The sequence below is a fragment of the Doryrhamphus excisus genome, linkage group LG18 (assembly GCF_037039965.1).
Source record: "Doryrhamphus excisus strain RoL-2023G ecotype Guam linkage group LG18, RoL_Dexc_Guam_v1.1, whole genome shotgun sequence".
In the NCBI taxonomy this organism is placed as follows: Eukaryota; Metazoa; Chordata; class Actinopteri; order Syngnathiformes; family Syngnathidae; genus Doryrhamphus; species Doryrhamphus excisus.
In genome coordinates, this window is record NC_136374.1 from 5,278,414 (window position 1) to 5,557,318 (window position 278,905).

The 278,905-nt window shown below is 41.2% G+C and overlaps 14 protein-coding genes across 24 annotated transcripts; 8 read left to right on the forward strand and 6 right to left on the reverse strand.

Moving 5' to 3' along the window:
• The first annotated feature begins 2,789 nt into the window (after positions 1-2,789).
• Positions 2,790-28,480, forward strand: LOC131106268 (LIM domain and actin-binding protein 1-like). 3 transcript variants are annotated; one of them, XM_058055179.2, is made up of 10 exons: positions 2,790-2,910; positions 6,334-6,475; positions 8,775-8,820; positions 20,717-21,181; positions 23,012-23,066; positions 23,187-23,278; positions 24,532-24,610; positions 25,351-25,385; positions 25,471-25,604; positions 27,055-28,480. In XM_058055179.2, the coding sequence occupies exons 2-10, from the start codon at positions 6,354-6,356 to the stop codon at positions 28,070-28,072; spliced, it is 2,046 nt and encodes a 681-aa protein (XP_057911162.2). In that variant the 5' UTR covers positions 2,790-2,910; positions 6,334-6,353; the 3' UTR covers positions 28,073-28,480. The 3 variants fall into 3 exon arrangements, with proteins under 3 accessions (XP_057911162.2, XP_078654573.1, XP_057911163.2); XM_078798447.1 differs by lacking the exon at positions 2,790-2,910 and adding an exon at positions 5,899-6,057; XM_058055180.2 differs by lacking the exons at positions 2,790-2,910; positions 6,334-6,475; positions 8,775-8,820 and adding an exon at positions 13,169-13,372.
• Positions 28,481-30,441: 1,961 nt separating this feature from the next.
• spryd3 (SPRY domain containing 3) lies at positions 30,442-59,671 on the reverse strand. The gene is made up of 11 exons (XM_058055524.2): positions 59,550-59,671; positions 58,376-58,522; positions 58,193-58,268; positions 48,163-48,287; positions 47,393-47,525; positions 42,291-42,476; positions 39,386-39,535; positions 34,506-34,563; positions 32,083-32,202; positions 31,883-32,007; positions 30,442-31,794 (listed from the first exon to the last, which is right to left on the reverse strand). The coding sequence occupies exons 2-11, from the start codon at positions 58,501-58,503 to the stop codon at positions 31,660-31,662; spliced, it is 1,236 nt and encodes a 411-aa protein (XP_057911507.1). The 5' UTR covers positions 58,504-58,522; positions 59,550-59,671; the 3' UTR covers positions 30,442-31,659.
• Positions 59,672-61,282: 1,611 nt separating this feature from the next.
• On the forward strand, positions 61,283-64,342 carry LOC131106452 (insulin-like growth factor-binding protein 6). 2 transcript variants are annotated; one of them, XM_058055535.2, is made up of 5 exons: positions 61,283-61,363; positions 61,697-61,964; positions 62,128-62,156; positions 62,230-62,349; positions 63,563-64,342. In XM_058055535.2, exons 1-5 carry the CDS (start codon positions 61,361-61,363, stop codon positions 63,662-63,664), a joined length of 522 nt encoding a protein of 173 aa, XP_057911518.2. In that variant the 5' UTR covers positions 61,283-61,360; the 3' UTR covers positions 63,665-64,342. The 2 variants fall into 2 exon arrangements, with proteins under 2 accessions (XP_057911518.2, XP_057911517.2); XM_058055534.2 differs by lacking the exon at positions 61,283-61,363 and having other exon boundaries at positions 61,655-61,964.
• A 439-nt stretch (positions 64,343-64,781) lies between these two features.
• On the forward strand, positions 64,782-77,093 carry LOC131106446 (phosphatidylinositol 5-phosphate 4-kinase type-2 gamma-like). Its single transcript, XM_058055522.2, has 10 exons — positions 64,782-65,010; positions 65,118-65,215; positions 66,835-66,931; positions 67,296-67,445; positions 68,377-68,523; positions 72,134-72,172; positions 74,530-74,643; positions 75,904-76,162; positions 76,232-76,335; positions 76,417-77,093. The coding sequence occupies exons 1-10, from the start codon at positions 64,861-64,863 to the stop codon at positions 76,495-76,497; spliced, it is 1,239 nt and encodes a 412-aa protein (XP_057911505.2). The 5' UTR covers positions 64,782-64,860; the 3' UTR covers positions 76,498-77,093.
• Positions 77,094-77,405: 312 nt separating this feature from the next.
• On the reverse strand, positions 77,406-113,784 carry LOC131106443 (arf-GAP with GTPase, ANK repeat and PH domain-containing protein 1-like). 2 transcript variants are annotated; one of them, XM_058055517.2, is made up of 20 exons: positions 113,116-113,784; positions 110,788-111,950; positions 102,128-102,183; positions 101,959-102,046; positions 99,568-99,653; positions 99,296-99,437; positions 97,891-98,025; positions 97,692-97,813; positions 92,926-93,087; positions 91,560-91,643; positions 91,251-91,355; positions 91,022-91,181; positions 90,688-90,816; positions 88,043-88,180; positions 87,893-87,952; positions 87,650-87,801; positions 85,906-85,996; positions 83,454-83,676; positions 83,082-83,385; positions 77,406-80,276 (listed from the first exon to the last, which is right to left on the reverse strand). In XM_058055517.2, the coding sequence occupies exons 2-20, from the start codon at positions 111,887-111,889 to the stop codon at positions 79,995-79,997; spliced, it is 3,621 nt and encodes a 1,206-aa protein (XP_057911500.2). In that variant the 5' UTR covers positions 111,890-111,950; positions 113,116-113,784; the 3' UTR covers positions 77,406-79,994. The 2 variants fall into 2 exon arrangements, with proteins under 2 accessions (XP_057911500.2, XP_057911498.2); XM_058055515.2 differs by having other exon boundaries at positions 102,128-102,186.
• Positions 113,785-116,397: 2,613 nt separating this feature from the next.
• Positions 116,398-127,373, reverse strand: cdk4 (cyclin dependent kinase 4). The gene is made up of 8 exons (XM_058055528.2): positions 127,018-127,373; positions 122,566-122,796; positions 122,354-122,489; positions 122,098-122,265; positions 121,747-121,856; positions 119,162-119,212; positions 118,959-119,094; positions 116,398-117,790 (listed from the first exon to the last, which is right to left on the reverse strand). Exons 1-8 carry the CDS (start codon positions 127,089-127,091, stop codon positions 117,689-117,691), a joined length of 1,008 nt encoding a protein of 335 aa, XP_057911511.2. The 5' UTR covers positions 127,092-127,373; the 3' UTR covers positions 116,398-117,688.
• Positions 127,374-127,798: 425 nt separating this feature from the next.
• Positions 127,799-140,043, forward strand: LOC131106448 (E3 ubiquitin-protein ligase MARCHF9-like). 2 transcript variants are annotated; one of them, XM_058055527.2, is made up of 5 exons: positions 127,799-127,891; positions 128,577-128,808; positions 135,807-135,962; positions 138,710-138,902; positions 139,525-140,043. In XM_058055527.2, the coding sequence occupies exons 2-5, from the start codon at positions 128,614-128,616 to the stop codon at positions 139,845-139,847; spliced, it is 867 nt and encodes a 288-aa protein (XP_057911510.2). In that variant the 5' UTR covers positions 127,799-127,891; positions 128,577-128,613; the 3' UTR covers positions 139,848-140,043. The 2 variants fall into 2 exon arrangements, with proteins under 2 accessions (XP_057911510.2, XP_057911509.2); XM_058055526.2 differs by lacking the exon at positions 127,799-127,891 and having other exon boundaries at positions 128,476-128,808.
• A 4,045-nt stretch (positions 140,044-144,088) lies between these two features.
• Positions 144,089-152,381, forward strand: rbl1 (retinoblastoma-like 1 (p107)). Of its 2 annotated transcripts, none has more exons than XM_058055518.2 (22): positions 144,089-144,402; positions 145,074-145,207; positions 145,281-145,487; positions 145,572-145,636; positions 145,708-145,836; positions 145,922-146,088; positions 146,156-146,220; positions 146,307-146,481; positions 146,552-146,718; positions 146,785-146,897; positions 148,036-148,139; positions 148,748-148,885; positions 148,962-149,126; positions 149,617-149,758; positions 149,819-150,028; positions 150,124-150,311; positions 150,378-150,554; positions 150,750-150,821; positions 150,897-150,990; positions 151,056-151,201; positions 151,266-151,433; positions 151,498-152,381. In XM_058055518.2, the coding sequence occupies exons 1-22, from the start codon at positions 144,241-144,243 to the stop codon at positions 151,690-151,692; spliced, it is 3,183 nt and encodes a 1,060-aa protein (XP_057911501.2). In that variant the 5' UTR covers positions 144,089-144,240; the 3' UTR covers positions 151,693-152,381. The 2 variants fall into 2 exon arrangements, with proteins under 2 accessions (XP_057911501.2, XP_057911502.2); XM_058055519.2 differs by having other exon boundaries at positions 144,090-144,402; positions 145,925-146,088.
• Positions 152,382-152,525: 144 nt separating this feature from the next.
• Positions 152,526-159,262, forward strand: tmem74b (transmembrane protein 74B). Of its 2 annotated transcripts, XR_009120078.2 has the most exons (4): positions 152,526-152,651; positions 153,534-153,730; positions 153,808-155,506; positions 155,597-159,262. XR_009120078.2 is itself a non-coding variant. In XM_058055533.2 (3 exons), exons 2-3 carry the CDS (start codon positions 153,584-153,586, stop codon positions 154,318-154,320), a joined length of 660 nt encoding a protein of 219 aa, XP_057911516.2. In that variant the 5' UTR covers positions 152,526-152,651; positions 153,534-153,583; the 3' UTR covers positions 154,321-159,262. The 2 variants fall into 2 exon arrangements, 1 of the variants encoding a protein (XP_057911516.2); XM_058055533.2 differs by having other exon boundaries at positions 153,808-159,262.
• On the reverse strand, positions 156,467-160,145 carry psmf1 (proteasome inhibitor subunit 1). 2 transcript variants are annotated; one of them, XM_058055530.2, is made up of 7 exons: positions 159,671-160,145; positions 159,224-159,376; positions 157,658-157,740; positions 157,371-157,553; positions 157,234-157,290; positions 156,824-156,988; positions 156,467-156,742 (listed from the first exon to the last, which is right to left on the reverse strand). In XM_058055530.2, exons 1-7 carry the CDS (start codon positions 159,797-159,799, stop codon positions 156,691-156,693), a joined length of 822 nt encoding a protein of 273 aa, XP_057911513.2. In that variant the 5' UTR covers positions 159,800-160,145; the 3' UTR covers positions 156,467-156,690. The 2 variants fall into 2 exon arrangements, with proteins under 2 accessions (XP_057911513.2, XP_057911514.2); XM_058055531.2 differs by having other exon boundaries at positions 156,824-156,985; positions 159,671-160,143.
• A 96-nt stretch (positions 160,146-160,241) lies between these two features.
• On the forward strand, positions 160,242-166,656 carry pigu (phosphatidylinositol glycan anchor biosynthesis, class U). 2 transcript variants are annotated; one of them, XM_058055520.2, is made up of 12 exons: positions 160,242-160,407; positions 161,666-161,730; positions 162,031-162,090; positions 162,602-162,664; positions 162,856-162,965; positions 163,047-163,147; positions 163,233-163,330; positions 163,419-163,573; positions 163,979-164,122; positions 164,213-164,337; positions 165,503-165,645; positions 165,883-166,656. In XM_058055520.2, the coding sequence occupies exons 1-12, from the start codon at positions 160,278-160,280 to the stop codon at positions 165,994-165,996; spliced, it is 1,308 nt and encodes a 435-aa protein (XP_057911503.1). In that variant the 5' UTR covers positions 160,242-160,277; the 3' UTR covers positions 165,997-166,656. The 2 variants fall into 2 exon arrangements, with proteins under 2 accessions (XP_057911503.1, XP_057911504.1); XM_058055521.2 differs by lacking the exon at positions 161,666-161,730 and having other exon boundaries at positions 160,288-160,407.
• Positions 166,657-168,427: 1,771 nt separating this feature from the next.
• Positions 168,428-170,964, reverse strand: cyc1 (cytochrome c-1). Its single transcript, XM_058055455.2, has 7 exons — positions 170,813-170,964; positions 169,735-169,925; positions 169,522-169,648; positions 169,278-169,435; positions 169,050-169,210; positions 168,882-168,982; positions 168,428-168,808 (listed from the first exon to the last, which is right to left on the reverse strand). The coding sequence occupies exons 1-7, from the start codon at positions 170,891-170,893 to the stop codon at positions 168,704-168,706; spliced, it is 924 nt and encodes a 307-aa protein (XP_057911438.2). The 5' UTR covers positions 170,894-170,964; the 3' UTR covers positions 168,428-168,703.
• A 10,656-nt stretch (positions 170,965-181,620) lies between these two features.
• raly (RALY heterogeneous nuclear ribonucleoprotein) lies at positions 181,621-219,481 on the forward strand. Of its 2 annotated transcripts, none has more exons than XM_058055022.2 (8): positions 181,621-181,789; positions 192,705-193,008; positions 193,088-193,160; positions 197,722-197,769; positions 201,834-201,991; positions 205,035-205,151; positions 215,386-215,534; positions 219,366-219,481. In XM_058055022.2, the coding sequence occupies exons 1-8, from the start codon at positions 181,679-181,681 to the stop codon at positions 219,381-219,383; spliced, it is 978 nt and encodes a 325-aa protein (XP_057911005.2). In that variant the 5' UTR covers positions 181,621-181,678; the 3' UTR covers positions 219,384-219,481. The 2 variants fall into 2 exon arrangements, with proteins under 2 accessions (XP_057911005.2, XP_057911006.2); XM_058055023.2 differs by having other exon boundaries at positions 181,622-181,789; positions 215,386-215,520; positions 219,366-219,450.
• Positions 219,482-242,381: 22,900 nt separating this feature from the next.
• asip1 (agouti signaling protein 1) lies at positions 242,382-272,214 on the reverse strand. Its single transcript, XM_078798464.1, has 4 exons — positions 271,967-272,214; positions 245,736-245,920; positions 245,609-245,655; positions 242,382-242,911 (listed from the first exon to the last, which is right to left on the reverse strand). Exons 1-4 carry the CDS (start codon positions 272,203-272,205, stop codon positions 242,747-242,749), a joined length of 636 nt encoding a protein of 211 aa, XP_078654590.1. The 5' UTR covers positions 272,206-272,214; the 3' UTR covers positions 242,382-242,746.
• Positions 272,215-278,905: the final 6,691 nt, after the last annotated feature.

A 278,905-nucleotide genomic window follows, 5' to 3' on the forward strand; every position in this document is an offset into this window, starting at 1 on the left:
TATTGTAGAAATAACAATAAAATTAAAAACATAAAATCCAAAGGCTTATTTACTTACTGGCCACACGGGCTTGGTATCGGATCGATATCGAAATGTACAGTATCGCCCACCCCTACGAGTAGAGACACAGATGGACCAAAAGGAGGGAGGAGCACAGAGCACAACAACCCCTTAACCAAAACTCCTTCCTCTTAACAGCCCATCTGGAGCACAACAATAATGGTCTTGCATTTACAGAATAATAAACCCAATACATTTATTTTTAACACAATTCTGCTAATTTGACTGTTTTTCTTATATTATATTTTCGAATATCACCCATTACAAATCACAATACAGTGATTACAATACAATTAATGTGAAATAGGCTGTAATGTGAAATCAGCTGACCTAAAGTTTAAGACCGTTGTTCTCCAAACCAGAACACAAAATGTCTCAGTAGGACTCAGTAACGAGTAGCTCTGCCGCTCCTGTTAATCACCTCCAAAATTGGTTTGGGCATGCTTGATGGGAGTGTTTCCAGGAGGCTATTGGGAACATTGCTCGAAGTGGTGAAGTGACGTTATTCTCCCTGAAAAAAGTCCTTGGTCAAGCCAGTATTGTGAACTGCAGAGTTCTCCAGTTGAAAACCCCATCTGTTACCACACAGACCAGGCCCTCAGTCATGAGGGATGCCCACTGCAACATCTGCGTGTAATCGGCTGCCGTTTGCTGACCCTGCAACACCTGAAGCTCCAGTGTTCCACTGAATGAAAAAGCACCCCAGATCATGATCATGATGTCTTCCACTGTACCGGGTAGAAAACATCTCAGGTGGGATCTCCTTGTTTTGCCACACTGGAAGCCATCTGGACCGTCAAGGTAAAAATTTTTTTATCAAGTAATACAACTTTTTTCCACCTTTCAATGTCCCATGTTTGATCTCCCTGGCAAAGCCACAGCAAATCAATCCAACCCTGTCTCTCTCCAATCTGTCTCTCTCACACCAACTACCCTCATGCCCTCCTTCACTATGTCCATAAACCTCCGCTTTGGTCTTCCTCTATGCCTAAACGCAGCATTCTTCTACTAATATATTCACTATCTCGCCTCTGGACATGTCCCAACCATCTCAGTCTGACTTTATCTCCAAGGCCTCTAACATGTAACGGACCTCACAATTACAAGTTTCAAATGTTTTTGTGGGCTGTGAGCTGCGAGTGGTTGGCGCGCAGGCCACATAGCTAGGAGACCCAAGTTCGATTCCACCCTCAGGCATCTTTGTGGGGAGTTTGCATGTTCTCCCCATGGTTTTTTTTCCGGGTACTCTAGTTTCCTCACACATCCCAAAAACATGCACGTTAGGTTCATTGGCGGCTCCAAATTGTCCAAATTATTTGTCTGTATGTGCCCTGTGATTGGCTGGCCACCAGTCAAGGGTGTACCCCGCCTCTCGCCCGAAGACCTCTGGGATAGGATCCAGCACACCCGCGACCCTCATGAGGATAAGCGGTAGAAAATGAATAAATGAAATGTTTTTTTGTCTCACCCCTTCTTGCTTTTGTATATTGTAGCTCTATTTAGAGCCTCATTAAGGTCCAAATGTGCAAAATGCATATTCTTGTCATTTATCAACTGGATTTAAGATTTTGATCAGGGCTGTATGTCATAGTAATCCCAAGATACCAAAGATTAGCTGTAAGGAGCATTGCTGATGACGTGTGCAATCAGAGTGGATGCTTAGTATTGCTGCATTCACGGCTGCTGGGAAATCAAACTCTTGACGTTTACTGAATGAAGGCCTGACTTCACTGACCTGACCACAAGCTAGTATTTGTATTGTATCTGAATAGGAAACACGGACATGTGATCCATTTCATCATGGTGCCTGTAATGCAGCGGTCGGGAACCTTTTTGGCTACATAATATAATTTTATCTATTTTATCTTAACTAAATGTGTTCATTTTTAAGCAAGACCAACTATTTTAGAATATAGTAAGAATTTGTTCTTTTTAATCAGACTATAAGAAAGTTTTCTGTATTATACATTATTAATGCTGTAATTTCTGTAATGTTTTCCTTAAAATCCCAGTGAATCTTTTTAAAAATAAATTATTTTTTGTTAAAAATGTCTCAGAGCCAGATGCTGTCATCAAAAGAGCCACATCTGGCTGCCAAGCCATCAGTTCCAAACCCCTGTTCTAATGGTATTTCAGCCACAAGTACAACAATAAATCAAAATGGCTGACCAACAATGACGAGTTAGAATGCTTCACTAAAACACTCCTATCAAGAGGTGTCCTACTACCCATCACACAAATGATCCTTCTAATTGCTGCCCTCCCCCTAAAGAAATGAACTAGTCTCCTTTACTGGGTAAAAATAAGGCACTGCGTGGGCACAGAAAACAAAAGCCAGCCAGGTACAAGTAACGTAACACCAAAGGTCATTGGTGCATAAAGTCACATGACCGGGCTCCTCCACTCCTGTGACACCTTTCATTTCGCTCCGCCTTCTTCGGGCCTTACAGGGATCACGTTGCCAGGTTGAACGGTATTTGATTGTAAATTCAATTATGAATTCGAGTATATTGCGCCAAACAACCCACTGAAGGAAGTCATAATTAAAAACGCGTAAAGGGATCGTTAGGTACAAAAAATAAAAAAACGTTGTCATGAAGGTATTACATTTACAACAGGTTTTTATTGTTGTTGTCGGTGGTATACGGTGATTGTGCCTATACTTTTTATTTCAGTTAAATACAAGAATGGAATAGAATACGCAAAACCCCTGAATGCCTGCGTATCCTTCACCTGAGCGACAAGTAGGGTGACGTGAAAGCATCGGTAGCATCTGGCAACCATGCACCAGGCGGCAGCGAGTGTCAGGTGTCTCGAAGTTTCCTCAAACCTCTACGGAAGTACGCACAGGTAAGACAGCTCTCGGACCAATGCTATAAAACACACCACAGGGTTAAATATAAATACTATTTGTCATATATTAGCGCACATCGGATAGTTTTTGCCAGCTAGTTAGCCGCGGTGCTCACTCTTTAGAGATGAACCACAAACCTGTCCGTCTGCCTTAATGACGCTGAGCTCATGAATACAAATATTACATCGTATTTTGTGGATTAATATTTCATTTACAATAGTTTTTAAGCTGTTTATCACAACTTTTTATATACAGATGTGCATTACATATGTAGGGGCCAATCTAAGGAGACTTCTCCACTTCTTCTATCCTGCTTTTCAATACACAGCTGCTGTTTCTTAATCTTCAGATTCCTTCTCATGAATAATGAAGTGCACACTCCTTATGACTTATGAGTCATTCTAGATCTTAATGTGGAGGTGTTGTGGTTTTAAAGTTGAAAGCAGGAGTGTCCAAAATGCGGCCCGGGGGGTATTTTTGTAGTAGAAATATAATTAAAACTCCAATAAAAATTCGAAAAATAGAACAAAAAGGCAAAATGTAGAGATGCTGATGCTAACTACTAATAATTAACAAAGCTTTTTTTCTTTTTAAACACATATAGGTTATTATTCCAATAAAAAATACATAAAAATATAAAAGAGGCTCCCCAACTCCTTTAATATTCAGTATGAGGACAACCCTGGTCTAAAGTTACGTTCAATATGCATCTTGTGCTAATGCAAAGTAATGAAGTTTTTGTATGTATTATTTAATGTGCCAACAGAGCTGAATGTCACTCCCCTTATTTTGTAACCCAGAAGTAAGTGAGGTGTCCCGTTTTCGATGCATCATAACCTGTCGTCATAATAACTTTTCACAAGGTCCAGTATGTGGACACACCCTAATCGCTTCAGAATTTCACTTCATTCCAACAGAAAAAAACCTCACTGCATTATTATCTTTGAATTTCTTCTGGCTCACAGTTCACTTGATCATTTGTTTCGGAGGAAAATGATGACAAATTCATAAAGACAAGACTGCAAGCGACATGATAATGTTTCAAACCAGTGGTTTGTTTCAATTCACATGTTCAAAGTCCACAGCCGGTCACCATCCGAGTGATTATGTAAGAGCAAATGACCAAGTGATTGAGACAATCAGTGCCTGGCAGCAGATATTGCACAGTGCACTTGTAAAAGCAGTAAAACACTTACGCCGCTTTGCTTTGTTTACATAGATTACTGGCACATTGACACTCCCTTGTAGGGTTTGAAGTAAGCGCAAAACCTCAAAAGGTAGAAAGGCCTGCTCAACCACAACATTCTTTATATTGTACACATTTTTCAAACAGGAAATTATGAGCATTTTAATACAAATTTGTTACTGTCATAAAATGAGTGTCGCAGGCGTGCTGGAGCCTATCCCAGCTGTTTTCGGGCGAGAGCGGGGTACACCCTGGACTGGTGGCCAGCCAATCACAGGGCACATATAGACAAACAACCACTCCCACCCACATTCATACCTATGGACAATTTGGAGTTGCCAATTAACCTAGCATGTTTTTGGAATGTGGGAGGAAACCGGAGTACCTGGTGAAAACCCTCACATGCATGGGGAGAACATGCAAATGCTACACACAGATTCCAGAGGGTGGAATCGAACCCCAGTTTTCATGCTAACCACTCGTCACCACCGTGCAGTCCATCAATGAAAACAGTATTATTTGTATGTTTTAGGCAATACAAAATATTCATATATTTGCTTCTTTTTCTGACCTGAACCAACTTGTTTGGGGGACCTCAAATGGTTTCAACCATGGCATTTTCCAATGGTCGTCATGCTGTGACCCATTTATGCCATTTTTATTTGTATTCATTGTATCACGTTTTATTTACACTTTTAATTTATTTTTATTTACTTGTATTTTTTTTTTTACCCTTTTATTGAGTCTTATAAATGAAAAAACCTGCAAACCCACATTTTCCAATGGTCATTAAGTCGCAACCCACTTTTATTTAAGTAACTTATTTTTACTACTTTCATTACTTTTATCACTTAAGTACTTTTATCTTTATATTGTAATGTCCATGGGCTCTAATTTCGTAAGACCAGGCGTAGGCACGGCGCACGGGGTATGGCCAGTGCATTTTGCAATTTTCGTGAGCAGCGCAGTCACCTGCTTGTGAGGTTTTGGTGACGTGTGTACACTGCGTGCCAATTTCAGCCAATTTACCACTGCTCAGGGTGCGCTTCGCCTGCACCAATAATAAACCAGGTCGGAGCTGGCAAGCTTTCAGAGCACTTTTTGGCGCGCTGTTTTATCACTGTGGCAAGCTGAAAATGTTGACACCTCCCCAGTGCGCCACCACGCTGCGTGGGGTGTGCCACGCTCGGCCACCCAGCGCCTGTACGAAATTACAGCCACTTTGAGAGCAATTCAGAACGCCTATACCATAATTTCTGGACTAAAGTCATACTCTATTCCAAAATATATACACTATTAGTCAAACGTTAAATGACACTGTCATTCAATAACAAAGTGTCTCCAAAATTTTGAATGGTAGTTTTTTATAGTTTTTATACTGGCATGAACCAAGAATTGAACATTGTCAGTGGCCACCAGAGGGTGCTCTAGGCTTGTGACAATTATATATGCTGTTGCTGTGTGATTCAGTGGTCTGGAATGAGAGTGGGAGCTTGGTGAACTTGCGTAGCGGTAACTTGCTTGTCAGACTGGCTGGCTTATGTTAATTTCCCTATTCAGCCTCTCAGGTATGTTCTTTACGCTATTGTGTAGCTGAATAAGCGTGAATGTGTTGCATTAACATAGCGGCCACCTATTCAGCCTCTTGTTGTGTATGCCATTAGTGTAGTTGAATAACTTGCATTTCCAGGTTCAGTGTCTGCTCTTGCTCTTAAATTTTGTGAAATAGATTTCTAAAGAAACGTGACTTAAGTCCACACATACCTGTGTTTTTTCCTTCTTCATGATGCATTTTGGTTTAGCTGGGGAATGATGGAATAATAACACGTTTATAGATACATCCTATTGCCTTCATGTCTTTTCCTAGTTCAGACTCCTCACTGATGATTTATAGAGCGCTGTATGAACACCAGCTGTGCGACTCTTTCCCACAAGCAGTCTACTAAACACAGAAAAGGTAATGGACGGTTATCATCTGCCTGCTACTCTTCTAAGACGGCTTGGTCAGACTAAATCTAAACAGCGACTTGTGTGTTTTGCGCCATGCGGTGATGAGCGAATGCTTGCGCTGGCCTTCCCAAAATAACAGCTTAGATGTTTCATCCAGCAAGTTTCAACTCGTACAATTATGGAATGCAATATTCAAAATAACACGACCATGTTTATTTTGACTTCTGCAGCACAAAACTCCGGCAGAGATGTTGTGACGTGCTGTGATGTTTGTGTTGTGTAGGCATTGAGGTATCTGCAGAGATGGAACCTTCTCCTTTCAGTCGACAGACGTGGGTGTCGCAGTCGCTGCGTGTCACGGCGAAGGAGTTGTCGCTGGTCGGCGGGCGAGGGAAGAACAATGCCATTGCTGAGCGCTTCGCCAAGTGAGTCGACAAAACGACTTTTGTATGTGCTACTATGGAGAATCAGGCTTGAGGAATCTGCAAGGAAAACTACCACAGATAGTTAATAGACATGCTTGATATTGGCTTTTTACTGATGACTGATATTGGTAGTAGGAAAGAAAAAGTGCCATATTTATTTCAAACATTTTATTTCCGCAAAATAGTCGCTAAAAAAATCATGAGTGAAATTTTGAAAAGTGAGACGGACGAGTTTTAATAAATTCACTAATAAGAATTGCATTAAATCATGCTGGCAGTGATACAATTTGGGAAGCTGCATATTTCTATGCGCCACATAAAGTGCAAAGTTTGAAACTCTGGACTAATGCAATTTGTCAAATAATAAACTGGTATTTGATAGAGCACATCTCTACCCATGGCTTGCATGATTCTTTCTCGGTGAGATTATTGTATTAGAAGAAGACAATATTGTACAGTGTTCCCTCGTTTATCACAGGGGATAGGTTCCCAAAATAGCCCGCAATAAGTGAAATCTGCAAAGTAGCCAGCCAGCTATATATACACTGATATATGTATATATATATTTACAATTATGATACAGTAAAGTCTCGTTATATCGATATCGGTTATAACGAATTACTACTTATTACAATACTATTTTCATTTCCCGGCAAATTTCTAGTCTTTTATGATATAATTAGTTCCGTTAGTACGATACCCGGTTATTATGATAATCCGGTTACTACGATGCCCTTTTCATCTCCCGCCAGCCAATTTGGTCTGCTTATATCGATACAAAAGCAGCTTAAATCAATCTTTGCTTAAGGATTTCAATACCAAAAAAGAACACGGCGAACGGCTGCTTCCAGTCAACTTTATTTTTCACACTTCCACCACCAGAGCGCAGCACACACACCGATTCCCGCACTTCCTGGTTCACAGGTCATGCTCAACCCGCCCCACATAGCTGGCCAAACACATGCCTGCAACAGAAGAACCAACTGACATAGCATACACACCTATTCCAACGAAGACACAAGCGTACAAATGCATGTATTTAATTGTGTTGTATTCAGATATCTTTTTATCGCTTGCAATAATCACTGTTTTTCATATGTACATGCTGGCGTTCGTGGTTTCTCTTGTGTGTATAGATTCTATACAGGCATGTGTTTGGCCAGCAATGTGGGGCGGGTTGAGCATGACCTGTGAACCAGGAAGTGCGGGAATCGGTGTGTGTGCTGTGCTCTGGTGGTGGAAGTGTGAAAAATAAATTTGACTGGAAGCAGCCGTTCGCCATGTTCTTTTTTGGTATTGAAATCCTTAAGCAAAGATTGATTTAAGCTGCTCGACATTGTTCTATACGAGTGCATTATTGCCCACTTTTAATGCAGTTCGGCGCAGGATCGGATATATGGATAGTCCGGTTATATCGGTATTTTTTCCGACTCTCGAGAATATTGATATAACGAGACTTTACTGTATATGTTTTAAGGTTATAAAACCCCTCACAATACACTTTTCTCAGACAGGCATTAACAATTTCTAACATTTCTTTTTTGTTTAAACACTCAAAGGTCACATTTTGTTAGAATTTTAATGATCAACCTACTAGGTTAGACACAAGAAATTATTAAGTGACTCAGGCCTATTTCACTTTGACAGTGTGCCTCTTCGTCCAGGCGCTGTTTGGCTGTAGCGTTTTTGTATCCTTGTTAAAACATTGCTCGTGTCATATTTTCCTCACATGGTTAGCTTATTGCTGTGTGGAGCATGACATCATAACCTGCACGCTAATATCATTATCGGCAGATGTTGATACGAACCAGTGTCTAATTTTTATGTATCAGGCGGTAACCGATGTGAGCTGCAATTAAATTTGTATCTGCTGCTATTGTTGAATTCCCTATTAATTAATATGTGCATTCATTTCAGTAGTTAAATAATAGTTCAGACCAGTGTTTATTACTAGTGTGCTGATATCATTATTGGCAGAAAAATACCAATATAATAATTTTTTTTTTAACAGCAGTATCAGCCAATAACTGATGTGAAACAAAATCTCATGTGCTCGTATCTACCGATAACCGGTATCTCATTTTTATGCCAGTATTAGCTGATGACAAGTGTGAAGTGTCCATTAAGAGAATTGTCTAATGAGCAAAAGGGTAATAAACAGATTGTACAATGCTTGGAAGAAAGAGGCATTATTTGTAGTAAATCATTTTTGGACCACTAGCTAAGTAAAATGGGATAATTTTCTTTGGGAATTGCTTTCAAAGACATCTGCTCATTGGTATTATTACTTCTTTTTCAGGTACCAGAAAGCTGCCGAGGACGTGAATGCAGATAAGAGAAAGGGGGTATGTACTGCAACATTTTAAGCCGCTGTTTGGTTCTCATTGCCTTTGGTTGTCATTGTTTTAAAATTGAGTCAAGACAAAAGTCAGTACAGTACAAACGTACTACAAAATATACCCAGGGCTCGACAATAATGATGTACCAATGGCCCGGGGCAAGTTAAAACAAAATTCGGGCAAGTTGGGCTGTGTCTTTTGTTTTAAAAGTCAACAGAGTTGCCATTCACATATTTTTTAAATAATCACAAAGTCCAGGAAAGAAAATCAAGTGTCATACATAATGTATTGGTTTCCATGCCACACCACAAAGTACCACAAATTACATGTACCCTGTAATTCAAGATTTCAATTGCATTTCACCTGCAGATAGATATTAAAGTCAATTTATTTATTATAATACCCTACGTGCCTTTTTGTATTAAAAGCTCCAATCTATGTGTTTGAAAGGCTTAAAGCTGACTTTAAGCCTTTTCTGTATGTATGTAAATGAAAATACGCCCGATGTGGGAAAAAAAGGCATTTTTAAGGATGCCTACACGGACCCTCTTAACAGTGTTGGATTTTTGCATTGCTAAAATACGGTAAATGTATTTGTAACACTCCTACTTATGTGTTTTGACCTGGACACGCTACACTAGATGATGACTAAGTGTCACTGCTACTGGACCGTGCTGTCCAGAGGAGTACAAAATGTCCTTATTTTGCATATTTTCCCCATAAATGTCACTTAAAAGGAGTTTCAAATGAAGCCATCAGTTGTACTTGTACTTAACAGGTTTACTACAACTGCATGACCACCGCATACCCGAAAGGCAATGACGTCACTGACAGGCAGACTGTAACGTTTTTACCGTGTTTCATAACACATCCATATAAAGTCTGGATTGATTCAATCAATTACATTTTAAACGTTGTTGATATACTGTATATGTTGTCCTGAATGGAAACAGAACCCACATCAATCTAGTCGAATGGTAGGAATATAAATCGATGTTGTAAATGTACTGTTATACCCCAAAGAATTAGCCATAGGCTAGATACTATGAAAGGCCACATACTATCTGTAGTTTAACTTTATTGGTGGACATTTTTTTTATGATATAGATGCCTGATCCGAATCAACACATGTAGTTTTCTTAAACGGTGTACTTAATGATATTCTTGACTAATTGTGTTGTCCTGTCTGACCTCCAATTGGCCACTTGGGAAGGCTATTAAAGCGATAATCCTTTTGCAGTCAGTCTAATCCCCTTGCAATGCTCTCTGGGGTTATGACTGCACGTTAGCAGCTTTGTCTTAATGAAAGAGCAACTAAACGAGCTTGGACCGGATAACCCAGCAGCCACCATCATGAAGGAAATCAAGGTAATGTGGCTGCATCCACGTAGACAGGCTTTTTTTCATTTCATCAGTCGACCAAGTAAAATAATGATATATGTGGAAGTCATTTCAACAGTGCAACTCAGAGGTGCAACTTTGTCACAATATTGTGTCCTTAGGTAGCTGCGGCTGATTGGAAGAAGTGGTGTAAAAAGACCATCTGGCGCGTGTGTGTGTGTGTGTGCGCAGAAGAGTTCTTACAATGTAAGTCATTGAATTTCAAGGATAAAGTGTTGCTAGGTTTTGCTGAAATGGAAGCCAAAGGGTGAAGTCTACACACCCGTGCCATGTTTTTGTCATGTAAAAACCTTTATACCAGTCAGAAAGGACATACAAATCTCTTATTGCTCAAAGAAAGTCCGAAAACTTCACATCAGGCGTTTTAGTCACACTTTATACTCCATTGTTCATAAATTGGATCTCGTCTTGACCGTTCGTTTGAATGTGGAAACAACATTTATTATTACCTTTATTACATTGTAATCCGTTTTTACCATTTTTTATTCTTCCCTTTTAAACTCCTATTTGCTTAGTGATATTGTATTTTTTTCAAAGACACATCAAATATTTGTACAAAGAAAAACTATATTTAAATATTTATTTCATAATACCAAATGAATATAAGTCAAATTAAATTATATTCTTTAAATAATTTAATATTGTTATTTATATGAAATGTTCTGAATGTATTCATTTCTTTTATAAATTATTTAATTTTCTTTAATTTCTAAAACGTCCACGACCCCAGTGAGGATAAGCAGCATAGGAAATGGATGTATGGATATCTAAAACTTGATTATTAAGGTGAAAGATAATGAAGTAAGTGTAACCGTACTTTTGGCCCACTCTGTGTTTTTACATTCATTCATTCATTTTCTACCGCTTATCCTCACAAGGGTCGCGGGGGTGCTGGAGCCTATCCGGCCAGCCAATCACAGGGCACATATAGACAAACAACCATTCACACTCACATTCATACCTATGGACAATTTGGACTGGCCAATTAACCTAGCATGTTTTTGGAATGTGGGAGGAAACCGGAGTACCCGGAGAAAACCCACGCATGCACGGGGAGAACATGCATGCATGCATGCAAACTCCACACAGAGATGGTGGAATTGAACTTGGGTCTCCTAGCTGTAAGGCCTGCATGCTAATCAATCGTCCGCCGTGCAGCCCTCTTTTTTTACTATTGAAATAATATTCCATTCATTTTCTATGCCGCTTGTCCTCAGTAGGATCACGGGGGTATGCTTGAGCCTATACCAGCTGAATACGTTTCAGAAGCAGGGTTCACCAGCCAGTCATAGACCACATACAAACAAAGTACCATTCACATTCACATTCATACTTATGGACAACTTAAGAGTCTAACATGCAATGAGCCTAACATGCAATCTAAGATGGGTGATATTAAATATATTAAAAATATTGATGTTACTTCTAGGCGGCACGGCGGTCGACCAGGGTTCAATTCCACCCTCGGCCATCTCTGTGTGGAGTTTGCATGTTCTCCCCGTGCATGCATGGGTTTTCTCCAGGTACTCCGGTTTCCTCCCACATTCCAAAAACATGCTAGGTTAATTGGCCACTCCAAATTGTCCATAGGTATGAATGTGAGTGTGAATGGTTGTTTGTCTATATGTGCCCTGTGATTGACTGGCCACCAGTCCAGGGTGTACCCCGCCTCTCGCCCAAAGACAGCTGGGATAGACTCCAGCACCCCCCGCGACCCTCGTGAGGAAAAGCGGTAGAAAATGAATGAATGAATGTTTCTTCTAAGCACGATGTAAAAAAACAAGCATATCGTTCTTATCGATATGGATTTGATGCAGAGGTCTCATGTTTCAAGATGGCGCCGCCCGAGTGCAAGCTAGTTAAGGCAGCTCTGTGTCGCCTGCAGCTTTTTTAGTGTTTAATAGTGCTTAATTCCTTGTTGTTTTTGTGACATACTGACCCCTTGTGCAGCTATGGATGTTCATCTTATTACGATTGTAGCTTGCCGCTTGCTACATGTTGAAATGGTGATAAACATCGGCAAAGGTTCTTTTACAATGCCAGATGACAACGTGCAGGTCCTGTGTGAAAAAAGACGAGAAGCATGTTTATTATTGCACACAGCTCATCTTACAGACATTATCAACACACAAAGAACACACAAAATGAAGAGCGCCATTTGCCATCTAACTGAATAAAATCTTCCATATGCAGTTGCAATTGCATTGGTGACTATATCTTCCTGACTCACAAGGCAGGTATTTCAGCTTGTTGGGAGATTTTGTGGCTATGTGTGCAGAGGTTGACACCCCATTAGAAAAGTTAGCCACTTTGTTACCAATAAAGAATCTAATACTGATATGAGTTAAGATTTGTAGCGTTTACATTTTTTTCTTACCAAGACTACACTGAATGGAAATATATTGCCCAACCCTAGCAACAATTCAAACTCTGGTCAATATTTACATGGATTAGCAAATGATTCAACATCTGATAAAACATGAGTGACGTTACTGTGAAGATCATTAGTTATGCTTGCTTACTTACTTACATTTATATGCTTCTTTCGGTCTCTGCTCTGCAGCTGGAGTTTTGTATCAGAGTAGAATCCTCTTACCCTTCATGTCGAGTCTGGTCCTTGACCACACGTGGTTACTAAATGCTAAGCGGGCTTCACACCCCTTAGCATTTACCTCTTACAACTTCATTTAAGGGGAATCGGGACATCAGACATGTTGAATTGTGCAAATGTAAAAATGATGTTCCTTAATGTAACTTATGAAGCATTTCTGAAACAAATGCACCATACCATACCATACACGTGAGCACACGGGTACCCTCTTGGACCAGCTAATCATATACATTCTTTCCTGATGTTTTATTCATCATAAAGCAAACGCTGTGGTCACAAAGATGAATAAAAGCCATAAAAGGGATCATAGTTAAAAGGTACAGTCTGTGCAAATAGTAGATTGACAAGGTGTATAGCAAGACAGATAGAGATACAGGACTGTAGATCACAATGAAGACCATCATTAAAAAACTTAGAAAGTGTGGAGCAGGGACGTTACCAACACCTTCCGATATCTTCAAAATCGGTGTAAAGTCCCGAAGAAATGTGATCAGGGAGGCTGCCAAAAAGCCCACGGGGACATTAAAGGAGCTGCGGGGATTTTTGGCAAGTATTGCTTGTGTACTACATATGATACCACTTGTATGCGTCTGTTAAGGAAAAGATAAAACATATATGAAATATTCCATTGCTAAACAGCCTAAGTCAGGACACACAACGATTGAGTGTATTGTTTACTGTGGTTGCTATGGAGATGTTGTGATTTAAAGGTCTTGCTACAATCGATTGGCATAAGCGAAAATAGTCATTGCTTGTGCATTTACTTGCAATTTTGTTCAGCAACCGATGGGCGGGGGTCTCAACGTGTATTTTTTTTTTATGGGCCCTACAATTCCTTGTAGCACCGTTGCCAAAAATGTGAATAGAATGCATGGTTATCCTCCATGTGGGCATAGTTGTTGTTTTCATATGATATTTTATACTCTAATCAAATCAACAATGTAAATTTCTAGAGCATAGAAAAACTGTTTATGACTTGGTAAATACGGTTTTGAACATTAGAGCCCTCTGTAACACCCGTATAGTCATATTTACGCTCTTATTACCCAATATAGTAGACATATTACGAGAAAATAAGCCATTTAATACGAACGCTCATTTGTGTTGCTGTAAATGTGCTCCGGTGCAGTTCATTCAAAGCTGCATAAAAGCCCTATTTCAGCGATCAAGTCTGGTGCTTGTGTGTGACCAGTGCCGAATACTACATATAATCACAACAATTTTTAATGAGTTCTCCGAATGCCTTATACAGGCATCCCATCCCTCATTTATCACCTTTAATTGATTACAAACCCGATAAATAAATTCTGCCATTTAGGATTCAATATTCAACATTCATTCACTTTCTATCGCTTATCCTCACGAGGGTCACGGGGGGTGCTGGAGCCTATCCCAGCTGTCTTAGGCCGAGAGGCGGGGTACACCCTGGACTGGTGGCCAGCCAATCACAGGGCACGTATAGACAAACAACCATTCACACTCACATTCATACCTATGGACAATTTGTTCAATACTTATGGACAATTATTCTTTGTTTACAACACATTGCTCACATTGCATTACACGATTTAGGCCAAAGCGCTCGTATTTTGTTGTGTAGGTTGAGAAGGTCTTGTGACGGTTGCTAATAGAGACAGCCTGTGCGCATGAATAAACTTGGCTAACTATAGTCATAGCTCCTGTCCTGCCATGCCATCAACGAGCATCCTGAAACCCTCAGAGACAGACGTCATTTATTGTTTAACTTCCCTGATTCTGTCTGCTTAGAGGAAGTACAATGTAGCTCATCGAAGACGGGGCACTCTGTTATTTCTACACTATGAATCCGGAGTTGTTTAATCATATTGGTCATACAACCTCCTAGGAATGATATCACTGTGTTGCAAATGTTGCACTCACCCAACAGCTCTTTTTTATGAACTTAAGCCAAAGGTTTTAGCTGCTGCTGCTTCTTTGGTCTTCGTGGCTACTTCTTATTTCTTCCAGTTGGTGCAATGCCAGGAGAATCGCAATGTTTGTCCTGGTTCCCATCAATGCTCGCGACTCTATGCCCAACTTTACTAAATAATAGGCCATATTCAGGCATTACACAGCATGATATGTTATTGTAGTCGGCCATTTTCATGTATTTGTTGTCTTCTTATTCCATCTTATTTGTTGTCCGATAACTACTCCTCCATTTCTTAACCAATTAAAACAACTCCAACATCAAAATGTTCAGCTCACTCGGGACAACTCAGACTTTTCAAAATATTCCCACATTTAGTGTAATCTCATATTATTGGTAAAAATGTCCCCATTGAAAATGAATGGGCATGAGCATAATCATGTCAGACGAACAAACGATATAACATTACAATTAAATAAATAGTAAATAAATACAGTCAGTTAATACACACAAGTCATCTATCATTCATTCATTCATTTTCTACCGCTTTTTTTCACGAGGGTCGCGGGGGTGCTGGAGCCTATCCCAGCTGTCCTCGGGCGAGAGGCGGGGTTCACCCTGGTCTGGTCGGCAGCCAATCACAGGGCACATACAGACAAACAACCATTCACACTCACAGTCATCTACCAATAAAAGTTAATTATAACATTAAACATCTAATACTCAGCAGCAATGCATTATGGGACTTGGTACTAGAATTAGAGAGCCTTTGACTATGCACATTCTGCTCAATCAATTGCAGGTGTATAGTTCGGCTTGGAGAGTACTTGGTTTGTAATCTGGAGATCTGAAAATTAAGTACAGAGGGTAGAGTTGGGCGATTCTTCCAATGATAAATGACATATCCGGGTATAAATGAAAAACGTAAACGAGCCGAGTTAATGAAGTATTTACTCGTCAGACCGCTTAGTCGTGGCGCAAAATCATTATGAATAGGGATCGACCAATATGTTTTTTTTCGAGCCAATGATGATACCGATTTTTTTTTTCCATCACCCTTAGCCGATGGCCGATATTTGTGGCCGATACTGCTTTTGCTCTCTTAATTGACATGAAAAAATGACAATGATAACAAATATTACAGGTCTCAAGTTTAAACAAATATTTATTGAAATGTAAACACTGAACACAGTAGGATTCAGCTTTCTTATACACACATTTAAACGGCATTATCAACTTTAAAAGGAATAAATATTCAACCATGTGCAAAACATTTCTGTTGTAGTTTAAGTTTTATCTAGCATCGATGCGATGACTGCTCCTCCGCAGTGAGAAGCACTCCCCTGCCTCCACACACACAAACACATCACACTGACACAATTTAGTACGATATATAAAACATTTCTCTCATCATTAAATTTTGTGTTGTGCACGCTAAAGACCTCTGATAAGCAGACACGGCTGCTCCAATTCCTTCTGTGTGTGTGTGTGTGTGTGTGTGTGTGTGCGTGCGTGCTCGGAGAGAGCGCACACACATTAATATGACACGCATTTAACCTCAGCCCAGCGTTGGCTGAATGAAACTCCTACAAACACCATGGGACTGAATTGCCAAGGTTGCCATTAAAGCGGTGTTGGTAACAGCTGTACATATTAGCCTCCAACTACATCAACAGCTCCCTAATTCCAACGGTAGGCACTTTTAAAGATGAAGCATTCAGCAGCATTCCTGGTTTTCAGACCCACAAACTAAACTATATTTTCAAGCACGTATATTGCATGCACTTGGCGTTCATGTTTCCTATTTCAAAGCAGGTGGCAATATTTCAAGTAAGTTGAACTGTTAGAGGCTAATTAAAAGTTGAAAACATACCCTTGTTGTGATTCAACGTTGTGGGACGGGTACCGCGACTGCATGTGTTGCAGGGTCCTCCGGCAACACAAAGCTGTAAATCATGCGGCGGAAAAATACATCGGCGAACCCACACGCATATTGGCCGATACCGATTCAAGTAAAGAACGCAAATATCGTCCCGATATATCGGCCGGCCGATGTATCGGCCGATCCTTAATTACAAACACTGAACAATCCCCTCCCAACCGATACAGGTTGAATTGGCGATGAACGCCGGTGAACGTTGGCTGAATTCTCTCTTAGAGAGCATGAATGGAAGCTAGCAGGAGTTAGCTTGTGTGGTTGTGTGTGCTCTACTCGGGCTCGATCAGTATATTTTCACCACGTATTTCACGGCTTTAATGTAAGGAACGTTTTACAGTGCACAGTGGCCATGTGGAAGTTCTGGGTGAAAAACCCAGAAGCCGTAAGTATTCTCCACAGTCTCCACACACACGGAACACACGCGTTGTTTGCTCCATGTCGGCGTAAACAAAACAAGAATGTCATAAAAATATCTTCCATATGCTGTTGGAATCGCATTGGTGACTACATCTTCCTTAACCACAAGTACAGGCATTACAGTTTGGTTGAAGATTTAGTAGCAATGTGTGACAAGTGTATTTGTTATATGGCTTAAGGTTTGTAGCTCTTTATACAAGACTCTTATATTTGATATTGTGATACATCCTAAAAAAATGTCGTTTTATATATGCTAAGGTCCATATCGCCCAACTCTAGTACCAATTTACTCTTACTTTCATTATGTTTTAGCATATTTCCACAGCATTTCAGTCCAGCTTCAGCTTTTGTACAGCTCCTGTGTTTCATACTATATTTCGATTTCAAAGCTTCAGCTTTTCAGAAGTCACAGGCAATGTCTGCTGACATTGCATCATCTAGTTATTATAGTTTTGAAAAACCGTGATGGAATGAAGCCGAGAAATTGGAAGGATGAAGTTGTGAAGTTTTCCTGTATGTGTCAGACCACCTTTTAATGTGAAATACTACTTTTCAATTTATGACATTTATGTACCCCACACTTTGAGCATGGCTGATGTGTATTTAGTCATCTCCTGCTGCATAAAGTTTTGCGTGTGTGTTTTCCAAGTAGAAAAGAATGATCCTTGTCAGACTAAATGCGTCACCAAGAGCAGCTTTTAATGCAGAAGTCTGGCGCGTGTGTGCCAGCTTGGAATAAAGAGCTTTCTATCCCCGAGTAAACAAAGAGTTAACTATGAATGTACATCCATTTCCTGCTCTTTACGTTGCTTTCTGCCCGTCTTGCCTGGTGTCAAAGGGGTTGGACTAAAGTCGTGGGAGCATATTTAGTCTGGTGGCTAACATCTGGCTGAATTCCACCTCTCACTGATGTGTAGAAGACGACCAGGAGGAGGACACTCGCATACCTCGCAGCCTGTTTTGTTTTCACCACTCGCTGGTTGCCACACCCACAGGTTTATTCACCATTTCTTCTTAAAATTGTCTTTTTATGTTGTTTCTTGGATTGTGATGCGGCCATGTGCTACTTCTGTCATTCTGTATCATGTAATTAGTAGTAGTGATTTATGAATATGATGTTGAAATGGCTACAACTATGGCTACAACTCTAGTACACATTGTGCAGACAACGCTGAGATTGAAGAACTTTTTATCAGGGTGGGATCCTAGATCCTCTTTTCTTGGACTTGCCATTCCTCTTTCACAATTCAGGAAGTTTGTGAAGGTCACACATAGCCTGCTGTTGCATGAACGGGGAACAGAGCCCTCTTCAGTGTTTTTTAGTAAAGGTGAAATGATTGTGTTGGGAATGGAATGTGCCGGCATGCTCGGCCCTGTTAGTGCCATCTTGAGCCGGCCGTCGCCTCTAGCTGCCTCAACAAAGACAACTTCAGTATTTCCTGGCTTTCAACAGCTGCTCTCCTAATGTTCCAATAGTAAAGTCAAGTGGAAAGAGTCAGGAATTTCCTTTGGACAATATTCTTGCCAGGTCCCAGCACTGCAAGTTGCTCTATTGATCCTTCTAAAGCGTCTGGGAGCAGCTGGGTTGCTTCTGTGTTGCGATACATAGGACAGTAATCCCTCGTTTATCATGCTCAATTGGTTTCAGAGCCGACTGTGATAAGTGAATAGGATTCCTTATTTATGAAATGAATATTTTCATAGTTAGATCATAGAAAGCTTGTTTAAAACCTTCTAAATATGATAACATTATTAGAGCCCTCTAAACCAGTGGTTCCCACCTGGTGGGTTGGGTCGCAGAGCTGTTTTCAGGGTATTGCAGGTCTTTGCTTCATTACCTGATGTTTGTGAATGCACCTCACTTTGTCTGCGCAACTTACTTACTGCGCCTTGGCAAGGTGCATGCCATGTTTCTTGGCAACTGTCCCTTAAAATATAAGATATATGAGAACCTTTGAGTTGAAAAATTGCTGCAATTTGGGCAGCCAAGCCAAGAAAGAACCACTGCTCTAGTCTACGCTCGTCTTGAGGTAGTAGACATAACAAGAGAACATAAGACTTGTCATATAGGTGCAAAAGCCCTTTGCTCCTTTTCTCTCCATTTTTGCTGTTGTTTTTTGCAAATAGTTCAACTTTCTTCATAACTGTTTATCACAGAGGATAGGTTCCCAAAATAGCCCGCAATAAGTGAACTTGCCAACTTTATTTTTTACAATTACACCGTATGTGTTTTAAGGCTGTAAAAGCTGTCGGCATACACTTGGTAATGGTAATGGTAATGCTTTAATTTCATTTGAACATGCATCAGATTACAATTGAGTGCATCCCATAATCAGTTCACAGTTCCATATGTCCAAAAGGAGTAGGAAGAAGCAAAGCTTATTAAATCCTACCCCTCCATCTGGTACTTTTACAATCAGTAACTGTTACATTTGTTCACTTCCTGCTTTCCATAATACAGTTGGTTTTTTTTGTATTGTTTTTTTAATAATGCACCTCTTACCAAAGTACGAGGTGATATGAGCATCCAATGCCATAATGGGTACCATAGTAAGTGTCAATATAGTGATATATATAGCACATCATGACTGGTTCAAGACTCTTCATCCTTGTATTTAGCAAACATCAACTGCTTGTATTGTTTCTTGAATTGGCTCATCGTTGTGCATTGTTTGATTTCCTTACTCAATCCATTCCATAGTTTGATTCCACATACTGAAATGCTATGGCTAGCATAACGTAGTCCTAGCATATAAGTGTTTCAAATGTACTTCTTCCCTGAGATCATATTTCTCCTCTCTTGTAGAGAAATACTGGATGACATTTTTAGCTAATTGGTTATTTTTAGCCTTATGCATTATTTTAGCTGTTTGAAGATTAACTATATCAGCAATTTGAAGTATTTGTGATTTTAGAAATAAGGAGTTTAATATGTTCTCTGTAGGCGGCATTATGAATTATCCTTACTGACCTTTTTGCAGTACATTTAGCGAGTGAAGATTGCTTTTATAGTTATTAATGAAAAAATATGGTAGAACCAGAGAGCAATAAAGAGTGTGGAGTGATTTCTGATTGAGAACAAATTTTGTAGTGCTGATCAATACTGAAATATTTCTGGCTACCTTATGTTGTATGTTGTACACTTCATAAACTTCTCAGACAAGCATTAACATTTTCGCACATTTCTCTTTTTTTCTCATTGATTTTATGAAGTGATTTGAGCCTTGTCTGAAAAGCACTTAAAATTAGCTTGTGTATGAATTGTGTTTTATAAATGAACTAGCATTTTGTTACCCATAGAATATGACTAATTCTCATAATGTGCAACCTTTTTCTCATAAAATTTGGATTTTGTTTTTGTACAAATTTTTGTTGATTTTGTGTTTATTTTTTGTTTTTGTGTGTTAAATGATTGTTTTTAGATGTTTCAAAAATGTACCGCAGGCCAACAAAAAACTAATAACAGGCTCATATGGCCTGCAAATGGCCTCCGGGATGCACTTTGGACACCTCTGGTTGTAATCTTCTAAATCTCCGCTTAGATACCAAGATCATTCATGTCGAGCTTGCACATGCAGAGAAAAGGGTTAATTATATTCTTCTGTGCGGGTTTAAGAGGTTGTAAAATGTTTGCGTTGTCTTGCAGGGCTTTGAGAGCGCATCCTCCCTTCGATCAAATAACCTGAGTGCTTTAAAGAAGCGCTGGGAGCAAGCCGGGAGCGTCGGCGCGCAGGACAAGGCTCCGTTCATCTCCTCGCCGATTTTATCTCACGGTGCACCACACGTCCCTGCCGGAGCCGCTTCTGTGAGCGAGCAACCCCCTCCTCCGAAGAGCCCAGAGTGCCCCTCGCTGGAAGAACTGCCGAGTCCGACCACAGACGTTGCGAAGCCCTGCGCTACTCCGCCAGCAGCAGAACAAGAAGAGGAGGAGGAGGAGGAATACGAAGAAGAGGAGAAGGGGATGGACAAAGATGTGCCGACACACTTGGAGACACCAGAAAATCTTGAAGAGCAAGTTCCAGCCAGTCCCCGTGCCTCCTGGGAGCCAGCAAGCGTGCTATTAAACGATCTGAAGATGAGGTTTGAGAGGGCGGATGACACACCAGAAAAGGTGAGCCTCTGCTTTGATGATTTAGCTCCTAATTTCATCACACTTAAGTGATAAAATACACTTTAATTCCATCACACACAACACACACACAGACATCTTACCGCGATCAACATCCTCAACACCTCAACATCCTTTGCAATCAAGCAAAAACGGCAATAATGTAAGCTACCCAGCATGCTTTAGTTGTACAGTAATCCCTCACCGCTTCATGTTTTCAATTTGGCGGCTTCACTTTAATAAGCTGCCACTTTAAAACTGCATATTTGAGGACATTTTACTTTTTGCCTAAATTAAGTACTTTCAAGCACAAAAATGTCTAAATGAAGTACATTTTACTTTTTGCCTAAATTAAGTACTTTCAAGCACAAAAATGTCTAAATGAAGTAAAAATATAAAGCATTCAAAGACACATTCAAGTGCGTTGCGGTGATGTGTAGTTCTCCAGACAGATCAGTAGGTGTCAGTAATGTTATCCTGATGGTAAAGTAAAAAAAATGTATGGCTTTCTCTTTTGCATGTTTTGTCTACTGTATTGGGTAAAACAAGTGACTATAGGGGTGTTATGTCTAGAGTCTTGAATAATGTTACAAACTGAATTTAAAAACGGCTTTTATATGTTCTAACTACCAAAATATTCTAGTTATAAGGAAAACCAGGGATTAGCTTAGGTGTAATTTTGTCATGTGTTGTGCGTAGATGCTATGGCCACATGTTGCTGTGGGGTTTGGTACGTTACAATAAATGAAACTGAACTGGATCAATTTGCCGGCCTTAATATATTACCATGTGCATGCGTGTCTTTGTTCCTCCTCTCTATTGTAGGCTGCGCCTAGAAATTCTGTCCAGGAAAATTGTGAACAGAATTGGTGACAAAGGGCAGCCTTGGCGGAGGCCAACGTTTACCGGAAACAGGCTGGACTTACTACTGGCAATGCGAACCAGACTCCTGCCCCATTTGTACAAGGACCGGATAGCACGTAGTAGCGCGCCACCAATCCCGTACTCCCAGAGCACCCCCCAAAGGATGCCACGAGGGACACGGTTGAATGCCTTTTCCAGGTCTACAAAGCACATGTAGACTGGTTGGGCAAACTCCCATGCACCCTCAAACACCCTCGTGAGGGTGTAGAGCTGGTCCAGTGTTCCACGACCAGGACGAAAACCGCATTGGACCTCTTGTAACAAAGGTTGGACCAACGGTCGTACCCTACTCTCCAGCACCCTGGAATAGACTTTCCCAGGGAGCCTGAGGAGTGTGATCCCCCTGTAGTTGGAACATACCCTCCTGTCACCCTTCTTGAAAAGGGGGACCACGACCCCAGTCTGCCACTCCAAAGGTACTGTTCCCGACTTCCCTGCAATGTTGAAGAGACGTGCCAACCAAGGAAGTCCCTCAACATGTGCGGGAATCCACTGTGCTAAATGTTCCTTCATTCTTTTTTATTCAGCCTATCTCCTCTCATGGCGCTGTAAAAAAAGGAAAACAGTCCCTCGAGTCGTCACCTTGGCCATCGGAGGAATGTAGGAACATTCCTGACCTCAGGCTGTTTTCATCCTTGAGACTTGTTATCTCCAGCTTTCCTAGCAGCGCTCCCACTGGATCGTATTCGCCATCACCCACGCTTCTCCCCTCGATGCATTTCCCCTCGTCTACTCAATAAAGCATTGTAACTAAAACTCCACGGGAAGCTAACATTTTCAGTGTGGTGGGGGTGAAAGGCAGGAAGGCACGTGGAAGTGGCCTGCTAGGAATGATAAGCTTAAAAATAAAGGCGCGGATTGAATAAAGCTGGTGCGTAAACATCTCATCTTTGTGTTTCCTCCATCCAGGGTGGCAGACCCATTCTTAAAAGCACCTCATCAGAAGATATGGACCACACCTCTGGTGAGATTGCTTTGGCATTTATGCCCGTTTCAGGATCAAATGAATCCACATGATGGATGCTTATTTCACATTGATGTGACCTTAGCGCTACAATGAACCCGTGATGTGCTTGTGTTCCAGTCGTGTGTGAACGTGTGCTGGAGAAGTCCTCGCTGAGGGAGAAGCTGGCCAAATACAATGCTGCTGCTTCTAAACAAAGCTCCTCGAAAACTGTGAGTTTCATACAAATCTTCCAATTCACTCTCATCGGCCTTCTAGTCCAACATTGTGCAGATTTAAGCAAATGTTCCTCTTTTTGGCCAAAGTGAAGCATTTTCAAGCATGGAAATGTAATAATAAATCTAATAATAAATTAATATAATATAATAAATAATAAAAAAAAATCAATAAAATAAATAATAATAAATAAATACAAAATAATAAATACTAAATAATAAATAATAATAAACAAATAATAATAAATAAATAATAAATAAAAAATCTAATAATGTCTAATAAGGCATTCAGAAGACATTGAGATGATGTGTAGTATTATACAGGTACACCGGTCAACCCGTGTCAGTAATGTTACATTAATGAGACAGCCACTGCAGGAAGTACTGTACAGAACAGGAAGTAAAAAAACTCTCCCAATGCTAACATGTGAGTCTTAGTTCATATTTATATATAGTTTTTTATTATATCTAGTATATTGGGTAATAGGAGTTTGACTGTGACCATAGGGGTGTTACTTCATGTTTAGAGGGCTCTAATTACATAAAAAAGACTATTTAGAATGTAGTAAACATGTTTTCACTGCTAAAACTACAAAAATATTTCTTTTATAAATTCTAATTAGCATACATTTATGTAATTCAGTTATCAATCCAATTCATAAATTGAATAAATGAGGGATTACTGGATATATAAAAATACACACACACTGAATTTTTCATTGCAAAATGAGTGTGTTGATGATGCTTATGGGATGTTAATGACCCAGAATAGTCAAGTTGCTGCTCGGCGGCTCTTTTAACTTTTTGCATTTTTTATTATGTAATGAACGTACATATATTGCAATTGTAAATGTTTACTGACTGATACACTACTACTAATCTGTCACTAGTTGTCAGCGTCCATTTGCAAAACACAAATCTCCAATTTTTGTGATATTTTATTTCCACATTTGGACTTCCAGCCATGCTTGCCATGCTTTTCATTGGACTTTGAAATTTACATAATTGGTCATGACATTTAACTCAACTCCAGCCAAAGTGGAGTGAAGCAGAGATCTATGGCGGTCCAAATGTATCAGTGTATCAAATTGGAAGCACTAATCAGTTTGATAAAATGTTTTTACATATCGAGGCATGATTGTGCTTAATGTGCTTACTGATCCATCTCTGCTTCTATTGTCGAATAGCAAATAGAAGAAAAGAATATAACAGCCACTTTGTTTCCTCCTTGGCTCTTGCGTGTCCCTCAGTCTGTTTCGCCCGAGGTGCTTCCCTCCAAAATGTCCATGCCTGCCATCCAGAAGTTCCTACCTTCACCCGAGTGCAATGGTGAGTCACTGGATTTACTTGACAAACCTTGGTGTACCCCGCCTCTCGCCCGAAGACAGCTGGGATAGGCTCCAGCACCCCCACCACTCTTGTGAGGATAAGCAGTAGAAAATGAATGAATGAAGGAATGCCAAAGCTGTTTGTGCTCCACTTTGGATATGAGTCCATGTGGTGGAAGCAGGAAAAATGCACGTAAAAGCATATGACTATGAATACAGTTGATCACAGCTTATAAAATGGCTTCAACATTTTTTTGAAGGAAAATAATTGACAAAAACATTTTAGAAATGAACTAAAGAAATATGCAATAGATCACTTCAATTTCAATAATAATAATACATAATATAATTCCCCTCTGTTGTGTTGAAAAGTCGCATGGTGTGGGGGAGGGACCTGCTCATTCTATCAGTTGAGCGGGGCAGTGATAGAAATCGGCCACAGTGATAGTAATCTGCCACAGTGATACTAATCGGCCACAGTGATAGTAATCAGCCACAGTGTTAGAAATCGGCCACAGTGATAGTAATGGGCCACAGTGATAGTAATCTGCCACTGAAACTGCTCTTCTGTAGGAATGTGGTACTTGGCATTGGATGCAATTAGTCTTGCATTAAGCCCATGCAGCTTTGTTGTTTAATGTAGAAAAAAAATCAAACTGTTTACTTGACCGTAACTCAGCCAGAATGTACCACATGGACTCACCACATATAACACGAGATGGTGTGTTTTGCATGTTCCAGGGGGCAGCAGCAGTGAGCCCGGCAAAGCGTCCAGGGTGAGTCCGGTAGCCCAGTGATCATGCTAAACTCCAAACTTGGATTCGCACCCGCGTTGATACGTCTTCATCTCTGTGAGTTTAGAAGTTCTGCCCTCCAGCCAAGGAGACGTGTGTGGCTTGCCAGAAGACCGTCTACCCGGTGGAGAGGCTGGCGGCCCTTCAGCACGTCTACCACAAGAGCTGCTTCCGCTGCCTTCACTGCAGCACCAAGCTCAGGTTGCTACACCATTACCACACACACACACACACACACACACACACACACACACACACACACATCTTCAGTTGTTTTAGTCATGTTTTTCACCAAATACTTTGACTTACTTTGTCATGGTGAAAAAGCCAATTCTATGAAACTATGAAATTTTATGAAACTCTGGAGCAACCGGACCGGAGCAGGAGGGGATAGAAAAGAAGAAAAAAGACAACAGTCATCACTTTGCCCCCAAAACTAATTGCCCTACGTTAGCAACTTCATTCTTAAAATGACGTTTTTCCTATTATGACTTTTTCCCCCCATAAAATGCCAACTTGGGCGGCACGGCGGTTGAGTGGTTAGCGCGCAGACCTCAAAGCTTGGTTCAATCCCACCCTCAGCCATCTCTGTGTGGAGTTTGCATGTTCTCCCCGTGCATGCGTGGGTTTTCTCCGGGTACTCTGGTTTCCTCCCACATTCCAAAAACATGCTAGGTTAATTGGTGATTCCAAATTGTCCATAGGTATGAATTTTTCCCAACCTAATTAAAAAAAAAAAATCAACATTATTTGTTTTGCTTCTGATAATACCAGGACAAATATCTTTATTCTTTTAATATTTCTGCATCTGATTTTATTCTCATAAAATTTTGACTTTTTTCCCGGTAAGATGACAATTTTTTCCCAACTTTTATTTTTATTTTTAGGATGTGCCGCGAGCCAGTTAAAAACAGCTGCGGGCTACAAATGGCCCCCCAAGCGGCATTTTGGACACCGCTGGTATATTGGATAAGAGTTAGCCTTGATGCTGGAATTTCGACATTAAAAGTCTTTCTAATAAGCGGCAATAGGAACACACCCTTTTGTGTGTCTGTTGCTTTAATGCTAATGAGCTGTGTTTGGCCACGCCCATCTCTTAATGTCTCCACAAAGTGCCATTGTGTACTGTATTCAACATAATAGATGCCATGTATCGCATACTACAATACAACATTATGTCGTGGGACAGAACGCGTCGCTATGTGATGCTACAGTGCTAACGTTTTAACAGCCACATCAAGCTAGGTTAGCCTATTGACTGAAGGACAAAATGATCAAACTTCTTGCTCCCACGTCTGTAGCTGACTGACGGATAGATTAAGGTGTGTAGCGAAGCCTGCTTTAAGTCCTATATGTGGCCCCGGGTGTCATTTAAAGATGTGTAGCGAAGCCTGTTGCCTCGAAAGTTGTACAACATGGCTAATTGTAAACGGAAATAATTCACGCAAAAAAATTTGAGGTTGCAGAATTTGGAATTCAGACCAAATTTTCAAAAATCGTATGATTTGAGGTCCCAGACACAAAGGAATTGGGCTCGCGATTGCCAAGATCCGACTTTTTTGTCCCCTTTGCTGCTGATAAAAACATGTTGGTGCTGTTAGAAGATGAATGGCGTAATATTTGACGTGAGCAGCATTTCTCTTCCTTCCAGCCTGGGCAACTTTGCCTCCCTTCACGGCAACGTGTACTGCAAGCCGCATTTCAGCCAGCTCTTTAAAGCCAAAGGCAACTACGACGAGGGATTTGGTCATCGGCCTCACAAGGAGCTGTGGCAGCATCGCAAGGACGGAGATGAAGAAGACGAGGAGGTGCCAAAGCCCAAAGAACAAGCAGCACCAGCGAGGAGGCCGTCGGTGGAGAGCGTACCCGAGAAGCAGCGCACGCCGTCCGTGGAGGCGTTGCCACCTGTGAAAGTCCCGGGCGTCTCCGCCCACAGGGAGACGACGACGCAAACACCTGCTAGCGCCGCAGAGAAGCCGTCCGAGACCCGCAGGTTGAGGATCGCGTGGCCTCCCCCTGCTGGCGCCGCTCACTCCGGCACAGGAATACGCAGCCCAGCCCCCGAGGGGGCGGCTTCTGGCCGCACTTGGAGGGCCAAGTGGCCTCCGGAGGACGATTCGCCGTTATCTTCATCATCGATGTCGTCCCAAAGTGCAGAGCGTGCTGAGCTGAAGAGCCTGAGGAGGAGCTCCTCTCTCAAGGAGCGCATTCGACCTTTTACAGTGGCTGCCAAGCTCGACCCCGAACCTTCCCCCACCCTCAGGGAGCCCCGACGCCCCCTCAAGGCCCTGAAAGAATGGAGAGCATCGCTGGAGGGAAAACCCCAAGAGAAGGTGGTGCTGCAGAGCAAGGCAGACGAGGAGGAGAAGATCGATGAAGAAGCAACAAGTTCAAAGGAAAGCAACCCGGAGGAGGCAGAGACTCGGCAGGAAGGAGGTCCACACGCACAGGAAGGAAGTCCGGCGGCGGAAGAAGGCTCGCTCAGGAGCATCTCTCCCGACATCTCCACGTCGCCCTCACCTCCTGCCCTGCCAAAACACAACCGCACCTCGCAGGATGTCGGCTTCTGGGAGGAGGACAAAGAGGAGAGTGGCGATGAGGAGATGACTCCCGAGGACATCATCAAGAGGAACCGTTACTATGACGACGATGACGACGACGACGACTGAGTGACAAGAACATCTCATCGGCTGTTTATGTTGCTACAGCTGCCTCTCATTCCCGACTTCATGTCTTCCTGCAATCAAACTGGAACTTTCTCAGGTGTTCAAAATATGAATTTTAAGCCTTAACTCCCAATTTTGTGTGAATGGACAACAATGGTGTTGCCAACACACTTTCAGCCTATGGAACGTACCAATATTCTTACTGTCACACTAATGGACAGATCTCCTGATTAATTGATATCTTTTCTGACTTTTTAGTGTTCGGTCTTCTGTATGAGCTCCAAAAAAGTTTTTGTACGTAAAAAGTGCCACTGATGAAACGTTTTCTCATTTTTTAAAAATCACTCAAGTCCAACAGTGCTTTTTAAAACGTTGTTAAAACACAATAAAATGTATAGTTATTAAAGACAATCACCTGCCTCCATGTTTATTTCACTATTCCTCACTATTATTTTTATTTGTACTTTCAGTATACATTCAGAGTCCCGGACATGCAAATGTGCGTTTTTTTTCATTAACAAAAAGAACTTTAAACATAGACAAGAGAAAAATATGTTTAAAAAAAGGCTTCACTGTGCCGTCCTTGAACGCACCATAGTTGTTCTGAATGTCTACGTAACGCAACAAACATCAAGGAAAAAGCTCCTCACAACCAAGTTTAGGAAAACTTTACCACAAGCACTTAAATGTAGAAATATCATAAACAAGTAAACACTTCTGAGACATGTATGCTATTAATATACATCCATAAAATCATAAGATTAACACCACAAACTTGGGCTAGCATCCGGCTAACCTTACGACTCCAAACAGGGCAAGTATTATTCATGATTATGACTCTTGTTGGTGCTCGTATCTTTCAAATTAATTTAGCACAGCTGCTTACGTTGTGCGATTGTTGTGTGTTACGCTTCCCTCGTGGCATCCTTTGGGGGGTGCTCCGGGAGTACGGGATTGGTGGCACGCTACTACGTGCTAACCGGTCCTCTGGTTCGCATTGCCAGTAGTAAGTCGAGCCTGTTTGTGGTGAACGTTGGCCTCCGCCAAGGCTGCCCTTTGTCACCGATTCTGTTCACAATTTTCATGGACAGAATTTCTAGGTGCAGCCAAGGTGTTGAGGGAGTCCGGTTCGGGGGCCTTAGAATCTCATCTCTGCTACTTGCAGATGATGTGGTGCTTGTGGCCTCTTCGGGCTGCGACCTTCAGCGTTTACTGGGACGGTTTGCATCTGAGTGTGAAGCTTCGGGGATGAGACTCAGTACCTCCAAATCAGAGTTCATTTACGCCAATAAATTATTTTCCAGGATACGTAAAAACGTAATTTGCGTGTACAGCTTCTACGAGAGCTTTATGAAGCCACTCCGCTTATTTTATTAACAAAAACAGGACAGTTGATAATATGTTTTGAGATGGCCATTTCTATTTCGGGGATTCAAAATCTTTTCACAAACACTTATGTAGACCTTATAATTTAGTTATATTTTTCTGTAAATGTAATATTTATGAAACCAAAACATGCATGTGTCATAAGTATGCCGTTGTAAAAAAAAAAAATCATCTTTGACATAATTTTTGGCATGTGTGCATGCGTGGGTTTTCTCCGGGTACTCCGGTTTCCTCCCACATTCCAAAAACATGCTAGGTTAATTGGCCACTCCAAATTGTCCATAGGTATGAATGTGAGTGTGAATGGTTGTTTGTCTATATGTGCCCTGTGATTGGCTGGCCACCAGTCCAGGGTGTACCCCGCCTCTCGCCCGAAAAGACAGCTGGGATAGGCTCCAGCACCCCTCACAACCCTCATGAGGAAAAGCGTTAGAAAATGAATGAATGAATGAATGAAAATGCCAACTTTTTTCTCATAATGACTTTAGTCTTGTAATATAATTTTTTTCCCAACCTAATAATAAAAAAAAAATCAACATTATTTGTTTTGCTTCTGATAACACCAGGACAAATATCTTTGTTCTTTTAATATTTCATATTTATGCATCTGATTTTATTCTCATAAAATTATGACTTTTTTCCCGGTAAGATGAAAATTTTTCCCCAACTTTTATTTTTATTTTTAGGATGTGCCGCGAGCCAGTTAAAAACAGCAGCGGGCCACAAATGGCCCCCCAAGCGGCATTTTGGACACCGCTGGTATATTGGATAAGAGTTAGCCTTGATGCTGGAATTTCTATATGTCTACATGTGCCCTGTGATTGGCTGGCCACCAGTCCAGGGTGTACCCCGCCTCTCGTCCCAAGACAGTTGGGATAGGCTCCAGCACCCCCCGTGAGGAAAAGCGGTAGAAAATGAATGAATGAATGAATGCACCAAATCGGAGGCAATGGATTTTAAAGCCATGACACATGAAAGTGCAGAAGGACACTCAAGACAACTTTTATACAGCATTGTGATAAACACATTACAGTACACACATGTGAGGACAGTACATGTTCACGCAGGCACTTTGGTCAATGATTGGCGTTGTACAGTTAAAGTATTGTTGTGAAAAAGCAGCCTTCAATGGCCAAAGCTAAAGCTGGTAATCCCACATACATTCAATGGTTACATTTTTGTGCACTAAAGATGCAAAGTCCAATGTCGGTCAATATATGCTCAACTGTTAACAAAACATCTTAGCGTTGTGTTCAAAGCAACAGGACAACTTAGCGTCATATCTATTCAGAAACCCAGTGATTGATTGCGGTTTTCTCTGGGCACTCTGGTTTCCTCCCACATTCCAAAAACATGCTAGGTTAATTAGCGACTCCAAATTGTCCATAGGTATGAATGTGAGTGTGAATGGTTGTTTGCCTATATGTGCCCTGTGATTGGCTGGCCACCAGTCCAGGGTGTACCCCGCCACGGCCAATAAGCAACAGACTGCTGTCAAAAACAGCCTTTGCCGTATCCTACACAGGCTGGAGCCTACCCCAGCATCGTGATAACGGTGTTCAGTGACGCTAGCATGTTTTTGTACTGTGGGGCGTCATAGAAACCCAGAGTTGCCTTTCTGTGCCTGCAGAGGAAGAGAATTGAGGCTTGAAACCTAAAATTAAACAATATTCCAGAACTAATATTTAACTATTAATTAAGCACCAAAATTTTGATCCAAGACAAAAAAAAGCAAAGGACATGTGTGTCTTGAATAAATAAATCATTTTGGACATGTAAATATTCCTGAGAGCAGCAAAAGTTAGTTATGGCTTCATTGTCAAGAACTCCAAAACATTCTACTTTTGAAAAAAAAAAATGTTTTTTTGGTCATCAATGAGTTCCAATTAAAATAATTTCATATATTCCCTTTTTGATTTAGAACAGGCTGCTGACAACTTTTTTTTTTTTATTTAATACTTCCAAATTGGTGACAATTATTTTGAAGGAACCTTCCAAGAGTCCTAATGACAGAACGGGAAACGGCAATCTAAATTCCACCATGACTGCACTACCGCAGTCCGACCGCTAGGTGTCAGCATTTCTCACAACATGAATAAACCTGCTTTGCTCTGCTTTTTTTCATGCACAAAAAGGCCACGTTAGGATTTTTGGAGGCACAAACAGCAGCCTGTTCATGAGGAGGTAATGTTTGCCTGGAGTCTTCATCCACTAAGAGGGTGCAGGTCCACTCTCACCTTCTCCCCGGTGCTCATCATGCCGATGGTGGGGTAGAAACCTCCCGCAGGTAAGGCCACCTCCCTGCGGCCCACCACCTTTCCATTCCGGGTGAAGAACACCTGCTCGGCCACAGCAGGCCAGCAGAGATGGTTGTGAGTCACATGTCTCGGGAAGAGTTCCCGTCTGTGGATTTTGGCAGCATCTCACCGTGACTTTGGTTCCCTCCAAGTCTTCACCTTCATCTTCGTCGTCATCGTCATCGTTGCTGGCGTACAAGTCGTTCTGAACGTCACTGGGATGCGGAAACACCTCCAGATCCCAGCCGTCGTCATCTAAACAAGGCCAGACCATTAGGAGGACGTTATGACATCACGGGATGGGAGTTGATATCATGTGAAGAGACTCGCCTCCGCCCTGGTGGCTGTAGTCACGTGGAAACATGATCCCGCAGCCCATGATGTCGCCCGCAAAGCAGCGTGGTCCAAAGGCGTCCCCGACGCCGCTGCCCTGGAACAGCTTGCCATCGTCTACAAAAGCACCACGCCTTAGCTTCCGGTCCGTCAAATCATCCAACTCACGCCTCTCTTCGACTCAATCTCAGCGCCGCAGAAGCAAATAACCGTAATCATTAGCGTCCGGACAAAAAAACACTGGCTGACAGTGTGGCTGTAGGCAACCGATTGACGTGGTTTTTAGTAACGCCACAAGATTTATTATGATATTACTATTACTGTATTCTATTATTATTAGGGTTCAATTCCACCCTCGGCCATCTCTGTGTGGAGTTTGCATGTTCTCCCCGTGCATGCGTGGGTTTTCTCCGGGTACTCCGGTTTCCTCCCACATTCCAAAAACATGCTAGGTTAATTGGCCACTCCAAATTGTCCATAGGTATGAATGTGAGTGTGAATGGTTGTTTGTCTATATGTGCCCTGTGATTGGCTGGCCACCAGTCCAGGGTGTACCCCGCCTCTCGCCCAAAGACAGCTGGGATAGGCTCCAGCCCCCCCGTGAGGAAAAAGCAGTAGAAAATGAATGAATACATAATATAGTATATATATATATATATATATAGTATGGAATAGAATTAGGGATGTCCAATATTGGCTTTCAGAAACTGATATGCCGATATCAATGGATATCGATATATGTGACATATCTCCTGTGGTGGAATGAACACGTGTGTTCTATACAGCATTTTTTTTTCAATATCAAACGATATTGCATTTGTATGCCGATATCAGGCCAATAACTGATAATTATGGACATCCCTAAATAAAATGTATTAATTTTAATTCATTCATGAAATTATAATTTCTTATATACAGGGATGGGAATGGCTTTGCTGAAAATCAGCTGAAAATAAGTCGGGGGTCTGGGGGCCACTGGCGGAGCCCGGTAGGGGGCCCAGGGGGGCGAAGCCCCCCGGAAGCTCCCAACATTTCAGCTTTTGAGGGCACTAAAACTGGCATACAATGAAAGAAATATTAAGACCTCAAACAACAAAAATAAATGAATAAAAAACATGGAACAAACTGCATTCAAAGTAAAATTAATAGATTTCCATAGGTTTGAATATGTGACTCACAATTTCCTTTTAAACACGTACGTTGAAGTCAACACCAGGTAACTTAACATAGTCGTTTTCTTTTTGCAATCAGTGCATGCAAACGATCAGTCGCAACCTTCCTCTTTTCTGCTTTTTGATGTGCCAGTCTTGCAACTTTCGCTGCCTTCTCGTTTTTTTTCTTCTGCTCAGCTCTACTCTCTTTCTCATGTTCTCTCTTTCACCGTGTTCCGCCATTACGGGTTCACCGAACGCGTTTGAAACGCGACGTGTGATTGGCTGAGAGACACGATACAACCAATCACAGCAAGCCTACTAAACCAGCTCATTTTCTCGTCGACTTCGCGGCCAAGATGCCGCCTCGGCCCAATCGGACACGATATACCGAGACTGTACCTACACCTACCCCCCACCCCCCACAATTTTCTCAACGAATTTACACGAATTACGAAAATGGACTTTTGCCAGAAAAATCCGCGGAATTCCGCGGATCCGCGGAAAATTCCCATCCCTGTATATAATAAAATTAATGTTTGTATAAAATAATCAAATCAAATGTTGGTTGTGTTGCTGCTGTGTTACGCAATAAACCTATTATGATAATAATAAATCACCACATGGTCAAAAAGAGCTAGGATTTCTTTTCCACTTTCTCATGCAGTCCAAATCATTAACGTACAAAAAAAAAGATATCAGGGGTCTGAAAACTCAGCAGATTAGGCCATATTTTGACATCAAAGTGTCACCCACACACGGCGGGGACCTGGTCGGGGGTGGGGCCACTACAGAGATTGACGGCAGTAAACACACATAAGGCAATTACTACTATTGGGAATAATAAACAACTAAGTTAACTCTAAGCAACGTTTTAGAAAACCAGTGCCGCAAAGCATGCTGGCAAGCTGGAATCACTCCCGATGCCGTATCCGCACCGTCGTCTTTGCGCTTCAGGTAAATAAAGATCCTGGCTATAATGAAAAGCATATACGGTATTCATAATATTGGTTTGAATCATATTGAGCGGCAACATTGGTTGTAGAGTAGCGTTCACATGCACAATGACTGGCAACATTGGTTGTAGAGTAGCGTTCACATGCACTATGACTGGCAACATTGGTTGTAGAGTAGCGTTCACATGCACAATGACTGGCAACATTGGTTGTAGAGTAGCGTTCACATGCACAATGACTGGCAACATTGGTTGTAGAGTAGTGTTCACATGCACAATGACTGATAAGAACTGTGTTGTTACATGTTGCTCACCAGCATGATAAGCGATGGACCCTCTGCTCCAACCTGGATGTCGATTTTTGGGATAATCCTGGAAGGCACAAGACGAAAATGAAGTGCTGATGTGCTTGGGAAATGATATAATTGTAATATATATATATATATACGTATATATAGAGTAATAGGAGTGTCAAGGTGACCATTGTAGTGTTCCTTCACAGTGTGAGTGCTGTAATAATGTTACAAAGCCATATTTAGAAAGAAACAGGTTTGCTATGCTCTACCAGTGAAAACATTCCATTTATAAAGAAGTAGCGGTGTTACGAGATAATGCGTGAGATTGGGTCCGTGAGAATGAGAAGAGATTTGAACATTTGGCTGACTGACTTTTGGATTTAACTGAGTCACAAAACAATGCAGGTGTGTTTTGAAATGTGAAATTGATGCTCAAGGGGATTATTGACAACATTTGAAATCACATGAACCACTATTACGGTAATATATCTAATAATAATAAATAATAATACAGTTGTCCTTTAATGTCCCATATATCCTCTATATATACATTTAAAGACAAATCTTTGCGTTTATATCAGTTATTACTATCAACCATTTGTCGTTTTCTAGTTACATTATGCCTTTTTGCTCCATGTTTTCACTTTTGCTGCTTTTTGGTTTCTTTCCGCAATGAGCCATGCACCACAATCTGGACCCCCAGAGTGATGCCTTCTCGGCTTTGTTGGCCGGGGGGGGGGCTGGATTGCACCGTGGAGGGATTTTTACAGCTTTCAGACATGCATTGCACCGCGTTACTAAGATGGCGCTGACTCCCGTTCGGCAGATTCTTCACATTCCTTGATGGCTTGTATTTAACTCCCTCCTTACGGCCATTTTTGATGATTTAAATTTTTCAAGGCACACAGAATATTGTCCATCCATCTTCCTACGCTTATCCGGGTCTGGGTCGCGGGGGCAGCAGTCTCAGTGGGAAGCCCAGACTTCCCGGTCCCCGGCCACCTCCTCCAGCTCCACCGGGAGGACACCAAGGCGTTCCCAGGCCAGCTGTGAGACATAGTCCCTCCAGCGTGTCCTAGGTCTGCCCCGGGGCCTTTTCCCGGCTGGGCATGCCCGGAACACCTCACCAGGGAGGCGTCCGGAAGGCATCCGGACTAGATGCCCAAGCCACCTCAACTGACTCCTCTCGATGTGAAGGAGAAGCGGCTCTACTCTGAGCCCCTCCCGGATGTCTGAGCTCCTCACCCTATCTCTTAGGGCGAGTCCAGCTACCCTACGGAGGAAACTCATTTCAGCCGCCTGTATCCGCCATCTTGTTCTTTCGGTCATGACCCAAAGCTCATGACCATAGGTGAGGGTGGGAACATAGATCGACATCTGGCTCAGCTCTCTTTTCACCACGACGGTCCGGTACAGCGACCGCATTACTGCCGAGGCTGCATCGATCCGTCTGTCGACCTCACGCTCCCACCTTCCCTCACTCGTGAACAAGACCCCGAGATACATCAACTCCTCCATCATCTGCAAATATTGAAGAATTTTGTGTTCTTGGGCTATATAGATATAGTATATACCAAAAGAAAGATTTGATTCTCATCTTTCCTCAGAAAAGTTACTTTCTACCTTATTCCGTTCTTTAATAATCAGCATCAGAAGATTCCAAGTTCCAGCAAAATATCCCCAAAAAAATGCTTTTTGTGAAAAAATACACTTCAAGCATAACTTATACTTGTGTTCGATTATGAAATCATGTTTAAAAACAGGAAATAATGTAGCACATTTTACCCGCCCACACACAAATGCTGAAGCCTTTACCTTGGCCGAGGTTTTCCAAAAACTTCCCACAACAGAAGGAAAGGAAAGGAAAAATCAGTCTTTTTAAAATAGCCATGTTGATGTGGACACAGTGTAAGATCAGCACCACTTGGGAGCAAAGCTGTGGAATGACTGAGCAAATAGAAAGTAAAAAACGTGTCGTCCTGACAGAAAAAGATACTTTGTTTTGATTTGTGCTCTTTAAAAAAAAAAAAGACAAAAAAAGCTTCATAAAAACCGCAGACACTCAGAGAGAGAGAGAGAAAAAAAACAATTCCAGGAAAAACTATCAGCAAAATGACAGCTCTATTCACTGATGCCGCCTGACCCCCAGGGCGTGACACGCCCACGCACGGCAACGCCAGCACGAGTCAGGAGGAGATGAGAAAAGGTGCAAGATCCACCGCCTCCCAGACGCCGAGCGCCGTGGCACACAGCTGGCACGGAGACCCGCACGCGTCAGTTCGCCGCCGCCAAAGAGAAAACAATGAGCACATGGCAGAACGTCTCCCAATTTCTGTTATTTCAATGACACACCGCCTCCATCATGTGTAAAACATTCAGCAGCTCTTCTTTCGGGACGCGGCGCCCTTTCCACCACTGCTGCCATCAAACAACACCTACAGGAAGTTTCCCCAACGCCGCGCCGCTTTCCTCGCTAATGAGGCAGATTAGCATCGAAGTGGAACAACCTGCTAGCATCTACATGGGAAAACGACGAGACATCATTCCTTCTGTTGTTTTGCTTTTTCCGCCCTCATCCATCATCAGAGCGGCGGTACGTGTGACCGCAGCGTGTACCGCCGCGCTCAGTGTTTCCCCCAACAAAGGGGTGTCCAAAATGTGGCCTGTGGGCCCTCCGCTTTTCTAAAAATAACATCTATTCATCGTCATTGAGATGTATTAGATATGACACTGATTTGTCACCTGTAACACAAAGTCATGATGTGGATGTTTTCTTCAGTTCATGTACAGCAATTACGTAACTACTGTACATGTAATTAGTAATGTACGGTTCCAGACCAAATTTCCCACAAACAGGATTCATAAATGGAATACTTTCATAGCTAGAGCATACAAAACCTGTTTACAGTCTTCAAAATACGCTTTTAAACAACATTAGCCCTCCAGACAAAAATAACACCCCTATAGTCATCTTTACATTCCCATTACCCAATATAACAGACATAATAAGACACAAATAAGACTTGTGCTCATGTGTGTCACAATAAATATTTTCCATGTGGACAGGAAGTGGCTTTTTATGGAGGACCAAAACTGCCAAAATAATCAATAAATAAAAGTGGAAATAAAAACAAAAATGAAAAAAAAGAAAAAAATTAAATACAATAAAATAAATATAAAAAATATAAAATAAATGGAAATAAAAACAAATATAATTTTTTTTTAATTTTTGAATCTTGTTTTTTATTTTTGTATTTATTTTTGCTTTTATTTATTTATTTATTTATGTATATATTCTTTTATTTTTGTTTTTATTTCCATTTATATTTATTTTTTGTATTTAATTTTTTTTTCATTTTTGTTTTTATTTTCACTTTTATTTATTTATTTATTATTTTGGCAGTTTTGGTCCTCAGAAATGCAGAAGGAAAAACTATTCAAATGAGGGGGCGGTCCTAAGTGTGTCTCGTGTTGAACTGTTCGCCTATTGGTTGATCGACATGTGAGTGCGAAAATCGACTAGGTATGCCTGCAAACAGCCACAGCAAGAGGAAGTCACCACACCACTCTCGTCCGATTGGTCCGAAGTTGAAGCTTGTGAAAGCAGAAAGTAAAGAAAGAGTCAACACACCTGAACTGGAATTAAGTAAAAGCGTAACACATCAGCTGTTTCATACTTACCACGTTCCAAATCATCCCAACGATTGGCAGCGTCCCTGAGAAGCTCGGACACCGACTTCCTGGTGGACCCCGCCATTATTGTCCCGGTAAATGTATACTTTTCTCCCTGTATACTTCCTCTTGCTGTGGCTGTTTGCAGGCATACCTAGTCGATTTTCGCACTCACATGTCGATCAACCAATAGGCGAACAGTTCAACCCAAGACACACTTAGGACCGCCCCCTCATTTGAATAGTTTTTCCTTCTGCATTTCAAGCTGACATTGTCTGCAGCATGAAATAAATACATATGAGAGCAGAGTGCTTTTATTTATTTATTGATATGTAATTCTATTTATATATTTATTTTGGTATTTATTTCTACATTTATTTTTGTATTTATTTTTAATTTTTGAATCTTGTTTTTTATTTTTGTATTTATTTTTGCTTTTATTTATTTATGTATATATTTTTTTTGTTTGTTTTTATTTCCATTTATATTTATTGTGTATTTAATTTTTTTTTTAATTTTTGTTTTTACTTCCACTTTTATTTATTTATTTATTTATTATTTTGGCAGTTTTGGTCCTCCATATGAAAAGGCTTCATTTAGGCATAAAACACAACATTCATTTCAATAGGTCGTATTCAATCACAATCAATCACAAAACAGCATGATTTATTATGATTATGTTCGGAAAAGCCATGTGGGAGATCTGCATTGGACTAGTTGCTTTTAGAATCTTTAATGTAAAAAAATTCTCTGATTTATATCTTATCTTCTCTTATTAGGTTTACTACATTAGGTAAAAAGTGAATATAGGGGTGTTATTACATGCCAAGAGGTCTCTGATAATGTTAAAGAGTGTACTTTTCTATGCCTTAACGACCAAAATATTCAATTAATCATTAGGCAATGCAACTTGGCGGAACTGTACTGAACCACAATAAACAAGGGATTCATGGATGCAAGTTTCACTTTCATTGTGCATTCAAGGACGACTCGATCTCAATGTTTGGCAGTGAAGCATAAATACTTGAACACATGAATATATGCTGTACGTTTTATCATGTACATCATTACCCACTTAGAGGGAATACATTTTTTTGAACTATATACCAGCAAGTTTGTGGGGTGGGAAACGGGAAATTGCTCCTGCAATCCCTAACATTGTAAACCCAGGAGAAACATTGCCACTGCTACAAACATCCAATGGAGACCGCCAGGAGCCCCGTTACCTTGCGTGCCAGGCCCAGGGCAATGTAGCACTTCTCCCCGGCGTCGGCGATCTCCAGCTCGTAGTAGTGGAAGCGCGTGTCGAGTGGACGGAGCGCCTGAGCCAAGCCCACGTCCACAATGCGCTTTCCTTTCCCCACGTACTCCAGCAGCTGAGGAAAAAAAACATATTGACCATCTCACGCTTCAAATACGCACAACAGTATGCTTGAGGACAGTGATTGACAACTGGCAGGTTATGCTTTTTAGCTCCTTTTTTGTTGTCTAACACCCCTATAGGTGGCAGAGTGCCCTGTAGTGCTCTTTGAAAGATGCTGTTTGTTGGTGGTCTACGGCCATTAAGATGTTGAATTGATGAATATGTCTCGTGTGGGTGGCCAAAAAAGCCAAAGACAAAGCAAGACATAGGTGCAGCATTGATCCTCTGACGTTTGCTGTGTCAAAGTCTGGTAAAGTTGAGCTCATTCAATCCCAGACATTTTTCAAAAGACACCCCTCTCTGTACCGGAAAATTTGGATGATTTGGAGTTTTAAGGCATACAGAATATTGGTACATACATGGTACGTACCAAATGCTCATTTTTCATCCAAAAAAAAAAATATTTTTTATGGTTTATATCTTTTTCCATTCTTTAGTAATCATTAGTAGAACATAGTAAGTTTCAGCAAAATATCAGGTCTCAACAAAAAAAAGGGAGAAAAAAGGCTTTTTGTGAAAAGATAAATTTCACTTTGACACCAATTTAGCCATATGTACAGTCTAAACAATAATGTCACAATAGAAACAACACAAAAAATTGAAAATAACCACTTTTTACAAATCTAACACCATGAACTATTTACAATCTTCACATTTGCAACTGAACTGTATGCATGCACATAAAGTTTGTGTTAAAGTTTCTCTTCAATGTGTAACCTCTTTTGCAACAAAGGCGAGATGTCTTGCCACTTCCATGCGCTTCTAAAGTGCACTTCTGCCACCTTGTAGCCTTAAAACGGTACCAAACCTGCTCTCTTCTATGGTAGAGTTGCATCGTCACCTCTTCGTGCCTCTCGCGAAAAAAATACGTAAAAAACGGCCGGTTAAAAAAAAACCCCAAAACAAAACAATAAACATGTAAATAGGTCTTTGATAGGGCTTCCAAGTAAACCAGGGGCAATATATGCAGATATGCCATGGCTGAGATGGAGTGGAAATAAAGGTTCTCTCCTACCATGTGGAAGTGGTAAGTTTTTGGCTTCCTTGTCCTTCCGCACTCTGTTTGAAACACTTAAGTATAGAACAAGTAAATTGTTGAGGCTAACTAGTTAGCTCGGTAGCTTGCTATGCTTGAGGTCGCAGCCTGTTATGTCCCTGTGGTGAACCCGTGGCCTGTACAATGTGATGTCAACAAAGAATAATACGAGTGTAAATGTGTTCATGTCTATAGGGCTCTAATGTTAAAACCCATATTTAAAAAGTCAAGAACAACATTGTTCATGTGTACAACATTTTCTCTTCATATTTGACTTTATTATCGGTTTTGTCAATTTCTGCTGTTGTTTTTTCCCCCAAAATATTTCAAATTTTTCACAATATTATGACTTTATTCCCATATTATAATAACTTTTTCCCCAACCTAATTTTAGAAAAATGACAACTTTATTTTGGTTCTCGTATTACGACTTACAAGAAAAAAAATGTATTTAATATTTTTCAACTCTATGCTACTAAAATGACCATAATTTTTTACGTAACTTTGAGTTTTTTCTTGTAAAACTGCGATTTGGAATACAACATAAATATTTGACTTCATGACTGTAAATTCACAGCAATTTTTTCACAGGCCGCAAACGGCTCCCGGCCCTCAGTTTGGAGGCTGGGGAAAAAACTCAGTCTTTATTGAGAACCTGTTGGGAACTTTTTTGTGAGCAGTGTATATTGAGTGTGTAATATATAATAGTAATAATAATAAAGCAGTATCACAGGACTACTAACTGTTGAACTGGAAGGTTGCAGGTTCAAGACCTGCAGCAGACAGAAACGATTACGATGATGTGACGAATAGAGGCTGGTTTGTTTTTTGTCTTGTGTTTTCTCCTCCTCACAGTCCCCCCCCAAATGATTGAGCAAAGGAATTCATCTTGCCCTGGGGGTTGAAGATCCACAGAAAGGGCGTTATTAAATGATAGGGGCTGATTTGTAGAAATGAGAGCTGAATAAAAGGTGCTGGAGACGTGCGGGTTATTTGATAGTGCCCGAGGGTTACTCAGTCAGTGCACATCAGCGTCTGAGTCAGACCCAAAAACTGCAGTCTGGTCGTCTCCAAAGTGGGTGGGGATCGTTAAAGTGGGGGAGGTCAACGAAAGAACTCTTTAAAACATATTTTATTCTGTCATTGATCATTTCCTATTAAAATACTCCTGTATTTATCTGTGTTTCCTGTTTTCTTTCATAATCTTGCAGTGCAGCGTTACCCTCATCATTATATTAGGTGGATGTTGCCCGCTAACACCCCCCTGGAAGGTTTTTACATATCACCAGATCACAATAGACGTCATTTAAGGATACCAAATGTTAAATATATTTATTTATTCACAGTAATCCCTCATTTATGACAGGAAATTGGTTCCAGACCCAACCGTGATAAATTAATTTTTTCAAAGTAGAATATTTTGGTAGTTTAGCCCTGTAGTCACTTTTACACTGCTATTACCAAATATATAATAAGAACTAAATCCCTGTCGCAAAAAATTTTTCTAGCATTGGGAGGAAGGAGCGTATAATGAGGGACATTTGTATGGAAGATCAGCATTTCCCTCATTTTCTCCTTATTTTTCTGGAACATTTTTGTTATTTTGTTATGTAATAAAAATGAAGTAGCTTGTCGTATAAAGAGCTGGAACTTTCTAGTAGTAGGGTCTTACCGTGCCAGACACTCTAATGTCATGGAGGCGGCCCCAGTCATCTTCATGGCTGTCCACTATCATCAGTCCGTCCTCCTCCTCCATGGCCCATTCAGCATGCAGGTCCAGCAGCACTTCCTCCCCCAGCGAGTGCATTCCCACTGCAGGGTAGAGAGCTTCAGACGCTGCCACGTCCACGCTGCCCACCTGGACACAGTCATATATTCTTCTACATCAGAAGAACAAATTATGTTTACAGAATAAGGCTGAGGATCATAACATTCAATTCAATTCATTAAAACAGGATTTCAGAACTTTCACAGATAGATTCTGTACTATAACGAAACCTCAGTTTTCATTAGGATTCTGTTCAAACACACACATTTTGCCATAGCGTCCACACAACAGCAATACACACTTCCTCATTATCCACCAATCACAGTCATGATGAGCGAGGTGCATTCTTCCACTGCAACAGTGGAATTCTTAACATCATAATCTCTATCAAATTGTTGTTTTTCGTGAATTGCAGCTGGTTTCGATTTTTGGACAAAATCTGGATATTTTCCTTCTTGGAAGTCGGCAGCGTGTCAAAAGTACCAATTTGGAAACGGTACTGGATATTATGTAAATAATGCCCAACTGTAGGTGGCATCGGCCACGCTTACGCCCCCTTCTTACTCTGCTGTGATATATTTATTGAATTCAATAGCGTTTCTCGCCTTCTTTACAAAAGGACTGACACTCACAACTTTGTTTGGCCCCATGGGGGGTTATTTCAGTCACACTCAATTAAAGAAAAACGCATGAAGACTGAGTCACCAATGCGTGGGATAAATAATCCATAAATATTTGGACGGACACAAAGTTTTTCTACTTTTGGTACTGTACACTACCACAATGTATTTGAAATGACAAAGTTGTGATTTAGTTCAAGTGCAGACTTTCAGCTTTAATTTAGTGGGTTGAACAAAAAGATTGCATAAAAATGCCAGGAATTGAAGCAGTTTTTAGACACAATCCCTTCATTTAACCATACTTTTTTCTTGCCATCATTCTGGTAGAGATTGATCTTGGTTTCACCTGTCCAAAGAATGTTCTTCCAGAAACATTCTGGCTTTTTTTAGATCTTTCTCAGCAAAGTCCAATCTAACCTTTCTATTCTTCAGACTTCAGAGTGGCGTGTACCTTGCAGTGAACCCTCTGTATTTACTTTAGTGCAGTCTTCTCCTCATGGTAGACTTGGATAGAATACGCCTACCTCCTGGAGAGTGGTGTTCACGTCACTAGCTGTTGTGAAGGGGTTTCTCTTCACCATTGAAATGCCATCATCTACCACCATTGTCTTCCGTGGACGTCCAGGTCTTTTTGCGCTTTTGCGCTTAAAAAGAGGGTGGCTGATGTTAAAGAGCTGAAACTCTTGAAATGAAACTCATGAAACCCTTCATCCTATTTGATACCCTCAAATGAAAGCTGAGAGTCTACACTTTATGTCCATGTCCATGATATCACCATCGTTGGAGTATGTTTCAGTAAAAGGGTAAAAAAACATTTGTCAGTGTCCAAATATATATGGACCTAACTGTATATGCGCCTTGTTTGGCTTCCATCACTTTGAACATTTAAGAAGAAAACTTTTGTAAAAGTACAAAAATATAATTGTAGAAAGTTTAAATAAATCGATTTTTTTTTTAAAACAGCAGAAATTAAAAAATCATAATTTTATGAGAATAAAGTTAAAATATTAAGAGGATAAATCTTTTTATGGTAATGGTAATGGTTTTATTTCATTTGAACATTCATTACAATTGAGTGCATCCCATAATCAGTTCACAGTTCCACATGTCCAAAAGGAGTAGGAAGAAGCAAAGCTTATTAAATCCTACCCCTCCATCTGGTACTTTTACAATCACTAACTGTTACATTTGTTCACTTCCTGCTTTCCTAATATAGTTTAAGTTTTTTTAAAAATAATTTATAATAATAATTTTTTAAATATTTTTTTAGTAATATATGAACTTGCAGATGTGTATTCATTTTTAAAAAACATTTTGTATTTGGGCAAATACACAAAACACCACAGTGCAGCTCCCACACCAATCAAAATACAACTCTCCATTATTTACATCTGTATTCAACTATCTGATCACAAGCCCAAAAGGAGTAGGCTGAAGCAAAAGCTTATAAATGCCTACCCCTTTTTGCAAGATATAATCATGTTCATGCCACTGTCTTGTTTTCCCCCTGTTATTATTGTCATTGTATTATTATTATTATTATCATTATCATTATTGTTATAATCTTTATCATTATTACCATCATTATAATCATCATTAATATTACCATTTTCATCATTATCTGGATTGCATGTGTCTAATCTTGTGCATTAAAAAACAAGAACTTGAGACTGTGTCTGAACAGGTGACCAACCCAAACATCAGTATCTTCTTGTTAAACCCTACCTGAGGTTTTTAGACGTGTTTATTAGTTTGTGTGTGTCTAGTCTTGTGCATTAAAAAGCAAGGTTTTACCGATGACCATTCTCCTAGCTTTATGTATTGCTTCCTGTCAGCTAAGTAGCTTTTGACCCAGTTCAGAACTAATCCTCTTATTCCGTACCTTTCTAATTTAGTTATTAGGATGTCATGATTGATTGTATCAAAGGCTTTTGTCAGATCCATGAATACTGCGTCTGCACACTTCCTATGATCTATAGCGTTAGTGATTTCCTCCCTAATTTTGATCAGTGGCATGGAGGTAGAAATGTTAGCTCTGTATCCATACTGACTTTCTGATAGTAATTTGTTTGCATTAATAAATTTATCCAGCCTATTGTTGAATAGCTTCTCAATAATTTTGGAGAATTATGGTAGTAAGGGGCCATCCATAATTTTCAACATTTTCACGAGCGTACAAACCGTACAAGGGGGGGAGGGGGTTAAGACATCAACGTACGCTTTTTTGAAAACCAGAAAATGTTGATGTCTGTATGTTTGAACCGCGGGACGCAGTCAAATTTTAGCGCTAATAGACTGGTCCCCTGTCGTCGTATGCTAGCGCGAGAGCGTACCAGTCCACGCGATACTCCACGTAGCTCTGTGTGCTTCGCATTCCAACACAACAATCAGACAATGGCCGACCCCGGTGATTTCGATTACCTATTTTCGTTCATCAAAAAGAGAATTACTGCCATTCATCGCTCACTGAGCAATGCATACGAACAATACATCAATGTTTACTGCTTTGTGCGTTGGGAAAGAAAGCGGAAGGACGCTGTCGTGGCTGGCCAGGCGGCTTGGAAAGGTTACAAATTGAAGGAATCGAGCAGGGCGGATTTGTTCCGAAGTGCCGTTGCGAAAATGGAGAAGATCAAAACTAAACCGACCATCCTGAATCTATTCGCCAGCTCTGTGTTTATTTTCTATATTTGGGCATGGACCTGGCTGTGATTGCCATTTTCTGAATGACTCTGTGGTGGTGAATTTGACTTTGTGGACAGTGCAGTAACAATCAATGTGATTTTCACTTCCTGTGATACACTGACTAGACTATAGGTGTGATTGTTAAGCCTTTTCAAAACAGTTGTGGCATCTTTATTGCATACTTCGCATTCAGTTGAGTTTAAGGGTTGTGTCCATCATTTCAAAGAATATTTTATCTTCTCAGGCTTTTGGAAACCATGGGCAACTCTTCTGCTCCTTGAGTAATCATGTGTGTATACAAGAAGTATTCCCTTGTTTAATTAATCATGTGGAAAACAGTTGTTGCATCAGGACTTTTCTACATGTATCATTTGATAGAAAGAACAATACAAAAAGTCCAAATTTGTAATACATTTGTATTTTCTTGAAAGAAAAATACAAAAAAGAGGCATTTGATATAATTTTTTATCTTGTTCGTGTTCAATACAATGTTGATGGGCAGTGACTGATTGACCAGAGTCCCAAAATACAGCCAGAGAACACTATTGGACATGTTCGAATTTCCTGGCTGTATTGGGTCAGTTGGTCATGGACTTATCAACATTTTTCATTTGGGATTGTACTCGTTTTAGGGGGGGGGGGGCGGGTTGCTCAAAAGAGTACTCTTTGTACTCTTGTGAAAATGTTGAAAATTATGGATGGCCCCTAAGGAGACTGGCCGATAGTTTGTAAATTGGTGTTTGTCACCATTTTTAAAAATTGGAACAACATTAGCAGTTTTCATTTCTTGGGGAAATCTTCCGGTCTGAAAAGATAAATTACTCATGTACATCAGCGGTTCTACGATCTCGTTGACTACCGTTTTTATAGTGTCCATTTCGATTCCATTACAATCAGTTGATGTTTTTGCTTTACAATTTTTGACAATGTCGATGATTTCCTTTTTTGTTACATCTGTCAGAAACATAGAATTAGGATTCCTTTCTATTGTTTCATTCCTTTCCCTGCTTGTCCTTTGTTTCGGAATCCCTTCTTCTTGTTTGGGACCAATATTGACAAAGTAGTTATTGAACTTTTCAACTGTCTCATCCATATCATCATTATAGGTGTTTCCCACCATGAAATAATTAGGGTAGTTTGTCTTCTTGTTACTTTTTACTTGATAATACTATTTAGAATGCCCCAGGTTGCTTGAATATTGTTTTTGTGCTTGTCTAATAGTTGGCTGTAATATTCCTTCTTACACGCTCTTAGGATTGTAGTCAACTTATTTTTATAAGTCTTATATGTTCTTTCTTATTCTTTAGTCTGTTGAACGATGAATTTCCTGTAAAGTGTGTTCTTCTTCTTGCAAGCATTAGTAAGTCCTTTATCCAACAAGAAATAAGCAGCAATTTTACAGAAAGAAACTGCTAATATTATGAGGAAAAATAAGGTAAATTTAGTCACATAAAAAGTTACATGAATGAATGAATAATATTCCAAGAAGAAAATGTACTCAGTTTATTTAAGAAGAAAGTTGAAATATTTGAAAAAAAACTGTAAAAATGGGGAAAGACTGAAATGGATGCTAATATTGCACTTTTTCACCAACCTGAGAGGCATTTTCTTCTTGAAATATAAACAACTTCTTAGCATATTGTTTTACAAAGTTGCTTCCTTTCACAAATAATCCTTCTACCCACGCATGAGAGTACTTACTTCTTTACCATTCTTGGTGAAAAACACAGTCAGCTGTCCACCATCACTTTCTAAGGATATCCCACAGCCGATTCTGTCCCCTCTGCTGCATTTGGGGGCAAACTGTTGTCCAACTGTGTTGCCGTTATACAGCCTGCAGAATTACAAGCCACATCACTCGGCCACTACTTTCAGAATTCAACATGAAAAGGGCAGCACTGATTTATTGGGCAAAATAAAGGATTTACACTCCGGTTAAATGGGATTTTATGCACATGCAACTTATGCGGATGCAACTTATACGGATGCAACTTATGGGGATGCAACTTATGGGGATGCAACTTTATGCGGATGCAACTTTATGCGGATGCAACTTATGCGGATGCAACTTATGCGGATGCAACTTATGCGGATGCAACTTATGCGGATGCAACTTATGCGGATGCAACTTATGCGGATGCAACTTATGCGGATGCAACTTATGCGGATGCGTGTGCGAGATTGTGCTGTTGATTCCTCTCAGTTCCCACCACTGTGAGACTTTTTAAGGGGAAGTGTGACAGTGGAGTATTAAACTCACATTATTTCACAGCAAGTGGAAAAAAAAGTGTATGAATATGTTGCACAATAGTAGTCATGCGCCTATGCTTCAGTAAATGTCAGTGCCTTAAATGTCAACGTAAAGAAGAGAAATTGTAGCAATCTCCTCGGAACTGCCAGGGCGATGTTGTCTGTACTTTAGCATGACGGCAACGTATTCACTCCATGCATAACACGATGGTCACACATACTTGCCATCATCTGCATGCAAAGCCACAGAATTTGGGAGCCAGCCCGGCTGATGGTCTAGCTTGTAGAGCTGAGGCACTAAACCCACAGCAATCATTCCCCTCACGCCTGTATCGATGATGGTCACCTACAGGAAGCAACAGGAACACACATTACTTGGAATTACAAATGTAAAGAAATGACATGTAATCCTACAAAGTAGCATGACGAATGAAGAAATTCCACCCTTCAGAAGCAAGGGCATTTTAGAGTCCAAATTGTGATACCATCATGGGCCTGTGCGATACACATCTACAGTAATCCCTAGTTTATGGCGGTGAATCCCTTCCTGTCCCCATCGCAATAAGTGAATTGCAGCAAAGTAGCATATCCTTATTTATTCATGGAATATTTTGGTTGTTTGAGCATAGAAAACCTGTTTAACACCTAATATAACCAGTTTCACAGAAAAAAGCGAACTGCCTGAATAAGGTCGTAGCCACTTTGACCAAATGAGCCCAAATAGAAATCACAGATACTAAACACACAGGCAATGTTATATTACAAAGAACTTTAGGCTGATCCATGAGATGCAGGCGGAGCATAGCAAGAACATTTTCATGGGTCAATTCCCAATTTTGTCTCAGCGCAAAAAAATCTAATCAGCAGTAATTTAAAAAAAAGTAACAATATTGAGAGAATTACTGTAATTTAACAAAAAAATCATAATTTTAGGAGAATGTTGTAATATGAGGGAAAAATAACATTACATTTGATAGTTTACATTAACATGATGAAAAACAATCATTTTTTAATTACGGTATGTTGCAAAAAAGGTCAGAAGAATAGTTAGAACTAAGATTTTAAGAGAATACAATTGAAGTTTTTCTATAATTAACTCATACTATTATGAAGAAAATATGTCATTTTAATAGCATACAGTGAAAATATAAAAAAGGAACACATTTTTTTAAGTTATAATATGTGAAACAAAACAAAATAAGGCTGTTTTTGGAAAACTAGGTTGGAGGAAAGTTATAATATTATGGGAATAAAGTCATAATATTATTTAAGAAGGAAGTTGAAATATTTGGAAAATTGACAACAGAAATGGAAAGAAGAGTAGGACAGTAGGCTTTTTCACCAATATGACAAAGCTGAGATGCAGTTTGTCTTCTTAGCATATCTACATGTGTTGCGTTACATAATATCAAAGTATCATTTTTCAATATGTGGCTCTCGCTAAAAAAGTTTGAACATCCCTGCTCTAAAGGTAGAGAGGCATGCCCAGACAAGAACGGTTTCACGCTTTGATGGTGCGACAGTCGTTAAGACACAACGGAGTGGGGCCTTGGTCAGTCAACGACTGAGTTGTTTGGGTGGAATCATTTTGTACGTTCCCGTTTATTTGTTGAAGGATAACGTGTTCAATCTTTTTCCATCTTAATCCAAAATTTTCCAATTTAGGATAACTGTCTCTGTCCGAATGAACGCCCAGTCCGCTTTGTGGTTTAGACAAATAAACGCTCCTACGGTATTGCTGACGTACGTATGGAGGCTCGTCAAACCAGCCCGACGAGCAGGAGCATCATACTCTGTATGGTTTTTTCCATCTTGCAGGATGTCCAACTCATACTGAAACTACTGAGTCAAGCAAGTACAAGGAACTGGCCTGCGCTCTTGTTATCACAACTAAATAGCGAGCATGTGACATCATTCCCGGGAAGCCCTACACAAGTCGGAGCGCTGCTGGCAGACGCAGGGCAAGCGAAGAGGAAACTTCAAGTTCTTTCCCATGACCTCAACAGATCCCTCCAAGATCCCTTGTGATTGAGAAGGGAATAAATCTTTTTTCCCCAAAAAGTGTCAGACGGCCCATAAAACCTGACATCAGATCTACAAGGAGGCAGCATAGCTGATTAGCCCCCATCCCGGTTGACGCAGATGGCGTCCCCCCACCCCTTCTGTGCCTCCCACACGGTGAGTCAGAAGAAAGCAGCACACGCAAGTCGGAAGGTTAAGCGGTTTGGTTACTGTATCGCTACATGGCAGGTGGGTGTGCTCAGCAAGTTTGAACATGGTTTCCCTTCCATCAAGTGTAGCGGAACCTCCAAAAGTTGCACAATTTGGACTTCAATTCAAATCTTCTGGAAAGACATGCCTCAAAACTAAACTTGAAGACACAGAATGTTTTGCTATTTCTACAGCTTTTTTTTTATCATTTTATCATCGGCATCACAGAAAGGTGCCAGTGATGGAGTAAATGAAAGTGATGTTAACCGTAGAACTACAAAATGTGACAAAGTGGAGGAAAATAAGTACAGTGATGATTGGTAAACTGGTTTTATAGGCTGTAATGACCAAAACATTCAATTATTATCAGCAGAAAAATGTGTAAATATAATATATGTATATATAAGATCTTTCATTTTCAAGCCAATATCAGACATGTCAGCTGATTTTGTACCTGGCAAAGATAAACAGAAATGTTTATGGTATGCTTTAACAGAGTGGCTGATTGTAAAAAAAAATGACCAAAAATAAGGCAGAAAAACACACTAAATAAAGGTTACAAATACATTTGTATATAATCCCCTTCCAGCCAACAACCATTCTGACCCCCACAGAGCAGCTATGTATCCATGAAGCACACAAACGGGTCCAGTCCCTTTAAGAAAGTACTCCTGTAACATACAAATGAATGAAAAACATCAAATAAAAATAATATTTATGAAATATATAAAATAAAAATGTATTTATGAATGACAAATGTGAATGAAATAAAAATTACTTAGCTAATTACTAAGCAAAATAAAAACATACAACTGAATTAAAAGATGAATAAAAAAACACGAATGATAAAAAAGATCTTTATTTAATGTCCCCCCATTCTGTCAACCTGCCATACCATAACAGAGTTATCAATAAATATGAATTTTGGACACCAGTCATTTTGAGCAAGCATGTAACTAAGGGCTAAATGACTAAGGACTATCATTGAAAGCTCACCACTAGTCCAATTCGCCACTCATAAAAAGTTCAGTGACATTGTTGGCTTGCATGTCGCAACAGACAACAATTAATGACTGATATTTGATTTGTTGGCTTTTTTGTCATATTTACTGTACCGGCAGGTCACCTGATAGCAGGTGAGCGTGATGTCATGGGTGCACACACCGACTTGTAAATAAACAGATATGTACAACAACTAAAAGTCAGACTTTGCAAGTCAGATGATGGTAGAAAATGAATGAATGATTGAACGAATGATATTGTGAAACACAATGTTCGTTGTTAAATGACAAAACGATGAAACGGCTGCTATGACAACATGCTCGCATCTCCTGGAGCAACGATTGTTTACAACATACGTCCAACTTGGGCGCCATTTGTGGCTGTATTGTCATGAATCCTGAAGATTGCAAGGTCAGTTCTCGAGTTGAGCTTGGGAGGTTTCTCTATTATTGGTAGGGGTGCATGATGGTGGTGAATGAGATCTGCCTGTGGTTCTTTAAGGGCCTTGATGCTGGGAGGTGGGTTGGTTCCCACAACTCTGCCGCATCACGTGGACACTGGAGGTGGTGCCTCTGGATTGGCAGACTAGGGTGGTGGTCCCCTGGACGGCGTGTTCCAACTATCGAGGGACCATTCTCATTCTCTCATCATTCTTCCTGGTAAGGCCTATTCAAGGGGTTCTGGAGAGGAGTGTCCGCTGGATAAATGAATCTCAGATTCAGGAGGAGTAATGTGGTTTTCATGCTGGTAATGGACCAACTGTACTTGAGGGTGCATGTGAGTTTGCCCAACCAGTCTCCATGTGTCTTGTGGACTTGGAGAAGGCGTTTGACCGAAGAATCCTGGTAGGAAGGGGAACCAGAATACCTTATTCAGGCAGTTCGCTCTCTGTATGACTGCTGTCAGAGCTTGGTTCACAATGCAGACAATAGGTCAGATATGTTTCCAGTAATGTTTGTACTCCATCAGAGCTGAAACTTTGTCACCGATTCTGTTTATTACTTTTATGGACAGAATTTCTAAACACAGCCAGGGCATTGAGGGGATCCGGTTTGGTGGCTACAGGATCTGCTATTTGCAGATAATGTGGTCCTCCTGGCTTCATCAGACTGTGATCTTTAGCTCTGACCGGATCGGTTCACAGCCGAGTGAAGCAGCTTGGCTAATGGATCAGCACCTCCAAGTGGTTCAATTTACGTTCCTACCCTCATGTATGGTCATGAGCTTTGGGTAGTAACCGAAAGGACAAGATCATGAGTGCAAGCGGACAAAATTTGTTTCCTCCGTAGGGTGGCTAAGGGGAGAATCCCTGACATCTGAGATAAACTCTGACTAGAACTGCTGCTCCTGAGGTGGCTCGGGCATCTGGTCATGATGCCTCCCAGACGCCACCCTTATCTTCAGAGCAATGCTGACCGGTAGGAGGCCTCCGGGAAGACTCGGGACACTTTGAAGAGACTCTCTCTCTCAACTGATGTGGGAACACCTCGGGATCTGCTGGAAGGAGCTGGATGAAGTAGATGGAGAAAGGGAAGTCTGGGCTTTTCTTCTTTGGCTGCTGCCTTCCGCCACCCAAGAAGATGGATGGTGCACAATAAATATGGGGCCAACATGAGGAATTATTAAAAAAGTAAGTGGGTTAGCCTGAGCAAATGGAGCACTCCTTTTCCATGGCATGCTTCCCCTGAGCTCACTTGTAAACAAACATGATGTCGATCGTGATCGTGTGGGGCCTCGCACTGTTTCAGAGGAAGACATTTCGCCGGAGGCTCTGCAAACATTCCACAATAAGGGCAAAAACACAGAGCTTCAGCATATCAAACCTTAGCAGTCACCTGAAACGCCAACGTGTCGCTGGGCTAGTTCCTATCACCGTGGTGTTTGAAAAGTGCAAAAACGTTTGCCAGAGATGACCCGAAGGCTAAAGCCACCTGTAATTTCATCATGAAAATGATGGTGGATGACCAGCCCTTTCCAGACATTGAACATATCGACTTATGTCGGCTAGTAAAGCCCTTAGAGCCACAATTTGTGTGTTTTGTTAAAAGTAATGATGTCTTGATATTTGGCGAGAACAAAACTACAGAAACTACATCCAAATTTGAGTCGTTATCTCCATTTACATTTAAATGTCATATATAACATATATATAAAGTTGCTGGTAATTGGTATCGTCTTGAAAAAAAAACCCATCAAGCATCCCTAACAACTGGTATGAGTCATGACAATGGAAACAGCCAATATCCGTGGCCTGTTACATCTCATCTCAACATATAACCATGTCTTGAATCTACACAATGTGCAGATGACAGCCATATTTAATATTTCCTATAGATGTATAGGCTTGGGAGGGGAAATATTCTGACAGTAAAGAACCCCCACCCACTCATGTAAGTCACGGAAAAACTAAATACTTCATTAAAGACAATTGCAGACAGGTCATTGTTTAAGAAAAGTGCATCATTTGAAGAGTTATCTCATGCACGGAGGTGTCGAAGGGAAAACAGCATAAAAGTGGCGTAACATCTCCCATTGGGAGCTAATTCCACGTATATCTCAACATCCCCGACTGATTCTCTGACAGCACTTCCTTGACCCAGGGTTGAAATCACGGCGCTTCCAGTGCAGATGGCTCAGCCTGCGGGCCAGCCGTGTTATAAAACAGTAAGCTCTTTCTGAAACACACCCCAGAGACGCTAATTACGGGCCTAACACCCCAACGCAAACGCTGGCAATTTCTTTGTCAGAGCTGCACGGTAAACACACCCCATGACATACCTGTCACCATCCCATCATTATGACTTCATATGATTGTACTAGAGCTGCCACTACAGCTTGGCAAACATATCAAGCATCAGGAAAGTTACACGAATACATCTTGACAAAATATGTAGGACCTAATGTACTTACCGTAAGTGTGGGCGGGCTGATCATTAGTGTCAGTCAAAAAGATTGGATTTCTTTTTTTTACTGTATTATATTTTCACAGCTTATTCTTACTTTATTATTCTGTTTTCTATTTTTACTCTGTGTGGTTTGCTGCTATTATTACAGTCCTGTAGTATACCGCATACGGTGTTGCTGCTACTGGAACCTTCATTTCAATCATCAATTAGTTTCATTGTATTTCATTGCATCAAATCTAGTAAGACTGTAAAGTTCTTATTTCTTTGTGTATACAGTACAATTGTCCCTTGTCCATCCATCCATCCATTTTCCTCCGCTTATCCGGGTCTGGGTCGCGGGGGCAGCAGTCTCAGTAGGGAAGCCCAGACTTCCCGGTCCCCGGCCACCTCCTCCAGCTCCACCGGGAGGACACCAAGGCGTTCCCAGGCCAGCTGTGAAACATAATCCCTCCAGCGTGTCCTCGGTCTGCCCCGGGGCCTTTTCCCGGCTGGGCATGCCCGGAACCCCTCACCAGGGAGGCGTCCGGGAGGCATTCGGACTAGATGCCGAGCCACCTCAACTGACTCCTCTCGATGTGAAGGACAAGCGGTTCTACTCTGAGCCCCTCCCAGATGGCTGAGCTCCTCACCCTATCTCTTAGGGTGAGTCCAACTACCCTACGGAGGAAACTCATTTCAGCTGCCTGTGTCCTCCATCTTGTTCTTTCGGTCATGACCCAAAGCTCATGACCATAGGTGAAGGTGGGAACATAGATCGACCTTTTCACCACGACGGTCCGGTACAGCGACCGCATTACTGCCGAGGCTGCACCGATCCGTCTGTCGACCTCACGCTCCCACCTTCCCTCACTCGTGAACAAGACCCCGAGATACTTAAACTCCTCCACCTGGGGCAGGACCTCATTCCCAACCCGGAGGGAGCACTCCACCCTTTTCCGACTGAGAACCATGGCCTCTGATTTGGAGGTACTGAGTCTCATCCCCGAAGCTTCACACTCAGATGCAAACCGTCCCAGTAAACGCTGAAGGTCGCAGCCCAAAGAGACCACAAGCACCACATCATCTGCAAGTAGCAGAGATGAGATTCTAAGGCCCCCGAACCGGACTCCCTCAACACCTTGGCTGCGCCTAGAAATTCTGTCCATGAAAATTGTGAACCGAATTGGTGACAAAGGGCAGCCTTGGCGGAGGCCAACGTTCACCACAAACAGGCTCGACTTACTACTGGCAATGCGAACCAGAGTCCTGCCCCGTTTGTACAAGGACCGGATAGCACGTAGTAGCGCGCCACCAATCCCGTACTCCCGGAGCACCCCCCAAAGGACACCACGAGGGACGCGGTCGAATGCCTTTTCCAGGTCCACAAAGCACATGTAGACTGGTTGGGCAAGCTCCCATGCACCCTCAAACACCCTCGTGAGGGTGTAGAGCTGGTCCAGTGTTCCACGACCAGGACAAAAACCTTATTTGACCTCTTGTAACAAAGGTTGGACCAACGGTCGTACCCTACTCTCCAGCACCCTGGACTAAACTTTCCCAGGGAGGCTGAGGAGTGTGATGCCCCTATAGTTGGAAAACACCCTCCGATCACCCTTTTTGAAAAGGGGGACCACCACCCCGGTCTGCCATTCCAAAAGTATTGTTCCCGACTTCCACGCAATGTTGAAGAGACATGCCCAGCCAAGACAGTCCCTCAACATCCAGAGCCTTGAGGAATTCTGGGCGGAGTTTTGCCACTGAGGAGCGTTTTGACCACCCCTGATACCTCAGCCACGGTGATGGCACTGTCCACGCATGTGTCCTCAGACTCTGCTTCCCTTAGTCCCTTGTGTATCGCAGTAATTGGTTTCACACCCGTCCATGATAAGAGAATTTCTACGAAATAGGATTCCTTATTTATAAATGGAATACTTTGGTAGTTAGAGCATACAAAACCTGCTTACATTTAAATATGTTTTTTAACATTATGATAGCCTTCTAGGCATGAAATAACATTCCTTTATACTTCTGTCATGCAATATAGTAGACATAATAGGAGAAAATAAGACACGAATAAGACATAATATCCTGTGCGTGCATGGGATTTCTCCGGGTACTTCCCACATTCCAAAAATGTGCTAGGTTAATTGGCAACTCCAAATTGTCCATAGGTATGAATGTGAGTGTGAATGGTTGTTTGTCTATATGTGCCCTGTGATTGACTAGCCACCAGTCCAGGGTGTACCCCGCCTCCCACCCGAAGACAACTGGGATAGGCTCCAGCATAACACCGAACCAAGTGAGGATAAGCAGCATAGAAAAAAGATGGACGGATAACAGTCACGGGTCCGTTGCAGCCGCCGGAAGCATTCCATAAGATTGAAATGCCTCTTGTAGGCTCCCACCAGCGCCGTCCGGCGCAGCTGCGGCTGCATCGGCCGTACGGCAAAACGGAAAGAATCCGTTCAGGTTCTAACTTTTTTTTTGGCCGCCGCAGATGTCAGAGATGCTGGAGCATTTGCTGGTGAATTTAATAACAATAAGCATGAAAATCATACGTTTTTGTACTTACTCACAGTATGAAGCCAAATGGTACCAAAAAACCCACCAAAATCTGTGCAGGCATATACGGCTATTGTTTACAAGAACTTTCTGTATACAAGCAGGGCTCTACATTAAAAACTAAAATGACCTTAAGGTGAGAACTACTTGCCCGAACTTGCCCCATGTAAAATGAAAAGATAATAATAATAATAATGATATCATCTCATTTTTGTGGCATCACATGAGAATCTCAAATAAAGATGAAATGATTATCATTTCTTGTGGTTGTTTTCCTACATAGATCATGACGTTGCATGGAAATCTGGATTGTCAAGAGACTTCTAGGCACTTTGCCTTGATAAATAAAAGTACATTCATGATTGAATAAACATTGTGCTTATTAAATAATAAATGACAACACAAGTTATTGGGTGATTCAATGTGATTCACTCACCTGTGCCATCATTTGATTTGCTGCCGCTAATAAAATACTTGTTTAGGAGGCACTGTTTCATCACTTTTTGCTGTTTTCCTTCACAAGTTGTTGAAGAATTAGACCATGTTGGCAGGGACGCCATGATAGATGTTCTCCTAGTCAAACCATCGCTGATTGGTTGATCGAACAAGAACGGGTGTGGGTAAAACGCGGACTGTGGACTACGTACCGCGGTCTAAATAAACGATTCTGATTGGTCCATTTCAAGATTTGCAATGATTGGTTTGCAAATTACCACTGGAATTACGCAGTCCGTGTTTTACTAACACCCAACTAGAACCGCTTTAAAAAAAACTCTTGGCAGTATGGCATGCCAAAGTGTACTTGCCCGACAGGAATATCACTGATTGGATTTACTTGCCCCAATTTTGTTTTAACTTGCCCCGGGCCATCGGTACATCGTTATTGTCGAGCCCTGATACAAGGCTAGTTATCGCGTGAACATCTGCTCTTGCGAGCACAGTTTCGATAGCCGTAGCGTGTAAAAATAGGAATTGTTATTGTTTTTTGGGTTTGTGACGGACCGAAGTTCAGAGCTCACGCATATGGCTATATTTGTGCACGGTGACTGTCAGTGATAAAAAGACCCAGTGAACAATGGTAATGCTCAAACCAACATAGAGCGCAGGCTTGCCGCAGTGCCTGCCGGTTTCAGAGTGAGTGGCACTGTGCGGCAAGACGGATCCAGTGTGAGCCCATGGTAAGACTTACATGTGTTACCTTTGTGAGAGTTCCTTGGTATTTTTTCCACTCCCTGTTCTGCCTTCACAACATTTCCTGTGGTGGCTCACCAATGTAACATTACTAACACCTAGGGCCAGTTTAGAATATGACATATCATCACAATGGCCACCGTTGAAGAACACTTGACAGGGTGTGGTGTTTTTGAGGATCATGATGTGATCTTCAGGCAAAATGTAGGACGCTGGACAACACTTTGTATGCGTGAGCGTCAGAATAAATAAAAAATTAATTGAATTCACTGGACTATTTGACCAGCGGTTGAAGACGCAAAGTTTGGACCAAAAATCCACTGTATGTACATTCTACATTAAACAACGCTGACATTCAACAACTGACTTATTATATTGACAAAATTTCATTCACACTTACTTCAAAATAGCGACTTCTCCTCGACAACGGCTTGGCCGCCACAAAACAGCCAACTTCATCCGAGTTCCCGTGGTACCTGCAAAGAGATTATGGCAAAAGACAAACAGCATCGAAAATTAGGGATTGAAACAGATTGAAAGTGAGGTCTGTACAAAAATATAACCAATATAACAATGCCATTACCTGAGCACATCCCCATCCCTCAGCATCCTTTTCAGGCGCTCCCTGTATCGCACTGCTCGCACGTCACGAATTTCTCGTATTCGCCTTCTCCAGTTCAAAAAGCGATAACGTAAGTTGATGTCTTCCATTTGTGAGAATCATCACAATCTAGATGCCAAAGACACAAGAGACAAATGTAGTGAATTTGTATTCACGCTTACAGTTTACGTTTACATCCATAGCTCAAATCATCACATACTGTGAACATACTCACATACTTTTGAATTTTATAAAAAGACGAGTATCATCTTTGTCAACACTTAAAAATAGGAAAAGGGTGCTTGATATTTTGTGAATGAGATACGATGAAATATTAATATCTCTGTTAGACAACATAATGAGAGGATAGTTACGAAACCATTCAAACATATTTGGGAGACAGACCAAAAAGACTAATAATAATAATTTAATTGCTTCAACAACAATGCATTGGACTTATTTCAGAAAAACCACACCCAGAAAAGTGATTGTGAAGTAAACACTTAATCAGCATAGCTCATGCTGTATGTTTTGTGTTATTGTGTTTCATTTCATGACGTAAACACTTTGACGGTTTGATTTTTTTTGGTGGGAAACTAGCCAGAAAAAAAACATGATATTTCTATATGTATATATTTAGAGATGTAGCTTTGCGCTCCAATTGCTTTTTTGCTGTGTGATTCTTGTCCTTTGTAGTGTAACTTTATTTCTACAATGTGCCATGTTCAAAATCGGCCCCTGTGCCACATTTTGGTCACCCAGGGTTTGAACACACTTTTACTGTCTGGTTTTATGGTCGGACATAAAAGATTTACAATGTCGGGTAAACGTAAACGAATGCAATACTCTGTACTTGATACACGCACAGTGGGACGTTGCAGTCCGGTGACAAAACCCCACCGACCAGTGTAAAACACATGTACCAACATCTAAGTTTACTTATATGTATAGTCCACGGACGAAAAAACGGTCACACAAAACTTTAGTTGACATATTTACGATGTCACCAAACGCACCACGAGACTCCCAACCAGTCTGCTGGCCGGCTACTTGCTACTTTTCGCGCTGTGCGATAAAAAAAACACTGACAACACCTCGATATCTCAGCTCAAACTCAAACGACTGATGTTCTCGGTTTTATATTATGCTTCCTTACTATTTGACAGGCCGTAACTCGATGTTCTTCGGGACTTTCTTTCGATTTTAGGGAGCTGAAGCCTTCCACTCCGTGTCCAACCTGTGCTGCCGGAAGTTCCGCCTTCACAGCCAATCAAATCATCGGATTCATACAACGTGAGTATATGTGGCTGGACCGTCGACGAAAAACACATTTTATATTTGAAATCTTTGAAACATTTTGTTTTTTCTCCCATTTATTTTCTCTTCACGTGAAGCACTAAAATCATCTTAAAATACCAATTATGTCAACTCGTCGTTGTTACCACAACAACAGGCTACATCTACAGTAAATATGCTACATGTAAGCAATACTTGGGTGACACTGTCAATTCTTTCATCGAGCATCACTTCTGATGATGGGAATGTATTTTATTCATTTAAAAAACAAAACAAACAAAATAGCTGCAATGTAAAGCAGTTTACAGCCCTGCTTGTCTATACAAATATATTTTTAGATTTTATATTAACATTGGACATAAAGAAAACATTGAAAACAGTAGCTAGAACATCATATTTTCTTGTTTTAGTATTTTATTAATATTATCTTAAAAAGGACTGTATGCTACTACATTCATTCATTCATTCATTTTCTACCGCTTTTTCCTCACGAGGGTTGCGGGGGGTGCTGGAGCCTATCCATAACTACTTTAAAAAAAATGATGAAACACTTAAACACTTAAAATGGCCAGTTTCACCCTTTGAAAAAACAATGACTTACTTCTCAAACATGGTAGCAGCTAATTTGGAAAGACGGATGTGAAGACAGAGAAGGTCTCCTTCTCCTGTTGTCTCTAATGTCATGATCTTCCCATGTCTGTAAATGCTTCTCATGTTCATGTTTGTGTTACTTGCTTGCCACAAAATGGATGCCACGTTTATGGTCGACTTTTGTCTATCCGATGGCGCAACACACAGCTGGAGATATCTGCTGGAGAAGAACATGCCTTAGAGAGAGACTGTGTTTCTGTGTTGCAGCTTGCAGTTTAAAAACGTCACAATTCGGGCCACCGCAGTGACGACCAAATCAGATGGACACTGCTCTAAATCAGTGGTTGTTTGTGTAGCATTACAGAGTGTGCATACAGGGAGTGTCTTACCTTACAAGATCACCCATGTCTGGAGTTGCTAATAACCTTTTCCACCACAGCCGGTGAGTTTTCCTAAATTAGTAGTCCTGCAAAAAAAAATGTCTACATTTCCACTAACGATGTTGTGCCTGTTGTCTGCACTCAATAAATGCAGTTAGGGGTCTCCAACCAGTAGTTCATGAGCTACCAGTAGCTCCTCACCACTTGTCAAGTACCTCTCCAAAGGGTTTATTCATTTATACGATACTAACAAAATTACACAGTGGGGTTCGGCAGTAGTCCGGAAGTTCTTGGGACTGTGGCCAATCACAGCTGAGTGGGCATGGAGGCAGGCCATTGTTGACAGAAAGTAAAAGAGAACATTTTGGAAAGCCAAGGAAATACACCTGGAAAAGGTGCAGATTTTGGAAGATCCGGAAAGCTTTCTGTATGGGTTATCGTGTGTAGCTGCTCTATAGAAGTCCACAAGTTGATACAAAAGGCTGAAATTTAGCACAATAGGTCCCCTTTAAATATGCATATTTTTATGACTAAAAAAGGGCAGTATATAGTAAATATCTTGCTATAATGTGCCCTGATTGGTCCGTTCAGATAGATGACGCCTTACCTGGCACAAAACAGAGCAAAAGATTAGCAACAGTCAGTGTGGATTTATGCTGGACTAGAAAACACGACTATCCTTCAAGATGACAGACAGCAAATGGTATGAGTGTGTGTGTGCGTGTTTGTGTGTGTGACAAGGAGAAATGGGGTGTGCTCAGCTTTGTGGAAATGAGAGGGAAACTAGCATTCTTCATCACGCACCCTCCCATACCTCTCCCCGCTGGTTTAGCTCTTTAAAAGCTGCTGCCGGTGGTATCTGTCGGCTTCATTATCACCATTTCTTGGCTCCAGCATATTGCTGTACACTTTTCAAAGCTGGGTGGGATATAAACCAAGAGAGGCTTCAGCAGGCACCAGCAAATCAAACCCTTGGACAACTTTCACGTGTGAGATGCTTCTATGTCTGAATGTGCTGGGGCTGCTTTTCCTGCAGGCCGTCCTGTCAAGCCCCCGGCCGCTCACCACGCCGTCCAGAGGATGTCTTGCCTGCAAGGGAAAGCCTTCTCAAACGCCGGGAGATTTAAACGTCAGCACTCTGGCTGTGGGAGAGCCGTGCGGGGTCTACACCCTCAGCTGTGCCAGCGGCCTGCGTTGTGCACCTGCGCCGAGCGACCCCCGGCCCCTCCGCACCCTGCTGGAGGGAAGGGGGATCTGCAGCAACATCAGCGTCATCAGTTGGACAGAAAAGAGCCAGACAGCAGGTAACGTTTAGGGATGAGTGCATCACTTCTTGTATTTGTTGATTTCTTTGTGCTTACATTTACCATCCAGTGTTTTCAATGATATTTATAATACAAAAACATTAAAAACATTACCTTACAAGGGAGCCCAGTTTTAATGGTGATTCATTTTGTCTGTCTTTAGATCCGACGCCTACTGAGGATCCAGAGGAGGTAATTATTATCTTGTATGTGATTATCACAGAGTTACTGATCAGCCTTGTAAAAATACTTTTCTCTCACACAGGCTCCATGTCGAAAGCTGCTAACAACGCTCATTAGAGGCCTGGATACTCATTTATTCAAATCGCATCATGATATCTACATGCCCAATTGTGATAAACACGGCTTCTTCAGAAAGAAGCAGGTGAGTTTTAAGCCTATAGTTGATCTTAATAGAATGAATAAGACGCATAATGTAATGTAATGTACGTCCCGGCACACGCAAGAGGCTTGAACCTGAGTCCACCGAATGAGAGTCGAGGACGCTAGCCATCGAGCTAAAAGACCAAGGTAGCAACTTGATGTCTTGATGAGACATTTAACAACATACGTTTGCACGGCCACACCATCCGGCATCTGTTACATAAATAAATGTGAAAATTGTACAAGAGTTCATTGATTTCAGGAGTTGAGCTCAGATTAACAAACCAAGTAAAGGCTCAGAAGGGTTTTGCTCTTCATTGACTGATTAAACTACTTATATGAACATTTAAGCTTGTCCAATTTCATGATATACAAAATTTGAAGTTCTTATTATTTTTGTGTAATTTTGTAAGAAATCAACAAATACATTCTAATATTGATAATGTAAATATTTCTCTCTGTGTGTAGTGAATCAATGGAATTTCACTATTTAAGCTGAACTACTGAAATACATTTCCCAAGATATTCCAGTGGACTCACATAACCTTGTAATGTATGTACTGTAAAAATATTCAATAACATTGTAAATTTTACATGACGTTTGGTTATAACAATATATATACCAAATAAATGTCAAAATTGAAATTAAATTATGACGGTGAATGTCCATAGAAACACCATGAGTACCCAAAGTGCAGCTCAGGGGCCATTTGTAATCCACAGCTGTTTTTCTAATGGCCGTTGCCACATTTTAACAATACAATTCAAGAGGATCACTAAAACAACAGCAAAAATGGAAGAGCAGTAAGTTAAAAATATTAGGAGAGTAAAGTGATAATAATAAGAGTAATAAGGGATAATCTTACCTGAAAAGTCATAATATTAGGATTAATAGGATTCTTCTTTTTTTTACATTTTTCAATGTAAAAATTAACACAATTATTATTGTAAGGAGAAAAAATTCAAATTACTAATACACTTACACTTGGACACTCCTGGGCTAGATGAAGGCAAATTATGCGGAACCTCTAAGATAGAGCGTTGTTTTGCCCGGAACATACAATAGAACGTACACACCAAGACTAGACCGGAAATACAACGTAACACCATTTAAAATAGCCAGGAAGAAAGACTCTACGCTTTCATTGATTTATGAACAGTTTATGTACATTATCTATGTTTAGTGGTAAGTTTGCCATGTTATTTGTGTGCAGTGCTGGTCCTCCCGAGGGAAACAACGCGGTCGGTGCTGGTGTGTGGACGAAAACGGCATGCCAGTGACGTCACATAAACACAAAGGCAGTCTGGCTTGTTGATCCATCTCGTTTAATAACAAAAAAAGAGACTAAAAGCTTCGTTGGTTGAAGAAAGAGGACCTGAAGGAATTCACCTCCCCTACTCCCTGAGCCGGATGCTGTTTCAGGTGCAACTTTGAGTATTGGCGCCCTCTAGCGACTATCTAGCGAACTGTTGTGATTAGCCAATAACATCTGCACAAGACGTAATAGGCACCGGACACAATGTAAGGTACACCTGGACAAACTAATGAATAGGGACGTCTCTAAGATTTATGTTTATGTTAGCTCTTGTAGCTTCCAACAGATAACTGTTTATTATGTGTCTAGTTTAGGTTAGAATAATGATCACATGGCAGCAACACTTAAACAAAGTTAAATGTTTAGCATACTTTTAGCTTCAGTATCGAATCTCATTAAGTCGGTGCACGTGTACCTAATGAAGTGTCCAGTGTTTTTATTTAGTGTCATTAAGTGTCACATTATAACAATGTAAAAAAAACATTTAGCAATTACAAGAAAAAGTTGTGTATTGTTTGCGTATATCATTTTCTTTGGCGTATTTATACAAATCCATATTTTTACACCACTGCTATTGTATACATGTATTTGTACTCTTATTTATGGTCTCTTTTGTCCTTATTTAAGTCGGTGTAATTAAGGGATTAACCAATGCTGATTTGCAAGCTAATAAAGAGTAGAAGCAGCATTTGATGGTGGTTTCTTTTTTGCTCATTTTCCCTCTTTTTTTGCCTATGGTTTGATTTTAATTCTATAATGTGCCAAAAAAGAGGAGGCACAGTCATCTGCAGTTTTCTTCTGAAGGTTTTTATATTATATATTTTAGCTTCTCTTTACATTACTTTGTTTTTTAAACCATTGTTGCTTTCTTTTCCTTACTTTAATTGTATTTCACCCATCTCGACCACAAAAGAAAGAAACCGGATATAAGGTCCTGATAATCCTATTTCAATCCTATAGTGACATGCCACAGCTTTAGGGGAGAAAGTGTTTTGCTCAATGAAGAAAAAATACACTTTCGGTACTTTCAGATCAGCAGGTGTTGCGTCACAGCGCCACCAACCCGCAGGAGAAACTTCATGCATGATCCAGACCTTCATCAGCCAGCCCACTCGGCAAAGACAGAACCCCACCGGAGCAGAATTAGAAGCAGACTTAGAACTCATTGGGAAGGGAAAACGTACTCGGTGCTCTCCATGTCCTCTCCGAGCAGCACTCAGGTCCCTCCGAGCGCCGTGGCGCACAAGAGGAAAACCAAGATGAAGCACTTTGTGCAGCAGAAAGTGGAGGTTTTCCGTGCCAGCCATCCCGTGTCGAGCGTGCTTGTGTGGGGAGTCAATCACTCGGTGGGTATGTGAGCTGCTTGTCATTTATTACATCCATATTGCTCCATGACTAAGAAGACGTGTGTGTGTGTGTGTGTGTGTGTGTGTGTGTGCGTGCGCGCGCGCAGACCAACGACCTGAGCCAGGTGCCGGTACCTGTCATGCTGCTTCCTGATGACTTTAGAGCCAGCACCAAGGTCAAAGTCAGCAACCACCTCTTCAACAAGTATACGGTCACCCCCCCCCCCCCCAGTCTTCATGTTCTACACTGATGTCATAGTATTACTAAAAATGCTTGAAAAGTCTTTAAAAAGTCTTTATATTTCCTGCCTTTATCTCAATTTGCCATTGGAATTCATGCATTTTATTTCACAAAAATGGGTTGTTTATAATCCCACCGTCTAACAGCAACAAATAACCTCATCGGAAAATCTCTTCATGTTTCATGCCTGTGATGTTCAACCGTCCACCACAAACTAGTGGAGACTGACCCAACAGCGCCACTGCTGGCTGGAGTCAAGTACTGCACTCTGTTTTGCTTCCACTGCTTCAACGGTGGATTTTGCGCAGTTCCGATATTTATCTTATTTATATTGTAAACCCGGGGTGCCCTAACTTTTTCCACCAAGGGCCGCGAGCTGAAAGACGAAAAGACGCGATGGCCACTTTGATTTTTTTATTCTTTACATTGGCTGAATATTTATATTTTGGTAGAAAAGCCTATTGTTATGAATTATTCATTATTTTTAGTAATTAAATCTTAAATCTAAAATTAATGTGCTATTAGTAATGAATTATTAAACATTTGTATTTTATTAAAATAAGTATTATTTTTACTATTAACAATAAATTAGCAGAAGTGTGATCAACATTTCACCTTTTTACATTATTTTTCCACCTTTTCCCCCCACTTTTCTTGTTACGTAAATATTATTTTTAGAATACCAGGCCTCATAATAAAAGGCCAAAGGTAAGGTTTCCTTTAATTGGGAACATGCTTACCAAAACGAGTTTAATTTGCACGAGTCAACGTGTCTGAAAAGGAGTAGGAAGAAGTTGATTTTTTTGACAGACTAAACAATCATTTCTCCATTTGTGTGTTATGAGAAGGTACGACACCAGTCTAGAAAAGCTTTCAATAATCCTTTAATCCAGTCAGGAATCCAGGCTGTGTAACAGTCTCGGCAAGAACAATAAAATATGTTTAGCATGTGATTTCTACCCAGAGAGGTTTAATAGGAGCCTGTACAAGAAATACTACAAATATGGTGTTTATGAACGTAGGAAGACGTCTGATATCTGTCTAATTTGCATATTTGGCCACGACACATTCAAAAAGTCAGCAAAAACATGAAAAGCAAAAGAAATGAAATATGGATGAACTTTCTTGTGTTGCTTTTGGTGTTTTTTTAACCCCTCTCTGCAAAGGGAACCTTCTTGGGATTTTTATTTTTTTTTGCGGGTTGAAAAAAAGTCACGTCCACACTGTGCCGGATTATAGAAAATAATAGTAGTTGCATCCAAATGGGAACAGACCAGAGTGAAAAGGACTGTTTTAATAAGGATACAAAAACGCAACAGCACGGTGCCAGGACGAAAAGGCACAGTCACAGGAGTGCAAAACATGACTGAGTGACTTAATATTTCTTGTGTCTGACCTTTAGGTTGATGATTAAAATTCATAGGAAGGTTTGAACCTTTCTGAGCATTTAAACCAGAGAGAAATATGATTGACAGGCAGGCAGTGGTGTTGCCTGTGTGAGGAAAGTGTAAAAGTGTCTTAAAACATATCTAATAATAATAAGAAAGTGAGTGTGCACTCTTCCCATGTGCTTTGCCTTTCAGAGAGAATCTACCCAGCCAGTTCAAATTCAAAGAATACTGCCCACAAGTCTTCAGGAACCTCCGCGAACGCTTTGGCATCGAGGACCAAGATTACCAGGTACAATTCAACGAGGGGGCAGGAATCTGTTTTAGCTCTCGATATTTGCATGTCTTTGAGTGAAATTTGCATGGCAGCATCCCTCAAAGCATGTCAGCCATTCTGTATTCACCTTCCTTCTGAATTTCTGTGATTTTGAAATGCAAATATTGATAGGTATGAATGCAACATCTATGCAACATCACACATCTTTCATTCTGCTTTCCAGGAACATTTGCAGCAAATACTGTAGTGTAGGAGCTATACTGTATCACTGCAATATATCTCTTCCAAGTTTCCCGTTTGCAAACATTTGCATTTGAGGGGAAAGGATTTGCATTTTAAAAGCGCCTACGTCAAAGGGGACGTGTGTTTTCATCGACAGGTGTCTCTGGCTCGCAGTCGTCCACTCAGAGATGAGGAGGCGCAACGTGATGGCCTGCTGCTCACCTCGTACGACCGCACGTTGGTGGTCAAAGAAATATCCAGCGAGGAGGTGGCAGAAATGCACAACATCCTGTCCGAGTATCACCAGGTAAATAATAAATAATAAATAATAAATAATAAATAATAAATAATAAATAATAAATAATAAATAATAAATAATAAATAATAAATAATAAATAATAAATAATAAATAATAAATAATAAATAATAAATAATGATTAACAATATTTTTTAATAATAATAATAATAATAATAAATTATGTTTAACAAGAATTAATAATAATAATTAATATTAATTAATATTAATTAATAATAATTCATAATAATTCATGATAATTCATGATAATTCATGATAATTCATAATAATTCATAATATTTCAGAAAAATCCATAATAATTCAGAATAATTATGCCCTGTGATTGGCTGGCGACCAGTCCAGGGTGTACCCCGCCTCTCGCCCGAAGAAAGCTGGGATAGGCTCCAGCACCCCCACGACGAATTAATGAATAATAATTAACATAAATATTAATATTAAATAATTAAATATTAAATATAAAATATTAATATAATATAAAATATTAAAATATAAAAATGAATACTAAATATTAATAAAACATAAATATTAATATAACATATATTTAATACTAATACTAATACTAATACTAATACTAATACTAATACTAATACTAATACTAATACTAATACTAATACTAATACTAATACTAATACTAATACTAATACTAATAAACATTAACATTAATAATTAATAATGAATTAATAATAATGAATTAATAATTATAATAAATGATTCAATTTTATGCAGCGCTTCTCAAGATGCACAAAAGCACTTGAAGCCATCATTCATTCGCTGCAGAGACCGGGTTATATGTATATGATTATTCTTCATATTTTGGCCACAGTACATTGAATTTTTCAGCACAAAAACTAAAATAAAATAAGATATGCCTTTATTCGTCCCTCAGTGGGGAAAAATTAGCGAAATCTTTCTCATCCTGCAGCATGTGGTCACCTGTCACGGCAGTACGCTGCTCCCTCAGTTCCTGGCCATGTACAGAGTGACCGTGGAGAGTGACGACACCTACCTGTTGGTCATGAGGAACATGTTCAGCCACAGACTGCATGTACACAAGAAGTACGACCTCAAGGTAACATCTCCCATCCCAGACCTTGGCTGCTATTGTTCTAGCGGTTTACGTATAGGAAATGTAGCTTCACATCCCGATTTAGTTTAGAAGTTTCTAGTGCACGCTTGTCTTATTTTCTGCATCAGCAATATTCATTAGATGCTTGCTGTGGTGGGAGCCATGTACTGCTCTTAGCCACTAGGGGGCATACTTGCATGGATTCTGTGTATGGGCTGAGTATGCCAGGCATGGGCAAACTTTATGACTCACAAAAAACAACATCTGCAACATTGGGCCGTGGAAGATTGTAGTTGTAAAAATGGCCTCTTACTAGCCCAGGATAGCCATAGCCTCTGAAACGCACACCAGACCATGGGCTTGAACGCGCTTCAAGTTTATTTTACCAGACCATACCCCCCCCCCCCAGCACACACAACAGGCTTCCTGACCAACAATTCACTCAGCCCTTTTTTACCCGTGAAGGGCCAACCATAATTCCCCAATGAGAGGGTGAGCCAATTTGTCTAAAAGGTACCATAGTTACATTTACAACACCCTTCTTTTATGTAACAAAAGCCTTTCAATATCACCACACTTAAGTTTCACTTTCTGTATACATTTTAAGCACTACATTACATTTAACTACATTTACCCAACAACTACCCAGTTAACCCCCCCTCTTCCTCCAGGTAACAAAACCAAGGACTTTTATATGAAAAACTAACTAAAGTGGCAATGAAACAACCTAAATGGCAAACAAATATAATTAAAGTGCTAACCAGAATGTCTATATGTAAATAACAACAGCCAACTATATACACAAATAGAAAACATGGCAGTGTATAGGTGGGGCATACACCTGATCAGTGAGGGATGATTGGCAGCTCCCTCACAGGCCGCGTCATAAAACTGCCCATTTGGAGAAATAGCACAACAAGAAAAAAGACACAACAGCACATGGTCTTGACATGTTGTTTATGAAGAAGTTATATAGCATGTTATTATTCCTTTTTTCAGGACTAGTTCATCCATCTGGCAGTTGTTGCTGCATGCTTTAAGTCAGGGGTGTTTTTCTATTGGCCTTTCTAGAAATACACTTTCTTTTTTTTTCTTTTTTATAATAAAATAAAAATACTTTTTCTAAGAATAACATTTTACAAGAAAACTTAACAAAAATACAGCAGCAAAAATGGAAAAATTAGGAGTCATTTTACAAGAATAAAGTTGTAATCTGAGGAGAAGACATCATAATTGTAATTTTAGTAGCATAAAGTTGATGTATTAAACATGAAAGAAGTTATTTTTTAAAAGTCGTAAAACAATGCAAAACAAACCAAGCAAGTTGTATTTTTGGAAAATTAGGTTGCGGAAAAAGTAATAATGTTATGAGAATAAAGTCAAAATATTATAGGAATTAAGTCACAATTATGTGATGAACTTTAAAGAAAAAAAGTAGAAAAACAATTTAATGAATGAATAATAATATATATTAAATAGTTTATTAATCGACATGACTTTAAAATTAAAGGGCCCCTATTATGCTAATTTCCGGCCTTTTGTATTGAGTTGTGGACTCCTATAGAGCAGCTACACACGACAACCAGCACACAAAGCTTTTTAGTTCTTCCAGAATCTGCACCTATTCAGCTGTATTTCTTTGGATGTCGTGGTTCCTGTGAAAACGGTCTGTTTTAATGTATTCCACTCACAGCCCGCCTCAAGGCACGCCCACTCCGCTGTGGTTGGTCACACTCGTGAGTGCTTAAAAGGACTTCCGGTTTGTACCGCTAGTAGAGTTGATAATAAACGGCCATGTATCTTTTTTAAATGTCGGCTTTTAACATACAGCCATCTGTGTTGGATCACTATTCCGATCGGCTGTGGCGAATCCGCCGTAATCAGGAAAAAGCCGAAAGAAACAAACTAAACAATACGAGCCATTGCTAGCAATGTAAACACAGAAGCAGAGCTTGGGGGAGGGCATAGAGCTCATCTGGCTTGCAGCCACGCCAAGTTCGCTCCTCTGTGACATCACAAAGGGGCAGTTTTTACCACGCCTTCTAAAACCGAGCGTTTTGAGCCATACCAAACTTCTTTCAGTGCTCACTTCCAAATGCATATTATGAGAAACATACAAAAAAATAATTTCTTGGTAAAATAAGGTCTGGGAAAAAGTTATAATAGGGATTAAAGTCACAATATTATGAGAATTATTTTTAAGAAGATTATTAACACAAAAAGTAAATAGTTGGAGCCAAAGTTGATACAGTACTCTTACTAAACATCAAAGGCCCTTGCATCCTTTCATCTTTCATTTTCATCTCTTTGGTCCTCGCTGGAAAAACATTTGGACATGGCTCCTTTAAGTGTTAATGATCACCTGAAAGAACAGATTTGAATTGACTGTTCAGATATGTAGAAATCCTCCCCCTGAGAATTCTAAGTGGGTTTCGAATAGAGGATAAGGGAATCTTAAAGAACCAAATTATAGAATGAGAACCAGATTGTTTATTCCTGACAACAATACCTAATACAGACGTCCGGGCTTATCTGCAGTCCCTGTATGCCTACAAGTAAGCGGGTCTTATTACAGCGCAGCTGCAAAAAAGCACCCTTCCTTTCCCTGCCCGGCCTTTTATACACTCAAGATTGTGTAAGAGGCTGGAGTCCTGGACCAATCAGCTTTCGTCACTGCTCTTGCTTGAACCGCTTTCATGGTGTTTCTGCTTTCGTTTGTTCGCTGGGGCATCAAGGCATCTTTCCTTTGTTCGCTGGGGCATCACGGCATCTTTCCTTTGTTCGCAGAGGCATCAAGGCATCTTTCCTTTGTTTGCAGAGGCATCAAGGCATCTTTCCTTTGTTTGCAGAGGCATCAAGGCATCTTTCCTTTCTTCGCAGGGGCATCAAGGCATCTTTCCTTTGTTCGGAGAGGCATCAAGGCATCTTTCCTTTGTTCGCAGGGGCATCAAGGCACCTTTTTTTCTTTTGCAGGGGCACCAAGGCGCCTGGAACATTCTGCTTTTCCTTTGTTGCAAAGCAAGCTGTCTTATGCATACTTGATGTTTCCATGTTGTCATGTTAGTCCTTTTTAGTGTGGGTGCGTGTATAAGTATCTTTTGTCTGTATTTGTGAGACTATGTGATTGCTTTTATCTTTAGCTAGCAAATTGAGCAAATATCTTCAGATACCATTGCAATTATTTCACGAGTTGCTTTTGTAAAGGGATTTCATACAATCATATGGAAAATGTACACAAGGTGGGCCGGCAGGATGTTGTTGCCCATGCCTGGACTATGGAGTGATATCTAAAGCAGCATTATAGTCCTAAATTCATCTGTTTCTTTGGCATTTGGGCTCAAAAGCAGCACGTCTGCTAGCGACATGTTTTATTATGACGTTTCATTGCTTTGATTTTGTTTGGATTGGTTGGAACTTCAAGGTTAAGGCAATCATCGGACTGTAAATAGTGTAAATATATGGAAACTGATGCAACGTGTGGAGCCCCAGTCCAATTAACTGACAAGGCAGCTCATGAAATATGGATACTTCATATGAAGTCATGTGCGAGGCAGGTTCTAATTGAGCTTCACTGAGATGAGGAGTCATCTTGTGTGGTTATTCCTTTCCTCAGGGCTCCCTGGTGTCTCGCGAAGCAAGTTTTAAAGAGAAGGTGAGATCAGATGTCAGTCCTGTGAGAATGTATTCAAATTCATGCATGCGTGATGATCCTGTCTTATCCTGTAGCATTAATAACGACAGCATTCATTACCCGAGTCCGCTTGATTTGCATTACCAGACGCCACGGCTTGTTAGGTATCATGTATTGATCATTGATCATTGTTGATTGTTGATTGATGACTAAAAATACCACCAATGAAGTCCAATGTCAGATAGCAAAAACCTTCAGTGTGACTGACTAGAATGGTTTGGGCTTAAAGCTCCCTTATTATGCAAGCGTTACGTTTTAATGATGCGTGAACACTAATGTGTGGGCCTAGAGCCTGCTTATGAGCACCAAATGTGACACAGTAAAACTGCACATTTTGGAATAGCCTTTTACTGTGTCCAGCCTCAGGCACACCTGTGAAATAATCATGCTGTCTAGGTGTGACCAGCGGGGTTTGGTCTTAAAGCTCCCTTATTATGCCAAAGGATCTTTTTAATGATGTGCTAACAGTAAAAGAGCCTTTTTATGAGCGCCAAAAGGGAGAAAAAGAGTCAGGAAAAAGGCGCTCACATTTCTTATGACGTCATGAGAAGAGGCTGCCTCAGGTAGAGGCTTCACTACACATATTAAAATTCAAAAACTTTTACCAACTGGTCATTTCAGTGATGCCAGCCAGGTTTGTGAACACGCTAGCAAAACTTTCTATCTTTGAAACCTGCTAAACTGAAAGATTTTGACATATGCTGAGGTTTCGTCACAGTCAGGTAATTTGTGCGACTTTAGAAGCTTATTTATCAATGATATAAAAGCAGGCTTCGCTACATATCTTAAACTTTGTAACTTCAAACCATGCTAAACTGAAATATTTTGATCTACATTGAGGTCCCATCATGGTCGGGTCATTTTGTGTGACTTTAGAAGCTTATTTATCAATAATATAAAAGCAGGCTTCGCTACACATCTTAAACTTTGTAACTTTTAACCGTGCTAAACTGAAATATTTTGATCTACATTGAGGTTCCGTCATGGTCGGGTCATTTTGTGTGACTTTAGAAGCTTATTTATCAATAATATAAAAGCAGGCTTCGCTACACATCTTAAACTTTGTAACTTTTAATCGTGCTAAACTGAAATATTTTGATCTACATTGAGGTTCCGTCATGGTCGGGTCATTTTGTGTGACTTTAGAAGCTTATTTATCAATAATATAAAAGCAGGCTTCGCTACACATCTTAAGCTTTGTAACTTCGAACCGTGCTAAACTGAAATATTTTGATCTACATTGAGGTTCCGTCATGGTCGGGTCATTTTGTGTGACTTTAGAAGCTTATTTATCAATAATATAAAAGCAGGCTTCGCTACACATCTTAAGGTTTGTAACTTCGAACCGTGCTAAACTGAAATATTTTGATCTACATTGAGGTTCCGTCATAGTCGGGTCATTTTGTGTGACTTTAGAAGCTTATTTATCAATAATATAAAAGCAGGCTTCGCTACACATCTTAAACTTTGTAACTTTTAATCGTGCTAAACTGAAATATTTTGATCTACATTGAGGTTCCGTCATGGTCGGGTCATTTTGTGTGACTTTAGAAGCTTATTTATCAATAATATAAAAGCAGGCTTCGCTACACATCTTAAGCTTTGTAACTTCGAACCGTGCTAAACTGAAATATTTTGATCTACATTGAGGTTCCGTCATAGTCGGGTCATTTTGTGTGACTTTAGAAGCTTATTTATCAATAATATAAAAGCAGGCTTCGCTACACATCTTAAACTTTGTAACTTTTAATCGTGCTAAACTGAAATATTTTGATCTACATTGAGGTTCCGTCATGGTCGGGTCATTTTGTGTGACTTTAGAAGCTTATTTATCAATAATATAAAAGCAGGCTTCGCTACACATCTTAAGCTTTGTAACTTCGAACCGTGCTAAACTGAAATATTTTGATCTACATTGAGGTTCCGTCATGGTCGGGTCATTTTGTGTGACTTTAGAAGCTTATTTATCAATAATATAAAAGCAGGCTTCGCTACACATCTTAAGCTTTGTAACTTCGAACCGTGCTAAACTGAAATATTTTGATCTACATTGAGGTTCCGTCATAGTCGGGTCATTTTGTGTGACTTTAGAAGCTTATTTATCAATGACATCAAAGCAGGCTTCGCTACATATCTTAAAACTTTGTATCTTTGTATCTGCTAAACTGACAAATTGTGACCTACGTTGACGTTTCATCACAGTTAGGTCATTTTGCGCGAAGAGAAGCGTATTTATCAATAATAGAAAAGCAGGCTTCCAGACACATCTTAAAATGTCACAAAGTCAAACACAAAACTTACTGTCCTGTGTTTTTCAGGTCAAGGAGCTGCCCACCTTTAAGGATGTTGACTTTATGAATAACATGCAAAAGATATATGTGTCTGATGAGCAGAAGGAGAGCATCATGGAAAAGCTGAACAGAGACATTGAGGTACGATGCTTATTTTTGACCATGTTTTTTCCGACTGAACCCTTAAGCACTATATAAAACCAAAACTAAAATCTAAAACTAAAACCGGCTGCACGGTGGAGAGTGGTTAGCACACAGGCCTCAAAGCTAGGAGACCCGGGTTCAATTGCACCCTTGGCCATCTCTGTGTGGAGTTTGCATGTTCTCCCCTTGCATGTGTGGATATCCTCCCACATTCCAAAAACATGCTAGGTTAATTTGCGACTCCAAATTGTCCATAGGTATGAATGTGAGTGTGAATGGTTGTTTGTCTATATGTGCCCTGTGATTGGCTGGCCACCAGTCCAGGGTGTACCCGGCCTCTCGCCCCAAGACAGCTGGGATAGGCTCCAGCACTCCCGTGAGGATAAGCGGTAGAAAATGAATGAATGAATGAAACTAAAATCACATACAGCATGCATTATCACATCGGTGCCCCCCCCTCTCAAGAGAGTGACCAACAGACATGAACACGCCCATATGCCTTGCCACTGTCCAGGCAAGCACCCAGCATGCATGCAGAGTGGCGCAAGTAACAAACTGATGTGTTCGTGCTTGGTTTATTTACACAGCCAACTGGATCATGCACCCAGGACGCAATCTCATGATACTTAGTTCACACTTGTAGAAATCCTCCCCCTGAGGACTCTGGGTTTCAAATAGAGGATAAGGGAATATTAAAGAACCAAATTATAGAATGAGAACCAGATTGTTTATTCCTGACAACAATACCTAATACAGACGTCCGGGCTTATCTGCAGTCCCTGTATGCCTACAAGTAAGCGTGTCTTATTACAGCGCAGCTACAAAAAAAGCACCCTTCCTTTCCCTGCCCGGCCTTTTATACACTCGAGGCTGGAGTCCTGAGGCTGGAGTCCTGGACCAATCAGCTTTCGCCACTGCCCTTGCTTGAACTGCTTTCATGGTGTTTCTGCTTTCGTTTGTTCGCTGGGGCATCAAGGCATCTTTTCCTTTGCAGGGGCATCAAGGCGTCTGGAACATTCTGCTTTCCCTTTGTTGCAAAGCAAGCTGTCATATGCGTACTCGTTAAGTGTCAGATGTCACGTTAGTCCTTTGTTGTGTGGGTGCGTGTATAAGTATCCTTTGTATTTGTGAGACTATGCTTTTATCTTTAGCTAGCAAAATTGAGCAAATACCTTTACACTTTACTACAGCAGCCTGTAAGCCACATCCAGCACATGTAAAGGCATCTGGAATAAAGTGGCCAAATCATTTCTGCAGTTCCTGGCACGTATGAGGATCATGGACTACAGCCTCCTGCTGGGCATCCATGATGTGGAGCGAGCCGAGAGGGAGGAGGAGGAAACTGAGATGGAGTCCTCAGACGCTGAAGAAGATCCAGATGAAAGCAGCCAGGCTGTCGCTTCACCCGGCTCCACCTCCCCCGAAGGCATCGCCGGATACATGAACTCCTTCAAAGCCATGGGTCCTGGCGAGTTTGACCCGTATGTGGACGTCTACGCCATACAGAGCGCCGTAGGTGAGTCCTGGTCTGAGTGCATGCTGTCGTACGTGCAGAAGAAAAGCACTGATGCAGCCCCCCATGTAGGTGCTCCACACAGGGAAGTGTACTTCATGGGTCTGATTGATGTGCTGACGCAGTACGACACCAAGAAAAAAGCCGCTCATGCTGCCAAGGCTGTCAAACACGGGGTGAGAGTCAGCGTACAACTTATTCATATCGTCTACTGACAGGTGGATTCAAAGTGTGTGTGTGTGTGTGTGTGTTTCCAGGCAGGAGCTGAAATATCCACAGTTCATCCAGAGCAGTACGCTAAACGCTTCAAGGAGTTCATCACCAAGATCTTTGCCTGAGAGAGCACTTGATGGAATAACATCCCTATAGTCACATTTATGCTCCTATTACTTAATACAGGAGACATTCATTCATTCATTCATTCATTTCCTACCGCTTATCCTCACGAGGGTCGCGGGGGTGCTGGAGCCTATCCCAGCTGTCCTCGGGCGAGAGGCGGGGTACACCCTGGACTGGTGGCCAGCCAATCACAGGGCACATATAGACAAACAACCATTCACACTCACATTCATACCTATGGACAATTTGGAGTCACCAATTAACCTAGCATGTTTTTGGAATGTGGGAGGAAACCGGAGTACCCGGAGAAAACCCACGCATGCACGGGGAGTACAACGTTAATATTACATTATAATTACGACTTTGCTATATTCTGTTAATATTTTGACATAATTCTTGGGAAATTCCTAAAGATTTTGCCAAGTTTTGCTGTTTAGTTTCCTTGTTAAATTCTATTTTTAGAATGTGCCGCGGGCTGCAAATGGACCCTGGGCCAAACTTTGGACACCCCTGCTGTATGGTATACTTAAGTAATATCATCCCTTGACAAGATCTAACATCCTGCAATAAAATGTGTCAAGTCCACTAAACAGCAGTGAAGTAAGACTGATGTGTTTTTGTTGCCAGTCGTTAGCTTTGCTTAGTCTTTGCCTGATAAATCATCATCAAGCGTCTCCAGGCGTCCATTAGCAAAGTGAGTGTGAGGTTTTGGCCTAGAAAGAAGTAGGCCAAAGCCATTCAGGGGCCGTTAAAGAATCTCACTGCGAGATGATGAGTGTGATGTGATTCCTGCAGTTGTTCAACTCCTTTGCACTGCAACACATAGAAGAAGATGATGCAATGTGTTTGTGTCGCATCAATAGAACGTTGTTTTGATTCAATACAAAGAGCAGAAAGCTGGAAGTATATCAATAATGAATATTTTATGAATTGTATGGGTAAAAAAATACAAATGAATCGACTTGACTCTTACAGCACAGACATGAATACTCATCCACAGTCATTAGATGGACACGAAAATGCATGGCGTACAGATGGATGCCTCCTATGCTACTCTTTAAATCTCCATGTGGGCAACATTCCTCTTTTTTCCACCTGGAAACATTCATTCTGCCACTCACGTTGCTAGATAAGTACATTTGAAAACAAGCTATTCTGAATTATAAACAATACCTGTCATCTCCATGAGTCCGAGCGGTTAGCATGTCCATTAAAGCTGCACCTCTCCATCATATGTGGAATTACATTCAGTGGAAATGAAGGCATTTCTTTCACTTTCAAGGTTTTAATGCACAAATCATATACAGCAGGGGTGGCCCAAGTGCAGATCGGGGTTTTTTTTTTAATCGGTAGATTGTAAAATATAAAAGTCATACAGCAGAACTTCCCTTTTCATCATGAATTCATTCCAAAAAGGTCAGACTAAAACTTCCAACTAAAATCTCCAATTAATCTGTTCATGAACCCCAAAAATGAAAAAAAAAACCCCAAAACATTATGAAATAATGATAAATGGACAATGGATGGAACCTATCGATGTGGACGTCAAATTGTCAAATTGTTGGAACTCGCAATTTTCACAGATTTAGCAAACAAGTTTGCAGTGACAATCACATATTGTACTAAAAATCAAAGCAACATTTTTAGTGAATAAAAATTAATTGGTTATTTATTTGACATTTTCAATACATAAAAATGTTTAATACTTAAACATTTGTATGATATAAAATGATTAAAATTCCAACCAAAACCGAATAATACGAAAACAGAGGTTTGACTGTATATTCTTAAATATTGCACTCTTATTTTGCTTTGACATCCACAACACAAACTAAGCTAGTTTTGTTCACATAGTTCAGCATATATTTACTATATTTTCTTGCCTGCGGCATCTTTCATTCCCGTGGACACCCCTGCTGTATGTTTTCTGCTGCACACAGTGATACAAACATCACATAGAAATCTTCAACTTTTTAACACTCTGTTATCAAAGGAACACCAAAGCGATAACCTCTTTTGTACACTGAACCACCTACAGTATTGTACAAAAGTACCATAACAATGCTGGAAATTAAGCACTTTTTTTTTTAGATTTATAGAATTCTATCATCGTATTTCTAGATTTTCTTCAAAACAGTGGCGCAACTTTGAAAAGAAGCGACTGTATACGCACAATATACACACCTGTGAAGTGTTCCATGCAGCGGGGGAAGTCAGTATTTCATCCGCTGCTGGTTTTGGATTATTACCCACTCACAAAGATATGAATAGTTCAGAATTTTTATGGTAGGTGTATTTTTAAGAGCAAAGATACTACATAAAACTTGCAAGGAGCACGCCCACAGAACTCAATGTTCATGTGAGTCAGCGTGCATTCGCATTCCCTTTCCTGTTGCCACTGGGTGGTGCTGGGACAAAACCAGAAGGTGACCAATGAATGGCATCAAGTTGTTACCGTCATCTTATGTACTAATAAACATAACGATCTGACCTTGTGGAACTGGATTATTAACCTTTGCTGTTTAGTGGCAAATTGCCTGGATGATCATCAAAGTTTGTTGCCAGGTCCCACCCACATCTTATGGAACAGCCTGAAGTCCTTCCCAATATAACTTCTTCATTTGGGCTCATGTGGTGGTCAAAGTGCCTCAGACTAGTTTCTAAAATACAACCCCGGAAACCAAAATGGCCGACTTCCTGCAACCTTATGGGACTTTTATGTGAATCTTGTCCCGATTGCCGGGATTGTAAAACTGGTGTTGGGGCCTGATAAAAGGGGCGCGACCGAGTGAGTTTTGGGGGTTTGTGTTTGGGATCCCTGAAATTCCCTCAAAAATGCAAAAATGTTGTGCAACAATAGCATAACAGTTTGTACTTGATCCAGGGAAAGAAGTACTTCATCCCCAACTACCAGCAAGCATTCTGACCCCCACAGAGTGGTTTTTATTGGAGTCCTATCCGACTAAGTCTACTCAAAATCTCCACTCATTATGTGGATAAAAAACACACCTTTCCTACAGCATGGGCAAGACCAAAGAGCCTGGTGTGAAAGAGAGCACTACTATTGTTGCAATCCTTCGGGAATGGAAAACAGTCAATCACCCTGGCACCTGTTGGTGTAAGGATGATTGTGAGAGAGGAGCTGGTTGATGATGCCGAGGGAGTTGTGAGCACAGTCAGTAAGAAAAAGACACTTGCTGTGATGGATTTTGAGCCTGTTTTTTGCGGGACTTGGTTTTTCTCTGTTACAATAAATCTACCATGAAAATGTTGTACTGTTCGTATCTTTGTAGGGGGGTCAACGTACAAAATCAGCAGAGAATCAAATATTCATTTCCCCCACTGTACAAACACACCAATTCATAAAAAGCGTATTGCAGTTGTTTACATTTGACGTTCCCAAACAAAAAGTATGTGTGTACATAGTGTGTGTTTCACAGCAGTAGTGCAACATCCGCACACACACACACACACACACACCAATTCCATCTCTCCATTACGACACGGCTCGTCTGGAAGTGCTGTAGCTGAAGCTGGTGCCGCCACTCTTGTGCGAGATCTTGAGAGTGGTGGCCACTGTCAGGCTCTGCGTCATGGCGACGGGGAAGCCGGGAACGGGCCCTGATGCAAATCCGCCAGTGGTGGCGACGGAAGGGGCGGGTTCGTTGGGACAACCATACTGCAGCAGGATGTCGGCGCACTCTTGGCTGCCCGCCAGGCGAGCCAGGGTCAGCGCCGTTTGACCCTGAGCATCCCGACAACGAACATCACAGCCGTACTGCAGCACCAAGAAGATTTGCATTAGCACTCACTAGCCCAACAGGAGAACAAGGCAGGCAGGACAATCATTTTACCTCCATAAATAAAAAACAAAAGACTATTGTAGTCTATACTAATTACAGTAAACATACAAAACCCTCAAAGCAAATGCCACACGGTTTTGTAATTTTCGGTGTCAGAGACAACTGTCTTTAGGTGGCTCCCACTAAATTTCGAGAGTAAAACAGATTTGTACATACAGTAAACCTCGGATATATTGGACTCGGATATATCGGAAATTCGCTCACAACGGACAGATAAAAAGGAACCAATTTTTCTGTAATGCATTTCCAATAAAAATTCATTGCATATATCAGATTTTTTTATAACGGATTTCGCCTATTTCGGACAAAATCTCCAGTCCCGTTCCAATTTCCCACGCATAATATATCGGATGGCCGCATCGTGGCCTTTGATCCATCTTTGATCCATGTTCACAGCCAAAGCTGAAGATTATAACATCTTTGTATGAATTACAGACATGTACATGAGCATGTACAACAAAATACAAAAAAAAATTCTCAAATCTGTAGAAATGCCTTCTTGTTGCTATTAGCGAGGTTTAGAAACCAAACGATAAACGTAAGTGCAAACAATAATGACGTCACAGGCTATTGAAATGTATGGAAACTTGCCGACTTGTCAATAGCCTGTGACGTCATTATCGTTTGCGCGTCCGTGTAGTGAATGTGGCAGGAAGGGTAGGCCCTAGGTCTACATGAGGCCAAATCCCAAAACAGTAGTGAGGTTAAGATCACGTAGGCCTACGTTATGCTAATCTTGTTGATGTCACTGGCTATTGTCTTTCTCCTGGCTCCAGATTTAGGACAAATATAAAAGTGAGTGACGTCAATAATACTAGCACAGCAGTGAATGAGATCTTAACCTCACTATTGGAAATAACGTAGGCCTGACGGGCGTAACAGGGCCTAGCTTAATTAACAATATGTTATGCTCAGAGTCCAATAAAGTTAAATTCTCATTACCTTACGTCGCTTTTCATTGCCCAGTCCAGGTACATTTGAAACATAGTCAAGGAAGTGCCTTTTTATAACGGATATAAATCCGATATATGCGTAAAACGGACATTTTCTGGTATACGCATATAACGGATTTCGCTTATATCGGACAAAACCAGTGGGAACAATTGAATCCGATATATCTGAGGTTTACTGTATATAAGCCATACATGTCTGTATCATGAAATGGCAAATTGTGGCAGGCACAGAGTCAGTGAGGACGAGGTAGCTCTTTATTTGACAGGAGGCAATCATCAACAAGCTTTTCAACCCAATGGAAATCGCCGAAGGTCAGCACTCAATATAACAATCTGACTCACGCTGTCATTTTAGATGTAAGGCTAAAATCATCACACAGCAACTTAACACCGAAAGGTCGCTGAGAAATATACAAATACAAAGTACCAATACAATAATTATTTCTATAATTTTGTCCAGACCTTATCTGGCTCCCTCTGGTGGACAGAGGCATCTTTGCAATGCTTTGAATAAAATGCTCTTATTAGTGTTAAGTTGTTGCGTGATGAGTTTAGCGTTCTTTATAAGGTGACACCGGGAGTCAGACTGGTATATTGGCTCATAACCAATGGCTTGATAATCTTGTCATGAATTCAGTTATAGCTCATGATTGGCTCGTGTCACTGACTCGCGAGGGGCACGGTATTTAAATGATTAGTTCCGAAGTAAAGGACATGTCACGAGATTAGAACTTGAATCGGCCATAAATTATCCGCCGGAAATTACGGTAAATTGCTACAAAAGGCTAGCCCTAAACCGTACGATGTTTTTGGCAATAATTTTCACCCATAAACATATCATACCAAACCTACTGTGTAAGGTTTTGGACAAAAAACGAATCCTACAAAATTGGGGCGTATGAAAACCGAGGTTCCACTGTGCGTGTTTGCCGTAAACCAGGGGTCTCAAACACACGGCCCGCGGGCCAAATGTGTAGTTTGAGGCCGCCGCCTTGATATGAAAGTTTAATGTTAGTGCGGCCCGCGCAAGTTTGATATGGATGCTGTATGGTATCATGTACCCAGAAAAAATTATTACGTTTGATTAATGTTCATGTTAAAGGTTAAATAACTGTTAATAGTTATCCTCCCTATCCGTGTGAAAGTGGTACATTTTGGGCTATTTAAGTTTAAAGGAAATAACTTGAAGGCTACCGTTTAGGTCGCTAGCTCTTTAGTTTGCGAGTTAGCATGTGTCTCAAGACCCTGCAGTTGCGCAATATGTTGTAAATAAAAGTATAAATGTGACTATAGTCGTGTTTTGTCATGTCTACAGGGCTCTAATAATGCTTTGTTCATTTTAATCTGAAAAAAATAATTTGTCTACCCACCAACTATATGTGGTTTCTTAAGTTTTTATTATTTGCTGTTTTATTATTAAGATATTTATTTATTTATTACTGATTGATTGATTTTCTTTATTCTTGATTTGTTTATTTATTTTTCATCTTATTTTGTGTAGAAAAAAAAAGTAAGATATTTGAGAACAGTGGAATGTTTTATCAGAGCTTTTCTTGTAGAAAATTGGAACCAAAGTTTTTTACATTTTTTTGTTTTTAATAAATGCGTTTTTTTTTTTTTTTGGAAAACCTGTTGCGGCCCAGTCTCATGCGGCCCCCAAGTAAATTGAGTTTGAGACCCCTGGCGTAAACCAAACCATCAACCATCACCGTTACCGTGAGCGTACATCCCGGTCAGCAGTGAGACGAAGAGGAAAATGAAACTTACCCACACAAGAAGCTGTGTCATCACCACGTCGGCCTGCTGGCAGGCGGCGTGAAGAGCGGAGCCGGGCAGCCGCAGCGCCAGGAGAGACCTGGAGGAGAGCGCCATGCTGGGGGCGCCGTTGACGTCGTCTTTCGTGCAGTGGGCCAAGAGCAGCAGCAGTTTGGGGAGATTGTGTTCCATCGCCGACAGCAGAAGACGACCCGACAGTGTGATGTCTGGACCTTCATTCGGGGTGGGAGGGGGCAAAGGCGCCACAAAGAGTTTCTGCTCATATTTAGCCCGGATCCACGACTCCCGTTCCTCTCTGGAGAAAACACCAAGAGAAGAAATAAACTCTGAGGGATCCAAACACGATGTTACTGGACGTCTTACCGGGTGGCATCGGGCGTTGGTTTACGGTGGCCCATTGTGCGCGCCTCCCATATACAGTTAGCCATGTGGTTGCCAATGGCGCTGAGCACCAGTGTCAGCTCTCGGGGAAGATCATCCAGATCCAGAGATCGCACGCGGGACACGTGAGTCCCCAAGTTCCTGTGGATGCCCGAGCACTCGATGCAAATGAGGGCGCCCAGGTTCAAACTAGCCCATGTGGGATCTGAGAGGAGTGACAAATTCTCATGAGAGGTGATACAGTTTTGACTGAGGTATTATCGAACAACACGTTTGTCGCCGTATTGACACAAATTTAAGATGTGGGATTTCGGGCTGTACTTGAACTCGATCATTCCGTACAACCAGTAAACCAAACTAAGACAACACTAAGTTCTAAACACTAAACATGTTGTTCAATGTTCCAAAACTGAGCATTATTGAATTTGTAAATAGATTTTTTTAAAAAGTCGCATCCAACCCACACAAAACAGCACAAACACATCACAAACAAATTGGACTACTTTGGATTAAATGTGAGCACGTCAGGCTGATCGCCTGATTATGTAATGGACACTTCTTTATTTCATTCATTCATTCATTTTCTACCGCTTTTTCCTCACGAGGGTCACAGGGGTGCTGGAGCCTATCCCAGCTGTATTTGGGCAAGAGGCGGGGTACACCCTGGACTGGTCGCCAGCCAATCCAGGGCACATATAGACAAACAACCATTCACACTCACATTCATACCTATGGACAATTTGGAGTCGCCAATTAACCTAGCATGTTTTTGGAATGTGGGAGGAAACCGAAGTACCTGGAGAAAACCCACGCATGCACGGGGAGAACATGCAAACTCCACACAGAGATGGCCAAGGGTGGAATTGAACCCTGGTCTTCTAGCTGTGAGGTCTGCACGGTAACCACTAGGCCGTCGTGCCGCCCACTTAATTATTTAATAATTCAAAAAGTATTACAGCACAAATGGTCATTTTAATTGCACAAATGCAGAAAAAAGGAATGAAACTATTTTGGTTTCATTTGGAGAAAATGGGGGACTGGGTGAACTTTGACTGACCTATAATAATAATCATCTGTAATAACTCAATCACAAACGCAGCACAAACATGAATATTTTGGTTACATTTGGATCAAATGGGTCAGCTTAGGTCAGGGGTCGGGAACCTTTTTGGCTAAGAGAGCCATGAAGGCCAGATATTTTAAAATGTGTATCTGTGAGAGCCATATACATTTTTTTAAACATTGAATGCAATAAAATGTGTGCATTTTTATGTAAGACCAACAGTTTTAGATAATGGGCTCTAATTACGTAGACCAGGCACACTACCCCACACCAATGGGGTGTGGCCAGCACACTTTCGTGAGCAGCGCAGTGTCTAATAATAAATCAAATACTTGTTGCCATTAATACAACTTCTGCTGCTGCATAGTTTTGCACCGTACTCAGTATATTTCATTCTTTTGGCCATCTTTGCCAGAAGGCTTGGTTCTGCAGCTTTAGCTAGGTGACTATTTGACTAAAGGAGAAAAGTTTATATTTACATGTTGACATCTCAATGACCGAGGTAGACCAAATAGATGGACGAATTAAAATGCATAAAAAAGTTGTTGATTTTGAATATTATTTTTAGCAGTCATTTCTGTGATGTTTACTTTAAAATGTTAGCAAAAATACATTTTTATTGTGGTAAGAAATGCTTGAGAGCCAGATAGTGTCATCAAAAGAGCCCTACCTGGCTCCCGAGCCATAGGTTCCCTACCTCTGGCTTAGGTTGACCTTTGAAATGCATTTAAAAACTACAAAATAAACACAGCACAAGCATTTATTTTGTATTGCACAAAACAGCACAAACAAAATCTTTACGAACTCAGAAAGTATGATCGCACAAATGATCATTTGAACTACACAGCACAAACATATGGGACTATTTTGGTTGAATTTGGAACAAATGGGGGCCTGAGTCAACTTTGATTAACCTATAAAATAATCTGTAATAAATCCTAAAACAAAAACAGCACAAACATTAATTTTAATTGCACAAACGCAGCACAAATGAATGGGGCTATTTGACCAAAGTTTTGCGTGTGGTGGGGGACCAACTGCAGTATATAAAATGATTATATTAAATATAAATTGAAGGTGTTTCATAAGACTTTAACTTGATTGGATTTAATAACTGGATATAGTCATGCTATTCTTCATCATCACATTTATTCAAAGGGAGTTTTTTTTGTCTTCATTGAGGAAAATCAACCTTCCTCTTTCATCGCGGCAATGAAGTGGCGAGTGGAACAATTACATGAAAGCAGTGCTTGAAACTAACGATATGCATTTTGGTCAATGTGCCGTCTCGCTGATAAAACTGCCTGTTTTCCTAAATTTTAGTGTGAGAAATGACTTGACCCCCAAGTGAAAACAAGGGATAACACTCACTTGGAGCGTCGCAGTCGACGCAAAAATTATTGCCCTTTGCATTGCGAATAGCCTGCAGTGCCACCGCCTCGCTCTGACTGTTCTTGCGAGCCTGTAAAAAATAAAACCATGTTAGCTTAAAAACGTGTTAATTCCATTGGAGACTATCAATTCGTTTCCGTTTCCCGAGTATCAGCAAGTTCTGCCCTTCCCCCATCTAAAATGCATTCAAAGGCGGCTCCGTCTTGTTTGTGACATTTTAAAAAACACCAGTAAAAGTAAAAGGAGTCACAGTAAAAGCATCACAGTGTATTTCTAATACAGGCATGACAAATTACCCTAACTCCTTTAAAAAATACTAAATACTCATATTTATAAATATACTAAATATACTGTATATATCCTCTAGGTTTATAGTAGGAGGTATATAGATTAGATATTTGGGACATGGACACATTCATTCATGCACAATTCCAATGTGGACATTATTACTGACAGTTCATTTAAATATCGCCATTGCCACAGCTTAAAAAAAATCCTGGGGGAAACTGCAGAGTGTGCAAAATCAGCTGGCATAGGCTCCAGCTCACGTAATAGCTCTCCATGTACAGCCATAACTGTAACTACTAGATAGTTCCATCAAAAAGATGTAAAAATGTAATGGTAATGGTAATGGTTTTATTTCATTTGAACATGCATCAGATTACAATTGAGTGCATCCCATAATCCGTTCACAGTTCCACATGTCCAAAAGGAGTAGGAAGAAGCAAAGCTTATTAAATCCTACCCCTCCATCTGGTACTTTTAAGGTACGAGGTGATATGAGCATCCAATGCCATAATGGGTACCATAGTAAGTGTCAATATAGTGATATATATAGCACATCATGACTGGTTCAAGACTCTTCATCCTTGTATTTAGCAAACATCAACTGCTTGTATTGTTTCTTGAATTGGCTCATCGTTGTGCATTGTTTGATTTCCTTACTCAATCCATTCCATAGTTTGATTCCACATACTGAAATGCTATGGCTAGCATAACGTAGTCCTAGCATAGAAGTGTTTCAAATGTACTTCTTCCCTGAGATCATATTTCTCCTCTCTTGTAGAGAAGTATTGGATGACATTTTTAGCTAATTGGTTATTTTTAGCCTTATGCATTATTTTAGCTGTTTGAAGATGAACTATATCAGCAAGTTGAAGTATTTGTGATTTTAGAAATAAGGAGGCGGCATTATGAATTATCCTTACTGACCTTTTTTGCAGTACATTTAGCGAGTGAAGATTGCTTTTATAGTTATTAGCCCATATTTCCACACAATAAGTAAGATATGGTAGAACCAAACCAAAATGTTTATAAATGCAGTTGCCGTTGGGGTTGACCTTTCTTTTCCGCATTCGCAAACAAGGACCACATCTCTCAAAGCGGTGCTGCGGGAGGACATTTTTTGAAGCCGTCATCCAGGTATGTATGTGTCCTTGCTGCAGTGCAGATATCGGCTCCACACAATATGGGATGATCAAGAGAATCAGATATTTGAAAGCAATTTCACTGTACAAACACACCACTGATTACGAGGTACTGCATTTTTATCAGAATATACAGTACAGTGTTTCCCCACAGGTTGTGATCTATTTATGGCAGGGAGGCTTGACGATGTAATATGTGTAATTTGCATAATTGGCCTTGACACGTGCATGCTTTTTATGTCCCAAGCAAGACGGAGCCATGAGATTTTTATTGAACTATTTCCTGTGTCTGTCACCTTGTTTTTGCTGCTCTCGCATAGCTGCAGGCTGGCCAGGATCTGGCTCTCGATGGCCTGGACCCAGGAGTCCCTCTCCTCCACGCTCTGGGCTTCAAAGTGCCACGTCTGGCCCGAACTCGACACAACGAGGAAGTCATTGTTTTCTTCATCTGGTAAGCACGCAAAGAAAGCGTCCATCACAGGATGCTTGTGGAACAATGACATACGCATGTGGAACATTCTGCACTAATTCTGCACTACCTGTTTTGCTCACGTTTCTTAAGCTACCAAAGCTTTTCAGTTTCCACATTTTCCTCTTGGCTGCACAGGAGAAAAACAATTAAAACAAACATTTCCTGTGTCACATCATAAAGGATGCAGTTTATTTGACTACACAGAGACAGTCATCACCATCTGCTTGGCCAACGGTGGCGTCTCCTTTCTGGTTCATGCTCTTCTTCCTGCGATGCTTCTTCCTGTCCTCCACTGGGGATGTGGAGCCGACATCTTTGGTGGAGGAGGAGCTGGACACGCCCTCAAATGCAGAGTCTGCCCAAAACACAGTACACATATGGTGCGTCTCAAATGGAATATTTCACTAAGTATACTTAGTTCCCGAGGGTGCAGATTTTATAATAATAATAATACATTTTTAATTGTATAGCACTTTTCAAAATACTCAAAGACACTTTACAGAAAAATGGAGTTGAATAAAAACAAGTAAACAGAGTAAAAGATACCTTAAAATACAACATTAATTCGTTTATACACAGTTAAAACACGAGTAAAAGTGGGGCGGGGCACAGAGGTCAGGTATAAAAAGTTAGACATTAACCTTCCTCTTGTGTTAGCTTTCTGGTATCATGCCTTATGTTAACGGGTCGGTTTTGACCCATGTATTAAATCAGCTATAAAATACACTAAAAACAATAAGTTACCATCAAATTTGCTTCTCATGTCTTGGTTACCTTCTTAGGCTTCCTCATCCATGAAAATGTTGCTTTTAATACTTTTGGTGTGGGCATGTAGGCCTTTTTTTGTCACTATACCCCTCCATTTTAATTTCCAAAAATGGTCAAATGAACCTCAAAAGAATCATATTAATAAATTGAATTCTTTTGTTACCTGGCTATTACTGAGGGATATGGAACATATCTCTTAAATCAATTAGTTTTATTTATTTTCTCATTTTAGTATTAATCACTAAAGAAACATCTATGGTGTTGGGGTGAATTTTGACCCATATATATTAATGTCAAGAAAAGGATGAAAAAGTGATTGTTTTCAGCAACAGAACTTTAGTATAAAGTGAAATGAAAAAGCAGAACAGGTCCAGATCTTGGTTCACTGTACTTCTTGCCATTCTTTCCATGATCCAAATTGTAAATGTGAAATCAGCCAATCAAATGAGTGAATTCACCTCACATGTCTGGACATTGTTTTTCTGCTGGTATATTGGAAAAGCGGTCAAAATGAGAATCCCCTGAAGCTTACATGATGAGAAGAGGAGCTGGTTGTCATTGTGTTGGCTGATTGTACACTTATGATTTCAGTTTTGGCTCAAAATATTGCTTTATAGTCATATTATTATAACCGGGTCGAAACCGACCCTAACAATACAGTGGTCATGATTTCAACCAGACCATTTTATAATGTAGTAAAAATGATTTTTTTGGTTGTATTTTGTTGAAATAGATGCGTTGATGCAATAAACAAATGTTATGTGATTCTTTTTATGCATTAAAATGTAAAACGGGTCGGTGCCGACCCTAACACAAGAGGAGGATTAAAAACAGATTTAAAAAGGTGGGTTTTTATTTGTTTTATGAAGCTGGGAAGGTCAGGGCAAGCATGGAGAAGGCTGGAGAAGGCTCTGTCACCCCAGGTTCGGAGCTTGGTCTTACAGGAGAGTGCCAGGAGGTTGGAGTCTGAGGAGCGAAGGGGACGCGAGGGATTGTGTGGATGGAGGAGGTCTGTGAGATATGGGGGGGGGGTCAGATCGTGGAGGGCTTTGTAGGTTATGAGAAGAACTTTGAAGTGAATGCGTTGGGGGACGGGAAGCCAGTGGAGGTTTTTAAGGACAGGGGTAATGTGTTGACGGGAGCGGGTGGAGGTGAGGAGGTTCTGAATATATTGTAGTTTGTTGAGGGTTTTGGAAGGTGTACCGTAGAGAATACTGTTGCAGTAGTCCATTCTGGTTGGGATGAATGCATGGATCAGGGATTCAGCGGCAGAGAATGTAAGTGATGGACGGAGTCGGGCTATGTTCTTAAGATGGAAAAATGGAGTCCGGGTTAACTGTTTTTTGACTGCGTATTGCGGTCCCAAAGCCGAGTTTGGGCTTTCCTATCACTGCATTCTAGTTATGACGAATTTGATTCCTTTTATTGCCTCGAGTCACTTATGAGTAACTTACTGATACTTACTTCATTCACTCATCACTAAACCTTCACATACAAGTTGCACCTGGGGAGTCAATGGTTGTCACCCATGCGTCAACAAAACCTATGTTTTCGTTAAGTACCTTTGTGTTGGTGAAACTCCAGTCTATAGAGTACCCACGAGTCAGTGGGATTTAAGTTTCGGTCGAGTAAACGTAAGTCGCTGAAACTTGAGTCTTCGTCAAGCAGCAGTGAGTCAGTGAAAAATTAGTGTCTTAGGTACCCATTAGTCAGTAAGATTGGAGTCCTCAACAACCCGTGAGTCACTCAAACTTGAGTCTTTGTTGAGTACATAAACACTCGAGTCTTAGTCGAGCACCCGTGAGTCAGTGAAACTCTAGTCTTCATCAACCCCTGAGATAGGGAAACTTGAGCTGCGAGTCAGTCTGTCGAGTACCCATAAATCAGTGAAGTTTGAATTACTGTCAACTTGTGAGTCAGTAAAACAACAAAAAACGACCATGAGTCAGTCAGTAGTGAAACTGGAGTCTTTGTTGAGCACCAGTGTGTCAGTGAAAGTCTTTGGCTGAGCAACACATTTAGACACATCATATATGGTCCTGTATATCCAGCATCACAATCTTGCATCCTACTAAAGAACTCTTTTTTTCTCACCGACACTTTGAGCGTGGTTGGAGACGTTGGAGGCACAGCGCTGCACGCCTCTGTTACTCCTCAGGAAGAGCGCTCCTCCCAGCCCGTCCATGTCGTCTACTTGCAGGAAGCTGCTGGCGCTGACAGGAACTAAGGAAGGGGGGACAAGCTTCAATCACATACAAGGTCTGTGCTCATAAAAAGGTTAAAAAAACGGTCTAATATATCTAAAAATGTGTGTAAATATAATCAACAGAAGATATATTCCATAAGAAGACATGTTCAGGCTACTAAGAAGGAACCAAGTCATGTTCAAAACACATAAACTACAACCAGACAGCAAATGTTCTCTCACCCAGGCTGACACCCTCAGGTCCTTGCCCATCTTTGACCCTCCCGTTGAGCCCGACTGGAGGCCCGCCAGTAGGCACAGCACGAGGGGGGCGCTTGCCCGGCACCTTCACAGTCACTCGCAGCAGGTCCATTTCTTTCCCGGGGGTGTTTAGCATGTAGTCCTGCCAAGGCAAACGGCATCAGTGACCACCAACAGCCGCCAGCTGATGGCGACAAGTGCTGCGACTCACGTTGACGCTGGCATGGTATGACAGTATGCCGTCGCTGGAGAGGGTGACGTACTTCTTCTTCCACTCTTTGTTGAGCGAGTTGCCGCCGCGCTTGAGCAAGAAGCCCTGATGGATGCGACAGAATGATGTTGTGTGTTGTCAGGCGGCCAAAAACACCCACAATGTACTCATCCCGCCAATCGGGGGGTTGTATCACTTCATCACGCCGCACACTCTGCCTTCACACCTTTCATTACAAAGGACTGCTGCTGTGATGTCCACAGATGAAGGTCGTCAGATGGTTTGTTTATGCATCAAATTCAATCTCACCTGCTTGATAGGAATGAAGCGGCCGCTGCCCACATCTCCTTTGCAGTCTGCACTTCGCCTGGCTGAGTCACTGCCTCTGCGACCCTACACAAAGCACAAGGACACAAGTCATTGGCTTTGTGTTCAGGCAGGATGCTCAAACTACAACTTGGTGGGATTTCCACACTCATCTTTTCATGAAAAATACACCCTGGTTTTCGCAGGATTTGTTTTTTCACAAAAATGATCCACCAAACAAAGTGGCTGACAAACTAGTTCATGGAATCTAGTATCCAAACAAAACATCTACCCGTTTTGTCAATAATGGACAGTGGTTCTTCTAGAGTTGGGACACTACAGGCAGATTCTAGAGGGGGAATCATTTAATCATTATTATGTGGGTGTGGTTTATTTGATCATAAAAAGCACACAGAATGATCAACAACTCGTGTCTGTGTTGGGACACTATAGGCAGATTCTAGAGGGGGAATCATTTAATCATTATTATGTGTGTGTGTGTGGTTTATTTGTTCATAAAATGCACACAGAATGATCAACAACTCGTGTCTGTGTTGGGACACTATAGGCAGATTCTAGAGGGGGAATCATTTAATCATTATTATGTGGGTGTGGTTTATTTGATCATAAAAAGCACACAGAATGATCTCATCTCCGTATCCTTTCATCCCCTTAATAGGCATTGCACGCATTGCAGGCTCAAGCACACTGCGTATTTCTTTGTAAATGGACTAATGGACGTTCATACCTATGAACAATTTGGAGTCGCCAATTAACCTAGCATGTTTTTGGAATGGGGGACGAAACCGGAATGCCCAGAGAAAACTGTACTGAATTGAACTTGGGTCTCCTAGCTTTGAGGCCTGCGTGCTAACCACTCGTCCGCCGTGCAGCTCTAGCATTCTATTAGCTAACTAAAAAAAACATTAATTTGTCCTTTTCATTCATAATTTCTATGCATTTGAATTTGTTTTCTGCATGTAAAACTGTAATTGCATTGCCAAAGGAGAGAAGCTATCGACATGAATGAATGGGTTGGAAGTCATTTACACCTTATACACATTATAGAAATAACACCCCCATTAGCTTCACACTAGCTTCCCTGAAGCTAACCTGTTGAACGCTGCTAATTACAAAGTCTTTTTTTTCCAGAAAGTCTTTGGACAAGCCTCTAAAATATTTGGCACGATTGTGATGTCGCCATGCTACTAATTAACATAAGACCGTGTTTCTCTGCCTAGTTACCTTGGCAAAGATCCGCCATTATCTTTTGCTTCTTGCCAAAGTTATTACAACACCTCCTAGCCATGGAGGACTTCAGAGTGAAGTGGAATGATTTAAAATACGATTGTTAGTTGTATTTACTTACCGCAAATCGTGCTGTGCGTCTCCGAGTGGCGCTGCGCACCGAACCAGGAGTGCCGCTGTCCTGTTTCTCGCCTCTGGCTGACCTACCAATCTCTTTATGGTTAATCACAGGGGTTGAGGGGAGTGATGAGGAGTAATCACTACTCTGACCTCCATTACTGGCCTACAGATGGTAGAAATAGATAAGCAACATGCCGTTTGTTGTTTGTGAGCCAAGTTGGTAGTACCAGCAGCATAGTGTACATCAGAGGTAGGGAACCTATGGCTCGGGAGCCAGGTAGGGCTCTTTTGATGACACTATCTGGCTCTCAAGCATTTCTTACCACAATAAAAATGTATTTTTGCTAACATTTTAAAGTAAACATCACAGAAATGACTGCTAAAAATAACATTCAAAATCAACAACTTTTTTATGCATTTTAATTCGTCCATCTATTTGGTCTACCTCGGTCATTGAGATGTCAACATGTAAATATAAACTTTTCTCCTTTAGTCAAATAGTCACCTAGCTAAAGCTGCAGAACCAAGCCTTCTGGCAAAGATGGCCAAAAGAATGAAATATACTGAGTATGGTGCAAAACTATGCAGCAGCAGAAGTTGTATTAATGGCAACAAGTATTTGATTTATTATTAGACACTGCGCTGCTCACGAAAGTGTGCTGGCCACACCCCATTGGCGTGGGGTAGTGTGCCTGGTCTACGTAATTAGAGCCCATTATCTAAAACTGTTGGTCTTACATAAAAATGCACACATTTTATTGCATTCAATGTTTAAAAAAATGTATATGGCTCTCACAGATACACATTTTAAAATATCTGGCCTTCATGGCTCTCTTTGCCAAAAAGGTTCCCGACCCCTGGTGTACATGCAGATTCAAAAGTCAAATGGAAATGATATTATTTCCAAGAGTGTGCTTGTGAAAACTTAAATTATCACAGATATCCATGCATCCTCTAACACTTGCAAAACTTGTTCATCACAATCACTCCACACTCTTTATTGCTATCGTTATATACTTATTGTGTGGAAATATGGGCTAATAACTATAAAAGCAATCTTCACTCGCTAAATGTACTGCAAAAAAGGGCAGTAAGGATAATTCATAATGCCGCCTCCTTATTTCTAAAATCACAAATACTTCAACTTGCTGATATAGTTCATCTTCAAACAGCTAAAATAATGCATAAGGCTAAAAATAACCAATTAGCTAAAAATGTCATCCAATACTTCTCTACAAGAGAGGAGAAATATGATCTCAGGGAAGAAGTACATTTGAAACACTTCTATGCTAGGACTACGTTATGCTAGCCATAGCATTTCAGTATGTGGAATCAAACTATGGAATGGATTGAGTAAGGAAATCAAACAATGCACAACGATGAGCCAATTCAAGAAACAATACAAGCAGTTGATGTTTGCTAAATACAAGGATGAAGAGTCTTGAACCAGTCATGATGTGCTATATATATCACTATAGTGACACTTACTATGGTACCCATTATGTCATTGGATGCTCATATCACCTTGTACTTCGGTATGAGGTACATTATTTAAAAAAAAACCAACAAACTGTATTATGGAAAGCAGGAAGTGAACAAATGTAACAGTTACTGATTGTAAAAGTACCAGATGGAGGGGTAGGATTTAATAAGCTTTGCTTCTTCCTACTCCTTTTGGACATGTGGAACTGTGAACTGATTATGGGATGCACTCAATTGTAATCTGATGCATGTTCGAATGAAATAAAACCATTACCATTACCATTACCATTACCATTACCATTACCATTACCATTACCATTACTTGTCAGAGATCAGGTCGCGACGGCAGCAGCCGAAGCAAGGAAGCCCACACTTGCAGACTTGCTTCTGATATTATGTCAATGGAAGAACCCAGCCAACCTACAGAGAAAACTCATTCTGGCCACTTGTACCCGCGACCTTGTCCTTTTGGTCACTACCCAAAGGTCATGACCATAGCTGAAGGTAGGAACATACTAGATCGCCCAGTAAATTAAAAGCTTTGACTTTTAGCTCAGGTCCCTCTTCACCACTACGGGCTGATGAAAAATACACATTACTGCCGATTTGTCTATCAATCAAGCTTTACATCCTTCCCTCACAACAAGACCCCAAGGTACTTAAACTCCTCCAATTAGGGCAGGACCTCACCCCTGATCAGGAGATAGCATGCCACCCTTTTCCGGGCGAGAACCATGGAGTCGGACTTGAAGGTACTGATTCTGAGTCACAGCTCGATGAAGCCAGCAGGACTACTCATTCCTACCAGAACCCCTCCATGCCTTAGCTGCCCCTAGAAATTCCGTCCAGAACAGTAATGAACAGAATAAGTGACAAAAGGCAGGCCTGATGGAGTCCAACCCTCAATGGAAACGGGTCCCACTTACTTCCAGCAATGCAAACCAAACTCTGACACCGGTCATACCGGGAACAAAGTCTGATTTGGGTCTTCCAGTACACCATAGTCCCGGAGTACTACCCACAGAATTCCTCAAGAAACACAGTTGAATGGTGAGAGTGTAGAGTTGGTCCACGACCAGGATGAAAACTACACTGCTCCCCCTGAATCCTAGATTCTATCGATGCAGCAGATCCCCCCCTCCAGAACACCTGAATAGACCTTACCAGGAAGGCTGAGAAGTGTGATCCCACGGTAGTTTGAACACACCCTCCAGTCCCCCATCTTAAAATGGGGGACCACCACCCCGGTCTGCCAATCCAGAGTCACTGCCCCTGATGTCCACATGATGTTGCAGTTGTGTCAACCAAGACAAGCCGACAGCATCCAGGAACTCTGTGCGGATCATATTCCACTCTGGGCCTGGCACTGAGGGGCTTTTTGACTACTTTGGCAACCTCAGCTCTATTGATAGGAGAGTCCACTATGGAGTCCCCAGACACTGCTTCCTCATTGAAAGATGAGTCTGTGGGATTGAAGAGGTCTTCAAAGTATTCCTTTCACTGGTCCACAACATCTGGAGTCACGGTCAGCAGGACACCATCCCCACTATACATGTCGATGTATACATGTATACTATACATGTCGATTGTGCACTGCTTCCACCTCCAGAGACGGCAAATGGTGGTCCGGACTCACTTTGAAGCCATCCGGAAGTGTTTCTCCATCGCTTCTCCGACTGCTTCAGCAAAAAGGCCAGATAGAACTCCTTCTTCAGCTTGACAGCAACCCTCACCACTGCTGTCCACCAATGGGTTCTAGTAGTGATGGCGAGATGAAGCCCCATGAGGCTTCGAACCATTTCAGTCAACTGGTTGGAGAATGGATTCATTTCTTGAAGCTTCATGTGCACACGAAACCACCTGCTGGCCTTGGATACAATTACAGGCGGATGGATCTTCATGTGCGATGCATTGAATGCTGATCTGTTTTGGCTCTTGGAAATGATTATGTACTACAAAAAAATGTATAACCAAATGATTAATCTACAAAGTGTAAGATAAAATATACAGTATATATAAAATACTGAATGTTTTCTTGTCCATAAATGCCATGTATCATGTGATATGGCTAGCTTCATCACAGTTGTGTTGGTAATACTGTAATATATTAATATTATAATGTAGTACTATTAACCTTACCATGGACGGTGAAGGTCCAGTTTCATCTTTATGTTCATGAAAGGCACGTTAATGCCTGAACATGGATGAGGTGTTATTATTGTACCTCACAATAAACACAATAAGCACTTCACCTCTCAATAACAGTGACAAACAGTGAAAATACAGGTTTTGAAACGCAAACATACCATCTATTAATAGTGTTGATTTGGCTTACTGATCAAGTCAAAATGTTTCCACACTATTTCCTCTTTCTAGCTGCTCCATATCTTCTCTCTCTGAACCCCAAACTAACGTAACCGTATAGTAACCGAACCATCGACAAATACTATCCACACGCTCAACTGATTGACTCTCACCACAAAAGCCCACATTTGAATGTTTGAGCCTGAGGGGTTTATATCGCTGAGTGACAGGCAAACATCGCGGCAAATTCTGAACCTTTGCCGAAGCCGTGGTACAGCCGGGCAGCGAGGCTTCGGGCGTCATCAATTCCGACCCCTCCCCCCAATGAATCAAGCCTCGGTACACGCTTTGCGGAAGTGCCCACTCGATTACTCAACACACACTTGGAAGCCCCGGCACCTCTTGTAACATCACTAGGTTCTAGGATTACTGCTATGACAGGCACTGAGCACATTATGGCTACAGCTCCGATCATCCACATCGACAATGGAGGCATGGAACATAGCTTGTTTTGCTTTATATTTTTTTGTTTTCTTGTTAAGTTATATTTTGAGAACGTGGCACGGGCCAACAAAAACAGCCGTGGGCTGCAAATGGCCCCTGGGTCACACATTGGACACCCCTGATTTAGCCACAGCATCAACCAGGTCAAAGGCATTATATGCAGACAGGACCCAACAACAATGTCTGAGTGATAATTGCTATTCCGTCCGTAACGCCACTATTCCAAGGACTAATAATTAAATACAACCAAGAATGGTCCCAAAAGTGTAAACAACAGATGTCGTAAATAAAAAAATAACTGTTAATGTGTGTAGCTCAGTAGAAATATAATGTTCTCTGGTCACGAGTCCTCATGGTATTAAAATGCAGACGCTTACACGACACTGTGAATGGAATCGGATGCACAAATGCATGAAACCCCCGTAGACAACAGTTAAAGGAATGTGACATTTTTCTGGGATAGAAGCAGAATTGTACCTGTCCTGGAAAGACACCAGACACCGGAGTGGAGCCTCCGGAATGACTGGGAGAGTTGGGAAGTGATTTACAAGAAGCGAGTAAAGCAGCTTGTTTCTTGGCAGCCATGATCTTCTGAGCAGCTGGAACAAAACAAATAGCCCCTAAACATTTGCACCAAAACACACACAGCGATGGAAGCGTTTTGGCAATACTGTACCATCGTTGAAGACTCTGTTGACGTTGAGGCCGTACGTGGCACAGGTCTCATAGTAGGTGCAACGCCGTACATCCGAGCACAGCTGCCTGGCCCTGCCGTCATCGATCACCCTGGGGTTGCTGCTGCTGATCTTATCTGGTAAAAGCATAAAGACCCAAGCCTGGTCATACCCCCACACTCAAAAAGTCTGGTCTCGATCCCAATAACCTCTCCAATTTCCGTCCCATATCCAACCTCCCCTTTCTGTCCAAAATCCTTGAACGTGTCATAGCTGCTCAACTTCAATCTCACCTCAACTCCAACAGCCTTTTTGAATCCTTCCAGTCCGGTTTCCGTCCCAAACACAGTACTGAAACAGCTCTTCTTAAAATCACCAATGATCTTCTTCCGTCTTCCGACTCCGGCCATCTTACCATCCTCATCCTCCTAGACCTCACCGCAGCCTTTGACACCATTAGCCACTCTATCCTCCTGTCCCGCCTCAAAACCAGCCTCAATATCACCGATTCTGCTCCGATCATACCTCAGATAGCTGCTCCTCCACCATAGCCCCTTTACCTCAAGGTGTTCCCCAAGGTTCGGTGCTTGGTCCTCTTCTCTTCATCCTCTACATCCTTCCACTTGGCAATATCATCCGTCGACATGACCTCAATTTCCACAGCTGATGATATTCCACTATACATTTCCACCATCTCCATCAACTCCAACATCTACTCCACCCTCACCAACTGCTTAACTGATATCAAAACTTGGATGGAACTAAATTTTCTTAAAATTAACAGTGACAAAACAGATATTATCATCATCGGTCCCAAAAACATCACAACACCCACCCATAACTTCTATCTTCAATTTGACAGCGCCACCCTCACTCCATCCCCGCTCATCCGCAACCTTGGTATCTTCCTAGACCCCACATTTGAACCCCACATCAAACAGTTAACCCGGACTGCATTTTTCCATCTTAAGAACATAGCCCGACTCCGTCCATCACTTTCATTCTCTGCCGCTGAATCCCTGATCCATGCATTCATCACAACCAGAATGGACTACTGCAACAGTATTCTCTATGGTACACCTTCCAAAACCCTCAACAAACTACAATATATTCAGAATGCCGCTGCCCGCCTTCTTTGGTTCTCCATAATAACCTGTACTGGATATCACCAGGAAGCGAGGAGCCTCTAGTTTAAGAAACCGCCGGAATAATTTCCAGAGTGCAATGACTTTATGGTCAGCTGTTATTGTCTATTATTGTCTATTATTGTCTATTATTGTCTATTATTGTCTAATATTGTCTAAGATCACCCTACCATGTGTGATCTCCATTATATGTAGCTACACAGACATTCTAAAGTACATTTTTAAGTAAAGCCTCTAAATTCATCATGTGCAAGTATCTCACCCTGCGTGCCGACCACCACGAAAGGTATCTCTGCGACAGGCCGGTGGCTAGCGAGCTGGTGGTAGATTTTGTACACTTCCTGGAAGCTGGCCTCATTTTCCAAACTGAAGACCAGGATGACCGCGTCCAGCCAACCTGCCAACTGAAGAGAAGTGTAGACAAGGAACGTAAGAACGCACAGGAGAAGTCATTTGGAACTGTCGTCTTAATTTCCCTGAGGGCACACCCCCACGGGATCAATAAATCTAATCTAAGATCAGGTCCCAAGTCACCTGGGCTCCTGGGAGTTCTGTCTCTTCTCTGATGATCAACAGGTGGCTCTGTCCATCAACGAGGACATCCTTAATGTACTGGCGCCCTGGGAAATAACAATAGCAAGATTTATGGAGAAACAAGTGCTGTCTCAAATAGAATACTTCTGTCAGCACACTTCAATACGTATACTCTTAGTACACTTAGTTCATGAGTGTGCAAAATTTGACAATGGAGTGCTGCCCATTTCCTCCTGATAAACATCATAATCCTCATGAACTTCATTCATGAACTTGATCCACCAAGTTGAATCAAAATATAAACAAGGGACATTTTCATTGGTTCTCCCCGTGCATGCGTGGGTTTTCTCCGGGTACTCCGGTTTCCTCCCACATTCCAAAAACATGCTAGGTTAATTGGCCACTCCCAATTGTCCATAGGTATGAATGTGAGTGTGAATGGTTGTTTGTCTATATGTGCCCTGTGATTGGCTGGCCACCAGTCCAGGGTGTACCCCGCCTCTCGCCTGAAGACAGCTGGGATAAGCGGAAGAAAATGAATGAATGGATTTTCATTGGTTTAGGGCAGGGCTCTCAAACACGCGGCCCGCGGGACAAATGTGGCCCGCAGGACACTAGCTTGAGACTCCCGCCTTGATATGAAAGTTTAATGTTAGTGCGGCCCGCGCAAGTTTGATATGGATGCTGTATGGTATCATGTACCCAGAAAAAAATATTGTTTAATTAATGTTCATGTTAAAGGTTAAATAACTGTTAATAGTTATCCTCCCTATCCGTGTGGAAGTGGTAAGTTTTTGGCTATTTAAGTTTAAAGGAAATAACTTGAAGGCTACCGTTTAGGTCGCTAGCTCTCTAGTTTTCGAGTTAGCATGTGTCTCAAGACCCTGCAGTTGCGCAATATGTTGTCAATAAAAAGAGTATAAATGTGACTATAGTCGTGTTGTGTCATGTCTACAGGGCTCTAATAATGCTTTGTTCATTTTAATCTGAAAAAAATAATTTGTTTACCCACCAACTATAGGTGGTTTCTCAAGTTTTCCACCAAAATGGAGGAATTATATTGCAGAATTAATCTTTCAGTCAACTCCAGTTGCAGTAAAGAAGAGGTTAACTTGACCTGAGGTTGTTTAACAGTTGTTCTTCCGTGTGTGAAGTGTATCACTTACATAAGTTCGAGGTCTGCCAAAAGCCTTAATCCCGTAGATGGAAGGATGTCCCGATAAAGAGTAACTTCTGGCAATGTCATGTCATTCGTTATCATTGAGTAGGCGTGTCACAAGATCTCACAAGATTAAAACGTAACAGGATTTCTCATTCAGAAAAATGGGCACTAGGCCTGGGACTATAATAAATACTGTAAATACATTAATGACACAATAAATGCAATTGAACTGGATAAACATATTGCCATTTGTATACGTGTCGGCTTTCCTAGTCTGTCACCTCCAAGCAGGCAGGAAGAAGATCACTGCATTGCTTTCAGCACCTTGGTGAGTTGGTTGCATAGAAAAACGTCATGGAGTGAACCCTTTTGTCAGTCATACAGTGTCTTTGTCCCAGTGGGTGGAGGCGGGACTGCGAGCATACACACGGTGCAGAAAAGTGTTGCCTCGTGAGTGGCAATGCAAGACAGAAGTAGTAGGAATTAAATTGGTAGATTGCAATATATTGTCATCCATCCATTTTCTATATATATGTATATATATATTTTTTCATGGTACTTTTGTTGAAGTAATGTTGACATTTCATCTCGCCTCGCTGCAGACATGAATGGAGTGTCTTGGAACACCTTTATTGTTTCAAACTCTAACTCTTGTTGAATAAAGGAGTGGAACCCCTTCTCCATCCAACTGTAGAGATGTCTTGGAGCGATTTATTGGTTCCCTTAAATCTCAAATATGATATGTAATGGCAGAATTTTTGGTCAGCACTTACAGGGAGAAGGTCCACCTAGGTTCATTTCAAGTCTCAAGGATTCAAACAGGACTGGATACAAACGATTTCAATGCCACTGATTGAGTCCAATGGATCTCTGAAGACTATGTCATCTGTCAGAGAGGTGTTGCAATGGGTGTAAACTTATTATTTTTAGTTGTTGGGATAGTATTTTAAACCAGTCCCAGCCAGTCTTGGATTGGGCGGCTAAGCACTCAGAAATAGGAAGTTGGCTTATCTAGTGTGTGTGTGCAAGATTGGTATGAAAACAGATTGTGTTTGTACCAGCCAAGATGATTGTGCGTCATGTTTCTGCTATCAAGGAGCCTTCATCATGTCTTCTTCAAAGCAGAAGGAAAATATTCCATTCCTAGCACTTGGATCTAATGTCTGTCTCATGCTGTGGACAATTGTCTGTGATGGAAATATGTTTAGATAAAGAGAGCTGAAACCGACCTTCAGCATTCTCCAGCGGCAGGTAACTTCCTGTCAGGTGTCTGTGGACCAGAGCGGACTTCCCACTGCACAGACCTCCCAACACAGCCTGACACACACGCACACACACACATTAGGGCAGTGAATAGATATCATCCATTGGTGCGTTTATTTTGCAAGATCATCTTACCAAGTGCAGTTCTTGTACAGTTTGAGTGATGGTCCATTCCTGGCTGCTGGTGCATGCTGCTGAAGCCAAAGAAAGAAGATGAACAACACACTCAGTCATGCATCAATGTCACTGTTTTCCATACAGTTATTTATTTGTGGTATGAATGTTGTTGTGGTTGCGCCGCTGCTTTTATTCCATAACATTTGCAGAAAATACATTTAACCCATGAGAACCCAAACCCAGCAAGGAATGCTGGACTGTTTAGGTCAGGGGTCTCAAACACGCGGCCCCATATGAAAGTTTAATGTTAGTGCGGCCCGCGCTAGTTTGATATGGATGCTGTATGGTATCATGTACCCAGAAAAAATTATTACGTTTGATTAATGTTCATGTTAAAGGTTAAATAACTGTTAATAGTTATCCTCCCTATCCGTGTGGAAATGGTAAGTTTTTGGCTATTTAAGTTGAAAGGAAATAACTTGAAGGCTACCGTTTAGGTCGCTAGCTCTCTAGTTTGCGAGTTAGCATGTGTCTCAAGACCCTGCAGTTGCGCAATATGTTGTAAATAAAAAGAGTATAAATGTGACTATAGTCGTGTTTTGTCATGTCTACAGGGCTCTAATAATGCTTTGTTCATTTTAATCTGAAAAAAATAATTTGTCTACCCACCAACTATATGTGGTTTCTTAAGTTTTTATTATTTGCTGTTTTATTATTATTATTATTATATTTATTTATTATTGATTGATTTTTGATGTTTATTTATTTTTCATCTTATTTTGTGCAGAAAAATAAAAATTAAGATATTTGAGAACAGTGGAATGTTTTATTAGAGCTTTTATTGTAGAAAATCGGAGCCAAAGCACTGAAAAAGTTTGTATATTTTTCTGTTTTTAATAAATGCGTTTTTTGTTTTTTTTTGAAAACCTGATGCGGCCCAGCCTTGCCCAGACCCTAGCTCCAGTGGCCCCCAGGTAAATTGAGTTTGAGACCCCTGGTTTAGGTTGTCTGAGAAGATCCATTAGCATTAGCAGATGTAATTAGCAGATGTAATCATGATTGTGGATCCACCTGAAAAGCAAGGTGGCTGTAGCTTTTAGGATGAAAGGACAGCAATGTATGCGGGACAAAGGTGGTGTCGCAGACCTCTCACTCTGTTTGGAGATGGCTTCTCAATCTCAGCGGTACTTGCTTTGTCAAATACTGCTTTAGTTATGTGTTTAGAGTAAGGTAGTTGTTGTTTACTACTCTCCATAGTAGTAGTAGTTGTCATTTTTTCCATGATAGTGATGATGATGTAGTTAGTGTTCGGTCTGGTGAGCCCGCTGTTCATTTCACTGTGTGACAAGCTTACTGCCCCCCCCATGGCCTTTAAGCCCCCTACCACTCTGCAGGGATGCCTCACACCTTTGAAAAGTGCTGATCTATCAAAAGTAATTTGGCCTTAAAGGATTGTAAATTGAAAGGAAAACTGTACTTTTTGGGCAGCACAGCGGTCGAGTGGTTAGCGCGCAGACCTCACAGCTAGGAGACCAGGGTTCAATTCCACCCTCGGCCATCTCTGTGTGGAGTTTGCATGTTCTCCCCGTGCATGCGTGGGTTTTCTCCTCCCACATTCCAAAAACATGCTAGGTTAATTGGCAACTCCAAATTGTCCATAGGTATGAATGTGAGTGTGAATGGTTGTTTGTCTATATGTGCCCTGTGATTGGCTGGCCACCAGTCCAGGGTGTACCCTGCCTCTCGCCCCAAGACAGCTGGGATAGGCTCCAGCACCCCCCTGCGACCCTCGTGAGGAAAAAGCGTTAGAAAATGAATGAATGAATGAATGAACTGTACTTTTTTAGAATTATGCCCATCATCCACAATGTGATGCATTCAATTGTAATCTGATGCATGTTCAAATGAAATTAAACCATTACCATCATAAGCACATGTCACTCTTTTCTGGCGGGACACACCTATTTCGACTATTCGCCCACATTCCTTATACACACGTGTTATGTTTTCCATGTATCATGGTGACTTACTGGATGGACCGTTATCTGGTCTGGGGTGTTTCCAGTTTATCATGTTTCTATCACCGCAGGGTTTGTTAGCGCTAACAAGTCTTTGTTTGTTGTGATGCAATCTCTTGGAGCAATGTCCTCCTCGCCATACACACGGAGTCTTTCCGTCGATGGTAACACTATATGCCACAGCGACAGCACGGCTTGACATTTACAAGTCAGAAGGTTCACTTTCACTCTCTCTTTATAGCTCGGCTTCAGTATAGTCAGGCTCAAAACGATAAGGTTCTGAATTCTCATTTGTCCAAAAGTAGTAGTCGGCGGCTGTCACACAGTCTGCCATGACGAGTAGTAACAAACAGATTAGCGTTTGACACGCTGCTGTTGTTGATGGATGTAGCACGAGATGTGAAATCAATGCACCCAGACAGAAGCTGTGTCCAATGACGTCCATTGTTAGCTGCCTCGTGTGAACTTTTTTCTCTCTTTAGAACATACAGAAAAGGGAAAAAGGTGTGATCATTGTAGATGATGGGCAAAAATTCCCAAAAAAGTCCAGTTTTCCGATAACGGCTCAAGAGATCAAGTTGACTCGTCAGACATTCATTAATTCATTTTCTACCGCTTTTCCTCACGAGGGTGCAATCACAGGGCACATATAGACAAACAACCATTCACACTCACATTCATACCTAGCATGTTTTTGGAATGTGGGAGGAAACCGGAGTACCCGGAGAAAACCCATGCATGCACGGGGAGAACATGCACACAGAGATGGCCGAGGGGTGGAATTGATCCCTGGTCTCCTAGCTGTGAGGTCTGCACGCTAACCACTAGACCGCCGTGCCACCACTCGTCAGACATGTTAATAATATTTTGTCACGATGTAAAGGTTCACGTTAAAGCACCCTGGACAATTCTGCTTCAGGGATGAACCATTACGTGACCATGGAAACCATCGTTATCCGAGATGACTCAGAGTCTGCGTGCACGCAAACACACACGCTCACACACACGCTCACACACACAGGCTGAAGGTCTTTTTTCTATCACGTTGTGCTAAACACCCACACTGTCGTCCACCCCATCTGGGACACGTGTCCCTCTAAACCCCCTTTGGACGACTCTCCTCCGCCTGATGATCCATCATATTTGGGCAGTCCCCTCACATTCACGTCTGTCGGCATCACATCGCCAACCAAATAACAATTCTCACAGCTGGCTGTTGCCATGGCAACTCCCTTTTGCAGAAGCCTCCAGCCAAGGCCGCTTTACAATGAACGAATGGTCTCTCTTGGAAGCAGCGATGTGTGTGAGAGGCAAAGCCAGGCTGCTGTCTTCACCTGTTTAATTCCGCACGTGTGTTATTTATGACACAACAAGTGGAAACGATACGTGGAGGCGGCGTTTCAGCGCAGCGCCACGTGAATGCTGATGAACAGGCCACACAGAGCAGGAAGTAGTGGGTTCTTCTCTGCATGAAGACAGCTCTGTGTCTCCCCAACCTTAATTATTCATGTCCCACTTACTCCTGACAAATTATTCAGCGCTTCCTTCCATCCTACGATGCCCGTCACACAACTTGTTTAAGACTCCTCGATTTTCAAACGATTGATAGGATCGATTAAGAAATCTGTGCCGTATTCAGATTCATGTTTGATGTCAGTACAGTCAAACCTTGATTTTCAAAAGATTCAGTTCATTCGTTCATTCATTTTCTACCGCTTTTCCTCACAAGGGTCAGGGGGGTGGGTGCTGGAGCCTATCCCATCTGTCTTTGGGCGAGAGGCAGGGTACACCCTGGACTGGTCGCCAGCCAATCACAGGGCAAACGATTCAGTTTTCAACCCCAAATTTTGCCTTAGTTCTTGTACACCGTCAAGGTTATCGTACAATAATTCATTCATTCATTTTCTACCGCTTTTCCTCACGAGGGTCGCGGGGGTGCTGGAGCCTATCCCATCTGTCTTCGGGCGAGAGAGAGGCGGGGTACACCCTGGACTGGTCGCCAGCCAATCACAGGGCAAACGATTCAGTTTTCAACCCCAAATTTTGCCTTAGTTCTTGTACACCGTCAAGGTTATCGTACAATAATTCATTCATTCATTTTCTACCGCTTTTCCTCACGAGGGTCGCGGGGGTGCTGGAGCCTATCCCATCTGTCTTCGGGCGAGAGAGAGGCGGGGTACACCCTGGACTGGTCGCCGGCCAATCACAGGGCACATATAGACAAACAACCATTCACACTCACATTCATACCTATGGACAATTTGGAGTCGCTAATTAACCTAGCATGTTTTTGGAATGTGGGAGGAAACCGGAGTACCCGGAAAAAACCCACGCATGCACGGGGAGAACATGCAAACTCCACACAGAGATGGCAGAGGGTGGAATTGAACCCTGGTCTCCTAGCTGTGAGGTCTGCGCGCTAACCACTAGACCGCCGTGCCGCCCTCGTACAATAATATGAGCAAGAAAACTGTTTTGGTACGTTGATATCATGGATATGGTTATACCTTGGATTGCACACCTTCACCAGAATTGGTGATCCTTAGTTGACACAATACAACGGTAACCTATGGGCACATTTGGCAAACTCAAATGAGATTGTGACACAAATTAGTCGGCTTTCTGGTGTGTTATTCCATGGAATCGAGTGCCCGAACAAACAACACCGCACGCATTTTTTGTTGTGCAAAATGGGTCAGGGTTCTTATAGATTAAACAGGTAGTGTTCATCACCAACAGGCTGTGATTAACAATGAAAGCCTGTTCAAACATTTTGGAAAAACAATTGGTATTCACAGGAGGGGTGTTCCCAATTGTGCTGGAAGAGCAATTTGTTCACTAAATCACCTCTTGCGTGAAATGTTTGCCAAATAACGTAATTTCCACTTTCCCGTGCTGCATCCCTGTCTCACTGGAAATAAGAGTGACTGCGTATTACATAGAGGGTTTTTGCAGTTTCCGTACTTAAGTCATTTCTTTGTAGTTATCCTTAGTACCAAAAGAATGTACGGTCCAAATGTACGAAAAAACCCAATATGATTTGAATGAATGTAAACACTACTTTTGCCACCGTTTTGTGGTACAGTAAAGTCTCGTTATATCGATATCGATTATATCAAAGTACTGCTGATTACGATACTATTTTTATTTCCCGGCAAATTTCTAGTCTTTTATGATATAATTAGCTCCGTTAGTACGATACCCGGTTATTATGATAATCCGGTTACTACGATGCCCTTTTCATCTCCCGCCAGCCAATTTGGTCTGCTTATATCGATACAAAAGCAGCTTAAATCAATCTTTGCTTAAGGATTTCAATACCAAAAAAGAACACGGCGAACGGCTGCTTCCAGTCAACTTTATTTTTCACACTTCCACCACCAGAGCGCAGCACACACACCGATTCCCGCACTCCCTGGTTCACAGGTCATGCTCAACCCGCCCCACATAGCTGGCCAAACACATGCCTGCAACAGAAGAACCAACTGACATAGCATACACACCTATTCCAACGAAGACACAAGCGTACAAATACATGTATTTAATTGTGTTGTATTCAGATATCTTTTTATAGCTTGCAAGAATCACTGTTTTTCATATGTACATGCTGGCGTTCGTGGTTTCTCTCATGTGTATAGATTCTATACACATAAGAGAAACCACGAACGCAGTTGGTTCTTCTGTTGCAGGCATGTGTTTGGCCAGCTATGTGGGGCGGGTTGAGCATGACCTGTGAACCAGGAAGTGCGGGAATCAGTGTGTGTGCTGTGCTCTGGTGGTGGAAGTGTGAAAAATAAAGTTGACTGGAAGCAGCCGTTCGCCGTGTTCTTTTTTGGTATTGAAATCCTTAAGCAAAGATTGATTTAAGCTGCTCGACATTGTTCTATACTATAGAACAATGTCGAGTGCATTATTGCCCACTTTTAATGCAGTTCGGCGCAGGATCGGATATATCGACAGTCCGGTTATATCGATATTTTTTCCGACTCCCGACAATATCGATATAACAAGACTTTACTGTATTTCAATCGAAATGATACCATTTCAACATCCATCCATCCATTTTCTATGCCGCTTATCCTCACAAGGGTCGCGGGTATGTTGGAGCCTATCCCAGCTGACTTTGGCTGAGATTGCCAGCCAATCGCAAGGCACATTCATACCTATGGACAATTTGGCGTTATCAATTATTCATTCATTCATTCATTCATTTTCTACTGCTTATCCTCACAAGGGTCGCTGGAGCCTATCCCAGCTGTCTTGGGGCGAGAGGCGGGGTACACCCTGGACTGGTGGCCAGCCAATCACAGGGCACATATAGACAAACAACCATTCACACTCACATTCATACCTATGGACAGTTTGGAGTGGCCAATTAACCTAGCATGTTTTTGGAATGTGGGAGGAAACCGGAGTACCCGGAGAAAAAGTTATCAATTAACCTAACCTAATAAACCGGAGTACCCGGAGAAAACCTATGCACAGGGAGAACATGCAAACTCCACACAGAGATACCCGAGCGGAGATTCAAACCCAAGTCTTCTCAATGTAACCACCGCGCTGGTGGTCCCCATGCGGCCCCCATTTCAGCATGTACAGTAAAAATGGACTCAAACTCAACATTTTGATCCCCCACAATTATATCCACTATGGTGTTGCAGGTGTAAAGACACAATTTTGGGGACAGTCAGTGGACAAAATGCAAAGTATTAATTAGCTTTTGTGTAAAAATTAAACAAAAAATGCAAACTAATTATTCAGTAAAAAAAAATCTAAAAAAAAAAACATGTAAAAACAAATATTCAGCCATATTCCGGATTCAGCATTCCCTGAGTATTTGCAGATTTTGCGTCCAATCATGTGTTAAAGGGGACCTATGCTACTTTCTCTGCTCTTTATATCGAGTTGTGGACTCCTATAGAGCAGCTACACATCATTACCCGTACAGAAAGCTTTCTAGATCTTCCAGAAACTGCACCTATTACAGCTGTATTTCCTTGGATTTCCTAAACTAATCTATTCCCCATGGCATGTCTCCAGGCACGGCCACTGCGCTGTGATTGGTCACACTCCCGAGGACTTCCAGACTACTGCCGAACACCACTGTCTAATTTTGTTGTTATAGGAGTTCATGGTAAATGAATAAACTCTTTGGAAGGCTACTTGAAAAGTGTTCAGGAGCCCCCTGGAGAGACCCCTGACTTACCGTGTTTGAACTCAGAGTGTTTATTGGAAAAAAACGGGCATTCAGAGCCATCCCAAACTTCTTTCAGGGCTCACTTCCAAAAGTGCAAACCTCATGATCTGAAACTTTGGCATGGTTTAACACGAGAATACAACATTCTAACTACATTTAAAGCATAATAAGCCCGCTTTATATTTTTTTTATTAATTTTTTTCTTTGAAAAAAGAATGTTTTGTCTGCAGAAAACATCTCATTCACCCTTGATTGGTAATAATTTCTACATATAAGATTTTTTTTTCAGCATACAATGGAACAAGAATGTTGGTGCAAGATGGCGGCGCCCTGTGTGTGAAGTGCTAAAGTGCGACAGCAGCACTACGGTCAACTCTACAGTCAACTCTCTTCAAATCCGGTCACAACTTGCAGCGAGGTGAACACAAGTTCATATCTGATGCTACCAGGCCAGCAGTGTGTCTCACATAGATCTAGCCCAAACCCAGCAAGGAATGCTGGACTGTTTAGGTCAGGGGTCTCAAACACGCGGCCCGCGGGCCAAATGTGGCCCGCAGGACACTAGTTTGAGGCCCCCGCCTTGATATGAAAGTTTAATGTTAGTGCGGCCCGCGCAAGTTTGATATGGATGCTGTATGGTATCATGTACCCAAAAAAAATTATTACGTTTGATTAATGTTCATGTTAAAGGTTAAATAACTGTTAATAGTTATCCTCCCTATCCATGTGGAAGTGGTACGTTTTTGGCTATTTAAGTTTAAAGGAAATAACTTGAAGGCTACCGTTTAGGTCGCTAGCTCTCTAGTTTGCGAGTTAGCATGTGTCTCAAGACCCTGCAGTTGCGCAATATGTTGTAAATAAAAAGAGTATAAATGTGACTATAGTCGTGTTTTGTCATGTCTACAGGGCTCTAATAATGCTTTGTTCATTTTAATCTGAAAAAATAATTTGTCTACCCACCAACTATATGTGGTTTCTTAAGTTTTTATTATTTTCCGTTTTATTATTATTATTATATTTGTTTATTACTGATTGATTTTCTTTATTCTTGATTTGTTTATTTATTCTTCATCATATTTTGTGTAGAAAAATCAAAATTAAGATATTTGAGAACAGTGAATGTTTTATCAGAGCTTTTATTGTAGAAAATCTGAACTAAAGCACTGAAAAAGTTTTTAATAAATGCGTTTTTTTGGGGGGGGGAAACCTGATGCGGCCCAGCCTTGCCCAGACCCTAGCTCCAGTGGCCCCCAGGTAAATTGAGTTTGAGACCCCTGGTGTATAGTATGTGTCCTGTGATGGACTGGTGACCAACCCAGGTCTTACCCCACCCGCTACACCTCCCTGTCAGCCACTGTGGAAGACAACTGCACACCGCATGAACAGCGGGCCGGTTAGAAGGCTAACGTGTGTGCTCCAAGGCAGGTAAGAGAGCCATGTTTGTCAAGACCAGACTAACTTACCCTCCTCCTCGCTGGAGCCCCTCTCCACGGCTGGATAGAGGGCCGATGCAGTGCTGACATTCGAGGGCACGGCTGCGCTTTTGCTGAAAATCCCACTAATGAACTTGAGCATCTTGCGGTCACGAGGAGGAGCTCTTTGGATTGTTCCCCCTTGGCCCTCCTTCCCCCGCCTGGCATCCTCAGAGAGACAATGTAGGTCGCTGTTGTCCAGGGTGCGACTCGTCCCTTTTCTTTGCGGCCGGTTCACATCAGAGGCGGCGGGTGCAGCCAGGGAAACCTTAAATCTGTCCTCATGAGCATTATCCTTGTTCATTATCCCGGAATAGCCCCCACTGAGGGGAGCTGCTGGACGAATGAGCGTTCCCCGTCCATCGCTGTCGGCCCAGGACGCCCTGTAAGGTCCCAGAGTTGGAGCTGCCACCATAGGGGGCGCCTCCCTGCGCTCCAGAGTCTTTGCGGAGTGATACAAGCTTGTGTTAGCATCTCTAGCCTCCCTCCAGCATGCAGAGTTGGCCCCCGCGTGTGTCCTCAGCAGCACTTCGGGGCGCTGACTCGCCTGAGGCGGGATGGAAAACGGGAGGCTACAGCGTGTGCGGTTGTTTAGCTCGGCTCCGTTGTCGCCTTTGAGGTAGAGCCTGGGCGGCTCCCGGTAGAGCTCCGTCTTGGGGCGCAAGGCATCGGAGCGAGGCCCCTCTCTGCGGACGGTGGTCTCAAAGCTGCTTCCGCTGTACACCTTCACCATTTGCCTCGCCGGGGGTGGGGCGACAGAAGGGTCCTTGCTTTTAGCAGGTGGGACGACGTCCTTCTGGTCTCTCCGCTCAGCTCTCCCCCAGTTGTCATTAGGGCTGCCATACTTGACCTGCACCTGCTCCGCGACTTCTTCCACTTGGGTGCTCTCTTTATCCGCCACTTGAGGACCGACACATCCATCCACCTCCTTAGGGCTTCTTTTCACCTCCTCCTTCTTTCCTTCCCCCTCTGGAAGGGCTTCCTTCTCCTCCCGGTTCCCGGCTACATCCTCCTCTGGAAGAGCCTCAACCTTCACCAGAGTGAGGGAGATGAGGTAGGTGGTGCGTTTCTGTGGGTTGTCGGCGTTGCTCATTGGGACATCAGTGCTCAGCTCCGTGGCACCTGCTCTCTGACCAGGGGGACCTCAGTCATGGCTGAAGCAGAGGAGAAAGAGACTCTTTAAGATCAGCATTCAAAGCATGGAGTATGCTTGGAATATATTTGAATGCATTACCCATTGGCTAAACAAGTCTAGACTTTTTTTGCATCCATTAATCCACCTTCCATGCTGCTACAGTCAAACCTCGGTTTTCCAACACCCCGGTTTTCGTATGATTCGGATTTTGACAAAAACAAAATGTAGCCATGATTTTCAGACAGGCGAGGTGGTCTGTGATTTGGTTTAACAAAAAGGTCAACATGATGTCAAACGTCCATATAATTTGGTTTTCACATTCATCCACATTTAGCTTTGGTTTTTGAAACCCCAGTTTTTGTACGATACAGTTTTTAACAAAGACCAAAATGTTGCTTTGGATTTCCAACGTATAATTTGGTTTTCTCCAAAATATTTTGCCTCAGTTTCTAATTTTCAACAGAAATTTTCACACAAATTTTCCATCTGTTTTCAGTCACCTCCATTTTTTTCTCAAAAAATTTGCCTCCATTTTTGCCAGTTTTAGTATGATTTAGTTTTCATCACCAAAAAATTGGTACGTTTTCTACATTGTCAGACAATGTGTATGTACACGTTTGTTTTGTTTTTCTACTACATTGCACAGCAATGTATGTACAAATGAGTCTGTTTGCTCACTGTCTGTGTATTTCCTTTCACTGAGGATGGCTGCTAAACAACCTGCCATGGGGCCAAAGGAAGTTCTGAGTGCCAGCAATTCCATAACAGCGGCAAGAAACACTATCAAGAAATAACTATTAAATATAATATACCGTACAATTAAATATTCATTTATCTGCTTCAGCATTAATTTTGCAGTTTTCTACAAATATTTTGGAAATATATATGTATTTTTTTCCTATTTGTGTGTCTAATTGAGTTTAGATAATTTCCGATGGGAAAAATGACTTCCATTTTTGTACATTTTGTTCTACTGAGACCTTTTGGAAGAAATGAAGAAGGAAAACCGAGGTAGTGCTGTACTTGTCTGAGCTAATTCATTGACGAGCCTCGTCTTGTGTGCAAATCTGACAGGTAGCTGCCATCAAAGCCATGATATGAGCTGGCATTCTGTTGCTGCAGTACAAATAACACAACATACAAAACATTGACAGCATTTCCCTTCGATCTTGTTCACATCGTACCGTCAAATCTGTCGACCCCGTGCACAAATGAAGGATTCGGCACATCAGACCAGGCTGACAATTAAGAGACAATCGATCCAACACAGAAAAAATAGGGAGCCTGCTGGGGAGGGAAAAAAATGGAAATCATTCACTTGTCACGATGCGTCTTGAGCTGGATCCTCCATTTGACAATGTCATGCGTAAAAGCGCTGCTGGGAGAAAGAAAAAAAAAGACATCTGTTGTTATGCACATCCATCCCAAAAAACAGGAGGAAAGGGAAATAGATGGCGATGCTTCCTCGTGTCCGTATCCTTCCTCTAGCTCCTCTCGGTCACCGCATCCTCTCCTCCGAGCGCCTCATCCAATTAGCAAGTCAATAAAATGTGTCTGTGAGGCAGAGGGAGGAAGCCCACCAGCTCTCCACAGCCCCTCCTCCTTTTTTTTTTTAAACCTTCCCCTGCCTTGCAGCCCCCCCACCCCAGTTACTCTACCGTTATCCTGCAGCTCCTGCAGGAGAAGCTGTGTGTGGCAGGACGGTGGGTCTTGCTCACGTTCATCAGATTTTAATCTGTGCCAACACTACAAAAAAGACAAGAGGAGGAAGGAGGAAGGGGGGATGGGCGTGGATGGGGGCGGTGGGGGGTGGGGGGCAAACCTCCTGCCAATGCATCTGCTCTGGGTGCCGTCTCTCTCCAAAGCAATTTATGGCCGCTCACATGCAAAAAGAGGCGATAGAAAGCTGAAAAAGACGATGGTGGATGGATGAACCGGGGGGTGGGGGAGGGGGGCAGGGGGCATATTATAAGGCTTAATCATTTTGGGCCACTCATCTTAGCAGAATTGTTGCTCAGCCACATTGGAGGCTTTTCCAGCATGAAGTCTTTTTAAGGTCATCTCAATAGGATTCAGGTCAGGACTTGGACTAGGCCACTCCAAAGTCTTCATTTGGTTCTTCTTCAGCCATTCAGAGGTGGACTTGCTGGTGTGTTTTGGATCATTGTCCTACTGCACAACCCAAGTTGGTTTCACCAAAAGATTGGCTGGACATTCTTGAGGATTTTTTGATAGAGACCAGTCTTCCAGATTCTGCAGCAAAAGAGCCCACACCATCACACTACCACCACCATATTTTACTGTTGGTATGATGCAGTGTTACTTTTACACCAAATGTGATAGGACACACACTTTCCAAAAAATGTCCAACTTTTGTCTTGTCAGACCAAAGGTTTTGGGGATCATCAAAATTGAGACGAGCCTTACTGTTGTTTTTGTTCAGCAGTGGTTTTGGTCTTGGAACATTGCAATGCAGGCCATTTTTGCCCAGCGTCTTTCTTATGGTGGAGTCATGAACACTGACCTTAACTGAGGCAACTGAGGCCTGTCCTTTGGATGTTGTTGTGGGGTCTTTTGTGACCTCTTGGATGGGTCGTCGCTGTGCTCTTGGGGTCATTCTGGTTGGCTGACCACTCCTGGGAATGTTCACGACTGTTTCCTGTGTGGGTAATGGCCCTCACTGTTTTTTTGCTGGAGTCCCAAAGCTTTAGAAAGGGCTTTTCCAGACTGATTGAGCTCAATTAATCTCAGTGATGTCTCAACTTGGTGGGCAAACACATTTTCCACACAGGGGTAGGTAGGTTTGGACTTTTCTCCCTTAATAATAAAAACTTTCATTTAAAAACTGCTATTTTGTATTTTTGTGTTGTCATAACCATTAAAGTGTGAAAAACATGCAAAACAAAATCCAATCAGGAAAGCACTGTCCATACAACAGTCCTGCGCTGTCTATATAAATGAGGCCGTTAGTTATTTTCCTACAATGGCTCAATGAAGTACTACAAAGTATCAATCTAGAGTTGTGCTTTGGGAGGGCAGGGGCGTAAAAGGCAGGGGGACTACACTTGTATTACGTCGTGGCATTCTTTTTATGTATGCATTTATATGCGCTTAAAACAAAGTGCAGCCTGTTTTTTTCCATATTGGGTGGTGGCACTTTCAAAAATATAATTTATAAAAACTTTTAAAAATTTGCAGTAATTTCACAAGGCTGAAGTCAAAATATTAAGGAAAAAAGTTGTAAACACACAAAAAAAGTAAACAAAACAAAACAAAATAATAATTGTTGAAAAATTAGGTTGGGAAAAAGCTACAGCATTAGGAGTCATAATATTCTGAGAATTTATAAAGACATTAAGAAAAAAAGATTTATCTGTGAAGCAGTTTTTTCCCTTAAAATATGTGACTAAATATACAATATACATATACAATATCAAATTGTGGCCAGGAAAACATTTAGACAACCCTGGCTTAAACAATGCTGGTGCCAGCAACAAACGCAGTGGTTTGTACATGACTTAATATTACAGGTTCTCAATAGCACAAATGATATGAATGATAATAACTATGGCTGCACGGCGGTCAAGTGGGTGCGCAGACCTCACAGCTAGGAGACCCAAGTTCAATCCCTCCCTCCGTGAGAGTTTGTGGAGTTAGCATGTTCTCCCAATGCATGTGTGGGTTTTCTCCGGGTACTCCGGTTTCCTCCCACATTCCAAAAACATGCTAGGTTAATTGGCTACTCCAAATTGTCCATAGGTATGAATGTGAGTGTGTTTGTCTATATGTGCCCTGTGATTGGCCGGTGACCAGTCCAGGGTGTACCCCGCCTCTCACCCAAAGACAGCTGGGATATGCTCCAGCAACCCCCGCGACCCTCGAGAGCATAAACGGTAGAAAATGAATGAATATAAATAAATATATTAAAATGAAGGAACAAAGTTACAATTATTGAGGTTAATATACAGTCTATATCGACAGTCAGTGGAAACTTTGAGGTACAAATGTATGCATATGTGTACTGGTCGGAGGGTTGTAATTCTATATACCTTGCGGCTTTATTGTTGACTTGTGGCTCAGGTAGTTGAGATAATGAGTTGTCATGGTTCATGGCACACGGGTTGGTTTCTAAGCAAAAGTGGACCAAATACTATTAATATTGTGCAATACACAGTGGATGTCTGCATAATTTGAGGATTGGTTTTGGAGGCCTATAGGAAGGCCCAAAAAGGGCCAGCATGGTTAGTCAAGTGAGCGGTACGTCTATCATGCCACGTCCATCATGTGAACGTCATCTCCGGGTGTCTGGGTATGGTGGAGGCCGGTTTGATATACAGTGATATAGGCAGGTGAATGACTCTGTTGATAATAGTCCTGTGACAAATCCCAACCAGGACCGCTTTTGCATGGCAGTTAAAAAAATCGGATACTGATATCAACTAATATTGCATTTTATGCTGATATTGTGCAGATAATTATCGGTAAAGTTCTTTTTTTTGCTGAGCGTCGGTACTTACCTGTAATGAGAGGCATGCTCAGGTGGTAGAGTGGGTGTCTCCCAACGCTCCGTCCTCCCGGGATCATGTCGAAATGTCCCTGGTCAAGATACTGAACCCCTAGCTGCTCCCGATGCTACGCCACCAGTAGGTAAATATGCTAACAGTGTCAAAACGCTTTGAGTGCCTGAGAGGTGGAAAGGCGCTATACAAGTGAAAGACCATTTCCCATTTAATGGAGTAATTATTCTGTTGACTTATCTTTTGTGTCAAGACCGGAAGTCGCACATGAAATGAACCTTTGAGCCAGTGAGTTGTGTTGTGTTTAAAAGTGTTTTTATTCTGTAGTTCCAGTGCAGGTTCATTTCAGATGCTTTTCCAAAACAAACACAAAACAGCCATTCAACTTAAAATGAATGGGATCCACCTCTTCAGTTCACCAATAATGAATAAAAACGGATTTTTCCCCCGAATTGACTTTTGAGTGCATTTGTGTATTTCTTGACATGATTTAGAGAGTTCTACGTATTTCACCATCAATATTCACTGTTATTTCTGCAGTCATTTCTTCTCTTGGGTGATAAACATCAACACGAATAACAAATACAGTTATATGACTAAAGATCTGCTGCTCGCATCCTCTTAAAGACGCTGCATCTCCTGGGTGTACACGGACGGGTGCACCATGTCACACTACGTATGGTGCATCTGGAAAGCATTCACACGGCTTCACTTTCTCCAGATTTTTATTTAGAAATTCTTTTTTTCCTTCAAAATTAGACACACAACACATAATAGCATTAAAAAAAATTTTGATATGATGCAAATACCTGTATATGAAAAATAAAAGCAAATACATCAAAGAATCATGTTGGTGCGTGTTCACTGCCTGAGGTTGCGTCACGGTTCAATCTAAGACTTCATGGCAAAGGCTAAGAATACTCGCTGATTGCTTTTTTTCACGCCACTATGGGGGATTGCGTGAAGAATTTTGAGAGGGAAGAAAAAGAATTGACTCCATTTTGGTGTACGGCTCCAACGTGAAGCGCTGTGAATACTTTCCATATGCTTTCTAAATTCCAAATATTGCAGTACGACAGACACAAACTTAAAGTGTGACATTTACTTCCTCTTCAATGTGTGATTCCTTTTTCCAAAGTTGGAGGAATAACATACAAACTCCTTGAACGTGAAACCTTTTAGCCAAAGCTGGACCGTTACCTCTACCGCTTCTTCTTCTTCTTCTTCTTCTGGCAGCAGCTCAGCTTTGTGTCTGAGTCAATGTCTCCTGGTCGCAGAAGTACGAGTGATTCAGTGCATTCAGGGCAGATATTCGTTTGGCAGGGTCAAAGGTCAACATTGCCTGGAGAGGAAAGACAGAGTGGCACATTACAGATGTCAAAATGACACCCGCTGACCGTCAGCCCTAAAATCTTTCATTTACCATCTGTTGTGCAAACAGTGATAGCTGCCATTTCGCAAGATCTTTTTGCTCTGATCCTGGATGAGGCCAGTTGCCAGGCAACCGCAAGATTCTGATAAGTTTATGGTTGAAATAAAACATTTAAATAAAAACCAAGTCTCTGATCACTGCCATTTCCAATTCTTGTAAATGCATCATTAAATTGGACACATTGATTTAGTTCACAGATTTTGTTACGCAATATGAACTGCAGGGCTGCAGAGTGGTTAGCGCACGGTTCGATTCCACCCTCGGGCGGAGTTTGCATGTTCTCCCTGTGCATGTCCGGGTACTCCGGTTTCCTCCCACATTCCAAAAACATGCTAGGTTAATTGGCCACTCCAAATTGTCCATAGGTATGAATGTGAGTGTGAATGGTTGTTTGTCTATATGTGCCCTGTGATTGGCTGGCACCAGTCCAGAGTGTACCGCCTCTCACCCAGAGACAGCTGGGATAGGCTCCAGGACGCCCGCGACCCTCGTGGGGACAAGTGGTAGAAAATGGATGTTATACTATACTATGTACTGCAAACTACAACCACAATTAGAAAGTTATTGTTAAATCAATACCTCTCACACCGTGCCAATAACAACTGGGAGTTGTGCAAGTAGTGTGTATGTCATATATAGCGTGTGTGTGTGTGTGTGTGTGTGTGGTTGTGTGTGATATACACTGATCAAAACCAAAAAAGACCAGTTGAAAAATGTCCCATTTTACACTTTCAAATCTTGAGGTTCTAAGCTTCTAAGGTTGAAAATGCAGAAAGAAGAAATGGGAGTGTTTGTTTGGCGCAGAGCTGGAGCCCCTTCCCTTTATCTTGAGTTTAACGAGGGATAACACAGCATGCAGCATATCATGCATGGTCTTCCTGATGGGGACCTCAAAGTATCCGCACATCAAACACACAAAACCAGTGATATTCTAGTCTGCACACAGACTACTATGGAGTATATCTGATTATTATATATAGTATTGTCGCTGAAGAAGATCAAATAAAAAAACATGTTTGCTGAAAAGTGAAGGGTGTACACTGACTGCCATGAGGCACTAAAGGCGGCCATGTCTTACCAGCAGCAGCCGTGCCCCCTGCTCATCTATCTCTGGAACAAAGTCAGTTAGTGGGCGGGCCGAGCAAGGGGGGAAGTGTTTCCTTGAAAGCGTAACATCACTTGGCCACTCCTCCTCTGGTGGCAGACCGATAACCCTGCAACGACCGTTTTTCAGTCGCACGCCAGCACACTGAGCTCACGCCGCATGAATGCATGACTCACTCAAAGATTTTCCCAAGTTGGTCCACTTCGGATTCTCCACAGAAAATGGGTCTGCAAGTTAAAAGAGATGCAAGGTGATGAATGTATGCTTTACCGCTGGAGGCACCGTTTGTGTCGGGAAGGCGGACAGCAAGAGGACGTCCCACATCCCAAAGATTAGCTAAGTGTGTAACACTGAATGATGGCGCGTTGCCAGTGCAACACGGAGACGTTTTGCACTCTGCATGGCTTGCATTGCTTTGGGGGTTTTTAGACCCTCGATAAATATCCAGCACGTTATTACTGATATCGATATCAACCAAGGTTATGAACTATGCTAATTCTACCAGATGCATTTCAACAATAGTCGTACCTCGCCACACTGCGGTTCTAATTTCATGCTTTTACTCTATCACGGTTTTATCGAAACATCTGTATTAACCTTCCTCTTGTGTTAGCTTTCTGGTATCATCTCTTATGTTAACGGGTCGGTTTTGACCCATGTATTAAATCAGCTATAAAATACACTAAAAACAATAAGTTACCATCAAATTTGCTTCTCATGTCTTGGTTACCTTCTTAGGCTTCCTCATCCATGAAAATGTTGCTTTTAATACTTTTGGTGTGGGCATGTAGGCCTTTTTTGTCACTATACTCCTCCATTTTAATTTCCAAAAATGGTCAAATGAACCTCAAAAGAATCATATTAATAAATTGAATTATTTTGTTACCTGGCTATTACTGAGGGATATAGAACATATCTCTTAAATCAATTAGTTTTATTTATTTTCTCATTTTAGTATTAATCACTAAAGAAACATCTATGGTGTCGGGGTGAATTTTGACCCATATATATTAATGTCAAGAAAAGGTAGAAAAAGTGATTGTTTTCAGCAACAGAACTTTAGTATAAAGTGAAATGAAAAAGCAGAACAGGTCCAGATCTTGGTTCACTGTACTTCTTGCCATTCTTTCCATGATCCAAATTGTAAATGTGAAATCAGCCAATCAAATGAGTGAATTCCCCTCACATGTCCGGACATTGTTTTTCTGCTGGTATATTGGAAAAGCGGTCAAAATGAGAATCCCCTGAAGCTTACATGATGAGAAGAGGAGCTGGTTGTCATTGTGTTGGCTAATTGTACACTTATGATTTCAGTTTTGGCTCAAAATATTGCTTTATAGTCATATTATTATAACCGGGTCGAAAACCGACCCTAACAATACAGTGGTCATAATTTCAACCAGACCATTTTAAAATGTAGTAAAAATGATTTTTTTGGTTTTATTTTGTTGAAATAGTTTCCTGACAAAGTCAAAAAGCCTTGATGCAATAAACAAACGTTATGTGATTCTTTTTATGCATGAAAATGGTGCCGACCCTAACTCAAGAGGAGGGTTAATTAATCACGCTGTTCTGTAGTTTAATATGGCCTATTAGTCCAAAACCAAATTGTACATATTATTGCCTAAATGACACATTTTCAAGCACAACAATGGCTGAAACAACAAAAAAGGCATTCAAATAGTGAATGCATTATTCTACTTCTACTTTGTTCACTAGGTGTCAGTAATTTTGTGCCATGAGCGAGCGGTCTGCCGAGTAAATACACACAATGACAGCATTTCATCCGTCCTGTATGTCCGCCGTGGTGCACGGTCAACCTGGGTTGTTTACATTTTATTATTTATACGGGTATAAGTCATTGTCTTATCATTGGAAGAATCTATACCGGTACATAAAAAAAACAACCCTTGTTTAGTGGAACAATTGCCAGACTTGATTTCCAGAACAACAGGCTTTTTATTGCAGGTTGACACAATCATCATCACCACCATCATAAAATGGGCTTGGGTCTGTTCTGGAACTAATTAACCGCCATAAACGAGGGTTTACCGTATACTGTGCAATATAAGGGCGGCACGGTGATCGAGTGGTTAGCGCGCAGACCGGGGTTCAATTCCACCCTCGGCCATCTCTGTGTGGAGTTTGCATGTTCTCCCCGTGCATGCGTGGGTTTCCTCCGGGTACTCCGGTTTCCTCCCACATTCCAAAAACATGCTAGGTTAATTGGCGACTCCAAATTGTCCATAGGTATGAATGTGAGTGTGAATGGTTGTTTGTCTATATGTGCCCTGTGATTGGCTGGAGACCAGTCCAGGGTGTACCCCGCCTCTCGCCCAAAGACAGCTGGGATAGGCTCCACCACCCTCGCGACCCTCATGAGGAAAAAGCGGTAGAAAATGAATGAATGAATTAATGTGCAATATAAGACCAGCAGGAATCTTTCAGACCTGCAATAAAAGCCTGTTGTTCCAGTGATTCTAATGGCGCTTGTGTGTCTAACCCAACATTACAGTAACTTTACTGACACTTGGTGACCATTGATTTACCAGTGCAGCCACATTTACTGTATACTTGCTGTATTATTGTGCAGGCGTAGCCAATGCTGTGGAGATTCATGGCTAAAAGTACCAACTATGTAGTACATATACTGTATACGTCATTTGGCTTTGACAACTGCTGGAGCTGATGTGGTATTGTGGTGACAGCACATTAACAACAACTTGAGTCTTTTAATACGATTAGCAATCTGCTGACTCACTTGCGTTTGAACATTTCAGCAAAGATGCAGCCACAGCTCCAGATATCTACAGGTGTGGCGTAGCTCGACTGCAGCAAAACCTCGGGGGGCCGATACCACAGTGTCACCACCTCAGGAGAAACAAGCATGGAGAAGACAAGGCTTTTTTTGACGTTTTCTTGCTAAATTTGATTTTTTGAATGCGTCGCAGGCCAATTAAGAACCAATGCACAACTGTGGACAAAATATCAATTGCAAATATTCTTACTTAAAATTGAGATGAGCTTTTTGTGGCTCATAAAATATTCAAGTATTTATGGAAATATGCCAAGTATAAAGCTAAAACAAAGCCTTCCTCGTCTAGGATCTTACCACAGGAGTGAGGGCCATGTGGCAGGTGTACATGCGGGCCAGTCCAAAGTCGGCTAGCTTCACCTGGCCCTGGCTGGTTACCAGAATATTCTCTGGTTTCAGGTCTCTGTGCATGACTCGGTTAGAGTGCAGGAAAGCCAAACCGCACAGCACCTGTCTCATCAGGTCCTGGGGAAAAGAAAAAAAAATCAATAAATCAAATTTAAAAAAATATCACATGTATGTAAGTGTATGTTCCTTTTTGATTGGCACTGACTTTGATGCGTTCGGGGGCTAACCCCGGAGCTGGGGCTTTCTCCAAGTATGTCTTGAGATCCTGGTCCACGTGTTCGAAAACTAAAGTGACTTTGATCTCCTGTTCTGACCTCTGGGTGGCGCAAACATCCATGAGCCTGGCACGGAGGACAATGACTTGCTGGAAGGACGGTTGGCACAAGAGCAGCACAAAAGGAAGTCTTTCAGTCTTACCTGACCACGTTGGGGTGGTCAAACTGTTCCAGTCGTTTCAACAGCGCCACCTCTCGGACCGTGGACGTGGGGAGGCCGTTGTTGTCCGTCTGGACGCGCACGCTTTTTAGAGCCACAAACTGACCACTCTCGGTGTCACGGGCCTTGTACACCGTACCGTAAGCTCCACCGCCGATCTCCGCCAGTCGCTCATATTGGATGGTGGTGGTGCCGTGGGCCATGGCAAACACACTGGAGAGGGTGAACACTGTCAGTCATCACATTGCATGGTAGACCATTGGATATGCACCTACTCTAGACACATGGCCGATTCTGCAAGTTTTACAATGATTGACTGCAGTTGTTAAAAGGTGAGTGCAAAAGGACTCAGACATCTAATAATATACAGTAAAGTCTCGTTATATCGATATCGATTATAATGAATTACTACTTATTACGATACTATTTTCATTTCCCGGCAAATTTCTAGTCTTTTATGACATAATTAGTTCCGTTAGTACGATACCCGGTTATTATGATAATCCGGTTACTACGATGCCCTTTTCATCTCCCGCCAGCCAATTTGGTCTGTTTATATCGATACAAAAGCAGCTTAAATCAATCTTTGCTTAAGGATTTCAATACCAAAAAAGAACACAGCGAACCCGCCCCACATAGCTGGCCAAACACATGCCTGTATAGACTCTATACACACGAGAGAAACCACGAACGCAGTTGGTTCTTCTGTTGCAGGCATGTGTTTGGCCAGCTATGTGGGGCGGGTTGAGCATGACCTATGAACCAGGAAGTGCGGGAATCGGTGTGTGTGCTGTGCTCTGGTGGTGGAAGTGTGAAAAATAAAGTTGACTGGAAGCAGCCGTTCGCCGTGTTCTTTTTTGGTATTGAAATCCTTAAGCAAAGATTGATTTAAGCTGCTCGACATTGTTCTATACCAGGGGTGGGCAAACTTTTTGACTCGCGGGCCGCATTGATATGACAAAATTTACGGGGGGGCCAGACTATATATTTTACACGTAACAGTCCACCTGATATTATTGTATCTGTAAAATTGTCATGCGATCTGCTATTATTATTTATTATTTTATATTTATATTTAAATATTTTAAAAACAATAAAATATTATAATAATTACAATAAAATTAAAATAATAATTATTATATAGTTATTATGTAAAATATGCAAATATAACAATAATATTATATATAATTAATATAATAATTAGCATTCATATAATAATTATAATAATCATAATAGTTCTAATAATAATTATAATAATCTAATAATAATCTAATAATAATAATAATTATTATTATTATTAATAATAATAATTATTATTATTATGTGCTTGTGTCCCTTTTTTCAGGAGCACTTTGTAAACAACAGACCATGTCAAAAAACGAAATTGATAAAACCATCAAAAGGTTGGCTCAGGCCATGTTGCCAGGTTGTATGTTGAGTTGAAATGAAATACTTTGGAAAGATTGGGCGGGCCGTATTCAAACACTTGGCGGGCCGGATGTGGCCCCCGGGCCGTAGTTTGCCCACCCCTGTTCTATACTATAGAACAATGTCGAGTGCATTATTGCCCACTTTTAATGCAGTTCGGCGCAGGATCGGATATATGGATAGTCCGGTTATATCGGTATTTTTTCCGACTCCCGAGAATATCGATATAACGAGACTTTACTGTATATAATATAATACATTTGTCACCTATGGAATAATCACGTGGTTTTCCTTTATACTTTCTCATGCACTCCACCTCATTATTAAGTTGAAAAATGAACCTGTTGTATACGTAATGCTGACAACTAAACGTGACGCAAGACCAAAGACTGCAGCGCCACAGTCATAAACAGGAAAAAACTGAACAAGTTGAAAAGCGCAGGTTTGGTGACTCGTAACATTATGAGAGTACGCCAAGCACACTGTACAGTATATTTCACATAAAAATGTTGATGCTGGTCAAGTTTGAACATAAAAACAAGCCTGCGGTTGCTGGCTCGGTGGGATAAATGATAAATGAAGGCAGGTTTCCATTATCCTGGGAGCCAGCAGCAAGGAATGTATGTTCAACCTACAGACTCAAGCATTCATTTTACTACAAAAAAGTTCCCGACATCCCATAATGACTCACCAGACAGTGATGCAACATCCTCTAAAATGTGTCAGCACTGGTTTGCGGGTCTGTAGATCAATTACCCGACTAATACCAGCGAGAGAGGTGCATGCCACTTTGATGGCGCTTCCAAAGCTCTGCTGGGTCCGAGCTTGTTAAAGAGTTTCTGCAGGGAGAGTGATTGAAGAGCAGCGCCAAACACTTTTTTTTGTGTGCACCTCTCGTTGCTTTCCAAATTCCAACAGCCTCAAAAGGCTGTCCAAGCTTGTTGTTAACGCCGTGCGGAATGCGACTTCAGCTGGCGAGGTTGCTTCATAAGCCAGGAGCAGAAGTCAAGTGTAATTTCAGGCTGATCGTCAATAGCCGGACCGCATTTAACAACCTTTTGGAGCATTTAGAGGCCGAGCTGGCTGGAATCCTATACAGATTTACAAGCAAAAGGTGTATGACTATAAATTATGACCAGATCGATGCAGTAATAAAGAATGTTGGCTCTAAATATTCCGTCACGGTGCCAAACCACAGTCGTCGGGTCATCAATTTAAGTCAAACGCGTTTAAAGAGAGGAAGTGATGCTTCCTTATTCATGCTTGACACGGCACTTTTTCTCTCTGAAGGAAGATGAGTCATCGTCCCATTAACCTATATTCCTGATCATCGACAGAGTAGAACGTATCCTCCCCGATACACCCTTCCCTCCTGCATCGAGGCTTTGCTAAGTCGCAGATTTTAAAATTGACTATTTCCTATATTGTATCGACACACTATCTCATTGACACTTGGCAGCGACACACATGCACTCCGATTATCAGAAGTTACTTCGACCAGAAACGACCAGGTTGTACTGCATCTGTCATCAATCAATGGTTTTGGGGGTTAAGAGACCCCCAAAAGGAGGAATTATATGGTAGAAGAAGAAATAAACTGACAAGAAATCGATGAATCCATGATCAAGCCAATATCCAAGTAATCCAAACTATTTAGTATTTGATTAATCATTCGAATAAGCACATTCTAAAAATATAATTTGAACGACAAAAAAAACTGAATAAATTGAAAATTAGTTGGGAAAAACCAAAATGAAGTCAAAATATTAAGGAGAGTAAAAGTAATATAATATAATGAAAATAATTTACTATTTTACAAGAAGTTTTTCAAGAAAGGTCGTAATGTGATGAAAAATAATGTCATTTTAGTAAGAAAGTGAATTTTTTTTAATCAGCAGTGATGGAAAAAACTGCTGTAATTACGTATACAAAAATAAAGTCAAAACTAAATATTGAGAGAAAGTCATTGAAAAATTGTAATTTTACAAGAATAAACTCATGAGGAAGAATAATAAGTAAAGTAATTTTAGTAAAACTATGTTTAAATATTAAGGGAAAACGTGTTATTTTCTATAAGTCGAAAAAAAACAAAGTTGTTTTTGGACAAATAAGTTGGGGGGGCTATGATATTATTGGAACAAAGTGAAATATTAAGGGAATACAATCATAGTATTACAAGAAGAAAATGTACAAAGATTACACAAGTAGAAAGTTGAAATATTGGGAATTTAAAAAGTCCAAAGTTGATACTAATAATATGCTTTTTCACCAATATCACAAAGCTGAGATGCATCTTTTTCATGAAATACTGTATACTAAAAACTATACCAAATATCAAGGTGGCCAAAATGTTTGAAATGACAGCCCTGGTCTCGACCTCATCCAAACAACCTTCACATTAATTGACTACAGAAAATAATCGTGCATTGCAGCCATAATTAATTTTAACTTCTCACGTGGCTTCAGCCACACCCGCTGAGGTAGCTCTCATGCCAGTGTCGTGTTTACGGGCAAAATTAAGTTCGTAATTTATGAGGTGTTCGTTACCACGGAATGTCGTAAACCAAGGATCATCTGAAATGGATTACGATCCGCCGCAGGGCACAGACCATTTGGGGCGTGTTGAGTACAACATCCGGGAACTAACAGTGCACTGCTTTTTAGACATTTCAGTGTGAACTCAATGTGCACTCAACACACTCAAGTGTGGAAGTGCGAGCATAGCTACTGTCAAAAGTCGTATACTTATTTAAGTGTACTGTGGGAGTGAGAAAATAGCTAACAAAGCAGTGATGCTATTCAGGGATTTTGTGAATCCAAACATGGGCACTAAAGTAACTCCCATCTTTCCCATCCTCACCTTCACTGACGTGGCCAAAGCCAAGCTGACCTGCAAACGCCACACGGACACACGCACGCGCATGTTACGTAAACGCCTCAAGTCTTGCGGACAAATTGTCACTCACACAGTTGCAAAAAACAAATATACCCTAAACTGTAGCTTACCTTCGTTTGTTTTTTTTTCTCCAGAAGCAGGTCTTCGCTTCCTTGGGAACTTTAGGAAGCGGACATGCTTCCATGCGGTGCCACGTTGACGTTCAGGCCGACACACGAGGCTCACAGACGGCCAGCTCGTGCAGCCCGCCAACGGACCTCGACCAAGAAAAGACAATCAATCGATAGGACTTCGACCACCACCCAGCCTCTTATTTTTTCTTTTCTTTTCAGGCCGTGCACTCTTTTGAGGAGGGGGTTGTCACTTCCTGTTGCATGAAGAAACTCCAGCCAGGAGGCGGAGCTCTACTGAGTTCTCATTAGCATAATGTTCACATTCAACAGGCTACAGAAGCGTCAAATCGAAATGGGCAATTGACTTCGGAACATTTTGGCGTGGTTGTCATGTGACAGGCACGTGACTATCCCAAGCTATGTCTGATCCACAAAATGGCAACATGTCAAGTAAGCTCATTTTCAAAGCTTATTTATTGTCATTAAAGTTCAGCTTTAAACCCATTTAACAATTGTGCCGCTTTAATATGGTGTCAAATATTTCAGTTCAACCGTTCTAACATGACGTCATAAACGATAGCTTTGAATATATCACTGTTAAAGTTGTTATGGGAAGCAATTAGTACTGATGTACAGACATAATAATAAAGCCTTAAAGATACAGGTCCATTGCTTCGAGACATCACGTGTCACGGTGTTTGATTGCTGACGTCACACAGCCATTGCGTCATAACTTCAGACGCTGCGCAGCAAAGGAGTTTGGTGTGTGTGGGGGGGGCAGAGGACGACGTCAGCACGCCTTCTAACGCATCTCTTGAGGAAATATCACTGCTACTGAGAAGTCTTCCAAGATTGTTTGAGGAAAGTAAAGGTAATATTCCACTTATTTTCCATTTATATGTTTTTTCTTTCAATTCAAAGTAAGCAATATATTCAACGTTAAGGATTACATTTACCATAAACAATCATACAAATAACACTCTGTCACATAACTCAAAAGTTTGATCTTTGAATCTGTAAACATATAACATCATAATGTTTTTATTTTTATACATTTTTATTTAATGGCCACCGCTTCCTTTTGACTTTTCAGGAGAGGCGTGTAACAGTTTCAAAATATTAGTCCCTTTTCAATGGGACAATAGTGAAGTGCAAAATAGAAAGCAAATTATATATATAATATATATATATATATATGTGTGTGTGTGTGTGTGTAAAACAATGAAGCAATATAAACAAAACAGATATTTGAGAAAATTGACACAGAAGAGAACTGAAAAGATGGATTTGATACTGCCCATGGTATTGATATCATCCACCTGAGCTTAGGGTGCCCAGAAGTCCAGATCTACCCGTTTTTCAGGAAACAGGCCTTGGTGTAAAAAGTTATGACACCCATGGCATCAAAGCAGCAAAGAAGCTTTAAAAAGACATCATCACAAGAGATGATGAATCTGCACGTCTTTGTCACAATGCTCCACAACCTCCATCATCATGACCACATCACATCATCCCCACCAAGCAGAAGCTCTCACATCCATCCATTGTCTCACCAGTGAAAGGTTTTCTGTGGATGCTAGGACGAATACCGACATGAAGGGATTCTGCGGTAGGCTCCTCACCTGCTCTCATCAAGAGGAGGATGGCGACGACAATGACGCGGCTCCTCCACCACGCAGCCTGGCATCGGTGGATAAAGAAGGCAAACAGGAGAACTCCATCCAGAGTCTTGCAGAGGATGGACAGCTCATCCCACAGTGTCGGATCTGCTTCCAGGGATCAGAGAAGGTATACTTTGAACTCCTTGATTTTCTTTTCTCTATACTTCCAATTAAACGTGAAACATGATGGAGGATTAGGGCCACACTGAAAACAAGACGATGAACACACTAACACTCGGTCGTGGACACCCTGGAGGCCTCCGTACTTACTACTCAAACTACTACTCAAAACTACTTTGCTACTCAAATTTACAGTTTTGAGCTGTTTAGACCTTTTTGTCTGTCTGAGGAAGCTGCCGGCCGCAGTTGCCATATTAGAGCTGACGCGCTTTACATTCATTTAAATGCAACATACACAAATCCTGTTCTATATGTACATACATACATATATACATGTGTGTATATAAAAGTGACTTGTCGGTCATTTTCTTTCAAATGAAAGACATTTTCTGGACATGCCTGATTGAATTTGAAGACCAGTTGAAAAATTGCAAGTATCGACATTCTAGATAGTTGGATCTTAAGAGGATTCTAAGCAGAGCTTCAAAATGCAACAAGAAGAAATGGGGAGATACCAAAAAAGCAATTTATAGCAAATACGCATGAAAGTGAAAAGGGCTGTTCATCAGCTGATGGAACGTTTAAGAGCACAGCCTTTAAAAGACAAAATCTGGATTGAATGTGATTGTGTCGGGTATTCATCTGGATGAATGTTGGGCTGCCTCAGCAACATCGTCCATCCTCGGCCCAGATGGGGGTTGTTCCTGGTGCTGTGTACAGACGCCATCTGCTGGAGAAGGCTTTTTGAGAAGAAAAAAATGTCTTCAAAGGCCACAAAATTGTTGTTTGGAATTGGCACAAGTGTACCAAACATTTTTTGGTACACCACAGGGCTCTACATTAAAAACAAAAATGACTTGCCCATGGGGAATCCTTAAGGTGAGAACTACTTGCCCGAACTTGCCCCATGTAAAATGAAAAGACTGCCATAATGATATCATCTCATTTACAACATACTACCTTACACATGGTAGTCATAGTAAGCAGTGATATATAAGTTGTGCACCACAATGAAACATTATTGGATAGACAGATTTGTGTACTAGTAAAGTGTTTTTAATCCAGAAAAAAATGCTCAATGGTCAAACAATAATTTGTGAAGCAAAGGTGAGAAAAATCCACAGAGAAATGGAAGCGCTAGATTTTGTAGCTTGTGCAAAATCAGCACTTGGTATTGGATCTAATGGGTGGTGTTTCATTGTGACCACTTCAAATTGTCACAGCAATGTGATTCACTCACCTGTGCCATCATTTGATTTGCTGCCGCTAATAAAATACTTGTTTAGGAGGCACTGGTTCATCACTTTTTGCTGTTTTCCTTCACAAGTTGTTGAAGAATTAGACCATGTTGGCATGGACGCCATGATAGATGTTTTCCGAGTCAAACATCGCTGAATGGTTGATCGTGAACAACAACGGGTGTGGGTAAAACGCGGACTGTGGACTGCGGACCGCGGACCGTGGTCTAAATAAACGATTCTGATTGGTCCATTTCAAGATTTGCAAGGATAGGTTTGCAAATTACCACCGGAATTACGCAGTCCGTGTTTTACCAACACCCAACAAGAACCGCTTTTAAAAAAACTCTTGGCAGTATGGCATGCCAAAGTGCACTTGCCCCACGGGAATATCACTGATTGGATTTACTTGCCCCAATTTTGTTTTAACTTGCCCCGGGCCATCGGTACATCGTTATTGTCGAGCCCTGCACCAACTCCCACTTGTACACACAACTCCCATGTTTGCCATACGGCACAGTGGTGTTGGCGCCATCATGAACCTTTGTTGGAACAATGGAGTTTCAGGTTGTGCAGGGTCGTGAAACGGCAAATGGTTATGTGAAGATGTTGCAGGGGGCATCTCTCACGACTGAAGGCCCTCGTCTATGTGGTAATGACAACACTGCAGGTGATAAAGGAATAAATTCCCGAGGAATAAACTCTTTTGGACCATCCTGCACGTTCCCTTAATCTAAATACAAATTAACGTTTAGGAATGATTGGCGAGGGAAGTTTACAAAAATAACATTTTATTTCTATTTGAGGTTTTATGCACTATTAATCCAATAGTGCAAAAAGTAAATTCTTGTAATTTGTGAAGTATGGTACATGTATTCTGATTTTTTGGTGCTGAATTAGGCGTACCGAGTCCCTCCATGTTGCACATGAGCGAGGGACAAGGTCTCACGAAATAGGCATGCGTCTACTCTATTGATATGATTTCCTATAGGAAAAATTGCTCCTGTTTTTATACATTTCAGTTTTCGTCTGACGAATACGTTTTCTGTCATGCCTCCATGCATGCACTCCTGGATGGATTCTTCTGGAATCCTCCACAGCTCACATGGAGGCAGGTGGGGACAGTAGGGAGGTTGCTCCAGTACGGTGATGTTCTTCTGGGCGAGGAACTGTTGTGTTGTCTCGCACATGTTGTTGTCCTACCACAACTATGTTCTGGCCCTGTGGCAAGGACACAGTGGACATCCGAGAATACCATCACCCTCACCATCAACAGTCCTGGAACCTTTCTGACACATACAGATGACCCGCCTCACCGTCATTAAGCATCCAAACAGCACGTTCAAGGAGTTGATTTTGCAGTGAGATATCCATGCAAAACATTCTGTTGGCAGCTGGTGGAATACGGAGCAACGCGTTGCATGCATGAAGAATTAGCCGCAATCAGTTGAAAATAACCCCAAAGCTGCTTTGCAAACCAAATGATATCCAGAATGGAACTCAAGATGAAAGTGAAAGTGGGCAAGACAAGGAAGCGCCGCTGGTTTTAACTGTCAAACTGGGGGTCTCTGATGACCGTGTACTGTAGACACAGACTGTACATATATACAGCATTAGACTGTATATAAAGTCATAATTCGTCATTTATCATGGTTAATTGGTCCCAGACCAGATAAGTGAACTGGTAATCTTTTGTAATTCCGGATTAGAAAACTAGTTTGACCTCATAAAATGTTATTTACAGCATTATTCGAGCCCTCTAGACCAGGGGTCTCAAACTCAATTTACTTGGGGGCCACTGGAGCTTGGGTCTGGGTGAGACTGGGCCACATCAGGTTTTTCAAAAAAAAAAAATAAAAAAAACGCATTTATTAAAAACAAATGTTTTAAAAAACTTCACTTTGGTTACACTTTTCTACAAGAAAAGCTCTGATAAAACATTCCACTGTTCTCAAATATCTTACTTTTTATTTTTCTACACAAAATAAGATGAAAAATAAATAAACAAATCAAGAATAAAGAAAATCAATCAATCAGTAATAAATAAATAAATATAAGAATAATAAAACGGCAAATAATAAAAACGTAAGAAACCACATATAGTTGGTGGGTAGACAAATTATTTTTTCAGATTAAAATGAACAAAGCATTATTAGAGCCCTGTAGACATGACAAAACACGACTATAGTCACATTTATACTCTTTTTATTTACAACATATTGCGCAACTGCAGGGTCTTGAGACACATGCTAACTCGCAAACTAGAGAGCTAGCGACCTAAACGGTAGCCTTTAAGTTATTTCCTTTAAACTTAAATAGCCAAAAACTTACCACTTCCACACGGATAGGGAGGATAACTATTAACAGTTATTTAACCTTTAACATAAACATTAATCAAACGTAATATTTTTTTCTGGGTTCATGATACCATACAGCAGTGATTTTCAACCACTGTGCCGCGGCACACTAGTGTACCTTGAGAAACCGTCAGGTGTGCCGTGAGGAATTATCCAATATCAGTTTTTATAATTAACATTTATTAATCATCATTTGCAAATATGATGTCAATAGCCATTATGTCAATAGTATACATGGACCCAAATATTCCAATTGCATTTGGTTTATTTGCTCAAACGGAAAGAATTGAACAGGGATGGAATATTCCTTTAACCAATCCGATTGAGGTATCTTGTACCCGCTCAAACGGAAAGTTGTCAGGGTGCCTTCTTCTTCGTGGTGTTTTTCTTCTTCTGTTGTTTATTGGCGGTTGGCAAGCAGCTTTCGTGTGCATTACCGCCATCTGTGAAACAGAATCTAAACCCTTCTATACTTTATTCACAAGTGCAGTTTTATTAAAAAAGAAAATATATATCTATATAAAACATGTCCTGAGTTTAATTATAAAATATTAGCAAGATTGAATTTGATCTTTTCCTGTTTAAATTAATCCCGGGTGCGTTCTTTCAGCGCATGCTCAGCGCATGCTATGACGTAACACGCAGATCCAGACGTTCTTCACTTTTAAAAATGGAGGCCAGCAATCGGCACTGGACTAAGCAAAGTTTGTTTTTGATTCAAACTAAATTTCAAGACTGGACAGACGAAAAATTGACAATACAGAGTTATTCCAACAAGTGAAAGAAAAACTTGGGGAAGCCAGTATCACGTGATGTTGATGTTTACGTTTTACTGGGCATGCCCTATTGACTATCCTGTTTGATTTTCACGGCGCATGTAGACAAGAGATTGGAATATTCCTTTCCATGGATACCATTGTTTCCCGAAAGGTCATTTGAAAAGAGAAAAAGTGGTGATGTAAAAACGTGGCTACTGTGGAGTGTCTGTGGTGTAAAGACTGGCAGAGCAATGTAATATTGGTCCGTGTGGCAACACCTACCTTGTTCCTCCCATAGACTTATTGATGCACGTGTGAGGTCGTGGTGACATTTTGGAACATTTTTGGTTAGTGGTGTGCCACAAGATTTTTACAATGTAAATGTGCCGTGGCTCAAAAAAGGTTGAAAAACACTGCCATACAGCATCCATATCAAACTTGCACGGGCCACACTAACATTAAACTTTCATATCAAGACAGGGGCCTCAAACTAGTGTCCCACGGGCCACATTTGGCCCACGGGCCGCGTGTTGGAGACCCCTGCTCTAGCCATTATATTAACACACCTAGGGTCACCTTTGCACTGGTATGACCCAATATAGTAGAGACAATAAGAGTGAAAAAAATAGACTACACATTAGAACTGGGGAGTACCTTGTTTACTTTGTTTCTGTATAGTACTTACAGGGGGTTGCTATTGTGTCATCAATGTAACAATACTGACTACTGACCAGTGTAAAATACGAGATATCATCACAATGTCTTTAAGTCTTCTGCATGCCTTATATTTGTATTTTAGGTCATTTAGCCATGCACTTTTATGCTTGAAAATGCTTAAGTGAGGCCAAAATGTGTAACATTTGCTTAAATATGACTTAATAGGTCATTTTTAATTGAGAGTGAAGTTGACATTCCGAGCGCCAAGTGTCGAGGGCTTACTGTACTTAATGCACACAGGGCAAGTACAAATACTACAGGGTATTATTAAAAAAAATCTAGTACTAAACATGGAATTAGTGTTTATTTACATTGTGTCCCCAAGCTTGCTTGGAACCCACAAGCACTCCAGCTACGCTACAAAATAAACATTCCTAAGAGACGTTTAGAGCCTCATTATAAATTGTAAATAGTTTCATGGTAGCACTCTATCTACGAGGGGAAGAGTGCTGCAACTATGAATCCAGCAGAGGAAGTCTATCCATGCAACATTTTCCAGCAGGAAGATGTTTTGACAAGGTGTGATGTGTTACTGCTCGCTTTGTAAGGACAGTCTTGTAGACTATGTGATTGTTTCATAGTGTGTAGAATGAAATAAAAATATTTAATAACTAAAACACATATTGCAGCAGGGGTGTCCAAAGCGCGGCACAGGGGCCATTTGCACCTTACACCACATTCTACACATATAATTTAACGAGGCAAGAATTCTAACAGCAAAAATAGAAAAATCAGTGGTCATTTTATGAGAATAAAGTTAAATTATTAAGAGACAAAAGTTAGTTTTAGGAGAATAAAACGTGATCTTGGGATGCTAAATTGATGCTCCGATCAATCTAAAAGGAATCTCCATCTATCCGTCTTCTTTGCCACTTACCCTCATCACTTAGTACCTGCTTTTGTCTTCACAGCTTCACACTAATGGATTTCAGCATGCAACAGTAAAAAAAAACTAAAGAGTAGAAAAGGGTAAAAGAGAAAAGGCCGTAGATAAGTGTTTATATTGTACAAAATATCAGTTCCATCTTTCATTTTTCACAATGCCCCCCTTGCTGGAAAAAATTTGGACACCCCTAGAATATTGCTAATGGTAATGGAAATGGTTTTATTTCATTTGAACATGCATCAGATTACAATTGAGTGCATCCCATAATCAGTTCACAGTTCCACATGTCCAAAAGGAGTAGGAAGAAGCAAAGCTTATTAAATCCTACCCCTCCATCTGGTACTTTTACAATCAGTAACTGTTACATTTGTTCACTTCCTGCTTTCCATAATACAGTTGTTTTTTTGTATTGTTTTTTTAATAATGCACCTCTTACCAAAGTACGGGGTGATATGAGCATCCAATGACATAATGGGTACCATAGTAAGTGTCAATATAGTGATATATATAGCACATCATGACTGGTTCAAGACTCTTCATCCTTGTATTTAGCAAACATCAACTGCTTGTATTGTTTCTTGAATTGGCTCATCGTTGTGCATTGTTTGATTTCCTTACTCAATCCATTCCATAGTTTGATTCCACATACTGAAATGCTATGGCTAGCATAACGTAGTCCTAGCATAGAAGTGTTTCAAATGTACTTCTTCCCTGAGATCATATTTCTCCTCTCTTGTAGAGAAGTATTGGATGACATTTTTAGCTAATTGGTTATTTTTAGCCTTATGCATTATTTTAGCTGTTTGAAGATGAACTATATCAGCAAGTTGAAGTATTTGTGATTTTAGAAATAAGGAGGCGGCATTATGAATTATCCTTACTGCCCTTTTTTGCAGTACATTTAGCGAGTGAAGATTGCTTTTATAGTTATTAGCCCATATTTACCCCATATTTTCAATATTAATGGGTACATCATTATTTCCTTTTTTCCGGCATCGGCGGGGGTAAATAAATGGGTGAAAACATTTACTACTCTTTGTGTCCTGCAGGGAGAGCTGGTGAGCCCCTGCCGCTGTGATGGCACCGTACGCTATACTCACGAGACTTGCCTTATCCGCTGGATCAGTGAAAAAGGTTCCTGGACCTGTGAACTCTGCAACTTTGAGTACAGGGCCTATTCGCTTTGCACCAAGAACCCCCTGCAGGTACGGCAACGTCTCCATCTTGAAGGTTTGGACAAAGATGTGCAGAAAAATGTGATGCTGGTTAAGAAAAAGAAGCCAATGCAAAGAAAAGGGCAGCAAAAGAACATCACACATAGGGTGGAGCTACAGAATTAGGAAAAGGAAATGTATAATTATTTGCATTATGGCTAATTTAAAGTACTATATTATAGTATTGAACATTTTTTAGCATTGTATAAAGTGTACAAAAATGCCTTTTAAATATAATGAAAATAATGTAAATATTAGTCAACGACAACACCATTGAACACAAACTGTAGTTTTAAAAATCCAAAACTACACGGCCCTGTGTAAAAAAAGTGATTTCCCCCTAAAGCTAATAACTGGTTGGGCCACCCCTAGCAGCAACAACTGCAATCAAGCGTTTGTGATAACTTGCAATGAGTCTCTTACAGCTTTGTGGAGGAAGTTTGGGCCATCTTTGTAGAATTGTTGTCATTCATCCACATTGGAGGCTTTTCCTGCATGAAGCCTTTTTAAGGTCATGCCACAGCATCTCAATAGGATTCAGGTCAGGACTTGGACTAGGCCACTCCAAAGTCTTCATTTGGTTCTTCAGCCGCTCAGAGGTGGACTTGCTGGTGTGTTGATTTCAGTTCCTACATTTATCACAGCCAGTCTTCAAAGTCCTGAAGCAGCACAACAGCCCCAGACCATCACACTACCACCACCACATTTTACTGTTGGTTATGTTATTTTCAGAAATGCACCGTTACCTTTACGTTAGATGTAATGGGACACACACCTTTCAAAAAGCTGAACTTTTGTTTCACCAGACCACAAAGTCTTGGGGATCATCAAGATGTTTTCTGGCAAAACTGAGATGAGCCTTAATGTTTAATGTTTTTCTTCAGCAGTGGTTTTCGTCCAGGAACTCTTTGGATGTTGTTGTGGGGCCTTTTGTGACATCTCGGATGAGTCGTTGACCTTGGGGTTGTTTTGGTTGGCCGGTCACACTACTGTTCCATGTTTTTGCCATTGGTGGATAATGGCTCTCACTGTGGTTTGCTGCAGTCTCAAAGCTTTAGAAATGGCTTCATAACATCCCTCAGACTGATTTCAACTTATTTATCTGTTATGTCTTAACAGGGGGGCAAGCATTTTTCACACAGGACTATATAGGTATGGATTTTTTTTCCTCCCTTAATTTGCTATGTGTTCAGTTGTGTTGTCATTGAGTAGTAATTAAATCAGTTTGATGATTTGATAAGACAAAATAAATCTGGAACGGTTCAAACCCTTTTTCACATTACTGTATATTAATATTTAAAATATAGTGTGGCAAACTTCAGCCCCACCAGAGCAACTTGCTTAACCCTTAAATGCATAAGTGGGTCAAAAATGACCCGGTCAGCTTGTTTTCTTTAAATATTTTCATAATGAAAATTTTTCATCATTTCATATTCCAGGTATTCCTCAAAAAACATGTTTTTGCTATCATACCATTCACATTTTAAACTTACCTTTTATACATTTTAAGAAATTATAGTTTTTGTGTTACTACCCCAACCTTCCATAAGTGGGTCAAAAATGACCCGGTCAGGTTGTTTTCTTGAAATATCTTTGTAATGAAAATTTTTCATCATTTCTTATTCCAGGTATTCCTAAAAAAACATGTTTTTAATATCATGCCATTCACATTTTTAACTTACCTTTTATACATTTTAAGAAATTTTAGTTTTTGTGTTACTACCCCAACCTCCCATAAGTGGGTCAAAAATGACCCGGTCAGGTTGTTTTCTTGAAATATCTACATAATGAAAATTTTTCATCATTTCTTATTCCAGGTATTCCTAAACAAACATGTTTTTAATATCATGCCATTCACATTTTTAACTTACCTTTTATACATTTTAAGAAATTTTAGTTTTTGTGTTACTACCCCAACCTTCCATAAGTGGGTCAAAAATGACCCGGTCAGGTTGTTTTCTTGAAATATCTTCGTAATGAAAATTTTTCATCATTTCATATTCCAGGTGTTCCTCAAAAAACATGTTTTTGCTATCATACCATTCACATTTTTAACTTACCTTTTATACATTTTAAGAAATTGTAGTTTTTGTGTTACTACACCAACCTTCCATAAGTGGGTCAAAAATGACTCGCATGTATTTTCTATGGAATCCAATTGGAACCTTTGATTCTTATCAACTTTGGCTGTCAGGACTAAATTAACTGTAGACCACACAGATTATGTCAGAAGTGTCACCCCTCAGGAAGATTATTTTACACATAAAGTGCTAATACAACAACAAGTATTATCTTCATATGATATTGTGTATGTGTCTTTCATGACTGTTAGTATTATCAACAAGTTAGCCTACTTTATAACTAGCTGACCTTAGCTGGCTAACATTACTATATGTATTGTTGGGTATTACTCTTTTGTTTCCTCATCCATGCCTTGGCTGCGAGATACACAGCTGAAATGGTCCTACAGATGCTGGATGAAATCATTCTTGTGTGGTCCTAAATATAATACTAAATATCATACAAGTGATTATTCTTAACCAAAATGGCAAAATTGGCATAAAAACGCATTGATTCTAGTATGGGTCATTTTTGACCCACTTATGTGGGTTCCAGTGTGGGGTCCAGTCACTCGTGCATCTAAGGGTTAAAGGAAAAGATGTATATTTTTAGTAGCTAGTGTGTATTTTTGTCTCCCATCACCAATAACTAAATGATTGATATGTTTGTGTTCTCAGTGGCAAGCCGTCTCACTGTCCATAGTTGAAAGGGTACAGATTTCAGCCACCATCCTGTGCGTCGTGTTCCTGCTGACAAGTGTGGCTTGGCTCTTGTGGTCCCTCCTGAGCTCCTCTGCAAAATGGCAGCGACAGGACTTTATATTTCAGATATGCTATGGCATGTATGGCTTCATGGACCTGGTTTGTGTAGGTTTGTGTCTTGCCATATTTTCAGTCATTCGGGTTTGATTTGTGTTGCCACGTGTACGTTGAAGCACGGTATGAGGTACATGCAATGTACATGAAATGTACACATTAGGGGTGGGAATCTCTGCACTGAGGACCATTCGATACACATCTCCATGCACTGCCAGCGATTCGATACTTTAACTATACATGGAATTTTCTGGCGATGCGATACGATTACCCTCTTCGTGATGCGATAATCATTTAGTTCAAATCAATGTAATCTGATATATGGTGCAATTTCTTGTGATATGATGCGATTCATTCATTCATTCATTTTCTACTGCTTTTCCTAACGAGGGTCGCGGGGGGTGCTGGAGCCTATCCCAGCTGTCTTTGGGCGAGAGGCGGGGTACAAATCAAAATATGGTAATAATATATATAAATATGAATAATATATTTCAATTTTTCTCAAATGGTTTGACTTAATTTTCAAAATATAAATAATGATAAATTAGTGACCTAGCGGTTGGCTTATTGGCCAAACAGTCAGGAGATCTGGAAGATCTGGTTTGGCATTTTGACTCCATTCACTCCATTCTGGTTAATACAGACCCCTCTCATCCCTTACTCCCTTTTATGTACAGGACTTCTAATCCACGAGGGACCTGCTGTCATCCAGATCTTGAAGCGCTGGCTTACGCTTAACCATCATTGGAAGGTGCTTGATTATGAGAAAGAGAAAGACTTGGGCTTGGCACGAAGAGGTGATGCGGCAGGCAGCGAGGAAACGGCAGATAGCCAGGAGGAGACTCACTGCGTCAAGACCTCCCTAGCGCAGCGCTTTGGCAACAAAGTTTCCTACGTTTTCCACCAGCTACGGCCCAACAACCGTACCAATGCGGACACTGACGCGGACACTGATGCCGTCGACAACGACGACGTGGTCGTGACGGTGACCACCATATGAACGCCTCGCATGCGGCAAAAACTGCAGCATCTGCATACACAAGCATATCTTTTGTATGGCAACTGCTAATGAAGGTCATATGTCAATTATTTTTCACTGTTAAGACCAAATATTGAACAAGAAGAAAATAATGCTGATTTCTGTATTGACTATCAGCTTTGCTTATGGATCAGCCACTAAAAATCCAAATAAAATCTTAGATCATGACGACAGTGGTCTTATCAACAGTATATGGAATGTACACAGCAAATTTGTGGAGCGAAAATTCTGGTCAAAAGAGAAGCTTTTTCCACTTTTCTGACCTATGTAGTTAGAATGTTGTATTCTCGTGTTAAATGATGCCTCAAATAATGTAGCTTGCACATTTGGAATGAGCCCTAAAAAGTTTGGGGTGGCTGAAAACGCTCTGAGCGGGCAATGCAAAACTGTTCCTTTGGGATGTGAGTGGGCATCCTTATGGGCTTTCAATTAGCTCTCCAGAGACACTTCATTAACTCCTATACCCACTATATCAGAAAGGGGTTAGGAAACATATAGGGTGTGTCCGGAGGCGGGCCTGGGTGGAATAAAAACGGACCGGGAAGCACAAATCAAAGGAAATACAGAATCAGAATCATTCATTTTCTACCGCTTCTTCCTCATCACAGGGCACATATAGACAAACAACCATTCACACTCACACCTATGGACAATTTGGAGTGGCCAATTAACCTAGCATGTTTTTGGAATGTGGGAGAAACCGGAATACCTGGAGAAAACCCACGCATGCACGGGGAGAACATGCAAACTCCACACAGAGATGGCCGAGGGTGGAATTGAACCCTGGTCTCCTAGCTGTGAGGTCTGCACACTAACCACTCGACCGCCGTGCCGCCCTCGAACCAGGATCAGAAATGGTTTATTGCCAGGTATGATCAAACACATACTCAGAATTTGTTTTGGTGAAGTAGGTGCAGAAAAAAATGAAAATACAAAATATACAGAATAAACAGTATAAATATATGTACAGTCTGTTTTTTGTTATTCCGGCTGATTGTTTTTCCTAAGAGTCCAAACTTGAGTGTTAATGTAACACATATAGAGAGTGTCAAAGTGGCAAGATGAGGCAGTGGTGGGCTGTGAAGAGTGTGGGGGGGTGGCCTTGTTGATGAGGCTGACAGCAGACGGGAAGAAACTGTCCTTGTGGCGTGAGGTTTTGGTCCTGATGGACCGCAGGGGGACGCTGGAATAGGTCTAGATTCTGGAAGATCTAGAAAGTCTTCTGTGCGGGTTCTTGTGTATAGCTGCTCTATACAAAGGGTCAAAAGATGAGCATAATTGGTCCTTTTTATGCAGAGTTAAATTTGGAGAATTTAGACGGTCTTTACCACTAAATCTGGTTTGTTGAGCGATCTTATTTGTCAGAGTAATATTTTAGTGTTTTGAGAAGCAAAATATGAAATTGATCATTTTAATGTTAGACAGCCAAGACACTGATAAAGGTTTGAGAGGCAAAGAAGAAATATGTGAAACTAGAAGTTTCCTTCTCTGTTCTGCATAAAGCTCTGGAATAGCAAGAATGATTTTGTAAAGATGTGCTGCTTGTCCTGCTGCAGTCCAGGAGAGGTTTCTCATTGAGGACACAATACAGAAAGTCACAGATGACCATGGCGTAGAAGTGGATGAGGATGTCTTTCTAGAACTTGCAGCCAAAGAAGTCAATTTTGTCATCTACACTAATAAAGATGGGGCGTGAAATATGGGATTTACATCTTATATGTGCTAGCAGTTAACAATAATCTTAATAAATATAGCATTTGTTCCTCATTAAGTATGGTTTGCATTTCACAACTCCCACTGGTTGAATCCTCCAAGAACTCTGATGGTTGCTCAATCAAGACACTGGGCTCTAATTTCGATTTTCTTGACCGGCACTGGTTGCATTGAAATGTGCCTGACACTGTGAAAAATCTGCCTGTGAGGTTTTGGTCACGTGTCCTTTCTGCCAATTTACCACTGTGCAGGGTGCGCTTTGCCTGCGCCAAGAATAGATCAGGTCGGAGCTGGTGAGTCAAGCTGAAAATCTAGACACCTCCCCTGGTGCGCCACCACGTCCATCTTGGCACGGTCCAGTCTACCAAATTGGCTGCACCCAGTGGTGCACTGGCTCAAATGACCACTGCGTGGGCTGCGCCACACTCCGCCGTCCTGCGCCACGAAATTAGAGCCCTTTGTTGAGTAATGTAGTGTGAGGTGATGTTCATGTATTGTCGGGACCCGGGACTGCAGTCATGGTACTTTTGTGATATCTTAGCCATTATAAACAATCTGTTTTGTGATCTTCAGATGTGTCTCTTCTGCAGCAAGGGGGTGAAGCACCATCTTCCCATGCCAAGGAAGGTAACAGGAAACACATTTCAAGTCTTTTAAGGCCCAAATGTCATATGGATGTGACTCACAACTTTAAGTTGTATCAGAAAATGGTCTTCTCTCTTCTCAGAATGGGATGTTTAATGTGCTGGAGTAAATTCAGTGGTTTACCTCATGCTCCACAATGTTTCACAAAACAGACTTTGCTATGTTTTTATTGCTCCGATGAAATAAATCTAAAGCATTGAGTATGTTATTGACTGTTTTGTACAACTTAAGATGTGCTGTTATGACCTTCACGGTGGTATAAATGTATTTTTGTTGCTCTAAATAAAAATATCTGTACATTGTAGCAGTATTTTTTCCATAGGATATGTCAATAATGTAGAATTGTTAACATTTGAGGTGTTCCTCCTAGCACCAACATTTAAATTAACTTAACATTTAATTTAACGTTTCAGTGTTACATATACTCCATATCAGATTAGAACTGTAAAACCTGAGGAGTATTTATTCCAAAAGTCATTTTTCCTGCCAAAGTCAAATTTTCTGTGTATATATTGTCCTTCCTTGGAGTCCTTCCGACGGGGTTGATGATGGTTTGCTCAGTTGTTATTCGCAATGCAGCATTTCCTATTACAACTGAAAAGTCCAATCTGAGATACAATTGATGCAAATGAATATTGAGGCTTGACATGCTTCACTTGACATGCGCTTCTGTCTCTTCTGGGACTCAAGGCGCCTTTCTTCAGCTTCCTTAAAGGGGACCTATTATGCTTTTCCACTTTTCTGACCTATAAATAAAAAAAAGGTGATGTCAAATGTTCATTTCACATTTCATTCCTCCTAATGTATTTTACATTGTTTTCTGCATGTAAAATGTGTTGTTTATATTTCTGGAAGTCTGGTACAATTTTTTTGGATTTACATTATTTCTTCGATTTTTGCAAGTTTCGGTTATTATTGACCTTTTGGAACAGATCAATGTCAAGAACCGATGGTCCACTGTATATTGCTAATTTAAAAGTTGGTATATAATGCCCGCAGTACCTTAAAGTGTTTGGCGCCCCCCAGGCAGCTGTAGGAACCGCTGCAGTCACGTTAACAATTACTCAACTTTGGAGTAACAGCGCCCCCCAGTGGTTATACGCACAAACCAACAGCACATCTGTAGAATGAAGAGCTACACAATGCACATACATACGTATATCTACCTAGGGTAGTAATATAGGAAACTAAAAACCACCACCAACCACAACAATATACACAAATTTAATTATGCCATCCACAGATAACAATGCCACTTTAACAGCAGTTGCAATCTCCTTAAATATGTGATCTTTGGTCACCTGCACGTGGAGTGGTGCTTCCTGTCAGCTAGCATAGCAACCACGTGCAGCTACATATTAGCATCTTCTGCCTATACGGCGGATTTACTCAGATCTACATTCCCTTGTCGCTTAGTAACAACATAACAATCTCAAGGAAACTTACATCTCATCTCAGCTCAACAGGTGGTCCTCTTTGGTCCGTGAAATATTTCATTTTGACTTTCTCGTTTTACTGAGCCATTTTAATGAGTTGTAAACTGTCAAAAAAGAACAGTAGGTCGTAACACGTAAAAGTCTTTCATGTTGCCGACCGCAGGTTGCCCACTTTCAAACCGACTCCAAACTCATATTATATCGGCCCTTATCCATACCATAATGGATGTTTTTCAAGTTTGTTGCTTTCTTTGCTTGTATGCTTTTCAACATCCACATCAAAAAAATAAAGCATACACACGAGCTGTTCGCAAAGCGGTTGCTTTAATGGTCGCACCAGGCTGAGGAGGGGGCTGGGCGGAAAGCCCTCGTGATCGACACGCCCCTCGCCTCTGATTGGTGCTCGCACTGCAGTTTTGGCGCCACTCGCTAGCGGAAGTGGTGCTAGGCCGTCTTCGCTGCAGGAGGAGCTTCTTCTTGTTTTGTTTTGTTTAGTCTTTTATTGTCCTAACTTCGCCCACCCGAAACCCGCCCCGAACGTCGGCGGTTAGCTCGGTCCGATGCGTGGGGAAGAGTCGTCCGATTCGGAGTCGGGCCGGATGGAGGAGAGCGTCGTCCGGAGGAATTTGGAAACGTTATGTCAGGAGCTCAACATGGACGAACACACCGCCACCCAGGCCATGGAGAACTTCACGGCAATATGGAACACATACACGCTGGAGGTGACGTCTGCCCTTCAAACTTATATGTTTATTAATTCTTCATGAACAATAACTACTGTATGCGCAGTTATTCACTTGTACGCCTATGAAGGGTTCACTGGCGGTCAAATATTCCTATGAATACACACGCCCTTTTAAACCGGAGTCAATGACGCAATACATGTTTGCTTATTGTGACAACGTGCAGGTAAAATCGCGAAATATACGAATACAATTAACAGGGAAAGTCTGACATTTTCCCAAATGGACTCCCCATGAACATGACGCCACTCCATATATTTGGAGTTAAAATAATGTCACATTTGTGTTCAATATTTACACTGCTGTAATTATTGTATGTTATTCTCTACTATAACATGTGTTATTACATATTCATTTATACCTATCTCTTTATTGAGTTATTCCACATATTTAGTTATTTTGGCAGATGTAAGTTTTTTATTTTACCTTTTAATGTAGAGTTTTTTTCATGTAAACTTTCAAGTACTCTTTAATGTCACATACATGTGCGTAATGTGTTAATTTGTATAACTGTAAGGTGCTGAATGAGGCTTAAAAATAATGGGTAATACTACCAATATATTATTTGCTTATTTGCGGTGTTGTTTGTCACTGGTTTATTAACAATGTCGGGGGGCTTGTTTGTTGTTTTTGGCGGGGTATCTGTACAGGGCGAGGTGGTCCACTGGTTGGCGTGCTCGCTCTACGCGGCCTGCAGGAAAGGATCCACGCCCACTGTGGGCAAAGGCCTGATGGAGGGGAACTGCGTGTCACTCACTCGGATCCTCCGCACATCCAAACTCAGGTGAGTCACCCAAACAGTAGGAGATTAACTGGTGAGAAGGTTGTTACCCAGCTCTCGTGTGCTCCTCTTCAAGTTTAATCCAGTTCTTCTCCAAGATGAAGAAGTGGGCCGACATGTCCAGCCTCCCTCAGGACTTCCGTCTGCGCATGGAGCAGCTGGAGCGCAACTTTGAGGTCTCCACGGTGATATTCCGCAAATTCGAGCCCATCTTCATGGCCATGTTCCAGAACCCGCTTGGAGGGGACCCGCCTCCTCGCCAGCCCCGCAGCAGGAAACACAGGCACGCTGCGCAGGCTCGCCACCACCCGCGTGATGCGTATGACCGCCAGCTGTATTCACATGTGTCCTCCTTCCTCCTCTGCAGGCGGCTGCCTTGTCACATCAGCGACGTCTTCAAGTTCTGCTGGACCCTCTTTGTCCACACCAAAGGTACAAAACCCACCGCCCCACACACAATGCCACAAGTGACATCACCTTAAAATGTGAATTTGCATGTGAAGGTAACTTCCACATGATTGGTGATGACCTGGTGAACTCGTACCACCTGCTGCTCTGCTGTCTGGACCTGGTCTTTGGAAATGCTCTGATGTGCGCAAACAGGAAGGAGCTCATCAACCCCGCCTTCATTGGTGAGAATGCACGTCTTCATTGCATTTTGAGTCACTTTGCTCGCGAGAGTCGGCACTCAAATGAGCTAACAGACCCACCCGGTAGCAGGTACGGCCCCCATGTTGGGCACCGATGGGCACGTGTCGGCGGACGAGTCGCCTCCATGCATGCTGGAGAGGTTGTGTGAGCTGCACCACGGGCTGGTGGTGGAGGCCAAGGGCATCAAGCAGCACTACTTCAAACCATACATCCAGAAGCTGTTCCACAGACAGGTACACACACACACACACACAGTAAGGAGTAGCTGATTTTATGTTGTCATCGTTCTTTGCTGATCAGATCCTGAAAGGCAACGAGGAGCTTTTGACTGAACTGTTGGACCCTCAGAACTTTCTAGACAACAAGTGCGTGCAGCCACAATTCCCAGGTCACGCTCCTGCCACGTTTTTTCCTCTTCTGTGGTTCTAAACGTGTGTCATCTCTATGACAGCAAAGCCTTAAACCGAGAGTATGAGGAGTACGTGTTGACTGTGGGAGATTTTGACGAGCGCATCTTTCTGGATGCCGACGCCGATGAGGAAATCGGAACGCCGAGAAAAATTTTGCATCCGCCCCCCTCCAGCCAGATGAGCGTTCAGAAGCAGGTGCAGCATCAGGTGGAGAAGGTAAACGCACAATACGTCACTTTGTTCTGTTCTTCTTCGCCCTTCAATGATGAAAAACAACCTTCTACAGCCCGTTTCTCTGGCGCCCTCCACCCCGCTGACGGGGCGTGTCTACCTGAAGGAGAAGGACCTGCTGGTCACGCCCGTTTCCTCGGCGACACAAAGCGTCAGCAGGCTGCAGAGCATGGTGGCTGGGCTTAGGACCGCCCCCAGTGAACAGCTGATGCAGATTTTCAAGTGAGTTGACTTTCTTTATGCGTCCAACTTGTGAGGAAAAACTTCTCAAACATGTTTGGACTGAAGGTCCTGCTCCCGAGACCCAACAGAGTCCATAGTGAGCCGAGTCAAGGCCCTTGGAAAAACCTTCAAAGAACACTACACCAACGACTCGGAGGACTCGCCGGGATCGCACATAGGTACACACACACACACACAAACGTATATAGAGTAATTCCTTGCCACTCTGTGTTTCGAATTTTGAACTTTCCCCTCAATGCGTAAATTCCTCAACGCTATTTCCTGCTTGCTGTGCAGCCTGTATGTCTATGGGATCATTGCAGGCCGACTTCGTATAAAATGCACTTCTGCCACCTTGGGGCCATGTTTCCGGCTTAAAGCTGCACCAAACGTGCTCTCTTGTATGGCGGAGTTGTGTCATCACTTCTTTTTGCCTCGAGTGCAAAAAACGTGAAAGACGTCTAAATATAGACATTCATTCATTTTCTACTTTTTCCTCACGTGGGTTGCGGGGGTGCTGGAGCCTATCCCAGCTGTCTTCGGGCGAGAGGCGGGGTACACCCTGGACTGGTGGCCAGCCAATCACAGGGCACATATAGACAAACAACCATTCACACTCACATTCATACCTATGGACAATTTGGAGTGGCCAATTAACCTAGCATGTTTTTGGAATGTGGGAGGAAACCGGAGTACCCGGAGAAAACCCACGCATGCACGGGGAAAACATGCAAACTCCACACAGAGATGGCCGAGGGTGGAACAGCTGTGAGGTCTGTGCGTTAACCACTCATCCGCCGTGCCGCCCTTAATATAGACATATTTATGTCAAGAGTTTTAAAGCATGAAAATGGCTAAATGTAAGGTACTTAGGAGACATTCAAATACGTGATTATATGTAGTATCTACAGTGGTCACTTGGTCCCAGTTATGTTACATTGATGAAACATTAGCCACCACCGAAGTACTGAACAGAAACAGGAAGTAAAAATAAAAAAAGCAGCAGAAACAAGAAACTCCCAATGCCAACACGGGAGTCTATATTAGTTCTTATTTTCTCTTACTATGTCTACTATATAGGGTCATAAGAGGAAAAAGGTGACTATAGGGGTGTTATTTCATGCCTAGAGGCTCTAATAATGTAAAAAAAAAAATCATATTCAGATCATAAACTGGTCTTCTATGCTCCAACTGCCAAAATATTTCATTTATAAATAAGGAATCCTTTGCTGAGCCGACCTACTGCATATACCAGGGATGTGCGCGCACACACACACAGAGTACATACAGATGATTTATGAGTGTGTTTTGTGTCAGACTTTGCAGAGAGCCGCCTGAAGCTGGCTGAGATCCTCTTCTACAAAGTCCTGGAGAACGTCATGGCGCAGGAGACTAAGAGGCTGCACGGCAAAGACATGAGTGTAAGCAGACACACACATAAACATACATACACACATAAACATACACACACAAAAGTACATCAAGTAGCACGGGGGTTGCCGGAGGTAAAGTATTGTATTCAAAAGGGTTTCTTATATTCCAAAAAAAGTCCAAATGATCCAGTTTTATCAATGTTTATTCTGAACATGAAAAAGTCTTTCAGAAAATTAATGATTCTTCAAAACTAGATATGCTCATAGGCAAATAACGTTGGATGCCCTCCCTTTTTATTTTTTAATAATAACCTATTTTTGGGGCATCTTGGCAGTAGGGGGACCTTGGAATTGTCCTAACGTCTCCCACTTATACAACACAACGGGCCAATAGCACTCATCATAAATCAATGAAATAAATATACGCTTGAGCGTGCTTCTGACTTTCCCAGCATGTCTTGCGGCACATGTTTTGTTGAATGTGATGTGTTGTGAGTTTACATATGTGTTGTTATTCCCCATAGTGTAGTAGTTGCCCTGTGTGGGTGTGTTAGTTAGTGTTTGCACCATCATTGTAGTCAGTATTCTGTCAGTTTGTGCTGTCATCATTGTTTTAAAGTGGTCGCCGTGTGTGTGTGTGTGTGTGTGTGTTGCAGGCGTTACTGGAGCAGGACATCTTCCACTGCTCCCTGCTGGCGTGTTGTTTGGAGGTGGTCTTATTTTCTTACAGCTCACAGCGAACGTTCCCGTGGATCATCAATGTCTTCAAACTGGCCCCCTTCTACTTCTTTAAGGTGACACATCCACACATCTAACAATGTGTCCGATGCTGGAGCACGTTGACCTTCCGCACTCTCCACGCATGTGCAGGTGATCGAGGTGTTCATCCGCTCAGAAGAAGGTTTGTCCAGAGACATGGTGAAGCATCTCAACCAGATCGAGGAGCAGGTGCTGGAGAGCCGGGCCTGGACGTCGGACTCAGCCCTGTGGAGCGCCTTGCGGGCCGCCGGGAACACTGTTCCCACCGTGGAGGAGGTGAGTGCACCAGTGGTCGTTTAAATGGGATTTTTACTTTCACTTTTTTTTCTTTCTTTAATCAACTTGATGGGAGGCACGGCGGTCGAGTGGTTGGCGCACAGACCTCACAGCTAGGAGACCAGGGTTCAATTCCACCCTCGGCCATCTCCATCTGTGGAGTTTGCATGTTCTCCCCGTGCATGCGTGGGTTTTCTCCGGGTACTCCGTTTTCCTCCCACATTCCAAAAACATGCTAGGTTAATTGGTGACTCCAAATTGTCCATAGGTATGAATGTGAGTGTGAATGGTTGTTTGTCTATATGTGCCCTGTGATTGGCTGGCCACCAGTCCAGGGTGTACCCCACCTCTCGCTCAAAGACAGCTGGGATAGGCTCCAGCACCCCCGCAACTCTCGTGAGGAAAAAGCGGTAGAAAATGAATGAATGAATAATCAACTTGATGTAACTAAACGTGGACACACGGCCTGACATGGTATGTTTTTCACCAGGTGAACTTCCCCTCCAGTCTGGACTCGGGGGCTTCTGCCCCCACCAGCGCCGCTCAGCCTCACCTCCCTCTGGTCGCCCTCTCTCCCATCATGCATCCCCGCATCAGAGAGTTCCGATCCGGTCTGGGCAGCGCACGTAAAGGTGAGCCGTCACATCAACTGTGTCTTGTTCACTCGCTCATCATCTTCTTCGTCCCTGCAGACGTGCCGCCATCTCCTCTGTCGGTGCACGACCGCTACAGCTCCCCCGCCGCCGGCAGCGCCAAGCGCCGTCTCTTTGGGGACGACCCCCCGGCCCCAATGTCCAGCCCCCTGCCGTCGCCGGCAAAGCGCCTGACGTTCAACACAAGCAGCACCTTGAAGATCGGCGCTCAGGGGACCCAAACGACTGTTCTGAGCATCCCGCTGCAAGGTTCGGGTGATCACATGACACCAAGCAGTACCAATAATTTCAAATAAATGAAAAAACGTTAATGAGTGTGCAAAATGGAATATTGTAATTGCCAGGAGGGAGCAACGAGCACACCATCACGCTGATCCCGGTTCAGCCGTGCGACACCTCGGGTGCCGTCACTGCCCAGTTCCTCCTGACCACCTCCCCGAGCCGCCCGACACCCCCGCCCGTTGCATCCGAGCCCCAGACAGGAAGCGGGCGCCCACAACGCACAGGCTCCCTGGCCCTCTTCTTCAGGAAGGTACCACATCATCAGCCATGATGCTTCCATGCTGGATGTGTGAGATGATGATCTGCTGCGTTTCAGGTGTACCACCTGGCCAGCGTCCGTCTCAGGGACTTGTGTGCCAAGCTGGACATCTCGTCTGAGCTGCGTGCCAAAATCTGGACGGGCTTTGAGCATTCTCTGGTCCACGCCACTGACCTGATGCGGGACCGCCACTTGGACCAGCTGCTCATGTGCAGCATTTACATCATCTCCAAGGTACGGTGCACATACTGAAGCACCGGAAGTTGAAGTCATTGACTGCGTCCAACAGAGGGCGCCATCCAGTCAGGTCCAAGGACCGCTGTGGAAATCATATCAAGTTTTCATATGTATTTCAAATTGCAATACAGATTTTAGATGAATCAAAATGTGGTGACCTAAACATCCTGCTGCTTCAACCCCCCCATACAGATCTCCAAGGAGACACACCCTTTCCAGGACATCATGAAGTGTTACCGCAGCCAACCACAGGCCGGCAGCCACGTAAGAGACACGCCCATTGCAGGAAATGACCCTCTCCAGCATGCTTGCCCAGGTAACCTGTGTACGTGTCTGTAGGTGTACCGCAGCGTCCTCCTGCAGCATGCCCAAACGCAGCCGCCGCCGTCGTCAGATGAGAACATGGAGGTGGATCCCGCATCGGGCGCCGAATGTAAGCGAGCCACATCAGCCGACACCGTCTTGGCCGCTCAAACAATCACATGTCATTCTTTTCAGCGGCAGAGAAAAGCCGCCCAGCCTCCGGAGGAGGAGCCCACCAATCAAGCGAGGAGGAGCGAGGTGACCTCATCCAGTTTTACAACAACGTTTACGTCCTGAAGATGAAAAGCTTCGCCATGCGATACGCCACCCACGATAACAGAGTACGACGCCCCCCAGTGCTAAATAACTTCATTATCCTGATATGAATGTGTTTGTGTGTCTCAGGTGGATGCCCCGCCACTCTCACCCTTCCCATCCGTACGAGCTCAGCCGCTCTCTCCTCGCCGCATCTCGCAGCGCCACTCCATCTACGTGTCCCCGCACAAAGGCTCCGCTGCTGCCTCCCTGACGCCAAACTCCCTCATGTACCGCATCAACAGCAGCCCCTCCAAGGTGAGCGCGCACATGCACAGCCCCACCCCGCGACATCACTAAATGGAAAAACCTGCTCCTGCAGGAGCTGTCGGACATCAACAGGATGATCCGGCAGGGCGGCGCCAGCCGCAAAAGGGCCTTCAACATGGAGGCTGACCTGACGATGTCATCAGCGTGCGACTCCCCCAGCAAGAGGACGTGTCCGGAGAGCAACAGCAATCCTGACGTGCTGCTTAAGCTGCTGCAGGACGTTGTGTCGGAGCGGCAGAACCACTGACGGGCCACTCGTGCTAACGCTAGCAAGCTAACGTGACTGGTGGTTATGCAGCTAATGCTAACACGACAGACATAAATAGCGCTATCATGCTAACACGAGTAGTCATTACAGAGCCAGCCTGCTTATGTGGTCTCTTGTCTGAGAGCTGCCGCCAACTGTCATGTGACCGGTCGCTAGCAGGCTAATGCTAGCTCGCTGAAGTTCAAAGCCAACAAGGATTTTCACAGATTCTTTTAAGAAAGATTTTAAATTGTCTTAAAGGTGTTGCCCAAAACTGCATCCGGCATCAACTCTTAGTAGGATGACTGCAAATTAGCGCAATGCTAACTGTTAGCATGTAACGGTGTGTTTTAATTTCGTAGGACTTTGTTGGATTGAAAGAGTTGAGGTGAGATTGGCCTTGGTTAAGAAGGAACGTCTTTGTCAAATGTTTTAAATGTCTGTTTTCATCTAATGTGCTTCTATACTATTTAATGTTGTAAAAATTCATTGTTAGCGCGAGGTGTGTGTGTGTGTAGCATCTACACGCTTATTGCACCACTGAGTTTATAACCTTGACCTACATTGTGTCTAACTTGGTAGTTTTTGGAAAAAAAAAAGTGAGTTGAAGTGATTGCAATCAGGGCAGACTTTATTTGTTTAAAAAAAAAAACACTGAACTGAAATGTGTACTTTATACAAGTTCTGCACATTAAAACTTTAACAAATCTTTTCCTTTCACCTCGTATTTGTTAGCTTATTTTAAAATGTGTAACAAATATTTATTTATAAATATTTTTGTAAGTATATTTTTGAATGAATACTGTACCTCCAATAGTGAATGTGATTTTCCCCAGAGCGACGCCCTCTAGCGGTCATCTGCCAGAAGCTGCTTTGCGCATGTCCGTTCCACTCCGGTCCCCTCTTGCATCCTTCAGTCTCCATCACTCCAGTCCCCCGCGAGGTCGCGGCACCGCCAGGTAAGCACTCCTCTTCCTCCTCATCGATGATTGACGTCTTCGTGTATGTCGATTAATGCGCACGATCACATCAGTCATTCATCGTGTGATTGATGCTGTCTGAATCTCTTCGTCTGACCGACACGCGTTCTCCTCCTTCGGCCCCGCTTATCTGCCGTCTTTCCCGGACTGTCGGTCCGTACCAAGTCACTCCGTGCTCGCCAGGCGCGGCCCGCCGCATCACACGCACGCGCGCGAAGGGATGTGCTTGCCGCTACGAGGTCGCGCGCACGTTGTCACTTGCCGCTGTGCGCGTGACAGGTGACGAGCGGTCGTCTTTGATCATGTAAATAGAAATAATCTGTTCCAGAGTCAAACTATGTCGACCATTAAAGCTTTGTGATGCACGGGCAATGTGGGGCAAAGGGACAACTGTATCAGTAGAAATGATCCGTTACTGGGTCAAGCTGTGGCTTCATGAAGTGTGCAGGCAATATTTTAAGTCCCATTTTAACATTCAGAAGTGTCATACAAATGTAAAAAAAAGCTAATCTCTACAAAATAAGAAATCGTAAAAAACAAAAGACGTTAGAAATAAAAATAACCTGTTCCAAGGTCAATACGTGGCTGCCGTTAAAGCTTTAAGTCACATTTTAATATACCTTAAGTGTGAAATAGTAAAAGCTAAGAACTAAACAATATGGGAATAGACATAATCTGTTCCAGGGTCAAACCTTGGTCATCATAAAAGCTTTTTAAGTGTACAAGCAATCATATTGCACATTGTAATTGTTCTTATGCAAAGGTAAAAAGAAGGCATCCACTGTATAATAACATGAAAGTTTGCAAAGCTGGAGTCCATGTAACTTCCTGTTTACCTTCTCTGGTGGTGATGATGTTCAGTGAGGACATGATGACGGGAGGACGACGAGCGACGTCATGATCTGACGTTCATGGACTCGTCCCTCAACACCGTAGAGCTCCAAGAGCTGCGCAGCCCCAGCGGGGGCTTCCAGAACGCTTCGTACCAACCAGACGATGAGGCGCTTCACCAGCAGGGGGCGACCAGCTGCCCTCCCTCCACCTCAGGAAGCTGCAAGGTAGACCGGCTTCTTCTTCTTCTTCTTCAGTAGAATGCAGCAGAAGTAAAGCTGACGTCGTTCTTTGTTTCCATCAGGAGCTCGCTCCTCGCTCATGCGACGAGGAGGCCGGCCACGACGAAGGTCAGGATCCGACTGAATTCTGTCGCCATGACAACCCATCCGGTGACTCTGGTTTCCTGGTGGCCCTTGTGCTGCTCCTGAGCGGCATTGTTCTGGTGGTGATCGCCTACACCGTCCCCCGGGAGGCCAAAGTGGACCCGGACTCTGTGTCGGCCCGCCAGATGGAGCAGCTGGAGATGTACTACGCCCAGCTGGGATCCCACCTGGACAAGTGCATCATCGCTGGCCTGGGCCTGCTCACGCTGGGCGGGATGTTCCTCTCCGTGCTCCTCATGGCGTCCGTCTGCCGGGGACACATGTACCGGCGCCACGCCGCCTTTGTACGACCCAAGAGGACATACGGCTCCATCAACCTGAGGATGAAGCAGCTGGCCACGGGGGAGGACGCCGAGGTGACAGCCATGGGGGAAGAGTTTTCTCGTAACACCCAGTCTGGGCTTCCCGAACCGGGAGATGTCGGCGAGTGAGACGGCTTAGGAAGGCCACGGAGGATGCTAAACAAAGCACAATCGAGATTCGCCTCCTCATTGGCTAACAGACTGAGCCATCCAATCACGGCGCAACATAACTCCTTTGCAGGTCATGACCTTCACCAGCAATACAGAGACAAGGAAGGACAACCGCTGAGAAGATGAGCCAGCATGTGAGTCAGCTGCTAGAATGAAGGAAGTAACCTTTAGCTACACGCAGCGTACTTTAAGACTACATTGATATGTAAACGTGTCGTTCATGTCCGAGTACATTAAGCCTTAATAACGAGTAAACACACTGTAACGTGTCTTCATGAACTTAATGTTTGTGTATAGAGAGCTGCATAGGCAAGAGCAATGTAAACACACACAGTTTTTATGGTGGATGTTCTTAATTGAAGTCAAACAGTCTGTAAACGGAGGAGCTGTAGTGCACAGAATGTCTAAAACTGACCATTTCCTCCATCCATGGAACCCGCTCAGTGTTGCCAGATGGCAAATTATCGCACCAGAAGCTTAAATCTATCTTCGTTTGAGGAACATTCCCATACATGCTAATAACCACGTATTGAAGGTGTCAAATGACAAATGCATGTCAAATGCGTGCAGACCTCACAGCTAGGAGACCAGCGTTCAATTCCACCCTCAACCATCTCTGTGTGGAGTTTGCATGTTCTCCCCGTGCATGCGTGGGTTTTCTCCGGGTACTCCGGTTTCTACCACATTCCAAAAACATGCTAGGTTAATTGGCGACTCCAAATTGTCCATAGGTATGAATGTGAGTGTGAATGGTTGTTTGTCTATATGTGCCCTGTGATTGGCTGGCCACCAGTCCAGGGTGTACCCCGCCTCTCACCTAAAGACAGCTGGGATAGGCTCCAGCACCCCCGCGACCCTCGTGAGGAAAAAGCGGGAAAAAATGAATGAATGTACTGAAGGTGAAATTATCATACATGTACAATAATGATGATACATCTGGCAACACTGGCAACCTACCCATGATACATTGCAACTAAAAACACATTTTTATTCTTTCTTTTAAAGAAATGTTTTTGTGAGAGTAATTGTGGAATCTCATTAACATGTTTTATTTGTTGGTGAGCAGAAAGCGGACGCAGTCTAGCTAAACATGCTAACGCTAAGATGCCGACCTGTCGTAGAAACCTGATGGCGGCCATCTTGGGTGTGTAAACAAGCTCTGGTGATTGTAGAATGAAATTTTAAAAAGGTGACAAAATGTTTGAGTTTTTATTTTTCCTTTTGCCTTATTCAGCTTGGCGGTCATGTGACTGGATATGACTTCCCCAAAATGGCGGTGTGGGGTAGAGTGGCTCTGTTCCAAAAGCTCATGTTTTGGTCTCTAAAGGTCAGTTTAAATCAATTTACCAACCTCAATGCTGTAATAGGATGTCAAATAGGTTCAACTGTTATATTTACCTCAATGTATTGATCGGAAACAAGCTAGGAAAAACAGTTGTCAAGCTTTTAGGCTTACAAATGCTATGGAAAGCCTGATGTGACGTGTTTTGTCATGTAGCAAAATGCTGACTAGCCACTTAATTTTGAATGAATATAGAATAGAACATATAACATCACATATGTATCTTTGACATGAATTATTTGGCTCGGAAGCTGTCAACAGCACTCACTGTTGCTCAGTGACGACACAAAATGCAGAACAATACGTGCTTTCACTTTTGAGTCCCCAAATACCAAAACCCTCTGTGACGACACTAGAAAAAGTGTCTAGATTTGTCGATAGATGGATTAAAATGGGTGGAGTCACATGACACGTCCAGAAGACCTTGACCACCAAGACGCTGACGATCAATCTCTGTTGTGCTGCAGCAGAATGCTCTATTTTTAGAGCACGTCCTCTCACATGACACAAAGACCTTGTGAGGTGCAGGCATGCCTGCCGTCCTCTGCAGAGGACGACATCCCAGTGGATCGTCATGCGGTTCTCAGGTCAAGAGCAGAGTCTCATCCATCATCCTGCAGCTTCTGGTAGAAGCCTGAAATATGACTTTTAACTTTTGGTCATGGACTCACCACCTTGTTGCTAGGTTACCAAGACAAAGTAATCTATTACTCTGAATGTGTGTTGCTTGCATGCTGACTATTAGAAACACCACAGCTGCAACAACTTTTACAATTTATTCTAAATCTAAAACAAATACATAAAAAAAAATCCAAAGCAAAATAATTTTTTTTTTGTGGTTGAAGCGAAACGAAGCGTTGCCATGTTTTCATCACAAATCCTTCAGAAGTAGAAGATGACAATCAGTCCATGAGGAGAAAAGCTCTGATTGGCTAATGAACAGGAAGCAATGAGTGCATGGCACTCTGGAAAAATGGCAGGGGGCACTACATGAACATGTCGTCATAGCCTGGGGGGGGCATGTGGTCTGGATCCGGCCTGAAGAACACAAGAACCCTTTTGTGAGCCAAAATGAGATGAGAGCATTCCGAAAGGGGCCGACCTGTCTGTGTGTCTCACCCGGGTCTGTGGCGTCCGATTGGGCCAAACGGGTCAAAGCGGGCACCTGGGGGGACGGCTCCTGGGGGCAAGATGTCCGGGATTCCGCTGGACGGGTCGAAGCCGGAGCGAGGGTAACCCAACCTCAGCGGGTCTACTAGCATCCCACCTCCGGCGCCAGACCTGCTAGAAGGTCAGGATGGTTCTGTTAGCATGTGTCAAATGGTGCACTTAGCATTTTCAGTGCTTAAGTGCATTCATGCATTGTCAATACTCTTTGGTGTACTCAAAACTGTACAGTACACTTCACTAAGTGTACTTACAGTGTAATGCAGTCTAGTACTGTTGTCAAAAACTTTGCACACTCAGAAACTAAGTGCACAGTGTACTGATGGAAGTATCAAAGCAAGGTCGTCAGCTGGTGGACTCACCCCAATGGATCTAGATCCGCCCCTCCCACCGAGAAAGGCGGCGCCACGGCATCAGGCCTGAAAGAAACACACGCTGGGGTTGTCACCAGCAGGAACGCACAACAAAGCCTTTTCACAGTTTGTACCCAACTCCTGACCAGTGAGTCTGTGCTCCGTGGCGGGGGTGCCTGCCGGAGACACGGAGAGGGTCGTCGTTGTCGTCATCGCCCTCTCGCTGCGTCCGCCTGCTCCGCTCCGTCTGGGCTTGTGTTGGCTTTTCCTGCGACGGCAGCAGCTGACTGCTGACCTTTGCTGCCAGGCCGCCGGCGTCCTTGTAGACTCTAAAATACAACAATAAATCAATCGCACTGACGCACTGTAGCGCCTTCTCATTTTCACAGGTGGACTGTGCACATGGCATCCAGCGTTGGTGGCACCCACCTACCGGTCAAACGTCTGCAAGTGGTCCTTGTCCACGTGCTCGTTGAGGTTGACGATTAGGTCGGACCCCTGCTGTGTGCTGCGGTTCTTCAAACACAATGAGATCAATGTCGAGACTCAATTGACAAATTGGTACAAAAAAGAGACACAATTAGATGCCATCATTAAACATGAGATGAGACACCACAATGAGAAAAAAAACAGTTCCATAAATGAGACACATAAATGAGATACACATTGTCACAAAAACAAGAAATAAAAAGTGAGACATAATGCAAAGAGACATCGCAATGAGAAAAAAATGTGTTTCATAAAAGGAAACACACTGACATGAAAATGAGGAAAAAAAATTTGTTCCATAATTGAGACACACAAATGAGATACACAGACACAAAAATGAGACATAATGCGATGAGACACCAAAATGAGGGAAAAAATTAATTCCATCAATGAGGCACACATTGACACAAAAATGAGAAATAAAAAATGAGACATGCACAAATGAGACACAAACATGGAAAAAATGTGAAAAAAAATACGATACACAACGATGATACACACTGACACAAAAATGAGAAATAAAAACTGAGACACCACAATGAGGAAAAGAAAATTAGTTCCATAATTGGGACACACAAATCAGACAAATGCGATGAGACACCAAAATGAGGAAAAAAATTAATTCCATAAATGAGGCAGACAAAAAATGAGACACAATGAGATGAGACAAGCACAAATGAGACACAAACATAGAAAAAATGTGAAAAAAAATACGATACACAACAATGATACACACAGACACAAAAATGAGAAATAAAAAATGAGACATAATGTGATGAGACACCACAATGAGGAAAAAAATTAGTTCCATAAATGAGGCCCATAAATGAGATACACATTGACACAAAATTAGATCTTTTGACATGAGACACCACAATGAGAAAGTAAATTAGAAAAGAAAATTTGTTTCATAAATGGGACACACATTGACACAAAAATGAGAAATAAAAATGAGACATAATGAGATGAGACACCAAAATGGGAAACAAAAATGATAAGGAAAAAAAACAGATGCACAAATGAGACACAAACATTTGAAATAAAAAAATACACAATGATGGGACACAAAAATGAGATGCAGATTGGCACACAAAAAAGAGACACAATAGGATCAATAGACGCATGATATGAGACACCACAATGGAAATGAGAAACAACAAATGAGACACATAATTGGGACACAAAAATTAGAATCAAATGACACATGAGGCAAAAAATGAGACACATCAGATAAGATATGACAATAAGAAACAAAAATGATGAGACGCAGAACGGAAAATAAAAAATAGAAACATAAAATGAGACACCTCAATGACAAGGAGACATAATGATGACGCAAAAATAAAACGCATGATGATGCAAAATAAAAATAAAAACTAGACAAAAGGATGAGACACAAAGGGACCAAAAATGAGACACAATGAGATACAAACACAATGAGAGCACTTAAGCAGTGACACATCTCTGCCAAATGCAAAGACGCGGGAAGTGAGGTCATGTGGTGTCCTACCATCAGGTTGAAGATAAGGGCAGAGTCCACCAGCAGGGCTTTGAGTAGCAGCTGGACGTCTCCGAGTTCCGACGTGTACCTGAGCGTGTACTCCACCTTACTGCTGCTCCAGTCTGACGGCAACAGCTCGGACTTCTTGTCGCTGCTTCGAGGCTGCCACACAAAACAGACAAGAACATGAAAGTCTGCAAGTGCTGGCGTACGACGCAAATACACCCTCTAGTGGCCGTAAGCACAATCTGCTGAGTAAGTGCTATCATTTTCTGAAGCTGGACTGAAGCTCACTAGTTACACTAGTCACATTTTGTTCCTTTCGACATTTACATATTAAAATGTTTACTAGCCTTATCATGTTAACTAAAGGCAGGTGGGAAAACCTACCACCTTAATACAATTTCAGGTGTTAAAACAGCAGCATGTTAAAGCCAGTTACATGACGTTGCTCACCTCTTCCCCGGAGCCAACGCACTTGTATCCGCTTTTGATGACTTCCCAGTGAACGAGACACACGATGGCGTCTTGGGGACAAGAGATGTTTCCACCGCAGCACGAATATAACAGCTCTAAACCCGCCATGGCTCCTCCAGGCACGACCAAAATGAAAGCGACGGTTTCCGGACGACCGCACTTGCTTTTTGTGCGTGTCAATGTAGATGCACAAAGAAGAACCGCTAGCAATGGCTTTTGGAGCCTAGACAACACAATTAACCGGCGGGAAATGAAATACAATACAATACAATTACCAACAAACTGTCAGTGTCGTAATTCAGCTAACTGCGATGGCTTCGTCGAATGTGTTTTGATCCCGACACCTAATATGTCCCCCTGAAAACATCAGCTCACACTATTGTTCCGCACTCGTTGGTTGTGTGCTTAAATATGGAGGTTTTATCGTATGGAGTCAATGAAATCGACAATGAAACAACTTAACACAAATTTACGCGGAATAATTAAAAAACACCGCTTTGTTTGTGCGTTTAAGGTTTAGCATAAGCGAGAGTTCATTACAAGACTTCACTTCCCAGCATACCCGTGCAAGGGTGGAGATGCCAAGATGGCGGCGCCATTGACGATGCTGCTGATCGTGGCTGTCACCGTCAGAGCACTTCTTTTTAGGTCGTCTGTTGCAGATTTAATCGCCGAGAGGGTAGAAGTTGTGTCTCCGTTAACGGCCTGGAAAAGAGGTGAATCGCTTTTTTTGTCATCCCGATTTCCTCCATTGTGATGTTGCCCGGCCGGCGGAGTGTCAAACCGGTCTGACCACTAACTCGCTGCGGTGTTAGCATACTGTTAGCATCCACACGTCAAATGGGAAGAAACTGTGATGTTACCTTTTGCGAGAAGGTTTTTGCTACAATGTATTTTTCAATCATATACTAGTCCACCAAAACATAAAACAACTACACTACCTAACAGCTTTAAGTGTGCATCATATAATACTGTGAGTCAAAAACCGATATAGGTGACAATTTCCATTCTTACAACATATAGAATTTGTTTTTACTTACATTTACTTAAATTAGGCAATTTTTCGACTGAAAGGTCATAAATGTGAAGCTGTCCTGGAACTATATGGCATAGGGGGATGGATTTGGGTTCTTCCAAAAGTTAACAAGCTAAAGTTTTATCCCCCATATGCGCAAAATGTGTCAATGTCACTGACATTGAGTTCGAATACGATGAAAAAGTGATTATTTTTAGGTTACATATGCATGTGCCTTAAAAACAACAGGCACGGAGGTGTGGACTACAAAATGGCCATGAGTCTTTACCTCATTCATTCATTTTCTACACCCTGGACTGGTGGCCAGCCAATCACAGGGCACATATACACAAACAACCATTCACACTCACATTCATACCTATGGACAATTTGGAGTTGCCAATTAACCTAGCATGTTTTTGGAATGTGGGAGGAAACCGGAGTACCCGGAGAAAACCCACGCATGCACGGGGAGACCATGCAAACTTCACATAGAGAGTGTGGAATTGAACCCTGGTCTCCTAACTGTGAGGTCTGCGCGCTGTTTCACATTTCCCAGTGATCAGTTAGATGTGGTCAAAGTATTCTTGACACTTTAACTTTGGTTGTCATTGTTGGTAAAATAAGACACAAAAATAAACATGCAGGACGTCCGTGCTTTCAGAACATAAGCTCAACTATCAACCGTCGATTTTTCGATTTAATTGGCTCTCCAAGTGTCATTATCATGAAGATTGGATGAAACTGGCCAAAGAGATTTTTGTCAGAAGAGGCGAGCTTATCAAATGTTAGGTTGTTGTACAGTTGGCTTCATGTGTCAGTGTGACTGGTCTAACATTAGTGTTTACTGAGCCTGCAGTCATACTCGTGTCCCGGAATGATGGGTTGCATCTCCAGCCAAATTCTCATGAATAAAGTATCCTTTAGTGACATAACATTTTGTGTGATTGCGATTGCAGTGATTGAAGGTTTGGCTCTACTTGACTTGGGAGTCTCGCCGTATTCCGGAGATGTTTTCCATGAGGTGAGAATAGAATCTTTACCAACATTTTGAGCGATGGAATTGCTATGGCCTACACTGTAGGCCATAGCCATTCCATAGACATTACTGTAGGCCCTACAGTAATGTCCAAATGCTCCAAACACAGAAATGATTAAAAACCCAAATCACACAAACTCAATAAACATGCGCAACTGAGCTGCAAGAACCAAACAAATGCAAAAAGAAAAATCGTGAGGTTTTGGGTCATGTCTGCGTTTGGAGCGTTTTCACCTTTGCACTTGAGTTTGCACTTGTCCAAAAGTCTTTTTTTCCCCTCCATAGACTCCTCTCATTATCTACCTCTTCCACTTCCTGGTGGACTATGCCGAGATAACATTCATGGTGAGTAATGTCTGCATACTTCAGGCCAGTAAAGGGAAAAAAAGACGGTATAATAAAGTTTTAATCAGCCATCACCGAATGGTGGCCCTCGATCAAGAGCCGGACCCAGTGATGGCCCTTTCTGGACCTGGGACCAATCACAGTATCAAATATAATAATAATAACATATAATCATGGACATGAACCTGTAATTATTTCGGCTATTACGGTTAACGTGACGGCAAAGGCAGTGAAAATAAATGAATCCATCCATTTCCTATTTAAGTTAATAATAAGCCTCTTGTGTTCATTCAGTGTTTGTACCTTTTATAGTTACCAAAATGCGACCTGTGAGCCACATGTGGTCCTCGAGGTGCACTTTGCACACCCACGCCTTTGCTAGGTTGTCACGTATCATGATGATTTGAAGCACATTTTCCCACACATTGTTGCTAAACTCTTTAGCCACGCTACCGCTTTTGGGGCGTTTGATGCTCGTCAGTGACAAAGACGCTTTGTGTCTTCTCTATAGCTGGCCGACGGCATCGTGGCGGTGGCGCTCTACTATGCCGCGCAGGACTACAACAAGCAAGTGGTGAGAACATGTTTGAAATGTATACACGTGCATGTTATTCAAATTATAATTGAAAAAAAATCAATTCTTTGACTATTTCACTGTGTTGAATCTTGAGTTTATTTATTGGACACCAGGAAGTAATGCGTGTGTGTGTTGGTATCATAACTTTGTAAGCACAACTTCCTCCTCAGTATACAGTATGTGTTCAGTTCAGGAAGCAGAAATATGCCCTGGAAGCAGACCGCTACCCCCCCGACTGTCACGAGCTGGTCCGTAGCCCCAAAGAGATGCACTACATCCCCCTGAAGGTGGCCATGTTGTAAGTACTGCATCTCAGTTGATGGCATAGCCAATGAAGTGACTATGCCCCCCCCCCCCACACACACACTTCCACCCGCAGCTACCTGCTGAACCCGTTCACCATCCTGTCCTGCGTTGCCAAGTCCACATGTGGCCTGAACAACGCCGTGGTGTCCCTCTTCATCCTGTCCACCATTAAAGGTAAAGTCGCATCTTCTGATGTGACCCAACACCCCTCTTCGCCACTGTGTCAGCTTGACGCATTTTTCTTTGTTTCCCATGGCAGGAAATGTCCTGCTCAGCGCCATCTTCTTGGCCCTGGCCACTTACCAGAGCATCTACCCTCTGACACTGTGCACTGCCGCTCTGCTCTACCTGATGCAGGTTTGTTGGCCGCTCACATTCTCCAACATGGTTGCCACCTGCCGACTGACAAAATACTGTATGTATGTATTTGTGTGTGTGTGTCCAGCGCCAGTTCATCCCTATCAACATCCGGCGGGTCAGCTTCTGGTGGTTTGTTGCTCAGTACGCCTTCATGTACCTGGGCAGCCTCTTCGTCATCATCTGCCTCTCCTTTTTCCTGCTGGGCTCCTGGGACTTTGTGCCCTCCGTCTACGGCTTCATGTGAGAATCTTTGATTTGGCTTTCGTCTGAATCAACAAACCTGTCAGGTGATGCTCATTTTGGGTGTCAGGCTTACACCTGCACCCCCTTCAGGTGCAGCAGACCACCCGAGGGCTTTTCCATGCCGCAATGATGTCAGACTGATTTAAATGTTAAGATGAAATAATTCATCATTCATATGAACCTATATGTCATTTTATGCCAACATCGGTCAGCAGATGTTATTGGATAGCCCGTATTTTTATGGATGAAAATGTTATAGGAAAAGATTTATAACAGATCGGGGCTCAAGTTAGGGTCCATTACAAATGAATGCCTTGGTCATGTGATCATTGTTGACCATGACGGGCGTGTCCCACCGCTCTGATGATGGTCATGTGACGATGTGGTTTTGTCTTGCTGCAGCCTCACCGTTCCAGACTTGACCCCCAACATCGGCCTCTTCTGGTATTTCTTCGCAGAGATGTTTGAACACTTCCGCCTCTTATTCCTCTGCGTCTTCCAGATGATTGTCTTCTTCTACACCATCCCTATGTCCATTAAGCTCAAGTGGGTCCCTCTGCCGTGGAAGTCTTGATGTTTTTGTCCCTCGTAGCGTCAACGCGCGTGTGTGTGTGTGCGTGCGTGCATCTCTTCCAGGGAGCATCCGGTGTTTCTCATCTTCATGCAGCTGGCGATCATCTCCATCTTCAAATCCTACCCCACGGTGGGCGACAGCGCCCTCTACATGGCCTTCCTCCCTGTGTGGAGTTACCTGTACAGATGTGAGTTTCATACAGCAGTTGAAATATCATGTTTGTCCTGCTACCTTACCAGAGATGCTCAATATTGGCTTTCATGCTGATCTCTGATGTAGTCCAGCACTTCATATTGGCTTTTTCTTGAAACCAGGGATGTACAAACCTTTTCCAACAACGGCCACACAGTGACAAGTGAAAGAATGCAAGAGTCACTTTAATATTTAGCATAGCATGCTAAGAAGTTTCAAGTTTGTCACATTATTAACTGAAAACCTGAATGAACAGCACATTTATCCACCTCATGCACTAAAAGTGCAAATTTTGCCCACACTCGCAAGTACAGTGGCTTGGGACCGGGGCTTTATAGCCATTGCCTGATGGATGATCACATCGTGAGCGTCAAACTCGCCACACCCTGCCAACCCCCCACCAATCTAAAGCTTTTTAAAGAACATTTTTGAGGCGCGTTTTGCAGGGTGCAAATCTTCTATCACTCTCACACAGACAGGAAGTCCCACACACAGCAGACATGCTTGTTCTGAGCAAGTATCAGTCAATTTTTCACTGATATCGGCCGATGCCGATCGGTCGGAGCACTCCTACTTTTACATTTGTAACAGCTCAAATATCTAAACGATAGCGACATAAAGGGACACACACAAAGGGGTTGTTGGTTTACAAATAATAATTTATTTACAAATATAGCACCTGAACTCTTTGCAATTTTCACATTTGTAACTGAACTGTGTGTGCATGCATGAAAAATTCCACTACAACCTTCTATTCACATATTTTGACTTCATTTATTATTTGTCATTAGTACGACTTTTTTCCCTTAACATTTTGACTTTCATGTTAATTTTTTCAGTTTTCATTTAAGAATGTTGATTAAAAACCCCAAAACAAAACCAGTGGGCTGCAAATTGGCCTAAGGCCACCTCAATCTGTCATGTCACGAACACAAGATTCTTCCTTTACTGTGGTGCATTTCACACAAAAACACAGTTTTATGCAAAATGAGACAAATACTGCAATACATGTACTCTAATATTATGTATTGAGGCCTCTCAGTATCGGCCGGCTGACGTTATCGGGCATCCCTAGTTTAAAGGTTCCTATTCCTGTAAAGCGAAAGTCTCTAAAAGTCATAGCAGGTGTAATGAAAGTGCAATTGTTTTTGTTCACACAGTCCTGAGGAACATCTTCCTGGTTACCTGCGTCATGGTGGCCTGTTCGGCACTCTTTCCGGTCCTCTGGCACCTCTGGATCTACGCCGGCAGTGCCAACGCCAACTTTTACTACGCCACCACACTGCTGTTCAACCTGGCTCAGGTATGACCGCTTTTCACGGGTGCAGCGTACTAGCCGTATTTGCCGTAGAGGGGGACAAACAGGAAAGCGTCTACTCTGAACAGGCCTGTTTGTAGTTTTTGATCTTTAGGGTGTTTTCAATGACTAACCTGTGATGATTGTAGAAAAGAGCGAGTGGCGTCAAAGTTCTGTTCATTCTGAGCCTCAAAATGGTTGTGATGGTTTTAGCCCTGCCCGCTGACGTCCTCCTCCCTGCAGATCTTGCTGGTGTCGGATTACTTCTATGCCTTCTTGAGGAGAGAGCACCATCTCACTCACGGACTCTATCTGAAGAGGAAAGATGGCTCGGCGGCCACCCTGATTCTCAAGTAAACCTCCGGCGTGGAAGCCTGGACGCGGGGGCGGCGGAGCTACATCCTCATGTAAACTGATCAGGGTCAAAGATGCTCCGAGACCAGCAGTCCGCACACATGTGGATGCGTGCAAGGAACAATGTCATGTGATGTCGGGATGTGAGGACACAACCTTTGACACCTCACGGACCTCCTTGCAGGAATTTATTTTGAAGAGGGATCTTTTTATTGTGACTTTTCAGCGTCTCAGATCTTTTCTTCCCTCGCCATGTTTAGTTTGTGAAGATCACGTGAACTCAAGTCCTCCAAGACGATGACGAGGAAGTTGGTCCGGCTGAGCTGACTATTACGTTTGCGGAACAACATCAAGTGAACAAGTGATGCATTCATTTACAGAATGTAGATTAGGATCGGAAAGGAGTCGTTTCAGACAAATTGTAGCTTTGAATGCCGATTTGGGAAGTTTTTCCCGTCACAGGAAGTTAACGTTCCTTCGATGACCGTTAGCTTTTCGAAATGAAACCATATGGAAGGAAACTTGAAAATACTGATTGTAATTGATCTTTTATTTTTTACTGAAAAAGTCTCACTTTTATTTTGATGCACTGTGACGCTTTCATGAATGAGTTTTTGTTCAAAAGGGTTTATGTATTTGTTCTGATTAAACGTCTTAATTTAATATGTTTGTTTGCTTGTCTTTGCTAAATACTTTCAAGGAATATGAAGCTTGACCCACCATAAATATGGTTCCTACCGTTTACCTCAGGGGTTTCTAAACTTTATCCAATGAGGGCCAGATAGAGCAAAAGAAAGGATGCAGCTTTGTAATAGAAGACGTCTCCTGCACCCTGGGCGAGGCCCTGTCAGGACGCCACGCCGGACGTCATGCATCTTAAGTTTAAAAAATACATGCAACTGGTAATTTGCATTATCAGCATTATCTAAAACTATTATACAACAAGTTCATGTTTTTATTAAAAATCATTTTGAAAATGTTCCAAGTCATGTATTTAGTTGTCATTTGATATTTTGCATGTTTTGACAGCAGCTACACCAATAAAGTGGAGTTTTATGTATAAGTTTTGCTGTTTCATTCCCTTGTATTAAGTCTAGTCTAGTCTACACCAGTTTTAAAGTCGCTACATTGGCCCCCCGTCCGCTTCAGGATGGATTTTAAGATTCTCTTACTGGTTTTTAAATGTCTTAACGGCCTTGCACCTTCTTATTTATCTGATCTGCTTTTACCATATCAACCCCCGTGGGCCCTGCGGTCCTCCGGCACTGGCCTTTTAACAATACCAAAACCCAGAACAAAAACCCACGGTGAGGCAGCATTTAGCCACTATGGCCCCCACCTGTGGAACAGCCTGCCGGAGAGTCTCAGGACTGCAGAGACTGTTGATATTTTTAAAAAAAGATTAAAGACACACCTTTTTAATCAGGCTTTTAACTAATATTTTTAAACTTTTCTTCTGGTTTTATCGTTTTAGTTCTATTTTATGATCTTAGTCTTTAGCTTTTAACTCCAGTATTTCCTCAGGGGGGTCCTCCACACAGGGGGCTGTGTCGGGTCTGCTGAGGGGGTGCCATCCTTGGGTCCCTTCAACCCGGCCGGCTGGGAGTTCCTCCCTTTGATGTGGGGGTCCGCCTGTCTGTCGGAGTCAGGGGGCCCGGGTGCTGGTCCCCCGATGGCACAGCCTGCGGCTCCTCCCAGTGTGGACGGCCCCAAAGGTGGCATTTCCTTGATCCTCAGTGCCATGCCATGTCTCCCTACTGTGTGTGATTGTGTGTGTGTACTAGTATGAGGGGTTAGAGGGAGGGGCTTTCTTAGTAATTGTTCTTCCCTTTTAATTGTGGTAATTGTTTTTAATTCTGTAAAGCACTTTGTGTTGCATGTCTTTGCAGGAAAAATACTCTACAAATAAAGTTGATTTGATTTAGTTATGTGATGCATCTTTTATTTTATTCAGTCTACTTTTAGCACAGTTTCATGTTTGCGTCGGCATTTGTTTTCAGCAGCTGTTTGCAACGACTGTAGACGGAACTTGTAAATATGACTCATTGATATTGGTAAGATATTTATGTGAATATCATTGGTAAGATATTTATGTGAATATCCATCCATCTTCTATGCGCTAAGCCTTTTATACATATCATGTATTAGTTGAAAAACACCTGACATTAGCCTATGTATGATCGCTTTCAGCCCAATACAGTCACTTATTTATATTTGAAAATGCTCAACTAATGCACTAAATGAATATATTTTCATTTGACAGGCAGAAGGGAAGAGTAAAATGGAGATTCTACATGTGCAGTTAGTCAGGGCACCAGCAAAGGGCACTGCACATTTGATGAGTGTCCGAAATTGCTATCAGGAATCCATAGAGCCCAAGACACCATGCCATCCATCGATTTCATTGAAAAAATGTCATGTTTGACACACTGAGTTTCCTTTATATAATTTATTTTATACAGTAAAACGGAGGTCTGCTCCTCACATGATGGTCGAGTACTTAAACGGACAATCAATCGACCAGATGTTGACACGTGTCGACCGGCGCCAGAAGAAAAACCAAACTTTAAAGCGCACAACTTGTTTCATACAAGCATCCTCCTCAGCGCTTCAAGTTGTTTCTGGAGGAATACACTGAGAAAGGCGTGTGTGTGTGTGTGTGTGTGTGTCCAGCTCTACCCTCAATCGTTACACGGTGGGGTTGTGTGTCTTATTTGGGTGGCCTGTAGGCGATCTTCCTGCTCTTGAGCACAGACCACCTGTGTCGCTTCATGTAGTAGATGAGTGGAACCAAGATGGCCGACCCCATGAGCAGCTGCGCCACAAAAAGAAGAAACGTGTCGTTCAAGGTGTCAAGTTCATTCACTTGTGTGTCTGTTTGTGTGTACCTTGAGTCCCATGCGTTTGCGCTGGTCGTGCTCCGGCTCCGCCGCCCACCTCAGGAAGGTGCACACGTCCTTAGCAACCTGGCTCATGGTGGCGGGGGTACCTAGGGCAACAGGAACGTTTGACTGTTGCGTTTCCGCGTGTGCATGACATTGATGATGACGTCTTACCATCGTCATACTCCAGAATCTCGTTGTAGATGGGCGGGGCCATACCAATGGCCTGCCCAGGGAAATAGGGGTTGTAGTAGAGCCCCTCCCTCACAGTCACACCTGCGGGGGGTTCGCAGTAGCCTGTGAGGAGGCTGAACACGTAGTCCTCGCCTCCGTGCCTGAGGGACGAGGAGTGGGTGGTCTTTATGCATTCTGAAACCTTCCTGTTGACGCTCGGCATGTTACCTGGCGTTGACGATGTAACTGAGGTCTGGCGGGAGAGCGCCGTTGTTGGCTGCCCGGGCGGCCTCGGGGTTGGGATATGGCTTGGGGAAATAGTCGGACGGCTTCCCGGGTCGGGTGAACATCTCGCCGGTCTCATCGGGTCCGTCCACCACCTCCACCTAAACACAGGAAGTCATGTAACGAGCACTGCCAAAACATCAGACACGGTTTATATGGACGTCAAATGAACCAAGCCAGAGCTCACTTCCTCAGCGATGGCCTTGACCTCATCCTCTGTGTGCGACACCCCCACCAGGTTCCTGAAGGCCAAGTACTCCATGCTGTGACAGGCTGAGCACACCTGCTTGTACACCTGGTAACCACGGCGAATGCTGCATGCGCACACAAAGGGGGTGACACGTTATTCACCACATTTGGGTGGACCTGTAACCCTCGTCACATGACCGTGCAGCTCAACCTGGCATGGTCCAGGGACGACAGGGGTCCGGCGTGGCTCCATGGGTAGTTGGGTGGGTGGAGCTCCAGGTCTGAGGCTTTGACGGACTGGTGCAGCATCATGGCCAGTCCTGCCCCGCCAGCGGCGACCACACCGAGCGTCGTTAGGGCAACCTTCTTGCTGCGAGGCAGGCTGGCGAAAGACATGTTGGCCTGCGTGGGGGTAAAAACACAAAGACAAGCCTATACTACTCCTGAATACATCAACGTAATGCCATTGCGACAAAATATGCACAATAATGATGATGTAAATGACAACTGGGGCACAATCTTTGCTTTCTGTTATTCTTTCTGGCAACAAAAAATCCAATGACTATCAAAGTATATTGACAAGTTTAATCATTAACGCAACGATCACATTATTCTTCAAGAACAGAAACGGCCATTACCCCTATCATTTACCATAATGTGCCAAGATACATCCTTTAACACTAAAATGGGAATTAAATCGCCACGCTTTAAGAAAACACACAAAACGTCTCAAAAACAGAGCGCGGACGCACACGTACAGGCGGCTGGCTGCTAGCCGGAAGTCCTCTCAGTCCTTGACATGCTAACCCGTTAGCATTCAAAGAGTTAGCACAGAAACGAGAGCAGCCTGTAAGTATTGAGGATAAGTGCCAGTCTGTATCCTTAAGTCGGGATCTAAACACGCATAATCGCCGCAAAGAAACACTTTCCCCGCATCCAGCATCACCTGATACAGAAGATTAATGCCAAGCTAATTGATAATGAACATCAATAGTCAGCTACCCGGTGCGATTGGGCGATATGGGTAGCCGAAATTATTACACATTGGTGTCTTTTATGAGAGAGTTGTTAGTTGACGATTAAGATCTTCATTTAATTATACAACATTAGTTAATATCACATTAGTATGGTGCGCCCTAAAGATGTGTCATAACGTGGGTGACCTTGTCTTCCCCGCCGGTTGCTAACCAGGCTAGCATTAGCTAGAAGTCTGGGCGCCCCACTTGTAACATTATCGCAATTTCGCTTAAGACGCACCGTGTAACTTCTAAGCTCTGCGGTGTGTGTACCTTTGTGGTCTTGATGGTTTTCGCAGTGCCGAGGAGGGCTCTCCCACTGCCGGAGAGCACCACGACTCGTAACGCCGCCATCTTCTCTCTGCAGCGCTCTGAACTCTTACAAATTACTGCGTTTCCGGTTGGGACCTTCAAAATACAGTCCGGCGACTTTATAGTAGCTGTTAGCCAAGACGCCCCTGGTCATGACTTTCTAAATAAAAACTAACGAAGCAACTTCTCTTTTTGCAATGCGTATCATGAGAACTGTTATACAGTATAGCCGCCGACAGACCGGAAGCAGTATGCTCATTATGTACTGAATAGTTCAAGCTTCATACAACGTTTTGTAACACTTTAAGATGAGCTTCGATAAAAATGTTTTTAACTATTATAGATGCTCTGTGTCAGTTTTCTTATAAGAAATTTGCACAGTCGGCAGCAAGTTGTTACATTTGATTGGAGCTGGATTCAAAACACTGCGATTGGCTTGCGACCAGTCCAGGGTGTACCCCGCCTCTCGCCCGAAGTCAGCTGGGATAGGCTCCAGCACCACCGCGCACCCTAATGAGGATAAGCGTATCGAAAATGGATGTATGTATGGCTTCAAAATATATTTTTTTTAGCACGTCGGCGCGTGTGTTTGACACCGAGCACGTCAGGCAAGCACGAACGAAATCAATCAAGTGTGTAAAAGTATTGTGGTAAGAATAACAACAGTAGCTAGCTCCTTACCAGCATTGGAAATGCTCACACCTGCTGGAAACAGCATTTCCCTGAGCCACTAACAGGGGGCGCTGTTGACCGACACAACTCGAAAAGACGCACTGCCGTGCTTGAACTTTTAGCCTTTTGAGTACATATGTGCCCTCACACCCGACAGAAAAAACGATGTACCCGGTGTTTGCCTCAAAGTTTTTATTTTATTTTATTTAGTGTAAACAGTCAATAGAGTTCAAAGTGAGGGAATGATATTTGCCTAGATTGCGTTCATGGGCTTCTTCCATCCTTTGCTCCCAGGGTACCGTCAGTTCTCTCAAGGCAACCTGCTTTGTTGTTTGGGTGTCTGGTCGGAGGTTGATAATTGTAATCTCCTCTGGAGACTCAAATTGCCTTCTGAGATCGACTCTCATTTACCAGTTCTTTGCTGCACTCAGGATACCTGCACATTTGTCCTGCTTACCTGCCTTAGGGCCTTTGTCTTGGGTCTTGGGTCCTTGTCGCGTCCTGATCACGTACCTGATACCTGATCACGGCGGCACCTGAATCTCCCCTCCACTCACCTGCTTGGTTGAGCATTTCCATATGCTTGCTTTGTATCTGAATCTTTTACAAAACCCCTAGTTTGTTATTTAATTTAACATTTCTTTTATTTGGGACTATTTCAAATCAAATCAACTTTATTTGTAGAGCACTTTTCCTGCAAGGACATGCAACACAAAGTGCTTTACAGAATTAAAAACAATTACCACAATTAAAAAGAAAAACAATTACAAAGAAAGCCCCTCCGTCCCACCCTCCATACTAGACACACACACACGCCACACACACACACACACACACACATACACACAATCCCACACAGTAGGGAGACATGGCATGGCACTGAGGATCAAGGAAACGCCACCTTTGGGGCCGTCCACACTGGGAGGAGCCGCAGACCGTGCCATCGGGGGACCAGCACCCGGGCCCCCCGACTCCGACAGATGGGCGGACCCCCACATCAAAGGGAGGAACCCCCAGCCGGCCGGGTTGAAGGGACCCAAGGATGGCATCCCCTCAGCAGACCCGACACAGCCCCCAGTGTGGAGGACCCCCCTGAGGAAACACTGGAGTTAAAAGCTAAAGACTAAGATCATAAAATAGGACTAAAAATATTTTTAAAAAGTTTAAAATATGAGTTAAAAGCCTGATTAATAAGGTGTGTTTTTTAATCTTCTTTTAAAAATATCAACAGTCTCTGCAGTCCTGAGGCTCTCCGGCAGGCTGTTCCACAGGTGGGGGCCATAGTGGCTAAATGCTGCCTCACCGTGGGTTTTTTATATGTTATATGTTTATTCTTGAGAATTTTGTATACTAATTTCTTTATCTGAATTTTCATTTTCATGTTTGGAGGCAGCCTGTTCTGGCACTATTTCTACCTACATAAAAATTTATTGAAAATAACTCCTTTCCAAATTGGATATGTTGACTTTTTTAATTAAAATTAAATCTAAATTTGAAAAAAATGAAAACAAGAAACAAGTTCAAGTTATAGCCGGCCAAGCTCTGACAGCACTCACACAGCGCAAACCGCCTGAATTAGGCGATCCGGTGCCTTTTACTCCTGGATTACCTCTCATAGGATTCCTCGAGGAACACGGTCCAATGCCTTCTCCAAGTCCACAAATCACTGATTGGGCAAACTCCCGAGCTACCTCAAGGATCCTGCCAAGAGTTTAGAGTTGGTCCAAGGTTCCACAAGAGGACGAAAACCACGCTGCTTCTCCTCAATCTGCTATTCAACTATCTGGCGGAGCCTTCTCTCCAGAACCATTGAATAGACCTTAAAGGGCATCTGGTCAGGATGCCCTCCTTGGGAGGTGTTCAGGGCACGTCTGACAACACTACAATGTCAAAATTGGTGCTCTCTGGAAGTAGTATATGTAAACAGTATACTAATTGAAGTACAGTAAAGACTCGTTATATCGATATTGTCGGGAGTCGGAAAAAATATAGATATAACTGGACTATCCATATATCCGATCCTGCGCCGAACTGCATTAAAAGTGGCCAATAATGCACTCGACATTGTTCTATAGTATAGAACAATGTCGAGCAGCTTAAATCAATCTTTGCTTAAGGATTTCAATACCAAAAAAGAACACGGCAAACGGCTGCTTCCAGTCAACTTTATTTTTCACACTTCCACCACCAGAGCACAGCACACACACCGATTCCCGCACTTCCTGGTTCACAGGTCATGTTCAACCCGCCCCACCTAGCTGGCCAAACACATGCCTGTATAGAATCTATACACACGAGAGAAACCACGAACGCCAGCATGTACATATGAAAAACAGTGATTATTGCAAGCGATAAAAAGATATCTGAATACAACACAATTAAATACATGTATTTGTACGCTTGTGTCTTCGTTGGAATAGGTGTGTATGCTATGTCAGTTGGTTCTTCTGTTGCAGGCATGTGTTTGGCCAGCTATGTGGGGCGGGTTGAGCATGACCTGTGAACCAGGAAGTGCGGGAATCGGTGTGTGTGCGGTGCTCTGGTGGTGGAAGTGTGAAAAATAAAGTTGACTGGAAGCAGCCGTTCGCCGTGTTCTTTTTTGGTATTGAAATCCTTAAGCAAAGATTGATTTAAGCTGCTTTTGTATCGATATAAGCAGACCAAATTGGCTGGCGGGAGATGAAAAGGGCATCGTAGTAACCGGATTATCATAATAACCGGGTATCGTACTAACGGAACTAATTATATCATAAAAGACTAGAAATTTGCCGGGAAATGAAAATAGTATCGTAATAAGCAGTACTTCGATATAACCGATATCGATATAACGAAACTTTACTGTATAAGCAAACACAGCCACAGTCTATGTTCTTCATACTTGAACCATCATTCTAACTTGCCTCCTAAAGTCTTCATTCATCTTTTATCTGTCTGCCAAGAACCTTCCTCATGTCTTCTTTCAATGGGGGGGACGCTTTCGGAGCAAAATGGAGACAAGGGTGGTAAACAAATTGAAGAAAAAATGTCTTAGCTTTGAAGAGCACAGCATAATAATAACAATGTTAAAAGTTTCACCTGATAAGAGCATGGCGGCGTCTTTATTATATTTACTGTTTTTTTCCTTTCAAGGCTCTCATCTTCTTCTTATGTCTGTGGAGTCACGGGAGTGCAGCCTGAAAATTCCCAAATGGAGAAGACGACATTTCACATTTAAAGCTTCGATAGAAAACAATGGCGATAAATGAGGTCTGTGTGTTTGTGTGTGTGTTGTATATGCTGTATATGTTTACGACTCTTGTGTGTCGTGCTTGAAGTGAAACTTTCTTTGCTTGAGCTAAAGCTGCTGAATTGCTTTGCAGAAAAAAACACATTTTACTAGTCAAAATGTTGTCACAACTTGTGCTGCTCTTCAATTTTTATTTGAAGTGACAAGCTCCTGGTTGGGCATTAATTATGATTCATTAATTTAAGCTTTTAAATTCAAGTGTGGGGAAAAATCAGCTAATTAAAGGTAAAGGCCATACACTCTAGCTCACATACACACATACAATCAGTATTTGTAAAGGCTCCTCAGGGAACATTCAATTACACACGCTGTAAGCAATTAGCAGCAGCGCTATAGACAACAAAGTGAATGATGGTGGACACACACACACACACACACACACACACACAGAGATCAATAGTCTGATTGAGAAGGTAGCTGCTGAAGTTAACAAACCTGCTGATAGGTGCGTGTGTGTGTTAGAATTTTTTTACTCTCACTCCCACTTTTGAATCCAAAATGTCTCTTCCAGCAACAACATGCTCAAATGTTTGTTAGTTACGTTAGTTGCCAGGCAGAACGTTTTATGCAATGCTCACATACCCGTGAAAAAAATAAGATAGTCCCTACCAGCAAGGCAGTGGGATACACTGCCCCAGACAGCAAGGCAAAGACAGGGAGAGTTGGCAGTCAGACATTTTACAAATACGTCATCATTTACTTCATGGGAGCTAAGTTCCGACACCACCAGAAAGTCATGGAGGTGCCCATAAAAATGTCTATTTTTTAACAAATCCTGTGATTTCAAACATTTGCAGTAAAAGTGACTGTTGTAATTGTAATGGTAATGGTAATGGTAATGGTAATGGTAATGGTAATGGTAATGGTAATGGTAATGGTAATGGTAATGGTAATGGTAATGGTAATGGTTTAATTTCATTTGAACATGCATCAGATTACAATTGAGTGCATCCCATAATCAGTTCACAGTTCCACATGTCCAAAAGGAGTAGGAAGAAGCAAAGCTTATTAAATCCTACCCCTCCATCTGGTACTTTTACAATCACTAACTGTTACATTTGTTCACTTCCTGCGTTCCACAATACAGTTCAAGTTTTTTTGTTTTTTTTTTAAATAATGCACCTTGTACCAAAGTACGAGGTGATATGAGCATCCAATGCCATAATGGGTACCATAGTAAGTGTCAATATAGTGATATATATAGCACATCATGACTGGTTCAAGACTCTTCATCCTTGTATTTAGCAAACATCAACTGCTTGTATTGTTTCTTGAATTGGCTCATCGTTGTGCATTGTTTGATTTCCTTACTCAATCCATTCCATAGTTTGATTCCACATACTGAAATGCTATGGCTAGCATAACGTAGTCCTAGCATAGAAGTGTTTCAAATGTACTTCTTCCCTGAGATCATATTTCTCCTCTCTTGTAGAGAAGTATTGGATGACATTTTTAGCTAATTGGTTATTTTTAGCCTTATGCATTATTTTAGCTGTTTGAAGATGAACTATATCAGCAAGTTGAAGTATTTGTGATTTTAGAAATAAGGAGTTAGTATGTTCTCTGTAGGCGGCATTATGAATTATCCTGACTGACCTTTTTTGCAGTACATTTAGCGAGTGAAGATTGCTTTTATAGTTATTAGCCCATATTTCCACACAATAAGTAAGATATGGTAGAACCAGAGAGCAATAAAGAGTGTGGAGTGATTTCTGATTGAGAACATTGTGATTATTAAATTAGATTCAGTTCCGGAACCCTTCTCTTCTCTCTTCAATTGCCAATGTTCACTCGCCTCCACAATGCAGGTTTAAACCTTCAATACACCTCACACGCTTATTAAACACATTTGTGAATTTTCGCAATGTGAGATTCTATTATTTTTGTACTTAGAGCATAGAAAACCTGCTTACGACCTTCTAAATATGCTTTTTTACATTATTAGAGCATAATAACGGAAAATAAGACCTAAATAAGGCTGTGTGATGGTGCTAGGGGAGATGAGTGGGAGTGGATAGAAAGGGAAGTGATGTCAGAGTTGAGTTTCAGTGATTATTATTATTGCAATGCCTTTGAATTTGTCTTCTGAATGCCTTATAATTTAGTATTTGACTACATTTAGCCATTGTTATGCTTGGAAATGCTTATTTTAAGCAAACAATACGTAAAATGCTGCTGGCTGGTTTTGGTGGGGCACCGCCTCGCTTGCCCCATATGCAAGTTCCTCACCGGTCTTTATTGGCCCGTTTGTCACATTTAAGCCATGTTCCCGTGTCATGATGTGACGATTGTGACGAGGAGTGCTTCTGACACCCGCGATGAATAATCGATGGACTGACGCCATTAGTGTCATCTCATCATGAGCGTGACTGCTCTGTCAGAGGATTTCGTTCATTAAAAGGTGACCGCCGTGATGGCTGTGTGAGTACGACACGGCTCAGCGGACGAGTACACTCAACTCTGCTGTCCTCTCCCCTGTCGTCTTGTGTTTTACACTGGGCTGATGATGGAGGGACGCTCGGTGGACTTTATGGCAAGGCTAAGAATGACTTTAATGATGATCACTTTGATTTCTAGCACACTATCACTCCAGAAACAAAATGCTACATCATTGCTGGGGTCCTTGTAGAAATGTTGAACAAGCTGCTGCACTAATTGGATGTGTGTGTGTGTGTGTGGGGTGGGGGGGGTGCTTACCCACACAGCACAGTGACATTTAAATCATTGACTTTAAGGCAATGGTTCACATTTAAAGGTGCTGTGTTTGCATGCTAAATATCAGCTTCTTCTCTGCTCAAAGCTGAAGACTTCAGAGACACCAAATGTTGGCCGGGGGGGCTGATTTACTATAGTAGGTTTACTGTAGCAGAGAGAGAATGTACCATATTTTTATAAGGCAAAGCTGGACTGGTGGCCAGCCAATCACAGGGCACATATAGACAAACAACCATTCACACTCACATTCATACTTATGGACAATTTGGAGTCGCCAATTAACCTAGCATGTTTTTGGAATGTGGGAGGAAACCGGAGTACCCGGAGAAAACCCACGCATGCACGGGGAGAACATGCAAACTCCACACAGAGATGGCAGAGGGTGGAATTGAACCCTGGTCTCCTCGCTGTGAGGTCTGCGCACTAACCACTCAACCGCCGTGCCGCTCTCAAGAAATCCAGAAAACATGAGATAAAGGTTATACATTTATTTGTATTAGATCAACCTGCAAGCGTTCTGACCCCCACAGATCACTTTTTATTTTAGTTGAGGCCCTTTTAAGAAAATACTCCTCAACCAAACTCATCATACGCCTGTCACTCAAACACTCTCTTCCATTCATATCACTCAAGATTGCAGTTTTAAACCAGATTAGAATGGACCACAAAAGATTGTAGACCTACACAAGAATGGACTGGACTACAAGACCATCAAAAGATTGCAGACCTACACAAGACTGGACTGGACTACAAAGTCATCAATAAGATTGTAGACCTACACAAGACTGGACTGGACTACAACACCATCAAAAGATTGTAGACCTACACAAAACTGGAAAGGACTGCAAGACCATTCAACAAGAATGTATCACCGCACAAGACCAGAATAGACTCTAAGCCCATCAACAAGATGGGAGACCTACACAAAACTGGAATGTACCACAAGACCATCACAAAAAACTTGTAGACCTCAACAAGACTGGAATGGACTACAAGACCAAGAAATTGAAGATAACAGTCAATCATCCTTGGTCTGGAGCTCCATGAAAGATTCCACCTGGTGGGGTAATTATGATTGTGAGAAAAGTGAGGCCGCAAAGGCAATCCCACAAAGGCATGGAGGAGCTGCTTGATGATGTCAAGAGAGTTGGGAGCACAGTAAGCAGGAAAAGCATCATTGGGACACTTTTGTGTCATGCCCGCCAGTCCCCCTACACAAGAAGACACGTGTTCTGACTCGTATCGACCTGAATGACTCAAGGCTTGAGAGAATGTGTCGTGGCCCCCGGGCCGCACTTTGAACACCCCTGTCCTAAGAAGTAAGTGAACAGGAAAGGAATCAGTATTTTTTGAGCAATTATTAATGAAGAGGAAGTGAAGGAAGTGCGTTCGAAGAGAGAATGTTTGCAGAAGTGCAGTCCAGCAGAAATGAAATCTTCTCTGACTGAATGACTGCTGAAGTTCACTCATGTCCCTGAGCAACACCACAGTGACACTTTACACTCCATCAGTATGTGTGTGTGTGTGTGTGTCCTGGGGTGCCAATAAGCCACCATTAGATAAGCTCAGATGTTTGCAGCCTGCAGCTTCCTGCTCTCAACACCTTTTGACACCGATGCACAAAACAGACGATGCTCTACTCGCTCTCCAATCGCATGGCCTCAGCAATAAAATACTTCAATAATTAGAATAAGCAGTACCACAACGTTAAAGTCGTTACATGACATCACTTTACTTTGTACACAGGGAGGTAATTAAGACACGCACGCACCTCGTCTGCTCTTTGTTCACACAAGGAAACATGTTTTTACCATAAGCATCTGCCTTCTTTGTTCAACAGTTTGACTGATCACAGGTCTCCGTTTACAACCCCATAAGTCATTAGTCAACAGGGAGGCGGGTGTGATTGGAGCTACAAGTGATGATGACCGTCCACAAGCACTCGACCGATAGAAAGCCTGATGTACGATGCCCGATGCGTCAAACTCCTTCTCACATATGTGGCATGTGGAAATTGGGATGACGTGTGCTGATGTAATAATTGTCAATGACAATTTTAGCCTTCGGTCCCAAAATTACTATTAGGGCCAAAGGTCACATAAGTACCCCCTCTTCATAGCTGTCTCCAGCAATACCTGTTATGACGGACTATTAAAGAAATCAAGAGATTTTGAGAATAAAGTAAAAAAAAAATTATGGCAATAAAGTTGTAAATTAAGGAGAAAAAAGGTGTAAGTTTATGAGCAAAAAGTCCTAAGATTATCTTAGCCCAAAGCCAAAGGTCACATAAGTACCCCCTCTTCATAGTTGTTTCCAGCAAAGCCTGTTTTGATGGAGTATTAAAATAATCTGAGATTTTGAGAATAAAGTCATAAATTCATGGTAACAATTTGTAAATTAACGAGAAAACTGGGTGTAAATTTATGATCAAAAAGTCCCAAGATTATCTTTGCCCAAGACCAAAGGTCACATAAGTACCCCCTCTTCATAGCTGTCTCCAGCAATACCTGTTATGACGGACTATTAAAATAATCAAGAGATTTTGAGGATCATGTAAAAAAAAATATGGCAATAAAGTTGTAAATTAAGGAGAAAAAAACTTTATGAGCAAAAAATCTTAAGATTATATTTGCTCAAGACCAAAAGTCACATAAGTACCCCTCTTCATAGTTGTTTCCAGCAATGCCTGTTATGATGGAGTATTAAAATAATCTGACATTTTGAGAATAAAGTCATAAATTTATGGCAATAATTTGTAAATTAACGAGAAAACTGGGTGTAAATTTATGAGCAAAAAGTCCCAATATTATCTTTGCCCAAGACCAAAGGTAACATAAGTACCCCTTCTTCATAGCTGTCTCCAGCAATGCCTGTTGTGACGACTATTAAAATAATCAAGAGATTTTGAGAATAAAATCATAAATTTATGGCAATAATTTGTAAATTAACAAGAAAAATGGGTGTAAATTTATGAGCAAAAAGTCTGAAGATTATCTTTGCCCAAGACCAAAGGTCACATAAGTACCCCCTCTTCGTAGTTGTTTCCAGCAATGCCTGTTATGATGGAGTATTAAAATAATCTGACATTTTGAGAATAAAGTCATGAATTTATGGCAATAATTTGTAAATTAACGTGAAAAATGGGTGTAAATTTATGAGGAAAAAGCCCTAAGATTATCTTTGGCCAAGACCAAAGGTCACATAAGTACCCCTTCTTCATAGCTGTCTCCAGCAATGCCTGTTACGACGAGTATTAGACCTACACAAGACTGGGCTGGACTGGACTGGACTACAAGACCATCAAAAGATTGTAGACCTACACCAGACTGGACTGGACTACAAAGTCATCAATAAGATTGTAGACCCACACAAGATTTGAATGGACTACAAAACCATCAAAAGATTGTAGACGTACACAAGACTGGACTGGACTACAAGACCATCAAAAGATTGTAGACCCACACAAGATTTGAATGGACTACAAGACTATCAAAAGATTGTAGACCTACACAAGACTGGACTACAAAACCATCAAAAGATTGTAGACTGACACAATAAAAAAATAGTGACAAAAAAGTTTCATGCAATTTAATTTTTATTATATACTGAATGCCAATTCAAAAATAAAAAACTGGCTCTAGCCCTCAGGCTGTACTTTGGACACCCTTATTATTGAGAGTAAAAGAAAGTTCTACGGGAGTACTTTGCCCACCGCATTAACAAATACAACACATTATTGAAGAATGAACCCCACCCGGTAACCATGACAACCACCTCAGCAACATCTTCACTCATCATCCTCAGGTTTCTACAGAGGCCACCGTTGGGATGGTAAAGAGAAGGAAAACTTCTGCCAATCTGTTAATCAAAAAGCTTCCAGAAGCTTCCACCTGCTTCACATTTGTACGCATGTTGGACCTGCTCCTCGGCGGAGCCCCCGGGAAAGAGTCCTCCTCCAAAGCGGCACCTGTTAGGACGGCATGCGTCCAGGAATGCGTTTAACCTGCTGCACGTCTTTTGTTGTCATGGTGACGGCCGAGGAGGGCTGCAGGTGGAGCCACAGAGGACTTGTCAACACAAGCCAGCGCGACACGGGAGGCTTCCCCACTTCTGGTTCTTGTTTCGGTCCAAATGAGCTGACTGTCAACGCTCCAATGACGCATGGAGCCGGCTGGCCCCTCCTCCCCGCATCCCTCCATCGCTCCATGCACGCGTTCACTCATCAGAGGAGCAGCACTCCGCCTCTTCATCTTCTCTGTGCAAAGGTCAGTCTGTCATCTTCTTTCTCTTCCTACATTTTAATGACTTTATTCCTGCATGAGCATTTGTTTCTGTATCACACAGTGTGTATTTTTACAATGTTCCTCATTTTCTTTACAACTTGACACGAGGAAAGCTAAACTTACTTGGAGCACAAACAGAAATCCAAACTTTCTCATGTAATTTCCACGCCTCATTTGATGTCTTCAACAAATAACTCTTCACATTAAGTCAACACCGTGTTCCACAAAACGGAGGTGTCTTTGAAAGCCACTAAAAGACCCGTCAGTGTGATAAGTGGACATTCCACTAATCTTCATCGAGGAGAGGAATACCGGTGGGAGCAATTTCATACAATACGGAAATATAAAAGCATCAAGCGTCTTTATGTTCTCATCTGGAGACATTCATCCACTTCCGGCACACAAAGTGTTGCTGATCCAGCAAAGCTCAGGAAGCTCTGGCAAAAGATTCAGCCGTGTTCATTTTCATTACAGAATCATAACTTATCAGAATCAGTCCCGTAGGATGCACCCTTGACACTCCTGATGAGACGTTTAAGACCAGTTGAAAAACTGCAAAAATGTGCATTGTGCACTGTTAGATTGTAAAGAGGTTATAAGTTTCAAAATGCAAAAAAGTGAGTATGTGATTTCTTCAAACAAGCTTTAAAGTGAAATTGGCAAGTGTAAGACCATAGCTAAAACAAAAAAAAGCCCCAATGCCCCTTAAAACAGAAAACATGTTGAAATAAGGAGTCAGCAATGACTCGCTATGCCATTGGTGTTAATCAGTTGACAAATGGGTTCTGGCATGCTTGATGCCAGTGTTTCCAGGAGGCTTCACAGAGGGCATCTACTCTCTGGCCAACCAGTCCACCTTGAAAGACCTTCTTTTGAAACTTTAGCTTGGTGAGTGGATGTGGCACCGCACGTTCCTTTTGCCATCATACAGGGTTAACTCCATTAACTCCTCTGCACTAGCTAGCTATACGCTAACAGCGGAAAATACTACTACTGTGTTGTGACCGTTTGTTGTCGCCTGTCAGAGAGTTGCTCAGAGTTGCATTGCAAAATGGCGATTGCACACGTGCACGAGAATGTGCGGAAACACGAGAACGTTTCTATCAAGGCTACATTTTTTTTATTAGCGTTTTAAAGGGGACCTATTATGTTTTTTTCCACTTTTCTGACATATAAATGTAGTAAGAATTTTGTATTCTCGTGTTAAATGATACCAAAGTTTCAGATAATGAGGTTTTTGCTCAGTTTCAAAAAGCTTGGTAAAACTGACCCTTTGTGATGTCACAGCGGGGCTGACTTCCTTATATGGGCATGGCTGTAAGCCAGATAAAGTCTCTGCTTCGATCCCCCGCCCTCCACCAAGCGCTGCTCCGCTGTTTACTTGCTAGCAATGCCTCAAAAGGGAAAGCCACATTTGTTTCCAATTCCTAAATCCGCCACCATCAGGCACAAGCGGTTGGACTTCCTGATTCCCTACCAGCAAAAGAAATTCATTTTAATCTGTCATGGGCATTTCACACTGGACTGCTTAGTGAACATGGACCAGTATGCAGCTGGACTAGCTGACAAACTGTTGCTGAAGCCTGACGCCTTTGGTAATGGTAATGGTTTTATTTCATTTGAACATGTATCAGATTACAATTGAGTGCATCCCATAATCAGTTCACAGTTCCACATGTCCAAAAGGAGTAGGAAGAAGCAAAGCTTATTAAATCCTACCCCTCCATCTGGTACTTTTACAATCAGTAACTGTTACATTTGTTCACTTCCTGCTTTCCATAATTCAGTTTAAGGTATTTTTTATTTTTTTAATAATGCACCTTGTACCAAAGTACGAGGTGATATGAGCATCCAATGACATAATGGGTACCATAGTAAGTGTCAATATAGTGATATATATAGCACATCATGACTGGTTCAAGACTCTTCATCCTTGTATTTAGCAAACATCAACTGCTTGTATTGTTTCTTGAATTGGCTCATCGTTGTGCATTGTTTGATTTCCTTACTCAATCCATTCCATAGTTTGATTCCACATACTGAAATGCTATGGCTTTTAATGGCCTTTTATGGCCTTTCCAACGTTACTTGTGAAATAGTCCGAAGGGCAAGTAGTAAGTATTAGTTTATCAGTGTCCTAAGTGTGTTCATTTTGTGTAAGTCATGGAGCAAAAGTGCTTGTCTGTGTAGCATCATAGCATCGTGGAAGCGGGGATACTAATAGCCTTTAGCCACCACAATTAGTGGCTCTACTCACGTTTTTTACACACTCGTAGTCCCACAAAACACATTACCGATGCTAAACGCTGAAGCTAATGCAACAATGCTAAAGCTAACGCAACAATGCTAAAGCTACTTTCCATTGAGGGGTGTCTTGTCTTGAGAAACTCCAGGCTGTCCAGCCTCTACTTCCGGATTGGATTCGGCATCCAACACATATGACTGTAAATGTTAAAAGCCAACATTTGAAAAAGATAAATTGGCTACAGTTAGCGGCACAAACCGGAACTCTTTCTATATACTCGAGAGTGTGACCAACCACAGCAGAGTGGGTGAAATACATTAAAACGGACCGTTTTCGTAGGAATCACAAAGTCCGAGGAAATACAGCTGAATAGGTGCAGATTCTGGAAAAAACAGAACGCGTTCTGTGCTGGTTATTGTGTGTAGACGCTCTACAGGAGTCCACAACTCAATACAAAAGGCTGAAAAATGAGCGTAATAGGTCCCCTTAAACTGTCTCATGGTTGGTGCTCTGGTGCAAATTCCAAATTGCCGATTTTGAGGCATTGAAAGAGACGAGACCTCTGAAGTTGATTTTTCTTCTTAAAAACCTTCCCTGGCAGATGCCGTTTGATGATTATTGGACCGCATTTGGCACCAGTAACAACCTTCATTTGGGTCCACGTTGGTCTTTGTTTTGACGGACAGCCAATGGAAGCCTCCAGCTCAGGGCCGGTGACATTTTTGGGGGTACACCAATTGACTGTTTTGTTCCATAACCCTCAGGATCTTTGAAGAAGTTTCAAAGGCTGTCTTACTGCGTCCAACCTCAGTGGAAATGGTGCACTGTGAGAGGCTTCGCTTGTGCAGCTCAGCAATCTTCTTGTTGCATTTTCAAGCTCAACTTCCACCCTCCTGAAGATCCAACATGCAAAATTCTTGCAATTTTTCAACTGGTCTTAAAAGTGTACACTATATAATGTATCGCAGGGGTGTTGTGGAATACCTTTTTATTCATTAAAAACACAAAAATCAATTCAAAGTACTTCATGACATCCTAAAAAATGATATGGCATTAATAAGAATCTGTGCTTTGTGTTTAGAGGGTTAAAGGTCAAATCAATGATGCTGCGTTTGCTGATGATTGCAGACATTGCTCCCATCTTCATCCTGTTGTCTGGACCCAAACAAAGAAATTGATACGCTGACAACACACATGACTTAGTAGCTCGAAGGGCAGCTTATCATTCCACGTATACCCTGAGGAATATTCATATATTTGGCCAGTGAGCGTCCATAAAAGGGGTCATACATTCTCCCGGAAGAAATCAGTGTGAGTTGAAAAGGTCAGCAAGGTGAGGATGGGGGGGGGGTCCACACATTAAGGACATTAGCTGGAGCTAATGCTCCTCATCCCGCCTGCTGCTGCTTACTCCCTCGGAACCAAGCAGGAAGGACAGATGGAGGAGTGTCAGCCATTTTGACTCACCGTCTTGTCATTTCTTTGTTAAAGCAGTGACGTTTGTCCGTCAAAGATACACAAAAAGGGCAGCAGGGGGTGTGATAAACAACTTCAATAGATGACACGCCTCCTTTATGGCACCCCCACCCTCCAAGAAAGTCGAGTTAATGTAATTATTATTATTTTTTTTTTTAGTGATTTAAGGATACCTTTCACATCGTAATATTTAACTCATTTCTGTCAATACAGAAATGACACTCATTTGCTCTCCATATCGTATAACCACATTTTATGGCTGTTTTTAAAATTGTGTTTTCTTTCTTCCTTTCTTCCTTTCTTCCTTTCTTCCTTTCTTCCTTTCTTCCTTTCTTCCTTTCTTCCTTTCTTCCTTTCTTCCTTTCTTCCTTTCTTCCTTTCTTCCTTTCTTCCTTTCTTCCTTTCTTCCTTTCTTCCTTTCTTCCTTTCTTCCTTTCTTCCTTTCTTCCTTTCTTCCTTTCTTCCTTTCTTCCTTTCTTCCTTTCCTTCCCGTCTTCCTTTCTTCCTCCTTCCTTTCTTCCTCCTTCCTTTCTTCCTTTTTCCTTTCTTCCCTTCTTCCTTTCGTCCTTCCTTCCCTTCTTCCTTTCTTCCCTTCCTTCTTCCCTTCTTCCTTCTTCCTTCTTAATTTCTTCCTTCATTTTTCATTTCCTTCCCTTCTTCCTTCCCTTCCCTTCTTCCTTTCCTTCCCTTCTTCCTTTCTTCTCTTCTTCCTTTCCTTTCCTTCCCTTCCTTCCTTCCTTTCCTCCCTTCTTCCCTTCCTTCCCTTCCTCCCATCCTTCCCTTCTTCTTTCCTTCCCTCCCTTCCTTCTTCCTTTCCTTCCCTCCCTTCCCTTCCCTTCATCCTTCCCTTCCCTCCCTTCCCTTCCCTCCCTTCCTTCTTCCCTTCCCTTCCCTTCCCTCCCTTCCCTTCCCTCCCTTCCTTCTTCCCTCCCTTCCTTCTTCCCTTCCTTCCTCCCTTCCTTCTTCCCTTCCTTCCTCCCTTCCTTCCTCCCTTCCTTCCTCCCTTCCTTCTTCCCTTCCTTCCTCCCTTCCTTCTTCCCTTCCTTCCTCCCTTCCTTCTTCCCTTCCTTCTTCCCTTCTTCCCTCCCTTCTTCCTTCTTCCCTTCCTTCTTCCTTCTTTCCTTCCTTCCCTCTCCCCTTCTTCCTTCCCTTCCTCCCCTTCTTCCGTTCCTTCCGTTCCTTCCGTTCCTTCCGTTCCTTCCGTTCCCTTCCTTCCGTTCCTTCCGTTCCTTCCGTTCCCTTCCTTCCGTTCCTTCCCTTCCTTCCTTCCCTTCCTTCCCTTCCTTCCCTTCCTTCCCTTCCCTTCCTTCCTTCCTTCCTTCCTTCCTTCCTTCCTTCCTTCCTTCCTTCCTTCCTTCCTTCCTTCCTTCCTTCCTTCCTTCCTTCCTTCCTTCCTTCCTTCCTTCCTTCCTTCCTTCCTTCCTTCCTTCCTTCCTTCCTTCCTTCCTTCCTTCCTTCCTTCCTTCCTTCCTTCCTTCCTTCCTTCCTTCCTTCCTTCCTTCCTTCCTTCCTTCCTTCCTTCCTTCCTTCCTTCCTTCCTTCCTTCCTTCCTTCCTTCCTTCCTTCCTTCCTTCCTTCCTTCCCTCCCTCCTTCCTTCCTTCCTTCCTTCCTTCCTTCCTTCCCTCCCTCCCTCCTTCCCTCCCTCCCTCCCTCCCTCCCTCCCTTCCTTCCCTTTCCTTCCTTCTTCCTTGCCTTTCCTTCCTTCTTCCTTCCCTTTCCTTCCTCCTTCCTTCCCTTTCCTTCCTCCTTCCTTCCCTTTCCTTCCTTCTTCCTTCCCTTTCCTTCCTTCTTCCTTCCCTTTCCTCTTCCTTCCCTTTCCTTCCTTTTTCCTTTCCTTTCCTTCCTTCTCCCTTTCCCTTTCCCTTTCCCCTCTTCCTTCCTTCCTTCCTTCTTTCTTCCTTTCCCTTTCCCTTTCCCTTTCCCTTTCCCTTCTTCCTTCCTTCCCTTCTTCCTTCCCTTCTTCCTTCCCTTCCCTTCCCTTCTTCCTTTCCTTCTTCCTTTCCCTTTTCCCTTCTTCCTTCTCCTCCTCCAATTATCTTCTTCCAGTTATTTTGTGTAATTGAGGTATTCCCAATATTTTAATAATGACGAGAATTTTGGCTGCTCAGTGAGTAGGTGCCGCTATACGCCCCTCCTCTATCCAAAAGCACACAAAAGTGTTTTGCTTTTGATGTTTTTTAATGCAAAATCAACAACGACATTAGCACCCCCCCAGCTCGCTGCTGCCACAATTAGGCTGCAGTCCTGTGGGAAAGACAAGCTGCTGATCATGTGATGTTTGGATTTAAAGGAACAGTACGCAGTGCTGACTGACACGAAGATGATGTCGTCCTCAATGGGAGTCTTTGCTGCATGACCTCTGATGAGATGAGAGATGATCAAATAGATGAGAAGCGAGACATTTGCGTCTTCACTCTGATGTCCAAAGCACGGCAGGTGTTTTGGCGATGAAAGCCTCTAATGGACCAACAAGCAGATGAATCAAAGGAGCATTTTTGTCTGTCTTTGAGTGACCTTTCCTTTCATGCTCCTGCTCAGAGCCAAAGGAGGGACAGTAACGTCTTTGTTGATTGTTCCTTCTTCTTTCACAACTCATCCACCAACATGTTTCAGTCAGTCGCTCTTCAAGATGGTCGCACTTCCCGCATTGTGCAGTCCATCAAGATCATTTCACAATGATGCAAAGGAAGTAATGATCTGCTTTCTTCCTTTCCTTAAGACAACAAGCAAACGGCTGTCAAAATGCTTCTTTGCCCAAAGGAGTTTTGAATTGATTGCTACTGGACTCTTCAGGTTGTCTTTGAATGCAATTCACCTCCCATCTGAGCAGGCTTAATCAGTTCCCACTCAAAGACTCTCGTCTGTCCTGTTTGTGTCGAGCTGTTAAGACTAGGTAGGACAGCTCAACCTTAACTAAATAGGCCGGATATAGTCTGTCTAATCTCTCTAGTCCCACATGTGTCTAGAGCTGTTCATCAGTTCACACTCAAAGACACCAGGTAGGACATCTGTAGCTCCATCCATCCATCCATCCATCCATCCATCCATCCGTCCATCCATCTATCCATCCATCCATCCATCCATCCATCCATCCATCCATCCATCCATCCATCCATCCATCCTACCATCCATCCATCCATTTGTCCTACCATCCATCCATCCTACCATCCATCCATCCATCCATCCATCCATCCATCCATCCATCCATCCATCCTACCATCCATCCTACCATCCATCCATCCATCCATCCATCCATCCATCCATCCTACCATCCATCCATCCATCCTACCATCCATCCATCCATCCATCCATCCATCCTACCATCCATCCATCCTACCATCCATCCATCCATCCATCCATCCATCCATCCATCCTACCATCCATCCTACCATCCATCCATCCATCCATCCATCCATCCATCCATCCTACCATCCATCCATCCATCCTACCATCCATCCATCCATCCATCCATCCATCCTACCATCCATCCATCCTACCATCCATCCATCCGTCCATCCATCCTACCATCCATCCATCCGTCCATCCATCCATCCATCCATCCATCCATCCATCCATCCATCCATCCTACCATCCATCCATCCATCCGATACGCATAAACTGCTACATGAACTGATGAAGGCTGCTCACAGACTAGAACTGTTCTATCTAGACAAAGACCAGCTAGGACAGAAATAGTCTGGCTCAGCCTTAGTCAGCCCTTAGTTTCCCTAGAGCTGCCATTCATCAGTTTGTGTTCAAAGACTAGATAGGACAGCTCTAGGCTGACTACTCTGTCTCATCCTTAGACTGCGCTGTCCTTCAGTTCACACTCAAAAACCAGGTCGCAGCTCTAGTCGGTACTCGCTGTACTCTGTGTAGTTCTTCCCAGACGCGTCACATCGGGCAGACATGTAGCAGCGCATCTAAATGGCTTCTATTTTAACCAGTCTGGCAGTTCACACCAGCCAACACACACGCTCGTCTAACGTACATCGTGTTTTTACGTGGCACAAAACAGACTTCAGGTCTATTTTTGATGCGTTTATGCGTAAATTCAGCAGCATGCTAGTAGGAGAAACACTGGAAAACAGCTTCTGGTGTCAAAATAAACAATACACTTTTTAGGAAAACATAGGAAAAGAAAAGGCATGGCACTCAATATCAGCAACTTTAGATATTGACGGTAAGTTAGTTACACATAATTAGTGTCCTTTTGTTCGCTAGCACAGATAGCTATGCTACGTCTATCTTGTTTTGCGGTATTATTGAGTCGTAACCTAAATGTAAAATGAGCCAAGGAGCGATAGAGCTGGGGGATACGCAACGCTGCACTTACATCTTGCATTCGGTGTCAATTCAGGATTAGTCTGTGTTTAGTCCGTCTATAGCTCTCTCACCTGACTTGATAGGACAGCTCTAGTCTGTCTGTCTACAGCTGTCCTATTCAGTCACACTTGAGCTCTCCTACCTAATCTTTGATCAGGAACGAATCAAGTCAGCTTTTGGACAACAGCTGTCCTATCTAGTGTAGACCCCCCCCCCCAGGACTCTAAGTGGGTTTTGAATAGAGGATTATCTGCAGTCCCTGTATTCCTACAAGTAAGCGGGTCTTATTACAGCGCAGCTACAAAAAAGCACCCTTCCTTTTCCTGCTTGGCCTTTTATACACTCAAGATTGTGTAAGAGGCTGGAGTCCTGGACCAATCAGCTTTCGTCACTGCCCTTGCTTGAACTGCTTTCATGGTGTTTCTGCTTTCGTTTGTTCGCTGGGACATCACGGCATCTTTCCTTTGTTCGCAGGGGCATCAAGGCATCTTTTCCTTTGCAGGGCATCAAGGCGTCTGGAAAATTCTTGCTTTTCCTTTGTTGCAAAGCAAGCTGTCTTATGCGTACTCGATGTTTCCACCTTAACTGTCAGTTGTCACGTTATCACGTTAGTCCTTTTTTGTGTGGGGGCGTGTATAAGTATTGTAGAAATCCTCCCCCTTAGGACTCTAAGTGGGTTTCAAATAGAGGATAAGGGAATCTTAAAGAGCCAAATTATAGAATGAGAACCAGATTGTTTATTCCTGACAACAATATCTAATACAGACGTCCGGGCTTATCTGCAGTCCCTGTATGCCTACAAGTAAGCATGTCTTATTACAGCACAGCTGCAAAAAAGCACCCTTCCTTTCCCTGCCCGGCCTTTTATACACTCAAGATTGTGTAAGAGGCTGGAGTCATGGACCAATCAGCTTTCGTCACTGCCCTTCCTTGAACCGCTTTCATGGTGTTTCTGCTTTTGTTTGTTTGTTCGATGCCTTGGGCATCCAGGGCATCATATCATATACTCGATGTTTCCACCTTAACTGTCAGTTATCACGTTAGTCCTTTTTTGTGTGGGTGTGTGTATAAGTATCTTTTGGCTGTATTTGTGAGACTATGTGTTTGTTTTAGCTTTTATCTTTAGCTAGCAAAATTGAGCAAATACCTTCACTAGTCAGATAGCCTTCCACTTGTGTTCGCTTTCTGGTATCGTCTCATGTTAACGGGTTGGTTTTGACCCGTGTATTGAATCAGCAACATCATATTAATGATTCTATTAACGGCAGGGGTCATTTTGATAAGATTTGCAGCAGCTGCCCTGCCGTGTACATCATGAGGTACTGAGCTCCAAAAGATGATGCCATTTTTGGACCTGATTCTTAAGATTAAGATTAAGATTAAGATATGCCTTTATTCGTCCCTCAGTGGGGAAATTTGTATTGCACAGCAGCAAGAGTACAGAGTCAGTTAAGCAGTACAAAAATACACAATATAGAAAAATAAACAATATAAACAACCCAAGTATTAACAGAAATCAACAGTTTTTCAGTTATATACAATACAGTATGTAGGTAATATGAAACCAGGTGAGATATATGACCAGTCTATACACTGAGATCCTGTTAGAGAGTTAATATGAGGCATTATGGAAATACTTGCAGCAGGAGCAGCTTCAGCAGCAGCAACCTCCTCGTCTGATGTGTCTGTGTCTTCTGGATCAAACCCCACTGTCACACCCTGGTGCCCTTGCTCTGTCTCCTCTCTGTGGTTTCTATCGTTCCAGATCCGCTTTCAGCAGCGCTCGCCTTTAGCCAGCTCCCTTTAGTGAGTTTTCCATGGTGCTCCCTTCCGGCACCATCGCCTTTTGTTACTTCCTTTTGGGCTTAATAAATCCTGAACCTCACTCACCTGACTCCTGTCTCCGTGTCCGGGACCCTGACCCTCCAGGAACCCAACACCCACATTGTCCTCCTCCTCCTCAGTAACCTTCTCTTCTGAATCACTGTGCTGGTCTGTCTTGTTGCCTCGCCCTGATTGTCATCAAAATTCTTTCTATGATGCAAATTGTAAATGTGAAATCTGCCAATCAAATGAGGTAATGAGGAAAACGGTATTGTTTTTTTGTTTTTCTGCCGGTACTGGAAAACTCTGCAAAATGAGAATCTCCTAAAGAGGAGCTGGCTGTAATTATTGCTTTGTAATGGTATTATTATTATGTAATGGTATTATTATTAGAACTGGGTCAAAACCGACCCTAACAATACAGTGGTCATAATTTCAACCAGAGCCTTTTAACATTTGGTGAAAACATTTTTTTCGTTTTATTTTGTTGAAATAGAGTTTCCTGACAAAATCAAAAAGCCTTGGTCCAATAAATAAATGAACAAATTTTATATGATTGAAAATTTAACACAAGACGAAGGCTATGATGTCCTGCCTCGTGTTTGGACAGGAACTGATGAACGAGAGGCAAAATGTCCAGTATGGATGGATTCAATGCCAATTCAATCGATCCGTGAGATGGATGAATGAGAATATTGGCAGGCGAGTTTGGAGTTTCTGCTGATTTTGCTGCCGCGCAATGGAGGTCTTCAATGACACCCTTCATGGAAGAAGATCATCATGAAGATGATGATCTTTTTTGTGTGTAACTTAGTTTTTATTGAATTTTCATGGGAAAACAATACAATTGCACATATTTGGTAGTGTAGACAAGACATGGTTCGGAAAATACAGCAATTGAACGTAAAAAGAAAAATATGTACATCTGAGCAGTTTATACTCCTTCCTCAAATGAAGTGGCTTGACAAATTCAAAGCAACGTTCCAGTGTGCTAGCTGCTATTGAATCAATTTCCTTTCTAATAGCACCGGGAATTGGACTCTCTGCGGGTGTGTCTGACGGAGCGGTGCAGGATGTCGCTGAAGGTTCAGACCAGCAACGTGACCAACAAGACCGACCCCAAGTCCATCAACTCTCGCGTGTTCATCGGCAACCTCAACACGGCGGTGGTGAGCAAGTCGGACGTGGAGAGCATCTTCGCCAAGTACGGCTGCGTGCTGGGATGCTCTGTGCACAAGGGCTACGCCTTCGTCCAATACGCGCACGAGAGACACGCCAGGGGCGCCGTCTCTGGGGAGAATGGTAGAGTTCTGGGCGGGCAGATGCTCGGTGAGTCAGCGCAACCTCAACAAGTCAGGAAGCGTCCATTCTGTGGTGAATGAATGGACGTGTGCTGTCTTCCTGTCAGATATCAACATGGCAGGAGAGCCCAAACCCAGCAGAGACAAAACCGCCAAGCGAGCGGCCTCTTCGCTCTACAGGTACGCCGTCTTTGAATGTCGATTTTTGCGCTTTGCATGGCCACGCCCACATGGTGTTCACCTGTAACAGGATGTAGTGACCCTAATTGACCACTATTGATGATGTCAGCGGGGGCCCATAATGACCAATAACCCTCTCATCACTGCAAGTTTTTTTTACTCCTGCTATTATTTCATTATATTATTATCTCTTGATTTATTCAACTTTATTGATTATTGATTATTGACTTTATTGATTCACATATTTGTATTCATTCTTATTTTAATTACTAATTATTTTTCTTTTTAAACACTTTCCTTTTCCTTCTTTTTGTTTCAGCATTGTGCAAGTTATATTGGGTCACATTTTTTACTCCTGTGTTTATTAATGCTATGTTTAATCTCTTGATTTATGTTATATTTTCTATTTATTTAAGCAGTTTTCTCAAAACTTATGATTTACTTTCCATTTATTTATTAATTTAGATTTTTGTAACAATTTTTTCCTTCTTTTTCTCTGCTGGCTGTGCAAGTTATATTCTGTCAGTTTTTTCAATTAATTTTTTTTCAATTTCATTTCATTTTTATTTGTATTTGTATGGATTTTTTATTTTTTATTAATGTATCCATTATTTTATCTCTTGATTTTTTTATTTTGTTTTTATTTATTTTATTTTGTCTTTATTTACATATTTAATTTGTATTATTTTGATTACTGCTATTATTTACATATTTGTGTTAGTTTTTGTATCATTTTAAACACTTTTTCTGTCATCACTTGGGCAATTTATAGTCCACTTTTTATTTCTATATTTATAAAAATATCTCTGGTTTTATTTAACTTCATCTATTTTCCATTTATTTACACATTTTACTCTTTTTTTCCCCTATCATCGCTGTGCAAGTTATCTTCTCAGTTTTTTGCACTAATTATCTTCCCTGGAGGTATCTACATATATTTATCGATTGCTGCACATTCTCCAGTCATTCTCCACTCGATTAAAAAACTGAGACACAGGAAGTGAGCAAGCCTGAACATGAGAAGATGGCAGTGGACATTGTGAGGCCAAAGTATACTTTTCCTCATCTAAACACAAAAGCTAATGTTTTGGAAAGTCTTCACCCTGGGCGCCGTTTTCCCAAAAAGCCCTTGACACAAATCTACAATTCTTTGCGGACGAAAGCCAAAACACATAGAAAATGTGTTTTTATGAACATAAATGTGTTTTTGTGGACAGAAAGAAACCACTTAAAGGCTTTATAGGCTAAGGAAGCAATCTGGTAGCGTTCTTTTACGTTCTTTGAAGCCTTTCATTATCACTACAGTAGATCAGTACAATACGGTACATTCACAACCGTGAGAGGCATTTCAGAGCTCAGGGGTGTCCAAATGTTTTTCCAGCGAGGGCCACAAAGTGAAAAATGAAAGGATGCCATTTTGAAAATGTGATATTTTGTTAAAGCAACACATGTACTGTAGATATGCTAAGAAGTTATAGTATATATTTCCAGAAAGTGAAAAAGCCTATTAGTAGTATCATCTCTACTCTGGGGGTATACAGTGCAGCGAGTTTAGTTTCCAGCCATGGGCCACAAAAGTTCAAATTCAATTTACCTGGGGGCCACTGGAGCTAGGGTCTAGGCGTCAGGTTTTCCAAAAAAAAAACAAAAAATGCATTTATTAAAAACAGAAAAATATACTAACTTTTTCAATGCTTTGGTTCCGATTTTCTACAAGAAAAGCTCTGATAAAACATTCCACTGTTCTCAAATATCTTATTTTTTCTGCACAAAATAAGATGAAAAATAAATAAACAAATCAAGAATAAAGAAAATCAATCAATCAGTAATAAATAAATATAATAATAATAATAAAAGGGCAAATAATAAAAACTTAAGAAACCACATATAGTTGGTGGGTAGACAAATTATTTTTTTCAGATTAAAATGAACAAAGCATTATTAGAGCCCTGTAGACATGACAAAACACGACTATAGTCACATTTATACTCTTTTTATTTACAACATATTGCGCAACTGCAGGGTCTTGAGACACATGCTAACTCGCAAACTAGAGAGCTAGCGACCTAAACGGTAGCCTTCAAGTGATTTCCTTTAAACTTAAATAGCCAAAAACTTACCACTTCCACACGGATAGGGAGGATAACTATTAACAGTTATTTAACCTTTAACATGAACATTAATCAAACGTAATAATTTTTTCTGGGTACATGATACCATACAGCATCCATATCAAACTTGCGCGGGCCGCACTAACATTAAACTTTCATATCAAGGCGGGGGCCTCAAACTAGTGTCCTCTGGGCCACATTTGGCCCGCGGGCCGCGTGTTTGAGACCCCTGGTTTAGAGTATGAAAAATAAGCATTCTTTGGGGGAGTTTGTTGGTTTTATTTGCAGTTTTTTGCCCGTGTGAATGAATTAAAAATGATCTATTAAAAGCTACACTTACACCACATGATGTCTTGTCAAAGCATCTTCCTGCTGGAAATTGTGGAGTGAACTGACTTGTGAGATAGCGTTCTCTGGAGTATTCATAGTACTTACTTTCTATTGAACTTACCATTTAAAAAAATGAAGGATTTACAATTTAAAGCAGACAAAACAAATAATATAAATAAATAAATAAATAAATAAATAAATAAATAAATAAATAAATAAATAAATAAATAAATAAATAAATAAATAAATAAATAAATAAATAAATAAATAAATAAATAAATAAATAAATAAATAAATAAATATATAAATATACAGTGCATCCGGAAAGTATTCACAGCGCTTTACTTTTTCTACATTTTGTCATGTTACAGCCTCATTCCAAACTGAATTAAATTAATCTCTTACCTCAAAATTCTACACAAAATACTCCATTATGACAATGTGAAAAAAGTTTTTTTGACATGTGTTGAATTTATTAAAAATAGAAAACCAAAAAATCACATTTACATAAGTATTCACAGCCTTTGCTTAATACTTTGTTGATCCACCTTTGGCAGCAATTACAGCCTCAAGTCTTTTTGAATATGATCCCACAAGTTTAGCACACCTATCTTTAGGCAGTTTTGCCCATTCTTCTTTGCAATAAGTCTCAAGCTCCATCAGGTTGGATGGGAGACGTCTGTGCACAGCCATTTTCAGATCTCTCCAGAGATGTTCGATCGGATTCAAGTCTGGACTCTGGCTGGGCCACTCCAGGACATTCACGGAGTGGTTCTGAAGCCAATCTTTTGAGATCTTGGCTGTGTGCTAATGTCTACTGTCTATATGGTCAAGGTACATGACCAGTCTACTGAGGTCAAGAGCGCTCTGGAGCAGGTTTTCATCCAGGATATCTCTATATATTGCTGCATTAATTTTTCCTTCTATCCTGACTAGTCTGCCAGTTCCTGCTGCTGAAAAACATCCCCACAGCATGATGCTGCCACCACCATGCTTCACTGTAGGGATGGTATTGGCCTGGTGATGAGCAGTGCCTGGTTTCCTCCAAACATGGCGCCTGGCATTCACACCAAAGAGTTCAATCTTTGTCTCATCAGACCAGAGAATTTTGTTTCTCATGGTCTGAGAGTCATTCAGGTGCTTTTTGGCAAATTCCAGACGGGCTGCCATGTTCCTTTTACTAAGGAGTGGCTTTCGTCTGGCCACTCTACCATACAGGCCTGATTGGTGGATTGCTGCAGAGATGGTTGTCCTTCTGGAAGGCTCTCCTCTCTCCACAGAGGAACGCTGGAGCTCTGACAGAGTGACCATTGGGGCCTTGGTCACCTCCCTGACTAAGGCCCTTCTTCCCCGATCGCTCAGTTTAGAAGGCCGGCCAGCTCTAGGAAGAGTCCTGGTGGTTCCAAACGTCTTCCATTTACGAATAATGGAGGCCACTGTGCTCATTGGGACCTTCAAAGCAGCAGAAATGTTTCTGTATCCTTCCCCAGATTTGTGCCTCAAGACAATCCTGTCTCGCAGGTCTACAGACAGTTCTTTTGACTTCATGCTTGGTGTTTGTGCTCTGACATGCACAGTCAACTGTGGGACCTTATATAGACAGTTATTATATTTCCAAATCATGTCCAATCAACTGAATTTACTGCAGGTGGACTCCAATTAAGCTGTAGAAAGATCTCAAGGATGATCAGTGGAAAAAAGATGCACCTGAGCTCAATTTTGAGCTTCATGGCAAAGGCTGTGAATACTTATGTAAATGTGATTTTTTTGTTTTCTATTTTTAATAAATTCATAAAAAGTCAAAAAAAACCTTTTTTCACATTGTCATAATGGAGTATTTTGTGTAGAATTTTGAGGTAAGAGATTAATTTAATTCAGTTTGGAATGAGGCTGTAACATGACAAAATGTAGAAAAAGTGAAGCGCTGTGAATACTTTCCGGATGCACTGTACTGTATATCTTGTCATAAAGTGTCTTTATTCAAGCTTGAAGGATGCAGATGCCAGCAAGTTGCAGCAGGTTGTACTGATGAATGATGATTATCAGGACCGACTGGGTTACAAAGTTGTCACTTCCTTGTTGACGTGTGACGTGTGACGTGTCGTCTTGTTGTCTTTCAGTTCCTACGACTTGGACTACGAGTACTTAAGAGACGACTTGTACAACAGGTGCGATATGCTCTTAAAATTTCATGCCGCATTTTCCCAGTCTGACATATGTAAAGGTATTCAAAAACACTTGGACCCTTACTGAAACCGAGCAGGGGCGATACTGCCCTGCTTCAATCAGTATCGCAGACTGCCATTTGTTTTCCTCCAGTGCACATGGACTGTTATACATTTGTCAGTCTACATTAGAGGTGTCCAAACTGTGGCCAGAAAAACACAACAGAAAAAATTTGTAATCTAATGAGAAAAAGTTTAAATCTTAGGAGAAAAACATTTACGTGGGAAAACAAACAAAACAGCGGTCGAGTGGTTAGCACGCAGACCTCACAGCTAGGAGATCAGGGTTCAATTCCACCCTCGGCCATCTCTGTGTGGAGTTTGCATGTTCTCCCCGTGCATGCGTGGGTTTTCTCCAGGTACTCCGGTTTCCTCCCACATTCCAAAAACATGCTAGGTTAATTGGCCACTCCAAATTGTCCATAGGTATGAATGTGAGTGTGAATGGTTGTTTGTCTATATGTGCCCTGTGATTGGCTGGCCACCAGTCCAGGGTGTACCCCGCCTCTCGCCCCAAGACAGCTGGGATAGGCTCCAGCATCCCCTGGAAAATGAATGAATGAATGAACAAATCAAGTTTTAAGTTATAAACGTATCCAAAAACACGTGGACCCCCTACTGAAACCAAGCAGGGGCGGTACTGCAAGAAAAGGTTTCAATTTTAGGAGAATTTATGTGGTAAAACAAACAAAACAGAATGAAGTTGTAATTGTCATTTTTGGGAAATTAGATTGGGGATATTCATTCATTCATTTTCTACCGCTTTTTCCTCACAAGGGTCACGGGGGTGCTGGAGCCTATCCCAGCTGTCTTCAGGTGAGAGGCGGGGTACACCCTGGACTGGTGGCCAGCCAATCACAGGGCACATATAGACAAACAACCATTCACACTCACATTCATACCTATGGACAATTTGGAGTGGCCAATTAACCTAGCATGTTTTTGGAATGTGGGAGGAAACCGGAGTCGTTCAACAGTAACAACGAACCAACAATAAATAGAATACATAACGTGCCAACGTTACAAAGAGTCATTCAGCAGAACCTTGCGTGGCGGAAGCAAAGAATGCCTCATCCTAATTCTCCTACATTTAGGCACATGGTATCTGCGACCCCATGGAAGCTAACTGACCTCATCACGTAGGGGATGAGTTCATCAAGGACTGACTGAGCCTTCTTCAGAGTCCGCCACAGTCAGGTCATTTAGTGCCAGCCATTCTTTTGCACACTTGAGTGATGCTGTGCTGTTTGTTACATTCTGGCTGGAGTTGTTGAATGTTTAACCCCGATTATACAGAGACACAGGCCACATAGTGCAAATAAAAGTCCTTTAATCGAGTGGAGGTACTCACATGAGGGCATAAAAAAGATAATGCTCTGTAAAAACACAACACGTAGTCCTGGAAGGTAGCAACAAACGGGAGGAAAGCTCAGATCATGGAGACGCCTGACTTTCAAACCCAACTAATTGCAATTATAAACAACGGCACACAATTGAGGGTGCATCATACCTCCAGCAGGAAGTGCAGCATTCCAAAACAGGAAGTAATAATTACTGTCCTGCAGAGCATGACAATACCCCCCCCCCCCAAGGAAAGGATGCAAGATGTTGCATACGTAGTTTAGAAAAGTCCAGAGTGGTGGAGGGAGGAACGGCACGTCACCCACTACGGAGGGACAAACTCACATGACCGTTGGGTCGCACCGACAGAGGGCGCAGCCGGCAAGGAATGATCGGGAATCACCACAGGTGGTGAAAATGACCAACGAGAATGTGTCAGTCCTAAACTCCTCCACCTGGGGCAGGACCTCATTCCCAACCCGGAGGGAGCACTCCACCCTTTTCCGACTGAGAACCATGGCCTCTGATTTGGAGGTACTGAGTCTCATCCCCGAAGCTTCACACTCAGATGCAAACCGTCCCAGTAAACGCTGAAGGTCACAGCCCGAAGAAGCCATAAGAACCACATCATCTGCAAGTAGCAGAGATGAGATTCTAAGGCCCCCCACCTTGGCTGTGCCTAGAAATTCTGTCCATGAAAATTGTGAACAGAATCGGGCAGAAAAGGGCAGCCTTGGCGGAGGCCAACGTTTACCGCTGGTCCAGTGTTCCATGACCAGTACGGAAACCACATTGGACCTCTTGTAACAAAGGTTGGACCAACGGTCGTACCCTACTCTCCAGCACCCTGGACTAAACTTTCCCAGGGAGGCTGAGGAGTATAAGTACTATTATGAGAAATCAAATAAATATAGAAAATTACGTTGGAGAAAAAGTTTTAATGTTTGGGAATAAAGTCAAAATATTACAAAAACAAAACTACCAATGATTTTTTACTTATCGTATAAGTGCGTCGCTTTAGAAAATATCAAAGTGGCATTTTTCACCATGTGGCCTTCTGTGGATAAAGGTCTGGACACCCCTGACCGACACCTCCACATGTGCCTGGTGGACACAATAAAAACCTTCAGTAGCGTCTCTATTTGGATCCCAGTTTTGGGCCTGCGAGCAGAGAATGGAGGCTCCTTCCAGCTGTGATCAATCAAGCTTCCAGATGTTTCCACATGTGGCGGCCGATCTTGCTTCACTCTCACAATAGCGGACGTCCTCGTCAGAAGATTCGCAGACAGCGCAAAGTGTTGCGTTTCACAGAGAAGAAGAAAGACAACAGTTGCTGTCAACGGGACCTCATGTTGGGAGGACGAGCGGCTTGATGCGGAGAGGAAGCGTAACCACAGGAAGCGCCTCTCCCTTGGGGAAGAGGAGCGTTTTAATCCGCTTAAGGAGGTCAACTCTCGCTGGCCTTGACCTCCCTCATGAGATGACTACCATTCCTTTGCCCCCAACGTGCACCATCCATCTTTGACCCATCGATGAGAGGCACCTGCCATGGCGGGTGTGTTTCAGCAGGGGGCGCCCACTTCATATACAACACGCACTAAGAACTTCAATAATCTTTTTTTCAAGGCAGTTAAAATCCATAAAAGCTTTTTTTTTCTTGGTTCCCATTCCTAATTTGACACACTAGGAAACATGTGGAACACACAAATATGTGCATTAACAGATGCCAACACACCAAATGCAGATTTACTACCTGGAAAAAGTAATTGGACAATAAAATGAAGTAGTAAAATACATTTTTCCGTTTTATTTCCTCGTCACGTTCTTTCCTTCAAGGTTCAGTTGCTTTGCTTCATTGCTAATTGCCAATTAAAAAATTTATTTTTCTCTGAAGAATCCAGACACCATAAATATCGTTTAAAAAATACATTTTATAGAGAATAATTATAGTTTTGAATATATAATATATACCAAGCAATATTTGAAATACACAATATATCAATAAATAAATATACAAAAATAAATAAAAAATATTAACATCCATTTTATCATCATTGGAGAGTCTTGGCCAATTCCCAGAAGAGCTTGCTACCTACTTTCTGACAGGAATACAGCAGGAATATCCCGATACACATTTTTTGGCAGCCCATCCGAGACTATTATTTTTTGTAGATCCATTCCAATATCCAATATCCGTTCCAAATATAACATGAATTTGTGGAATTGAATATCCATCCATTCCTTTTCTATGCCGCTTATCCTCACGAGGGTCGGGGGTATGCTAACCACTCGTCCACCCGTCCGCCATCATCCCACAGCACGGACTAGGCGAGCAGTTGAGTCTCCAAGAAAGCACCTAGGGATGAGTGGAGGGGGCGCTATCTCCACACTTATCAAAGTGCTGGCGCTCACACCTTTCTTTGGCCCCATGGCGAGTTATTAGGCAGTCGCATTCAATAACAAAGTGTAGCATGTTTTGTTTGGGCATTGTGTTATTACCTGGAATGATCCAGTACTGTGGCGTTCTGATAAACACAATTGTGAATGTTAGGTGTTAATTGTTCATTTTTATTTGTGTATTGTGTAACAATTAGCGTACCCACTTTGGGAACCGAGCCTCGAAACCAAAAACAACATGCCTCAAGTTCCTCCTTTCTTCCCACAAGGTTGATGGAGTGTCGTGGTCAGGTATCTCCGGACATCGGGGTGGTACCGGTCAAACGCCCACGGGCCGCGCCCCCTCTGGTGCACCAGCTCGCAACTCTCCCAGTAAGGCTGATGCCGAGTAACGCAGACGTTGTTCCTGACAGTAAACACACACAACGTGAGTTCCAATACGGTTGTTTTTTTTCATGCTCACTGTTTATCTGTTTTATTCATTAAATGTAGTTAACAAAATATGATAAATAATATATAAAATATGTATAATTTAACAAGAAAAATGTATCAGTCACAGTGTAAAAGGGGAGAAACCAGCTTTCATTTGACAAAAATAAAGTCTAAATATTAATTATTGTTAAGATTAAGATTTTGAGGTAAAATAACGTTATTTTAGTATATACGTATTTGGAATATTAAACAAAAAACATGATTTCAAGTCATGATTTCAAGTCATAGTAGCATATGAAATAAACAAAATAAAATGATGGTGGAATTTCTGGAAAATTATAGGAATAGTGTCTAAATATCATGGGAATAAAGTCTTATTACGAGAAGAAAGTTGGAATAGTTGGAAATAAAAAAAACAACAAAAAACAACAAGAGCAAAACAACAACAATAACTGTAATATTATGAGAATAATTGTAAGAGGGTTTTTTTTTAAATGAGAGAATAGTTGCAATTTTCCAAGAATAAACTCAAAATATGGTAAGGAAAAATAGCATTTTAGTAGCATAGAGTTGAAGTATAAAAGTATGTTATTCATGAAAACCTTAAATATCAACAAAAGCAGAAATGCAAAAAAACAGCTGTGATTTTACGGGAAAAACGTAATATTAAGAGCAAAAAGAAAAAGTCACAATACTATGAGGTCACTATGTCACTTTAGTAGCATAATGTTGAAAACATCATATTTTTGAAAAGCGTTATTGTGAGAAACAAACTAAGCAAAAAAAGTTGTAATATTTGGAAAATTAGGTTTGGAAAAGTATGATATTATGTAAATAAAGTCAGAATATTATGGTGATAAAGTCATGAATATTTGACTGTCTCATCATGTGACCAATAAATACACAAAAACATTAAGATGCAAACATTAAAAAAAACAATACATGTTTTTTCTTTAAAGTCTTTTTCTTTTTACCATTTTTCTGTATTTTTGTTTATTTATTGCCTATACAGTGTTCCCTCACTACATGGCGGTTCATCTTGTTTTTTTATGAACTTGCATTATGTTCTGCGTCCATCTGGTGTATTAGAGCGCTCTAGTCTAATACAGTAGAGGGTGTTGTATACTCATGTGAGACTTGAAGACGTGTCCAGCTGGAATAAAGATGTCGTCATTCCACCTCGTCTCAGTACGTTTAGCTGGCTAACTATAGAGCCACAGAGTCCTGGCGGCTATCTGCGCCATTACGGAATACTGTCAATTAATCATCTATTCATAGAGGATGAGGAGTAAAAAACAGTACTAGAGAAATATGTTTTAACAAGGATACAAAAACGCTACAGCCGATCGCCACCAGGACAAGGCACGGTCAGGAGAGTCAAATACTGTATGCGTGGTCATTTCTTGTTTTCAACCTCGTAGGTTGATCATTAAAATTTTAATCAAATTTGAACTTTGAAGGTGTTTAAACAAGAGAGAAATGTGAGAAAATGGGAATGCCTGTTAATAAGGTACACTAAATGATCGTTTATACTGGTATAAGTCATTTTCTTATTACTGGAAGAATCTATACTGGTATATCTTTGTATGTCTTCTATTTTTCAGCTTTTTCCTGATTACGGAAATTAAAGAATAAAAATGTTTGAACGTAGCCTTTAGTGCAGAGGCCCCAAACACGCAGCCCGCAGGCCAAATGTGGCCCGCAGGACACTAGTTTGAGGCCCCCGCCTTGATATGAAAGTTTAATGTTAGTGCGGCCCCCGCAAGTTTGATATGGATGCTGTATGGTATCATGTACCCAGAAAAAATTATTACGTTTGATTAATGTTCATGTTAAAGGTTAAATAACTGTTAATAGTTATCCTCCCTATCCGTGTGGAAGTGGTACGTTTTTGGCTATTTAAGTTTAAAGGAAATAACTTGAAGGCTACCGTTTAGGTCGCTAGCTCTCTAGTTTGCGAGTTAGCATGTGTCTCAAGACCCTGCAGTTGCGCAATATGTTGTAAATAAAAAGAGTATAAATGTGACTATAGTCGTGTTTTGTCATGTCTACAGGGCTCTAATAATGCTTTGTTCATTTTAATCTGAAAAAAATAATTTCTCTACCCACCAACTATATGTGGTTTCTTAAGTTTTTATTATTTGCCGTTTTATTATTATTATTATATTTATTTATTACTGATTGATTGATTTTCTTTATTCTTGATTTGTTTATTTATTTTACATCTTATTTTGTGCAGAAAAATAAAAAGTAAGATATTTGAGAACAGTGGAATGTTTTATCAGAGCTTTTCTTGTAGAAAATCGGAACCAAAGCACTGAAAAAGTTTGTAGATTTTTCTGTTTTAAATAAATGCGTTTTTTTTGGGTGGGGGACCTGATGCGGCCCAGCCTTGCCCAGACCCTAGCCCCAGTGGCCCCCAGGTAAATTGAGTTTGAGGCCCCTTCTTTAGTTGGAAAAAGTTGTTTTCTTTTCTGCTTGCTAAATAAAAAGTTGACTTTCCCATCACGTGTCCAATAAATCCACTTAAAGATTGAAGTGTGGCAAACGTTCTACAAGCACAATGAAACCCAAACTACTGTACTTTATATTTTTCCCAAGGCCCCCCCAAGCTTCCAAAATGTCTTGTATTGGTCCCACGTATTCCTGAAACGAAAACAAACGTAACGACAGGAGACAATCGGTGCGGTCTGGTTGTGTCCAAAGCCAAACAGACTAAAGTGTCCTGTCAGGGACGTCTGAGAGCAACTTGCTCTGTCAAACATCTCAAGTCGATTCCCTCCCAGAAGCCTTTGTGCTTCTCCTCACATCTGACTTTCATTGGCATGTGAGAAAGAAGCATCCAAGAGAAAAGTAATCATGTTTGAAATGCCACTCACATGTGCACGCGCTCCCTGTGCTCCCTCCTTGTCAGTGCCAATCACTTCCTGCTTGTGTGTGCCAGTTTGCGAATGTGCGTGTGCGGTCCAAGCCTTCTCTGCTTTCATTTGTGGACCACACTCATGGTCTCACTTATGTCCTTCTTGTCCTCCATGCAGTCAGAGGAGCCCAACTGCGGGCCATCAAGTCCCAACTGACTCAGATTAAAGACCACATTGAAGCTCTGCTGGGACGACTGGACCGCTTCACTGAAGACACACACTTCAGCCGCACAGGTGACACACACACACAACAGAGATGCTGTGCCTACACTTGAGTGTGTTCGCAGTGAATCCAGTCCAGTAATCCCTCCTTTATTGCGCTTAACCGGTTCCAGGCCCCACCGTGATGAGTGAATTTGATTGATTTCTTCATTTATAAATATCATTTTTGCATAAGAAAAACTGTTCACGGGAGGCACAGTGGGCGAGTGGTTAGCGTGCAGACCTCACCAGGGTTCAATTCCACCCTCGGCCATCTCTGTGTGGAGTTTGCATGTTCTCCCCGTGCATGCGTGGGTTTTCTCCGGGTACTCCGGTTTCCTCCCACATTCCAAAAACATGCTAGGTTAATTGGCCACTCCAAATTGTCCATAGGTATGAATGTGAGTGTGAATGGTTGTTTGTCTATATGTGCCCTGTGATTGGCTGGCCACCAGTCCAGGGTGTACCCCGCCTCTCAAAGACAGCTGGGATAGGCTCCAGCCCCCCCGCGAGGAAAAGCGGTAGAAAATGAATGAATGAATAAAAAAGCCACCACCTTCTAAATACGCCTTTTAAACATTAGAGCCCTCTAGACATGAAATAACACCCCTATGGTTAGTCACCTTTACACTCCTATTACCCAATATAGTAGACATAATAACAGAAAAGAAGATAATACAGTCTCACACATACATTGGAACTGAAAGTTCCTGTAGTGGTGCAGGGGTGTGGACCGGCAGCAGCAAAAACTGGAAAAACTTGCAGTAACTTTAAAGTCAAAATATCATGAGAAAAAAAATTGTCATCCAATAAGAAAAAGTTGAGATGACTAAGGTCATCCAATTATGAGGAAGAGGAGTTAAACGGTAGCCCCCTGAACATAACCTGATCCCGACCAGACTATAACGTTTGCAGAATCGTCCCTAAGTTGTGTGAATGGTTGATTGTCTATATGTGCCCTGCGGTTGCCTGGCCACCATTCCAGGGTGTACCCCATAGTCAGCCGGGATAGGCTCCAGCATACCACCGTAATTTGAACGAACGGCACATTCATCAACTTTGATGTGTATCTTTTATAGCATAGTACTAACAATTGCAATTACAATACTTATTATTAATATTTGTATTTGTATAAAGTATAACCGGGCTGCACGGTGGTCGTGTGGTTAGCGCGCAGCCCTCACATCTAGGAGATCTTATAAGATTAAATTGAAATTATTACGCGAATTAAGTAATAAATTATGGGTATGAAGTCGGAAAATGTACACAAAAAAAGTTGAATTGTCAGGGAAATAAAAAATTAAAAATATATAGAAAAATAAATATAAATAAAAAATTATAAAAATTATTATTAAAAATAAAATATATAGTAAATATACTAGAGAAGGAGAGTAAAGTCAAAACATTGAAGTTTTTAAACTTTTAGACAAGGCTTGATACGGCACATATACATTTGTTGATGTTCATAAAGTTTGTTGTATGGTTATTTCTCTTTCATATGTATTTATGATACATTTTCCATTTTTATAGATGTTGTTACAGTGCTGGTGGTAAGCTGTTATTTATTACAGTTGTTGTTTTACAGTTTGTAAAAATTGTGTTGTGTTCAGAGGTCGGCTATATAACACTGAAATAATGTTGAAATGTACGCACACAAATCGTTGATTGTGTTTCTCGGGCCATCGGTACATCTTTGGCTCTTGGTTTTAAGGGGTAGGGGAAGGCCAAAGGGTTAGAATTGGGATTCAGCCACGTGGCTTCTCAGGATGCTTGGAGCACGCATCTGGCACCAGGTAGAAATGGGAAGGAAAGCTCGAAATGTGTTTTTTAGACCTCACCAATACCTTTGGATCAGTGCCTCATGAGGTGTTGTGGGCAGCTTTCAACTTCTTCCAAGTCCCAGGGAGCATCGCAGAGCTGATGAAAGACTCTTTCCAGGATCTTCAGTTGTGTGTAACAACACAGACTGGTACAACTTCAGGCTGTGCAGTTTCTCCGCTGGTTTGCACCAATGGAGCATCTGGATGGGTGGTTGGGTGGGAATGACTAAAGAGCCACTAAGGCATACACCAGACGTGTCCTTAACGTGTCCTTAACAAGCTTAAATCAAACAGCAGATGGGCACCAATAGAGCTTAAATAGAGTCCCTCAGTATTTCAACCATCAAAGGCCAGATGATTAGGCAATACCAACGATACAAGAAAAGTCCATTACTGGCCTTCTCTATTACCTTACCCATTACCATTACTGGCCTTGTCTATTACCTTACCCATTACCATTACTGGCCTTGTCTATTACCTTACCCATTACCATTACTGGCCTTGTCTATTACCTTACCCATTACCATTACTGGCCTTGTCTATTACCTTACCCATTACCATTACTGGCCTTCTCCATTACCTTACCCATTACCATTACTGGCCTTGTCTATTACCTTACCCATTACCATTACTGGCCTTCTCCATTACCTTACCCATTACCATTACTGGCCTTGTCTATTACCTTACCCATTACCATTACTGGCCTTGTCTATTACCTTACCCATTACCATTACTGGCCTTCTCTATTACCTTACCCATTACCATTACTGGCCTTGTCTATTACCTTACCCATTACCATTACTGGCCTTGTCTATTACCTTACCCATTACCATTACTGGCCTTGTCTATTACCTTACCCATTACCATTACTGGCCTTGTCTATTACCTTACCCATTACCATTACTGGCCTTCTCCATTACCTTACCCATTACCATTACTGGCCTTGTCTATTACCTTACCCATTACCATTACTGGCCTTCTCCATTACCTTACCCATTACCATTACTGGCCTTCTCTATTACCTTACCCATTACCATTACTGGCCTTGTCTATTACCTTACCCATTACCATTACTGGCCTTGTCTATTACCTTACCCATTACCATTACTGGCCTTGTCTATTACCTTACCCATTACCATTACTGGCCTTGTCTATTACCTTACCCATTACCATTACTGGCCTTCTCTATTACCTTACCCATTACCATTACTGGCCTTCTCTATTACCTTACCCATTACCATTACTGGCCTTCTCTATTACCTTACCCATTACCATTACTGGCCTTCTCCATTACTTTACCCATTACCATTACTGGCCTTGTCTATTACCTTACCCATTACCATTACTGGCCTTCTCCATTACCTTACCCATTACCATTACTGGCCTTGTCTATTACCTTACCCATTACCATTACTGGCCTTCTCCATTACCTTACCCATTACCATTACTGGCCTTCTCTATTACCTTACCCATTACCATTACTGGCCTTGTCTATTACCTTACCCATTACCATTACTGGCCTTGTCTATTACCTTACCCATTACCATTACTGGCCTTGTCTATTACCTTACCCATTACCATTACTGGCCTTGTCTATTACCTTACCCATTACCATTACTGGCCTTGTCTATTACCTTACCCATTACCATTACTGGCCTTCTCTATTACCTTACCCATTACCATTACTGGCCTTCTCTATTACCTTACCCATTACCATTACTGGCCTTCTCCATTACCTTACCCATTACCATTACTGGCCTTGTCTATTACCTTACCCATTACCATTACTGGCCTTCTCTATTACCTTACCCATTACCATTACTGGCCTTCTCTATTACCTTACCCATTACCATTACTGGCCTTCTCTATTACCTTACCCATTACCATTACTGGCCTTCTCCATTACCTTACCCATTACCATTACTGGCCTTGTCTATTACCTTACCCATTACCATTACTGGCCTTCTCCATTACTTTACCCATTACCATTACTGGCCTTGTCTATTACCTTACCCATTACCATTACTGGCCTTCTCCATTACCTTACCCATTACCATTACTGGCCTTGTCTATTACCTTACCCATTACCATTACTGGCCTTCTCCATTACCTTACCCATTACCATTACTGGCCTTCTCCATTACCTTACCCATTACCATTACTGGCCTTCTCCATTACCTTACCCATTACCATTACTCATTCATTCATTCATTCATTTTCTACCGCTTTTTCCTCACGAGGGTCGCGGGGGCTGCTGGAGCCTATCCTAGCTGTCTTTGGGCGAGAGGCGGGGTACATCCTGGACTGGTGGCCAGCCAATCACAGGGCACATATAGACAAACAACCATTCACACTCACATTCATACCTATGGACAATTTGGAGTCGCTAATTAACCTAGCATGTTTTTGGAATGTGGGAGGAAACCGGAGTACCCTGAGAAAACCCACGCATGCACGGGGAGAACATGCAAACTCCACACAGAGATGGCCGAGGGTGGAAGTCTCCTAGCTGTGAGGTCTGCGTGCTAACCACTCGACCGCCGTGCCGCCCCATTACCATTACTGGCCTTCTCTATTACCTTACCCATTACCATTACTGACGCAAATGAACAACACTGCTGTCCCAGGGAAGCTGAAACTGTGGTGATTCCAGTTTGGACTACTACCTCGTCTCAGGTGGCCCAACACCATCTATGAGGTCACCATATTCCATGTTAACAGACAAGCAAGTGAGGAAGCGGCTAGTGGAAGAGGACAAAGGTACCAAAACAAGGCTCACAAAATCTCGGCTCCCATTCCTTAGAGGTGTTGCTCTTACTCTAGCAACAGGAAGGAAATGCAGACCAGATAGAGCTGTAGAACAGGCAAACATCGGGACATAGTGGGGCAAGTCCAACAAGGCAGAGGGGGTCTAGGCTTGGGAGTAACATCACCCACATGGCAGAAGACTACTCCAATTGAACGCCAGCATCTGGTGGTAGAACCAGGAGGAAGCAACCGGATTCAGTGTCTCAAGTCAAGCAAGGTTCATTCATTCATTTTCTACCGCTTTTTCCTCATGAGGGTTGCGGGGGTGCTGGAGCCTATCCCAGCTGTCTTCGGACGAAAGGCGTGGTACACCCTGGACTGGTGGCCAGCCAATCACAGGGCACATATAGACAAACAACCATTCACACTCACATTCATACCTATGGACAATTTGGAGTGGCCAATTAACCTAGCATGTTTTTGGAATGTGGGAGGAAACCGGAGTACCCGGAGAAAACCCACGCATGCACGGGGAGAACATGCAAACTCCACACAGAGATGGCCGAGGGTGGAATTGAACCCTGGTCTCCTAGCTGTGAGGTCTGCGCGCTAACCACTAGACCGCCGTTCAAGCAAGATTATTGGAAGAAATAGGAAGGTGTGGACAAGAAGGAAAATACCTTGAGCATGGAATCCAACAGGATCAGTTTTATCATCAGAGCCACATATGATGTCCTACCTTCTCCACCCAACCTCCATCTCCGGTTTGGAGATTATTCAGCTTGTGCCCAGTGTGCTGCACCAGCAACAGTCAAGCACATCTTGGTGGGTTGCAAGACCAGCCTCTACTAACTTAGATACACCTGGCAACACAATCAAGCGCTAAAATGCTTGGCGGCGGAAGTAGAGAAGTCGAGGGTGACCACCAAAGCCTTAACCTCCAAAACCCACACAGCATTCCAACAAACGTTCATTTGGGAAGGAGAGAAGCATCGAACCAAACCAACGTCTTTGTAATCAAGCTCACTGGATGCAGTCTGAGATTAGGGAATCCGGGTTGATCTCGGTCAAAAGCGGACCTTCCCTCCTGAAATTGCAGCAACAGTGCCCACACCCGGTAGTCTGGTGTAAGTCCTGCCGGTATAGGTCTTTATTGTTGAACTGGGAGGAGGTGATGGAAAAAGCAAACGAAAGGAAAAAAGAGTAGTATGCCAAACTGGCAGTTGACGCAGAGGATCGGGTCTCGAACATAAAGGTTGGTCCAGTGGAGTTAGGCTGCTGAGGCTTTATAGCCAGTTCATAAGGCTCTTAATGGAGATCGGCATCAACCAACCAATCACAGTTTGGGGTTGAAGTGCGACACACACCCAGGTCTGATCAGCCTGGGTTGGGCTTGCCTCGGTGGATGATGTGTCTTATGAGAAAACATCAAATCCAATGAGCTTGAGGCACCCAACTGATGATGTGTCACCTCTGAAGGAGGACGAATGAAGATGGATTTCAACTGAGCTGATTATCATATGGTCTTCAGGGCTCGACAATAAAAACAAAAATGACTTGCCATGGGGAATCCTTAAGGTGAGAACTACTTGCCCGAACTTGCCCCATGTAAAATGAAAAGACTGCCATAATGATATCATCTCATTTTTGTGGCTTCACATGAGAATCTCAAATAAAGATGAAATGATTATCATTTCTTGTGGTTGTTTTCCTACATAGATCATGACGTTGCATGGAAATCTGTCAAGAGACTGACAATCCAGAGTTGTGCACCACAATGAAACATTATTGAATAGACACATTTGTGTACTAGTAAAGTGTTTTTAATCCAGAAAAAAATGCTCAATGGTCAAACAATAATTTGTGAAGCAAAGGTGAGAAAAATCCACAGAGAAATGGAAGCGTTAGATTTTGTAGCTTGTGCAAAATCAGCACTTGGTATTGGATCTAATGGGTGGTGTTTCATTGTGACCACTTCAAATTGTCACAGCAATGTGATTCACTCACCTGTGCCATCATTTGATTTGCTGCCGCTAATAAAATACTTGTATAGGAGGCACTGGTTCATCACTTTTTGCTGTTTTCCTTCACAAGTTGTTGAAGAATTAGACCATGTTGGCATGGACGCCATGATGGATGTTTTCCTAGTCAAACCATCGCTGATTGGTTGATCGCGAACAAGAACGGGTGTGGGTAAAACGCGGACTGTGGACTACGGACCGCGGTCTAAATAAACGATTCGGATTGGTCCATTTCAAGATTTACAAGGATAGGTTTGCAAATTAACACCGGAATTACGCAGTCCGTGTTTTACCAACACCCAACAAGAACCGCTTTTAAAAAAACTCAAAACTCTTCAAAGTATGGCACTTGCCCGACGGGAATATCACTGATTGGATTTACTTACCCGAATTTAGTTTTAACTTGCCCCGGGCCATCGGTACATCGTTATTGTCGAGCCCTGGTCTTGGATCATCAAGTCAAAATTATGAGAAACAAAACAACCCCGTGTGGACCTCCCTGGAAAAGATCTGGACACCCCTGCGTAAAACGGTTGATGTTTGAGCACAAACATGCAGGTGATGGACCAAAATATATGGGGAAAGCTGCAGGGCTGGGACAAAGTTGCCAGGTTGATTGGTTGAATTTGCATGGATTGGCACCATCGCAGCACTGTGAAAACCTGGCAGGTCTGAACAGCTGTTAGCAAGAAAAATCATTAAAAAACACTTGGAGGTTGTTTGAAATGTTTATGAGCCAAGAACACGGACCATTGATTCCATGAAATGAAATACGATACAATCGGGCTGTTTATGACGCTGAAAGAATAATGAAGGAGGGATTTCATGACTTCATTCTCATGTGATGGATGCCACATGTTTGCCGTTCAACTTCTTCGTAACTACAGGCTGAAAAAGAAATACACAAATTGAATGTATTTGTGTGGTTGGTGTTTACATACACTAGTGGTGTGTCGGTCATGAACGAACGGGTCAAAAGAACTAGTTCTTTTTTGTGAACGGAATGAACAAGGTCACCGCCCGTAAAATACCTGTTCAGTCCGTTCAGTTGCAAATGCTTTTTTTTGATTGGCTGGAGAGTCCGAGAGACAGAGAGATTGAAGACCGAGACCCGGTCTTCAAGAGATTGACCCGGTCAATCTCTTGTGGGGTCATAACGCCGGATCGGGGAGCTGAGACGCTCAGATCTAATACTTCAGATTTCAAGGTACATCATCACGTGTTGTTGCGCTGTTGAGACGGAACGAACGTGAACACGAGTGAACGGACTGACTCGACACGGCTGACCGGACTAACGACCAAATGACCAACATGAACAAAATAAACGGATCTTTTTACTGAATGAACCAAAATGATCCGGTTCACTGAAATGAACGCTTTTGCCCACCATTAACATATATTTCAGATAATTGGGCTAGCTTAATTAGCAACATGAGAGCCTCTGCCCTCGCTCATAAACACGTGATAACGGACTGTCAATGAATGTTGTTCCAGCTCCGTACAGTAGATGGCATCATAATTCTGCTTCTTAACACACCTGATACGCACCTGCTCTGCCAGAGAAGGAAAAGATGTAGCAGGAAGGATCAGTGTTGTTGTCTTTGTTGCTATATTTAGTATCATTTAGTATTTAGTATGAGTATTTCGACCCCGCTAGAGTTTTTTTTTTTTTATAAAAAAAAAAAAGACAAGTTACATCCATCGTCTAAATGTACGCTTTGAGTGTTTGTGATGGAAAAGGTGTGAAGTTTTTGATTCCAGTCAGATGTTGCGTCTGGAATCCATTATCCTGCTTGTCATCGAGCTGTGATGATGATGATGATGCCAATGATAATGATGATGATTCCCAATGGAAAAGCCGCGCGGAGACGCCATGTCGTCCATGTTGAAAGCCTGAACGTCCATCACCACGACTCCCGCTTTGAAGGCGAACCAGAACAGCTGCCATCTTCCTTCTGTGCGCTCCCTGATCTTGCATGTGATGCCACACTTGCTAGAATCAAAGACTGGAATAGTGTCACGCCCTGTGTAGGCTCCTGCATGAGAGTTTTTTATGTTCCCTTTTTGGGCTTTAGTTTCTGTATTTAGTATTTACTTCCTGCTTTGCCTTGTTCTGTTTTCCTGTGTTGCATCATCACCCACACCTCTTCTTAATTTCTGTTGTGCCTATTTAGTTCAGGTGTGCGCTTCTCCCTTTCGTGGGATCATTATCGTTTTGTGTATAGGCTAGATGCATGCTAGACGTTTTGCTGCATTGCATGAACTATTAAAGCAGTGATTTTCAAGCACTGTGCCGCAGCACACTAGTGTACCTTGAGAAACCGTCAGGTGTGCCGTGAGGAATTATCCAATATCACCTTTTATAATTAACATTTATTAATCATCATTTGCAAATATTATGTCAATAGCCATTATGTCAATAGTATACATGGACCCAAATATTCCAATTGCATTTGGTTTATTTGCTCAAACGGAAAGAATTGAACAGGGATGGAATATTCCTTTAACCAATCCGATTGAGGTATCTTGTACCCGCTCAAACGGAAAGTTGTCAGGGTGCCTTCTTCTTCGTGGTGTTTTTCTTCTTCTGTTGTTTATTGGCGGTTGGCAAGCAGCTTTCGTATGCATTACCGCCATCTGTGAAACACAATCTAAACCCTTCTATACGCCATTCACAAGTGCAGTTTTATTAAAAAAGAAAATATATATCTATATAAAACATGTCCTGAGTTTAATTATAAAATATTAGCAAGATTGAATTTGATCTTTTCCTGTTTAAATTGATCCCGGGTGCGTTCTTTCAGCGCATGCTCAGATATGACGTAACACGCAGATCCAGACGTTCTTCAGTTTTAAAAATGGAGGCCAGCAATCGGCACTGGACTAAGCAAAGTTTGTTTTTGATTCAAACTAAATTTCAAGACTGGACAGACGAAAAACTGGCAATACGGAGTTATTCCAACAAGTGAAAGAAAAACTTGGGGAAGCCGGTATCACGTGATGTTGATGTTTACGTTTTACTGGGCATGCCCTATTGACTATTCTGGTTGATTTTCACGGTGCATGTAGACAAGAGATTGGAATATTCCTTTCCATGGATACCATTGTTTCCCGAAAGGTCATTTGGAAAAGGGAAAAAGTGGTGATGTAAAAACGTGGCTACTGTGGAGTGTCTGTGGTGTAAAGACTGGCAGAGCAATGTAATATTGGTCCGTGTGGCAACACCTACCTTGTTCCTTCGATAGACTTATTGATGCACGTGTGAGGTCGTGGTGACATTTTGGAACATTTTTGGTTAGTGGTGTGCCACAAGATTTTTACAATGTAAAAAACGTGCCGTGGCTATAAAAAAGGTTGAAAAACACTGCATTAAAGGATACCTTCTACCTGCATTTGGTTCCTGTTGTGTGCATCCTGGGGTCGCAAAGCAACGCCGCCAAGCCCGAACGTGACAGAAAGAGGCCGCTGTCCAACTCCTCCAAGTCTTGTTTTGTGCAATAGCATTAGGAAAAAGCGTACAATTTATCCATCATGTCCTGATAAGATGAAGAATGAAGATTGTGCGACAACTGATGAATCTCGCCAATCTCTTTCATTCACGAAAAACTGTCCCAATACTTGTGTCTACTTGGTGTATTTGACACACACAATGTCATTGTTGTTTTTTTGTGCTTGAAGAAAAGAGGGCGTGGTCGCAGCGTTACAGCGAGGAGGAGGAGGCGCGGCAGGAAGAGGTGTCCAGCTCGGACGCGGAGGACGCTCACGAGGAGGCGCAGCCAGGCAGCGAAGCTGACGAGGATGAGGAAGGACAGGGTGAGAAGCACATGGTGCGTCCAGTTATTGGCATCAGCTATTATTATTGTTTTCAGATATCAAAACAGTGCTGTGAGAAAATGTTTGTCCCCTTCCTGATTTCTTTTTTTTTTTTGCATGTTTGTCACATTTAAATGTTTCAGATCATCAAACTAATTTGACAATACTGGGACCAAAACTGTTCAACTTGTACATCAATGATATCTCCAAAGTTGCGAAAGACTTAAAGCTGGTATTATTTGTGGATGATACCACTGCTTTTTGTTCTGGAGGGAATACAGACAAAATCATTAGAAAGGTCAGAGAAGAAATGGTCACACTAAAAAGATGGTTTGATGATAATAGATTGTCCTTGAACCTAAGTAAAACTAAAATCATGCTGTTTGGTAACAGCAGAAAGGACACGCACCAGCAAATACAAATAGACGGTGTAGACATTGAAAGGGTGAAGGAAAATACATTTCTGGGGATCACAATAGATGAAAATATGAGCTGGAAACCTCATATTACAAATATACAACATAAGGTGGCCAGAAATATTTCAATATTGAACAAAGCAAAATTTGTTCTCAATCAGAAATCACTCCACACTCTTTATTGCTCTCTGGTTCTACCATATCTTACTTATTGTGTGGAAATATGGGCTAATAACTATAAAAGCAATCTTCACTCGCTAAATGTACTGCAAAAAAGGTCAGTAAGGATAATTCATAATGCCGCCTACAGAGAACATACTAACTCCTTATTTCTAAAATCACAAATACTTCAACTTGCTGATATAGTTCATCTTCAAACAGCTAAAATAATGCATAAGGCTAAAAATAACCAATTAGCTAAAAATGTCATCCAATACTTCTCTACAAGAGAGGAGAAATATGATCTCAGGGAAGAAGTACATTTGAAACACTTCTATGCTAGGACTACGTTATGCTAGCCATAGCATTTCAGTATGTGGAATCAAACTATGGAATGGATTGAGTAAGGAAATCAAACAATGCACAACGATGAGCCAATTCAAGAAACAATACAAGCAGTTGATGTTTGCTAAATACAAGGATGAAGAGTCTTGAACCAGTCATGATGTGCTATATATATCACTATATTGACACTTACTATGGTACCCATTATGGCATTGGATGCTCATATCACCTCCTACTTTGGTACGAGGTGCATTATTAAAAAAACAAAAAAACAAAAAAACCTTAAACTGTATTATGGAAAGCAGGAAGTGAACAAATGTAACAATTACTGATTGTAAAAGTACCAGATGGAGGGGTAGGATTTAATAAGCTTTGCTTCTTCCTACTCCTTTTGGACATGTGGAACTGTGAACTGATTATGGGATGCACTCAATTGTAATCTGATGCATGTTCAAATGAAATAAAACCATTACCATTACCATTACCATTACCATTACCATTACTATTACCATTACCATTACCATTACCATTACCATTACCATTACCATTACCATTACCATTACCATTACCATTACCATTAGTCAATGACAACACAAGTGAAGACAAAATGCAGGTTTTAAATGAAACTTTTTATTATCAGGGGAGAAAAAAATCCAAACCTACATGGCCCTGTGTGGAAAAGTGAATGTCCCCTAAAACTAATAGCCGGTTGGGCCACTCTTAGCAGCAACAACTGCAATCAAGCGTTTGCGATAACTTGCAGTGAATCTCTTAGAGCGCTGTGGAGGAATTTTGGGCCACTCATCTTTGTAGAATTGTTGTCATTCATCCACATTGGAGGCTTTTCCAGCATGAAGCCTTTTTAAGGTCATTCCACAGCATCTCAATAGGATTCAGGTCAGGACTTGGACTAGGCCATTCCAAAGTCTTCATTTGGTCAGAGGTGGACTTGCTGGTGTGTTTTGGATCATTGTCCTGCTGCAGAACCCAAGTTGGTTTCAGTTTGAGGACATTCTCCTTCAGGAGTTTTTGGTAGACAGCAGAATTCATGGTTCCATTTATCACAGCAAGTCTTCCGGGTCCTGGAGCAGCAAAACAGCCCCAGACCATCACACTACCACCACCATATTTTACTGAAATGTGGTGTTACTTTTATGCCAGATGTCATGGGACACACGTTCCAAAAAATTTAACTTTTGTGTCATCAGACCACAGAGTATTTTCCCAAAGGTCTTGGGGATCATCAAGATATTCATTCATTTTCTACCGCTTATCCTCATGAGGGTCACGGGAGCCTATCCCAGCTATCTTTGGGTGAGAGGCGGGGTACGCCCTGGACTGGTGGCCAGCCAATCACAGGGCACATATAGACAAACAACCATTCACACTCACATTCATACCTATGGACAATTTGGAGTGGCCAATTAACCTAGCATGTTTTTGGAATGTGGGAGGAAACCGGAGTACCCGGAGAAAACCCACGCATGCACGGGGAGAACATGCAAACTCCACACAGAGATGGCCGAGGGTGGAATTGGACTCGGGTCTCCTAGCTGTGTAACCACTCGTTCCGTCGTTCAGTCTCATCACGATATTTTGCACCAAAGTCAGATGAACCTGAATGTTCTTTTTGTTCAGCAGAGTTTTTGGTCTTGGAACTCTGCCATGTAGGCCATGTAGTCCTTCTAATGGTGGAGTCATGAACACTGACCTTAACTGAGGCAAGTGAGGCCTGCAGTTCTTTGGATGTTGTTGTGGGGTCTTTTGTGACCTTCAGATGAGTCATCGCTGCGCTCTAAGGGGAATTTTGGTTGGCTGGCCACTTCTGGGAAGGTCCACCACTGTTCCATGTTTTCGTCAATTGTGCATAATGGCTCTAACTGTGGTTTGATGATGAGTTCCAAAGTTTTCCAAATGGCTTTATAACCTTTTCCAGACTGATAGATCAAAATGAATGTCTGTTATGCTTGGATTTTTTTTCTTTCTTTGATATCTGTGCTAGGAGACCAGGGTTCAATTCCACCCTCGGCCATCTCTGTGTGGAGTTTGCATGTTCTCCCCGTGCATGCGTGGGTTTTCTCCGGGTACTCCGGTTTCCTCCCACATTCCAAAAACATGCTAGGTTAATTAGCGACTCCAAATTGTCCATAGGTATGAATGTGAGTGTGAATGGTTGTTTGTCTATATGTGCCCTGTGATTGGCTGGCCACCAGTCCAGGGTGTACCCCACCCGCCTCTCGCCCAAAGACAGCTGGGATAGGCTCCAGGACCCCCGGCGACCCTCGTGAGGATAAGTAATAGAAAATGAATGAATAAATGAGTTCTCCTATTTTGTGTGGAAGTGGTAACTTTTTGGCTTCTTATTTTGTCTTTCCCCACCCTCGCCATCTCTGTGTGGAGTTTGCATGTTCTCCCCATGCATGCGTGGGTTTTCTCCGGGTACTCCGGTTTCCTCCCACATTCCAAAAACATGCTAGGTTAATTAGCGACTCCAAATTGTCCATAGGTATGAATGTGAGTGTCAATGGTTGTTTGTCTATGTGTGCCCTGTGATTGGCTGGCGACCAGTCCAGGGTGTACCCCGCCTCTCACCCAGCTCTCATGACAGCTGGGATAGGCTCCAGCACCCCCGCGACCCTTGTGAGGAAATGAATGAATGAATGAATGTATATCTGTAGGAAGGAAATGCCTACATATGATTGACATCCACTTTATGTATGTGTGTCGCCCAGTGCTTCCTCTCATCAACATGTCGAAGTTCATTCAGAAAGTTTTCTAGCTTGTTGGGTCCACACATTCACAGTTGAAAATCCTCCTCATTCACTGCATAGTTGCCACCCATCCGCATCTGCAGTAGTCGTGCTGTCCACTGACCCTAATAAAGTGGGTGCATGCCTCGGCTTTAATGAAGGCTCACTTTCGCAGGGTCGTGAGGTCCCGTGAGACGCTGCTGCTGCCACCGCTGGAGGGAGACGCAGGGCAAAAGCTTATGTAAATAAAATGTTTAAACACAGCTTTTTTGTGGTTGTTTTCATCTTAGCCCTCTTAGCTATTGGTTAGCTTGCTAGGTATCGGACGTTTTGAGTCCCTGCAGCATAAGAGTTGTAAATAAGGAATAATAGGAACGTAACAGTGACTATAGGGGTGTTATTTCCGCTTTAAACGATGGACGATTGTATGTTACATATGCATTACATATACATATGTACTATAAGAAGTGGCTGTACGACAACCAAGATGGTATATGACAACTGGGGCAAAATTTTGTTGAACATATTTGACATAAACTGAATCATACCAAAGTTCAGGCAAACAAAATCTATTGTGTTTGACAGCCTATTAAAAACATTCATTCATTTTCTACTGCTTTTCCTCACGAGGGTCGCGGGGGTGCTGGAGCCTATCCCAGCAGTCTTGGGGTGAGAGGCAGGGTACACACTGGACTGGTGGCCAGCCAATCACAGGGCACATATAGACAAACAACCATTCACACTCACATTCATACCTATGGACAATTTGGAGTGGCCAATTAACCTAGCATGTTTTTGGAATGTGGGAGGAAACCGGAGTACCCGGAGAAAACCCACGCATGCACGGGGAGAACATGCAAACTCCACACAGAGATGGCCGAGGGTGGAATTGAACCCTGGTCTCCTAGCTCTGAGGTCTGCGTGCTAACCACTCGACTGCCGTAAATTTATTATTATTAAAATAATAATTTAATTTAATTTAATTTAATTTAATTTAATTTAATTTAATTTAATTTAATTTAATTTAATTTAATTTAATTTAATTTAATTTAATTTAAATATTATTAAAAACATTTGAATTGCTAAATGTTAAAAATGGTTACATTGAATTATACATAATTATATAGAATATATAAATCTAATACTTTTATTCATAGATTATATTCCATTTATAGAAACATTCAATTGAATATTTGTATTTAATTGTGGAAAATTACATAAGAAAAAAGTTCTAGAAATGACTGTCACTCAAAAATGTGTCCTATACATCACTTAATGAGCCAGAAGCTTATTAAAAGGGTGCATTGTGTTATATCTTAATTAATTGGAGTAAAATGTAAGCAGTAAAAATACCCTAAACATCATTCTTCTCTATTCAGAGGGATTTGGTCCGTGAAAGAAAGGCAAATGTAACATTTTGCGGCCTGTGTGTGAAGATAAATGCCATGTTTGTGTGCGTTTTATATGCAAAAGCGGTGAGAGAGTTCAAGGGGACCTCACCGCTGTCACGACAACCCTCTTCCCGAAACATTTACCCAGCTTCCAAGTTATGGCTTCCTTGCAACGCACGTTCGAGTTATGCTTGGAACACGCAAGTTCACTCAAGGAAGCCAACTGGTGGAAGTCCAGAGAGAAAAACCAAGCGAGGCCTGCATGTTGAATGGAGAGTGACTGAAGAGCTGAGAGGACGCAACGTGACCTGCCATCGCTTCTTCACATCTCATGAGCTGCAGAGCCACGTGGTCGCCCGAGTCTCGGACACGGCCAAGACAAACAAGACCATCATCAGTAGGAGCCAAAGTTGCACCCAGGTGAGATTTGACATGACACCCCCTACATTGCTGATCTACTGTACATACGCTTATACGGGAATACAGTCCATAAATATAATATCATATATCGTAATACACTGTGTTAATTGCAGTAAATCATATAGTAATCAGACATTAATTGGAGTGTATTGTATTGTAGTGAGATATTAATTGGCTTATAATTCATTGTAATGAGATATTAATTGGCGTGTAATTCATTGTAATGAGATATTAATTGGAGTGTATTGCAGTGTAATGCAATATTATTAGAGTATATTGTATTGTAATGAGCATTAACTGAAGTATAGTACAGAGACTGGACTGTATTTCATTGTAATGAGATATTAATTGGCTTATAATTCATTGTAATGAGATATTAATTGGAGTGTATTGCATTGTAATGCAATATTATTAGGGTATATTGTATTGTATTGTACTGAGATATTAATTTGAGGATATTGTAACATAATTGGTATCATTTGAATGTATTATCTCATGATATATTAATTGGCGTGTAATTCATTGTAATGAGATATTAATTGGAGTGTATTGCAGTGTAATGCAATATTATTAGAGTATATTATATTGTACTGAGATATTAATTTGAGGATATTGTAATATAATTGGTATCATTTGAACGTATTGTCTCATGAGATATTAATTGGCTTGTAATTCATTGTAATGAGATATTAATTGGAGTGTATTGCATTGTAATGTAATATTATTAGAGTATATTGTATTGTAATGAGCATTAACTGAAGTATAGTAAAGAGAATGGACTGTATTTCATTGTAATGAGATATTAATTGGCTTATAATTCATTGTAACGAGATATTAATTGGAGTGTATTGCAGTGTAATGCAATATTATTAAGAGTATATTTTATTGTAATGAGCATTAACTGAAGTATAGTACAGAGACTGGACTGTATTTCATTGTAATGAGATATTAATTGGCTTATAATTCATTGTAATGAGATATTAATTGGAGTGTATTGCATTGTAATGCAATATTATTAGAGTATATTGTACTGTATTGTACTGAGATATTAATTTGAGGATATTGTAATATAATTGGTATCATTTGAACGTATTGTCTCATGAGATATTAATTGGCGTGTAATTCATTGTAATGAGATATTAATTGGAGCGTATTGCAGTGTAATGCAATATTATTAGAGTATATTGTATTGTAATGAGCATTAACTGAAGTATAGTACAGAGACTGAACTGTATTTCATTGTAATGAATTATTATTTGGAATGTATTGTAAGATCATTGTAGTGCATTGTATTGTAATGAGATATTAATTGGAGTGTATTGTATTGTAATGAGATATTAATTGTAGTGCATTGTATTGTAATGAGATATTAATTGGAGTGTATTGTATTGTAATGAGATATTAATAGGAGTGTCCTGCATTGTAATGCGATATTAGAGTGTATTGTTTTGGAATTAGTGTTAATTGGATTAGACTGTGTTGGAATGAGACATTCATTGGAGTATACTGCATCTTAATGCCATATTAGATTATATGATATTGTTATGAACCTCAATTGGAGTATTGAGATGTATTGCATCTTAATGTGATATATTGTAAAATGAGTAGATCATATTGTAATTGTAATATTGTAATGATATTTGGTACAGTATGGTAGTAAGATATTAGGAATACAGTGTATGGTAATAAGACATGCATTGGAGTGTATGTTGTGAGATTGCGTGAGGAGCAGAACGGTGGAGGTGATACACGGAGATCCGGAGCAGCGCCACATGGCCGCCGTTACGTCTTCATGCACTCCGGTGACATTTAAAGCCGCATGAAATGAGTTGAGTGAACTGAGTTGTTGAATGAGAGCGTGCACGTTGACGGTAAATCATATTTGCTCTAAGCTGCAGCACATGGCGGCGTGGCAGCCATTTTGACAAGCCTTTGAGAGACTCGAAGCCAACGACGTGAAGTCTAAACAAAGCACGTCTGTGTGAGTTACGGAGGGTATCAATCATGCGGCCCAGATGCGAAGCGTCCCGCTGGCCGTGCAAGTGTTTGCTCAATGGCTCGTTTTTTTCTTGTGTGGGTGGCGTTGTTGCTTTTCCACAAAACAACAACAACAACAACAACAACATCCATCCAGACACACAACTTTTACTCATGACACATGTTCACAAAAATGTAAGGATATGCTTTCATATTCAATCTGATGATAATACATTTTTTTGCAATAAAGATACTATTACAGTCAAATATGATCTACACCAGGGGTCTCAAACTCATTTTACCTGGGGGCCACTGGAGCTAGGGTCTGGGTGAGAAAAAAAATAAAAAATAAAAAAATAAAAATAAAAAAAGAAATATATATATATATATATATATATATACGTATATATATACATATATATATTAAATTATATTATAAATTATTATACATTATTTTTTATGTATTATTAAATTATTAAATAAATGTTTAATGTTAATTTAATTTTTTTGACACAAAATAAGATGGAAAAATAAATAAGCAAATCAAAAAAAATGAAACCAATGAACAAATTAATTTGTATTTATTATGAAATTATTAAATAAATGTTTAATGTTAATTTTTATTTTTCAACACAAAATAAGATGGAAAAATAAATAAGCAAATCAAAAAACAAATTTAAAAAATTAAACAAATTAAACTTTCATATCAAGGCGGGGGCCTCAAACTGGCCGCATTTGGCCCGCGGGCCGTGAGTTTAAGACCCCTGATCTACACCATTTTTAAAATCAGAGTAGATGAATTATTGACTTTCTTCTCCTCATGTTTGACCATTTCTAATGTGGTTAAAAATATGCCAAGCATGCGTTGCATTTTTTTTTACTTTCACAGTAAAATATGAACTTTTGTTTATTTTTTTAATGAATTATTAATAATTAATCCTTTTGAAATAACATACATGCATTGATAGATTATATTTTTTTATTTTGTCGATCATACATTTTTTCTCTGGGTATTTCTTTTTCTTTTTGGATGTTTTTACAAATATTTCCAGATCAATGAATTGGTAGAGTATAATTTTTTTTTATTTTGTCCATTATACATTTTTTTCTCTGGGTATTTCCTTTTCTTTTTGGATGTTTTTTCAAATATTTCCAGATTAATGCATTGATAGATTATATTTTTTTTTTTTATTTTGTCAATCATACATTTTTTTCTCTGGGTATTTCCTTTTCTTTTTGGATGTTTTTTCAAAAATTTCCAGAATAATGCATTGATAGATTATAATTTTTTAAATTTTGTCGATCATATATTTTTCTCTGCGTATTTCCTTTTAATTGAAATTATTTTATCTATTATTAATCTATTATTATTCCTGAATATTTCAATTGAGGCCAATATTTTTGTATTGTTTTTTCCCTGCATGTCTTTTCTACTCCGATTAAAGATGAGGTTTACTTTGAACTACTGTCACAGATCTATGCACATTCATATGCACATTCATTTATGTATCCTACGTTATTATCCCAAATCATACATGCACACAATTAGCTGTGGTCCGCAGCATGGGCTCATAGACAGGAAGTGTCATCCCATGATGAGCGTGATCGGAGTACATGAGCTGCAAAGCCAAACAAGACGTTTTGGAGAACACCTCCGTCCGTCTGACTGCCTCGGGTCCACATGGATCTGATCCAGAGTCTTCCTCCAAGCACGCATGCTTGCAGAAATCCACTTGACCCCATGACCCCTGGCACCTGTAAACACTTTAAGGCTTTGAAGCACTTTGAGCTCCACTTCCAAAATCTGAGCTGACGCCCAAAACAACGTGTGAGGAGAGGAAGGAGCTCAAATGGGAGGCAGGAGTTCAACCCGAGACATTTCCTCAACCGCTAACCACTCTGCATCAAATGGTAGCTTCAAATGGCTTAAACAACGCTTATCATCATATCATATGTAGCTTTTCATTAGACCACATAATTATGCAGATTAAAAATAATATGAAATTAGTGGTAACATGTTAAACATTCTGTTTTTTTTATTTTTGTCTTTTTAAATTAACAACAGTAAAAGAAAATGCTTATCATGAGAGAGCGTAGCCTAAAAATATTACAATAGTACTCACATTTTTAAATTGTAGGGATTTTTTTTAAATCAAACACAACTTTTCTTTATATTTTGGGTTTTTTAATGCTTTAAATGACTCAGAGATCTAAGATATAGATCTAATCTAAGATCTATCTAAGACATGGGTGCTTGTCATTAGACAGTGACGACATGTTGATGCCGTTTAAAAATGTTTCATACATTTGTTTTTCATTTTGAGCCAAAAAATAATTTTCATTAATTTTTTTGATTTTTTTGCCCCTTTAAACAACAAAATGATGACATAAATGCATAATAAATGTAAATGTATAAATGTATAATAAATGTGTATTATTAAATAGTACATAAATAATAGTACTAAATCATGTATTTTGCTCAAAAGCACCTTTACATTTGATGTTTTTCATACTTTAAATGACATATAAGTGCTTTGCATTATAGTGACAACTAGGGATCGACTGATATGTTTTTTTTTTGGGGCGGATGCCGATACCGATTTTTTTCCATCACCATCAGCCGATGGCCGATTTTGCTTGGGCCGATATTTGTGGCCTGACTGCTTTTGATCCCTCAATTGACATGAAAAAATGACCATGATAACAAGTTTAAACAAATATTTATTGAAATGTAAACACTGAACACAGTAGGATTCAGCTTTCTTAAACACACATTTAAACGGCATTATCAACTTTAAAAGGAATAAAATTCAACCATGCGCAAAACATTTCTGTCGTAGTTGAAATGTATCTAGCATCCATGTGATGAATGTGACGTGTTTTTCAGTTTTCCTTGAATGAACCAAATGAGGACATACGCGTATAATAATTGTATTCATTTTCTTCCACTCATTTGGAGTCGGGCTAAAGGGGTGCGGGGGGCAGCAGCCTCCCTCTCCCCCGACTGCTTGGCCCAGCTCCTCCAGGGGGACCCCGGTGCGTTCTTCGCAGACCGTTTGAGACTGTGCGGGTCGGGCGTGATCAGAGGCCCGAGGCTCCACATCTGGCTCCAAATCTGGCTTCCACCCGCATGACCCAGCTTCATGACAAATGTCATCTTTACTAAGTATTTTATTTGATCATATATCATATTATCAAATAAAATGTTGTGATTGGTTTTGTCATTTTCTGTCTTTATTTTGAGGCTTTCAGTTTTGGATGAAAATGACTTCAAATGTGGAAGAATTGTTGTATGAGCGTTTACTGCTATTTGTTATCCTAATGCTATTACATCTTAAAAGGATGGGATTTGTATCCTTTTTATGGATTGGATTACGTTTTTTTTAATGGACGATTCAAATGTTTGCCATGAGAAGGGACAACATGATGTTATGTTATTATATTACATCTTATATAGTAAGGCCTGATTTTTTTTCAGTTTTTGATTTTTTTTGCTGTTATATCACATATTAAATATTAAAATGTTTTTGGAGCAAAACAACACATTTTCAGTTTTGCATTTCCCCCCCTTAAAAACACAATTTTTAAATAAATGCTTAATGTACAGTATAACATAACAAAATATTTTATTTTCATCCAGAAAGCTAATTTGCATGAGGCTTTCTTTAAAATATGCCGCATGTGCACGCGGATGCAAAAAGGTTAACAAGATTACCTGGCATGACTTTTGTTTGCCGCTAATGGAGCGTTAGCATGTCACGCTAATTTCACGGCACATTTGAGTCTGGAATTCAACATGAATGCTTCATTAGAGACGTCACTCAAGTCCAGTCGTTTTATTTCAACTCAAAGAAGAAACAGTTGATGTGCTTAACTGCATTTATGTCATAGTTAGCCTTGTCAACAAAAGGCTAACATTAAAAACACTGGATTTAATTCATATTTTTATGTTTTTAATGCTAATAAGTCCAACTATTACATTCATGAATGGTTAGGAATTAAATACCATCCATCCCATCCATCCATTTTCCTCCGCTTATCCGGGTCCGGATACTTTAAAAGCCAAAGTTTCATTCTGGAGGATGTACTTACAAAAATTAGAAATATATAAATATGTACAAAATATCACCATCATTATTTTGATCATATTTTCTCTGTATGGCCTGCTGTTAAGTCATTTAAAGGGGACCGATTATGTTCATTTTTCAGCCCTTTGTATTGAGTTGTGGACTCCTATAGAGCAGCTACACACAATAACCAGCACACAAAGCTTTCAAGTTCTTCCAGCATCTGCACCTATTCGGCTATATTTCTTCGGATTTTGTGATTCCTGTGTGTCTCTTAGAAAAATGAATGAACGAATGAAAAGTTGTCACCCCAGACACAAACACATATAGCCGATTGTATGACACTGACACTGTAAAAATGCAAAAATAAGTTTTGTTAATTTAAATGTATAAAATAAGACAAATCATTTGAAGTGGACTGTTAGAATTCTAAGCTTAAATTAGCACGTGTTCGTGTGTCAAATATATAGTCTGGCCCCCCCGGCCAATTTTGGTAACTCAATGCGGCCCACAAGTGGAAAGGTTTTCCAAGTTAAGCTACTTATTGAGTTTATGTTGTATGAGCTTAATAGTTTTGAGTAGAGTCAAGTTTAATTTCATTTCATGGTAGGATTTGGACTTGATTAAATCTTTTTTTGCCCATCTGCTTCCACTCAAAAAGTTTTCCATTAAAGATGAAATTCATTTTTGATTTGAGGATAGAAAATGCATCACATTTGACAAGGACATGTTGTTATTTTCATGTATTTGTAGTAAAATCCTAAATGCGGCCATCTTCCATGCTGTTTTTTTAAGAGGTCATTGTTTGAAGCGTGAAGGACATCTCCGCATACATTTAGTTTCACGGTGGAGCTGGTGGATCACCTGTGGACAGTTAGCCTGTGATTCTTTCTTATCTCTTCCTGGCCTTCTTCATGCTTGAAAACATCTCTGTTACATTTTCATTTTACCTCTTGATCTTTAAAATACCATTTCCTGCCTGAGGGAAGGAGATAGAAATGCGTTACAGCTGGGAAGGAGCTTTCCCCCTCCGGCGTTAGCTAGCTTGAAAGCTAACACTTTCACTACAAGCGTCATTCTGCTACCGATAAACTGCTAGCAGGCAGCAAAGAGATCTACATTGTTTACATCTACAGCAGGGGTCTCCAACTCAATTTACCTGGGGGCCACTGGAGCTAGGGTCTGGGCGAGGCTGGGCTGCATCAGGTTAAAAAAAATAAAATAAATTAAAAAAAAATAAAAAATAAAACATTATATATATATATACGTATATATATATATATATATATATATATATATATATAAGAAATAAATACAAATAAAAATGTTAATAAATATTAATTATATTAAATATTCATAAATATATATATAATAGTCTTCAATGCTTCTGCTATACCCTCCACTTTTTCAGTGCTTTGTTTCTATGCAAAAGCTCTGATAAAGCATTAAATTATATTATAAATTATTATAAATTAATATTTATTTATTATTAAATTATTAAATACATGTTTAATGTTAATTTTTATTTTTCAACACAAAATAAGATGGAAAAATAAATAAGCAAATCAAAAAACAAATGAAACAAGTGAAACAAATTAACAAATTAATTTTTATTTATTATTAAATCATTAAATAAATGTTTAATGTTAATTTTAATTTTTGACACAAAATAAGATGGAAAAATAAATAAGCAAATCAAAAAACAAATTAAACAAATCAAACTTTTATATCAAGGTAGGGGCCTCAAACTAGCATCCCGCGGGCCGCATTTGGCGGCCCATAATATAATTAGGGAGCTGTGAAAGCTCCCTAATGTACCTTGAGACTCGGAATATTAGGGACTTGATTTATGATGTTTAACATTAAGTTCTGTCATCACTTGGGAGTATATTTTAGACATGAAATTCCTACCTTGATCACTTTGCTCAGTTTTAGGTAAAGCAAAGGTTTGAGAATCATTTTGTGACAGCCTTCACCGCAGGTCTGACCTTTAAACTACAGAGAGGAATGGCCTCAGGGCGTGTTGCAGCACACATGATGGTCAACATAATGGGCCTACACAGTCTTAACACATCAAAAGGTTATCCAAGTACTGGAGTTGGGTGCAAAGGTGCTGCCAGAATGGGTTAGTTTGGCTTACCTACGAGTTAAATGGCAATATTCCGCTATGAAGGATTTTAATCCGAGCCAAACAAAATGGCGCACCACTTGCCGATATGTTTTCTAAACACCTAGATGTTGTGTGCAAGGATGGGTACCGGTACTGTTGCTGAACCACAAGATCCACAAGGACTCCACCTTCTCGTTAGCACCATCTTCTAAAAAACATCACAGACTGATATTGATATTGATATACACAAATCAAATCAACTTTATTTGTGGAGCACTTTTCCTGCAAAGACATGCAACACAAAGTGCTTTACAGAATTAAAAACAATTACCACAATTAAAAGGAAAAACAATTACAAAGAAAGCCCCTCCCTCCCACCCTCCATACTAGACACACACACACAATCACACACAGTAGGGAGACATGGCATGGCACTGAGGATCAAGGAAACGGCACCTTTGGGGCCGTCCACACTGGGCGTGCCATCGGGGGACCAGCACCCGGGCTCCCCGACTCCGACAGACAGGCGGACCCCCACATTAAAGAGAGGAACAGCCGGCCGGGTCAAAAGGACCCAAGGATGGCACCCCCCCAGCAGACCCGACACAGCCCCCAGTGTGGAGGACCCCCCCTGAGGAAATACTTGAGTTAAAAGCTAAAAACTAAAAGCAAAAAATATAAACATAAAATATTCTCACATTTTACCCAATTTCCCTCATCTAAAGTGGTGATAAATGACAGCTCAATGACCACCATTTGTTCTTAACTGCACATACGTACATTTGACCACATCAGAAGATTCAGGAGTAAACATAGATAAAGGCACATCAACTACTTGATACTAAGTGAAGGAAACACTCTTCCTCCTGCTAAATTATTACCCAAAATGAATGTCACGCCATCGAGTGGAAACCATGGATGATGATTGATGTGCAGCTGTATCTCTAACAATTGTGACCGGGACAAACCCATTTCCAAATAAACGCCTTAAACCGGGAATCATCTTCGATATTTGGTGCACATCTGGCAGTGGGTCAGGAGTTTGAACAAAAGTCATGGCAGCTGGAGGTTATGGATTTCTTAACTGACTTTTCTTGAGCAATGGGCACATTGCACTCAAATGACCTGGCTCATGGCTGCTGGTTCATGTGCAGGTTTTAGACAGGTGCTGCTGATGAATTGTTGGATGCGAGTGCCGAAAATACATTTTTGTGGGTCAATATGAACTCATTCGCAGCAGCTCATGTCGATGGAGATTTAAATAAACATTTAAATCAGTGGTCTCAAACACGCGGCCCGTGTGAAAAAATGATTACGTTTGATTAATGTTCATGTTAAAGGTTAAATAACTGTTAATAGTTATCCTCCCTATCCGTGTGGAAGTGGTACGTTTTTGGCTATTTGAGTTTAAAGGAAATAACTTGCTCTCTAGTTTTCGAGTTAGCATGTGTCTCAAGACCCTGCAGTTGCGCAATATGTTGTAAATAAAAAGAGTATAAATGTGACTATAGTCGTGTTTTGTCATGTCTACAGGGCTCTAATAATGCTTTGTTCATTTTAATCTGAAAAAAATAATTTGTCTACCCACCAACTATATGTGGTTTCTTTTATTATTTACCATTTTATTACTATTATTGTATTTATTTATTACTGATTGATTGATTTTCTTTATTCTTGATTTGTTTATTTATTTTTATGTTTATTTTTTTTTGTGCAGAAACATAAAAATTAAGATATTTGAGAACAGTAGAATGTTTTATCAGAGCTTTTATTGTAGAAAATCGGAACCAAAGCACTGAAAATGTTTCTATATTTTTCTGTTTTTAATAAATGCGTTGGGGGGGAGGGGACCTGATGCGGCCCAGCCTTGCACAGACCCTAGCTCCACTGGCCCCCAGGTAAATTGAGTTTGAGACCCCTGATTTAAATAAACCAAACCTTTTTTTCACAGGCAAACTCAACAAATGTTTGGTGAAAAGTTTTAACACACTTCCTACATTTCCATCTGTAAACCTCCCTCAGGCACCAGCTCATAGCACAGTTGCAAGCGAACCTACTATTATGCTCATTTTTCCACTCTTTGTATTGAGTTGTGGTCTCCTATAGAGAAGCTTTTTAGCTTTGCAGATCTCCTTGCAGATGCTCCTGTTTTGATATATTTTGCAGGTAACCCAAGATATTTCAACATCATAGTAGTGAGCCACCATCTCTGTGTGGAGTTTGCATGTTCTCCCCGTGCATGCGTGGGTTTTCTCCGGGTACTCCGGTTTCCTCCCACATTCCAAAAACATGCTAGGTTAATTGGCCACTCCAAATTCATACATCAAAATACATTAACCAATACAATAAAATAAAATACAATGCAAACAAACAACCCAGATTAGGCACAGCAAGTGAAGACGGGGGCTGGAGCTGGTCATCGGTTTGAGCACAGACCTGAAACCTTGCTTTTTAATGCCCAACACTAGACACACACAAACTAAAAAGCACGTCTAAAAACCTCAAGGTAGGGCTTAACAAAAAGAAACTGATGTTTGGGTTGGTCACCTGTACAGACACAATCTCAAGTTCTTGTTTTTTAATGCACAAGATTAGACACATGCAATCCAGATAATGATATGTAAATGTTACACTTAGGGGGAAAAAGTGGACTAATAAATTGACAATAAAAGCACAAATACTGCAGATTCCAGAAAACAACAGATGGAACGATACAGCAATCTACAAGAAGCAATGAAGTCTGTAAAATTAAATAATTTAAAAAATAAATCCAAAAATTGTTAATTATAATGATGGAAATGGTAATATTAATGATGATTATAATGATAGTCATAATGATAAAGATTATAACAATAATGATAATAATGATAATGATAATTATAATAACAATAATAATATTACAATGACAATAATAACAGGGGAAAACAAGACAAAGAAAGCTGAATACAAATGTAAATAATGGAAAGTTATATTTTGATTGATGTAAGAAATGCACTGTAATGTTTCATATATTTGCCCCCCCCCCCCAAAAAAAAATAAAATAAAATAAAATGAAAAAAATTCAATAGGTATGAATGTGAGTGTGAATGGTTGTTTGTCTATATGTGCCCTGTGATTGGCTGGCCACCAGTCCAGGGTGTACCCAGCCTCTCGCCCGAAGACAGCTGGGATAGGCTCCAGCACCCCCGCAACCCTCGTGAGGATAAGCGGTAGAAAATGAATGAATGAATGAATGAATGAGTAGTTAGCCACATTCACCAAATCAGCCCTTTTGAGTTTCTCCATTTAATCCCAGCAAGGATTGGCCATATCTCCCCAACTGGGATCCAAGTGTAGCGTGGGGTTATTTTATTTTAGGGCTATCTGAATAAATAATGCAGAAGAATAGTTTTTAAGAGTCTGAACTGGTGTTAATGAAACACAGGTGCTTTGCAGTGAAATCATATATTGTAAACGGGGGGAACAAAATGACAAACAAAAGCACATTTTCACAAAAGAGGATCACAGCAATCTTGGTCAAGTATAAGAGTTTGATGAGTCTCTGGGGTAATGGTGGATTTAGGAATACCACTCTAGAGCAGTTTTTCAACCTTTTTTATAGCCACGGCACGTTTTTTACATTGTAAAAATCTTGTGGCACACCACTAACCAAAAATGTTCCAAAATGTCACCACGACCTCACACGTGCATCAATAAGTCTATGGGAGGAACAAGGTAGGTGTTGCCACACGGACCAATATTACATTGCTCTGCCAGTCTTTACACCACAGACACTCCACAGTAGCCACGTTTTTACATCACCACTTTTTCTCTTTCCGAATGACCTTTCGGGAAACAATGGTATCCATGGAAAGGAATATTCCAATCTCTTGTCTACATGCGCCGTGAAACTCAACCAGGATAGTCAATAGGGCATGCCCAGTAAACGTAAACATCAACATCACGTGATACCGACTTCCCCAAGTTTTTCTTTCACTTGTTGGAATAACTCCGTATTGCCAGTTTTTCGTCTGTCCAGTCTTGAAATTTAGTTTGAATCAAAAACAAACTTTGCTTAGTCCAGTGCCGATTGCTGGCCCCCATTTTTAAAAGTGAAGAACGTCTGGATCTGCGTGTTGCGTCATATCTGAGCATGCGCTGAAAGAACGCACCCGGGATTAATTTAAACAGGAAAAGATCAAATTCAATCTTGCTAATATTTTATAATTAAACTCAGGACATGTTTTATATAGATATATATTTTCTTTTTTAATAAAACTGCACTTGTGAATGTCGTATAGAAGGGTTTAGATTCTGTTCCACAGATGGCGGTAATGCACACGAAAGCTGCTTGCCAACCGCCAATAAACAACAGAAGAAGAAAAACACCACGAAGAAGAAGGCACCCTGACAACTTTCCGTTTGAGCGGGTACAAGATACCTCAATCGGATTGGTTAAAGGAATATTCCATCCCTGTTCAATTCTTTCCGTTTGAGCAAATAAACCAAATGCAATTGGAATATTTGGGTCCATGTATACTATTGACATAATGGCTATTGACATCATATTTGCAAATGATGATTAATAAATGTTAATTATAAAAAGTGATATTGGATATTTCCTCACGGCACACCTGACGGTTTCTCAAGGTACACTAGTGTGCCGCGGCACAGTGGTTGAAAATCACTGCGCTAAATGATGTCTCCTACAACAAAACTTATCTTATAGGGAGGTGCTAATGCATGCTTTTATATCCTGTCGTTTAGATTACTGTAATGTCCTGCTCTGTGGTCTTCCCAAAAAAAGTATTTTAAATCTCCAATTATTACAGAACTCAGCCGCACGTGTGCTGACGAGGACCAGAGGGCGGGAGCACATTACACCAGTTTTAAAGTCGCTACATTGGCCCCCCATTTGCTTCAGGATGGATTTTAAGATTCTCTTACTGGTTTTTAAATGTCTTAACGGCCTTGCACCTTCTTATTTATCTGATCTGCTTTTACCATATCAACCCCCGCGGGCCCTGCGGTCCTCCGGCACTGGCCTTTTAACAATACCAAAACCCAGAACAAAAACCCACGGTGAGGCAGCATTTAGCCACTATGGCCCCCACCTGTGGAACAGCCTGCCGGAGAGCCTCAGGACTGCAGAGACTGTTGATATTTTTAAAAAAAGATTAAAGACACACTTTTTAAATCAGGCTTTTAACTCATATTTTTAAACTTTTCTTATGGTTTTATCGTTTTAGTTCTATTTTATGATCTTAGTCTTTAGCTTTTAACTCCAGTATTTCCTCAGGGGGGTCCTCCACACAGGGGGCTGAGGGGGTGCCATCCTTGGGTTAGGGTTAGGGGTTCCTCCCTTTAATGTGGGGGTCCGCCCATCTGTCGGAGTCGAGGGGCCGGGGTGCTGGTTCCCCGAAGGCACGGCCTGCGGCTCCTCCCAGTGTGGACGGCCCCAAAGGTGGCGTTTCCTTGATCCTCAGTGCCATGCCATGTCTCCCTACTGTGTGTGATTGTGTGTGATTGTGGTTGTGTGTGTCTAGTATGGAGGGTGGGAGGGAGGGGCTTTCTTAGTAATTGTTTTCCCTTTTAATTGTGGTAATTGTTTTTAATTCTGTAAAGCACTTTGTGTTGCATGTCCTTGCAGGAAAAGTGCTCTACAAATAAAGTTGATTTGATTTGATATCCTCCATCCTCCATCTATGCCAGAAGATCATTGAGGAATTGAACTTGCCTCTGACGTCATCTCGTGTAGAGGTCACTTTTCTTAAAAAGTTCAGGTGGTAAACATGTTTTTCTATCAACAAGAGGATGTGATTTAGAGTCAAAAGTTCCAAGACACTGGGATCAGCTGAGATTTTTGTTCGAGCACGATCGTTCAATATGGATTCCACCTCACATAAAAAGGGTTCGCAGTCCATCGTCTGTCTGTTGCTGATGAAGTGCAGAGTTGAGTACGTTTCTCAACATGTGAATGATCCTTTCCCATGCTCCACTAGGGTACGATGCAGTGGGAGTGTGGAAACTCCACTTCACTGCAGACTGAAGTAATGAACTTTGAATTTTCTTGTGGTGAAGAGCAGACTGAGCTCCCTGCAGGTCACGTTCTGCAGCCACAAAGTCGGTTCCTTAAATTCCATAAGTTCCATAAATTTCCATAACTCTGCTCAGTGCATTACTGCAGGGAATGGTGTCCAGTGAGTCGGGTTCAAGTCCCTCTTTTGGCAAATCTGCCATCTTCTGTTCACCAAGTTTTCCCCTTTAACGTCTGCAAATGACGCAAGAAGCGAGGATCTTTCTTGCATCGGTGATCTAATACTTTTGACAAAGTCTGGAACACAGATGATTTCTTCCACCATGTCCCAACTGCTGTGGGACGTGGTGGGCTGTGGTAAAATGGTAAAATGAGCGGAGATGTGCCGCTCTTTAGCAAGAACGACTGGATGTTTCACATCAGCCAGCATGGCTGCTTCGCTGAGCTGTCCTCCCACTCCCAAAAGTCCATTTTCCAGCACTGTGTCAAGTTCACAAATGTGACGGCTTTTCTTCACTCCAGATGTTCCACTCTTCAATGTAACCACTTCATCAGTGAACCTTGCCAGTTGGCAACACTGAATGATGGCTTTCTCAGCAACGTCAAGATCTTCAAGAGAGAGAGCTTCACCGCCTGTTGTGCCTCTGAATTTTTTCATCTCCTTTTCCACTTAGTCCTTCTGTTGTGTTATGTCAAGTCCACTACTTGAAGCAGAAGTCTTTTATTTACATCCTCCTCTGACGCAACAGATGTTTCTCAACTGGAGAAAGCAGGAGAAGTTGAGTATTAGCCAGGTTGTTGCAGTCTGCGCCTCCTTGATGACGGACGGATGTATTGGGTGAATCCTTGAGGATCACAGTATTTACTGTGATCCTCTCCTTTGACGTCTTCAGCTGGGTTCTTCTTGCTATCCACATGACCTCCAGCAGCTTCTCTTACAGCAGAGATCCTATTGGCCACAAAGGTGTGAAAGCACTTTGTTTGATTCCTCATGTACTTTAGCACAGTTGCGCTGTCAAAGGATAGAACTTTCCAGGTAAAGATAAGGTAAAGGGGGATAAAAATGTCAAATCTTGGACTGCCATCCAAGGTGTCTGATCTGCACACCACTGCAACCTCAGAATTTTCTCAACAGTACTGAGATTGTCTTTGTCATAAGGCAATTATTTTACTTCCTTGGCTTTCCTTTGGGCAAAGCTGGCACAGCTGGGTGATGATTCACTAAAATGTGTTAGTTCACCTTAGTTAGATCCCATGGGCTGCATGATGGTCGAGTGGTTAGCGTGCAGCCCGCACAGCTAAGAGATCCGAGTTTGATTCCATCCACGGGCATCTCTGTGTGGAGTTTGCATGTTCTCCCAGTGCATGCGTGGGTTTCCCCCCCGATTCCAAAATAGCATAATTCACCATAGTTGGTGATTCCAAATTGTCCATAGGTATGAATGTGAGTGTGAATGGTTGTTTGTCTATATGTGCCCTGTGATTGGCTGGCCACCAGTCCAGGGTGTACCCCACCTCTCGCCCGAAGACAGCTGGGATAGGCTCCAGCACGCCCGCGACCCTCGTGAGGATAATGAATGAATGAATGAGTTAGTTCACAGGTTTCTGATGATTTATTGGTTCCAATGAACAATTCCACATCAGCATCAATTACAGGAAGTTGCACTGACTCTTGGCGAGGCCAAGCACTCAAGTCTTCCTACCATAAAATGTTATCACGGGTCCATAGGCGTCTTGAACCGAGTGTATACATCAGACAATTCATCAATGCAGTTGCTATTAAATACAGCTATCTCCATTCCTCAGATGCAAACCTCCAAATCAGAGGCCATGGTTCTCAGTCGGAAAAGGGTGGAGTGCTCCCTCCGGGTTGGGAATGAGGTCCTGCCCCAGGTGGAGGAGTTTAAGTATCTCGGGGTCTTGTTCACGAGTGAGGGAAGGTGGGAGCGTGAGGTCGACAGACGGATCGGTGCAGCCTCGGCAGTAATGCGGTCGCTGTACCGGACCGTCGTGGTGAAAAGAGAGCTGAGCCAGATGTCGATCTATGTTCCCACCCTCACCTATGGTCATGAGCTTTGGGTCATGACCGAAAGAATAAGATGGGAGTTTCCTCCGTAGGGTAGCTGGACTCACCCTAAGAGATAGGGTGAGGAGCTCAGCCATCTGGGAGGGGCTCAGAGTAGAACCGCTTGTCCTTCACATCGAGAGGAGTCAGTTGAGGTGGCTCAGGCATCTAGTCCGGATGCCTCCCGGACGCCTCCCTGGCGAGGTGTTCCGGGCATGCCCAGCCGGGAAAAGGCCCCGGGGCAGACCTAGGTCACGCCGGAGGGATTATGTCTCACAGCTGGCCTGGGAACGCCTTGGTGTCCTCCCGGTGGAGCTGAAGGAGGTGGCCGGGGATGGAGAAGTCTGGGCTTCCCTACTGAGATTGCTGCCCCCGCGACCCGGACCCGGATAAGCGGAGGAAAATGGATGGATGGATGGATGGATGGGTGGATGGTTGGATGGATGGATGGATGGTTGGATGGATGGATGGATGGATGGATGGATGGATGGATGGATGGATGGATGGTTGGATGGATGGATGGATGGTTGGATGGATGGTTGGATGGATGGATGGTTGGATGGATGGATCTCCAGTCCTGAGATGACGTGACTGTCAAACCTTTCTTGGTTCATTGTTCTAAATAGAATTTTGAGTTGTCTTCCTCTGTATGGATGGATGGATGGATGACTGGATATTCTCTGCTCATTACCAAAGCGGTCTTGTAGGAGTTCCTCTTCTCTATGATATCCCGTCTGGTGGCAACACTTTGAATTGGTTCCTTCATGAAATGCATACCAGGATCCTGATTGTGAGGTACATGTGTTTCCTGTAATTCTAGAAACGTGCTTGGTTTTGAATTCAGAGCATGGATTTTTGGTCCAACATGTACTGGGTTCCTTGGGTCTTGCACACCTTGACATGGTGGGTTTGTTGCCTCCAATTGGTAAAAGATTGAATTGGTTTGAATCCTTGAGCTGTGCTGGCAACACATCACAGCCTCCTATAGATGCTTTGAATGTGCCTGCCTTCTGTGGGTGGATGACTGAACTCATGGTGTGAACTCTGTGGAACAAATTCCATAGGAGTTGTTTTAACCTTTCGAGATATGGATTCATTCCATCTGAATGGGCAATGTAGCTCTGAACATCAGAACCTGCATTCCTCAATACAGTAGCTTTTGAAGACCTTGAAGACCTGTGGCTGCAGCGGCCAACTTCCGAGCACGTTTTACCAACAACGTTGGAAATGCTGTCACCTGAACCAATATCATCAGTCACTACGTTTACATGCAGTTGATATTCCGGTTGAGGTCAATATTCCAGTGACGCACAGAGAACGTTATGATGTAATGCTCGTCATTTCCACTTCTTCTTCCTGGCATCTATAGACCGTCTATAAAGGACTTCAACATGTTCCTGTCTTTCACCGCATTAATGAGATGGTTAGTTTCCTCCTCGCTCCAAAAATGTGCAGTTTTGCGTGCCGACATGTTTTCAAATTCAGTATTACCTTTCAAAAACTCATGACTCATTTCCAATGGAACATTTGTAGCCTATCCCGATAGGCGTATACATGACCCAATATTCCGGTTAGAAAAGGAGTAACCCAGAGGTAATATTTCGTTTTTTAAAAAACGGAATATGAGGTGTTTACATGGCAGTTATATTCCGGTTCTGATAGGGTTATTTGACTGCATGTAAACGTAGCAGCATCATTATTTTTATTGGCCATGTTTGCTGGAGGTTTTATTTTGGAATTGTATCAGGATTCAGTTGTGTCCTTTTGTGACAAGGCAAATCTTCCACACAGTCGAACAATCCTGAAACGATCCCAACATGATTCTTCAGCGTTGTTTTGCCTGGGGTGTTACTTGTCTGCATCCAATTAAGCGGAATCGTCTCGGCAGTGAAGGCGGAGGGGGGGGGGGGGGGGTTAGGAGAGCAGTGCAGCAGTTGAGAGTTGAGGATCAAAAACAAGAAGCTGAGTTTTTCAACCAATATAGTATTTAAAATCTACTACAAAACATACCACTTGAAGGATTTTGAAGTCATTTCCAACTCTTGATGATGATTTCGGTATGTGTGATTTATGATATACTTTAAAACTGTGAATGTGAAATACTAGCCACTAATTTAGAATAGTATTTCAAAGTTAACTGGTTAGATATTAAAAATATGTCAAATGTTTTATCGAAAGATAAAATTTGGACTGAAAAAGTGCATGCACCCCTGATATACAGTGCAATACACATAAATACTCCTATTTATAAGTATAGTAAATACATATTTTTTTATATTTGGTAATGGTAATGGTTTAATTTCATTTGAACATGCATCAGATTACATTTGAGTGCATCCCATAATCAGTTCACAGTTCCACATGTCCAAAAGGAGTAGGAAGAAGCTAAGCTTATTAAATCCTACCCCTCCACTTTTACAATCAGTAATTGTTACATTTGTTCACTTCCTGCTTTCCATAGTACAGTTTAAGGTTTTTTGTTTGTTGTTTGTTTTTTTAATAATGCACCTCCTACCGAAGTACAAGGTGATATGACCATCCAATGACATAATGGGTACTATATACCATATACATAATGGGTACTCATAAATTTAATTTAATTTAATTTAATTTAATTTAATTTAATTTAATTTAATTTAATTTAATTTAATTTAATTTAATTATATATATAGCACATCATGACTAGCTCAAGACTCTTCATCCTTGTATTTAGCAAACATCAACTGCTTGTATTGTTTCTTGAATTGGCTCATCGTTGTGCATTGTTTGATTTCCTTACTCAATCCATTCCATAGTTTGATTCCACATACTGAAATGCTATGGCTAGCATAACGTAGTCCTAGCATAGAAGTGTTTCAAATGTACTTCTTCCCTGAGATCATATTTCTCCTCTCTTGTAGAGAAGTATTGGATGACATTTTTAGCTAATTGGTTATTTTTAGCCTTATGCATTATTTTAGCTGTTTGAAGATGAACTATATCAGCAAGTTGAAGTATTTGTGATTTTAGAAATAAGGAGTTAGTATGTTCTCTGTAGGCGGCATTATGAATTATCCTTACTGACCTTTTTTGCAGTACATTTAGTGAGTGAAGATTGCTTTTTTTTTTTTTGCCATATTTCCACACAATAAGTAAGATATGGTAGAACCAGAGAGCAATAAAGAGTGTGGAGTGATTTCTGATTGAGAACAAATTTTGCTTTGTTCAATATTGAAATATTTCTGGCCACCTTATGTTGTATATTTGTAATATTTGTAGTAGAAGGTAGGTGTTTGAGTAAAGTTCCAATATCAATTGAGTATCTCCTTGCTGGTCCGAGTGTTCTGGTTTTTTGTCATCAATATGGTCACGCTAAATAAAACATGAAATAAATATGATTATTTTGTTCCATTGAACTGTGTTAGAAATTTATTTTCTGTTTGATTGGAATCACTGTTCATATTTTCTCAAGTACAAAATGTTAAGTTCTTAATCAAATTCAGTGCAGAAACACGAGACGATGCTGCGGCGAGCATCACAGGCTGAATGGCGGCCGAAACGCCTTCCAGATCCTTGTTGGAGCTTACACTAATCCATGCGGAACATCACTCACTTTTATCACTCATGTTGCTCTTGAACGTATTTCTATTCATACAACTTCTCGGATTTGCATATGGCATATTCCTCATTGTTTCAGTGTTTTTGGACTGACTTTTTGGCACTTTCATGTGAGAGAAAAAAACAAAAATGTACTTTTTGCTGACCAATGACAGTTCTTTGGTTCGCGTTGCCGTTGACGCGAGGTTAGAAATTTTTACAGGGGGAGGAGCCAACCTGAAGCGTAATTCAGGCTTTTCTGTGCAGCAAAATCAGACCTGTTGGAGTCATTTATCTACAGCTGTGTGTGACTGGCCAATCACAGGCTCTGAAGAGTGAATACATAATCAGAATATTCTTTAAATGAATACGGATAGGGCGGCCTGGCGGTCAAGTGGTTAGCGCGCAGACCTCACAGCTAGGAGACCAGGGTTCAATTCTACGCAAACCTCACAGCTAGGAGACGAGGGTTCAATTCCACCGTCGGCCATCTCTGTGTGGAGTTTGCATGTTCTCCCCGTGCATGCGTGGGTTTTCTCCAGGTACTCCGGTTTCCTCCCACATTCCAAAAACATGCTAGGTTAATTGGCCACTCCATATTGTCCATAGGTATGAATGTGAGTGTGAATGGTTGTTTGTCTATATGTGCCCTGTGATTGGCTGGCCACCAGTCCAGGGTGTACCCCGCCTCTCGCCCGAAGACAGCTGGGATAGGCTCCAGCACCACCTGCGACCCCCGTGAGGATAAGCGGTAGAAAGTGAATGAATGAATAATGAAAAACCAAATTAAATAAAAAGCAGAAAGTACCTTTTCAAAAAGCATAAATAAATTTTAAAAAAGTACAAAAAACAAACACTATGATTAGGTTTAAAAATTAAATACAAGTAAATATAACTTAAAAAGAATAAATAATATTTTTAAAGTATAAATAAAAATTTGAACTACCTTTTAAGTATAAAATCTCAATAGAAAAAAATGAAAAAATAATTGAAGAGAAAGACATTTTTTATTTTGAACATAATAAAAATATTTTATGGAAATAAAATATAAATAATTATGATTTTATAAAGAAAGAATAATTACATGAATAAATAAAAAAAACAATACAAAAACAATACTTTCTTCAAATAAAATATAAATAAATCAAACAAAGTCTAAATTTGAAAAAAGGAAAGAAAATGAAAAAAACAGAAGCACGATGATTTAAAAAAATAAAACATGAGCACACGGCGGCACGGCGGCCGAGTGGAGACAGCTAGGAGACCAGGGTTCAATTCCACCCTTGGCCATCTCTGTGTGGAGTTTGCATGTTCTCCCCGTGCATGCGTGGGTTTTCTCCGGGTACTCCGGTTTCCTCCCACATTCCAAAAACATGCTAGGTTAATTGGCCACTCCAAATTGTCCATAGGTATGAATGTGAGTGTGAATGGTTGTTTGTCTATATGTGCCCTGTGATTGGCTGGCCACCAGTCCAGGGTGTACCCCGCCTCTCGCCTGAAGACAGCTGGGATAGGCTCCAGCACCCCGTGAGGAAAAAGCGGTAGATGAATGAATGAATACGGATAGTGACAAAATGTCCCCTTTTCATACACATATCTGGCAAAAATGTATTATTTGTATTAACTTATCCCTGGTAAAGACCATGGATGGTTTTCAGTTCATAAACATCCTCCACATACTCAACACCCCAGTATGATATTGCATATACAGTATTTTATTCATATGGTATTTGACAAGCGGTACATATGCGCCTGAGGCGTGTATGAAAATATGTCGTAGTCATGCATGCTAAAGTGTCCTTGATGAGTTGTCCCATGCTCCTTGTCGGGCTGCTGCAGTCCCTTTGTCTTAAAGTGCATTCATGCTGGGAAATTGAGGCGAGCTCTCTCACCACCGATCCGTCGGCGTCCACACGCACGGACTCGTCGCCTGCTCAGCAGCGAGGGTTGCCCATCCGGCAGTAACAGACCGTTCTGAAGATGCGACAGTGGCAGAAGGCACAGAAGTTGCAGCAAACGTTCCCCGCAGATTTACAGCTGCCCCACAGGGCAACACAGCCTGCGGGTGGGGGAGGGCGCCTCCTGTTGCCGATCTTGTTCTAAATGGAGGACCAACACGACAAACTATGTCTTGGAATATTCATAGAGGCAGTTTCATGACATGAACATGGTCTGCATAGCAGGGTTCGCTGCGGGTGATGTAGGGTTGACTTTTGGATCCTTTTGAGTCTTTGTACATATTTTGGTTTTGAATCGTGACAATTTTCATTAGTAACTTACAAACAGAAATTCTATTGACGAAATGACACGTATATTACACGCAAGACGGTTGTTGGCTGTGGGTGAGCGTGTTGTGAGGTTGAAATGAATACTACAAAACGGTGGAACGGTGAATGTGTCAGCTGCCGTGATTCCCCAAGTATAACACCTAAATTTGCACCAAGGAGGAGCCAATCACAAGCTGTAAGAAAATTCACGACAAGCTTGCCAACCCATCAAAATCACAGGAGCTCATTACTCAATGTAACAATCCGACTCAGTGTCATCTCATGTCATCATACAGCAACTTAACACTCAAAAGGTAATCCAAAAAATACAGCTGGAATAGGAACAGATTCTAGAAGATCTAGATGGCTTTCTGTGTGGGTTATTGTGTGCAGCTGCCCTATAGAAGTCCACACCTCAATACAAAGGGCTGAAAATGAGCATAATAAGTCCCCTTTAATAGCTCTTGACATATTTACTATGACAAATGCAAGTTCATTGCTTTTGATATGTTGTATTTGCATTTTTATGTCGTATATTATCATTACATTTATAAGAAAATGCTTTCAAAATAATGTTGACAATAATATATCGGCAATCATTTGTGGGGCATTTATTGTCTCACAAAATGTGTCCTAGTGAGAGGCCACGTGTTTTTACTGTGCATGTGAGTATAGCTGTGGGTGAGCAAGCGTGCTGTGGGGTTGACGTTTGATTCATTAGGAGTCAATCTACATATTTATATCATGAATCATGACATTTTTATTTTATAGTGTGCAAGGGCAATTAGACTGACATAAATTGACATAAATGACATTACGTACATGAATGTAGAATTTTTTGTCTTTTGGATAATGTTGAGCCTTTTCATCTCTATTTATTATATTACTTGTGATGCTAATTATGAATACCCTACAAGGAGCAATTGCATTTATTAAATGATCATTTTTTATGACGGACACAAACGTGCTGTACATTATGTACATTAAGTGGGCCCTGAGTACCAAGTACGTATAATGGATTAATCATGCCTTGTGTCACACATTCCCGCTCTGCGTGCATTTAATCACTTCCAACTCCTTTAGGAAGCAGATATGCGCTTCTTGGAAGTTAAAACAACGGATGCCGAGCGTTCCATTGCCAAGGAACATGTAAACTAATCCCGGCCGTTTAAAAACGCGCACTTAAAGCGTGTCAAGTTGCGAATCGGCGCCGTGAGATTTGCAAGGCGATATTTGCAGACGGAACGCTTGTCCACAATAAAGTCTGCAGAATCCGTGGAGACCTCCAAACAACAATGGCCTCTTTAAAGCTGCGTTTTTAAGGCGGGAATGAGGAACCCTTTTTCTTGTGTTGCTGTCTGCTTGAAAAGACAGGGAAAAGATTGGATAGCTTCGAGACCTGTCAACATTTCCATGATAAAATAAAGGAAAGATTCTGGAAAAATACAGGCATATGAGGAAAAATAACAAAAATTTTCATCCGTCCATCCATCTTCTATCTGCGACCCGCATTCGGAACTTTGGTTGCTAGTCACTTTTGAGAAAATAGATTAAGCAAGAAAGTAGCCAAGTCGGCACCACTGCTGCTGAACATGAGATGGCAAGCCATTCACAGTTGGTGAAAACAAAAAAGAATCGTTCATAAATAGAATGGTTATTGATTCAATTCAGTGGAGGCATAAAGTTGAACAAACAACTTTGATGAGCCGATATGTGATGGACACTGATGGCCTTTTTTTATTCTAAAATTGGCTACATGTTGTTTTCATTTCATCCCAACATGGGAACCACTCAGTAAGACTTGTAGAGTTAAGCGTTTACATTTTTTACTATTAAAATATAAAATAACTTGTTTATTTTTGTGTCCTTTAGGCAAGTGCCTTTTACTCAGCACTTTATGCTACACAGTTGAAGAAGTGTTTGTGGCTACAAGTATGTATCATTAATGGTTTCATCTACTTTCATCCATCTTTTTTCTATGCCACCTATTCTCACTACGGTCATGGGTATGCTGGAGCCTATCCCAGCTGGTCACCAACCATTAATCCAGCATGCGGCCCTTGTGTTGTGGCAACTTTATTTCCTAGTAGGCCCACGCATGTCAGCACACTTCTGTTTGTTCAATTTTGTGGTTGTAATATTAGTTGGAATAAGTTTTAAAAAGGGGGCTGCACGGCGGCCGTGTGGTTAGCGTGCAGACCTCACGGCTAGGAGACAAGGGTTCAAGTCCAACCTCAACCATCTCTGTGTGGAGTTTGCATGTTCTCCCCGTGCATGTGTGGGTTTTCTCCGGGTACTCCGGTTTCCTCCCACATTCCAAAAACATGCTAGGTTAATTGGTGACTCCAAATTGTCCATAGGTATGAATGTGAGTGTGAATGGTTGTTTGTCTCTATGTGCCCTGTGATTGGCTGGCCACCAGTCCAGACCCCGCCTCTCGCGGAAGACAGCTGGGTTAAGTGGTAGAAAATTAATGAATTAATGAATATAAATACTTTGAAAAAGTACTACAAATAAATAAAACCTCACCTTTTTCACCTTCTTTGTCTTCTTCTTCTTTCCTGGTTTTGCCAGCTCTGCAGGACAGGAAACAGGAAGTGTGAGTAACGACAAACAACACCAAGGCCAACTAGGCGTTGTGTTGCTTTCCACGTGCCTACAATGACAACTGGCGGTTGTGAGCCGACGTCGCCGCTCTGAGCGAGGGCGTTGGACATGGTCACCTTGTTGGTGGACAGCCTGTCGTCGGCTATCATGTGGGCGGAGCCAAGGAAGTACTTTGAAGTGGCAAAGACGACACAGCCCAGAAGCAGGAAAGTGTGCATTTTTTTGGTCTTTCCTCTGCAGCAGAAAGCGACATTAATGAACATGTTTGTGTGAGGTCAGATGTTACAGTAATAACTAATACTAATACTAATACTAAAACTACTAATACAGCAATCTCATGCTACTGTGGTTTACTGATGTATAAATCAAAGAAAAGCAATAACGAACTCGCCATGGGTACAATAACAGCATGGTTTGATGTGTGCGGGTGATGAACGGGTAGGCGGCGACGTCTTCGATGACAAGTTCTGGGTACAGTAGAACCTTGGTTAGTGTCATTAATTCATTCCAGAACGTGGAATGTGTCTCAAGACCCTGCAGTTGCGCAATATGTTGTAAATAAAAAGAGTATAAATGTGACTATAGTCGTGTTTTGTCATGTCTACAGGGCTCTAATAATGCTTTGTTCATTTTAATCTGAAATAAATAATTTGTCTACCCACCAACTATATGTGGTTTCTTTAGTTTTTATTATTTGCCGTATATATGCAAACTCCACACAGAGATGGCCGAGGGTGGAATTGAACCCTGGTCTCCGAGCTGTGAGGTCTGCGCGCTAACCACATTTCATTGGCAATTTCACTGCTGTGTTATTGTGCAATGACAATAAAGAAATCAAAATAATTGTCCTTATTTCCCCCAAAATATATGCATTAACATAGATTTTGTTGTAGTTATTTACAAAACTACAGTCAACCCTCAGATTTTGTATGTTTTGGCTTTCGTCAAAAATAAATTCAAATAATAATAATCAATAATTTTTGTATAATATTTTGCAGATGTGTCATTCCACAAAATTGAGTACCCAAACAAAGCTCCTTGACTGCAAAATAACCCTCTGTGGGGCCAAAGAAATCTGTGAGTGTCAACATCAACAATAAGTTCCATTCATTCACCATTTATAATTAGTTTGAATTGTTTACTGCATATGAAAATGTAATTATATTCTTGTTTATTTGGTTAAGATTCATGGTAATATTTCCTTTGGGAAAAATTGCCTCGGTTTTCGATTTTTTTGGTTTTCGTCGAGGTGGTGCTGTTTGTTTAAAATGATTGCTTCTGAAAGCAGCCCCGTTGTTGGAGACCCATAGTTTAGAGAGCATTCATCATTGGCTGGGGCCCCACAAAGTAACCCCATGAATCACGTTGAACACCTTTACTATATGGACAATATATCCATACAGGAGAAGTCAATAACATAGAATCACTAAATGGGCTGCAGGAATTGATCTTTGTGCAGAGAACATCTGAGAAGGTTAAACTTTTGGGCCATGATGTAAAAATTGTTTGGAAAGTATGGAGATCAACATAACAACAGTGCAGCCTTCATTTGAGCAGAACGATAAGACAAGAATTCTCCATTTGAACACTTTAAGCACCAGAATTTATTTTGCATTTTTGACATTAGCATTTCAAAAGGTTGTAGCTTGAAAATGGTTAGAGATAAAGGCATACTTTAAATGGGAAAAAACATCAGTATGACCCAACATTTGTGATGGGAATTATTCATCACATTTGCATATTATGACGGCTCCGAGATCACAATTTGTCAGATCCACTTGTCATATTCTTCCTCATCTTTCAAGCAAACCCAGCTATCATCATCCATCGTCATTTAGAGCGGGTATCTACCCATCCGCTGCATGGTGTTCGAGTGGTTAGCACGCAGGCCTCACAGCTAGGAGTCCCGAGTTCAATTCTACCCATCACTGTGTGGAGTTTGCATGTATGAATGTGAGTGTGAATGGTTGTTTGTCTATATATGCCCTGTGATTGGCTGGCCACCAGTCCAGGGTGTACTCCAGAGGACAGCTGGGATAGGCTCCAGCATCCCCCACGACCCTCGTGAGGATAAGCGGTAGAAAATGGATGGATGTGTAAACATTACCCACTCCCTCTGCCTTGGAGTAGAGCATCATAGTAAGTCAGAGTGACATTAATGTGTATGTCAGCAGCAATACACACTGTGTGTACTGTATGTTAGTGCAGCAGAAATACATTTGTATATTAGTCCATAATTATAACTCATAGTAGTCAAATCAAATGGAATAATGGACACAAACAAATCATATTTTCCTGACAATAAATCAATCATTAATATCAGTAAACAGCACTTTTACTTTGTGTATATATTCGGGCTGTCAATCAATTCAATATTTGATCGTGATTAATCACATTTAAAATCCACAGTTAACTCAGAATTAATGGCATTTAATCGCACATAGGAATAGGTTTTTATCTATAGTAAATAAAGGAAATCTCTTTCTGGTAAATGACAAGGATAATTACATCAAATTTTATGTAAAAGGATATCAATTTGGGAACTATGGGCCATTATTTAAAACAATACAGTCAGCAAACATATTCTTGTATTCTTTATTATTAGCATATTAGCTCTAAAACGCTCCCACAAACGAGTGAGACGTCTCAAACTGACACATGTTTTTTGATGGCAGTGTCAGCTCAAAATAAGATTTGTTTGTTTATGATACTGGTTTTCGATTGTAAATGTTTGTGAGTAAAAAGCCTATTTAGGAACATTCATAAAGGATTATTATTAAAGATTTGTCACGATGCACCTTTCCTTCATGAATTGTACAAATGAAAATACCTAAAACATAGGGCAATAGTCATAAAACATTTGATCCAAATTGAAAACCTAATGTCATTCCATTTCTCTTTTAAAACACATTAAAATACATAGAAATGAATTATTATATTACAGTAAATATTATTTTATTACAATACTGTAACTATTCAATAGAAATCCCACAGTTTTTCAATGTTTAATGCAAGCTGCAATTTGTCCTGCTTTATTTGACGGTCATTGAACGCAGCATCTAACAGCATCTACCTCCATTGTCCAATGCAAAGAGGGCTGTATGGATGTATTTAGATGGATTTTAGCTCTTTTTCTTTTACTTTATATTCGCTCCCGCCTGATACTATGAAGGAAGGTATAAAGGTAAGATTTGATGACTTTGAGCGTTAATGTGCATCATTGTGGTAGTTCCATGCTAAATGGCTAATGCTAGCAAAACACTGGACTTGAGCCACGGTCAATCACATTGACAGCCCGTCAATAGTAGCTGGAAGTCCAATTTGGCTGGCAGTTTAATGCCAAAATCATCAGCGAGATGTAAAAATGTAAAAGAAAATGGTTAGTTGGGCCACTCTTATGCCAAGGTAGCATTGTATACGATAATAAAAACAATATCTGCACTGCTCCAGTCTCTGGCAGGCCATGTAATCCATGATAAGTCAAACACAGCCACAGTAGATACAAATAACTTTGGTCTTGCTACAAGAGCCATCTGCCAGGGCTTTGAAGCTAACTTTACCAATCTATAAACTCTTTTATTTCTCCATTTCTCATCAATATTTGTTCCAGCTTGTGGCTACAGAGTTACCGTGCTTCAACCAAACTACGGTGTGGGCCGAGGGTCAAACAGGAGGAGGGCACGTTAATTGTGTGTCAAAAAAAATTTACTTTTTTTAGTTAACTTTGCGTTAACTTTGTCAGCCCTAATATAGGTATGTATATGTTTTTGTTTTCCTTTACTATTTGTGATTTATACTGTCCAACTTATAGTCTGTAAAATACAGTAGTAGTAGTATTGCAGGCCCCCGCTGCTGCAAGCGGCCCTACGGTCCTCGCCCCCACACTACAACAACATGGAGATCAGGTCAGGGCCACGACTCCTGAAAAATGAGAAACCTTGCTGAGTTTGCTAACCAGCCGCTGAACAGATTTGTGTGGTTTTGGAAGTTCTCGCCTGAGTTGTGATTCCTTTTAATGACTCTAGAGTGTTTAAAAAGGTCGTAAAAGCCAGCCGACCGTGACACCGAGTTAAAACAACAACTAAAACGTTGTTGAGGCGCCTCGTTGAGCTTCAGCGCCGCCCAGCTGTGACGGCGATGAGCCATGGCGCTCTGACTGGAGAGAGGAACATTCCAGAAGATATGAAGACATTGTCTCATTTGGTGTTTTGCTGATGGTGCTGACATCTGCCGACTGTGAGGCCAGAACATCTGATACGCATATTGGAGGAAGTGTCGACATGGATTGCGAGCACCAGCCTCCACCCTGGCAAACACTTCCATGAAGCTCACCCCCCCCCCTCCCCATCCTCTGGTCTGTGTCATAAGGAGCGGCTATAAAGCCACGATGAGGCTGAAGAAGCTGTCATATGAACATCTCCATCACGTATGGATGTCAATGGATAGTCGCTCATGGGTCCTCATTAGGTGGCACCTCCAAACGGGGCCGTTTTTGGTGCAGTGGGCGGTCAGGTCTCAGGCTTACACGCCACACCACATTGCGGTTCAAATTTCAACATATATGGTTTACTATTAGGAGTAAAATAATAATAATAATAATACCTTTTATTTGTATAGCGCTTTTCAAAATACTTTACAGAAAAATGGAGTTGAATAAAAACAAGTAAACAGAGTAAAAGATACGTTAAAATACAACATTCATTGGTTAATACACAGTTAAAACATGAGTAAAAGCGGGGCGGGGCACAGCAGTCAGGTACAAAAAGTTAGACTTTAAAAACAGATTTTAAAAGGTGGTTTTTTAGTTGTTTTTTGAAGGTGGGAAGGTCAGGGCAAGCACGGAGTGAATGGGGCAAAGAGTTCCAGAGGGGGCAGCGACGGAGAAGGCTCTGTCACCCCAGGTTTGGAGCTTGGTCTTACAGGGGAGTGCCAGGAGGTTGGAGTCTGAGGAGCGAAGGGGACACGGGAGATTGAGGGATGGAGCAGGTCTGTGAGATATGGGGGGGTCAGATCGTGGAGGGCTTTGTAGGTTATGAGAAGAACTTTGAAGTGAATGTGTTGGGGGACGGGAAGCCAGTGGAGGTTTTTAAGGACCGGGGTAATGTGTTGACGGGAGCGGGTGGAGGTGAGGAGGTTCTGAATATATTGTAGTTTGTTGAGGGTTTTGGAAGGTGTACCGTAGAGAATACTGTTGCAGTAGTCCATTCTGGTTGTGATGAATGCATGGATCAGGGATTCAGCAGCAGAGAATGTAAGTGATGGACGGAGTCGGGCTATGTTCTTAAGATGGAAAAATGCAGTCATTTTTGATGCATGATGCACATGATGCACATTTAAGCAAATGTACACAATTTTGGCCTGAATTAAGCGTTTTCAAGCATAAATGTTTCCAATGCTAAAGTGTGAGTCTATAGTAGTACTAGTTAGTATGTCTACTGTATTGGGTCATAGCAGTGTCAGGGTGACTATAGGAGTGTTTTTTCATGTTTAGCGGGCTATAATGATGTTGAAAAACATATTTAGTAGGTTGTAAATAGGTTTTCTATGCCATTTATAGATAAGGATTCTTACTTTGCATCATTCCATACAAAAAACAGCTGTAATTTTCTGAGAATAAAATCAAACTTAAAGAAAAATCATTTTAGTCATTTTAGTATCATATAGATAAAATACATTTAATAAAAGTTGTAATGATTGAGAAACAAACAAAGCAACAAAGTTTTAATTTTTGGAAAATGAAGTCACAAAAAATAACATACTATAAGATTGAAGTCAAAATATCATGGGAATGCAGTCATAATTATGAGAAGGAAATGTGCAAGAAGAAAGATTTTGGCCTGTATTAAGCGTTTTCAAGCATAAAAATGACAAAATGAACTAAAATATAAATATAAGACATTCAGAAAACGCACTTAAAGACACATTGTATTATCACGTTGTATTCCACATTGGTCACTAGGTGTCAGTAATGTCACAATGACGATACAATCACCACCACAGGAAGTACAAAGGAAGTTGTGGAAAACAACTCCCGATGCTAAAGTGTGAGTCTATAGTAGTACTAGTTCTTATGTCTACTGTATTGGGTCATAGCAGTGTCAGGGTGACTATAGGAGTGTTTTTTCATGTTTAGCGGGCTATAATGATGTTGAAAAACATATTTAGTAGGTTATAAATAGGTTTTCTATGCCATTTATAGATAAGGATTCTTACTTTGCATCATACATTCTGGAACCAATGAACTGTGGTAAACGAGGAGTGACTGTAAAGTGACTGCAAGGCCTACTCTGAACAATGTGGGCTGGGGCTTTCTACATTTTGTAGAACATCAAGTAATATGGCTCATTAATAGGCCGCACGGAGGACAAGTGTTAGCATGCTAGCCACACAGTCTTGTTGGGTATTCATTCATTCATTCATTCATTTTCTACCACTTGGAATTGGAATTAAACTCTGGTCTCCTAGCTGTGAGGCCTGCATGCTAACCACTCGTCCGCCGTGCAGCCCTTGTTGGGTATGAGGAAGAATATTATATAAGTCTCCATTAATTGAAACCACTCACAAGCAAAATAAACAACTTTTCTCAAAGGAGTCAGAGTCTCCAAATTGAAAGAATTGACAGAAACGTCTCCTTGTTCAGTTTGCGTGAGCTGAGAAGTCTGAAGGTGTCCTGAAGGGGGCTCACGTGTGCCAAGCGGGGTGTGCGTGCGAGGCCCTGGTCAGCTGAAAGCCGCACTTGTGAAAGGCCAGGAGGACAAGAGATGAAGCCGCGATAAGGAAGTCCATCATCATTCCTGACGGGAGACGTGATGCCAGGAAGGGGAGCCAAGACAGGATTTAGACCATCACAACTAAACAGTCTCCTTCTCATAGAACACCCGCACATCATAAAACGTGTTAGCGATAGTTTGTCACTGACAGATGCTTTAATCTGAAGCAAGCGGGGGACAACTGCCGCACCGGGGTGTTAGTTAGCATCCGGCAATTATCCTCTTTTTTACCTTCTTTTAGCTTCTGTCTTTTGTCACCATGCCCTCTTTGGCAGGGCAAACCCAAAGCCAGCATCATAATACTAAACTCGGGGTGTCCAGTAGCAGAATACAAAAAAACAGCTGTCATTTTCTGAGAATAAAATCTAATTTAAAGAAAAATAATTGTAGTCATTTTAGTATCATATAGTAGTTGAAATATTAAAGACAAAATACATGTCATAAAAGTTGTAATGATTGAGAAACAAACAAAGCAACAAAGTTTTAATTTTTGGAAAATTAAGTCACAAAAAATAACATATTATAAGATTGAAGTCAAAATATCAAGGAAATGCAGGCATAATTATGAGAAGGAAATGTGCAAGAAGAAAGTTGAAGTAGTTGGAAAATGTAAAAAACTACAAACCAGTTGTGATTTTATGAGAATATTAAGAGAAAAATTACAAATATGTTATTTTTTTAGAAGCCGTAATATTATAAGAATATATATACATAAGAAACAAAGTAGAGTTGGCATTTGGAAGATTAGGTTGGGTAAAAATATATAATATTATGAAAATAAACTCAAAACAGTATGGGGAAAAAGTCAAAATATTATGACAATAAAAATAAAAATAAAAATAAAAATAAAAATAAAAATAAAAATGAAAATAAAAATAAAAATAAAAATAAAAATAAAAATAAAAATAAAAATAAAAATAAAAATAAAAATAAAAATAAAAATAAAAATAAAAATAAAAATAAAAATAAAAATAAAAAAAAAATCATTTTCTACCGCTTTTTCCTCACGAGGGTTGCGGGGGCTGCTGGAGCCTATCCCAGCTGTCTTTGGGTGAGAGGCGGGGTACACCCTGGACTGGTCGCCAGCCAATCACAAGGCATAAAAATACAAATAAAAATAAAAATTCCAAAAACATGCTAGGTTAATTGGCCACTCCAAATTGTCCATAGGTATCAATGTGAGTGTGAATGGTTGTTTGTCTATATGTGCCATGTGATTGGCTGGCCACCAGTAATAATTATCGATCATCCCTAGTAAATACACTTTGTCACCTCTAAAATTTCACTTTCCGGAAAATTTCCACACGCAAATGTTGACAGGTATGCCCCAAATTAAGGTTATATGGACAAAATATTTATTTTGGAAGTGTAGATCAAATCAATAAAGTTGGTTTGCTTTAGTGGAAAAGTACAAACAATTCAATGGTGAATGGGCCTACTTTTAGTAGTAATGTGATGAAATATGTTCTTGTGGTTAGTAAATTTCATGAGAACAATAATAGAAATATTCTGTTATGCTGAGCGTAACTCAAAATGCAAAAAACTTTTATATTTGTCAAAAAATGAAAAACAAAAGTAAGTTACACAGAGGCGCGGGCGGGAGAAACGTGTCGAAAACAGAGGAACAACATCAACATCAGAGGGTCTGCTTCTCATTTACAAATCGTTTTCAGTTATTCCTGTCATTGTGGAAGTCAAAAAAAGAAAAGGAAGACAGACAAAACACACTCCAGTACCCGCTTTGTTTCCGAGAGGCCTGGCTCCACTTTCACACACACACACACACACACACACAACCTGCACTGCTTCACAGCATGTTTGCATGTTAGTTGTTATTAATGCCACACTTAATAGTCAAAGATCAGGCGTATCCATGGATGGTTAAAGGAAATAAAAATGTCTAATAAAAATGAGACAATGCTGGTTTGTGATTCACAGATAAAAGAAGAAACATGAAGCTGGTTGACATCACAAATAAGTCCACATACTTCTTCCCTCTGGAGATTGTTTGTCAGTCACAACAGTTTTGGCTTTCCAACACAAAGCACAATTTCAATGTGTTGCTTTGCCACAGCGGATGCTGCTGTTGAACGTTTAACACATATCTACCATATCTTACTTATTGTGTGGAAATATGGGCTAATAACTATAAAAGCAATCTTCACTCGCTAAATGTACTGCAAAAAAGGTCAGTAAGGATAATTCATAATGCTGCCTACAGAGAACATACTAACTCCTTATTTCTAAAATCACAAATACTTCAACTTGCTGATATACAGTAAACCTCGGATATATCGGACTCGGATATATCGGAAATTCGCTCACAAGGGACAGATAAAAAAGAACCGATTTTTCTGTAATGCATTTCCAATAAAAATTCATTGCATATATCGGATTTTTTATAACAGATTTTGCCTATTTCGGACAAAATCTCCAGTCGCGTTCCAATTTCCCTCGCATATATCGGATGGCCGCATCGTGTCTTTCTCCTGGCTCCAGATTTATAAAAAATAAATATAAATAAATATAAAAGTGAGTGATGTCAATAATACTAGCACAGCAGTGAATGAGATCTTAACCTCACTATTGGAAATAACGTAGGCCGGACAGGCGTAACAGGTCCTAGCTTAATTAACAATTTGTTATGCTCAGAGTCCAATAAAGTTAAATTCTCATTACCTTACGTCGCTTTTCATTGCCCAGTCCAGGTACATTGGAAACATAGTCAAGGAAGTGCCTTTTTATAACGGATATAAATCCGATATATGCGTAAAACGGACATTTTCCGGTATACGCATATAACGGATTTCGCTTATATCGGACAAAACCAGTGGGAACAATTGAATCCGATATCCGAGGTTTACTGTAGTTCATCTTCAAACAGCTAAAATAATGCATAAGGCTTAAAATAACCAATTAGCTAAAAATGTCATCCAATACTTCTCTACAAGAGAGGAGAAATATGATCTCAGGGAAGAAGTACATTTGAAACACTTCTATGCTAGGACTACGTTATGCTAGCCATAGCATTTCAGTATGTGGAATCAAACTATGGAATGGATTGAGTAAGGAAATCAAACAATGCACAACGATGAGCCAATTCAAGAAACAATACAAGCAGTTGATGTTTGCTAAATACAAGGATGAAGAGTCTTGAACCAGTCATGATGTGCTATATATATCACTATATTGACAATTACTATGGTACCCATTATGTCATTGGATGCTCATATCACCTTGTACTTCGGTATGAAGTGCATTATAAAAAAAACCTTAAACTGTATTATGGAAAGCAGGAAGTGAACAAATGTAACAGTTACTGATTGTAAAAGTACCAGATGGAGGGGTAGGATTTAATAAGCTTTGCTTCTTCCTACTCCTTTTGGACATGTGGAACTGTGAACTGATTATGGGATGCACGCAATTGTAATCTGATGCATGTTCAAATGAAATAAAACCATTACCATTACCATTACCATTACCATTACCATTACCATTACCATTACCATTACCATTACCATTACCATTACCATTACCATTACCATTACCATTACCATTACCATTACCATTACCATTACCATTTTATCAGGTGGAGAATGTCCAGAGTTAAAAGGTGCTCTTTTCTTCCTATGATCCCCTTCGCATCTGAAAGTGAAACTTCTCATCCCGAGCTGAAAAAGCTTAATACAAGAGTGTCCAAACTTGTTACATTTTGCAAACCAACCCATGTCAATATATAATGAAAGAAAAAAACTTATATAGTTGTAAGTATAGGTGAAAAGGTGGGTGTATAGTTATATTGTGTTGTATACCCCAACATCATGTTCCTAAAATCAAAAGTTAATTGTTTGTTTTGTCATAATATGACAATTTTAGAATATGTTTTTTCTATATTATATTATTATATATTATATATAATATTATAATATTATTATTATATATCTATATTTCAACTTTAATTTAATGATTTGGATTTTAATTACATTTACAGACAATTTAATTCTTAATTTTTACAGTATAGCACTGTCTGTTATTATGACTTTATACTGGTAAAATTAATAATTTGTTCCTCAAATGACTAGGAATTTTTTTCCTCATACTCAAAGAATTGCTGCTGGATTTTTTCAGATTTTTTTCTTTTTGTTTGTATTTTGTATTGTGAAACATTTTTTTGTGTTGAGTTTTTAGAATGTGCTACAGAACAATAAAAAAAACAGCCATGGGCCACAAATGGCCCCTGGCTGCCTTAGGAGGTTGTGGTCATATTTTTAAAACAAAAACAAATAATACAAAACAAATACAGCCTGATTACTTCAAATTATTTAAACTTTCAAGACTACTTTCAAATTATATTTTTCCATCCGTCCATCTTCTATCTGTCCTGACCTGTCCTGACCTGTGACCTCACCTTGACAACACCCCCTAATGCCTAATGGTAGTGATGGAAGATCGGCTCTAAAAAACTACTTTTGCCTCAGCTCGCTAAACGGTCGCCTCTTTCAACTCTTAAACAGCTCCTCAGATTTTTGCTGATGCTTAAAGGCTAGTTCAGATTTTTTGACATGAAGTTGTATGACATCTCCATCAGCAGTGTAGTGTGGCAACAGTCACTTACCCTCCACTTTGTTCCGATAACAGAATTCTAGTTGGATATCATCTCTTAAATTAAAATCTTATGAGCTATTTATGTTATCATCATTATATATGTCCAAACAAATGTACCTTTGCTTATATCAGGCACTAAAGTGAAGAAATAAAGTGAAGAAATATGGGTGGTCTAATGATAAACACAAAAACAAAGACCCATATCAATTGGACATAAAGGTCCTGACTGTGTGTATTGTTTATCAATTTTCAGCTACTTACAGTGAAACACCACATCATCAACAAAACATGCACAACCAAATATAAACTAATCTGTGCAAAATTAAAAGAAAAAGCAACATCTGTGTAACAAGTTTTGCGTTTTCTCACTTTTCCATCTTGCGTACCACGCATTTTGAACAATCACATGCCGGTTTAAGTGAAAAAATAGGAGCAAAACAAACGGCTGCTCGTCGACCTCAAAGAGCCGACTCGAAGAAATGTTTTGTTCACGAACAACCCATCACGACCTGCTAGATGACGTCACATAGAAGGGGTCCCTGTAGCAGACGACCTATTTCACTTTTAAATTACCAGTGCAGCTCATGTTTTTATCTGTTATCCAAAGACTTTTAAAAACTTGATGTTTAAAAATCAGTGTGATTAAAAACACACAAAAGTGTGTTGACGTCATTAGAGTCGCGTTAGTAAGGTGAGTAAGCCCGCCGAGCAAGTATCTAATTAGCCGCTAATGCTAATGCCTGTGCCTAAGTTAGCATCACAAAACTGCTAGCATTAGTGCTAATGGATCCTCAATGGCAGTTGATGGCTCCAATTATAACATCTGTAAGAAGTACAATTGATGGGCTAGATAGGATGCTGAGTTGGTCATTGTTTGTTACATGGTTTCACATATTGTTGTAATGAAGTCTGCTTTATTATAGTTGTGAAGCACAGGGTTGTCCAATGTGTGTCCTCAGGGCCGTTTGCAGCCCACGTGGTAATACAATTTGGAATACAAAATAAAAAACACAAAAAATGCGAGAAAACTGCACAATGTCAAAAGAGAAAGCTGAATATATGTATGTATACATATAGATATACACACACACACACACATATATATATATTATATATATTATATACATATATATATTTTTCAGCATGTGGCCCTCAAAAGAGTTTGGACACCCCTGCAATTTAAAATGTTAATTCTACACAATTGATGGGATTTGTGACTTTCGGTATATCAAGCCAATCCTTAAACTTTAACCTGCAGTTAGAAACACAAACTTGCCTCTTTTTTGTTTTGGCAAGGACCGGCTGAGACTTTGAAGGGGATTTCAGACCAAAGAACGTACGCTACTGCTACAACAAACAGGTAGGATTTAACCACCACATACTCAATTCCGGGAATATTCTTCCCTAGAGTTTCCCAGACTTTTGCAGCTCAAGACCCAAATTAGGAATTTGATTCCTCCTCGGGACTTAACAAATTGAAACCCTGACTCTATGTTTGGTGTGTAAATTGGTTGTCTATTCTGTATTTGTTGAACTGTTAATGACAATTAGGATAGGTGTACATGTCAATCACCTAGTAAACAGTTCAGTTAACACTGATTTATTATACTAAATACTAGTCTTTTCAGTCATCAATGAAAGTACGAAGTATGAAGTACGACTTTTTGTTGTAGCTCGTTGTGACCACTAGATGGCAGTGGTGTCATGAGTACTCACGCAACGACTGCTGGGATGTTTCCATCTGCTAATGTTTGCCTAATTATTATTTTATTTCATATTGCATTTTAGTCCTGGTGTTCATGTGAGCATAGTTTGTGTATTCTTTTGTCACAAAATCTATATCACTTGTAGATGGCAGAGCAAATGTGACATTTCTTTAATAACACAATTGTATTAATTTGTATTAACACAGTAACACACATGCACTCATATGTATAAACACTGTGTGATCATAGTACCTGCATTTCTCTGGGACTGTGGTCTTCAAATATTTCTATTAGGGGTGTCCGGATCCGATGTTCATTTTTGAAGATCGGATAATATCGGCTCCTATCAGGCCGATCTGGTTGCCATATCACTTGACGCCCACAAGAAGAAAACATAACATTACCAACCAGACATGCGGTGAAGTTTGTTTCACGTGGATGCAACAGTGGTAGTTGCCCCACACCAAGTGCTGTGTCATGGTGTAGCGAGCTTGCACAGGAAGTGTTGCTCTAATCGCCGGTTGTGAATACTACGCACCATCAATAAATTATTATTGCGTTGTAGAGAGTGTAGATGGGCGGGTGAGGAGTCCCATAATGTTAAGGGAGTCGGAGCTGCAGGAGGCACGTTTATTATTATTATTCACACACCACTTATTTCCTCCACTTGCTCTCGGTGTAGCGGAGTGAAAGCTTCTCAGTGATAACAGCAACGGATGTCCTTTTTTGGAACTAAAAGTTCCCTTTTATTGACGGTCACAATGTACCAACAACATAATGCATTGATTTAACTGACAAAATGGCTGACAGAACATCCTGTTTAGTGCCCTTCAAAATAAGGTACATCCTGTTCACCAAATAAAATACATTTTGTGTACTCTTTCAGTTTCTATTCAAATAACATTCCTCACAACGATACAAAAAATGGTTTGACATTAGATGTCAAATAAGTTCCAACACTCGGGAAGTGACCTCAACACTTGAAAATAACAACACATCCTGTGCGGGTAACAAAATATCATATATTCTAAATCACACCACAAATTGATCTACAACCATGTCAAATTATTAGTCCTACTCTACAAGTGTTTTGCACACCCATTTTTTCCAATGTTTTCTTTTATTAGATGGACTTTTATTGGATTAGGGACCTGACTCACAGAGGTTTGGTAAAGAAAACAATTAATAATAATAATACTTTACATTTATTAATACAGTAATGGAAAAAAGAAACAAGGCTGGTCTGCTGCGTTGTTTTGTCGCATCATGAAAACTAGTTACATGACAGACAGCTGTCTCTGCAGGTGATGTGCCGCTTCGAGTGATTGTTGCTTCCACCCTTTGCAATATTTACAAAATATGAGGTTGTTGTCAAATCCAATCTGATTTAAACTTGCACAATTTGCTAGCACTGTCAATAACAGTCGTGCTAAGTGGTAATGCTAGCTGTTTTCTCTAGATTGACTAGATTGTCTGTTGTCCCAGATTTCACATCTCTCACCTCTCTCTCCTTGCTTCCATTTTGAAAATATGACTCGATTTTCATTTTTCCTGCAACGGACCAGTATCCGACTGTTAACCATTAGCTACGTGACTTCATCGTGCATAAACACCAGAGTTTTGTGTTTTGCAGTCTGACGATGCGAAAAGAGGAAAATTATATCAATTTATATACATATGCACGGAAATTGTACTCTTGTCTCAGGGACCCCATACATTTTCAATAAATGGTGACACCATCACCATCTCATGTATTAGTTAAACAGTGAACCAGGCTGCACGGTGGAGGGGTGGTTATTGTGCAGGCCACACATCTTGCTGACACGGGTTTGTTTCCCCGCTCAGGCATCTCTGTGTGGAGTTTGCATGTAAGTTCTACATAAACTGCCATTGCCAAAATTCTTCATTTGGTGAAGAAAATATCGACTCCCGTTGTACAAAATCCTTGAAATTGCCACAAGACTGCAGCAGCTTTTATTTTGGTAAACACACAGAAGTAAAGACTTTGAGACGTTGTGCTTTTGCTTATGCATGTCACTTCCCTGATGCTTTGTGTTCACATTGAAAAGTCACATTTTTTGGGTAATATGAACGTCAGACTGATCATTTGCAAATATTTGAGATTTTCAATTGAGTGTGTTGTAGGGCTGGGTGATTTTATCGATCTTGCAATACATATCTATATCTTGTTTCCAAGGAAAGTATCAATCTTATTGCTGCTACGGTCGTTATTACTAGCATTAGCAGACGTCTTCCTCTTATGGCACGCAAGAGGAACTCTTCAGCAGCTTGGTGCTTAAAGTCAGATGTGTGGGAGAAGTTTGGCTGTAAACAGGAGAGCGATACTAGCAGATGCAAGCTGTGTTGTTCCATTGTAAAATGCTCGGGCAAATACTGCCCACTCCGCCCCAAACACTGGTTTGAGGCCCCCGCCTTGATATGAAAGTTTAATGTTAGTGCGGCCCGCGCAAGTTTGATATGGATGCTGTATGGTATCATGTACCCAGAAAAAAATATTACGTTATTATTATTTGCCGTTTTATTATTATTATTATATTTATTTATTACTGATTGATTGATTTTCTTTATTCTTGATTTGTTCATTTATTTTTCATCTTATTTTGTGTAGAAAAATAAAAATTAAGATATTTGAGAACAGTGGAATGTTTTATCAGAGCTTTTATTGTAGAAAATCGGAACCAAAGCACTGAAAAAGTTTGTATATTTTTCTGTTTTTAATAAATGCGTTGTTTTTTTTTTTTTTGGAAAACCTGATGCGGCCCCAGCCTTGCCCAGACCCTAGCTCCAGTGGCCCCCAGGTAAATTGAGTTTGAGACTCCTGCTGTTTACTTGTTGCAAAATAAGGGTGTAAAAGGGTGTAAGAAATAGTTGATTGATGGCTCGACTGGCAACCTGTCAGTGTTCAGTGTCAAGCAGAACAAGCAGCGAGGGTGTGGATTACACTGTCCATTAACTAAATCCAGAATGCTATGTCAGCACTCTTTTTTTCTGACTACGTCCTGTAACACTGGTCTTATTTTATGTCACAAATAAGACTTGAGATTAAAGTCTAGAGACTTGCAAAACACTGACTTTCTCCCACCTTTAGAGGCCCAAGTTGGTCTGTTTTGAGTTCAAAACTTTCTTGTGTAAACAGGAACTTAAGCAAGACATTAGTATATTCTGTCTTTTTTTAATTTGTTTCTTTAAACTGAATTGAAAAGTTGTCTGGCTGGACACACTGTGTATACATAGCTAAAATGCCCCACAGTGTGTGTTGATGTCTCCTGACTGGTGCTGTTCTTTATCTTTGTTCCATCGGATCCATTCCTCAGCGCTAATGTTTCCTCTCCATCTTACACACACCCCACCCTGCCTTCATCACCGCCGTGTTCCCCCTAGGTTTACATCTTATGGTTGGCTGGTGGGGGGCATCGACTAAACTACATGCACACATGTACACACGTATGTGGGTAGCGGAGCATAAGCTAATGCGATGGTCCCCGATGGACAGTTATATTTGGGGTGCATGCATGCACGTAAATGCACACCATGTTCGTGTTAACATTTCCCAAACTTTCACAATAGAAAGCAAAAAAATACTCCGAATAGGTCTGCAAAATCCCAATAAGGATGTCTCATTAACAAATGCACATGAGAAATTAGGAACATGACCATGTAGAGACAGGTCCTACATGTACAACCTACACTGCGTTTAGAGCACCAAAATCCCTGCAGGGCTTTCAAACACATTCTCTGCAAATACTTAAATATCTTGCTGCCATGAGGTACAGACATTTTTCTTTTTCTTTTCAGTTTTCTAGTTAAATTATATTTATTGCATATGCCACAGGCCAAAAAGAAAACAACCACGACAATCACCTGAAAAGAAGCCTCCAAGCCGCCCTTTGGACACCATTTTCTCGATTATCGTACAACGTTGCGCGTAACAGACTGTTGTATTTTACACTCGGTATGCTGAATCTTGTGGTTTTAATAAAGATCTGGACGATAGTCCAGCATTGCTTGTTTAATCTGCCATAATGGATCACACACCCAACACCACATCTGGTGTTGCTTTACACAATACTAAGGTGTCCTGTAAGGCTGTCATTCTCAACTGGTGGAACCCGCTTGTGGGTCACAGAGCTGTTTTCAGTGGGTTACAGGTCTTTGCCTGGAAAAAAAAAAAACCCACTATACTAGTATATGTAATGACCCGCTGTCCGTGAATGCACCTTGCACTGTTGTCTGCGCTATTTGCTTGCTATGTCACCGCAAGGTGAGTACCATGTGAGGGTTTGTTTTTAAAACAATATGCCTTCAAAACAGTGATACATTTAGATCACAAAACCATTTTCCACAAAAAGTCAGACGTCACAATCACTTGATGTTATTTTCTCTCCTTTTGAATCAATGCGCTCTGCCACCGTCCACTTGCATATATTTTCATCATCTGTTTCACAGAGTTTACTGCTGGGATAGTGGAAGTAAACATGACTACGAAACAAGAGATGACAACATTTCTTGAAGCACAAAGCCAGAGGGCTACCTAACTGAACAGGAATATACTTCTATTCTTCAGATGGAGAAGTGCGAGAAAGGAGGGGAAGCTGGTCTAAACTGAAGCTGGACCCATTTCAGTAGCTGTGAGTAGACTCCACCTTTTTTCATGTTGTATTCACTGATCTCCAAATGACACTGGACATCTCCTGTATGTCAGCGTTTTGTTTTTTTTAAACACTGCTAACATATCGCGACTGGAGGTATACTCGTACAATTAGCTCACTGACATAGCTCATGGTTATCAGTTAGGTTATGTAGCGGCTTCACTGGTAATATGACATTTGGTGATTTGCTGGACACAAAGTTACTAGCTGATTCTTGGTAGCATGTAAACAAGGTGCTAAGAGGTGCCATCCAATCATCTAGTAGGCAATAGCTAGTTCTTACCGGGGGTCTGGAATGGTCCTCGCTGAAGTGTTCACTTCACACATGAACGACTTTGGATGCCAAAAATGGCAAGGGGCCGGAGTTGTCTAATAGCAATGTCCGTGACAGGAAAATAATAAACACATTGATTGATACACGTTTTTGTTCTTACAACCCAAATAATTACAAGTACGCCTCATTTTTAAAAGATATTTTGTTTTTTGACAAAACCACTCTTCACTTTAAGTCTCTCATTTCACAGCAGTTGTCATCTGTACATGTCAACATTTGGAACACATGTACGCAGGCGGGCGCTCGCAGTGATATGAAGGGAGAGAAAATAACGCCAAGCAATTGTGAGGTCTGACTTTTTTTGTGGAAAATGGTTTTGTGTGATCTTTTCAACGCATATTGAGAAGCAAAGCTCTTGACTTGACCCCACCAATTACTTTCCTCAACCCCGAAAACCGACCACAACCCTCACTACACTGCTGATGGGATGTCATACAACTTCATGTCAAAAAAATCAAAACTATCCCTCTAACTCTTTCAAATCCCACCATTGTTCAAAAGCCATCCCTCTCTGTAGCGTCCATTTTCGATGAACCCTGAAGATTGTGTTCTTGTGCTACATCGACATGGTATATACCAAAACAAAGATTAGACTCTCATTTTTCATCAGCAAAATGATTGTTTTCTACCTTTTTCTTCTTTACTAATCAGCAGTAGAACATAGGTAAGTTTCAGTAAAATATCAGTTCTCAATCAAAAAGGGAGAAAGAAGGCTTTTTGTGAAAACCTACTGTACATTTCAAGCACAACTTTCACTTTGATACAAAACGATACCACAACATAACTGGGAACTTTGCCCAGACTGAATTGAAATGTTAGCACTGCATGTCTGCAGTTCTTCTAACCATGATCTGTTTAGGGAAAAATACATTTACAAAGAGGTGAAGAAAAGAGGTGATGGTGGGTCCACAGTCAGACCAGTTGAGAACCACTACAGAATGACTCATTCACTTAGTAAACTCTATGAAATGTTCCACAAACAAGTCCATTTGTTGAATTGTCAATAAGTTCTATCCCCGCCAAGAAGGAAGAAATGAAGGAAGCTAATGTTGTGACAGGGCTGAAGGTGTTGCATTAACGAATCAGGGATCACAAAAGTTGTTGAGAAGTTGTTGATTGTGTGGATTTCCCCCTCAACCTTCCTCGCACAACTCACCATCTTCCCAACAACATTGGACATTGAAAGGGTGAACGAAAATAAATTTCTGAGGATCACAATAGATGAAAATATGAGCTGGAAACCTCATATAAAAAATATACAACATAAGGTGGCCAGAAATATTTCAATATTGAACAAAGCAGAATTTGTTCTCAATCAGAAATCACTCCACACTCTTTATTGCTCTCTGGTTCTACCATATCTTACTTATTGTGTGGAAATATGGGCTAATAACTATAAAAGCAATCTTCACTCGCTAAATGTACTGCAAAAAAAGGTCAGTAAGGATAATTCATAATGCCGCCTACAGAGAACATACTAACTCCTTATTTCTAAAATCACAAATACTTCAACTTGCTGATATAGTTCATCTTCAAACAGCTAAAATAATGCATAAGGCTAAAAATAACCATTACTATTACCATTACCATAACAAGAGTCTTAAGTAAATGTAAAAGTGATGTTGAATATTTATTTATCCAATTCATTCATCAGTTTTTATAATTATGTGAGCACAACAGTATGAGCACAACAACAACTCACATTCACACCTACGCTGCAAAAAATCTGGAGTGACATTTACTTAAAAGAAGCCCAGTAACTGTTGGCACACAGACAATCTAAGTAAAGTATTCCAAGTAATTATTGGTATCGATAATTCTAATACTGATAATTATCGGCCCGATATCAGCATAAAAATATATGATACCATATATATATATATGTGATATTAGTCGACGTCAGTGTCTGATTTTTTTCCCGATCATGAAAACCGATATTTTAAAAAAAAGTCTGTATACAACACATACTCTACGTGTTCATTCATGTTACACATATTGGTAGATATCTGCATATCGGTTTTCAGCAAATAAGCCAATATCCGATGATAAGAAAATTATGTGTACCAGTAGAAATGATCATTTTCTTAATTCAGAGTTAAGAGACCGTGTTGACGCATTTGCGCTTGACATCTACAAATAGCTTGGTCCAGTGGTGGCGGAGAAAGCAGAGCAAACAACAACCAAAAGAGAGAAAATGATCATGGCTGAAAGTGGAGGAAAAGTGTAGATTATAGACAAAGAAAGTGTTGGTAAATGGGAGGTACTTCTGTAATACGGAAGTGATTTTGTTTCAATAGAGCAGACGTTGTACAGACATGTGGAGCAGCCGAGCGACTCAAACATATTATCCTCACGGTCCACTACATAACCAGTGAACGGACTTTGAAGTCATCCTGTTTTTTTCCGGAGGAACGCACAGGTGAAAACATTGCAAGTGAGTTGAAGTTTCTCCCGGAAAGGGAGAATAAGTGTGTGTAGCTACTAACAGTGGGTGGAATGTTATGAAAACAGCTACCCTCAACAACTGGAATCAACTGGCTTGTTTTGGACCCTTTGCCATAGGTAAGGGTACTTTTAAGTTAATTATTTTTTTATTATATGGGTTAAGGTTTGTTGCTGAAATTATCGTCATATCATGATACATCTCAAAAATATTATCATACTACATGCTAAGGTGCCAAGCATGCTCTGCCAAACCCAGCTAACCTAGCTAGTCGGCTTCCATTCACAGACTGTGAATCTGTGAGTCTGTGAATTTTCACACCTACTTTCATTTTGGACATGTTTAGTTTTGGAGGGGATGGGTTAGTGTTTGTGAGGAAATTCCTCCATGATTAAGCGGTAAAATATTTATTGTTATAGTTTTAAATAGTATGTTCCATTTTTATTGGACAATTTTGTGATTTTGCAGAAATAAAAGGGCCTTAAACATACAGACTTTTTGAGATACTTTTAAATCACGCAATGCTTCTTGAAAAAAGATAGTTCTATATTCAATACTGGTGTGTATTTTGTCTTGGCTCGTACTCCTTGTTGGTTCACACGGGACTCTGATTAGATTTTGGAGAATCCATAGTGGTTCACTTACTGTTACTTTACTTACTGTCTTTTGAATGTTTCATATTGCTTTCAATACAAATATGAACACAATCGTACTGAACTGTGTGGTATTAGATTAAGCTGACTGTGTTTGTTTGTTCTTGTGATTTAAATGAAGATCAAACTACATTTTTGACCAACTTAAGGAAGAATTCAAACTATTTCCAAAGGGTTTACATACTTTTTCTACCAAGTGTATATAAAGACAGGCAAAACACTGCACAGGCATTGATGCTTCTTTCACTCTGCAAAAAGTGTGCTTGCTAAATATTTCACCTGCGTCTTCTAAGGATGTTCTGCAACCCCATCCAGTGTTAACTTTGAAAATAAATCAAAGGGCTGCAATGTAAACCGTCAACATTCTCAGCACACATGCAAAGCTTCATGAGGTCTAGGGCTCATGATCCTCTCAGAAATGCGATGCACGGCAGACCAGGAAGACCGAGGAGAACCCTCGGAATTACAATGAAGCCTTGGCGGCCCTCTGGATTTAATAAAGGAGTAATCCCCATGGGCCCTCCAAGGATTCAGAACAATGCTTCAGATTACCCGCTTTACAGTACAAGAGAGGACGAGTGAAGAGGTCAAACGTTCACGTCTGGGTAACAATCTGTGTGTTTCGGCCCGTCCTGCCGTGTTTGGACAAACCCGTCAAGCTGAAGACAGCCATAGTTTATTCTTGTGTGGCTACTAAAGCCTCCTCACCAAACAATCGTCTCTTCTGCTTTTACACAGAAAGATGGGATCGTCCACCCCGATGAAGAAAAGGCTGACATTGACACATTCCTAAAGCAAGCAGCATTGCTCCACTCTGACAGCTTCACCGAGTCCTTTTCGGGTGTCATCAACTTGTCATCAGCATCTGCGGCACAGACCCAAATGGCATGAGGTCAGTGTGTAGGAACGACAAACATGCGATATGCCGCTTGTGGAAGGTTGCAGGTCAGTCTCCTGGCTCGCTAACAGGCCAAGTCGATGCGCAACAGCGGGAAAACACAGCTAGCTGGCACGCTCCTTTACCAGAATGCCAACACTTTTCTTTACTCCACTCATTTGACCCTCGAATACACTGGTACACTTTGTTGCTCTCTAGGTACACATTTGGTTGCAGTTGACCAGCTCACTCCTCTCCCTGCAAAAATGCATAGTGTGACATTCATTCGGAGGGTCGACATCCCACCTCCACCATCTGAATATTTAGCAATAAAAATCATGGCTGTAACACATGGATTAATTCCAGCTGCAATATCAAGCCCTTCTTTCTTTTAATTCCCGTCACAGCATCACAACCCTCACAAATAGCTATAAAAGTGCGGATGTCCAAAGTGCGGGCCGTTAGCAGCCCATGGCTCGTTTTTTATTTGTGGAAGTAATTTTTTTTTAAACAGAACAAATTTCTAAATAGTGCAAAAAGCATAATGTAATGATAAAGCTGAAAGTTTCAAGGTTGCCATGTCTGACTAAAATGGGAGGATCCAAATGAAAGGAGTATAAATGGAAGCAGCACAGTGAGGATGCAGGATGTGACTCTCTTCTCTCATCTTATGACATTTGCTGCTAATTGTAAACTTCTATTCATATAAAAACATGACTTCCATAGCAGGAATAACGTCACCCTGCATGAATTTTACAGACTAAGAACTGCTTTGAAGATGTTTTGGGGCGTTACATCCAAATATGATGTTGCCTAACCTGACCTTTGGAGTAACTACAACCTGATGACAGCATAATAAAGTCCTGTGCTGGGGTACTGTACTCACATCACTGCATTTTAATGAGTATACTATGTACACGGAGTACTAATTTTTGAAAAAGGAGTGCGGTCCCACATGCTGTACTGCTTCTCTCCTTTTTAATGGTAAATTACAACCACATTTGTCACCAACATTTGGATTGCCCCATTCCCACATCCTGATTGTAGAAGAATTAAAAATGAATACGTTTTCACCACAACACATAGAAATTACGAGTACAACGATACCTCGGTTTTTGTTATTCATTTGTTTGAAAAGATCTGATGGAAACTGAAATGTCTGAAACCGAGGCAATTGTTTCCATCGGAAATAATGTAAATCTATTTCATCAGTTCCAGACACAAAAATATGAACAAAAAGCCAGTTTTACAGAGCGATGGTGTCAAACTAATTTTCATTGAGCACCACATCGCAGTTATGGCTGTCCTCACACTTCCACTTGTCCACTTGTAACTGTCAATGTATATGAATATGTTCATGTTATTGCACAATTCCGCATGCATTTGATTGTATATTTTTACTAGGGCTGTCATTGATTACAATTTTTTATCAGGTTAATTAGTTTTCAAATTAATGATTAATCACCATGTCACATTATGTCTGAAATATGGTCATTTTTACTGTATAAGAAGGATAAATGAGAGAGCGGGGTCATATATATTTGTGTGTATCAACAGTGCCAAATGAACTGAAAATTTAAATCATGTTAAGAAATGGCACCCATGTCTGAAAATCGACTTCCATAATTCTGGTAATTAATAAAAATAATTTATATTAATTAATAATAATAATTCTTAAACAGCAGAATAGGATTTATTTCAAGTCAGTTGTTCCTGCTGCTCTTTTCATTTTTTTGTATATATTTTGTATTTGTACAATGTGCCATGTGCCAATAATAGCCCAATAATAGGACTGCATGTATGGACAAAAGCAAACAAATTATTGTATGAATTCTGTTTGAAGCCAGCATTTTTGAACACACCGTAGTTACATGTTATGAGATGCAATGATGAAACTTTTGCATAACTTTCTCCGACAGGGAGACAGGTATTTTTCCCTTTTTTCCATCATCTTTTCCCAAATGCTGGCTCTGCGTGAGTTTTGAGATCTGAGTTTTGATGACATTATTCCTTCCACCCACCAGGTGGAATGAACCATTATTGAACTTTCAATAATGGTTGTTTTTTATAACCAACATATATATATTTTAAATCTTCCAAACAAAACAAAAGCCCAGTGGCCCTCTGTGCTTGGCGTCCTGGGTTTGTCTCACAAATTAAAATCATTCGTGTTTTGTCAGAAAAAAGGCCCCTAAAATCTGAATGAGAGGGCACATATATACTCGCCGCCATCAATTATACCGAGTCCCTTTTATTTCTATCACACCACTTCACAACAGGACTTATGTCAATGGTCGACTCCAAGCATGCTCCTCATACATTTTAAAGAGCACCAGCTGAAACTGACATGCAAGCAATTTGGCGACATAGACGAGGAAAAAGTGCCCCTAATCAAATCAGCAAACGGATTCAATCAGCAGAGAAAAAGCTTTGCAATGCAGTTATCCGCTGTTGTCAACGCAACCTTATAGGCCTCAAACACTCGGCACATGTTAGCCAATTAGCTTTCTCTGTTCACTAGTTTGCTTACTTGAAACCAGAAACAGTCCTTGAAGCTGCCATGCACACAAAGACAATCCAGAATATACAATAGATCCAGTGATATAACAAGGATATGTTCAACAACATTGAGAGAGCGTAAGGGTTCATAAATATGAATATGTTGTATATAAAGTGAAATCACAATGTAAGCACGGGGCTTGTTATTTGGACTTGTTTATATCATTATAGGAAGTTTGTAAAATTGTTGCTTATTATTATTATTACTAATTGTTGCAACTAAAAATATTTGTATAAAATATTAAATGTTTCAAAGGTTTTGACATTGAATATCATCGTCATTTTCTCAATGTCATTTTGTTAATATATTAATTCAATATTAAATAGTCAATGTTTTTAATATAGTGGTATGTATTTAAAAATATTTAATATATATGTAACTTTACAAATGTTACAAATGTTTAGTTACATTTGTTACAATTATACACACACACACACACACACACGCGACATATAAAATTATTTAAACTTTTTAAAACAAGTTTTTTTTTTTCGTGTAGTTGAATTTTGTAGAATATAATTATTTTCTTTCAAAAGATTGCTTTTAAATTGAAAAATCCTCGGATGCTTTGACATGAGAAGCACTATGGTTACTTCCGCAAGTTGAGGTATCACTTTCAAAGATAAAACACACACTTCATGCGTGTTTGCGTTGACGCTGTTTGTGACGCTTGGAAGACCAAAAGAGGTACGCACAAATGTTTGTGCCCTTTTGTGGCAAATGTTTGTCCATCCAGCTATTATTGTGAAGTGCCAAATGTTGCAATGCACCTTGATGCTTGATCCTCAGTGCTGTGCCATGTCTCCCTACTGTGTGTGATTTTGTGTGTGTGTGTGTGTCTAGTATGGAGGGTGGGAGGGAGGGTCTTTCTTTGTAATTGTTTTTCCTTTTAATTGTGGTAATTGTTTTTAATTCTGTAAAGCACTTTGTGTTGCATGTCTTTGCAGGAAAAGTGCTCTACAAATAAAGTTGATTTGATTTGATTTAAAACGTTGCTGTAAATCAAATCTCCATGAATAAATTATGATTACCGGCACATTTTGCTATAGAATGAAATATGATATATTTATGTTAGGTAATGAATTTTAGTGGCTATGTAAATTATGACATGATTTCACACAAATTTAGTTTGTTTTTTTTGAAGAGTTTTACTGGGAACTTTTACTGAAGTTCATAAAACGCTGGTTTGGCAGCGGCCGGCTGTGAACAAATATTTTATTGGGAAGGTAAATTGTGCGTGCCGCCACATGAAGAATCAGCTTATTTTACCAGATGGCATTCCGTCTCCTTTTTCCATCTTTGGACTGAAAGGATCCATGGGATGGACACATGGTACCCAACAGGAACGTGATGGAGGAGCCTCGTGTTTTTACTGCACACTTCGCCGCAAAAGAGCTTGAAATGATCCCACAGCGTTTGTGGCTGCCGTGCGTAACGTTTCACAATGCGGATCACTAGAAAGATGTCAGAACGCTGCTGTCAGATCAAGCCTTCAGAATTTCACGCTTGGGCCCATGTTGACATCCAAGGCCATAAACAGAGAAATCCTCCCGAATCTCCTGAACAAACCTGGAGAGCAGGATCTCCTCCATGTGGGATCAGAACATTTTATTGCTCGTATGATGCCAGCTGCATGGAAATAAGGTCAACAGATGCATTCACCTTACCTTTGGCCCCAGCTCAGTTGTCTCTTTGCCTCTTGATGTTCTTTCTTCTCCGCCTTTAGTCCTGCGTCTCCTTGATGCTGCCCACGCTCCTCTTGCGATTTGTCTTCTTCTACTCTGACTTGTGAGATCTGTCACTTTGGGGTCCTTCCTCTCTCCCCGCCTTTGCTGGTGTGCCGCTGCTTCACCGCTGTGGCCGCTTTTAATCTTTCCCCGGGCCTCCTGGTACCCTCCCATTCTGTATACTTATCTCCCTCAGGCACTGATACCTTGCCCCGCTGCTAATAATATGGACTTACTGGAAGGTTTGGAGCTGGGGGGGCGGGGCCAGAGCTGCACTCTGGGCTGGGGGACGGGAAAGGTCAAATTTAGAATTTAGCAGATGATGGACAGAAAAATGTGAAGCAAGGCCAACGTGTGCAGGCTTACACCGTAAAGGCCCTTTGACTGGAACCATTGTGTGCACCATTTCATTTCTTTCTATGCACTATTTACATTTACATGACTTTATATGCTCTATTTACATGACGTGACTCGCAACGTGTGTAGATTGCGACCACAAACCATTCTGAGATGCTGTTCCATATTCCATTCTGATCCTTGTAGGAAATAATGCAAATAATCTGTTCCAGAATCTTATTGACTGTACGGCCAATGTTTTAAGTCACATGTTAACATTTTAACTGTCACATACCAGTGTAAAAATAAAATGAAGCCGTGTTAAAACAATACAAGAGTCCGTTAACTCTGCTAACAAATCCAGGCTTACTGCTTTTAGGGTGTAATGGTACATGTGTTAGTAATCTGATTTTTTGGTACTGAGCATTCGATTTTGTGCAGTTCCAACACGGAACACGTCCGGTCTCTGGTCCAGACCAAACATTTTTGAACGACTTGGTTGGTCTGGTTAGTGTTCACGCTCACATTTTTGCCAGTGTAATGCTTTTTTCAGTGTAAAAATAATGCTGCAATAAGCATACGACGTATGTCCAAAATCAAAACAACAACCAAGTCGCATAAACTCCTCGGACTTTCTGTGGTCGACTGTTTAGCGGCTGGGATATTAAATAATTACAATTAAGCAGTTTCATGTTTGGAATTTTGTTCCTTTATTGTCTTCTTCTTTCTCTTTGGGCTTTTCCCTTCAGGGGTCGCCACAGCAAATCAAGCGCCTCCATCCAACCCTGTCTTTCGCATCTGTCTCTCTCTCATGTCCTCCTCCACTACATCCATAAACCACCTTATTGTACCCATAGTAAACCAAGATTTGTATGGTCACTATGGCAACTTCTAGTCATTTTACATCAGGGGTGTAAACTAAGGATGCAGGGTCCCACTTTGATCATTTTGAAATTTTATACAAGGCTAAAAAAAATTTACATATTAAGTACAGGGCTGCAGGGTGGTGAGGGTTAGCACACAGGCCTCACAGCTAGGAGACCCGAGTTCAATTCCACCCTCGGCCATCTCTGTGTGGAGTTTGCATGTTCTCCCCGAGCATGCGTGGGTTTTCTCCGGGTACTCCGGTTTCCTCCTACATTCCACATCCCATAATTGGCGACTCCAAATTGTCCATAGGTATGAATGTGAGTGTGAATGGTTGTTTGTCTATATGTGCCCTGTGATTGGCTGGCCACCAGTCCAGGGTGTACCCCGCCTCTCACCCGAAGACAGCTGGGATAGGCTCCAGCACCCCCGCGACCCTCGTGAGGATAAGCGATAGAAAATGAATGAATGAATTAATATTAAGTACAGTATTTAACCTTCTTCTTGTTTTAGGGTCGGCACTGACCCGTGTAAAGTTTTAAATGCATAAAAGAATCACATAAAAAATGTTATTGCATCAAGGCTTTTTGACTTTGACAGGAAACTCTATTTCAACAAAATAAAACCAATAAAAGCCTTTTCACTAAATGTTTAAATGCTCTGGTTGAAATTATGACTGTTGTATTGTAAGAGTGGGTTTTGACCCGGTTATAATAATATTATATAGCAATAATCACAGCCAAAACTGAAAGTGCACTGTCAGCCAACAACACTGACGGCCAGCTCCTTCCTCTAGCTTTCTTCTAACTGTAGGGGATTCTCATTTTGACGGGTTTTCCAGTGTACCTGTAGATAAACAAGGGTGGAACGCGCCAAAAAACACAAGAGGAGAATGTTTCTTGAGGGGTTGGGAAAGTCCCTTGTTTTTATTATTATTATTTTTTAAATTAATATAATTATCTTGAGGTTCATTTGACCTTTTTTTAAAATTGAAATCGAGGGGTAGTTGACGATGTTGACGAAAAAAAGGCCTACATGTCCACACCAAAAGTATAAAAACCAACATTTTCATGCATGAGGAAGCCTAACAATGTAACCAAGCGATGAGAAACAAATTGTATGGGAACTTATTGTTTTAGTGTATTTTATAGCTGATTTAATACACGGATCAAAACTGACCTGTTAACATAAGAGATGATACCAGAAAGCTAACAGAAGGGAAAGGTTAAAATCAAACCTTTTGTTTTATTCATTATTAATATCAATATTCCAGCTTTTTGCGACCTTTTGCTCAATTTTTCCCATTTTTGCTGTTTTTTTTAGAATGTAATTTTATTTCGAGAACACGCCCTGGGCCAAGAATAAATGACCCCCAGGTCGTACACTCCGGCTATTCACGTTACATTTACCTTGTTTCTTTTACTCCCACACACACAAACACAAAGTGAACACATATATTCCCTCAATACGAGTCATCCAATGCAAGAGTTGGGTATCAGCTTACATATTATCCAATATTGCTGCCAAATCTGTACTTTGGAAATGGTACCAGTGCTTAAACAGTTCCTGAATGAGTACTTTTGTAGGTTAAATAAAATTTGAAAAGCACATATAATGCCATTTTGCTTTGTTTCTTTATAATGTCATTGTTTTTGTTTTTTTAAGTTGCTGCCATGAATTAGACTGGTGAGCATCGCTCTTTCAGTTTGGAAACGTTTATCAAAACAAACCAATCTATAAGTGCAGCACAACGAGCATTTGCACTTCAATCTTGGTAGCCATGATCCCGTAGCAGCTGGAAACACCATCTTGTTATGGGTTAGCAACTTCAGAGCTACCAAATCCAAAATCAACAGGCCGACATCGCACCGCCAGAACTGATTTAATTTTTAATCCATAATGAAAGAGAATGGCATTATATGTACTTTTTTTAGTTTTATTTAAAAGACTTTAAATTGCCTGACCCTGTATAAACAAAATGATGAAGGAATTTTGTTCCAAATGAACAAAGCAATCACTTCACCAATATGAAATAAATCCATCCATGCCCGTTTCTGTGTTTAAAAGCTTTCAGCGTGAACATAAGCAACGCTTAGCCTCGCCTCTTTCTCCTCATAGGATGCTGACTGGCTGCATCAGCTTGATGTCTACCTTTTACAGCCTTACAGAAGTTTTTTCAAAGTGTCAAAGTGCAGTTGGACCTTTCCTTTAGAGAGCAAAGATCCACCGATCCGACAACAGTTCCTGAATTTGAGAGCTATGTTTGCTTTATCTCATTCAATGCCAAAAGAGTAGTTAGACATTTTTATAAACTTGAACGCCTGATCCCAAGATCATATTTATACATCTTATACGTTTTGGGGTTTTTTTTGTGAGAGAGGCTAACAGGAACTAGTAATGTATTATACTTCAGAGCAATTTTAATGCTATATAAAAACAGACACTAGGTGGAAGAAATGCATTTGATAAGAACTTGACAGGGACCAGGAAGAGGAAGTGGAAGTGTTGTGTGCACGTTACGCATTGTAGGAAAAAGCATCTCACACACACACGTAGTTCAGTTCAAAATGTGAAAACTGTTAATAGTTAATTGTGTTATATTTGAATATATATTGTTATTTTCATGTCAGGAAAAAAAATTGTGTTGTATATGTTGTGGTATCAACCGGTCCAGCATGTAGCCAGCATCTCGCCCGAAGACAGCTGTGATAGCTTCCAGCATAACCGCGAGCCTAGTGACATAGAGACATAGAAAATGGATGGATGTTGTGGTATTGTTGTTTAGGTATTTGAGCTGTCATGAAAGCAAGAAATATTTGTGTCAAAGTGAAAGTTATGCTTGACATTTTTTTTGTCAGGAACTAATATTTGCCTGAAATGTACGTATGTTCTAATGCTGATTACTAAATAACGGAATAACTAATCTTTCTAATCCATGTTTATATACTGTAGCCATAGAACACAATATTCCGTGCACCTTGAAAGATCAGTCAAAATCGTCTAAAATGGCCGCTACTGGAGGGGTTGTTTTTTTGAAAAATGGCTGACATTGAATAAGTTATTATGCAACCACGGCAAAAAATATCAGCAAATGTAGTGTCCACACATGCAGCTCCTCACACACACAGACAGTTGGAACAACATAGAACTCTTTGATATGTTGATTTGAAAATATATAATAAATTCCTGCCTATAGGCAAGTATGATATTATCATGACTTGGAAGCTTTCTTTAGTGTAAATCTCCAACTTTTTTGTATGGCCGTGAACGCGTCAGGTGTAATGTGTGTGTGGAGACAGTCCAGTTTGCTGATCATCTTTTGGCTACGTTTGCTGATCATCTTCTTCTTGCTGATGTTGGAATTATGGTGGTATGAAAACCCGATAACAGCACTGGATCAGGTCAGCCCAGTCCCTGATTTCCTTTGGACTTTATGCTCATGTTGAGGAATAATAGATAATGAAAAAGGTCTTCTATTCATTTTGATACTGTAGAGAGAAAATGAAATGTGAGCCTGTTATTTATTTATTTGTATTTTTTTGTAGATTAAACCCCTCCAAAAATTCCAAAACTTTTTTTTTTTTGGACGATCACACTTAAACCACATCTTTTTTTATTGTTGGTTGCTTCACAAAATCATTACATTTACATAATGGGTTTCCATTTTCCCTCAGAAATAATAAAAAGTCATGCGAGGACAACATGCTGATGAACAGGAAACAGAGAACACACGCAACAAAAAAATGTTGGAGATGTTAGTGACAGCTTACACAAAAAAAATATGAAACATTTATGAAGCTTTCCTATTTTCTTCCTCCAAATTTGCCACAGTGTCCTCCTACGTGACAGTGTACTGAAATTGTACATGATGTGTGGAATGCATGACAGTCGTTTTGGCTGAGGTGATGGAAACCTTTAAAAGCTGAACGGGAAACAAGGGCGTCCCCTGGAGGCCGAAGTTTAAAACTACATGTACAATTAGTGCACGTGACACACTTCTTAATAACTCCTTGTGATTTGGAAAAAAATCACATCCTTTCTTTGACTTACAGTAGCTGGAGGTGTTTCCCTGCGGATGCCTAAAGGACATCATGCGGGCCCAGCAGCTCGGCTTTAGTGCGGCTTCATCACCTCATCCATCTGACATGGAAAAGGCCGCAGATGGAGCGTTATAATAAGTGTGGAAATCAGACAAAGCTGCTGTTGTGCATAATGCTGTTTCTACATTCGCTTTAACTTTGGTGTAAAAAGCTGTGTTGAAAGTAGTCATCCGTCATTTGAAACTGGAGTGAAAATGAACGCAATCATTTACACATGTTGAAGCCACACTTTGCTCACGTCTGGCTCATTTGCCAGCATCTTTGCTACGTCCGTGCTAGCTAAAACAGCAACAGTGGCAGTTGGAGTTGATTACAGTCAACTCCTACCAAAACTTTTGTCAATTAATCGAGTAATTGGAAAAAAAACATTTTTGCTTGTTTTAAGAGCAATAATAAATTTCATTCATTCATTTTCTACCGCTTTTTCCTCACAACGGTCGCGGGGGGTGCTGGAGTCTATCCCAGCTGTCTTGGTACACCCTGGACTGGTGGCCAGCCAATCACAGGGCACATATAGACAAACAACCATTCACACTCACATTCATACCTATGGACAATTTGGAGTGGCCAATTAACCTAGCATGTTTTTGGAATGTGGGAGGAAACCGGAGTACCCGGAGAAAACCCACGCATGCAAACTCCACACAGAGATGGCCGAGGGTGGAATTGAACCCTGGTCCCCTAGCTGTGAGGTCTGCGCGCTAACCACTCGTCCGCCGTGCCGGCCCAATAATAAATTTACAAGAAAAAAATCAAACATTTCACTAAATAATGAACAAGCAATTGGTTTAATTTTTTTTTAGATAATCAAGGTTTTATATCTTAAATGGACATCGTGCATAGTGTAAATGGTGGTTATTTTTAGTACTATATATCCTCTATGCTGCTGCACGGCGGTCGAGTGGTGGCCACACAGCTAGGAGACCCGAGTTCAATTCCACCCTCAGCCATCTCTGTGTGTAGTTTGTGAGGAAACAAAATAATACTTGCTTTGGGTACAAAACCAATCTGTGCAACAAAAAAAATCTGTAAAGGCCAGAAAACATGCATCTATATTTAATATTGTCAAACAGTTTACAGGTCAACAAGTTTTGAATAATTCCCATTTCAGCTCAATATGGCAATAAAGATCACATTTTCCGTTTTTTGTTTTTTTAAACTTGTTGTTATCCTTCTCGTTCATTGCCTTGTTGCTTGCCTCTTCAATCTACCCGCGTCTTTAAACACCTGCTTCCTTCTTGGTCTTCTGCATGGGTGACGCACACGCTTTGGTCACATAAGCATGATGAAAAAAAAGTTTTCGTAATCGAGGTACTGGAACTATTCGAATAATACTTTATCCCCATAATATTTTGACTTAACTGTTGTAATATAACTTTTAACCAACATAATTTTCCAAAAATTGCAACTTTAGTTTTAGTTTTGTTTTCCATTATATGATGATCTTGGAAAAGTGTCAACAATTTTAACTTTAATTTTAATGAATCTGACTTTAATTTCATTTTTTTTTTATAGATATATATATTTTACTAATTATGTTGTTGTTGTAATGTGAATGGTTGTTTGTCTAT

What these genes read in the sequence shown, in the direction of transcription:
- LOC131106268 (XM_078798447.1), top strand. Translation starts at nt 6,003, where the DNA reads ATGAACACCAGCTGTGCGACTCTTTCCCACAAGCAGTCTACTAAACAC. An exon ending in ATTGCTGAGCGCTTCGCCAA is followed by an intron (nt 6,476 to 8,774) that starts GTGAGTCGACAA and finishes CTTCTTTTTCAG; the next exon opens with GTACCAGAAAGCTGCCGAGG. An exon ending in CGGATGACACACCAGAAAAG is followed by an intron (nt 21,182 to 23,011) that starts GTGAGCCTCTGC and finishes TCCTCCATCCAG; the next exon opens with GGTGGCAGACCCATTCTTAA.
- spryd3 (XM_058055524.2), bottom strand. Translation starts at nt 58,503, where the DNA reads ATGGAAGACATCAACTTACGTTATCGCTTTTTGAACTGGAGAAGGCGA. An exon ending in ACATTAGAGTGTCTGGCACG is followed by an intron (nt 39,536 to 42,290) that starts GTAAGACCCTAC and finishes TTTTTTCCTCAG; the next exon opens with CTGCTGGAGTACGTGGGGAA. An exon ending in TGGAGGGAACCAAAGTCACG is followed by an intron (nt 31,795 to 31,882) that starts GTGAGATGCTGC and finishes GTGGCCGAGCAG; the next exon opens with GTGTTCTTCACCCGGAATGG.
- LOC131106452 (XM_058055534.2), top strand. Translation starts at nt 61,655, where the DNA reads ATGCTTCTATGTCTGAATGTGCTGGGGCTGCTTTTCCTGCAGGCCGTC. An exon ending in CTACTGAGGATCCAGAGGAG is followed by an intron (nt 62,157 to 62,229) that starts GTAATTATTATC and finishes TCTCTCACACAG; the next exon opens with GCTCCATGTCGAAAGCTGCT. An exon ending in GCTTCTTCAGAAAGAAGCAG is followed by an intron (nt 62,350 to 63,562) that starts GTGAGTTTTAAG and finishes ATTTGTGTGCAG; the next exon opens with TGCTGGTCCTCCCGAGGGAA.
- LOC131106446 (XM_058055522.2), top strand. Translation starts at nt 64,861, where the DNA reads ATGTCCTCTCCGAGCAGCACTCAGGTCCCTCCGAGCGCCGTGGCGCAC. An exon ending in TCCTGTCCGAGTATCACCAG is followed by an intron (nt 67,446 to 68,376) that starts GTAAATAATAAA and finishes CTCATCCTGCAG; the next exon opens with CATGTGGTCACCTGTCACGG. An exon ending in AAGCAAGTTTTAAAGAGAAG is followed by an intron (nt 72,173 to 74,529) that starts GTGAGATCAGAT and finishes TGTGTTTTTCAG; the next exon opens with GTCAAGGAGCTGCCCACCTT.
- LOC131106443 (XM_058055515.2), bottom strand. Translation starts at nt 111,889, where the DNA reads ATGAGCAACGCCGACAACCCACAGAAACGCACCACCTACCTCATCTCC. An exon ending in GACGCACAGCACGATTTGCG is followed by an intron (nt 91,644 to 92,925) that starts GTAAGTAAATAC and finishes TGCTTTGTGTAG; the next exon opens with GGTCGCAGAGGCAGTGACTC. An exon ending in CCAACGCCCGATGCCACCCG is followed by an intron (nt 83,386 to 83,453) that starts GTAAGACGTCCA and finishes TGTTTTCTCCAG; the next exon opens with AGAGGAACGGGAGTCGTGGA.
- cdk4 (XM_058055528.2), bottom strand. Translation starts at nt 127,091, where the DNA reads ATGGAAGCATGTCCGCTTCCTAAAGTTCCCAAGGAAGCGAAGACCTGC. An exon ending in AGAAAAAAAAACAAACGAAG is followed by an intron (nt 122,797 to 127,017) that starts GTAAGCTACAGT and finishes CACCCTCTCCAG; the next exon opens with TGTGTTTGCCATGGCCCACG. An exon ending in GACCACCCCAACGTGGTCAG is followed by an intron (nt 122,490 to 122,565) that starts GTAAGACTGAAA and finishes CCTCCGTGCCAG; the next exon opens with GCTCATGGATGTTTGCGCCA.
- LOC131106448 (XM_058055526.2), top strand. Translation starts at nt 128,515, where the DNA reads ATGACCACATCACATCATCCCCACCAAGCAGAAGCTCTCACATCCATC. An exon ending in GCACCAAGAACCCCCTGCAG is followed by an intron (nt 135,963 to 138,709) that starts GTACGGCAACGT and finishes TTGTGTTCTCAG; the next exon opens with TGGCAAGCCGTCTCACTGTC. An exon ending in CATGGACCTGGTTTGTGTAG is followed by an intron (nt 138,903 to 139,524) that starts GTTTGTGTCTTG and finishes TTTTATGTACAG; the next exon opens with GACTTCTAATCCACGAGGGA.
- rbl1 (XM_058055518.2), top strand. Translation starts at nt 144,241, where the DNA reads ATGCGTGGGGAAGAGTCGTCCGATTCGGAGTCGGGCCGGATGGAGGAG. An exon ending in CAGAACTTTCTAGACAACAA is followed by an intron (nt 146,221 to 146,306) that starts GTGCGTGCAGCC and finishes TCTCTATGACAG; the next exon opens with CAAAGCCTTAAACCGAGAGT. An exon ending in TGCACGGCAAAGACATGAGT is followed by an intron (nt 148,140 to 148,747) that starts GTAAGCAGACAC and finishes TGTGTGTTGCAG; the next exon opens with GCGTTACTGGAGCAGGACAT.
- tmem74b (XM_058055533.2), top strand. Translation starts at nt 153,584, where the DNA reads ATGGACTCGTCCCTCAACACCGTAGAGCTCCAAGAGCTGCGCAGCCCC. An exon ending in CCACCTCAGGAAGCTGCAAG is followed by an intron (nt 153,731 to 153,807) that starts GTAGACCGGCTT and finishes TGTTTCCATCAG; the next exon opens with GAGCTCGCTCCTCGCTCATG.
- psmf1 (XM_058055530.2), bottom strand. Translation starts at nt 159,799, where the DNA reads ATGGCGGGTTTAGAGCTGTTATATTCGTGCTGCGGTGGAAACATCTCT. An exon ending in GCGTTGGCTCCGGGGAAGAG is followed by an intron (nt 159,377 to 159,670) that starts GTGAGCAACGTC and finishes TTTGTGTGGCAG; the next exon opens with CCTCGAAGCAGCGACAAGAA. An exon ending in ATCGGACGCCACAGACCCGG is followed by an intron (nt 156,743 to 156,823) that starts GTGAGACACACA and finishes TGTGTTCTTCAG; the next exon opens with GCCGGATCCAGACCACATGC.
- pigu (XM_058055520.2), top strand. Translation starts at nt 160,278, where the DNA reads ATGGCGGCGCCATTGACGATGCTGCTGATCGTGGCTGTCACCGTCAGA. An exon ending in AGGACTACAACAAGCAAGTG is followed by an intron (nt 162,665 to 162,855) that starts GTGAGAACATGT and finishes GTATGTGTTCAG; the next exon opens with TTCAGGAAGCAGAAATATGC. An exon ending in TGCTGTTCAACCTGGCTCAG is followed by an intron (nt 165,646 to 165,882) that starts GTATGACCGCTT and finishes TCCTCCCTGCAG; the next exon opens with ATCTTGCTGGTGTCGGATTA.
- cyc1 (XM_058055455.2), bottom strand. Translation starts at nt 170,893, where the DNA reads ATGGCGGCGTTACGAGTCGTGGTGCTCTCCGGCAGTGGGAGAGCCCTC. An exon ending in AAACCATCAAGACCACAAAG is followed by an intron (nt 169,926 to 170,812) that starts GTACACACACCG and finishes ACCCCCACGCAG; the next exon opens with GCCAACATGTCTTTCGCCAG. An exon ending in GCAAACGCATGGGACTCAAG is followed by an intron (nt 168,809 to 168,881) that starts GTACACACAAAC and finishes TTTGTGGCGCAG; the next exon opens with CTGCTCATGGGGTCGGCCAT.
- raly (XM_058055022.2), top strand. Translation starts at nt 181,679, where the DNA reads ATGACGCATGGAGCCGGCTGGCCCCTCCTCCCCGCATCCCTCCATCGC. An exon ending in GCGGCCTCTTCGCTCTACAG is followed by an intron (nt 193,161 to 197,721) that starts GTACGCCGTCTT and finishes GTTGTCTTTCAG; the next exon opens with TTCCTACGACTTGGACTACG. An exon ending in TGACAGTAAACACACACAAC is followed by an intron (nt 201,992 to 205,034) that starts GTGAGTTCCAAT and finishes TCCTCCATGCAG; the next exon opens with TCAGAGGAGCCCAACTGCGG.
- asip1 (XM_078798464.1), bottom strand. Translation starts at nt 272,205, where the DNA reads ATGGGAGGGTACCAGGAGGCCCGGGGAAAGATTAAAAGCGGCCACAGC. An exon ending in GAGCTGGGGCCAAAGGTAAG is followed by an intron (nt 245,921 to 271,966) that starts GTGAATGCATCT and finishes TTTCTGCTGCAG; the next exon opens with AGGAAAGACCAAAAAAATGC. An exon ending in ACCGCCAGTTGTCATTGTAG is followed by an intron (nt 245,656 to 245,735) that starts GCACGTGGAAAG and finishes CCTGTCCTGCAG; the next exon opens with AGCTGGCAAAACCAGGAAAG.